Genomic DNA, 288,358 nt, shown 5'->3' on the forward strand with positions numbered 1-288,358 from the left:
GGTCAGCAGCACAGGGGCGCCGCAGGGAACCGTACTCTCTCCGGTCCTGTTCACCCTGTACACATCAGACTTCCAATATAACTCGGAGTCCTGCCATGTGCAGAAGTTCGCTGATGACATGGCTATAGTGGGGTGTGTCAGGAATGGACAGGAGGAGGAGTATAGGAAACTGATACAGGACTTTGTGATATGGTGCAACTCAAACTACCTGCGTCTCAATATCACCAAGACCAAGGAGATGGTGGTGGACTTTAGGAGATCTAGGCCTCATATGGAGCCAGTGATCATTAATGGAGAATGTGTGGAGCAGGTTAAGACCTACAAGTATCTGGGAGTACAGTTAGATGAGAAGCTAGACTGGACTGCCAACACAGATGCCTTGTGCAGGAAGGCACAGAGTCGACTGTACTTCCTAAGAAGGTTGGCGTCATTCAATGTCTGTAGTGAGATGCTGAAGATGTTCTATAGGTCAGTTGTGGAGAGCGCCCTCTTCTTTGTGGTGGCGTGTTGGGGAGGAAGCATTAAGAAGAAGGACGTCTCACGTCTTAATAAGCTGGTGAGGAAGGCGGGCTCTGTCGTGGGCAAAGTACTGGAGGGTTTAACATCGGTAGCTGAGCGAAGGGTGCTGAGTAGGCTACGGTCAATTATGGATAACTCTGAACATCCTCTACATAGCACCATCCAGAGACAGAGAAGCAGTTTCAGCGACAGGTTACTATCGATGCAATGCTCCTCAGACAGGATGAAGAGGTCAATACTCCCCAATGCCATTAGGCTTTACAATTCTACCGCCAGGACTTAAGAACTTTTTAAAAGCTATTATTAATGCTTTTTGAGATAGTGATTTAGATGCATATCATATTTTTTTTTACTGAGTTAAGTATTGTATGTAATTAGTTTTGCTACAACAAGTGTATGGGACATTGGAAAAAAAGTTGAATTTCCCCATGGGGATGAATAAAGTATCTATCTATCTATCTATCTATTTCTGCTTCTGGTTATAAAAAAAATTCCCTCCCTTCTTCTATTCCACACTTTGGCCTCTTACCTCTTCTCACCTGCCTATCACCTCTCCCTCGTGCCCCTCCTCCTTCCCTTACTCTCACAGTCCTCTCTCCTGTCCTATCAGATTCCTTCCTCTTCAGCCCTTTAACCTTTCCCACCCACCTGGCTTTACCTACCACCTCTAGTGTGCCCTCCTTTCCATCCCCCCACCTTATTTATTTATTGAGGTACAGCGCAAAGTAGTCCCATACAGCCCTTCAAGCCGCGCCACCCAGCAACCCTCGATTTAACCCTAGCCTAATCACAGGAGAACTTACAATGACCAAGTAACCTACCAGCCAGTACATGTTTGGAATGCGGGATGAAACCGGAGCACCCGGAGGAATCCCACACGGTCACGGGGAGAATGTATCTACTCCTTACAGACAGCGGCAGGAATTGAACCCCAGGTCACTGGTACAGTAAAGCATTATGCCAACCACTACACTAGCATGCCACCCCTGGCATGAGTCCTGAAGAAGGGTCTTGACCTGAAATGCTGACGACCCATTTCCATGGACGCTGCCTGACATGCTGAGTTTCTCCAGCATTTTGAGTGAGAAACATTATTGAATGGTCATAGAGAAAGAAAATTGTACAATTTATAGCTGCTCGGAAACAAATACATACATTACTGCTTTTAACACCTTACTTTACTGCCTTGGAACTATAGCAAAAGCACATACTATATAAGAGTTGAAATCAACTAAACAACTTCTTTGTTACCTTTATACAATACTTAATGTTACAATCATAAGAATTATTTTGTTCTCCTTTACATTTGTGTATTGGAAATGCCATTAAACAATCTTGAATCTTTAGTTATAGTTAAAATTTGAATATTCTATTTCATTTGAAACTTGATCTACACTCTATTATATTTTTTAAAATATTATTTAACTTAGCTGCATTCCTTTGAAAGAAGAAAAACAATGCACAGATTCTGTCTTGGGCCATATGCACATCTATGGATGCTGTTGGATTTTAAATTGAATATTCTCACATGCTAATTACACAGTTCCTTCATGCCTTTGAAATGTTAAAAGCCTTGCAAATGCAAGTCAGACATGGAAGGATTGCCCTTGGAGCCAAGCTCTTTGATATGGAAGTCTGGTATTAAAAAATGCAAAAACAAGGTATTTGCGGACTGGAATTTCCACCACACGTAAAGAGAAAAGAAACAGCTCCACAGGCATCTGAAGCCTGAGATTCAACAGAAAACCCATAAACTCAGGAAAAGATGGTGGGCAGAAAGAGTACTCAAGATCCAGCAATTTACTGTTAGCTATGTGTAGATTCTTCAGCATTATCAAGACCAACTAAAGCCAAGTGGCCCACTGCGCCAGGAGCCAAGAACAGTGGATAGACAGGCAGATTACTTCAAGGAGCGCTTGTGAGAACTTCCCAGCCGTTATTCTGTCCTTGATATAAATCCCTCCTATAGCAAACCACATTAAGAAAGTTTTCTTTATTTTTTTGTCCAATTTTTGTGTTAGTTTATCCCTTTCTTCATCATTAGTTTTATATTTCAGGTCGGTCAAAGCTGTTGCCCTATATTACTAGCCTATTTTCTTGCAAAGGTCAGTTATCTCTCTTAAGTTATACCTTGGTAGGAATACAAAGCCTTACCATGTCTGTTTAAAAGTAAAAGAATATACAAAAATTAAGTATACTGATTCATGGATGTTTAGGAAAAGGAGATAGAAGTCCAGCCTTTGTAAACTAGAACCATTAAAAATAACTAACAAAGAAATGTCTAATATCAGTAAGATTTAGACTATTGACTAAGCATATCTACAAATTCTTACTGGTCTATATGTAACCTCAACCCTAGACTATATGTTTTTTTTAAATAACATGCTCCCTAATTGTACAGAAAAAGAACATTTATTTTGGACATACCAAAGAATTTTACAATCAATTAAGTACCCTTTGAAGATTATTTTCAGTTGTACACTACAAGTCCAACCAAGAAAGAATTGTTAGCAGATGTACAATAACAAATATACACATGTATGTATTTACATCTGGCAATACAGCATAATTGGTGTACTCATTCATATTTTGTGAGCACCATTTGTTTGGGTAAGTAACGAGACTTTTTTTAGACACAAAAAGTAACTTACATTTTTTTCACCTTTCATTGACCTTTTCTAATAAAATAAGTTATAATGCAATTTGGTATTATGTGTGGATTTTGTATGAACATGCTTCCTGTTAATTATTTTCTGCTGGTTATCTGAAATTAAGAAATGTTATTGACAATCAAATAAATGATACTAATGTTACTTTGTTAAAAATAATCCTTCCATTTAAATTATGCCAAAGGAAGTCATGCTCTTTTATCCACTTTTGTCTGGCAGCCAGCATCTTGCCAATCAGCCACATTTATTCCTGTCAAGACACTTCCAAACACACACGCTGAATTGTACTCCATCTCAAAACTCATTTGCTGACCACGTGTTGCATGAATCAGCATCTTGAGTGTGTGCACTCATGGAAGCAATGGACTTCATAAATTAATACAGATCAGAACCTTGGACAGCAATAAGAGCTGCTGCCAGGTCATTGCCTTACACTTTGGACAATAACTACTAAGTAATACCTTTAAGTGATATTCACAATCCGGTTAATGCCAAATCAAAGAGGCACTCATTTGTTAAGACTGATCAGAATATTTTGTCACTCAAGCACATACAAGTGAATTTCCTCATTCCATTCACTAACTGATGGTCACAATTCCACTTTCTGTTTATGCTCGCAGATGACAACAAAGTTTAGGTATTGCTTGGACTTTGATTCTATTTTCTAGTCTTTAGTATTTCCGTTGTTGATTTCACATTTCATTCATTTTGACTTGTTTATGATTTCCTTTTATTTTTTGTTATCCACATTCCAATGCATTTTCTACTCTATGTCACATTTACTATGTAAGTATTCTCTTTTTCCTCATTAACTACGCCACAAGAATCCATCTTGCCCATTTCCAAACTATGGGTTACTGAAAGTTCTATTGATGGTTGCTCGGTCTGGACCCTCCTTGCAGAACCTGTGTGTCTGCTTCTCTATTTTCCACTTTCCAGTCTGAATCTGTGTACTGTATTGTCAACCAATGCCAAACCAAGTGTCCAAAAACCATATTGCTGCCTCAGCTCCATAATTGTGCCACCAAGCTGACAGAAAGGTAGAACTTTCCAACTCTTCTGTGTGTCCTTGTCCTTTCCAATCCAGCAAATCAACTATTTATTCACTCACTGTATTTGTTGTCCAACCCTAATCTCCTTTGGACTGAGGTAATGATCAATTGCATTGATGGATACTTAGATTGACTGAGTTTGGCCTTCATCGGAGGTCATGGAATTAATTATATGGAATATTAAAATAATCCAGACATGGATACCACTACTGAATCTAGCTTTTATAAAAAGTTCAGAGCATTTAAGTTATTTTAAATTTAAATACCCCGGCTACTATGAAGTAGTTTCATGGAACATTGCCCAACATGGCTGTATCTTTACACTAAAGAACAATTCAATAATTTCCAACTACCTATTCTTTCCCCAAGGTTCCACAGTATTTAAATTTTACCAATATTTCATTCGGTTAACCATATATTTTAATGCATCCATGTTACCACAGACTTTTGTTTCCTATTTTTGATCCTGATTTCTTGCATCCAATTTTAGAACAGGGTTTTCCATTATGGGGTCAAGTGAGCTGTAAAGTTCAGCTTTCTGACAGTGAATTTGAGGAATTGTCTGAATGCCAAACTCTGACATAGTAAGTAACCAAAAGCAATGAGCAGCAGAGAATGTTGAAAGTTATGAATAAACATGCATATCTGCACCTTGTCCCAATACAACAAACTGCGTTGACACCTTAGGCGTGATACTGGAAGTTCAAAATAAACAAATAAATATTTTGAGGGGATTTTTTTTTACATCAAAGTACTACTTTACAAATGAATCATGGTTTCTACTCCATGGTAGAGATTCAAGAATATGTTAAAAACCTTGAAAAAATACAACATCCCAACAAACTCATGAATTGCTGGATTACCATCGTTCAAAGTGAAGATGAAATATTCTGGACAGCATTGAGAATGTACAGTCCATGTACCAAGTGCACATGGAGAGATATCCAAATATAAATGTCAAAAGAAGCATACCAGCTCCAACTATCCATATGCCCCAGGTATCTCCTATCCCATCAATGAGGCAAGTTTGCAATGCCCATTCTGGATAGAAGCAAGCCATCCTGAAACCCAGGGGATTGCCGAAGGAGGATGTCACAGTTCCCCAGTATTCACTGTTCCTTGAAATACAAGAAGGGAAGCTTTCATATTTAGCATGTAATTAAGTTTATATCCTTTTCTGTTTTTAAAGTTGTTTCGACCCAACCACCTAAAATTTAAAACCATGGCTGATTTAAATTAATGTCTAAAATAACCATGATGCACCCCAGTATATTTATCTGAAAATCTCTCTCCCAGTTTCTCATGAATGCATGTGTTAGTAAGGATAAGCAGTGATGAATATGTTGACGAGAGAGTGTTGGAGGTAGGGGATAGAAAAAAAGATGCAGTTGATTTTGTTTAGAGCCTTACATTATTTGTCACAAGAAATCAGGAATTTACCTTTTTATCCAAGAAAGCAGAAAGACTGCCCTAAGGCTAATGACAATTGACTTTCACTCTCAGAAATTTAACAAGGCCATTTATTTTTCTTCTCAAAACACTGATAGGGACCGATTTAATTTATGAGCATGCACAACAACTCTCTTGGACATTAAATCCCTGGTATGAAGGACAGGGCTGTTGTCCTGCTTTTTGGGAGAATTAATCCAATCGAATCAAAAGCCACCTACAATAAAGGAACTAGCATGATTTTAATCTGAAAGCACCACATTTTCCATTTGAAAACCAAAGCACATCATGATTTGTCTCCCCACAAAACACTTTCATTTTCTGCCTTACTGTAAGAATAGTACATGTTTGTGTTAAGTACATTACTGGCTGGACAGCAATGAGGTTTAGAAGTGTCTGATCAGAAACTGGATGGTGGCTATGGTGGTGGGAAATTTGTTTTGGCTGCAAAATCCAACAAATCATGATCAAATCACAAGAAACAGCTGATTGGTACTGACAATTTATTTTGATTTAGGCAGAATATAAGTGTGAAGTACAAACATTTGTAGTTTGTTTTATATACATGCTTTAAATGTGCATTTCATTAAGCATTAGTTGGAAAACAAAATACTTAACAATGAAAGATTTGAATAATTTGTCACTGAGAATTCGTTGGAAATTAAGGTTTAACGATAATTGTGAACACAAATTAATATAAGTTGAGTCTGTTATTTTAAAATGATTATAATGAATTATCTCTTCATAAACTGGCTATTAATAGCATAAGCAAACACAAGATGCCAAATTTCTAAAGCTGATTTAAATCAAGTTTATGGCAGAAAACATGTTACTCAGATATTTTGTCTTCTTGGCAAATATTTGTTGCAGGCAAGAATGCAAGATCGATCATCTTTAAATGCTCCAGGGACCTGGTATATATTGAGCCATGCAGTTGCCTGGTTGCAGACTTCAGAACATGTATGGTTGGAGACCAATAACAGCTGGAAATGAAATGAGTCTCGAGACAGAAAAGAAAGGAGCAGGACTAAAAAGAATTAAGGGCATGCACTTTACTTCTATCAATTAATTCACCAACACATTCCACAGCAGATGAAATAAATAAAAGAAATGGGGCACCTGAAATGAAGAAGTAGAGCCTTCCATTCTTCTACATCTCTTGAATTAATTAGCTGGAATGAGTCATGTCAATGTTTTGGGAAGATTGAGTGCAGCAAGTAGAAATTGTGAGAACTAATCTTGGTGAGAAACTTTTCATCCCTTTTCTTTTTTACAGTTCAGAAGCCTGGCGAGCAGGAATAACAGGATATGTACCCAAATCAAATGTGTCTACACAACAGGCATTAATTGACTTTGTCAAACCTCGAGAAGACATACTAATGAACTTTGAGGGGGAAACAGAGCCTAAAATGTTTTAGATATTTGACTAATTTTTTTCAAGTTCCATACCGATGACTTTCTCAGTAGGTGAAGACTTACTCTTATTTACCACCTATTTGACATTTTTGTAGACAAATACTGGTCTCCAAGACTAGAGAACAAATACTGGTGGGCACCTAATTTAAATTACCAACTATGTAATAGGTCCAATCAAGCAGATTCTCTCAATCATCAGGACTTTCTACACATGACTCTCATCTGCCTGCACGTACCTGTGCTAAATTAATTTAGTCTTCACACCAAGGAGGAATCTAGTGAGGTCCTGTGTCTCAGCAAGCAGCTCTGAGGTGGTACGCTGAGGCCCTAGAACAGTCTTGTTGCATGGGGCGTCAGGGTAGCTTAGCAGTTAGCGGGATGCTAATACAGCTAAGTGATTTTGGAGTGCAAATCTCATGCCATTCTGAAAGGAGTCTCTGTACATTCTCCCTGTGGAATACATGGGATTTCCCCTGGTCCTCCATTTTCCTCCCACAGTCCAAAGGTGTACCCGGCAGGTTATTTGGTCATGGTAAATTGTCCCGTGCTTAGGTTGGGGTTGATCAGGTTTGTCAGGGGTTGCTGGGGTGGTTGTGGCATGGCTCAAAAGGCTAATAAAAATAAAAATAAAATTTGAAAGGTGGGGTCGGGGCCTCACCTGTCACAACTTTGTAATAAGATTTTGAGCATCAATATTCTGCAAAAGGTCAAATCTATTAAAATTTCTTGAAATAAGTAAGACAGTAGAAACTATTTCAGAAGATAAAGGTAATAAGGGATCATTAAAACATTTTAAAAAGTATGTGTTTAAAATAAGATTACCTTTTCCATCTAATTTTCATGATGAGAATCCCTCTTTAAATGAATGGGATAAATGCCCCTGACACTGGTCCAGTGGATTCCATCTGAAGTCCAGCAATGGAATTTGTATCTCAGATGTGAGATGTCCTCTGAAATTATAACACTGAGAAATTTGAAGTTGCTAACCCTCTTCACCTCTGAACCTCCAATGAGAACGGACTCATGGACCTCTGGTTTCCACTTCCTGAAGTCAATAATCAGCTCCTTGATCTTGCTGATATTGAGTGAGAGGTTGTTGTGGCACCACTCAGCCAGATTTTCAATCTCTCTCCTATATGCAGATTCATCATCACCTTTGATCTGGCCTACGACAGTGGTGTTGTCAACAAACCTGAATATGGCATTGGAGCTGTGATTAGCCAGACAATCATATGTGTAAAGCGAGTAGAGTAGGGGGCAAGGCACACAGCCTTGTGGCGTACTTGTGCTGACAGAGATCATAGAGAAGATGCTGCCAATCCTAACTGACTAGGGTCTGTAAGTGAGGAAATCGAGGATCCAATTGCACAAGGAGGTATTGAGGTCAAGCTCTTGAAGCTTAGTGATTGGTTTTGAGAGGATGATGGCATTGAATGCCAAGCTGTAGTCAATAAAAGCATGCTGATGTAATGTATCTTTGCTGTCCACATGTTGAATGAAGAGCCAATGAGATGGCATCTGTTATGGACCGGTAGGCAAATTGGAGTGGATCCAAGTCTCAACAAACACAGTTAGGAATTCAGCATTTGTTGAGGCAGTGGTGGAGGAGGAAGTGGAAATATTAGTAACTATACTTGTTGTGTTTGGACCTAGCTATCTATCTGATTAAGGAGAATGAAGTCACAGGAAAAATTACTATTCAAATGATTTTTAACAACAGTAAAACAATCAAATCTATTTGGGGTCTTGATTCTTCTGTAGTGCAATCGTGGCCGTTTTAGGCTCAGTATATATCTGCTTAACCTAACGTGCATGAGACTTGCTTTTGGTTGGGAATCTGTCACGGTCGGGGTGTCTGAAGACAAATAATTCTCTATAGACAGGATTCAGCTTGCAAAGAGCCTCTGAAAAATGCAAGAAATAACCTATTGTTATATGAACCTTAAGGATTCAAATACTGAGTGCAGATGCAATTTCTTACATGGTACATTGCCAGTTTTACTATTTTCCACTGTCTTATTTAAGAGAATGGAATCACCTTTTGAAGCAATCTCAGTGGAAATTGCAGTAAAACAAACCATAGTTTCAAAGAAAACTTTCTCAGAAATGGAATTAAGGCCATTCAGCTTCTCAAGCCAGTTCCACTATTTAATAAGATTATAAACACTCGTCTTCCAGCTCCAAATATTTACCTTTGATTGGATCCGGCAAAAGCTTTGATTAGCTATTTATCTCAAATTCAAAATTTACAATTGACCGAACATCAGCTGTTTTGGCAGAAGTGTTCCAAAAACTCTGCCACCTTTAAAAGAAATATTTCTGAACAGGTCTTGAATAAAGCTGTAATTTTTGGATCGTACCCTTAAACTTAATCCTAGCTTGTTTGTTTGTTCCCTTTAGCGTCTTGGGAACTTCAAACTAATCATTTTAGTATCTTCCCTGTTCCAGGAAATGTAACATAATTAGTGTAATATCTTCTTAAAACATTTAATTTAACCCTTGACCATGTATCCTTCTGGTAAACCCTTTTCCACTAAACCTATTCACTACATTCCAGGAGTGGTCAGTAGTTTATTAAAATTGTAGCACATTGTCCATCTGCCAACACCCCACCAATCCCCTCTGATAATGCACCCCACTAGATCTAAAGTATTCTGATTTTTTAGGTCCCAGGTGGACAGGTTAACACACACCTATACTAAAATGCACAAGCCACAAGCTCTGTCCATTCATATTAATCTCTTGTTTTAATCTAATGATTTTATCCAAACCGCTAACAATGCTGCCTCTCTTTATATCCTACAGCATGTAGCTCTTAGTGCCATTATTCAGTGGTTAAAATATGTTGCATAGTGTGGCACAGCTCAGATCCTTGTGCAACAACCAGCATTCCTACAGCACACTTTAATGAGACAAATCATCCAAAGAATTTCACAAGAAAGCCCAGAAGTGAATGAGGCAGGGAGGAAGATTTCGGCTCCAAATGAGGCAGGTGTTGAAGCAGTGAAGTAGACACAAATTCCAAAATTCATCATGGGGTCAACTGCAACTCCAGTGTTTAAAAGAAAGCCTGCTCCAGCTTCAGACAGATGAGTGTGAGGGTCAATTTAGTAGCTGTGAGATTGAGGCCTGAAGAAAATAAGTTTATTTTTATTTTATGTTATTTTATTTAGAGATACAACATGGTAGCAGATCCATCCGGCCTAATGAGACTTCGCCGCCCAATTATCCCCATGTGATCAATTAACCTATGGCTTTGGAATGTGGGCGAAAACTGGAGCACCCAGGGGAAACTCATGCGGCCATGGGGAGAACATATTGTCTCCTTACAAATGATGCGGAATGGAACCAGGGTTGCCGGAGCTGTAACAGCGTTATGTTATTAACTACACTACTGCGCTACTCCAAAATTATCCCAAAAACTCATTGGAGGAAATTTCTGCTCATCAAGTGCTGTACATTGACCCTGCAGTCTGTCAGTTTGGAGACCAAGGACAAGAGAGAAAGCAGTCAGGATAGAGGAGATGGGATGAGAAGTTTAAGAGAATGGCTTATGGTAGGCAGAGGAAACTAGAGTTTAACTTTGCACCTTTTGATAATTCTGCAGTAGTGAACAGCTTTGGGACATGAGAGCAAGAACTGAACTAGTTGTCCATCATACTCCACTCCACATCCCTTGGATTGCAGAAAGTGGTGATGACAGGTATGACTGGAAAATACCCAATGTTGGAGGAATGGCTTTCGTGAGAATGAATGCATTGAAGGTGGGCCTCCAAAAATGTCATAGCAAATATAAGACCATGAAAGAGGTAGATAGGATTCTGAGAATTATAGATGCCAATAAATTTTGAGTGAGCTCTTTCTAGAGGTGATGATGTAAGAAGCAGGCTTGAGTGAGGTAAGAGAGATGTGAAGCAAGACTGATACAACGGAGCAATGCGATGCTCAAAGATGGCTCTATCCGTGTGCAAGACTATGGGAAAACTGAAAAAGAGAGTGAGAATGTGAAAGAGAGCAAGCAAAGAGAGAGAACCTGGATTGGGGGCAAGTGTGGTATGATCAGGGAGAAGGATTTGAGAGAAGAAAGGGGACTATGGGATGATTTGAAGAGAAGCACTGTATGGGCTGGGATAAAAGCTACCATAGAACGGTTAAGATTTCATCACCCATCACCATACAGTCGGCCCTCCTTATCCGCGGTTCCGCATGCACGGATTCAACCAACCGCGGATCGGGAAAACCCGGAAGTTCTCTCTCCAGCACTCGTTGTTTGAGCATTGTTTGCCTTGCGTCTCGTGCACAGACTATTTTCTCGTCTTTATTCCCTAAACAATACAGTATAACAATTATTTACATAGCATTTACATTGTATTAGGTATTATAAGTAATCTAGAGATGATTTTAAGTATATGGGAGGATGTGTGTAAGTTATATGTAAATACTACGCCATTTTATAAAAGGGACTTCAGCATCTGCGTTTTTTGGTATCCGTGGGGGATCTCGGAATCAATTCCCCGTGGGTAAGGAGGGCCAACTGTAGTTTACTTCAAGGCAATTGTATTGATGCAATCATCCAAAGCAAACCATATGTTTCTGACAGTTTGAGTCCCAGTCTATGATTCCTCCTGTCTCTTGCTGCTCAGCCATTTTCCTAACCAGGTAAAAAATTTGGATTCATTTGATTAAATTATATCTTAGCTGATGGTCTCTTGTAATTAACTTTATCAAATGTGGTGATGGTGGCTTAGTTAAGTTTTACGATTGACAATCCAAGGCCTAGACTAACCATCCAGAGACCCAAGTTCAAATCCCACCACTGCAGCTCTGCAACTTAAACACAGTTCCAGAAGCCACTCTGTTCAAGGGCAATTAAAAATGGGCAACAAGTTCTGTCCTGCCTGTGACTGGCCAGATCCAAAACAAACTGAGCAAATAAAAGCCACACACACAAAACGCTAGTGGAACACAGCAGGCCAGGCAGCATCTATAGTGAGAAGCACTGTCGACGTTTCGTGCCGATAACTGAAAGGAAAGATATCTTTCCTTTCAGTTAGTCCTGATGAAGGGTCTCGGCCCGAAACGTCGACAGTGCTTCTCCCTATAGATGCTGCCTGGCCTGCTGCGTTCCACTAGCATTTTGTGTGTGTTGCTTGAATTTCCAGAATCTGCAGATTTCCTCGTGTGAGCAAATAGAAATTCTTGTAAATCATATCCATTGCCATTCCTTACCCATTCCAACCACTGAGATCATCTCATCACTAATCAGGTTCTTCTAGTCTGCCTTCACCTTACAAATTCAAGGTGAATCACCTTGATGAAGTGAAAATTTTCAGTGTTCAGTGAGGATCCTTGATTAATAGCTTACTGACAATAGATATCAGTCTGTAAGGTCTTTCAGAATATCAGATCCTGAAATGTATGGGAGATCTTAATCAAATAATTTAAAAGCTTGAGATGGAAATCATGTTGTTCTGAAGGATATCATTTTTAGCACGTTTATTGTATTAATCAATGTTATTTGGTTATTATGGAAGATTTCTGTCCTCAATTCAAGATCAGTTTTCTTTGAGATGCTTTCCACTTGCTGTAACTCCTGACCAAATGTGGTTATTCAACATACCCAACATTGTATTTTTATTAACACTATCACTGATGAATGAGCAAGTTGCCTAATGCATATTTTAAAGTCAATTTTGGTGAGCTTTTTGTAGCTTTCACATACCGGTTTTTCCAAAAAAGCCTTTGTTGCCCAGTAGCCAGAATCTTTGCTGGTTTCTGTCTTTGAAATGATTTTAGTTTTAGTTTCATGGCTGTTCCCTACCTCAAGCTGTCCATTTATACAGTTTTCTTGTTAAGAAGAACTCTTGTCCCTCAAAGGGATAGGCTCCATATCAAACCGAATCCCTTTTTAAACAACAGCCATTAAACACATCTGCTTATTCTGCCTCAGTGGGATGGTCAACTTTAACAAAATCTAAAATTTTGGTATTATTTTTGAGGTTCTTTTTCCCCAAACAGAAGAAAAAACTTGGATATATTTCTTTGTAGAGTTAGACTGTTAACGAAGCCTAGATTTTTCTTCACGGGATCTGTTTGTCACTGGGAAGGCCAGTGTTTTAACATATGGTAGGTCTCTAATTGCCACATGAGCAGATTGGATTAGCAATCCATTTCAGGAGCCAACTTAAGAGTCAACCATACTAAATAGATCAGTAGTCATATTTAGCCCAATGCATTTGTTCAATTAGGGAATAACTCATAATAGTGACAAAGTGTCTAGATTTGGGTAAGAACTAAAAATTCTCTCTTTGATGAGTATTAGTGAACTTTTAGTCAATACACAATCTAACACAACTAGCTTTCTTGTCACTTCAGTGTGCAGTGATGTTGGTACCTCAAGAACAGTCATTTCATGGGGTAACCAGAAGCCCTGGCTGAACGCTGAGGTGGCTCCCTACTAAAAACTTTCAAATCTAGTGACAGAACAGCTCTCAGAGCAGTTCAGAGAAACCTCATCTCAGGAATCCAGTGGGTAAAGACCACCTATGCTCAAAAAATTCAGGAACACCTGTCCGATAACAATCCCTGACACATATGACTGGCATCAAGGGCATTACTGATTATGCTAGGAGAAACAGCATCAACTGTACCAGTGATGCCACCCTCCCTGATGCTCTAAACAATTTTTATAGACACTTCGAGGCATGCAACACAACACTGGCCTTGAAAACTACCCCCCAGCCTCCCCAGGTCAGCAACCACCATCTCCAACAGCAGCAGATGTGAGAAGGACTCTGCAGAGAGTCAACTCCTGTAAGATGGCCAGCCAGATAACATCGTAAGCCGAGTACTCAGGGAGTGCGTACACAAGCTCAGTGATGTCTTCAACACTTCACTCATCCAGGCTGCTGTCCCCACAGACTTCAAATTAAGTCACCCTCATCCCTTTACCAAAGAACTCTACACCTTCATAACTAAATGACTACTGACCTGTGGCCAATCATCATGAAGTGCTTTGAACAGCTGGTAAAGGCACATCAAAAACTCCATTCCTGCCACATTGGACAATCACCATTATGCCTTCTGACAGAACCGTTCTACAACAGATGTCATAGCATCAGTCGTGCACGTGGCCCTGACATACTTAGAAAACTAGGACACTTATGTCAGAATTCTGTTTCTAGATTTCAGTTTAGCATTCAACATGATTGTCCACAGACCTTGGTGAAAATACTCCTACTCTTTGGTCTAAATACCAACTGGGCGTTGGACTTCCCGAACAACAGACCTCAGATAGTCAGGATGCACAACCGCTCTTCCCTCCCCATCATTCTCAAATGGATGCTCCCCAGGGCTGTGTGCTGAGCCCACTGCTGTACATTCTGCTCACACGATAGCATAGCCAAATGCCCAAATCATCACATTGTCAAATTTGCCAATGACACAACAGTGCTGGGGCTCATCACTAACAACGATGAGATGGCCTACGGAGAGGAGTTGGAAGAGCTTGAGGCCTGCTGCCAGGCAAATAACCACTTCCTCTCAATATCAACAAGACAAAGGCAATAATTATCAACCTCAGGCGAACTCACACCCTCACACCTCTCTTTCCATCGGTGGCACATCAGTGGAAACTGAGAGCAGTTTCAGACTCCTGGGAGTGCACACCTCACACAACTTCTCATGGCCCCAGAACACATTCCACACAATCACAAAAGCTCACCAACTCCTCAACTTTCTGAGGAGGCTGAAGAGAGCTGGACTATGTACATCTACAGTATATCCATATCATTCTGCAGATGTGCAGTAACAGCATCCTAACAAGCAGCATCACTGTGTGGTACAGAAACAAGACTGCAATGGGCAGGAAGGTTCTACAATGGGTAGTTAAAACTGTCTAATACATCACCAGCAACAGCCTACCTGCAGTCAAGGACATATATACAGAAAGATGCTGGGAAAGGTCCAGGAACGTAATGAAGGATCCTGTACACTCTGCTCATGGACTGTTTGTCTCACACCCATCAGGAATGAGGCTACATAACATCCATGCCAGGACCACCAGACTCAAAAACTTTCCTCAAGCAGTAAAGCTGATCAACTGCTCCACCTATTAAGCCACCCCTCCACACCCCTAACTACCACTACTTTATCTTTTCCTTTCAGTCAGCTTACGTACAGACAATCCTGTGTCTGGCATCACTTATGGACATACAATCAATCTTATGTATATAAGCTATCTAATGTATTTATATTTATTGTAGTTTTTTATTGTTATTATTGAGCTCTTTACCCTATTGTGTTTTTTTTTGTGCTGTATCGGATCCAGGGTAACAATTATTCTGTTTATACTTGTGTACTGGAACTGTAAACAATCTTGCCTTGAGTTGACATTGACAGCTAGAGAACATAACTATTCCAAACACTTACGCAATTCACATTTCTGATGCACTAGTCTCCTTATTCAAATCCACGTGAAAGTTAAAACTTCCTCCAAAATACTGTCCATTTTATGTACAGCAAGTTGCTTAGACTTTGCATGTTCTACCATTTCACAGCCACTAAAGCCTACATTTCTGTTATGGTCTTAAGTCTTTTTCCTTAATCTTACCTACCTCTTGTTTACCTCTTTTATATCCTCATTGCTGAAGTAATTTCACCCTTAATCATTGTTAATCACCAAGGCTAATGAGTACATTGCAATTACATGACATGAGATAAACAGCTTTTCAGAATAGGATACAAGATACAACCACTCATTTGAACCAGCTTTCAAAAAGGTTTCATCTTTTAGCTTTCAGTTCTGATCAAAGCTCCACACCCAAAACATTTGGTTTTGTCTTTCAAAGTGGTTAGACCTGAATTTCGACCACATTTTACTTTTATTTCAGTCTTTCCTTTTTCTCTGCTGGATATTTCATGGCTAGCATTTCTATCACTTGCAACAAAGATGATTAAAAAATCCCAACATTTTCACAACATTAAACGTGATAGAAAGCAGAGCCAACTGTAGAAACATGCCATGGATCACAGTTGAGGTGAGAGTTTCTCAGACAATTTATCACACAAATAGCAGAAGGCGTGTATACTCCCTCAGGGCTTCAGGAGATAGCCAGCACCTATAGCAGAAGGGAATTCATTTCTTAAACCAAAAAAATCCTAAAAAGTGTGATTTTAAAATATAACCCTTTAACAAAGATTTTAATTATAAGGTAAGTTGTAACAGTAGTAGCTAGATGTCATTTTTGCACAAGAATATTTGAAGAATGCCTGGTATAAATTAAACAGCATTGACTAATCTATGATCTTAATGAAAATAAACAGATGCTAGAAATTAGGAACCTTTAGATTAAAAATAATTGTATACTTTAAATAGAAATCCTAAATGTAAAATTTGACCTGCTTTCTAGTTCCTCATTCATTCAATTTTGCCAGACCAAATGCCACTCAACCTAGGTTTAATTATTCCTCAGAAAGTATCCACTGTCAAATTGTTTCATAACATTATTTTGCACTTGAAAAGCTGTAATAATTTTTAGGAAAATGATACATTAAGTTCATTGCAATCACAGAAACTAAACATTGCATGTTTTGTATGTATTTTTAAAATTTAGCATAAACAGTCCCGGATTGAACCATCAAATGATGGGTTTCATTCATCTCAAATTCTATTGTATGATGCAAGTAATCTACAAATAAGGTTAAAAATATCACAAAGATCAGTTGGTTGTCCATTGACGGTACAGACCTTTGGCTAATTCACTGATGACTTCTACAGAAGGTCATTCAAGATCAGACAACAATCATGCAGCTTGTGTGATAGTAAATTTGCCTTTTGTAACTTGGTTGTATGGTCAAGATTATGAGGAATGTTGCCGCTGATCAGAAACTTCATCCTGATCAGCCACGAACACAGTGCTACAGTAGCAGATCAGAGGCTACACCACAGTATCATGTGGTGACTAACTCACGTGCTGATACCTTATAGCCACCTACAAGCAGATTCAGGAGAATGATGAATTACTGTAGTCTGTCAAGTTTTAAAATGTGGTAGCAATGATCCAGAACCCTACAAATACAACGAGAGTTTTCGTTTTCAAAAGTGCACTCTGTTCATTTCATAGACAGTTGGTTAAACAGATAGAAACAACAGTGGCTTTAACAAGGCAAGCGTTATTATCTGTATCATCGATGACACATTGAAGTGGGAACCTTCCTTAATTGTCTTCAGTCTTAAGATTGGGTGGTACATAGCGGATCTGATGGAAATATTCCTTCCATGAATTTCAGAAGGATGGTCATCTCACACTCTATCCTTCAGATTATTATTTAAAATGGTGCAAGACTGCAGAACGCTGTTGAGCAAAGGGGCTTGTTAGTGCTTGTGTATGAATTGCAAAAGGTTTTATTTGCAGGTATAATAGGTTATCAAAAAGGCAAGTGGAATGTTCTTCTTTGCTAGAGGAATGAACTGAAGAACTGAAAGGTTATGCTGCAACTGTACAGGGTACTGGTCAGGCTGCACCTGGAGTACTGTGTTCAGTTCTAGTCTCCTTATGAGGAAAGACATACCATCTTTGGAGGGGATGCAGAGGAGGTTTACTAGGTTGATTCCAGAGATGAGGGGGTTAACCTATGAGGAGAAATTGAGTCACCTGGGGCTATACTCACTGGAATTCATTACAATGAGAGGGGATTTTACAGAAACAAATAAAATCATGAAAAAGATAGATAAGATAGAGGCAGGAAAGCTGTTTCTACTAGTAAGTGAGACTAGAACTAGGGGGAACAGCATCTAGATTCGGGAGAACAGATTTAGGATAAAGATGAGGAGAAACTGCTTTTTCCACAGAATAGTGGTTCTGTGGAATTCTCTGCCCAATGAAGCAGTAAAGGCCACCTTATTAAATACCATTTTAGACTCAGTTAGGTAGATTTTCACATAACCAAATAATTAAGGGTTATGGGGAAAAGGCAGGGAGGTGGAGCTGAGCCCACATCCAAATTAACCATGATCTTACTGAATGGTGGAACATGCTCTATGACCCAGATAGTTGCCTCCTGCTCCTCTTCTTTTGTTGTAATGTCCTAGTCCCTCACCATTCCTTCCCCTCATCAATCTCCCTGACCACACTCTCATATTGAGCAATATCATTCACAGCACTGCAGATCATTTATGTCCCTCTCCCTCAAGAACACCGGGGTCAGGCAGGGGTAGTGGAAATGAACAAAGGCAGAAGTTGCTGTGAGGTATAATGGGGATGAGAGAAGAGCAGAGGCCGCAGCAAAAGGCAGCAGAGAAGGAAGGGCCCAGTGGGAAATGGAATGAGAGAAGAGTGTGTGTATGTGGGAATGATTCATACACAGGATATTTCCAGTTTTTCAATCCTCTTATAATAGCCAGAGAGAACCTTATCTATTTTGCCTCCACCATTTTCAGCAATTTCAGGTTCTCTGTCCAAACCCCCTTTATAATTCTACTGCATAATTACAGGCACTATCTTAAACCCTAAACCTGAAAACATATTTAACTATCACAATGATCCTTGCATATCAAACTGTCCTACAACAAAATATCCAATTAAAAAGGCTTTATTACTCACCTAAATCTGATTAGCAGGTGGAACTACTGAAACCTTCCTCCAACTTTGTTTAGAATATGGGATTTAGCACAACAATATTATATTTCAATAATGGCAACAGTTATTGTAAAGAATGAATAGTTGATAGACTTCGATTAAATATTTATAAGCGAATACATTTATACTGAATAATTATAAGCACATCTCAACTATGAATGAAAATAGTCTCCATGAATGATAACAGCATTTAATTCTTGAGATCATCAAACTCAGTTTCATTGTTTTACTGACAAAATATTTTGTGATTTGAAAAAATTTGAAAAAATGCTAACATCTCCCTACAAGTTCAAATCTCACTAAGTACAGAAATTCTTCTGATTTAGCTACCTACATTAATCAGCATCTTTGTGAAATGTTCTATGTTTTATTGTTTGACATGAGTTTGCAGAAACTCAAATCAATTTTTATACCCATGTTTAATTATATATAATTCAGAACATTATTGTCTAATCAGATTTCAATCCGGATAAATTGAAGATAATTATTCTCATGTATAGTTAACATGAGAGTAACACCAATCACTCTTAACCTGCATATCATAGTACTGCGAGACTCTTGATACCAGATTGTTGACTATCTAGAGGGAGAAATAAATAACACTGTGTATTTTAAACAAAGAACCATTTTCCATCACTGCTTTCATCTTGTTCATGTATATTTTCCTCTTGGTGTGCCAAATGACTGGGAAAATGGATCCACGTTGTCAAAATATTTTCCAGCAAATGATTCTCTCCATGCAGCTATCCACACTTTTCCTGCGACTTGACGTAAAGTTTTCCATTTTGCTCTTGCACCTGTAATCCCATGCTGCTTAGCATAGCATTATCTGCTACACCTTGACGTACCATCTGGGATATCACTTCTTGATTCTCCGTATTCTGTTCTGTAAGGATTCGGATAGTAAAAACTGCCCACTGGCTCACAACTATGGTGCATGGAGTTAAGGAATATGAAGTAAAGCAACATCTTGATGCAGATTTGAAATTGTTTACTTTGGTAATTCTATCACTATTGAACCAACAGAGCAATTTTAATACACGTTCAAAAAAAAAACTAAAGTGATGTACCCAGATGAACTAAATACAACATTGTTCAATGATCTTGTGGCATTCAGACATGGTCAAACACATTAACAATCAAAGGCAACAATGCAATAAATTCCCCATGATTTATAATATGCACAGTTGTCTATGACAGCCTTACAGGAGACAATGAGCATTGTGATGATCTGCAGTACCATGGTTGCTCTTTGATTGGGCCTATTATTCACTCCATTCCCAAATTTGGAAATATCTACATTTCTTATAGTCATGCCTATAGCAAGTCACAGTTGACTTCTCAGGATCCACCAGACTTTTCTGCAGATCCAAGAGATGCCTCTGAGTTTCTTCTCAGAGGAAGTATGGTGGTAAATATTAATATAATGAAACATATGTTATGGGATGGACTGCCTCATCTCAAGACTAAATTGCAGCTGAAAATCCACAACATATGAAAAATATTGGATTTTACTAAATATAGGGTGCTAAACGTGAGCTTTCAAAATCCCTAAGTATTTCCCCAGTTCTCCCTGGGAGGAGACTGTACCAGCTTTAAAAAGATTGGGCCAAAGTCAAATCCCTGAAGTAATCTTCCATCAAGCTATACGTCTATTGGTCTGAGGGAGTGAACTCAGTTCTCTGCTGGCTTTTCCTTATAATGCAGAAAGTCCAAGTTCTCCTTCAGTTCTTCTGAACTGCTGTGCCTCTACACGTTAACATTTTATGGCTGAGTTATGGTTGAACTACAAGCCCTATGGTGCAGATTGTGCTCTCAAAATGTACAATCAATCAGTGGTACTTACTCTGGTCAACTGCGGAAATTAACTGGCACTGTGACTAATGCAAACAGCCACAGAAAGAGGGCTGAGGGTGTAGTAATAAATCAAGATGTTTTATCCTCTGCAAGAAGCTCGAAGGGAGAGTCAGGCAAAACTCTCACATGTACATCTGTGAATTATGTCTTCTTCAACTGACATGAATGTACAAGTCAGCAAATAAATAAGAATGTACATACTCCTTTATCTGTAAGCACAGATATTAACACCATCTCACTGATTTAACCACCTAGTTAGACAGAAACTACCAACAATGAGCAGTACCAAACTCAGTGTATCAAGTATTCTTCCTGAATGCTTAACAAATGGATCACTGCAGGAACTGATCCCGTTTCCCAGCATTGACCTAACTTTCACTGCAGATAATTTGCATCTTCATAGCTTTATTCTCCCTTTACAAAACAGTAATACTACATAAACAATAACTAAACATTCCAGTGGAATCATAGCAACTGATTGGCAACTCAGTACACAAACTAATATAAAGAGAGCAGAAATTGGGCATGGAAACCTGGCTATGTTTTATCAATTCCTGTAGCCTTTGGCTGATTTTATTTAGAAATCCAAACACTGAACACCTTCATCATTTTCCTCACATTTTAAGCACCCGTGTTTCAACAAAACAGGTCATGAATAGACATGAGGCTGCTTGTTAATGCATTGCATTAAGCAGGCCTCTGGATCACTCTGAGCACCACCAGAAGAACACAAGTGCTACAAGGGATTAAAGGAAGTTCAAGCTAATATTCACATTACTCCCTTGTTCATCTGCTCACTGACAGGGAAAAAGTAAAGCACATTGTAAAGAAAATCCCTAATCCTTCTGACACTTGAACACCTGATTGTATACTGAGCCTCATGAAAAGCTACTAATGTTTCCACGGTTACAGCAAGCTAGGCCATGATCCTGTTTGTTTCTACTCTACAGAATGGAATAAATACACAAGAGTTCAAGCTGGCAGGATATAGATCTAGGTTTGATTTAATTCTCTTATTCAAAAAAAATAAACAAGTCATATTCTATTTACAATAGATCTTTGGTAAGAATGGGTGAGATTGCTATTCAACAGTCATACTTGAAAGAGGTATGAAAAAGAAGTTAAAGAAAGCTGAAGGCTCTCCACAGAAAAACAGCTTTTATTTAAACAGAAATATAGACAAATGACAAGAAATGAATGGTTTAAAGAAAAACTGGAAATGAATGTTCCATTTTCATTGATTTGTTAGAAGCCATTTGTGAAACATTTTAGCCAACTTACGAATTTAGGATAATGAAACACCATGGAAACGGATTGTTCTCAGTCTTAGAGAGGGAGGTGCACTCAAAAGCCAAGAAACCTTGGCTGCTAATACTGTTAATGATTTAAACCAGTCTGTAGCATAGCAACAAAAAAATAGATAAATTTAACAGAAACACAACAATTAATCCCTCAATTCAGGGCACATTTGGTTGCAGTTTGTTTCTGCAAGCTGTGATTTAGTACACGTAGGAAATTCACCCTCCCCCATCTCCCCCCTGCCCCATCCTACACCGTCACTTCATTAAAGAGAATTTTCTTGCTTTCGTTCTGTTACTGTGAGATACTATTTAGGGTGATTACATTCCATATACATGCAAAAACTATAAAAGAACTCTTAAACATCAACTTAAATGGCTCTTTTGTTCATTGCATGCAAATGCACTGTGCCTGAAAGGGGGCCCAAGGTATCACATGCACACTGAGAGGGTGATGTTTGAGAAGGCAGATAATCAGGAAAGAAATGTAACTCCCAGTCTATAACAATATTCTTCATCTGGGAAGCTAAAGAAAGCTGTCACATGAGGGATTATGTTCTAAGACTAAGTCTCGACATGTGTAAAGGTGGCACAATGCAAAAGGATGAACAAATTAGCTACGGAGTCCACAAACAAAGATGTTAAATCTCAATGAGATCTGGCATGTGCAAAGTGCTTGGATTCACTTTCAGTTTATTTATTACTGAATTGACTAATCACGTCAGTACTCATTACGAAGGACACAGAAGAGAGTGAGATCAGGAAGGATTTTGCTCAGATCTGAAGCATGTGGATATCAAAGTGGTTAAGGTGCTGTTGGGCCTTTTGAAGAACAGTGGATACGTCCCCAGGGCCTGATGGGATCTATCCTGGGTTATTGATAGAAGCAAGATCCCAGAGGACTGGAGAATAGCCAATATTAGGCCCCTGCTTAAGAAGGGCAACAGAGACAAACTAGAAAATTACAGGCTGGTTTGCTTTACGTCAGAGGTAGGGAAATCACTGAAGACTTCTAGAGATATGATTTTCGCACACCTGAAAAAGCATGGACTTATTAGGGATAGTCAGCTTTGCGCGAGGAAGTCTTGTTTTACAAACTTGATTGAGATTTTTAAGGTGGCGGAAAACGTAGGCAGCGAATATTCTTTACATGGGCTTTAGTAAAGTATTCAGAAAGGTCCCTTATGGTAGGCAGATCCAGAAGATTAACGTTCATAGGATTCTCAGAGACTTGATAGATTAGATTCAAAATTTACTTGGCCATGAAAGACAGGCCAAGCAGTGGAGGGGTGTTATTCTGACTGGAGATCTGTGACCAGTAGTGTTCAGTGCTAGGATCTCTGTGATATATATATATGATCTGGATGAAAGCATTGATGTGCTAGTTAGTAAATTTGCAGACACTACAAAAAATTGACAGAGCTGAGGATAGTGAAGAAGGTTGTCAGAAGATATAAATCAGTTGGAAGTGTCCTCTCTATCATTTTCCTTCTTCACCCCTTTACCTCTTCACCTCAAGCTTCTCCCATCACTCCCCCATCTTCCTTCTTCCTACCATTCTGGCTTCTGCCCACTTTCTTTCCAATCCTGATGATGGGTTTTGAGCCGAAATGTCAACTGCTCATTTCCCTGCATACACGTTGCTTGACCTGCTGAGTTCCTCCAGCATTTTTTGTTTGTAAGAGAGGTTGGACAAACTTGAATTATTTTCTCCATAGTGTTGGATGCTGGGTGTTGGGGGGGGGGGTGTGACCTAATATATGAAATTATGAGAGGCATTGATAAGGGTAGACGTTCAGACTCTTTTCTTCAGGGTGGAAATGTCAAAGAGGGTATGGTTTTAAGTGAAAGAGACACGGTTTTAAGTGAAAGAGACACAGTTTAAAGGAGATATTTGCAAGGCAAGTTTTATTTTTATACAGAGAACTGGAGATGCCTGCAATACACTGCCATGGAGGTGGCGAAAACAGATATAATAGCAACAGTTCAGGGGCATTTAGAGAGACAAATGAATAAGCAGAGGATGGAGGAAGATGGAATTAGTTTAAATTAGCTTACCATTGGTACAGATATCATTGGCCGAGAGCGTATTCTTGTGCCATTTAATTCTATGTAACTAAAATTACTCATTGTAAATGGTTTATCAGAAATAGAGAGTTCAAATGGACCTCCAAAGCTTTAGTAGTGTACGCAGACTGAAGTAAAGGCTAATTTAGCTTTTGAGTTGTATTGCTGACATAATTCATTGTAAAACCATTACTACAATTGTGGGGTTATCTTAATGATCTTGCTTCTTATTTAGAGTGCAATGGCCAATCTCATTCCACTATTTAAGAGTATTATGATCCTTGTGAAATTGCACTAAAGGACAATAGGTATGAGATCCACACACTGGCCACTGGGTTATGAAAGTCTGTATTTTTTTGTTCTTTTATGTGATTAAAGTACACAAAAATAGCTACAGCGGCGTTAAAAAATTTTGCAAAGCAAGCATTTCATTGTCACTTCCATTTTTTTAAAACAGTGTGTGTCCTAAGATTCATAGATTAATAACATCTTCAGTTAATATTAGAAAGAGAGAATAGGAAATAGCTTCAAAACTGCTATTGCAGCCACAATGAAATGCACTGCATTGAATACTAATAAATTAGATTTAAGGTGGAAGTGATCAGCCAAACTTTTATGTTGATGTTGACAAATCACTTTGCCAAACAAAATTACACCAATGATGATGATGATGATGATAATGATGATACAATAGTGAGTTCACCACAAATCTTTCCACACAAAAAAACACTAGGCATTAAAAGAAAGTATCCTCAAAATTACAAGAATGCTTAAAAGAGAACATGACCAGGTCTTGCCAGTTACCTATCAGTTGGCTTTTGTCTCACAAAACTAGCTATAACACCAATGAAATATGTAAGAGGCTGAATGATGCAACAAAAATGATGCAGTTACCTAATACTCTTTGTTCTGTAGAAGAAATTTAATGCCAATGGATACATTTGCACATCAGAATGCATGCAAATTGAGATGAATATAAATGTGACATTTGACTTGGGTGTAAATGTGGATGGGTGGGTTAGTAGGTTTGCAGAAAATACAAAGACCGATGGCATTGTTGATTGTGTAGAAGATTGCAAAAGAATACAGTGGGATATTGATCAGTTTTGGATATGAGCAGAGAAAAGACAGACAGAGTTTAATCTGGATAAGTGTGCAGTTTTGTGTCTCAGGAGATCTAATGTAAAGGGACAGCACATAGTTAATGGCAGGTCCTTAGCAGCATTCTACCGAGGGATCTTGGGGTCCAAGTGCAGAGCTTCCTGAAAGAGGCTGCAGAAGTCGACAGGGTGATATAGTATGCTTGTCTTTATTAATTAAGACATTAAGATGAAGAGTACAGCTACGTTGCAGTTTTGTAAAACTCTGGTTAAGCGGCATCTAGAAAACTACATTCATTTCCAGTCACCCCATTATAAGAAGGATGTGGAGGCTTTGGAGAGAGTGCAGAAGAGGTTTATCTGGATTAGAGGGCATGGGCTAAAAGGAGAAGTGGAACAAACAAGGATTGTTTTCTCTGGAGTGCCAGAAGGAAAGAGGAGACCCGATAGCAGTTTACAAAATACAAGATTAGATTAGACAGCCATGATCTTTTTCCCAGGTCCAAAATGTCTAATACTTAAGGACATGCATTTAATGCGAGAAGAGGTAAGTTCAAAGGATGTGGGGGCAAGTTTTTTTTACATGAAGAGTAGTGAGGGGCTGGAATGCACTGATGGGGCAGAGTGGAGGAACGTATGATGCATAGGTTTAAGTGGCTTTTGGATAGGTACATGTAAAGAATGGAGGGATATGTACCACCTTCAGGCTAAAGGGATTAATTGTCATTAGTTTAATTAATTTGGCACATCATGGGCCAAAGGGCCTGTCACTATGACATTATTGCTCTATGTTCTAAGCGTTATGCTACTAAGTTAAATTTTCGATCATATTCATACTTAAACAGGAAACATTTATTTTTGTATGCACAAAAATGGGAAAAAAGCACACTCTATAAATGAAAAATTTTGGATAGCTCTAGGGATGGAGAACTGATTCTTCACGTTGCCTTTCCAAAGTCCTCACGAATGGCATAGCTTCTGTAATCACCACGATAACACCAAAAAGCTTAGCTAAGTTCACCTTAACTAAGATTGGATGCTTTTTAAATTGTTCAGCTTATTTCTTTTATGAAATATAAAATGAGAGATTTTTTTTGTCCCCAGCCACAGTAAAAATATTATATACTGATTAATAACTAACTAAAATCCTACACTCTTTATGTGCAACACTCCCTAATGAATAAAGCCATATGTACTTGGTCTTGATAAGTTTAATACTTACAACAACTTAGACTAAAATCAAGTCAAATAAAATTAAATGCTACAAGACTCATTTTTAAAGAATTCAAAATTTTGATTTGGCTTTACAAAATAATAATATGAATTCAGAAAAATGTAAACAAACAGTGCAATCTCTTGCAGTGAGCACCTTATATAAAGGAAGTTTAACTGGATTAAGCAAAAATAGGAAAACACAAACAATCCAACTTAACGTACTGTATATACCAGAAAATCTAATGACAAATGACTGCTGTAAATTTTTTTAAACAATCAGTACTGCAGATTCTATGTCTTGTACCACACTTTGTACTATTACTTTCAAAATTTAAAATCTTCAAAGGTTCTACTTTTTTTCAGTCTGAGATTTCACATTATGGAAAAGCAAGAATTCCCCAGAGGAAAGGCAATTAGAGAAAATGGTAGCATTTCTTAAGGCTATCTTCACAAATGCTTTCAACTATGTGAGAAGGTTTATACAATGTTTTTGGGGAATGTTGTAAAACAGGTCTTTGACGACTAATACTTAAGTCTATTTTAACATGAGGCTTGGCATAGCAATCCGAGTTTAGTATTTGAATTTCACTTTGCTAAAATTTTAGCAAGGCTGGCCTTTACAGCTCACCATCAAATTACATTTTTTGTGCTTGTTAAGAACACATGAATATAGATTATACTTAAGGCAACAAGCTTCTCACAGGGTAACAGAGGAATGCTTTTATGGAGATTTGAGCCAATTTGCACCAGTTGGGGATTTAAACAGGTTACAGCAGAAAGTATCTGAAAGATATTGGGGAGGACATACTCTACATAAGTAGGATTAATAGAGATAATACTATTGTTGCTGAAGTTTTGAAAGAATTCAACAGAAAATATACTTGCTTGCTATCTAAAAGTACTTGATTTACCAAATGCATAAGATCAATATTACTAGTATTAGGAAGCAGAAAACATACAAATCCTTCTGGGCCAATGAGAAATTCATTAGCACAAGATCATTTTCTTTTCCACAGATATGGATAACACCAGCAAATCTGGAGGCATTACCTAATGCATGGAGATGGTTCCTGTCCTTAAAACACTCAAAGACATGTACCAGTCAACTAAAGGAATTAGTATTCACAGCAGAATAACAACACAAAAAAAGGTCCCTAAGTTCCTCCTGAACCTGATCAGCAAATTTTATTTGAAATCAATAATTCTGCCATGAATGGAACTTGTACCTTGAGCAGAAATGAACAGAAACATAAATTAAAAAAAAAATTATGGAGACTCATTTGTTCAAAGTGTGACAGACATTAAGAATCAATGAGGAAGGTGGTAGAAAGACAACACCATTGTGTTGATGGAAACAGCCAAACAGCAGTTTGATATTTTCACATGTTGTGTGTTGCTTTCTCCTAATGTTTCTCATGATCAATACCTTTGCATCAATGTAACATTCAGTTCATCTATCAACACAATTCTACGTATTCCAGACAACAAAATGGAAGTCAAAACAAACATGAAGATTTCCACAACATGTGGGAAGTCAACTGAAGATCATAATCTTTGCTACTGGCATTTGATCAAAAACTTTTTACGTAACATTTTTAATTATCATGATTGATATATCCTACTGACAAAGTTATTCTATCTTAATGTATACTTTCATTGAGATGTTTGTCTTATCAACTGCCATCTTGATTGGTTCAAAACATATTAACAATTCTCATCTGGAAAGCAAATAGTTCCACTGTGTATGATGCTATTTCTAAATCTTTGATGAACCTTTCACATATGCATTTGATGAAATGAAATTCCTGTTTTGTTACCTTGGTTTCTGTAGATGTTCATTTTTTTATCCTCTGGAAAGTACAGTGAAATAATCATGTTACATAAATAAAACAGAAAAACTTTGTAGTCACGTATAAGCATTAACATTCACACTAGGTTGAAAAGTTGGAAATAAAATGCCAAAATTCCTCCTGAACCTAGCTATCCATTATTATCCGGAAAGGAGAATGCTCTTCTGAATTAAATTTACCTCATTCAAGACCCAGATGACGTCCATTATTGTGTTTTGGTTTCGATGAATACAACTGTATATCTAGTTGACTAACCCAATGATGTCACCTATAATATTGGTTGTCCGAAACACCAACTCAAGCAATATCACATAAACAAACTAGTGTTCCAGAAAGAGTGTGCAATAAACAAGAAAGTTTAATACAATTTGCCTATCATCATAATAGGTCTACGGGCTATACAATTTCACTGGCTCTCCACTCACCCTTGGACCACCTGGACAACAGCAGTACCTATGTCAGGCTGCTGTTTATTGATTACAGCTCAGTGTTCAACAGATTAATTACCTCAGTGCTAATCTACAAGCTTCTAAACCTGGGCCTCTATGCCTCCCTCTGCAACTGGATCTTTACTTCTTCATCAGGAGACCACAGTCACTGAAGATTGGAAATAACTTCCTCCTTGCTGACAATCAACATAGGTGCATCTCAAAGGTGTGTGCTTAGCCCGCTGCTCTATTCTCTCTACACACACGACTGTGTGGCAAGGCACTCTCAAATGCCTTTTATAAATTTTCTGTTGATACAACTATTAATGGCAAAATCTCAGATAGTGATGAAGAGGCGTACAGAAGTGAGATAGATCAACTGGTTGACTAGTGTCACATCATCAATAAGACCAAGGAATTGAGAGTAGATTTCAGAAAGGGGAAATCGAGGGATCAGCAGTGGAAAAGGTGAACAGTTTCAAGTTCCTGGGTATCAACATCTCTGAAGATCTATGCTGGGCTCAACATATTGATGCAATTACAAAGAAGGCACAACAGTGGTTATATTGCATTAGGAGTTTGAGGAGATTTGGTATGTCATCAAAGACTCTAACATATTTCTACAGATCTACTGTGGAGAACATTCTATCTGGTTGCATCACCATCTGGTATGGAGGTGCCATTGCGGAGGCTTTTAAGCTCAACCAGCTCCATCATAGGCACTAGCCACTTTCAAGGAAACATTCAAAAGGTGATGCTTCAAATAAGTAGCATCCATTATTGACAATCCCCATCAACCAGGCCATGCCTTCTCCTCAGTACTAATATCAGGGAGGAGGTACAGGAGACTGAAGACAAACACTCAATGTTTTAGGAACAACTTCTTCCCCTCTCTGCCATCAGATTTCTGAACAATCCATAAGCCTCAAACACTAGCTATTTTATGCATTACATTGTACTGCAGCAAAAACAAATTTCATGACATATGATAGTGATAATAAACTAGAGTTTGATTTTCATGTACCATCAAGGGGAAATTATGGCAAGAATGCTTCAATGACATGACTATCCATTACAAAGTATCAACTGATTTACCATTACTTCTCATAATGTATTTTCTACTGGCCTATCAGAAACTAGTACAGCTCTAAAGGAATGCTATTTTTACTCCATAGAGCCAACAACAATCTGAAAATCCCGTTGCAATAAAATAAGAATTAAAAATAATAGTGTTAGTTTGATGAGTTTCACAAATAAAAATAGCTTACTTCATAAGAATGCAGCAAATGCTGAAATGTCAAAAATACTTTAAGAAGTCACAGTTTCCTTCTGCCTGTAGAACTCAGGACTGAGATGCGAAGAAGTGTATTAAGACTATGTTCACTCCATGCTTGTGCATGGCAAATACTTCTCATCCAGGAAAACAACTTGATCGTTACTTTGCATTTTATATCAACATTTAATAATTTTTAAAAAATGATTTCCTGGACAGTTTCAATGGGAAAACCAAAGAGAAGCATGGCAACATTTTACTGTTATGTTTTGCTGAGGAGGCAAAGGAAGCATTCAAAATCTTTTATTTTACAATTTGCATCTGAACCGACTTGTTCTATGTAGTATCCCAGAATTCATCAGCAGCTTCAGCTTGCTAGATGTTTTCTTTTCAGTCTCTTAACTCTATCTGTTTGGTTCCATTTACAGCCATTTGAGGAACTGCTGGAAGATAAATATTCTAAAAAAGATTTACTTAAAATGAATATTGTGTTAGGTCTCAGAGGACAGAATTTTAAGTAGGGAATTCCAGACCCTAAATGCAACAATGGAAAATGAGGATTACATGACAATGTGGAACAAATTGGATTATCAGTGCAGTGCAAAAGATTCACCACTTTACATCCTAGCTGCAATGCATACCATGCAGTATCATCATTTGCAACAATATGGCAAAGCTTCTTTGACTGCACTTCATAACCTATAAATTCTAACATCTGCAAAAATGAGGTCTGCAGTTGCATGGAAACACCACTGCATGTGAGTTCTAAGTTACGTACTGCTCTTATGAGAAAATACAACTCCATCATTGCTGCCAAGTCAAGTCAAACTTCCACCCAGCAGAGTGAAAGCTCCTTTATTATATGGACAGTCTGTCATCAATTTCCCAAAATCAATTAGGAACAGATATTAAATGCTGGTCTTGCTGATAACTCAAACATCCCAAGTATAATTAAACCCTGAAGCATCTTACAAGGCTTAAAGGTTTTTCTTTTTTGTAAAACCTGGAAATTGGATATATACCATGGGCCCAAAATTTCCTGGAAATGGCAAACTATTTTGTCCGACCATCCCTCTATCAATAAGGCATGCATCTGCCCAAGCAGATTTTCTAGTTGTAATTAGGTATCTGAAGTTGGCTTTGAGTAATTGGCATTACAGGACAGTCTAACTGTAACTAGAAGGCTCTGCCATCTGCTTTAACAGACTGCTAAACCCCAGTCCAGGACTACTCTCTTGGATTATCACTTCAAAGAGGATGAATAATTGCAAAGTTCTGTGATATTCACAAACACGTAAAGCTATTTAAACTAATAAAGTTTTTACAAAAATAAACAACAATTTAAAACACCAGAGATTGATTATAATAATTTGACTAAACTTCTGGGAAACTGAAGGAAGTTGGCGCTCCATTGATGAGTCAAATGCTGCAATGCAGTTGGAGAAATTGCCGGCAATCTGCAGTGATGGCTTGTGGGGCTTCTGTGTTTATGTAATGTTGTACCAGAGTCCTGCACTTTATGGGGTATATTGGGGAGCTCCAGATCAAAGTGATTTCAGAAATATTTCTCTACTACATTTATTAAAGATTGTGCTTGATGAAGAAAACTACAATGGTAGTGGATGTAAGACTGTAGAAATTGGATGCTTTTAAGTGACCAAAACAAATATGTAAGTTTGGTCTCATTATTCTGGGTTCAGCGAGGCGCTGAACCCTACTTCAATCAAAATTAAAATTAAACAGTGAAATAAGAATGTAAAGGAGATTGCTATTTGTCTTAATTGCAATAAAATTAAAACGCAGAATTGCAACACAATGATTTTTTGGAAGATTAGTATGAACTCTCACATACATGTACTGTTTAGTGTTACTTATCACTCCCAGATAAAGGAGCTATGTCCAAGTCCTGAGTAGACTTCCACCGTTTAGAGAATTGAGACTAGTTGATAGAAAATTAAGGATCTGGCATGAAAGTATTAACCTCCGTCAGCCAGCTTTTCCAGTGGAGATATGAGAATTCATTTTGAGACAGTGAAGACAAGAATGATAACATAGAAATCAGGAGCAGGAATATCATATATAAGAGGGGAAAACATTTAATTCAGTTTTTGAGTTGCACAAAATAAACTATGCCCATGGATAATTGAACAATACACTATTTTTAGTGATCCCAACAAGTGTTTCAAAGTAATGAAGATACAATAATCATTGTACTAGGAAGGCACTGGAGATTGTGTGCAACTTTGAAATCAATGAAATAGGAAAGGTAGCAATTAGACCAAACCAACGAGGCATTCTCAAAATCACTGCAGGCACTATTTCTGTGAGTACCCTAGCTAGCCACTCAGCTCAATGTCAGTCAGTTATGAATGGGCATTAATCAGTAGCCTGCATTTCATGGCTAGATGCTGAAAAATGAACAACAAAATAAAAATGCACAAAGGAAACCAAGTCCAGATTCAGCAAGTTTAGTTGCACTTTTCATAGATGAATGTTTGAGAAAATAATTTCTCCCATTATCCTGCTTAAAGTTTACAAGTGGCTTTAGAAAGAAATGATTCAGGAATCATTTTGTGTGGTTAACAGGAATGGACATGGTTCATTCTAAAATGGAACTCAACTAGTCAGGTTAGTTTTATGGGCTAAGTGACTTTTGCATAAAATCTCTTGCTTTAACATCTGGTATAATATTTAACTGAATATAAATATTATGTTAAAAATTCCTTATTACAACAAGGCCAAAACAATGATAAGTACAATACAGAAAACTGAAATTACTCTGCACTGACCATTTACAAATAGCAAAAGAAGGGGTTCTGTTTTAATAAAACCATTCACAATAAATGACTATGGCTGATTCAGGACTTGAAGAATACAATGTTAATATGCTTCAAGCTGTTCTACAATCGCTAAAAGTTTGCGGCTTATAAAAATATCTTTCTCTATTCTAACAGTTGCAGTGCAGAATTGTTTTGATTTTCCTGTCTTCACCCTTTTCCATCTTGTTCCTGGAAGACTTATAATGGGTAATTTCTGACTTACATTGTTAATCATTTGATGTCATGTTTGCATCACTAGAGTTTGCTAGCTTTGGATATGTGCTCTACCTACTTAATGGACATTTGTTATATTTCTACTCAGGTATGACTGGAGAATTCTCTGTCTGCACTGACTTCCCCAAGCTGTGCCTACCACAGTTTTACGATTCAAGATTGTTTAATGTCATTTCCAGTATACAAGTGTAAAGGAGAATGAATTAAGTATTAGTCCAGCACAAAAAAACACAATAAGATAAAGAACACAATAATAAAAAGCATAATAAACATAAATAAATTAGCTTATATACAAATATTGATTGTAGACTTACTTGTCCTGTTTCCTAATCTAAACTTGATTTGTATATTCAGTTGGTTGAGGTTTCTAATTACTTGAAAGCCTATTCATTTTTAAGTAATCAGTTCATCTTGTAAAAGTTACATAAACTACTTTTAATTACCCTCCAAACTTCCATATGCTTTCAATGAAACATCCCTGCTTCCCATGATTTATACTACACAGAGCTTAATTAATTTTAGCCCAAAGTGAACATGAGCTTCTACAAGTATTGGACAAGTAACACCAACTTTCTACTCTGCACCAAAGTTCCACCATCACCAAATTCACATCATTTGGTCTCTGTGCAAGCTGCACCCATTCAGCCACTCTCATGATCAACCTACTGAAAATTGACAATCTTCACATCCACCTCAATAGATTTTATAAAACCAATCCTGACAGAAATTAAGGTGTCTACTACTACCTAACTAACACTTGAATTCACAAGCAGCAAATCCAAATTGTCAGATTTCCTGTACCACATACCCCTATAAATTGCTCAATATCAGCTAATAATAAATATTTTCTTCAGCTGCATTTCTAACCTCAGATTTCAATTCAGGTCACAGTCAGTCAGTTGCTAATCTGCATCAACCTAATTAGAATCAACTCAGTAGTGAACTTTGGCTCCTTTTCAGCACCAAGTCTTTGTTTCCTGGCTGTAAACAGCAGCACACCACAGAAAGCTGTTAAAGTCTGACTTTACGGTTCATCTTTTTAGAAGTGTAAATCACACTGATGCTTTGTTGTGTAAAGATTTCTATTCAGGAGCACTGTTATTACAGTACAAGCCTATTCAGTTCCAGTCCATTACCTTTTAGAAGGCACTTCACACTCTGTAAAGGCAACCTCGGTCAGTTCCTCAAGAAATCAGTTCTGGTATTTGGGCAGAAACATCTCTTGAGCACATCCTTCAGATTGCTAACTGGTTGGCTAGCTCTAGTTCCTGCCACTGACAATGTTTAGCTGAGGTTTTCCTGAAGCAGCAGGATTTTTGGCAATCTGGAATATTGCCATCACAATCGGCAGTTTTTCTTCCAGCCAACCCTTATTATTTATAAACACATTAAAAGAATGCAATGGACACTGACTAGCACAAGTAAAATTATATATTAAAGTAGTTTAAAATTAACTTTCAAACCTTATACAAATGTAAGTTGCAGTGTGTATACAGCACATATGAACATTTCTTCCGATAGATGTGGAATACAGGCAAAATTTGCTTTAACTTGGTACACCTAGACCCTCAGCCACATTACTAAATCTTCCTATTTTCAGTAAGTTGGAGAAATCACAATCTATACAGACTCCTAAAGCCTATTTTTAAATTGAAAAATAATAAACATTGCATAAATTTGGGAAGAAGTAACAAAATGTTAAGCCATTTGGGAAGGTCAGTCTAACCTTTTAGGTTAAGTAAATATAAATCCAAAAATGTAAATAATCTAATACAATTTAATTTTTCAGATGTTATGGTCTTAAATACATTCCAAAATGTATTCAATAGACTCCTAAGTAAACATTTGGGGGGGGGGGACTTAAAAATAGCAAAATGCTATCCTTAATGGCACTTAAAACATAGTTTTAAATGCGTAAATATTTTCTGCAGAATTAAATATACATGCAAATCTTATCCTATACACACTGCCAATCTTGAAAAACAAATATGACATTTAGTTTCAGTAGAACATAACATTTCAGAGCAGGAATGATGCAGCAGTCACAGGATTTCTCAGAGTAGTAAGTAAGGAGAATGAACCAGGAAGGTGTAATGTGTTGCCACCTTATCTTTTTTTAAACTGTACTACTGAATGATCTTTTAAAACACTTTTTCTATGTTAAGCTCATGAGAGTTGTTGGTCACTCAACAACTCCTTGCCAATTAACAACATTAATGTCATAAGTTTAACTACAACATTAATGTCATGAACTATGGCATAAACAGGAATGAAATATAAATCTTTTAACAAACCAGTTGATACATGATCAAGATTTTAAGAGCAATGCAGATGCTTACGGGAAATATGAATAGCTAACATTATTACTGCAAACATTGCATTAGATTTGAAAATAAAGTCAGGGATAGTTTCAGTCCCTAATCCAGTGCTTCAGGGATTTAAGCAGCTCTGAAACCAGGCACAGGAATTTATCTCAGTCTTATTCTCTGTGTTTTTGGACTGGAAATTTTCAAGAACCTGATGCATGGAATTTATAAACTGGTAGTTACATAGATCACCACCTCCAATGTTTTGTGCTAAGAATTATCCAGATTCTGTTCTCCAACCCTGGTACTTCTGTGCTAGGCATTGCCAGGATCAGATCTCTGCTGTGAATGATTCAAATCTTGATCCTTGGTTTCTGCACTGGGAATCATGTGCCTTGCAACCTCCCCATCTTCTGGTGCTGAGAATTATGCAGGATTCTGATGATGGAACTTCATTTTTGAATACCCTGTGGAAATTATTCTACTAATTCAGTACTTCTCTCCAATCCCTTATGGCAACAGATCACATGGTTGTTGAGATCATAAACCTGATTTAAGTCAGCATGGGACCCAAATGCCAAGTATAAAATAAATATAGGTAATTTGTTAAGATGAGGCAAAAAGATACGAGGCAAAAATGGCATATGCAAAAATTGAAGCATGAATTTCCGGTTTTGATAATGACTAATACATCAGGTTCAAGAAAATGTTAAATAATTCTGCATGCTTTTGATAAGAGAAAATTGAATGAGACATGACCAGCATTACCACTGACAACCTAGTGGATATTTTTTTTAGATGTGGGAGGGAACTAGGAATCCTGAGGTGACTCTACACAGTTACAAGGAAAACGTGCAGGGTCTACACACACAACAATGAAGTCAGGATCAAACCTGCATTACTGCTGGAGCTGTAAGGGAACAACTGGAAAAAATAATCAGAATTTGTATTGTTGATAGATCGTGACAAACAGGTGGGTGACAGATTTGTGTGTGAGTTAGTGCTACTGTTTTAAAACTCCAACAAGAGTTTGATCTATGCATTAAGAGGTGTGTGTGTGTGTGTGTGTGTGAGAGAGAGAGAGAGGAGAGGGGGAGGGAGAGAGGGGAGGGAGAGAGGGGAGGGAGAGAGGGGGGAGGGAGAGGGGGAGGGAGAGGGGGGAGGGAGAGGGGGGAGGGAGAGGGGGGAGGGAGAGGGGGGAGGGAGAGGGGGGAGGGAGAGAGGGGAGAGAGGGGAGGGGTAGAGGGGGAGGGGTAGAGGAGAGAGGGAGAGAGATTTTGATTGATTCTAACAAGTAGACAGTCGCAAGGCTGCGGGCATCCCAGTGTGGGTACTTAGGATGTGCACAGCACAACCAGCAGGTGTGTTTACAGACATTTTTAATCTTTCTCTCTCCCAGTGTAGAGTACCCTGCTTCAAATTAACCACCATTGTCCCTGTACCAAAAAAGACCAACGTAACATGCCTGCTACAGTTCAGCATTCAAGACCATAATTCCATCAGACTCGACAGAAAGCTCAGAGACCTCAGCCTTGACCCTGCCTTGTGCAGCTGGATCCTGGACTTCCTGTCAGATTGCTGGCAGGTGGTAAGAGTGGGCTCCCTCACTTCCACCCCTCTGACTCTCAATACAGGAGCCCCTCCGGGCTGTGTACCAAGTCCCCTCCTTTACTCTTGGTACACCCATGACTGTGTCGCCACCCACAGCTCTAATCTGCTAATTAAATTTGGATTACAGGAGGAATGGAGATGGACTAACCCCTATTGACATCAATAGATCTGGGGTTGAGAGGGTAAACAGTTTTAAGTTCCTTGGCATCCACATCACTGAGGACCTCACGTGTTCTGTACACACCGGCTGTGTGTCGAAAAAGGCACATCACCACCTCTTTCACCTTAGACTGTTGAGGAAGTTTGGTATGGGCCCCCAGGTCCTAAGAACTTTCTCCAGGGGTACAATTGAGAGCATCCTGACTGGATGCATCACTGCCTGGTATGGGAACTGTATCTCCCTTAATCACAGGATTCTGCAGAGTAGTGCAGACAGCCCAGCGCATCTGTAGTTGTGAACTTCCCATGATTCAGAACATTTACAAAGACAGGTGTGAGAAAAGGGCCTGAAGTATCATTGGGGACCCGAGTCAACCCAACCACAATCTATTCCAGCTGCTACCATCTGGGAACTTGTACCAGATTTTAATTCTTATCCTCTTACCATTTAGCAGTATGTCCAGGTAAGGTCCACAGAACAGTATGGCAGTGATCAAGGGCAGCAGATCCTAGATCCTGATTGTTTTTTCTCTTTGATCCAAGAATAATCTAGTCAAATATTATACTATATGTTAAGATGTGCTCAAATTTTACTTCAACAGACTGAGTTGATGCTGACCATGGAAACATTCAGAGTATTTATTCAACTTTTGTCATTACTTAATGAAGGTAAGTGGCAAAACATTTTTAATCAGTGGCTACACTGAAAAAAATTTGAATCATAAAGCAATTTATCATCATTTAATATTCTCAGTATCAATTTAGTTTGGTCTATATGCAATTTATCCTTTGTTTTCAGTTCCTCTGATCTTGAAATACTCTGTGACTAATTGGATTGCCCCTATCTCAAACCAAAAGCAATACAGCTGCCTGCAAACAGTTACCTAGGTATCACAGGCGAGATATAGTCGAACCATACCTCTTCCAATTTAACAACACAATCAAACCTCAGAACAGAGGACATTAACAAAATAAACCTCAATATTGTACCATTTTCTCACCCCCTGCAAACCATTTAAATGTTGTCCACCCAATTAAAGAGGACAACAAAGAATCATTACATATTTCAATAATCACTACATTAAAAAACTCTATTCCTTTCATTGCCCAAGTATTTTCTTTGCTAAACCTCAAAATAAAATGAAACCTTTAATACTTGTTTTCAGACATCTCTATTTAGCTCTTTATTTTCTTTAAACTAAATTATACCTCTTGGCCAGCAATGTCCTGGCCTTTAATTAAACTTTGATTCACAACAATTCTTTCTCCTTAACCCCTAACTTTATCCCTGAGGCACTCTTAGGCACTTCACACAATGGAGATAACTGCAGTGAATTGACAAGCTCACAGATAATCAAATGGCCGAAGAAGAGCTTTGAGATCAGTTCACTCCCTTTCTTCAGACAAACTGATTTACGTGAACTTTAGTGTGAGATCCATTAGGTGAAGGAACTGGTAAAGAAGGTTTGGGGGGGTGGGGGCGGGGGGAAGGAGGGTATCAGTAATAAGTCATGTACAAATAAAAGGAAGATTTTCACCATTCCATTCCTTTTCTCTTGGTGATGCTCTTTCATGGTCTTTCAACTTCACATGAAAACATATTTAAGGTAAAGATGCACAAGATGCTTGAAAAGTAGAACCCAAAAGTGCAATACAGCAAATGCAGGAAACCTGAAATACTAATACTGAAAATGCTGAAGTAAAACCACAGAGCAAATAGTACCTGTAGAGACCAAAGCAAGGCTGACATCCTTATTCTTTTGTCAGTAATAAGGCTTGCTGAGTATTTGCAGAATTTTCTTCTTTTTTAAATTTTATTCTTAGGATTTAGTGGAGAAATTCAAAGATCCAGTAAAAATGGAACTTTGAGGAGGGTAAACAGGTTAAATCAATGAGTTGAAAAACAAACCCAATGAACAAATTAAAACACATAACTGGCAACACACACAAAATGCTGGAGGAACTCAGCAGGCTGGATTTCCAGCATCTGCAGATTTTCTCTTGTTTGTGGTTGGAAGACAAGTAACTGGCTTGTCCGGCTGAAGGGTCTCAGTCCGAAACGTCGACTGTACTCTTTTCCATTGATGCTGCCTGGCCTGCTGAGTTCCTCCAGCACGTTGCTCGGACTTCCTTCCAGCATCTGCAGATTTTCTCTTGTAACTGGCTTGTCTATCTGGTGTCAGAATAAAGATATCTCCACAAGGCTGCAAAGTGGAAAAGGATACAATAACTTTGGTCTATGCAGGAGCAATAACATTGGCAAAATCAGGTATGTGGTTCATTGAAGGTCTTGAAAGTAGGTTTCAAAACAACATTACTAATTGGCTGGCCCAGGGATCAGTACTGGAGCAGCAATTTAAAGGTCTGGGATGCAATATATCCAAATTTACTCAAATGTAGAAAGTGAGCAAAAGCTTTTGATAGATTGAATAGGTGGGCATAATGTTAGTATAATATGAAGACTTATAACATTATTCACTTTGGCAAGAATAGTAGAAAGAATATTTCTGAAATCAAGCAGTTTTTAAATGATGACACTCAGGAGAATTAAAGATCAAGGCAAAAGATTTCCTCCAAAGTGGAGCTCCAAGATCTCTAAGTTAGTCAAATCAAAGACAAAATACACTGGTAAAAACCTTTTTCTAGGAATAAAGCAGACTTGCTTTGGAAACTTTGGCATACGCTACTCCATTTAACTTTGCATCCTAAACCCGGATCACAAACACCAAATGCTCCCAAGAGGACAGAAAATGCAGGCATCCACATCTTTGGCAATCACCAATTTCACTAAAATGCTGATCCATCAATACCAAGAAACAACACTTCTTAATATTGTGTAGACATGCAGTATATAAAGTTGCTGGCATTATATTTCACAACCATTTATCTTGGTTAAGTGTTATCAGGTGATGCAAAAGGCCTTTTTACAGAAAACCAACATAGTAGATACTTTGGAAAAAAGGATACAAGGGTTATTATCATCAATGCTGCAGTTGTCCAGGATGAGTGGAATGCCTCCCAAATGACGAACCTGTACAGAATATAAAAAAAAGTACTTTTCAAATATAATTTTTCAGACATCATTTAGGGTGCCCATGATAATTAATGCACTCAGCAATATGTCAGGCCTTGTATAAATCTTCCATTCCCCCCCCCCTTCCTCAAAAGGGTGTGGAAATATTATTTCTAGGGTGAGTAAGTAGGCAGGTAACCTATTACCCCAGATCCCTGTCAGCTCTGCTTGGGGCCAGGGGCTTGTTGATCAAGTCTTGCTCTTTATACTCCCTCCCTCGCAGGAATGACAGCCCATCACATTGACACTTCAACACCAATTGCACAGACTTGTACAGAAAAAAATCCCACTCCATTCTCCTTATTGACCTGGGGGCTAGGAAGCAACTGCTCCACTATGCACTTCAGTCAAAATTGGCAGTTGACTAAATGAGGCGAACAGATACAAATTTATGCCACACATCAGCATGTCCGTGCAGCAAGTTGTTAAAGTTAACATTTTAAATGGCGGGAGGAAATATAACAAAAAGCTGTTCTTTTCAGGTTCAAAGTAATTTCATTCGAAACAAATGTAAATAGTGAATTTTCAGAGGGGAGATTCCAGCTTAAAAACTTTAGGTTGAAATCTTAATGCACAAGCTCAAAATAATATTCGTGCAAAATTCTCTTCAGAAATTTTGTAACTTTGTTATTTAAATAGTTGTGCTTAAATCTCAGGTACAAATCACTGACTGCAGCACCACAATCACATTAATCTAGAGATGCCATTTGTTATTAAAACAGGACTGTGAGCCTAACCATGCCTTGAAGGAGAATTTTACGTAAAGCATAATTATGACCTGTGTTATTAATCATCTGCTGTCTGCTTCATACACAGTGGCTAAGTTTGAATGAAGTCTCAACATGAAGTTGCAAGTCACTACACCTATGGACTTTGACATTGTCTGCAAAAACAGTTTGAGAGTGATGAAACATAGTACATTAGCAAAAAGGTTAATCAAAATAAAAATACAGCTGCAAATAAATGGCAAGCTCGCGCAGGATAGATTGGTTTAATCTAGATTCTTTTTCCTCCCATTAAAACAGAGTAATGTGAAAGTTGTTGCCCAAGTAAACATCAGATTGGCACTGTACAGAGCAGAAAGGAAAGTGGTGCAAGCTGAATCACCTCTCCTGCTGAGTTCCTGACCTTATCTGTGCTGCACAGGGTGGCACCAAGAGGAGGTCAGCATTACTCTGTGGGGGGAAGGAATTATCACAGAAGCAGTCACCTATGATGGCCAGCCAAGCATTACTGTTGCCTGCGACCAGTCTGATCACCCAGAATTCCTCATCTTAAATGTGTGCTGTTGAAAGGTGTGTTTGGCAAGGAACAAAAGTGAAAAAAAGGACTGGATCTACTCTATTTTGTGTAAGAGAATCTGTATTTAAAATAACGTCAGAATAATCCCTTACTTATGACATTTAACATCAATGAGGCCCCATTTAATATGAGAATTTATCCATAATCAAGGACAAGTAAAATCATGTTTTTGATTTTTGATAAAGTCAGTTTTGCTGGCTGCAATCATTTTAGTAAAAGTCAGATAACTATTCATGAAATAAAAGTATAATCAGATATCTAATTTGTTTTGAAACATGTGCAACAATAAAACCCATTGCACAGGTCACAACTACAGCATACAATAATTGGAGCGCAATTATCAGTATTTTCTGTCAGATAACATAGAGAGGCTGATGCACCTTTTATAGAGAAATAATTTTAGTGCTTAAATTATTTAAAATTGTTGGTGCCAATTTAAAAAGATAAGAATTGTATCTCAACACTTTCCAAAAACTCTTCTCATAAACAATCTATTATTTTCTCAGGGGATACTCATGCGAGTGTCTTACTAATTCATTAAATTAATCCTAAATCACAGCATCACTTTTCACTACAACTTGTCTTCTCCCTGCTTATGTACAATGGACTACCTACTTTCCAACAGCTCACATATTACCCACAATATATTCTACCATGATAAGTACATTTATAAAATAGCTCTGAAAACCAACAATTCTCCCTAATTGCACACATCAGCAAATAATGCAAAAACAGTTCCCACTTCAAGGAAGCAAGCTGAGTATTATAGAGAGGTAGTAATGCATATAATTGAAGGAGACTTTGCCATAAAATTTGTGCATCAGGGATTTCTCTTTCTCATTTTACTCCTACTTTATAATGCACACTCTACATGTTAACCATCCAAGGACAATGCATGTAGCACCCCATAGCCACATCTCCAAACTTCATCAGCTAGTGCCACATTGTAACCTGGACCACATTACCTCAGACTGCAACCTCAAAGCCCAGATTTGCTTGAGATAGTACATCATGGCCATGTGAACTACCTTCAATAAAATATAAAATAAAATCACAGCTTTCTTCCACCTAACCAGTAAAAGTTCAACTCTCAGGAGTATGAGTAGAGATGGTCAAGCATCCAAGACATCAGCGATCACCAAAGTCAATTGTTAAAATTAACTGTTATTCAAATCATAACTGAACCGTTGAAACATAGGACTTTCTGTTGACATTTCCTGGTATAGCACTCCAGTTCTAACTCTGTCAGCTGTTACACATTGCTGATTGTTGGTAGTGGTTAGTTGAAGCCAGATGGTTACTGTCATCAAGAATGGTGGCAATAGTGTGGACAGAAGGTTCAAGTGAAAGGTCCTTTGACCAGTTGAACTTAGAGTTCAGCAGATTGGGGGAACAGGCCATGGAGCGCCTCCTGTTCTACTTCTAGCAACCCAGACAGTGGCAGGCTGGAGCTTTAGCCGATCAAAGCCACTGAAATGCAATAGAGGAGCACTCGCATTTTTTTTCAGCTAAGGATGTATCAACAACCTCCTCCAGAACAGTTCAAGCCTCATGATGGTCAACAGGATGCAGAGCTCTTGCTTTAGCTTAGTTCCATATCTGCCCATGCGTTTTCGACAGGAATCATTCATCTTGTTTTTGTGTGGTTAATTTCATACATATGTCAGTGATAATAGTCCTGATTCAGATTCTGAACAAAAATTCAAAAATACTGCAGATACAGGAAAATTATTATCTCTTTTTGCCAAGGAATACCTATAATGTCATTGGAATAAAGACAGCACAGAGTACTGGAATTATTTATGAACCTCATAATATATTACATATTCATGAAACCCATAATACAAAGATTCAATATAGTTTGATGATAGAACCTTAGATTAAGATAATCCCCACACTATCCCCAAGTGAAGTTGAGATATGAGCAGTGCTCTCCAAATACCTGTGAACTCAGAATTTTCATGAAAGACATGGAAAACAACCAAAAAAAAATGTCCATGTAGTTAGCAATCTCAAGACAAAGAAACAACTAATGTACATGGAGGAGTTGCATTGCTCAAATTGTGTCACTCCAAGATCCTTCTACTATGAGCAACAAGACAACTGTATTTCATAATGAGCCAGACTGATTTCACAAAATACACTGTGGCCACTTTATTAGATACAAGAGATAACTAATAAAGTGGCCACTGAGCATATGCTCGTATTCTTCCGTTTCTATAGCCCATCCATTTGATGTGTTGTGCGTTCAGAGATGCTATTCTGTACATCACTGCTGTAATAATGGTTTATGTCACCTTCCAGCCAGCTTGAACCAGCCTGGCCATTTTCTTCTGACCTCTCTCCTTAACAAGGCATTTTCATCCACAGAACTGCCGCTCACTGGATGTTTTTTTTTTGCACCATTCTCTGAAAACGCTAGAGATTGTTGAGCATGAAAACTCCAAGAGATCACAGTTTCTGAGATTCTCAAACCACCCCATTTGGCACCAGCAATCATTCCACAGTCAAAGTCACTAAGATCACATTTCTTTCCCATTCTGATGCTTGTTCTGAACAACAACTGAACCTCTTGACCATGTCTGCATGTTTTTATGCATTGAGTTGCTGGCACACGATTAGCTGATTAAATATTTGCGTTAATGAACAGGTGTACAGATGTACCTAATAAAGTGGCCACTGAGTGCATATCACAAGCTAAAATTTTATAATTTGTTGGCAAGCTTTAAGAATGCACAATATGCACCATTTTTGATAAGGGAGATTAAACACTGATGACACATAAAATATAATAAACTTAATTATAATTGGTGTTAAGAACATAAGGCAATTTTAAAATGGTCAGTATGAGGACTAGTTTCCAGGAACAGATGCAACAACTAAGTTCAAAACATTTAAATTACCTTGCTAAGGTTTTGCAACACATTATATTTAGAGTAATTACGTATTTCTTCCAACTCTATCTTAAGATCAAAAGATTAACCTCCAGCTCTCTGTCTACGTTTCACCTTGCCTAGATTTTCACCTCCCATTTCAAGATCTTTCAAAAATATATCAACTCATTGAGCCCACTGAAATCCGCAATTTCAGTTTTGACAACCTTTATGTAACCACCTTTGCTAATCTTTGTAATTGCCTATCAACACATTGGTGGATGGTAAGATCTGGTTTATCCCTGAGGTGACTACTCTCCATCTATTCTCAGGCTATCCATTAGGTCTTGTGTGGGTATTTAACAGGAAAGTCTCTAAGGGCCATCTCATTCCACTTCTTAATGACCACCCTTCCATTTGATTAAAAAGCACTTGTGCTTTTGTGAAAACAAGACAGACTGCAGATGCTGGAATTCTGGAGCAACACACAAAAAGCTGGAGGAACTTAGCAGGTCAGACAGCATCTATGGAAGTAAATGAATAGTTAATGTTTTAGGCTGAGACTCTTCATCAAAACCCAGAATATATGGTTAGGGTCTCGGCCCAAAACATCGACTGTTCATTTCCCTCCATAGATACTGAGTACCTCCAGCATTTTGTGTGCTTTTGTCAAATCCTCCAACTGAACATTCACCAATTTCATTCTGTATGCACTTTTTATCTTGAAGCACACATTTTCAATGTTGAGAGTAGCACTTGAAGATCAATGCAATTTTATTTCAGCTTAATTATGTTAACATGCAGATCAACTATGGTATGGTTCCCCTTACATTTAGCTCACTAATCTTCAGGCTATCTTTTGATTCTTCAGCTGAGGCTAGTGTTTTTCTACAGCTGGATTACTAAAGATGAGCATGAATGACTGGGATGATTAATTTTTCAATCTTCCTCTCCAGTGACAGATTGTTCTCTGTGTGTGGGAAAACAGGATGTTTCTTTTACCAATATAGCCTCATTGCTTTGCTTTTGCATTTTGACGGTTGCTAAGTGAAAGATACAGTGCATAAAAGCATGCTCATTTTTGAGGTCTTGCACTGACCCAGAGGTCAACTATTACAATCCTCTGTTGCAGTCTTATTTGTGTAATATTTACCAATCCCAGTTTGTCCCTGACATGGTAAAGAACAGTAAGCACACAAGCCCAGTTAGAAACAACATTTTCTTTGTTGAAGGTAACACATTGAAGACATTGAGAGGATTTCACTGAACCTTTCCCGCTATGGTCAAAGAAGCAGCTTCAAAACATCAATGCTAACAGATTCAATAAAACTGATGGACTTGAGATTCCATGGAGCTTCGGATTAGATCACCTATGCAAATTCAGTACTACTGATCAAGTTTAAGTTTTTGTTCTACCAATCTGACTCCATGTTATCCACGGGAGCCAATAAAGTCTCAGAGACAGAATGGCTATTTTTTGAAATATGAAAGCCTCCACTGCATCAGAGGCGTGGCATGCCAGTTCTCAAAAAGGCATTTCCAAAGTGCAGAAACAGACTTTCTTTCCAATTTGCTCAACTATTGCTCACAGAGAATATTTCAGGATCAAAGGCAGCACTTCATAAAACATTCTCCACCTTATCACAACTTATCCAGTCACTAGATACTCTTATTACTGGGCACCATATGTCAGTGTAAAACCACTGTAATCACTATATTGTAGCAATTGTGAATAAGGTTAGAGATTCGTGATATAACTTAGCCTAAATACCCTCACCCCTGGTAAAGTGAAAAAAGTTTCAGCCTGGAATGAACCCATGTCAAAGAATGATGTTTTGCTAGCTTGCCTTTACATGCTATTCCTCCACTTTCTTAACTTTCATGACAGAAATATTTTGAGTTTCAATGAGCTTTCATTTTTTAAATTCAGTTTCTACTTTGCTTTACACTGGAAGTCTTTCTGAAATTGACTGGCCTACCCCTAGCTTGTATATGTGCCCAGGAAGTTCAGAACTTACTACACATTCATTGGACGTGGTCCTAAAACAGAGTTCAGCATTATTCTGGGGCAGTAGTCACTCAGATCAATGCAAGAGGTTGGAACTGATTTCAATGGTAGATAGATAGATAGATAGATAGATAGATAGATAGATACTTTATTCATCCCCATGGGGAAATTCAACTTTTTTTCCAATGTCCCATACACTTGTTGTAGCAAAACTAATTACATACAATACTTAACTCAGTAAAAAATATGATATGCATCTAAATCACTATCTCAAAAAGCATTACTAATAGCTTTTTAAAAGTTCTTAAGTTGAATTGTAAAGCCTAATGGCATTGGGGAGTATTGACCTCTTCATCCTGTCTGAGGAGCATTGCATCGATAGTAACCTGTCGCTGAAACTGCTTCTCTGTCTCTGGATGGTGCTATGTAGAGGATGTTCAGAGTTTTCCATAATTGACCGTAGCCTACTCAGCGCCCTTCGCTCAGCTACCGATGTTAAACTCTCCAGTACTTTGCCCACGACAGAGCCCGCCTTCCTTACCAGCTTATTAAGACGTGAGGCGTCCCTCTTCTTAATGCTTCCTCCCCAACACGCCACCACAAAGAAGAGGGCGCTCTCCACAACTGACCTATAGAACATCTTCAGCATCTCACTACAGACATTGAATGACGCCAACCTTCTAAGGAAGTACAGTCGACTCTGTGCCTTCCTGCACAGAGTTGGCAGTCCAGTCTAGCTTCTCATCTAACTGTACTCCCAGATACTTGTAGGTCTTAACCTGCTCCACACATTCTCCATTAATGATCACTGGCTCCATATGAGGCCTAGATTGAAAGGCTACAGGGAAGTGGAATGCAAACACCGTTTTTCAAAGATATCCTGGCATAATTTATTGCTTTTAGCAATTTGTAAATTAGTAATTTATGGTTTTCATTCATTTTTACATTCAAATTTTAAAACTTATAGATGAAATATGCTTTTAAATATTTGTCATTAAGAAACATTTAAAAACCACCAAAGCACTGACAGCTGTTAAAAGCTGTGGGTGTAACTTTACTAGCGGTCCAACATTTCAGTTTCAGAACAGAGCTCCTTCAGTGCATTGTTCAAGGATCTTCCATTGCTTGTGATCTCTGTGGTCCCGGATGCTTGTAGCTTCTGCATCAGATAAAAGCTGGCCCAATGTTCATGTTATAATGTTAGTGCATTCTCCCCATTTCTCTCTGCAGTTTAAATTAGGTTTCACTGGTCTCAGCAGCTTGCCCCTTTTCATTTCTGATATTTTTGCAAAGCAAATTCGTCTCAGCTTCCCTCAGGATCCCAGTGCTCAGAAAGAACAGGCCGACAACAGTGGTTGTTTGTTAGTAGAAGAAACATTATTTTAGCCTTCTAAATATGACCAAACTTATTGTAGCTTTTTACCTTCCTTCCATTTTTACCATGTATTTTCTTACTAAAACAATAGAAACCCTTTATTTTAGCAGCAATATAAATGAACATGGTTTTGTGACAGTTTCCTTATAGCAACAGGTGATCTTATAAATAAAAGATTTAACATTTACACCTTCTATGAGCTTGGAATGTCCTGAAGTGGTTGACAACCAATGAATTATTACTGAAATGTGGTCACATTTGTAATTTAAATAGTTTCATAGTACAATGACCAATACTCTAATCCCTCAAAAATATCATATTTAGGAGTGTTAATCTGGAGAAAGACGGGGTATTTAAAAAAATTAAGCTACAATACAACGAAGTATTTACCCTTTGATGATTATGTGTTCGGCTTGGTGGTCAGTTTTAGTGCACTACGTAGCTGCCTGTGGGGGTATATTCAATGCACAATCAAACACAGATAGTGCTGGGGGTGGGGGGGGGGGGAAGAGTTCTTCACCCTAACAAAAGTCAGTAAATAATTTATCAATATAAACATGCCACTCATTGTTTTCACAAGGCAGCAGCTGTCAGTGGCGTACTGCCCCCAAGTGAGAAGCTTAACAAACCAGTCATTGCAGATGTACTATAGAGCGACATGGCACCTGAACATTCCCACCCCCTGACCCACACCCTGCAGATACACACGCAATCACAAGCAATGAATTCCGTTAACTGCTACTTACGCATTTTCAATTAATTGTTCAAAGCTACTGGGATAATCAGCCTCTTCTAACTAATGATAAAAGGGATGGACGGTTCAATCATCTGCACTTTGGGAGGTGTCACAGCAAAAGTAGTTACACAGAATTTAGAGGACTTGTTGGTAATTAAACTTAATATGAGACTCTTGCCGCCTGACTTCATATAATACCATAAGCAAATATTATTTCCGTATTAGTAAATTCCACAATCTAACCCCTCTTTAAGTAAAGATATTTCTCCCAAATTCTTACTTATAACTCCAGTTATAGAACTATTGCTGGAGATAAAGTGTTACCTCCCAGAGCAACACACAAAAAATGCTGGAGGAATTCAGCAGGCCAGGGAGCATTTATGGAAAAGACATTTTGGGCCAAGACCCTTCATCAGGACTGTGTGTTGCTTTGGATTTCCAACATCTGCAGATTTTCTTGTGTTTGTGACCTCCCAAAGGTCACCATGGCAATTCCAATCTTAACTCCAGTACCAAATTTGCAACAAATAAGATTAAAAAATGATGCATGGTGTGTTTCTTTTGAGTCAGAGTCATACAGCCCTTTGCCTCACTATTTTCATACTTATCACCGTGTACTCTCTATATTTGTCCAATTTACCAGCATTCTGTCAAAGCCTACAATGCCTTGACACTTAATAATAAACATCGTGTTGGTACCCGCCTGCACCACCTCCTCTGGCAGTGCATTCCAGATTGCAACCACTCACTGGGTGAAACAAAGTCTTCCTCAGATCTCGTCTAAACTTCTTACTCTTCACATTAAACCTCTGCCACTGCGTTTGGCACTCACTCTCTATCTAGAGAAGGCCACACTGCTGTGTCGAGTTCTCACTCTCTACAGAAGGCCTGTGTTCCAGCAGTCACTCTCCTCGATGCTGAGGGAGGATGTTATCAAAATTTGAAGATTTATGGGATTATTGGTGTTGACTTGAGTTCATATTGGTCTCCTTCAGTTTTCTGTATTTTCTTTCTTGTTGCCAATTGGCATGTTGGGGATTGGGATTTGATGTTATTGTTGTTGTTGTTTATTTTGCTGTGGATGATACGTTAGTTTTTTTTGTGAGGGAGGTGTATCCAGAGATACCGGCCACGTGACAGATGCACTGCCACCTGGCTGGTCGGAGGACACACCGCATGCCAATCAACATTTGGTGCACTGCCACCTGGCTGGTCGGAGGACACACCACATGCCAATCAACATTTGGTCCCTTCCAACTAATCAATGCACACCTAAATTATTGGTCACCTTAACTGGATTACCTCGCCCAGCCCCATGCTATAAAAGGTGAGACTTGTCTCTGGATTGGTCTCTCTTACAGACCACCTCATTGGAGGTAAGTGCATTGATTTATGCTTGAGAAGGTCTATCGTTGGTCCTGGTAAGGGAGCCGCAGCTATCCAAGGTCAAGGGGGATAGCTGTTGTAGTGCTTTTCCCTTGTTCTTTGTTTGTGTAACCGTACCCTGTCCCCACACCACTTCCTGTGTATTGTAGTTGCTTGTGTTGACCCGACTTACCCTTTAATAATAAATTCCTTACTATTAAAACTGTGTGTGTCCAGGCCTCTACTGTTGAGACTCAAAGAACCAGTTATTTCCATCACAACAGGAGGGTGTTGGAGAATTGGGGTTTGATGTTCTAGCTGCTGTTTGTGAGTTTCTATTTCTTTTTCTGCTTTGTGTAGGGGTGTTGATGTATTTTCTTTCAATGACTCCATGGTTTTTCTGATCCATGGCTATCGGGAAAAAATGAATCTCAGAGTTGTATTCTGCATACATACTTTGATAATAAAAACAACCTTTGAACCTTTTTGCCCTCTGATCCTAGACACCTGTGCCATTGAGTAAAATTTCTTACTATTAAATCTATGGATCTCAGAATTCTGTTAACCATTATCTGGTCCCCCACTCAGCTTTCACTGCTTCAAGGAAAAAAATAGTATTCCAGGATTACACCAAAGTCCTCTTGTACTTACATATTTGTAAAAAGATTTATTTTCAATTGCTTCATTCTTTTTCTTCCATAGGAAAATAACAAAGCTGCAGTTCCAGTGAAACAAATATTTTTCTAATGTTATCTGTTACATACAGCACAAATTAAATTATCTGATGTCCAAAAGTCTTATGACCTTGTGTATAAACAGAAATCAACATAAATACAAAAAAAGAACTTCTCTGAAACTGCTTTATGTCTACTTACTTCAAAAATTTCCTTGCCTCTGAATCCACAATTAAGATGGATTACTCCTCTCTCCCTTCCCTCTACTCTCACCAACATCTTGAACCACCTCCCCCGCCAATCCTATGAGTTCTTGTTAGTCCAAAGGTTTCACTTTAAAAATATTTGCTGCAAGAGATCATAAGCCATCTTGATATTTCTTAAACAAGTCCATGCATTTCATACTTTAAGGCAATGTCTACACTTCAAAAAAGTACTTCATTAGCTGTAAACAAACTAGAAACTTCTGAAGACATTAAATGTGTTATTTAAATGCAATTTCAATTTTTTTTCTTTATTTATTAAAGATGATTTAAAGATTAACTTTATTTGTCATATATATATATATATATATATATATATATATATATCCAAACATACAGTGAAGTGTGTGGTCTGCGTCAAATCAAATCAACAAGGTTTGTGCTCAGGACAACCCGCATGTATGGTCATGCTTCTAGTACCAACGTAGCATGCCCACAATTTACTAATCCTAACCCTAGGTCTTTGGAAAATGTGAGGATACCAGAGCGCTCAGAGGAAACCCATGCACTCAGTGAGAGTGCACAAAAGGGACAAAAGCTGAAGGTTCACAAGTCAAGATCTTCTAGACCTCATTAGATTACAGGATGGTCATGGCAATTAATTATCAAGGATAGAGAAACCAAATGCTAGCACAATTATGAGCCCAACAAAGCTTGGACTTAAGAGAAGGGCATCTCTGATAAATTTAGGTGAAATTTGGAGATGGCCACTAAGACACTGAATAGACTTAAATGAAAAACAGATGTCATCCATATGGCACTTATATGACATCCAGAAAAGAGCTGCATTCAAGATCATAAGCATAGCTGTGCCTTGGATCCTTGACTTCATCACCAGGAGAACAAAGTCTGTGGAGAACGGAAATAACATCTCCTCTTCGCTGATAATCAACGCTGGCACACCTCAAGGAGGTGTGCTTCGCCCACTGCTCTATTCTCTCTACACCCATTTTGCGTGGCAAGGGACAGCTCGAATGCTATCTATAAGCTTACCGACGACACAACTATAGTTGGCAGAATTTCAGACAGTGACAAGGAGGCATACAGAAGTGAGAAAGGTCAGCTGGTTAAGTGGTATTGCAGCAACAACCTTGCATTCAACATCAGTAAGAACAAGGAATTGATTATGAACTTCAGGAAGGGGAAGTTGAGAGAACACATGCCAGTCTTCATCGAGGGATCAGCCGTGGAAAGGATGAGCAGCTTCAAGTTCTTAGGTGTCAACATCTCTAAGGATCTATCCTGGGCCCAATATTTTGATGCAATTACAAAGGTGGCATGGCAGCGGCTTTATATCATTTGGAATTTGAGAACACTTGGTATATCACCAAAGGCACTGGCAAATTTCTAAAGATGCACCATGGAGAGCATTGTAACTGGTTGCTTCACCATCTGGTATGGAGAGCCACTGCACATGATTGTAAAAAAACTGCAGGAAGTTGAAAAATCAGCCAGCTCCATTGGGGCAAAAAGGTGGCATCCATCATTGAGAACCCTCTTCACCCAGGAGATGCCCTCTGCTCATTGCTATCGTCAAGGAGGTACAGGAGCCTGAAGGCACACACTCAACGTTTGCCGTCAGATTTCTGAATGGACAATGAACCCACGAACACTACTTCAGTATTCTTCCCTCCTTTTTGCACTACTGATTAAATTTTATGTTCTTTATATACTGTACTTATTGTAATTTATAGTTTTTATTATTATATATTGCAATGTACTGCTGCCGCAAAACAACAAATTCCACAAAATATGTTAGTGATATTACACCTGATTCAAATCGATTTATTCATCCATATAACTAAGTCACTAAGCCAGTCACCAGGTTTAAAATGTAATCAATAAACTGAAAGGAATATTCCCTTCCCATCAAGGGGGTTAGAGTACAAAAGTGCAGATGTGAAGTTTTAGTTGTACAAAACCTGGGACAGATTGTGTCTAAATGCCTGGTGTAAGGAATCATGTATTAGGAAAGCTATATTGGCCACAAAGAGAGTTAAAGCCTGTTCATCAAACTTTACAAGATCTTTAAGATTTCACCTATGACAACATGGATCTGTATTTCAACTGGGTCTTAATCAAGTATTTAATATTAAGAAGGTATTTGGTAGATGGGAAAAAAATCCAGAACTTGCAGCCTATTTTAAGATTACATGATTAGAGAAACATTGGGATATATCCTTTTCCTTCCAAAATGGCATTGAAAGTGTTGAATTCCATTCCCTAAAATACTAATGGATACACTTCAATTAAATTTAAAATGAAGGTAGTCTTTTGTTCAATCAGGTTTACAAAGGACCTAGAATAAATGCAAATTACAGGTGCGAATGCAAACCACAATCTAAATGAATAATTACATAAACTTGAAAGGCTGAATAACCTGCTCCTTTTCCCGCGTCCTACATATAGATGGTTTGAAGTGCATTCAACTCCACACCTTTACAGAGTAGAGACAGCCAATCCTTGCAACAATCTAGAACAAGCTAAATAAAAAAAAGCAGACAAGTACACATTTATTGTTATCTGCCCCTGGGCGACGAATGCCAAGTATGTCAGGTATGCATTATTGAATTTGAGAATGTACTGCAAAGAACATAATAAAGTGTAGTTTACTGATGCTGGGCTCCAGTATGGCTTCAAGAATAGTAATGGGTTGAATGCTCAAACCACAATTGTGCAGTTACATTCCAGAAATCAAATATGTCATTTACATGGCTGCATAACTATAGATCATTGTTCTGCACAAGCCCTATATCCATTTACATCTCATAATTAAACAGTCATGGTATCAAATGTGGAATATAATGCAAATAAATCACAGGAAACAACCATATTGCTTAACAAATTACTACTCTCCTCATTCAGAAAACTTTTTCAAATTCCTTCATTACTTCTCCCCAACATCCACTATACACCTAAGCCCCAGTATTACCTAAACATATGCACATAACAGGGTGGGGTGGTGGTTTTCTACCTGGCCTCTCCTGATCTATCCATAAATGCCTCAGATGCTTCACTATTAACTGAAAGTCATAAGCAAGAGATGTGATTCCATAAATGTTTTTGCAGCAGGGTGCCAAAAGGTCCATGTTGTTGCTTTTGAAACCAATGGGAAAAACATGGCTGAAGAAATGAATATATCCTGATTTCGTGCTGACTGATGTATACACTTTCATAACCTATGTACTTTGCTGAACAGGATCTGTATTCCAACCAACAGGATTAGGCTCAGGAAAGACAAAGTCATAAAAAAAGACTGAAAGAAAGAATTTTGGTATATCACACCTTAAAGTGTCTGCAGGATAAACAATACCTTTCATAACCAATTACACATGAAGCACATGTGTAAAAGAAGCTTAAGTCATCTGAACTACCCATCAATTATGATTTACTAGTTAATCTCTTACTGTGATAATTTCTGAATGTGTATTGATAAAATATCTGGAGCCTATTCTAATTTTCAAAAATATTCATTGACTTTTTCACACCCCATTCCAGGTAGACTGAGTCTTAATTAATTGCCTCATCTGCTGCTTGTGTCTCAATGTTCTGAGCACTTCATTTCACATTGTCTTAATGAGATTTTCAACCCACTTAAGCTTGACAGAATTTCATCACTGAACTTCCCACCCAAGTTATCAACACAAGAGCACTGCTCCCTCTAACTTGTAATGACCAGTGTGCGCAAAAATCTTGCGCTGTGCAACTTTTTGCCCAGTGACAACAACGTGTGTACACAGAATAATTTCTTCAATAACAACAGTATAAATGGGCTGTTCTAAAATCTGCAGACAAATCATCACAAACTCCATGTTGTCAACACCGTCTGCATCAGAAATCAGAAAAGGAAAAGTATTTGTGTATGATTGTGAAATATTCTTAATACATCAATGAGGTAGAGGGTGACAACCTTTTGTGCGCAGTTTAAATTCCTTTGTGCGTTAGTAGCAGAAGATTTGTGTACGTGCACACCTTAGAGAGAACATTACACAAGAGGAATTTAGCAAATCAGTTCTCCAAACAATGATTTGCTGCTGCTCCACTGTGAAGACTCTTCAAGGGATGCCTCCCCTGAAGAAATTTAAATTTTCTCTTTGAAGGAAGTTCAGTGAGGCCCTTTCACTGCTCCCCCTCTGTGATATCTGCTGTCCTCTGACTCTTTGCAGATTCTTTCCTCTCTAGCCCTTTATCTTTCCTACCCATCTGGCTTCATCTATCACCTTCTAGCTATCCTCCTTCTTCTTCCCCCAGCTTTTTATTCTCGTATCTTCCCCCTTCCTTTCCAGTCCTAAAGAAGTGCCTCGGCCCAAAACATTATCTCTTTATTCACTTCCACAGATGCTGCCTGACTTGTTGAGTTCCTCCAGCATTTTGTGTCTGTTGCTGTGGATTTCCAGCAACTGCAGGATTTCCTGTGTTTATGTTTACTTATTACCGGAAACAGTAATTCAGAAAGAGCTGATTGATAACTGCCCTGGTACTTTATGATCTTACCAACTTAGAGGAGTACATGGCATCAGTGACTAGCTACATCAGCAAGTGTATTGATGATGTCACTGTGTCCAAGACCATCACTACACGCGCTAACCAGAAGCCATGGAAGACAGCGGAGGTGCGTGGCTGCTGAGGACCCGTGACTCTGCCTTCAGAGCAGGCGACAAGGCAGCCTTAACAACAACAAAGGCCAAGCTGTCCTGGGTCATCAGAGAGGCAAAGCATGCACACGCCCAGCGAATCCACAGCCACTTCCAGGACAGCGGCGACACATGGTGTATGTGGAAGAGCATTCAGGACATCACCAACTACAAGACAACATCACCTGAATGTGCGGGTGATGCCTCCCTCCCAGATGCGCTGAATAACTTCTATGCCCGTTTTGAGGCAGAAAATGACGTGACGGCGAGGAAGTCCACCCCTCCTGTGAATGACCAGGGGCCCCCCAGGGCTATGTGCTCAGTCCACTGCTGTTCACTCTGCTGACCCACGACTGTGCTGCAACACACAGCTCGAACCACATCATCAAGTTTACCGACGACACGACCGTGGTGGGTCTTATTAGCAAGAACAATGAGTCAGCTTACAGAGAGGAGGTGCAGAGCCAACAACCTGTCTCTGAATGTGAACAAAACAAAAGAGATGGTTGTTGACTTCAGGAGGGCACAGAGGGACCACTCCCTACTGAACATTGACGGCTCCTCGGTAGAGATCGTTAAGGGAACCAAATTACTTGGTGTTCACCTGGCGGAGAATCTCACCTGGTCTCTCAACACCAGTTCCATAGCAAAGAAAGCCCAGGAGTGTCTCTACTTTCTGTGAAGGCTGAGGAAAGTTCACCTCCCACTCCCCATCCTCATCACATTCTACAGGAGTTGTATTGAGAGCATCCTGAGCAGCTGCATCACTGCCTAGTTCGGAAATTGCACCATCTCGGATTGCAAGACTCTGCAGCGGATAGTGAGTTCAGCTGAGAAGATCATTGGGGTCTCTCTTCCCGCCATTACAGACATTTACACTACACGCTGCATCCGCAAAGCAAACAGCATTATGAAGGACCCCACGCACCCCTCATACAAACTCTTCTCCCTCCTGCCATCTGGAAAAAGGCACTGAAGCATTTGGACTCTCACGAGCAGACAATGTAACAGTTTCTTCCCCCAAGCCATCAGACTCCTCAATACCCAGAGCCTGGACTGACACCAACTTACTGCCCTCTACTGTGCCTATTGTCTTGTTTATTATTTATTGTAATGCCTGCACTGTTTTGTGCACTTTATGCAGTCCTGCATAGGTCTGTAGTCTAGTGTAGTTTTTTTTCCTGTGTTGTTTTTACGTAGTTCAGTCTAGTTTTTGCACTGTTTCATGTAGCACCATGGTCCTGAAAAATGTTGTCTCGTTTTTACTGTGTACTGTACCAGCAGTTATGGTCACAATGACAATAAAAAGTGACTTGACCTAACTTGATCTTCTTGCAGAAACTGTTGGAAGGAGGTCAGGGTATAGAAGGTGGTCCTCTTTTCAAGAAACCAGTTCCAATAACAGCAGAAGTGGATTTAAAAAATGTTATTTGGACATAGTATGAAAGCTTGGTGCTTTTGCTTTGGACTTCCTCCCTGTAGTCAGAAGGCATGGCACTGGTAACACTTGGACTAGCTGTTAGTGATAAATGTTGACTTATTCTTTCAAATTTGCTGTGACTTAGACTGTAAGACATAGGAGCAGAAATAGGCCATCCAACCCATTGAGTCTGCTCCACCTTTCCATCATGGCTGATTTATTAACCCTCTCAATCCCATTCTCCTGCCTTCTCCCTGTAACTTTTGAAGCCCTTACTAATCAAGAACCTAACAACCTCTGTTTTAAATATACCCAATGACTTGGTCTCCACAACTGTCTATGGCATTGAATTCCACAGATTCATTACCTTTTTATTAAAGAAATCCCTCCTTATCTCTATTCCGAGGCTGTGCCCTCTCCTCCTAGACTCATCCTCCCCACATCCACTTTATCCACACCTTTCAATATTCGATAGGTTTCAATGAGATCTACTCTCATTCTTCTAAACGCCAGTGAGTACAGGCCCAGAGCAATCAAATGCTCCTCTTATGTTAATCCTTTCATTTTCATGAACCTCCTCTGTACCCTCCCCAATGTCAGCACATCTTCTCTTAGAAAACGGGCTCAAAGCTGCTCACAGTACTCCAAGTGCGGTCTGACCAATGCCTTATAAAGACTCAGCTTTACATCCTTGCCCTTATTTTCCAGTCCTCTCAAAATGAATGCTAACATTGCATTTGCTTTCCTAACCACCTACTCAATCTGCAAGCTAACTGAAACATGCAAAATAATCTTGTTGTCCATCAGTTGTGCAAACTTTTGAGTTTTGTTAGAGAAAAGTATGTAGGATACCAGGAATTTAAAGTCCCCATGCTCATTCTCGAATACTTATTGCCACTACATAATCTAAGCATTATGCCACCACTGTGAAAAATTAGTCTTACCAAATTCATTGCCTGTGGAGATACAATTCTGGGCAAAAGTCTTAGGCACATATATATAGGTAGACCTTTGCACAGCACTGTATTTGTCAACTGGAGCACACAGTGAGTTTGTAAATCTGGTGGGAGCAAAGGATGTTGCTTCTGTCAAGATGGCGACTGTGTACAACGCTCCTTCGGTCAACATCTTCTGGATAGATCGTGAAACTATATATTTCACTTCTTTTATGCTTCTTACGTTTGTTTTTCATCTTGGATGTGATCCAGTTGGAGCCTATGGTTTGCTGTTGGGAGATCGTTTGGGTGCTCCAGCGCTCTGCAGTTTCCAAGAGGATTCTGGGAGGCAGAGGGAGTGTGCGCAAACCTCATGCCAAGTGGGCTGCAAGCGAGCTGATGCTTGACTCCATTTCACCGAACTTCCAATGTGTGCTGATTAAAATAACGAGGGAGGTGAATGTGGAAGTTTGGGTATCATTTGGGTGCTTCAGTGCTCTGTAGTCTCCGAGAGGATTCCGGGAGACAAACGCAGTGCTGGAACCTCATGGTGTGAAGACTGCGGGATGGGGCTCCAGCTGATGTTTGACTCCATTTTGCCAATTGAAGCTTGCAATGTGCACCAATTAAAACAAGCAATATAAATCAGCCTTGGGTATATTTAGCATTGCAACATTGAGGCGAATGTGGAAGGTGAGCACCAGCTGCCTGCGGATATGGACTTAGACTATAGTCTTTTATCAGTCTGATAGTTTTTTTATATATATTGTGTGTTTTTTCACCCGATCTTTCTCATTTTTTTTGTGCAGGGGAGGGGGGTTTGGGGGTTCAAGGTGCTTGTTCCACTTCGGTTTTTTTTTTGTGTGGGTAGAGGGATCTGAGGTTGATGAGCCAGTTCTGCTTGTGTTTGTTTTTTTTGTATGGGGGTAGGTGGGTTTAGAGGCTGATGATCATGCTGCTGTTTTCTTTCTTGGTTTCATGGCTATCTGGAGAAGAAGAATTTCAGAGTTGTATACTTTGATAATAAATGAACTTTTGAATTTTTTTTTGCAGATGGCAAAGGTGGAGCACCGTGGGGGCGGGGGGGGGGGGGGGGGACTGGTGGCAGCGAAGGAGTGCTGGGGCAGGGAGAGGTGCGGCACAGACACACCCAACCCTGAGACACCAAGCAAGATCATTTGATTCCAAACAACAGGTTTATTGATCAGTAAAGAAGGTCTCTCTGGTGTTTCTTGCTCCCTCCCCTCACCCTTCTATTCCAAACCATAATTCCCCTCTCCCTTCCTCCTTTCCACTCTCAGTCCACAACAGAGACCCATATCCAAATCGGGTTTATCAGCTCTCACATGTTATGAAATTTGTTTTTTTGTGTGGCAGCAGTACAGTTCACTTGGTAAAATTACTACTACACTATGCAAAAGTATTGGTTACCCTTGCTATGAGGGGTGATTGATAAGTTCGTGGCCTAAGGTAGAAGGAGTCAATTTTAGAAACCCTAGCACATTTATTTTTCAACATAGTCCCCTCCTACATGTACACACTTAGTCCAGCGGTCGTGGAGCATACGGATCCCTTCTTTGTAGAAGTTGGCATCTTGGACCTCCAGAAGTGATCCACAGTGGGGGTGATTGATAAGTTTGTGGCCTAACGTAGAAGAAGATGAGTTATTAACTTCAAACTTCCTGCATTTTCACTCAAAGAGTTGGACTGTACGTGCATGTAACAAGAACTGTATAACTCATCTCCTTCTACCTTAGGCCATGAACTTATCAGTCACCCCTGCTGTGAAGGGATCCGTATGCTCCATGACTGCTGGACTAAGTGTGTACATGTAGGAGGGGATTATGTTGAAAAATAAATGTGCTAGGTTTTCTAAAATTGACTCCTTCTACCTTAGGCCACAAACTTATCAATCACCCTCCTATATACATATATATGTGCCTAAGACTTTTGCACAGTACTGTATGTAAACACCATCACTGAAGTGGGAAAATCAAGTGAACCAAAATAATCTGAGAACATGATCAGCCAGGACACTCATTTGAGCTGGAGTTAACATTTTACGTGTACACAACAACTGGCTTTATACTGGTAAAATGAACCTGACTTATAACCATATAACAATTACAGCACGGAAACAGGCCATCTCGGCCCTTCTAGTTCGTGCTGAACGCTTACTCTCACCTAGTCCCACTGAATATGACTTATTCCAACTGAATGCAGGAAAGGAAATTCAGTGCCAATTTCTACCTCCCGTGACTCAGGAAAGTTTTGAAAGGCAAAGATTTGAAATATTAAGATAACATGTGGTCAAGTGAGAGGAAGGAATTATACCAATTCCTCCAAGGAATTGCCAGGAGATGAGCCGACTGATTCAAAGTCTAACCACACTGGCTGTTCTGTGGACAGCAGTCTGAACACACAGCTTTAGTCTGAGTCAGAAGAAATCCATACCATGCACACCACTGTAAAACATTAAAAGAAATACACGCTGAGAGTTGCAACATAAATCAGCCTTGGCGTATATTTAGCATTGCTGGTCGAATTGGCACAATTACTGTGAGAACCTCAAACTTTGCTGATATTGACAACATCTGAATAAAAAGAAAATGACAGAATTTTAAACAGCAGGAATCCCTACAATGCAAACACAACAATGAGAAGGAATAAAACACCAACCAAATGCTTGACTTCAGTAGACTTAATTCCTTCACAAAAGAGACCACTTGAAAAACCGCACTGGCCTGTTGTATTCAAAAGCAGCCACCACTGTGATTGCTGTGGAATGGAATTAAGTATCAGACAATGATGAGCCATTTCAAGACTGACAAACCATGCCTTTTCAACAACTACGTAGATGTAGCATCCACAGCCAGTTAATGTTTGGTGCATACTTCATTACAAATCATCGGACAGAAAAGACTGATGTAATGAACTTTGACACCAGTACCTTCAATATATCTGTTAATAGTAGCTGATGGGATTCAAACTCAAATGCAAAATTATATTCGTAAGATCTCTTGCGGATGCTAGAAATCTTGAGCAACAGAGTCAAGATGCTGGAGGGAATCAGCAGTTTAGGCAGCATCTACGGGGGGGATAAACAGTTAACGTTTCGGGCCAAAACCCTTCATCAGGACTCCTTGGCCCAAAACATCAACTGGATATTCCCCTCTACAGATGCTGCTTGACCTGCTGAGTTCCTCCAGCATTTAAAATGTGCTGCAAGATTATATATGGTTCATTTTTCTAATTCAGGAATTTTATTTACTGGCAAGTTAAAATAGTATCTGCCAGCATGTTTTCTCAATGGCTCTGCAAAGCTCCAGTTATCCAAAAATGACGTGATAATGTAAGGAGCTACCTAATATTTTTCCAGACATCTATTCTGGGGAACAACATGGCTTCTGTTTCCTCCAAACTAATGCCTTGCCTATCACTGAATGTTATTATCTATAGCATCCACGCTAGCTCAGGATATGCTAAATTAGCATTCCCTTCTTCCACTCTTACTCTGCAATCCACCCCACCCGCCCACCATATAAATTTGGGTTTAAATATATGTCTGCATCTCAAGTTAGGAGCAAATTAATGCTTAAAGCTTTATGCTATTATGCTATATATTTAGTTCAAATAACAAAAGCAGCAATAACGTTTGGGACAATGAAATATTTTTGGAGTTAACACAACCCATGAATGTGACTGAAAAATTTTTTTTTGTCTTCTTGCTGTATTACAAAGATCTTGTTGTTTGAATAGCGCATTCATTAGATTGTTGGCATAAGAGTTTGAGGAAGCTATTAATGGCGAGGTAAAATAATCAAATGCAAATTAGTTCACCAACGCACATTTCAGCAACCTGACAATTCATCTCCCCTGTACAGAAACTTTAGATCTAATGTGCATTGGATCAGATCTCTCTGATAAGCACAAATTGGACTATTATCAGGTGCAGAATTGTATCTTACCCAGATGGGGCCTCCTTCACATTCCAAGTAATCTCTCTTTTAAGATACCTGTCACAAATTACCTTTCTAAGCTACTTCCTTCCATAAACCACTTACCTCCTGTCCATTTTTAGCCCTACTATTGAATGATCCCCGTCTTGATTTGCACCTCATTCTAATCTTCTCAACTCCGTAAAAACTTTTCCCCTCCAGATGAACCTTGGCATCATCCTTTCTGTTTATACACTTAGCTCATTGACATCTCCAATTTCATTGAGACTTATCCTCAAGACTTCAGCTATCTCTCATCATTTAAGGATAGTTCTCCAGACACTTCAGCTTCACCATCTCCCCGTGCAATTTCTGCTTGACACAAAACTTCGTGGTCACCTCCTGAATCCAAATGACTTCTAACTATTGTTTCCTCCTCTGTGCATAACCTTGATACTTTAAATTTACTTTTTCTTCTCTGATTCAAGATTGTTTCAATGTGCACTGTTCTCCTTGGAACAAAAACACATTTGTTGTTTGAACTAATAGTACACGAGCTTTAACTCAGCGTGGTAAATGAACAACTAGGGCTGATATCTAACTTGACCACCTCAAGCTGGAACATGATGCCCTCTCCTGGCTGGAAACTGTCTACCACTCCAAGATCAAACCCCATGCCTTAAACCTCTGAGTAACTCCAAGTAACTAACTGCTTCTTGCTTCAAATCATGCAAGTAACAAAAACAAATGAAGGAAGCATAGCAAAAAGTGTGGAGAAATATCTCGCTCCTGAATAAATCTCCTTTTTGGATGATAACAAAGCAAACAAAAATTAGCTTTTAACAATTTAACTAGCCTGCTTCTTGAAATGAGTGTAAAACTTCCTAAATAATAAAAACTACGGGTAACTACTTGTATTGGTGTTTGGTCTCTGCTCTCAATTTTTAGATATAATGAAAAAGGTATATGCTCTTCTGATTTCAAAAGGACATTAAGAAACACATACTTCTGCTCTTCAATAGCCACTTAAATGGTGCATGGACTTTTAATTGCATATTTTGATAGATTCTGAAGAAGCAATAGCTTAAATTGACCCTAATTTAATATTTGCTCAATGCAGGTGACTTAAAGTTGCCCCTGGGATTGCCTGTCACCTGAATCAGCATTCATAACTATTGAGCTGCACTAAAGTCACAGCTGATTATTTCATAATGCTAAAATTAAATGATTTATCTTCAGCCCTATCCAATTATCTTTTACTTTCCTTAAGAGAAAGTATCATCCTTCTCCTGTCCATAAGATCCTTGGAAATACTACTTGCTGTTGAGAGGTAGTTTATAGAATAACCTGCCATTAATTTATGAGGAAGATAATGTTTTGTTGGAGTCATAGGGTAATTTAGCATTCAGGAGCTATTACTGATTGATGAGTGTGCATGGATCACTGAATTGTTTCTGAATTACGGCATACAGCTTTCCTGGATGAAAACATCAGTGCTTAAAAGAAAAATAAAGACTAATTGGACTTTCAAATGTTGTAGGCATGCCAGTTCTGGATAAAAATGGGTTGTCTAATGGAGTGTTCAGCTGATCAGGGACTCTCAGTTGGTGAAACTGTCCTTGCGTGATGATATACAATTTGACACAATGGTTTTGATGTTGATTTGCATGAAGCTTCAGAATGAAATTGAAACAAAGAAACTCAGTAGTTGAGAGTGCAAGAAAGATAGATACTTCTTGAACTTAGACTAGATACTTTTTGAGAAGCAAGCAAATAAGGGTGAATAAGCTGTGTAACATGTATTTTCTCCTCATTGGCTAAGAATAGTTTAAACTTGCCATTGCTATTAGAATGTACAGGAAATTGACCTTGCTGAAGAATATATTTGAATATATTTGACAAGCTAACTTGTATTGTTCCATTTAATAAATATCTGATCATGAATATAGGCACAACCAAAAATGCTTCATTATCACCAGAAATAATACATTGTGTAGCAGGAGGACCAAACAAGAGCAAGGATATTTGTAAGATATTAGAAATACTTATTTTTGATGGATCACCTCACTTTGACATTGTCGTAGCCTCTGAGCCAATCTCTTAAAGCGAAGGATATTCCTACATGCCAATCAGTGACAGGAAAACGTTAAGTGAAGTGAGAATTTTAAGAAGAAAATGCTCTTTGAACAACTTTTGATCTGGCTTTCCAATTGTAGGATCTACACATTGCAGGAGTTGCTTTGTTCCAACAGCAGCCTTCATTTTATGTTCCTTTGAAGATGAAATATCTACCATTATCCTAGATCCTTTATTATCTGACATCAAGATTCTCAGTCTGATTTCCTTTCTTGCACCAGACCAAAATAGACAGTCCCCTTCAATCTTATTTTCCTTTTTCAAAGTAATATTTATCTGTTCAAGTTAACCGTTGCCTTTTTAACTATCCCTCTCTTTGTTCTATTCATTCTTTAATTGTGTGGCTATGTACTGCTTCAGGTGTGTCAGATTCTTATGAAAACATGCACTTGACAGCAAAAGTAAGCTGAAAATCCCATTGTCTTCTATCAAAACTGCTTCACGATGGCTGTTTTGGATGCAACCAAGAAAATGATGGCTGGTTTAGGTAAAAGAACATATTTACATTGCGAATATGCTGAGATAGAGCTACTAACACCTGATGTCATCATGAGTGCCCAAGTTATTTTCGTATTTAAGTGTCCTGATGAAGGGTCTCAGACTGAAGAGCTGACTGCTTATTTCCATAGCTACCGCCTGACCTGCTGAGTTCCACCAGCATTTTGTGTGTTGATCTGGATTTCCAGCATCTGCAGGATCTCTTATGTTTATTATTTTAGTGTTTGCTAAAGTCAGCAACGGGGTCATCTGAAAATAGGAAAATGACATATTGATGACAACTGATCATACGGGAAAGACTCCAATTAAAGACAGACGAAAGAAACTTCAGATGCTGGAATGTGGTGCAACACACAATATTCTGGAGGAATTCGGCAGGTTAGGCAGCATCTATGGAGGGAAGCAGACTGCTGGGGTTCCTCCAGCACCTTGTGAGTTGCTTCAATTCAACAGACTATTTCTGTGCAATATATAAAATCACTAAATTGCACCAAAAATTTCAGTCTCTGATAAATAACAATAATGTACTAGAAATTAGGTAGTAAAATTGGAACATGTTGTATTGCATTTAGAAAGCAGTGCTGACATTTTATCCCCCCTTTGGCAATATGCATGAAGATAATCTTATTTTCTGGCAGGCCTTGCAGTCAGAATTTAGGGGATGGGGAGGGGAAGTGAGAAAATGTATGGAATGGATAAGGAAAACAAAACCTGAAGCTTCAGACTTGCTTCTGCAATGTCTGCCCTACAGCAAGTTTGTAAGGTCAAATGTCCTCTAACATGCCCTGCCAATGAAGAAAAAAAAAACCTGCCTTTGGGGTATATCTAAGATCTTCACAGTTTTGAAGAGTCATGCACAAGGTTGTCACTGGGTGCCACTGGGAACTTCACATATGCAAAAACTAAAAGTCAAATGGATAGACTAGAAATAGCTTCCACCACCTCAAGGAAAAGCTAATGTCAATTCTCTGCACATTACACACAAATCCTGCCTTGATCACTGAGGTAGCTTCTCCAGTAACACTAGAGAAAAATAGACTACTTGATTAAAAAAAAACTCAGTCATCCTCAACCACAGTTCTTTCCTGACTTCTTAAGACACAGGACAGAAGCAAGTACTTCTGCTGAACTGTGATTATGACTGCCAGCAAGAAAACTGACAACTGTTTAAAGGGATAAATCACTGAAGTGATATAAAATTTGAATTGTTAAGACAAAAAAAAAAATTGAATTTTGACCTTTGGGAGAAAGTTTCCACTAATGCCAGTATTTTAAAGAAATCTTAGCCAGAAACACACACACACATATTTATAAGCAATCACTATGTCGAGTCTCGTTCTCTGTCGTTCCCAAAGTTTGCACTTGGCCATTCAAGGGACTTGGCAAAAAGCATTTATGGCCATTTGGTTGCTGCATTGTACTCTATTATATATTCTGATAGGTAATTGCTAATTTGCTTTCCAGAATAAATATGTCTCATGAAATATTATTATTAGAAGTCATGAAGTCAACTTTCGCAGAACACATTGAACTTTGAAGTGGATGGGCTACAGAAGCAGAAGACCATGAATGTACATTCAGTGGCCACTTTATTACATAGAGGGGATGGTCACTGAGTGTATTTGCAGTGCAACTATCTTTTGATGCATTGCCTGGGCAACTGGCTGGCATCATTCTGTGGAATGCTTGACTCTGAACACCCTGGAAACAACCATGCTTTCATTTCACTGCTACTAAAAGAGAATCTCCTGGAGCACGTCTCACCCCAGTGACTTCCAGGCACCTGCCCAAAAAGTTTAGGTTTCAGGTCAACCCTCCCCTGGCTTCTATCCTCAGTCTCCATCCAAATCCCCAGGCCCCCAACGCCACCTTTCTTTTCATCTTTGAGCCCAGCCCTAGTCATGAATTAGCTGTATTGTGTAATGGATCCGTTGGGTTTTGCAAATGCCAGTCAGTGACTGAAACGGTCACTGGCATGCCGGTCAATGATCCTTTAATGCACTTTAAAAGGTGCAGATCTATTTCCAGGCCAGCATATCCTGAATAATAAGAGAAGCTACAATCTTGATTCTATAGCTGTACTATTCACAGTTATTGAGATAGTTATTATTATTCATCTTTACATAATAGAATCATCAATTTTGAGGGGTAGTCAAACTTGTAAACATTTTTTGGTACACTCCTTTAAATATAAAGGGCTATTATTCGCATTCAAATTGCCATAACAGACCATGATGCAACCAGTCAGGATATTTTCTACAGTACATCGGTGTAGAAGTTTATTAGTGTTCAGTGACATGCACATTTTCATAAATTTCTAAGTAAGCAGAGATGTCGGCAGTTCTTCCTTCAGAATCAAGTTTAATATCACTGGCATATGTTGTGAAATTTGCTGTTTTGTGGAATCAGTACATTGCAATGCATAACAATTAAAAACTATAAATTACAACAAAAAATATATATAAAAATAAATTAAATATGTAGTGCAAAACAAAAGCAAATAAAAACCAAAAAATAAAAGTAAGGTAGTGTACATAGATCCATTGTCCATTCAGAAATCTGACAGCAGATGGGAATCAGTAGTTGCTGAAACATTGAGTGTGTGCATTCAGGCTCCTGTATCTCCTCCTTGATGGTAGCAATGGGTGATGGGGGTTCTTACTGATGCTTGCCACCTTTCTGAGGCACTGTCTTTTGAAGGTGTCCTTGATGTTGGGGAGGCTAATAGTCACAATGGAGTTGGCTGACTTTACAACTTTCTGTAGCTTTTTCCAATCCTCTGAAGTGACTCCTCCATATGAGATGGTGACACAACGAGTTAGAATGCTCTCCATGGTACATCTGTAGGAATTTGCGAGAGTCTTTGAGAAACACCAAGTCTCCTCAAACTCCCTTTGTCTTTCTGAAGTCAGTGATTTGACCAGCAACGGAGGTGTTTTTGGCAAATTTGTATATGGCATTGGAGCCATGTTCAGCCACACAGATAATGAGTGACAAAAACCTTCCCAAGTACTCTAAACTGCTACCTAGATTCCTCTTTGTTAACACATTGTAGCTTTAGGATATTGATAATGCAAGTATGTTCTTCAGTGTGTTTCACAATAACACTTGGTATTATTATATATAAAAAAACTGTTGCACAACCCTCATGCAGTCAACATATATATGAGGCAGTCTGTCCTGGGGTTGGAGGCCTGTCTGTAAAATAAATGCAAATTCCAAACGTTGTTAGAAGCTGTTCCATGGTAAAAATAACTTGTACGTTTGTGTTTGGTTTATGGAGACACATAGTGAACACGGTTGTTACTTGCTCAATGAGAAGGGCGAGAGAAATGAAGGTAAATGCAGCTGAAGGAACACAAAGCTGCCAGAAGAGATTAAACCAGATCCCCTCTAAAAACCGAGAATGAAGATAACTAAACATATAACTAAAAGTAACTAAATACACGTGAGGGAAGATATACAATCCAGACAAACATATGAATTGAGGAAATGAGGTTTCTGCCCCAGTCACAGTACTAGTGGGCAAAGTCATTAAAAGCACAAGAGTCACTTTCAATTTCATCCACCCAGAACTCATTGACTCTCTCCCTGTGGATCAGTCTGACTTTCTGAATATTTCCAACTTCTTGTTTTTCTTTAACAGTGCTCCAGCATGCAGTACTTCATTTTTATATCAATACTGATAAAATAGGGAATATTTTCCCGAGAAATACCAGTAATTTTATATATAATTAATTTTCCTATGAAGAGCTGAAAATCCCAACTTCTTGACAGGAATCTGCCAGGGACTTGTTAACTACAGTAGGAAGGAACAGCCAATCCCAAGCAATACCCTTGCACCCAAGTAGGGAACCTGTTTGCAGAATTTGCATTGGCTATGTAATTAGAATTGCTACTCAATTTATTTTAATTGCTGTGAGGGATTCTTTCAAACTAATTGAGTTTAATTACATAGTTTATTGGTTTAGGGTTTTTTTAAAAAAATACCACTCCAAAGCATTCAAATACTTTGACATTTGGCTTAGCAGGTGAGTATGGCTTAGCCAATAGTCAATGATTTTTCTTCATTTCTCTGTGATGGGCTTGTTCTGGACCTGACAAGATACTACTTATGTCCAGAAAGCCCTACTTTGCTGACTTAATTGAGGACATTATCACTAAGATCAGCTAAAGATAAGTGCACACTTAGCAGGCAAGTGAGTGGCAAATGCCGGTGCTGAACTGCCAATAAATATTGCCGTTATATTATCCCCAATCATTCCCCTCCCTCCAGCACAGGCTCCCCTCTTCCCCTTCTCACTTGCCTATCACCTCCCTGTGGGGTCCTTCATCCCTTTCTGTCATAGCCTAAATTACTCTCATATCAGATTCCGTCTTCTTCAGTCTTTTACCTTTTCCAGCTATCATTTCCCAGCCTCTCACTTCATCACCTTACCTGGTCTCACCTATTACCTTCCAACTTGTTCTCTTTTCCTCCACCACCCCCCCCCCTCCCCACCTTCTTGTTCTGGCTTCTTCCCCTTTCCTTTTGGTCTCGGCCCAAAACGTCATTCCTCTCCATAGACGCTGCCTGACCTGCTGAGACCCTAAAGCATTTGTGTCTGGCTAAATTCTTATCCTTGCTTCCCTACTGCTCATAATATCCACTAATCCTCCATTAGTTCTCTTTTTGTTCTGGTCTCCTGATTATCATTAAATTTAAAGGCTTCAGCATTTGTGAACATAGCTTTAGCTCTCAAGTCCCTAAACTCAAGAATTCCCTTCCTGCTCATTACTCCTTTAATATTCACTTTTTTTTTTACCAAGCTTTTGGCTATCTGGCCTAATTTGGCATTTAGGTCAGCATCAAATTTGATTTGCACTACTGATATGAAGGACTTTAAGATGCTTTGCAATGCTGAAGATATTTGTTCATTTAAATTATTTTTCTCATTCTGCCACAGGAGATACAACACATTTCACCTTTTTCCTTCACTGTCTTTCCAGGTGAAGCAGTAATTCATTTGGAGTTCTTTCAATTAAGTGCGCTGCATTTGGTATTCACAACATGACCCCCCCCCCCCCCCACCCAGCTACGTCAGAGAAACCAAAGATTGGGCAGTCCTGCCGAAGGGTCTCGGCCAAAACGTCAACTGTTCTCTTTTCATAGATGCTGCCTGCCTTGCAGAGTTCCTCCAGCATTTTGCATGTGTTGCTTGGGTTTCCAGCATCTACAGACTTTCTCTTGGTTGTGAAAAATTGGACTATGGTTTTGTGGAACCTCAGTGTTCAGTTTGCAGCAGTAATCCTGAGCTCCCTGTTACCTGCCACTTTAATTCCCAATCCATTCCAGCCTTTGTCTGTGGCCAACTGCATTACTACAATGAGGTCCACTGCAAGCCTGGGGAACACCATTTCACCTTCTGTTTAAGAATGTTGCAGAATTTCTGACTCAATACTAAATTCTTCTACTTTAGATAAATTGCTCTTTTTCTGTCCATTTCAGGGTGGGCTATTCTTGACCATTCGCATTTTGGTTCAGATTTATTTTCTCCCACTGTTAGTTTAGCTTGGCCTGCTATTACCAACACATAAAAGACAAAAATAGCGGCTGGATCCTAACTAACATCAACTCATTTGGTTTCACCACGTCAGAAATATTCTATCCATCCACTCCTATGTTCCTTGCTACTAAAAATTAAATAGTTTCCTCTTTTCCAGTTCTAAAGAAGGTCCTGGAGCTGGATCTCTTGCTGTACATGCTGCCTGACCTGCTAAACTTTTCCAGCTGTTTCTATTTTGATTTATATGGTGTGGGAATCTAAGGGACCAGTCAACATCTTGAATTACTGTATACATAAACTAAAAAAGCAAGACATAGTCTTCTTACATTTTTCATGGTCCTAATGTTGGTACATTGACATCTCCCTCTTGATCAGCAATCACATACTTAAGATGTAGAGAGCAATATGGAAACAGAATCCAGTCTTCTCCATCTTGTTTTGCAAATTAGCTTTTTCCAACAGTGCTATACAGAGAACAGAGGCATTAGATAATGGATTCCTCTTCCTCTGCATTATAACCCATTATTAAAAAGCAATGGCATGTAGGCTGAAAATAAGTGCTGAGCTAGCCCAGAACTAAATACCAAGCTTGGTTAGTCATGACAGTAGCACAATAGTGTATGAAATCAAAGTAGCACAGTTGCAAGGCTGACCACTGAGGTAACTAGGTCACCATTGCAGTTGGACCATGACAAAAGACAAGGGAACTGTAACAATGTGTGTGTGCCTTTATAGTGAGAGGAGTCTGGATTGGTTAAATGTTCTCCTGTGCTTGCCACAGAAACAAATGCATGCCAATTTGTTTTTTTTCTATAAAATAAAATGTGGCCTGAACTTTGGGCCTGACAAAGTTGATCCACTTGCCTCAAAATATTCAAAATATGCCAAAGTGTTACAACATAAAAATTAAAATACAAGATTTGAAAAACATCTATTTTCATAACCTTAAGACATTCTGCATGTTACATTTAAGAGTAGAATTTTTTGCTCAATACAAAGCATTTAGTATTTTACTTTGAGGCATGTTCACCTAAACAAGTCTTCATTCTCAAAGAAGCTGAGAGAAGTTTCAGATTGAAAAGGCCTGAGGCAATGTAATACAGAAATTACTGGTATGCAAGTTAAGGTAGGGCCTGTTCCAACAAATTTTTGTCCACTATTATATTAAAAATGTGCATGTCTGTACTGAAAAGTCTTAGGTATTTTCAACAAAATATATTTTATGAGGCTACTATCTTTTATTGATCTTCAGAACAAAGGTTCAATTTCAGACCTTTCTCATATCGCATTGCAGTTTGAAACACGTAAAACATTCTTCAACTTGAACTACAGAATGTTTTGTAAAAGTGCATCAATATTACAATAAAGGACAAAAAAACCCCAAAATTTTCTAGGATGACTTCACTGAAGTTGACAGAACTGTGTTTCGTTAGATTCCAACTGCATATTCATCATTGTCATTTAAACAGATATATCAATTTGAACAGGGGCAGTGTACCAGCAGCCATGCATGGGATGAAGTGATTCATGGTGTAAAACTTCTTTTGAAACATTTTAGGGGTCACGTAGCATGATGACCTAGGACCGACCATCTTTGGGCACCTGATCTTCCCATAAAATGAATTACATACCTCCATTCATTAATATCTTCCCCCCCTTCACCTTCCCCCGAACCACCACTCTGATTTCATTTCTCATTTTTCAAGTATACCAGTTGCACTCCTACCCACAATCTCCCCAACTTGCAAATGTGGTGACTGGCTCTGATGCTCCTACAGCTCCTACTTTATCACCCAACCTTCCACCTAGGTTCTGATACTCCAACCCCACCTAGTACCCATTCTGTAGCTTAGATACAAACCTCACCCAACTAACTACATGGTCTGTGCTTCAACACCCACCACTAATTACAACACAAACCATCAAGAACAGAGGCCTGGAACTGAGTACTGGGCCCCACGTGATTGATCAGTTGTACCAGATTTTGGGTACAACTGAATTGCCAAAATTGTCACTGGTGTTTAACACATGCGATATCAACAACTTTTTTTTGAGGAAATACTTTAGTTACATAACTTTTATTAAATGTATATTAAGCTACCTTAGTGCTTCATTCAGGACTACATTAAGTGCTAGCTTTTTGTTACAACAAAAATGTATTTTATTTGAATATATTTTTCTCACAATGAATTAACATGCTGATAAGCAAAACTGATAATGTGTACCTCTTATCTGTGTAAGGTAAGGCAGAATGCAGGTCAATTGTTCCAATAAGATTCACATGAATGTATAATTATAAAAATACACTGAACACTTTGATCTAGTATGCATGGAAATGCAAAGACCTTCATATAATATTAAAAATCTACAAAAAAGTGTGAAGATCTAACACTTTCAGCAGGTGTCCCCTCAGCCTCCAACGCTTCAGAGGAAACAATTCAAGTTTAGTCAATTTGTTGCTATAGATAATGCTCTTTAATCCAGGCAGCATCCTGGTAAACCTCTTCTGCATCCTTCCCATTCCCACCAGTAATGGGACTACGAGAATTGTACACAGTAAGTGTTGCCTAACTTAAGTTATATACAGCTGTTACATGACTTCCTCACTCTTATAGTTAATACCCTGAACTACAAAGGCAAGCATTCCATATTCCTTCTTTGCCACCCTAACAACATGAGTTGGGAGTTTCAGGGAGCTATGGACAAGGCCCAAGATTCCGCTGTACATGCATGCTTTTAAGGATCCTGTCATTTACTCTATACCTTAGCACAATATGGATTGTCGCATAAACAACAGAAGTCCCAGCACAGATACAATTGGTCCCAGACCTCCAGTTAGAATAATATACTTCCACACTACCGCCTTCTATAGCAAAGCTAATTTTGAATCCAGTCTACCAAGTTACAAGGCCTTTTAATCATCTGGATCAGTCCAATGAGATATTTTTTGAATTTCAAGAAATTTAGCAGCACCTTACTGTCCCATAAATGAGTTAGCTTGATATAAGATAATACTACTGAGGTTAGTATTTTGAGCAGTAACGTACTATGCTCCTTGCTTTTACATAAGGTAAACCCCTCAGCATAACCTCAAATAACATCTTTTAGGGCGTCCTTTTAGAATGGAGGAGGAATTTCTTTAGCCAGAGAGTGGTGAATCTGTGGAATTCTTTGCCACAGGCAGCTGTGGAGGCCAAGTCTTTATGTATATTTAAGGGAAAGATTGATAGATTCTTGAATGGTGAGGGTATAAAGAGATATGGGGAGAAGGCAGGAGATTGGGGCCGAAAGGAAAATTGGATCAGCCACAATGAAATGGTGGAGCAGACTTGATGGGCCTAATTCTGCTCCTATATCTTATGGTATTTGAGTATAAATGCACATTCACTAAACAGATTTATACTGATCTTAGTAAAGTCTGACAAATGCTTGAAAGCAATTTGTTGGGCGAGTAATAGCAGCGAACACATCGAAATGCTCTATTAGAAGCTGGATACAACTGGTCCCAGACCTCCAGTTAGAATAATATACTTCCACACTAAAAGTAGGAACTTTCCTATGTTGCTATTAGCAAGAGAGGTGTTCAATAAATGTAAAGGCAAATAATTGGCACTGAGACCAGAGATTGTTTGCCTGCAATATCACACAATGGGCTTTATCTGGCTAGTGTGATTCCATTTATTAATATAGCCACCAATTTGAAAGTGACATTGTAATCAAGGAGATTCATATTTTAAAATAGCCCACAGGCAAGGGCAGCTCCAGATAGTGATCCAACAAGTGTAACCAAATTGTTTGGTTTCCAAATTCTCATTTTAAAAAATGTCAAGGAAATTACATGAATTCAAAAGGAAAAGATTTAAAATACTCTTGTGGTGCAGAATTCTAATAATGTTCTTTTTTCCCATCCAAAACAGGAGATGTTTTGACATCTATGGGTCAAGACACAGCATTTAGGAGGAGAAAGAAAGATGGCCAGTGTAAAGAAGTGCAGAGGAGGGGTTGGACAGGAGCTGGTAGGTAGTAGGTGAAACCAGATGAGAGAAAGGGAATGAGTAGAAGGAGAGCCAGGTGGGGGGAGTGTAGGGAGAAGGTTGGAAAAGGAGAACAAAGGGAGAGAGAGCCTGGGAGGACTGATTGGAATGTGGCACAGGTAGGTTATCTGAAATTTGCTAACCATTGAGCTGGAGGGAATCCAAGCAGGATATTAGGTGTTTTATTTTTGGTTTACATTCACCCTCACTGTGGCAGACAGGACAGGTCGGTGTGGGAATGGGAAAGGGATTTGAAATGACATGCAACCAGAAGCTCAAGCTGGCAATTGCGGACACAGCACAAACTGTCAAGCTGGTCTGTGCTAAAATGCACTAGACCAGATTGGAGGAGGTACTCATAAATCCCGAGTGGTGGGGTGAAGATGCGTCTCTACCAAAGGAGGTGCAAGGCACCCCTTCCCTCCACTAGCCTGCAGGTCACCCTTGGGCAAGGTGTGGCACCTGCTTCGCCCCTTGATCAGGGTCAAGTGAAACCACAGTGCCTGGTCATATGAGCAGCTGATGCACATCACAAGTCTTGGTCATGTGACCGTTGACACCAACCAGACAATCTCTGAAGAGTACTGACAATGGCTAGGGTCACCTGCCTTGTAAAGACACTGCCCAGAAAAAGGCAATGGCAAAACACTTCTGTAAAAATTTGCCAAGAACAATTATGGTCACGGATAGAGAAAAGATTAAGAACAACAGCGTGAAGGGGATTTCCCCCCCCACAGGTAGATTAAAAACAGATAGTGTTCTGTTTTTAGATTATATATTGAGCATCTTAAAATTTATGGCTGAAACTGAAGTAATGGTAAAATACATAAAGAAATGTTATAAACTCTTTCCACAGGCATTGATTAAAACTTGTTCACAATTCAAGAGCAAGTGATCATATGACATAATCACATTTTCTTTGGATATTGAAGTGCCCCCAGAGAATATGTTCTGTCCTCTCACCTCGCCCACTGCTTCTTTAGCGCAAGTTCTGATTTGTCACTTAATGTGGGCACTGGAGATTGATAGGGAGTCTGTGGGCGGTGGGGGAGGGTAGTGCAGAGCTTTCTGTATTTTGAAGTCACAAGATTTCATACAAGAGTCCATAGTGAAGACTAAGTCAATGTGCCAGAGTAATACCATGGCTCTATCTCTATATTTACACTGCAGGATAGGAATATACTCAGGAATGATGATGATAAAGAATATAATGTTTGCTGATGATATAATTAGATAAATATGACAATATTAGACTGTTCTCTTACAACTTCGTTAAAACCAATTCAATTACTAAACTACTTCGGAGGGTATTAAGAGTCAATCACATTCTGTGGGTCTGGTGTCATTTGTAGGTCAGACCTGATAGAAGTGACAGGTTCCCTCCCCTGAAAGACATTAGTGAACTAGTATTGTTTTTAAAGACAAAATGGCATTTGACAGATCTATATCCCGATCAAAATTTCTTGGTTTCTAGGCATTAACTGCTAAGTACAGGTGCTTAATTCAATGTTCAAATTGCAGAATGAGGATTATTGTCAAGAATGACATGTTACATGAGCAAGTTGCAACAAAGGCTTAACAAAAACAAAAAAAAAATATTTTGCTCCAGAGCTTCAAGGTCTTACTCTAGCCCTAAAAATATGTGCATGGTCACTTTTGTTCACATTAAGTCCACACTGGTAAAACGATACTACAATCTTCCATGTTTAAGTTCAGAACAAAACTTACGCTACACAAAGGGATTAGCGTTAACCGGAAAGCAGAGGATAGATTATTTTATGAACAGATGATGGAGGGGACAACGAAACACATTCAAAGTATAACATGAAATTTTTCAAGCACTTTGGAATATGAGCCACTAAATGCACATGGTGGCTTAGTATACTGCAAATGAAAAATCTGTTTCTTGGGGATTGGAATATTTAATATGATTACAATTTGACATGATCTAGGATGAATCTTTACAATAATATGAATACATTTTACACAGCTATTTTAACAGGGTCTATTGTGAAGCACTTGAGAATACTCTAGATCCCGAATCAAAATAGGTATTTAATTCCCATTCCAGACATGGACAAAAATAACCACAGTAACAATCTGTACAATGATAATAAAATGATAATACACACTTTATTATCATTGTACAGATTATCACTGTGGATTTTTCTGTCCATTTCTTGCTGTTTGGCATGAGACATTAAAGATCCACCTATCCTTTCAGGAGGTAAAATATTCCGTGAACACAAGAGGCTCTGCATTTGCTAGAAATCCAGAGCAACACACACAAAATGCTGAAGGAACTCAGCAGGTCAGGCAGAAACTATGGAAATGAATAAACAGTTGGCGATTTCGGCCAAAACCCTTCTTCAGGGCTGGAAAGGAAGGGGGGAAATGCCAGAATAAAAAGGTGGGGGGAGTGGAAGGATGACAAGCTAGAAGGTGATAGGAGAAGCCAGGTGGGTGAGGGGAGGGGTATGAAGTAAGAAACTGCAATTCTACCTATCACCTCTCAAAGTGCTGGAGAAGAAGGTATCTGACAGGAGAGGAGAGTGGATGTTGGGAGAAAGGGAAGGAGGGCCCCAGAGAGAGGTGAGAGACAGGTGAGGAGAAGTGGAAAAGCACAGAGTGGAGAATAGAAGATGAGGGAAGAGGAAGGGGAACAGATTCAAAAAACAATCAAATAAATTGTTGGAAGGAGAAATCGATGTTTGTGCCACCAGGTTGGAGGCTACCTAGACAGAATATAGGGTGTTGCTCCTCCAACCTAAGAGTGGCCTCATCAAGGCAGAAGAGGAGGCCGTGGATCGACATGTCAAAATGGGAAAGGGGATTGGAATTAAAATTCCACTGTGAAATTCCGCGTCTGGGGATGAAGTGGAGGTGCTCAACAAAGTGGTTCCCTCAATTTATGTCAAAGAAGGATGTAAAAAGGCCACATCAGGAGCACCGGATATAGAAGGCAACCTCAACAGATTTGCAGGTAAAGTGCTGCCTAATCTAGAAGGACTGTTTGACACCCTGTATGGAATGAGGGAAGAAGTGGAGGTGAATGGGCAGGTGTAGTCTTTCTGTCACTTGCAGGGAGGGGCAAAGGAATCACAGAGGGAGCAATCCCTGTGGAAATGGAGAGTGGGGAGGAAATAAAGATGTGTTTGGTGGTAGGGCGCCGTTAAAGATGACGGAATTTGTGGAGAATGACTTGTTGGATGCAGAGGCTCATTGGGTGGTAGATGAGGACAAGAGGAACTCAATCCGTGTTAAGGCAGAGGGAAGATGTCCGGGAAGTGGAGGAGATAGGGGTGGGGTGAGGGCAGCATCAATGGTGGAGGAAGGGAAAATATTCTATGAGACTATTTCAAAGAGAGTTAGTTCTGACCAATATTTATCCTACAATCAATAGATTATTCTGCCTTAACAACATTGCTTCTGAACTGCAGTTTGATGCCTCACACCAGGGGAAATATATACAGTGCAGTTTGGTTAATTGGGCTATTGGTTATTTGGGGCAGCCACTTATTTGGACAACTCTTAAAGAAGAAAAAATAATCAAGTAAATAGCTGGGATTCTTTTTGTTTATTTGGACACTCTACTGCTTACTTATGATGGGAGAATGTTGCTGAACAGTTTCTAACTAGCTTCAGTCGCGTTTACTTGTATGGCCGTTAGAGTGAACAGATTTTAAATAGTGTCAGTTGTGTGTACTTGTATTCTGTTATCCATTTGGGCTGACAGACACTGATTCAAAAAGCAGTGATTTTTGATATTTTGTTTTCATTTTGACTTTATAATAATTTCAGACCCTTGCCAAGATGCTATGAAAAGATTTGACACTAGTCAAAAAAATTACCCTACTGCACCAAATTAAAAGCCATCTGCCTAACACCACTCTCTGTCAGCTGACAGAACAGTGAGACAATTCGGAACAATTGTCGAAAACATTGTATCAAAACATCAAGGCAGGAAACATGAAGATGAGGAAAGTGATGAAGATGGCACATCTGAATGTGAGCAGTGATTACATAGGATGCCAGGAAATTTATTGTTGTATTATGACACTACATCATGCAGGAAAGCAATGAAGGCAGTCCATTATCTGCAAGAGGCGTCTGCAGGTTTTGTTCATTTACAGTCAATCAAAAGAACACGACAGCGTACACTGGATGAATTCCTGCATCGATAACTATTAGGTTATGGTTTTATGGTTTTATAGAAATTAGTGTTCTAATTTGTTCTGTATTTCATTTAAATACATTACATGTTAATCAGTTAAAAAGTAGTTTGTCTTTTTTTTAATATCTTTTTAACTATTTCCATGATACTTCAGCTAACTGGGGCAGCCGCTTAATTGGGCCTAAATGTACCAGTCCTGATATGTCCCAATTAACTGGATTCCACTGTACTTAACATTACATCATCTCTCAGCCTCCTTTAATTCATTTAAAAAGAACCTTCTCCCATCTTTCCCTATAACTAAAGTACTCCAATCCAGGCAACATCCTGTGAACCATCTCTGCACTCCAGCGCAATCACGTCCTAGTGTGGCTAGCAGAAATGCTGTATTGACAACAGTAATATTTCACACAATGGAAGAAAAATGGAGAACATTTTTTTACTGAATGATATTATACCTGCTAGGGGTAAGGTTAGATATAACATGTGACTTAGCCAAAAACATGCACACATTGGGGATGCGGGGCAAGAGAACTCTATTCAGGAGTATTGAACTTTTGGCGCTCTTTGAAAGTCAAAGTTTAATTTTATCAGCTTTCTTCTCTGTCATACGATTTCCCTCTTCTTTCCTCCCGTGTCTCTACTTAGTTCCTCATATTTTGTTATTTTTTTATACTCTAGAAGGCAGCTTTTTTGGCCTACAGATCATTCCTATCAGTCCCATTAGCCCAAATTTCCCATAACCTCTCTCACGTCTATCATCTTTCCTCTAGACTTTCCTGCCAGCCCACTACACTGGAAGTTATTTGCAGCAGCCAATTAGCTGGCAGCATGTAATTGTGATATGAGAGGAAACCCAAGCACACAGGACAAGCAAACTCCAAACGGACAGCATAAGATCAGAATCTGAACTGGGCTGCGGGAACATTATGACAGCAGGACCACCTGCTGTACAACTGTGCTTTCTGATCAGGTAGTGAATGACACTTATGAAGTTTCATTGACAGATAATGGATCCCATTCTTAGGCTTATTCCCTGTATAATTATTTTCTTTTATTAGAATACAACCATTGGTTCACTGTGGTGAAGCATTTCTAAGAAGTGATGGCTTGGGTGGACCGTATCTCCTGAGATTCCCAAGTAATCACACGAAAATGAGGTCACTCTTTCAAATTCTAAAGTCCAGTCACAAAACGAAACAAGACTACTACCACCTTGTGTTCAAAAATCAGGTTGAAAGCAGCAGCCAGTCCATTGTTTTTCCACATTTATATCACAGGTTCAGCTTAAAGTTTACTTTCATTATGCACCGATTATACAATGTGATGCAGTAGTAATACAAATACTCTATGAGATTGACATAGATCACATGACTGGCAAGTAAAAGGAGAAATATGCATGGTTCATTTAAACTTTACCCAAGCTTATTTTTTGGGAAACTAAAACACAAGTCAAACTTTACTGCAATATTACAACAAGTGGCTCAAGTACCACAGAGCTTAATACACAGATAGAACATTCATGTGGTATTTTTGCCTTTCTGAAGGAAAACTGAACTTCACATTAATAGAAACTGGGGGGAAAAACAGATAAATCTCAGAAGACACAGGCCACAAACTTTGTAAGAAAATGACAATGTTAAGAGTGCACATCAATATTTGTATAATTAACTGAGAAGCATATTGTGAATGAAGGACCATGAATGTCAAGTTGCCCATGATGCTAAATGATTTTCACCACTCTGTCATTAATCACTAGAGTTTGCTATCAACCTCACTGCCAATTATTGCCTCAGCAAATAAAGGATGTTTTCTTAGCCACTTTTTATATTTTCCCATTTCCTTCTTGGACATCCAAACATGTATTTTGAAGTCCCTCTGTCCTTCTCAGAATCCCATTATTTACTGTCTACTCACTTTTCTTGTTTACCCTTCTGAAATGCACCCAAATAAATTTCTTTCATCAATTTCCCTTCCGCATCACAAGTCCAATACTGGATTTTTGAGAATGAAAGCTTTTATCCTAATTACCAAACACTTTTTTTTTACCTTACCTTACATTTAACTTCATCAGTTATGCACCTTCATGCAGTCCTGAAGTAAACTGCCCAGATCATGAACCCAGCAATTTCCTTATTTTGCCTTCTTGTGTGTACAGTGTCATTAGTACAGTTGTTGCTATAGGCAATGCACATCACCACAAGAACAGTGATATGCTCATTAACCTTTATTTAATACATAAGAAATAGGAGCAGGAGTAGGCCACCTGGCCTGTCAAGCCTGCTCCACCATTCAATAAGATCATGGCTGATCTGGCCATGGACTCATCTCCACCTACCTGCCTTTTCCCCATAACCCTCAATTACCCTACTATGCAAAAACCTATCCAAACTTGTCTTAAATATATTTACTGAGGTAGCCTCCACTGCTTCATTGGGCAAAGAATTCCACAGACTCACCACTCTTTGGGAAAAGCAGTTTCTCCTCATCTCCGTCCTAAATTTACTCCTCCAAATCTTGAGGCTATGTCCCCTAGTTCTAGTCTCACCTACCAGTGGAAACAACTTTCCTGCCTCTATCTTATCTATCCCTTTCATAAAGGACATACTGTGAGAAACACAGCCTTTCATAGTATTTCACAGGTTTGTTGTTGTGTTAATTCATACTCTGAGCTGTTGGATGACATTAACTCTCCTGTTTCATCAGTCCCGAATAGACCCATTACACAACTTCTGGTCGATTTGAAGGTCAGTAAAAGCTAAGGATTACTATAAATTACAACCCTTTGAGCCAAATATATTAAAGTCTGCACGCATATCTATGAAAAATTCTCTCCCTTGCTGGAAAGTACATCTGGAAATAAACACATAAAAGATACTTATATTCTTGGCCATAATTTTAAAAATCATTTCTATATGGGAAAGATGACATTCGATCTGAAGAAAATAAACAAACACATTGTGTGATTTCCCATTATGCAACCGAAATCTAGATTGCTAATTTTTAAAATTTCTCTCTCCTTCTTAGGTATTGGGATCTTGTTTTCAAATACAAGCGATCCTGCAGATGCAGAAATCTACAGTAATACACACAAAATGCTGGAGGAACTCAGCAAGTCAGGCAGCATCCATAGAGAGGAAGAAACAGTTGACATCTCAGTCCTGATGAAGGGTCTCAGCCCAGAATGTCAATGGTTTATTCCTCTCCACCGCTGATGCCTGAACTGCTGAGTCCCTCCACACTTTGATAGATAGATAGATAGATACTTTATTCATCCCCATGGGGAAATTCAACTTTTTTTGTGTACAACTTGTTTCTGTCCAGTACTGTACACTGTGAGTTGGCTGATGAGGCCAATACAAGATACATAAACACTGACAAAGGTGGGGAAAAAGATGCTCGACAGATGAGGAGGATGTGTAGCATGGGAACATGGTGCCCCTATTCCATAATTTTTGCTAGTCTCCTGAATGCTCTTGCTCCTGCTCCTAATCCTAATCCTGATGAAGGGATTCAAGAATCTCTGTGCCTTCCTGTGTGTACTTTCTTCATTTTGAATAGTCATAAGCCAAGGACGACCATGAGTTGAAGAGGATGTTGCATTTTATTTGCTCAAGACAAATTTGAGGACACCCTTGACATGTTCTCTCTGTCCTCGTGGAAACACGCCATAAAACTGTTGAAACCTGGTGGCTATCATGTCAAATTCATGGACAATGCAGCACATTCACTGGAACAATTGCACATAACTAGAACCTTACAGCTGGGGATGTTGGCAGAGGACACCAACATTGACAAGAAGTGAAACAATTGATTTGGTTCAATTTGTGGAGACCTCAAATCCTTCCATTGCTTTGAGGTGCCTGCTACTGCCAAGTACACAGGAAGGAAGAGTCCAACTGGTTGGTACATCACACCAAATCTGAACCATCAATCATCTGCCATCGAAACCCTTTTCTATATAATTATTAACTCCATTTTACAATTACAGCATGCTCACAGCTGGTGTCTCTCAGTTCATTTTTTGTAATCATGAGGACATCCAAACTCTATTGTCCAAAACCTGAATCAGTCCTACTCGGCCCTTACCTTAGCTTCATCTAGCAACCTCAATTTTAAAACTTTGAATGGCTCTGATAAAGGCTTTTGGCCATAAGTGTCAACTCTTTATTCCCCTCCATAGATGCTGGTTGGCTTGATGAGTTCCTTCTGCATCTGCAGAATCTTATGTTTATTAAAACTTAGAAGTTGTTTTCAAATCTTTTCATGGTCTCACACTTCACAATCTCTCTTATTGCTTCACAATTCTCTGAGCTAACTACACTCCAACAATTGTGAACTTCTGACTTTCTATGAATTCAGTTGCTTCACTATTGTGTTTTCAACCACCCAAGTTCTCATCTCTGCAGTTCCCTGTTGCTTCCACCACCATCTCCATCAACTGAAGACTACCTGAAAATCCTGATGGAGAGAATGGTGGAAGGAGAGCCACAAACAGCATTTAAAGTCACAAACGAGGAAGTCTGCAGATGCCGGAAATCCGATAACACACACGGAGTGCTGGAGGAACTCAGCAGGTCAGGCAGCATCTGTGGAAAAAAGTAGTCAGCGTTTCGTGCTGAAACCCTTCGGCAGGACTGGAGGAAAAAAGCTGAGGAGTAGATTGGAAGGGTGGGGGTTAGAGTGAGAGAAAAGCACTAGGTGATAGGTGATATGTTGCAAGCCTACACTGGTGACTGTCCCGCACGTTTCCTACACTACCTCAACGGCTGCATTGGTGCAGCTTTCTGCACCCATGCTGAACTCGTCAATTTCATCCACTTTACCTCCACATCCACCCTGCCCTCAAATTCACCTGGTCCATTTCCGACACTTCCCTTCCCTTTCTTGATCTCACTGTCTCTAACTCTCTGGAGAAAGCTTATCCACTGTCTATTATAAACCAATGGATTCTCACAGCTACCTGGGCCATACCTCATTTCCATCCTGCTACTTATAAAAAACACCATCCCCTTCTCTCAATTCCTCCACCGCATCTGCTCTCAGGATGAGGCTTTTCATTCTAGAATGAAGGAGATGGCCTCCTTTTACAAAGAAAAGGGCTTCCCTTCCTCCACTATCAACACTGCCCTCAACTGCATCTCTTCCATTTTATGCACATCTGCTCTTACCCTATCCTCTTACCATGCTGCCAGGGATAGGGTTCCTCTTGCCCTCACCTACCACCTCACCAGCCTCTGCGTCCAGCACATAATTCTCCAAAACTTCCACCACTTCCAACTGGATCCTACCACCAAGCACATATTCCCTTTCCTCCGACTTTCTGCTTTCCGTAGGGATCGCTCCCTATGCAACTCCCTTGTCCATTTGCCCTCCCCACTGAGCTCCCTCCTGGCACTTATCCTTGCAAGTGGAACAAGTGCTTCACCTGCCTTTATACCTCCTCTCTCACTACCATTCAGGGCCCCAAACAGTCCTTCCAGGTGAGGCAACACTTCACCTGTGAGTCTGTTATATACTGTGTTTGGTGCCTCTTGTATGTCTGTGAGATCCGATGTAGGTTGGAAGACTGCTTTGTCGAGCATCTATGCTCCGTCCGCCAGAACAAGCGGGATCTCCCAGTGGCCACCCATTTTAATTTCACTTCCCATTCCGATATGTCCATCCACTGTCGGGATAAGGCCACACTTAGGTTGGAGGAACAACACCTTACATTCTAGTTGGGTAGCCTCCAACCCAATGGCATGAACATCGATTTCTCAAACTTCCAGTAATGCCTCCAACCCCTCCTTCACCATTTCCCATCCCCTTGTCCCTCTTTCGTGTCATCTCCCTGCCCGTCCATCGCCTCCCTCTGGTGCTCCTCCCCCCCTCCCCTTTCTTCTTTCTTTCATGGCTTTCTGTCTCTCTCACCAATCAATTTCCTAGTTCTTTGCTTCATCCCTCCCCCTCCTAGTTTCACCTATCACCTTGTGTTTCTCTCTCTCCCCCCACCTTTCAAACCTACTCCTCAGCCTTTTCTCTCCAGTCCTGCCGAAGGGTTGCAGCCCGAAACGTTGACTGTACTTTTTCCATAGATGCTGCCTGGCCTGCTGAGTTCCTCCAGCATTGTGTGTTGAACAACATTTAAAAAGTGTCTAGATGAGCACTTAAAACACCTAGGCATTGAAAGCTAAGTGTCCAGTGCTAGAAGATGGGGTTGATAATGGCAGGGTTCTTATTAGTGTGTGTGGCTAAGATGGGCCGAATGGCCTGTTTCTGTGCTGTGTGACTCTAGGTATATGGGAATGCTGAAGCTGCTATCTGTTTTACATGGTAATCTTCATAGCAAATTTTGCCTAAGAACACTTTGAAGTGCCTTAAATCTTTTGATGTTATTGTAAATGAAAACATGTGTTTGTTGTTCAAAGTGTAATCAGGATGAAAAGAAAACATAATAATATTAGATAAAAATATCTTTGGCAGACTAAAGATCCCTGAAAATGAGAAGAAAAGTAGCAAGATGAAGGGGCAGATAGGATTGGGAAGCACGCAGAATTTTTTTCAGCTTTGGCTGCAAAGCTTAAGTCAACAAATTAATACTATAAAAACAAGGAGATCTATTCAAAGGGAATCCTGTAAACATTGTGGACTGGATCAAATTATTACAACATAAAAACATAAAATGCTGGAAAAACCCAGCAGCTCAAACAGTATCTGTGGAAGGAGAAACAGTTTGATGTTTCAACTTCAAAACCCTTCAGCAGAACTGCGAGAGAAACAAGTCAGTCTGGATAGTAGAGGAGGTAGAAGATCATAGCTGTAACAAAGGGAATTTCATGGATGATCTGATTTTCAGATCAAATTAAGCTTCCTTGTCTGTGGGAATTATTGTTAAAGTCACATAGTTTGTGTCATGTTGAATAGTCTGACAATTATTCAAAAAATAAGAAAAGAAGAACGCAGACAATAATTTCAAATGGGTAATAGTCTCTGAAAGTATCACAAACACTTTTGAAGGCTGTTGGTGTATTTAATTCACTTTGTGGTGGGCATCAATATGGATAAAATCAGGTTATCAAATATGAAAAACATATTGGGTTCAATAGAATTTGTCTTCTAAGAAATACTTGTCAACCACTTGCAAACAAACGCAAAGAAAACAAGAAGCCAAGGGGAACACATAGCAACAAGTTCTTCTTTGGAAGAGATTTATTTGCTTCCGGCAGTACCGGATAAGAAGAAAATACACAGACCTATCCTTGTAAATTTCTGGTTCTTGAACAATAACTCAACCAGGAAAGATTGGGAGAATACTGATGTGTGTGGAGAAGAAAACAGAAAGACCTCAAGAGTGTATGTTCACGCAGCATTCAAAATAGGCAGATGATTTTCTTTATTAAGCAAAGCACAGAATACAAGAGCAGGGGGATCATGCTCTAATATTCCACATTCTAACTTGGGATTAGGCAGAGTATATTTCTCTACTTGCATGAACATAATTGATTGAACAGACTCCTCCTCTGTTATACATTATCTCTACTTTTGTTATTCCAGTGTGCCTTTTTCTAACTCTTACTAATACCATACTTCTTTAGATTTTCCTGTTCCAGCTGGGCTGGCCGTATACCTTCACTTGAGGCCTGCTGTTGGTTGGGGTCGACGATGGATGTTGCATCCTAGCAACCCAGGGCAGAAGGATATGGAGAGTAAGCCCATGTAGTTGGCTCCCTCTCCACACAGCTGATGAATCCGAAGGAACAGCAGAGACCGATACAATTTGGCACCAGCATCTTTGCAGAAGTTGCCAGTCAGCATTGAACTCAACATAGGATTGCCTTAGGGACTCCAACTCTGGCCTCTTCCTTGGGGTTTACTTCCAAAGCCTTCCCAATGAGTGGGTATAGCTGCAAAGCAGCGGAGGATTGAGATCAGAGTTTTCCTTCTACTAGATGAGCTACCAACTACGGATGATGAGCCCCATCTGCCCGAAGCAACTAGTTTAAAGACACCAGTAGCCTGCCTTTGCCCCTTCACCTGTCAGTAGAAATGGTTCTTCTGGGCTTAGTAGCTAACCCACACATGAAGGCCAAGAGCTGAACTTGGTTGTCAGAGGCTATTTGAGATGCATGCCAATGGTAGAATTTCATTGGTAGTGGGAGCTTATCCCCACTACCATCCCCCAGCTATACCAACCTTATAGAACCAATAGAATTCTTACAATACAATACCCATAGATTTCTAGCAGTTTAGTAAAAAAATGACTGTAGAATTTGAAGTAGGATTGTGCACGTCGAATTGTATCAAATAATTAAATGCACAGTAAACAATTCCTAGACCTAAAGTTTGGACCTCCAAAGTGGAACTTAAATAAATAAAATAAGAAAATTGTTTTCACCGAGATGATCCCTCTGTATCAGATGTACACGATTAGAAGCCGAACACTACATAGCGAGACACTCATTTTCCAAATGAAACAACACATTAAATTATGTCTAATGCTACTGAAAGACAAATAAATAGATAGAGGCCAAATTTCCAGAGCCAAAATTCTAGCAGATGTCTGACAGAGAGAAAAAAAAAAATCAGAAAAAAAAGCTGGGAATTATATACACAAGTTCCCACATTCAGTTGGGAAAGCTTCTATCCAAACCTTTCAAAGTTGCTCATCTCAGAGGGGGAGGGGCTGCAAGGGAACCATCTGAAGGCGGCCAAACAAAAACCACGCTAAGTGAAACTTAGCATTCAGCAGTAAAAGGAAAAGGCAAACACCAGGAAGGAGGACCAGCTAGGAAAGTGTTTGCTACCATTATTGCTGGGAATTTTATCACCAGTTCACTTTGGCTGATGACGCACAACTATTTGAAGTGAGTACAAGACTTACTACCAAAACCAATTCTGAGAGCCACCCACAAGAAATGTCAGATTTCAACCATACATAATAGTCAGATCAAAAAATATAGTAAGGCAGACTACGCACAATGCTAGAGCCTTCTCCTGACTAGATCAATAAAACAAAAATACGTTTGACAATCAAAATAGGACAATTAACAACAAAGCATTAGAATCCCAGGGAGCAGGCCAACAGCAAACCCTAACCAACAGAGCCAATCCTTGCAATGGGGCTAGGATGGTTGGTAATGGCAATCACACGCAAGACATCAGATTGTTCAAGTGTGCCCCTCGTGAGCTGTGGTGTGGTTAGACTTGTACAGACTTTGAGTCAGGATAGAAAAGGTGTCGTCAATGTGCTTCCACTTGCCTCAAAATATGTCAGCATTAGAATCAATACTAAATGAAGTGATTCATATCTAAGCGATACCATCACTGCCTAAAGGCACTGGCACCTGAATTCTGCTGATTAGAAATGGTCTCAATTACATATCTAACTTAAGAAATCAAACAATCATATTTACCACACATATTTTTTGAACCAGAGTTTTAAACCATCATAAAATCAGATGACTTTGATAAAGTGGCAGAATAAAAGGAAAGATGAGAGTGTGGCACTTCAGAGATGGAAGTAAACAAAGATCTGGTTGAGGAGATGGTGCTTGAGATTGAACAGGAGATCAAGGTTCAGATGGCAGGATAGTAAGAGACAGCATGATGGTGATCACAAGGTGATGAGATAGCAGGAGTCAAGGCAGCAGCAATACGAATGAAGAGGAAAGTAGGAGACGAAGTAAAAATGATAGCAAGGGTAAAGGCAGCTAAATTGAAGTCTGGGGTCCAGAATATGGCAAAGAGGCAATTTCTGTGGTTATGGCTTTATATATAAGGAAGCCATGGATTTGAGGTGATAGTAGATTGAGAAGGAAATGAATGTGAAATGAGGACTGAGGTAGGGGGTAGTTGAGAAATGGCAATGCAGATGATGGAGAGAAGGTTTTGAATACCTAGTCAGATTTATTTTCCAGAATAAATAAAAAGGAATTATATTTAGAGCGATGGTCTAAAAATATAAAATCCTCAAAGTTAAATTGTGCCACCCAGTGTTACAGCTGCAGAGGCACTAATGCTCCGAGTTCTCTCTCATGATTTTTCCTTTCCTTAAAAATATCCCATTACCTGTCCTAATGACCTTTTGTGGTTTGACATCAATTAATATTCCTGTGAATTACTGAGCTCTGCTTTTGTTCAGTCAAAGGCCATGCCAAAATGGAAAGAATAGCATGTGCTCTTGTTGAATCGTTTAATTGCAAGCATTTGCCAAAGTAGAAAAATGCTATCCTTTAAGATTTTTTTGAGTGTGCTAAAAATCTGCAACTTTATGCACAATAATTACAATTTAAACTATTTGCACAATCAAAACAAAATAATGCAAGACACGCAAGGGTTGCGTATGTGGAAAGGCAAGTTATGATGGACATCTGGGGTTGTTGCAATCATTGGGTTCAATTCAATTAAATTGCAGGCGTCAGTTGCAGATATTTTGATTGGGAGGGGATGTATTTGGAATTACATTCTTATTGCACAAGGCTACACAAGAGGAACTGTACCTAGATGTGACATCATATTTCAAAGTTCTAAGTAAATTTATTATCAAAGTACATACAGTATATGTCACCATATCCTACTAGGAGATTCTTTTTCTTGCAGGCAATTCACAATAAGTACAAAGAAACACAGTAGAATCAATGAGAAACTGCACACAACAAGATAGACAAACAACCAATATGCAAAAGACAACAAACTGTGAATATACAAAATGAAGGATAAATAAATAAATAAGCAACATATGTCAAGAACATGAGATGAAGAATCCTTGGAAGTAGGGTTGCGAGTACAGTTCAGTGTAGGGAAGAATGAAGTAAAGTGAATTTATCTATGGTTTCTGAATCTGATGGCGTGGGTACTGAGGCTTCTATACCTCTGCTTGATGGCAGCAGTGAGAAGAGAGCATGGCCTGGATGGTGGGGGTCTTTGATGATTGTTCTGCATGCTTTTTGATGATGGATACTGCATGCTTTTTGATGATGGATACTGCATGCTTTTTGATGATGGATACTGCATGCTTTTTGATGATAGATACTGCATGCTTTTTGATGATGGATACTGCATGCTTTTTGATGATGGATACTGCATGCTTTTTGATGATAGATACTGCATGCTTTTTGATGATAGATACTGCATGCTTTTTGATGATGGATACTGCATGCTTTTTGATGATGGATACTGCATGCTTTTTGATGATGGATACTGCATGCTTGTGACAGCACTCATTGTGGATGTGCTCAATGGCAGGGAGGGCTTTACCCATGATGGACCGAGTTGTACCCACTACTTTTTGTAGGCTTATCCATTTAATGGCATTGGTGTTTCCATACCAGGCCATGACGCAACCAGTAGTATACTCACCACCGTGTATCTATAGAAGTTTGTTAAATGGCATGCTAAATCTTCACAAACTTCTAAGAAAGTAGAGTGCTTAATGATACCTGTGAGCTGGGCCCAGGATAGATCTTCTGAAATGATAACACCAAGGAATTTAAAGTTGCTGGCCCTCTTCACCTCTGATAGCTGATGAGCACCAGATCATGGACCTCTAATTTCCTTCTCCTATTGTCAATAATCAGCTCTCTGGTCTTGTTGATACAGGGTGACAGGTTGTTGTTATGACACCACTCGGCCAGATTTTCAATCTCCTTCCTATATGCTGTCTTATCACCACCTTTGATTCAGACAATGACAGTGGTGTCATCAGCAAACATAAATATGGCATTGCACCTGTGCTTTGCCTCACAGTCATATGTATTAAGCAAGCAGAGCAGGGAACAAAACATACAGCCTTGTGGTGCACCTGTGCTGATGATGATTGTGGAGGAGATGTCATTGCCAAATTGAACTGACAGGGGTCTGCTAGTGAGGAAATTGAGGATCTAGTTACACAAGGAGGTATTGAGGCCTTGGTCTTGGAGATTATTGATTCGATTTGAGGGGATAATAGTATTGAGTACCAAGCTGTAGTCAATGAAGAGCATCTTAACGTACGCAGCTTCACTATCCAGATGAACATTGATGTGTAGTACAGTTGACTGGTTATTTGAAGTGTATGGATTGTCTGAGGAGGACAAAGAAACTCCTTTACGACATATGAGGTTACAGTCAGTCCTTGAAAGTAGGCAAACTGGAATAAATCAATTATTGGAGATGCCCTGGTTACAATTGTACAATTGCAATCCAACATAATTAGGCAACTGGTTAAAGGCATTGGAGGAAAGTAGTGAAGTTGTCTTTATTGCAAATTAAAGAAAGGTCAAGAAAAATCATGAGAAATGACACATTTTGATCACAACTGTGTACAATGTCCTCTTTAAATTTGGTTTGGATCTTTGTGGTGCTGCAGAAAGGATGGAAACTTAAATGTTTGACAGCTGACCATGGACCTACAAGACACAGATTCAAATATGAAAGGCAATGAAATAAGTATTTGAGAAGAAACTTGACAAGAAAACTCAACACTGCAGTCATTTTATGAGAAGGAAGATTATTTCAAATTAAATTTGCAGAATGATTTGAATATCTTTATCTTTTATCTGATATTTACCTAGTGACACCAGCCTTAAAACAGAAGCTGCACCTAAAGTACATTTATGACATTGAAAAGGATTTTCAAAAGCTCAGGCAAATTTTATTATAACCTATGCAATGTATCATAACTCATGCAAGATCACCACTTTAAGGCGGTCCCCCACGTTAGCTCAAATACACTGCAATCAAATCATTCACTCAACACTCAAGCAACCAAATTATTTGTAGATAATTAGAAATCAGATACCATTGCATAGATGCATCAAAGCAGCACAGGAGAACGTCATACTTTAGCGATACTGAATTACCACCACAGATATTTATGACTCAAATATCTGGAACACAATTATGCATCAAAATAAAGTGAACCTTTAACTCTTCTACTCTTGGCTTTCCCTTCCTGTTCTTTTCTCTTGACTTCCATATCCTACCCTAGTTTGTTTTTGTACTTTAATTTTATTTTATTTTCCAATTTCCACCTTGCTTTGTTTTAAAAGCTGTCTTTGTTTGTTGTCATTTTGCAGGCAGTTTAACATTTTGTAAAATGCACTGGAAACCGATCTGAAGGTAACCTATTGAAAGATCAGGTTACACAGACTATACAGTGACATGATACTTCTAACTGTTAAACTTCAACATTACCCAATCATTAAATAAGTTGACATAGATAGCACATAAAGCCAAAATTCTTCAGCTGCCCTAAACCTAAAACCATTGTTCTCTTTCTCACACAAAGCACTGCTGGTTCAGCTGGTACTGCAAGATATTTCTTATAATTGCATCATGAATGCTTACTCTGTTTCTGCCAGCTATTGTGCTTTCTTCACAAAACAGATTCAGAAATAAAACTATTATTATCATCAACACCTTCATCTACATTATTTCTTTCCCACTAATTGGGGAGGTTCAAATTACATTTTCTTTCAATTCCTTTGAACTGAAATAATGCTCTTATGAAGAACATTGTGGCATTTACATCATCTTCCTATTTGCATCACAGCCTCACCAGTTATGAGGCCAGGAACTGGCCAGACTGTGACGCAAAGATGTAAGCTTAGATAAATGCTAGGAAAATTTACTTGTTTCTTTTGAAGAAACTGAAGCAACAGCTCCCTGTATTGAAGCTTTCAATACTGACCCTTTTCCCAATCACTGTGCTTGATGCACCCTTTTAACATTTGACCAAAAGTCAAATCCTGTACCTTGCATCAGCAGTTACTTCCACTTCTATTATATCACTGATTCCACCAAGATCCAGTCATCCATAAATCCTACTTTCGGAGGCTGCATTGACTTGAGTCAGCCAACCTTTCCAATGTTCAAGTTTTTCTAATTATCTTTAATTCACATCATTGCCCTGTTCCTCTTGTTTTCTAATTTCCAAATTCTCCAACTCACTCGAGTCATTGTTCTTCTGATTCTGTCCTCAATGTGTTCACGTTCAGCTCTAGACTGGAATTTCATACAATGTTGCAGCAAAGATGGGGACACCCCCCATGCCTATAAACAAGACTCTCAGAGAACCATTATGCAAAGCAGGGGAAGAAAAAAAACTAATGGCTGAAAACATGAGTTCAAACAACACTGCTGGAATTGTCGGAATACAATCAGAATAGAAATAAAGAGGGTGGCACAGTAGTGCAGCTAGTAAAGCCCCTATATCACAGTGCCCGAAACTTGGGTTCAATTCTGACCTTGGCTGTGAGCTGTATGGTGTTTTAGCTAGGTGAGTTTCTCTAGGTGCTTGTGCTTCCTCCTGCAGCTCAAAGAATTTTTGGTTAAAAGATTATTTGCCACTGAAAATTGCCCCTGCTATGTTGGTGAATGTTAGAATCTGGGAGGAAATGATGCGAAGAAGGGGAAAATAAAATAATGGAATTAACGTAGAATTTGTATAAATGACTGGCTGATCATTGGTGTGGACTCAGTGAGCTCAATGTTATTAAATGTTCTGATTTACCACAGTCAAATCTACATAATTTTGAATCCTTGCTGATAAAATATAATTTCCCTCAGCACTAATGCAGAGAAGTAATGTGTGGTCTTTAAAATTCATCTCATTCTTATTACTGTTATGTAGACTGCAGAAACAGAATTATATAGTATGCTTAACGCACCAATGTTATAAAATTACCTGTGTATCATGCTCTTGTCCCCACAGCCATCTCCTATTATGGACACTCAGCCAAAACACTGTGTGAATTGATTAGTTATTAATTCTGTAGTATTTAGGATTTCTTTTAACTTCTTAAATTGGGATGGGGGGGGGGGGGGGGTTGAGGAGGTGGTGGACACAAGATTCCCACAAATGAAACATGCAACATACCAAACATTCAATAAGGTCAAAATTGTCTATTTTATACTTACCAATTTGTGTTCATTCTTCAGTAATTTTCAACCACAATTGACCCATTTGGTTTTAATACAATATGCTTGACCCATCCTAAGTTAAGGCCTAAAGCAAAGCTCTCCAGTAATTCAAATCAATAGGTTTAATTATACGTTCAATCAGAAACCTAATGCGCTGTTCTGAATGCCACCTAAGCAACCAATTATAAGCTAGTAAATCAATTGCCAGTTTTTCTAAAGACCCTTAAATGGATAACATCCCCATATAATTAACCAAGGGGAGCTTGATATTTAATACCAGGCATCATTAGTTCTGAAGAAATGTAGCTGATGGACTGATGTCCAATTTAAAGGCATTAATTCTTCCTGCCACTCCGGGTCAGGCTGCATGATCATTATATAACTGCTTCATCTAACTACTTCTCTCACAGCCCTCAGAACCCTCCATTGTCTGCTCCCTCAAGGCCTATGGGTACTAAAGCTTATGTCCAAGATAAAACAGCAAATATTTCTTCATTTTGCAAGCAGACAATACATCCACCTTAGGTAAAGAAGTAACACTTATTTCATAAGCATCTCCTTGGCATCTTCACCATTATGAGTGCTCCAGCAATATACGCCCCCACACAGTTATAACAAACAGAAAATGCTAGGAGCACTCAGTATAGCAGCCAGCAACTGAAAAGAGAGATAAGAAAATGCATAAAATCAAAACACTTTTGATATTGGAAATCCAAAATAAAAAAAACACACACAAAATGCAGAGATACTGATCAGGTCAGGCACCATCTCTTTTTGGATTATTAAACATGTATCTGCATGGTCAAAAGTAGGAAATGCTTAAGGGATAGACAGTGACTAACTAGTTCTATGCTCTTAGTTCAAACTTACTCTGAAAGAGTTTCTTCAAATTACATAACTGTACGACTTACATCTATTACAATCTCCACATCTAGGCAACAAAAACTCCCATGAGGAAGTAATTAATATACAGCAATGGAATTCTAACAGTCTGAATAGGTATTGCTTTGATTATTTTGACACATCTAAAGTAATTGGTTCAGACTAATTCTGGTACTCTGCCATTCTGAATTATGTTACATACATCAATCAAATGCTGATTTAGTTCCTCCCATGATTTACAGAAAGAAAATTGTATTTAGGTGGTGTGTTTCATGATCTCAGGGCGTTACATTGTACCTTACAAAATATAATTGCTACTGAAATAGCATCTAATCACACAATGAACATTCATTCTACAATGAATTCGGGTTAATTGGTTCATCGGTTAATCATGACAGCCACTTATTTGGAAAAACTCTGAAAGAACAAAAACTAATCAAGAAAATAGCTGGGATTCCCTTTGTTTATTTGGGACACTATCCCACTTTATTGGGACAGGAGACTGTTACTGAACAGTTTCTAACTAGCGTCAGTCGTGTGTACTTGTGTAGTTGTTAGACACTACACATGCTTAACACAAAGTTTTTAAGTGGTATCAGTTATGTGCATTTATTTTCGAAAAGCAGTGATTTTTGTCACTGATAGTTGGCAAGAAATAAGCAGTAAGACAATTCAGAACTGTTTAGCTCACTGCCTGTTTCAAGTAGTCAGGCTTGGAGATATCAGAAATGGCCAGGAGTGAAAATGAAACGATTTTACGACTTCAACAGTAAGGAACTATGAAAAATTTGAAGGTATCAACAATCCCTTGAATGTTACAATGAAAATGAAGATCTGGAGGAACAAATTGTTGAAAGCATTATATGAAGGTAGTCCATTATCTGCACTTGGTTTCTGCATTGACTCTGTTCATTTATAGTCAATCAAAAAAATGCAACAGATAAATTCCTCCGCCAATAATTATTTGGAACTAACACACCATTTTACAGTAGTATTGATACTGTTCTAACTTGTTCTGCATTTCATTTAATTAGATAATTTGTTACTCAGTTAAATGGTAGTTTGTCTTTTTTATACCATGAAACAGCTGCTTAATTGGGCCAAAAAGTACTGGTCCCTATTAACAGGAATCCTCTGTATACGATAATGATTAGATAATTTTTCTAGTAAGGTGAATTGATCAATAAGTGAATGAGCAAAGCACCGTGAGTAACTCCTGACATTTGAGTTGGAAGCAAGGGATTTATGATCTCCATTTGAAACACATCCACTGATCTATAGTTCACACAGATAGTCTGAAACATCAAACCACATGGAAGACCAGAAGGAACTCTCTCTGCTATTTAACCTCCTCCCAGAATGCCAATATCCTTCCTATTTTCACATCACTATACTTTTGAATAGTGGCGAGCAGAATTTTAAATTCCCCTGAGCAGAGTAATAGGACTGAAATTGAAAACTTTAACCGAAAAAATAGCACCTTAGTACAGCACTGATAAATGTTAACCCAAATGCAGATGGAAGTCAAGGTAGATCAAACAGACATCACCATCTAACTCATTCTGAATTTCCTCCATTACAGTTCTGACGACCAGCAAGCTACTTGATTGTGTTTAGCTAAACGGTGAGTCATCACAAGTTCCAGCAATTTTTGGTTACACAGGCTGAATTCAGAGGCCCACTTGCAGTTAGATGTCTGATCTACCATAATGCAGTAAATGCATTTAAATCATATTGGTTAAAACATAAATAATTGTTTACAAGAATGCCATAATTCAAAAACTGCCAAAAAAATTTAATTTATATTACATCTTCTTTTATCTCTTGCTTCCCCTTTATCACAGAAAGATCTACGCTCAGTGGACATTTTATTAACTACATCTGCACACTTGCTTGTTAATTCAAATATCTAATCAGCTGATCATATGGTAGCAACTCAATGCCTAAAAGCATGCAAAGGTGGTCAACTGTTGCTCAAACCAAATAAAAAAAATTGGGAAGAAATGTGATCTAACTGACCAACTGTGGACAGCGCTGAGGAGGCCTACAGGAGTGAGATAAATCAGCTGGTTGTGTGGTGTCACAACAACAACCTTGCACTCAACATCAGTAGGACCAAAGAATTGATTGTGGACTTCAGGAAGGGGAAATCAAGGGAACACACACCAGTCTTCATTGAGGGATCAGCAGTGGAAAGAGTGAACAGTTTCAAATTCCAGGGTGTCAACATCTCTGAAGATCTTTCCTGGGTCCAACATATTGATGCAATTACAAAGAAGGCACAACAGCGGCTACATTTCATTAGGAATTTGAAGTGACTTGGTTTGTCACCAAAGACTCACGCAAATTTCTCCAGGTGTACCATGGAGAGCATTCTGACTGGGTACATCACCGTCTGGTATGGAGGGGCCACTGCAGAGGATCGGAAAAAGCTGCAGAAACTCAGCCAAATCCATCATGGGCCTCCCCAGCATCAAGGATACCGTCAAAAGGCAATGCCTCAAAAAGGCAGCATCTATCATTAAGAGACCCCATCATACAGGGCATGTCCTCTTCTTATTGCTACCATCAAGGAGGTGGTACAAGAGTCTGAAGAAACACACTCTGCATTTCAGGAACAGCTTCTTCCCCCGCCATCAGATTTCTAAATTGACAATGAACACATGTACACTACCTCATTTTTTTTTCCCGGTCTCTTATTACACCACTTATTTAATTTAATTTTAATATATATTTCTTACGGTAATTTATAGTTTTTTTATTATGTATTGCTGCAGCAAAACAACCAATTTCACGACATATGCCAGTGATACTGTATTAAACTTGATTTTGATTTTGAATGATTGTTGGTGCCAGATTTAAGTATCTCAGAAACTGCTGATCTCCTGGGATTTTTACGTACAACAGTCTCTAGAGTTTAAAGAGAATGGTGTGAGAAAAAAAATCCATGAGAGGCAGCTCCCTGGGTGAAAACACCTTGTCAGTGAGGGAGGTCAGAGGAGAATAGTCAGATTGGTTCAATTTGACAGGAAGGAACTCATATAACCACGTGTTATTTTTCCAGTGATATGCAGAAGAGCATCTCTGGACATACAATATGCTGAACTGTGAAGAAGATGGCATAAGGCCACAAATATACACTCAGTTAGCACTCTATTTGCTATAGGAGGTACTGAATAAAGTGGCCACTGTGTGTATCGCTGTGGCTATAATTTGCCTTTTTCTAATTCCTGCAGCTACACTGTTCAGTTAAGAACATCCTTGGGATCCAGTATCCCTGACTGCAAAGCCAATCATGTAGTGGAATTCTCCCGCACAGCATGTAAGGAAGGAAAATACACAAACATTTGAATAGAAATACCTGAACTTCTACATATCATTTACGTAAAAGGTGAAATATCATTAAAAATATTTAAAATGCTTTTGTTGACATATCCACAGGCAGAAATTATAAAGCAGGATTAGGTTAATTACCACTGTCTCATATGACACAAAATTTGTTGCTTTGTGGCAGCAGTGCAGTGCAAAAGCATAGGTATATAAACTTAGTCATTCAGGGTCAATGAGTTTACTAACGAGTTATTACAGTTGACACATAAAAATTGACTTTGAACTCAAAAATTTGAGAAAAAGCTGTCAGAATATTAGCTGAAATTGATGTCAGTTCAAGTGCTTTCTCTTTATTCAGGGGAAGGTAGCTGCATGCATTGTAGGCAACTGACATACAGAGTCAATGAAAAACAACTTCAGGATTTCTATGTCAGCTTGTGCAAAAATCCTAAAGTTTCTGTCAGTTTCACAGAGTAATGTTGGCACACATTAGTCCTGCCATCATTACTATTGAAAATCCAGGCCATTGTTCCTGGATATTCTGAAGGGCATTTGATTATAAGGAAGTTGGAGACCTTCCTGACAGGTGACTGCAAAGCAACAATAAAGTTCTTTTAAAGCCCACACAATGAAACATAAAAGCAATCCTCACACAAATAGGCTACTTGAGTTAGGATTAAAGGAAAAGCACTAAACTAAATAAAAGATACAGTTGCCTGATAGGAAAAAAAAGATGTGGGAGAGCAGTTAAGCTCATTCCTTTGAAATTACACATTTATCTCAGAATGGTACTTTCATTGTACACATTCATTTATGAAAGATTTCTATCTCTTTAATGGACCATAGAGATCAGGTTTTTAGTCTCTCAGTAGGCATACTCAGCTACGCCACTTTTGAAGGAAATTACTGAGAGAAAGAAATAATGGTTAAATGTTTAACCCTTTTGTGCAGCAGCTCTAACAATGAAATTATAATCTTCCATTTTTCACAAGTAGTTGCTTCACTACAGTGAAGTCCATATTCAAGGATCACTCACAAAAGATTCTGTTCCATTACAGTGATGTTGTCAAAGTGAAATTCTGTTTTGACTAAAAATCTGCTAAAGTGTTCAGACTGCATCCCAATAATATCTCAAACCAATCTTTACAGTCTTCTTTTTAAATCGCATTTCCCAGTTTACTTACGTTATGCAAAAGAATCTCAATATGCCAATTGCTGACACCTGAGTGATACTACATCTGAAATGTACTAGGAATATTGGTAGAACTTTAAAAACTGAAAGCTGAAGAGAACAAGCTGCCTCATACTAACTTTTCCCTTGAAACTGGACTTCAGAAACAATCTGCACTGCTCTTTTATGACTACATGATACTTTGCTAAAGAGGGAACTTGAGTCTCTAAAGCAGGTGTTCCCAACCTGGGTTCCATGGACTTCTTGGTTAATGGCAGGGGTCCATGACATAAAAAAGGTTGGGAACCCCTGGTCTAAGGTATTATAGAATGCAGACAATATGGACTGACTTGGCTACTATTATACTGACCAGGAACCAGTCTCTTCTAGCTGAACAGGATTAACAGAGATAAGGTAAGGAATTCAAGTTTTAATCTAAGCAATTTACCTAGGAAATTGTTTAGTGTGAGATGACATTCGGAGAAAGGAGAGGTGGGAGGAGAAAACTGAGATGGACAAGCATATGGACATGTCATACAAGCAAGGAAAATGTCTGCTGATTCATAATTGCTGCCTCATTTCAGCCAATAAAGTTTAAAAAAAAAGAGCAAGGGAACCTGAAATGACTCAGAAAGAGCAATACAAATTAGCCAAGCGCTTTAATGCAGAGATGCTATACATCATCTCTAACAAGCAGAGGGAATTATCTGTTGCAGATGGGTGTGTCAACAAGAGCAGTTATAGAATGAACACCCCACAATCTTTGTGGAAATGAAGACCCAACATCACAATTGGAACTACTTGAATACCTTCTATGGCAGTATCACAGTGATGAATGAGACAGTTGAGGAAAAATCCAACAATTCTAACCAGTCCTTGAGATATTGTGCGCTATCAGGCAGCAACTAAATGTACGTCACTATAGCCTCCTCATGAACCTCGCAGTACCAGAAGTTATTTTTCAACCAAGTTAATTCACAGCAAGTTTTCAGCATTTTCTGTTTTGTTTCCAATTTCTAACATCTGCATTATTTTGATTTTGTTTTATTGTCAAGTTCACTGCCACTTCTTTTCTGGAAATTCCCATGTAGACGACAATCACCTCTGGGACTTACTCTTGTTTTGCTGATATCATGAAGTTATGTAGGAACATTTAGATCTGAAACCATTGTTGAGTGCAGAATGCTTTAGGTTTCATAAGTGGAATGAAAAAGAAAGGGAGTTCATTTCAGCTTATGTGGCTGAATTGAAAAACTTGTCTGAGCATTGTCATTTCAGTGAAGGACTTAATGAGGCACTGAGAGATTATTTAGTTTGTGGAATCTTACAAGGAAGCATTAAAAAATGGCTCCTAACTGAAGCACAACTCACATTTAAAAGAGCAGTTGAAATCACTGTATCAATGGAAACAGCAAACGGAGATGCAATTGAGTTGTAGTCAGGAATTAAAGTGAGCAGGAACAAACTGTTACTGTTGTGGCAGAGGCTCTTGTACACCAGACAAATTCAGGTTAAAAGGTGAAAGCTGCTGAAAATGCAACAAACTAGGGCACATACAAAGAGCACGTCAGACAGACAAAACTAAATGGATTGCAAAAGAAGATAAAAAGTTAAGTTGCAGTTTCAAAAAGAGTCATTGAAATGCATTTTGAAGATATTAAACTGAAACCTGCAGATATCCAACTAAGAGCTTATACTGGAGAAAAGATAGCTCCTGTGGAAATGATATTAATAACAGTGAAATACGACAATCAATAAGCACAATGGGCTTGTATGTGGTAAAACCAGGAGGGCCAGCATTGTGTAGCCATGATTGGCTGAGACAAGTACAACTTGATTGGAGATCCATCCACTAGCTGCATGCCACATCCCCTGTAATAAAGTCATCTGAAAGCGAATTAAGGAAGGTACTGAACGATACCACTGTAGTGTTCAAGGCACTGGAAAAATCAAACATATCAAGGGTAAAACAGTGTTAAATGAAAATGCCATAGCCAAGTTTTACAAAGCCCATCCAGTTCCTTATGCCATCAGTGACAAAGTGACCAGTGAGCTAGATCACTTGGAGGCTGAAGGAATTCTTTCCAGGGTTCAGCAGAGTCCATGAGCAAAACTAGTGGTCCCGGTAGGTAAGAAGATCAAGTGTGTCAGGATCTATGATGATTTTAAGGTCACCATCAACTCAGTATTGAAAATAGATCAATACCCTCGACCCAGGATAGAGGATATCTTTGCAAACTTGTCTGAAAGAAAACACTTCAGCAAAATGGACTTGGCCGAGGCCTACCTACAGATGGAGATGGGAGAAGAGTCAAAATTGTTCCTTACCATAAACGGTTACAAAGGGCTTTATTGCTGTAATAGGCTTATTTTTGAAGTAACATCTGCACCTGCGCTCTAGCAGAAAGCTATGGACCAGGTGCTGCAAGGTTGCCCAAGCATTTAGTGTTAACTGGACGACATCATTGTTACCAGCAAGGATGACAAGGAACATCTCCAAAACCTCAAAAGAGTGTTAAAAAGATTATGGGCTCAGGGCACAATGGGATAAGTGTGAATTCTTTAAACCAAGCAGCACTTACTGTGGTCACATCATTGACACATAAAGTTTACACAAGTGAGCTGAGAAAATTCAAGCAGTGGTGGATGAACCAAGGCTAAAAGACATGCCACAGTTGTGGTCCTTTTTAGGATTTGTTAATTACAAAATCAGATCCTTGCCAATCCTGGTTACTGTGGTCCACCCCCGAACGCACGATTACAGATCGGGAAGAAATGGCAATGGACAAAGGTAGCTTTCCATAAGGTAAAGGAAATGGTGACATCAGACACTGTACTCACACATCGTGATCCACATTGTCCAGTGAAGCTTACCTGTGACACCTCGCCTTATGATACAGATGCAAGCCATGTCACATTATGAGTGATGGAAGTGAATGTCCCAGATAATTTGCATTGCATTCCCTTACCACTGCAGAGAAGAATTGACTGTGAGGCTTTGAGTGCGGTCTGGGGTGTAAAACATTTCAACAAGTACCTGTATGGGAGAGAGTTTACCTTCATTACTGATCATGACCTATTGGTGTCCATTTTCAATCCAAAGAAGGGTGTCCAACGAACGGCAGCAGCTTGAATGCAGAGTTTGGCTCTGTTTCTCTGACGACACAATTACAAGATTGAATTCAAGAGGACAACTAATCATGGAAATGCTGATGGAGTGTCCTGTTTGCCCTTGGAAAATGAAATACCCGAAAATTTTACAAAAGATTACACTCTTCTTGAGGTATTCACCCTATTGCAAATTGAGAGTCTCCCTATTACAGCGGAGATAATAGGGAGATACCAGAAAAGATCCCGTACTGTCTCAGGTCTACATGGCAACCCAAGATTCCAGTTCCCCCATCTTTACCAGCTCCAGGGTAGATATGCCCTTGATGGGGACTGCCTTATTGGGGATTGAGAGTTGTACCATCCAAGCTGAGAGCTAATGTGTTGGAGGAGAAGCTACATGTCCGTCATCTGGGTGTGCTCAAAATAAAAGCATTAGCTTGTAGCTTTGTCTGGTGGCCTGGCATAGATCAGCAGATCAAGCAGCTTGCCATGCACTGTTTGGTTTGCCAACACATCCAGAGGATGCCAACAGCAATGCCTCTCATCCCTGGGAACAGCGTGCATTGCCCTGGGAGAGGATTCATGTGAATTTTGCCAGATCATTCATGGGCACAAATTTCTTGGTAGTAGTGGATGCAGCTACAAAGTGGCCGGAACTGTTCCCAATAGTCTCCACCACAACCTCGCACACTGTTAATGTGTTGAGAAGCCTCTTCTCATGGACGGGTGTTCCAGATCACTGAGTCAGTGACAATGGACCAGAGTGTGCTGCAGAACAGTTTTAGTCCTTCCTGAAAATGAATAAATAAGACATATTACATCTGCACCGTACTACACAGGAACAAATGGCTTGGTCGGAAGGTTTGTCCAGAGTCTAAAGAATGCACTGTAAACAATGTCAGCAGAACACACTACGCTGAATCAGAAACTCACCAGTTTCTTCTTTGCATATCACAATGCAGCACACTCCACAAGCAACAACTTATCAGCTATGCTATTCCTGGGTCGCCCATTGTGCTCACGCTCGGATCTCCTCAAAGAGCTCGGGAGACAGTGGTGCCTAATGGCGACTCCTTTGCTTGTATCTTTGGAAACAGCTCTATTTCTATCCTTAATATCGTGGCGACCCACTTTCTGAACAGGCGAACCGGCTCACAAATAGCCGGCGCGCGGGGAGAGACTTTGGTAATGCACCTCTGACGGCGCTAGGGATTAAATGCCAGCGCCGCGAAGTTTCAATAAACTAGTCTCGAAACGACTTACCCAACTGCGTGTCATTACTTCAGCGCTGCGTGTAGTACATCGCTACAATATCTCTATTTTCCCCTTTCAGGGTTCCTTTGAAGACCCTGACCTGGAGTTACACGCTGACTTTGGTTCTTTGCAGGAATGGGACCTGCTCTCAGGGTCTCACAACTGGCTGTTATTTGATAATAACAAGGATGTGGCCTAGAAGATTAGCGCGCCTTCAGAGTTTCGGGATTTCGTGGCTCTGGAGGCGGGTGGACTCAAGATCGGCGCCTCTTCAGGAAATTGGTGTGTCATGGGAGACGGAAGATCGAAAGCAGTGAGCTGGCTGCTGGCTGTGGCCCAGAGACCCGAGTTCTTTGAGCACAGAGCTCGGAAAAAGCGATGTAATAGACTTTTAACATCATAAGTCGGCAAGTTGTTTGTTATGTTTCCCTTTTCGCTATGAAATGGAGAGAGAGCCTGTGGTATGTCAAATTACTGGGTGAACGAGTAGTCTTTGGGATACTGCAAGTCTGTGTCTTTATCGATGCTTTGCTGCACACTTGAGTGCTTGCTGGGAAGTTTGATGCTTTTTTTTGCTGGTGGGGAGGGGGAATTGTTGCTTTGCTGCTTATACATGGGAGGGGGGAACTGGGAGGGGCTTTGGGGTTCTAACATTTAACTGTCATTCATTCTTTGGGGCACTCTCTGTTTCCATGGATGGTTGTGAAGAAAAAGACTTTTAGGATGTATATTGTATACATTTCGCTGATATTAAATGTACCTTGAAACCTAATCACAGGAGGAGTATATAGGATGAACAGCTGACACAAATTCAGGACTCAAACAAGAAGGTTCAGTGTTTCACTGTGAACAAGCAGTCCTGGTGAGGGTCTACAGAGATGATCAAAAGTAGACAACTGGGAAGATTAAGGACAGAACTGGACCCTCTCCTACACATTCGAGATTGCATCTGATGTCATCAGGAGATGACTCATTGATCAATTGAAGAGAGCAGAGTTAATTGTTAAAGAAAGGTGTTCAGAGCTGTCAGAACAATTTCCTAGAGTCCTAGAATCAACTCCTACAATCACCACCACTGAGGCCCCAGACCCCAAGATTGTTTCACACCCACACTGTTTCAAGCAGAGTGATCCCGTCCCCCACCACCCCCATTGTCAAGAAAGATGTTATCCCACCAGAGTAAGAAGCCTTCCCACAGCAATTAAACCTTGAGGACTGAATGGAAGGGGTGTAGTGTATTTAATAAGCTGTGTTCTGCTCCTGGCATTTTTCCTGGAGTTGTCTCACAGCAAAGATTATGTCGATAGTTCTTTCTCCTTTCCTGAAGCCGCAGTGACTCTCTGAACCTCTGCAGTTTGACACCACTTGTAATGATCTTACCAAGGCCTTTGGCACTGTGAGCTGAGAGGGATTATGGAAGATTATGGTGGCTTGGTTGCCCTGGCAGATTTATCACCATGGCCAAGAGTTTCATGACGGGGTGTCCGCCCACGTGTTTGATGATGGTGACAGTTCTGTTCCTCTCTCAGTCACAAATGGGGTCCAGCAGAGATGCATGCTTGCACCCACTCTCTTCGGCAGGATGCTCAGTCAATGTTGACTGATGCATTATGGGGCAGTGATCCTAGAATCCACATCAAATACAGGATGGATAGCAAGCTGTTCAACCTGTGCAGGCATCAAGCCATTACTAAGGTCAAAGAGATGGTGCTGAGAGACTTTCTATTTGCGGGCGAATGTGCTCTAAGCCTGATATGCAACATCGACAAATTTTCCACTGCATGTGGCAATTTTGGTCTCACCATCAGCACCAAGATGTCATGCACCAAGCAGCCCCAGATCAACCCTGTGTGGAGCCATCTACCTCAGTGAATGGCCAGCAGCTCCAGTCAATCAACAAGTTCACATATCTACTTCCTGTGGAGACTGAGGTCCTTTGGAGTAAGCAGTCCTCTCCTTCACACGTTCTACCAGTCTGTTGTCGCCAGTACAATCTTCTCTGCAGTGGTGTGCTGGGGCAATGGCATCAACACAGGTGATGCCAACAGGCTCAATAGACTGATTAGAAAGGCTGGCTCAGTTACAGGAGTCAAACTGGACACACTGGAGGCTGTGGTAGAAGAAAGGACCCTATGAAAAATCCTGGCAATTCTGGACAATGTTTCTCACCCTCTGCACGCCACCTTGGCTGAACAGAGAAGCACTTTTAGTAACAAACCAAGATAACTGTGCTGTTCCAGAGTGCTATGTAACGTCATTCTTATCCTTGGCCATTAGGCTCTATAATGAGTCAACCCACAGCTGGGAGAGCTGATGACCCCCTCCTGTAAGACTGTTTGAGGTAACACATTTTTTATCCTTTCTTACTTCTCTTCTAATATTTGTATATATGTGCATTTCTAATGCTACTCTGACACCGTAATTTCCTTTGGGATCAATAAATTATCTATCAATCTTGGCAGCACCTTCTCAAGAGCAGTTCACATTGACAATAAGGTCAGCCAATGGATCGCCAAGGCTAGTGCCAATTTTGGGCAACCACGTGACACTGTCTGGGGGCAAAGGGGAAGTACCTTGAAGACCAAGCTTAGAGTCTACTCTGCTGCCATCCTCCCCACCCTCCTCTAAGTGTGCAAAACGTGGACTGTGTACATGAGAATGCCTAGACATAACGACTTCCACTTGTCATGCCTATGGAAGATCATGAAAAATCAATTGGCAAGACAGAATTCCTGACATGGAAGTGCTGCCTGCAGCAGACATGCCCACCATCCACACATTGCTGATGAAACATTAACTCAGATGGGCAGGCCATGTTGTCAGGATGTCAGACGATCACATCCCCAGGCTGTTGTTCTTCAGGGAACTGGCCACAGGGAAGTGCTCTCATGGCAGTCAGTGAAAATGATTCAAGGAAACGCTTGAGACTTCACTCAAGGCACTTGAGATCAATCACACTTCTTGGGAATGTGCAGCCTTGAATTGCTCATCCTGGCTCAATAAAGGTGCCACCAAAGCTGAAAAGAATTGCTACGCCGAAGCAAAAAGGAAACAACAGCAGAAAGAACGAGCAGCAGACACCTCAACTACAGAACCTCCACACACTTGTCCCACATGGGGAGGTACTTCCTAAACCAGACTGGACTCATCAGTCACCTCCAGACACACAAATAGCAAACGCACCTACCCAAGGCTGTCAGTGGTCCTCATCGTTCGCGATGGACGCAAACACACATACACACAATATTTGAGTAATACTGTAAATATATTCTTTGATTAAGCATTCTTTGTTTCTGTAATTCATTATGGGTTATATGTAAGAAGGATGTGAATGGCATAGGTCATTATGTCACCACGTTATATTGAGTGCCTTACTAAAACAAAAAGCTAGACAAGTGGACAAACACTGTGTTTTTCTTTTGATTAGTTTCTGGAGTTACAAAACATAATACCTTAGTCTATGAGCTGTGGCTCAGTGAGTTGCACTGTCACCTTTGGATCTGAGGGCTGTTGTTTCAAATACCCCTCCAAAAACTAGAAACAAAGTCTAGGTTAACTTGTCCAATATGCAGAGAGTTCTGTACTTTGGAGATACTGTTCTCTGGAAAATACATTAATTCAAGGTCTTGTTTTCTCAGATGACCATGAAAGTCCCATAAAGACTATTTCACAATTGGGTGTGTTATCTCCAACATTCTGCCTGACACTAATCAATCAACACTGCAGGTAGCAGCAAATATGATAATTCTCTAGATTGCTGACTGACAACTATTTTAGAGTGGCCTCAGGTATGGTTTTCCACCAGGAACTCTGCCACCAACACATTGGTGTGGCAGACTGCTTTGTGGTAGTTCTGTAATCCTAGATAGCTGGCTGCCATCATAGAATGCTTCTGATGACCACCTAGAGCGGGCCCAGGGTTGTCAGCTGTCAATTCTAACATTGTCAGCAAATGTTTGTAGATGTCTGACCGATATTCACAAATATATGTGTGACTAGTCAAGAAAAAATTAAGTTGAAGCAATTAAAAAAACACACTTATTAAGTTTTTTTTTTGAGAAGCACTCCCTTACCTTTCTCCCAGTGGCCCATTCTCCCTGTTGCTTTGAATGGGACTGCTGTGTTTCTGCCAGGATTAACTTGGCTCAGGTTCAACCTGGCTCAGACTCAGTGGGCAGAACTGCAGCCAAGAATTGAGGAATCCACCAGCGCAATGTGGAGGCAGTGAGCAGTTCAGAATGCAGGCTGGAGAATGCCACCGCTGGCCTAGGCCCACTGCAGCAGGGAAACTGTCCCGGTATTAATGCTAAAGTGTGTTGTAAGATCCACCCACTACCTCGTCATTATCACATTTCTGTTCCTGAGCGCAGTACGTAAAATGTGTAGTGGCTATACTTCAAAACTGCGTCACAATGTAAGTGTTTGTATAAGATTTTAACTATTACTTCTACACAGATAACCCAGAGAGGCCTGTGGAATGGTACAGTTTATTGGATCACAGACGGTATATTTATATAAAACAGGAATACAACATATAAAAGGCGGGATGATTTGCATGTGTTGATTGGTCAAGTGGCTAAACAAGCAGCACTGAAGCTTAATCTTAACAATTTGTAGAATTGGTTATCACCTTTCTGATAATTTTCAGCTGGTTAATTCTAGTATGAGCTCTAAATTGTCTGCCCAAATCTATTTCTCATGCCCCACGTCAAATACCTTATTCTGAGGGGCTAGTAAGTTCTTCCTGTTCATCAGTATTGAAATCACATCATTAATGAATCACCAGCTGAAAGGTACCAAACCTGAACTCAGAGATGGTTCAGTAATGGGCTATGTACTTTACTCATGTCTGGTCTTACTAATGTACAGCATCTTCACAATACTTCATCTGTGTACCTTTCCCTGTTAAGAACCATTTTGAGGAAACAAATTTTAGCCTATCTGGATATGCTCATAACATGGCCTCCCTACCATTAGCAAGCAAAAAGCAGCACATTGTGTAAGTTCAAAATCAAAACGAAAACCTCTGGACAGCTCAGGCAGTAAAGGATGAAAAATCATTGCCTTCAAACCTTAACTTTGTTTCTCTCTCTCCATAAATCTGAATGACCAGCTGAGAGCTTCCAGAATATTATTTTATTCTCTTCTCATTACCTATACACCAGATAATAATATACTTGGCTCACTAAACTCCAGAACCTGGGTCTTAGCTCTCAGATCTGCAGCTGGATCTTCAACTTCCTCACAGACAGGACCCAGGCTGTAAAAACAGGGGACAAGCTCTCCTCTACAATCACTCTGAGCACCGGTGCCTCACAAAGCTGTGTACTCAGCCCCCTGCTGTACTCACTGTACACCCATGATTGTGTAGCCAAGTTTCCATCGAGCTCAATATACAAGTTTACTGATGACACCACAATTGTAGGCTGTATCTTGGGTAATGATGAGTCGGAGTAGAGAGAGGAAATTAAGAACCTGGTGGCATGGTGCAAAGACAATAACCTATCCCTCAACGTCAGCAAGACGAAGGAATTGGTTGTTGACTTCAGAAGGAGTAGCGGACCACACAACCCCATTTACGTCGGTGGTGCACAGGTGGAACAGGTCAAAAGCTTTAAGTTCCCCGGTGTGAATATCACAAATGACCTGACTTGGTCTAACCAAGCAGAGTCCACTGCCAAGAAGGCCCACCAGCACCTTTACTTCCTGAGAAAGCTGAAGAAATTTGGCCTGTCCCCTAAAACCCTCACTAATTTTTATAGGTGCACTGTGGAAAGCATTCTTCTAGGGTGCATCACAACCTGGTATGGAAGTTGTCCTGTCCAAGACTGGAAGAAGCTGCAGAAGATCGTGAACATAGCCCAGCACATCACACAAACCAATCTTCCATCCTTGGACTCACTTTACACGGCACGCTGTCGGAGCAGTGCTGCCAGGATAATCAAGGACCCAACCCACCCAGCCAACACACTTTGTCCCTCTTCCTTCTGGGAGAAGGTTCAGGAGCTTGAAGATTCTTATGGCCAGATTTGGGAACAGCTTCTTTCCAACTGTGATAAGACTGCTGAACGGATCCTGACCCGGAGCTGGGCCATACCTTCCAAATATCCGGACCTGACTTGCACTACCTTACTTTCCCTTTTCTATTTTCTAATTATGATTTATAATTAAAATTTTTATTATATTTACTTCGATTTGTACTCCAGGGAGCACGAAGCGCAGAATCAAATATCGCTGTGATGATTATACGCTCTAGTATCAGTTGTTTGGTGACAATAAAGTAAAGTGTGCAATGAAATCCATCTTCTTAAGCTTTTTCTATCCACTTTCATCATGTTCCTCATAGGGTACAGGGTAGGCAAGTTCAGGGAATCTGAATCATCATTGAATCATTATTCAAAACATTGAATCATTATTCTCTGTAGTGCAGGAGAATTGAAGGGTGACCTCAAAAAGATTTCTAAAATCATGAGGGGTGTGCATGAGGTGGATGGTCACAGGGCTGGTGAGTCCATGGCTAATGGCCACTGACACAAGTTAAGATAGAAGAAGAAATTTAAAAGAGATCAGAGATGGAATTTCTTTACATAGAGGATAATGAGTATCTACAATAAATAGTCAGAGTAAATGGTTGATTCAGGTACAATTGTAAAATTTAAGAGGCATTTGGATAGATACGTCGAAGGGAGGTGCTTGGAGGGTTATAGGCCAAACACAGGCAACTGGGACTAATAGAGAAAATAATGTGGATGGCAAGGACCATTTGGGTTGAAGAGCCTTTTTCCATGCTGTATGTCTCTATGTCTTAATCGCAAATCTTAGGTTATATGTGCAGTAACTATACTCAGATTAACATTACTGCTTTACTACTTGGCTGAAAAGCTAAATCCAACATTAAAATACTAACATTTAGGGCACATCTGAAAGAGTTGAGAGGCATTACATAAACGTTGGTTTTGCTTTTGCTCCTTTTGTCTTCACAACTGCATACACCAATTTCATTTCCTTCCCCTAAGCTATGAACCAGAATGCTTGCTCATTCTAACTTGCAAAGTTATATAATTAACCACAATGTACAATGAAATATTAATCTCTGCCTGATGCATTTGGGTAACTACACAAACCTATATTGATTTTATTTAATATAAGGAAGAAAGGCAGAGCAACTTGGGGTTGGAATTTAGAGTGTTTTGCCAAAATAGTTGTTGATTCTTTCATGAAGGTAAAAGGATCTGGCACAAACTACTGGCATCAGAAGATTGAGATGGAAGACAAATAACTTAAGGATACTGTAGATACATGGTTATGTACAGAAGGGTTTACAACTTCCACTTAAAACTTATTGTGAATGGGTAGCAAGAGCCAGTTTTGATAGTTGCAAATGTGGGTACTGATTGAGTGGAAGTCAGAATTGGACAGATTATGGACAGGCTCTGTTTACTTCAAATGCCATGGGATCTTTTACACCCACCAAAACAGTCTCATACATCAGTCTTAAAATCTCATTGAAAATGGCCAATCCTTTGATGAACAAGACATGAAGTTGGTTCTAAATCATAGTAATCTATAATGGTCATCCACTCAAAGCTAGCATTTACCAAGCCAAAAAATAAGATGTGGTGAACAAAGCATGGTGTTTGTTACAGAGGACACAAGATTTTACAAGATCTGCTTCAATTTAAGTGAATGGCTGGACAGAAGAACAGAAATCAAATGGTGGCAATGCATCTTCAAGAGGAAAAGGCAGTGGAAAGAAATGTCCTTTAGGAAAATTAAAATTAAGGAAAAACAGGAGGGAAGAAAACCCATTTCTGAATGTGCATTGCCTGAATTCTGCTTTGCTAGAATGACAGAACATATTTAACCATCTAATTTTGGGGATTAAATCATCTCAACCACACCAAATACTGCAGAAAGATCACAAAGGTATAGGAGGGATAACGCAAGGTAGTTCTAGAGAGTACCAGTAATAATCCAGGTCAGGAACTAGTCCAGAGTTTTAAACAAGAGGAACTAAGCATAGGGCTAAAAATTTGGGTTGCCAATATAGATTGTGGCTAGTTTTGCTTAAGCCCAAATCAGAGTTTAAAAAAGGGAGATGATCAGATTTTATGTACCATTGGTAAATTAAATTTATCCACCTGTTATATAAAATTGTTCAAAAGGATAAATTAATAGCCATTTATTAAATTAAAATATTGTTTGGATATTTATTTAAAAACAATATTGGATATTGTTTGAACCTTTGATACAATGGTTCTCTCAGGTGATGTTATGCCTTAGTTTGGAGAAAATCAGAAGTCAAACTTTCGATCCTCGATTTGATTTTGAGAAAAGGTGGGGTTCATTCGCCTGCTACTATCATTTGATTTGAGTTAATTAATATGGTTTCCTTCCAATTTTTTAAAAATGGATTTGAGTTGGGAGATTGGTATTTTTTCTATGGAAGCTTGTATGAAGTATAGCTCTGGGGTTGTGCTCCCAATGGGTTTTTTTTTGTTTCTTTCTTTTTCAGTTAGAAGGGTTTTTTTTTAGTTAGTAGGGGTTCTTTTTTTTCCCCTTCTTTTTCTTTCAAAAAATTATTCTTAACACTTTACTTTCTCTTACTATTATTGATATATTGCTTAGCTTTGTTAATCAGTTATTTGCTAATTTAATTCTTTATTGTATATAATGACATACTGACTCAATGTATCTTTTTTTGTTAATCTTCAATAATAATTAATAAAAAGATTTTAAAATGAAGTGAAAATATTGTTTGGATTAAGTCTGGAGCCCTTGCAGGAAGCCAAACATTCAGATCCACCTTGACAGATGGAAATTCCTGGAAAGCAAAGTAAATGGAAAAATTAAGTGTGTCAATACAAGATGATAATTGATCATTGAATTTCTTTCTTTAAAAAGTGGAATAGTAGAAATTTGTGGCTTTGGTTATATGGCCACCTACTACATGGGAATTAATAATTGGCATCTCAAAATAAGATTGCAGGCTGCCTTTGAAAGTTCTGCTGTCTTTTCTATGTGTGCCCACCTATTCTATGATTTCCTTGTGTTTTGCTTTCAAAGGTTGAACAGTAATATGACTGTGAAATATGTTGGAAAATTATACCACATTAAAAGGAAGCCATGTGACTGCAAGCTGCTATTAGTGAGAAGTCTGGAGAAGCATATATGAGAACAAGTTTGAATATTCATTTTTAATGACAAAAACATACAGCACTTGCCCACTGGCAATTGTACAGTGCTGGATCAATATTGTGAAATACCAGCACATGAAAGATACACCATTTTATTGGAAGGAGAAGCATTATTCTGGGCAGCATCTAAGGAATTTGTTTTAGTACACAGTTCTTATTACTTGTACCTTGTAATTAACTACAGATCATCTAGTTTGAAATGACGCAGCAATGTTAATCCTTTGTTGTGGATCACTGCAGGGGAAATTATTTTGCTTAACCTAAAATAACAAATCTCACTCCATCTCAGCAAAAGTTGTTTCCACTAAACAAACTTATCTGCATTTGGATGTCCCTGAATCATAGCATAAGTAACTAATGGGTGATAGAAATCTTCAAGAAACATTATTTTCTCCCAAAATTTCCTCTATTTTGGATAGAAAATAAAGCTTTGTTATTCACTGTGATATTTTCATAAATATGAATATTGATCCAACCGAATTGATATGTACAAAGCAGACAATAATTGACAAACCAAAAATGAGGATAGTAACTTCGGTAACAGTAACAAAGTTACATCATCTAGCAAGCAATAACATCTTCAAGTAACAGAACCAATGAAACTGTATGTGTATAGCATTCATTCAACCTATGGAATTCAAATATTGGACACAATAGCTCTCCTTTAGTTTTGCCCCCACCCTTCCTCTTATTACACAATTAAAGTATTTACTATTGAATGCTGTTTTTTTCTCCATTTGTTCCAATATAACAAATTTTGAAACTTTACTCTCTGTCAAAAGACTTAATTTATATTCATTTGCATTGTTCAGCTTTCTTATGACAAGAATACTAACCTACAATATTTTTTACTAATTGAAGGATCATATATTTGCTAGCATTTGATTGTTTCTCTTTATAATCTTGTAAATGGGTAACATTAGACTTCCTAGGGATTTATATCTTTGTCCCTGGTGCTTTCATTAATACTCTTGACAACATGGCTTAAAGGAGAAGTAGTATACTTAAAAACTTGGCATAGTTCATTAGTACAGAATCATAATACAGAAGTCCCAAAGCAACAGAAAAAAAGACGTCAGATCAGTGTAAATGTCACCATAATCTTTAAGTGTTAAATTTTACGCTTTCTGTTATGTTTTAAATAAGAGAGTGCAAAGCGGTAGATTACTTCAAATAAATCAGGGCAAACTAACAAAATCCATAAATTTATTAATCATTATTAAGCCATGTATTAATCAAAGACAGATTGTTACCTGTAGACTATTGTATTGTTCATTTACATCAAGTTCTGTTCTCCTGTCTGTGATGCCAACATAAATGTCAACATTTTGATTGACAGCAGCCTGCATTCTATACTAGGCAACAATATATAAATTGATTCATTTGATTCTCTCACCTTGGCCCAATACATGTGCATTATGAGCCAGAGAGGGACAAACTTTGATCTTTTCTGCTGACTACCTGGATAACAATTGCAATGCTAAATTCTTACTTTTGTTGACGATCCATTACCCTTTGTGAGTGTCTGAAATATGAAGATAATTCTGACTAAACAAGTAGAGACTGGTTAATTTCCTGTGCATCCTATCAAAACCTTTCACAAAATGGCTCAATATCAAAGGAGGAGATAAGGCCAAAGTTGGAAAAACGAATTGTGATCTATTTTCTGTGTGTCAATGCCGAACTGAAGAGATGGGCATCATCCTTCACAAAGGAAAATATTCCAAAATTCTCAATGAATGATAAAATTTGCCAGTGACAATAACAATGAAGCAACTTTAAAAAAAATTAACTTTCAATAATTCTATTCATCCTAAGTTTTTTAATAAATCTATTTCTTTCCATTGTTACATGCTCACAGTTTGAACACGGGACAGTGGGATGATGTAATGGTCTTGTGAGTGGGATGATGTAATGGTCTTGTGAGTGAGATGATGTAATAGACTTGTGAGTGGGATGATGTAATTGTCTCATGACTGTGGGGTGACGTTATGTCACGTGATGGCATGTTCCAAATGGTATTTAAACTAATTCGCGGTCAGTGACGCTGTTCTCATTTTTATTTTTGTGCAATGTTGTTGTTGCCAGTTAGAGGTGTGGAGGCTCCACCGGTGTTGTCTGTTACACATTTATTTTTCCCTTACAGTCTAGTATCAGAGAGTGAAGTCATTACCAGAGTTATCCGAGTTCAAAGGATTGGATAGAGTTAATGTTGTTCAGCGTTTTGGGGAATGGTAGACCTTTGTGACTTCGTTCAGGAATTGTGGCATGCACATTTAAGTTAAACCCCTGCAAAGTCAGGAAGGTTTGTGCAGTGACCACCCTCCAGCCAAAAGGCCAGTTCCTTTAATTTCCTCCTGATTTCTACGAACACGGCATCTGTCGGCTGTGGGATCGGCAGATTCGTCATTACTTCGAAGGAATCATTGTTTTGGGGAAGTCTCTCCTTAATGACTGTATAAATCATATGGATTCTTGAATTTATCACTTTAAGTCTGTGCTTGGATGAGAACTCGTTAAGAACAGTTTCTAAGTTTGACTGTTTGTTAAATATTGCCGCCTAACTGTTAACTTCCGGTTAAGTTAGTCGTTTGTTTACTTTTCTAAGTTTTGAGTAGAGGTTAATAAATCTCGGGATTTGTTTATAAACCCTGTCTCAGTTTCATATTCATTGCTGCTGCTTTTGTAACACCATCCTTTGGTGTAAAATAAGATGTAGAATCCTATTTAAATATTAATTTAAATGAAAAAAATGGCATGACTACTGAAAAGCCCATTCTACCCAAGGATTTATTCCATTACAAACATCCCAGTGCATCATTTATAAATTTTAGTTCAGGAATAACTAAATTTTAATTCAGGACGGTTTGCACCTGAACTCGGGAACTAATATCCTCGCAGGAAGATCTGTTACTGCTGCATAGTGGGGTTTAAACTAGAGTTGCAGGGGGTTGGGAACCAGAGTGCCAGATCAGTTGGTGGAGAAGTTGTGGAGGCAGACACTATTAAGATCTCAGACAAAGTTAAGAATCAAAGGTTGAGCGTGGTGTGACTAGAGTCCTGAGCTACATATAGTTCAATGCAAGAAGTATCATAGGAAAGGTGGATGATAGTGCTGAAGATGAGGTAGCTGGTTAACAAACAAAGGCAATGTATAGTAGGGAGAGGGTGTTGATAGGACAAAATTGCAGTCAACAGGATAAGTTGTAATGTAAAAGGTGGACAAAATCGAAAAGGGTGAATACAGGACTGAAAGTGTTAAATGTGAACATGTGCAATATTAAAGAGGATACCAAAAGTTTCTTCAGATACATAAAGTGTAAAAGAGAGGTGAGAGTGGATATTGGACCACTGGAAAACGATGCTGGAGAGGTAGCAATAGGGGACAAGGAAATGGTGAATAAAAATTTTGCATCAGTCTTCACTGTGGAAGTCACTAGCAGTATGGTGGAAGTTCCAGGTGTCAGGGGTCATGAAGTGCGTAAAGTAGAGAGAAGGTTCTTAGGAAACTGACAGGTCTGAAGGTAGATAAGTCACCTGGACCAGATGGTGTACACCCCAGAGATGAAGAGATTGCAGAAACACTAGTAATTACTTTTTGTAAATGACTAGATTCTGGAATGGTTCCAGAAGACTGGAAAATTGTAAATGTCACCCCACTCTTGAAGGAGGTAGAGAGGCAGAAGAAAGGAAACTCCATAGTTAGGTAGTCTGGCCTCAGTGGTTGGGAAGTCGATTATTAATCATGAGGTCTCAGGGTACTTGGAGGCACATGATAAAATAGGCCATAGTGAGCATGGTTTCCTCAGGGGAAAATCTTGCCTGACAAATCTGTTGGAATTCTTTGAAAAAATAACAAGCAGGATAGACAAAGGAGAATCGGTCGATCTTGTGTTCAGAAGGCCTTTGAGAAGGTGCCACACATGAGGCTGCTTGACAATCTACGAGCCCATGATGTTACAGGAAAGATTCTAGCATGGATAAAGCAGTGGCTGATTGGCAGGAGGCAAAAAGTGGGAACTAGCTGCCAGTGACTAGTGCTGTTCCATAGGGGTCTGTGTTGGGACTGATTCTTTTTACACTTCATGTCAAAGATTTGGATGATGGAATTGATGGCTTTGTTGCAAAGTCTGAAGACTATATGAAGATAGGTGGAGGGGCAGGTACTTTTGAAGTAGAGAGGCTACAGCAGAACTTAAGTTAGGAGAATGGGCAAAAAATGGCAGATGGAATAGAGTGTCTGGAAGTGTATGGTCATGCAGATTGGTGGAAGACATGATAGGGTTGACTATTTTCAACATGGGGAGAAAATACAAAAAAGCAAGGTGCAAAGGGACTTGGGATTGCTTGTGCAGGATTCCCTAAAGGTTAATTTGCAGGTTGAATCTATGGTCAGGAAGGCAAATGTGATGTTAGCATTCATTTCAAGAGGGCTGGAATATAAAAACAAGGATGTAATATTGAGATTTTATAAAGCACTAGTGAGATCTCACTCAGAGTATTGTGATTAGTTTTGACACCTTATCTTAGAAAGGATGTGCTGAAACTGGAAAAGGTTTCAAAGGAGATTCCTGAAAATGATTCCAGGTTTGAACGGCTTGTCATATGAGGACTGTTTGATGGCTCTGGGCCTGTATTCACTAGAATTCAGAAGAATGAGTGGTGACCTCATAAAACCTATCAAATGGTGAAAGGCTTTGATAGAGTGGAAGAGGATGTTTCCTATGGTGGGAGAGTCTAAGACCAGAGGATACAGCCTCAAAATAGAGGGGCGTCCTTTTAAAATGCAAGTAAGGAGGAATTTCTTTAGCCAGCGAGTTGTGAATCTGTGGAATTCTTTGCCACAGGCAGCTGATGAGGCCAAGTCTTTATATATATTTAAGGCAGTGATTGATAGATTCTCGATTGGTCAGGGCATGAAGGAATATGGGGAGAAGGTAGAAGACTGGGGTTGAATGGAAAATTGTATCAGCAATGATGAAATGGCGAAACAGACTCGGTGGCCCAAATGACCTAACTCTGCTCCTTTATCTTATGGTCTATTAACTAATTTATTTCACCCAAAAAGAAATTCAGAAATGTTGCCAATCATTTCTTTTCCCTTCAGTTCCCAATTCTGAACAGTTATCAACCCAGATTGCCGGTAGCAGAGATTCGTTACCTTCGGATGAAGAAAATTATTTTACTTCCTTTGAGCTTTTTTCTGAGACTTTAGAATTTTCATATCTTCTAGCATGATTTAAATACCTCCTTATCTGATGAGACTTGGGACTCAATTCTCAAATCGGTTAATTCAACCTCTCTTTGTGCTTGCCATTGCCTTTTACAGTTTAAGATTGTTCATAGAGCCCATATGTCTAAATCTAAATTATCTCGATTTTACCCTAACATCAGTCCGCTTTGTGATAAATGCAAAAGGGGCGAGGCCTCTCTCATTCATATGTACTGGTTTTGTCCTAGCTTGGAGAAATTTTGGAAAGATGTCTTCATAACGTTATCGTATATTCTGAATCACCACCTAGAACCTAACCCTTTAATTGCTTTGTTCGGTTTCTGGGGTGAGACAGATTTACGTCTGAGTTCGACTAAGTGTCGAATATTATCTTTTGCCTCTCTCCTGGCTAGACGTTTAATCCTCCTTAGATGGAGAGATGCTGCCCCGCCCACGCATGCTCAATGGCTTAACGATATTATGGCCTGCTTAGACCTTGAAAAAATTCATTATTCAGTTCTTAATTCGGATTTAAAGTTCCATAAGGTCTGGGGACCTTTTATTGAGTACTTTCATAACCTTCCTCTTAACTAAGGTTTTTTTTTCGGTCCCTTGCTTTCAGCTCCTTTTTTTTTGGTAGTAGGCATTAATATCTTCTGTTGCTAAGTGTATTTACAGTTTTGGGGGTTTGATTGTCCTGATTTATATTCTCTATATTGTGTTGTGATTGGTCTGGAGTTTTTTTTTGTTGCGGGGCTTGGGGAGGATACTAATTTTACATGTCTTCAATTTGGGTGCTTTCTCAATTATCTTTCTTTGTATCATATTATTATTGTATGTTTATTTTTGCACTGTATCAATGTTCTTCATTTTGATCTGGGGTTTTTTTATCTGTAGCTATGTAGAAAATGTATAAAAAAACTAAAAAAAGAATTTTCATATCTTCTAATCTTATGCTTAATAAGATAAAAACATCTACTCTCTCTCTGCTAACTGGATGTTAATGTCAACACTTGTAGAATGTGTGCCACACCTTTTCTCAGCAGATATATTTAGTCATAATGAAGCCCTTTGTCATTAAGTGATTTTCAGACATAGAAAATTGTCTGTCTTACTTCATTCAAAACATTTCTAATATATCGCCTCTTCGTTATTCTGTTGATCAGAGCTTCAAGGCACTGAACTGGATTGATTATGAGCTTTTATTTTACAGCTTTAAAAAGTTATTATAATTTATTTCCAGCTGTAAATCCCACCTATCATTCCTATTTCTAGTGAAATGTAGTTTTATCAAACACCTTTAATAGCTTGTGAAGGAATCATTTAGCACATGCAGGAATGGGATCAAAGCAGAAAATTGGAATTAATTGCTAACTGTGACAAACTGTTGTGTAACTTACAGCAGCATGTATCAGCTGTAAATAGGTTGTCAATTAAAGGAAATGAATGAAAACAAACTGTGGAGACAGCAAATTCAGAGTCTTACAAAATAATTAAAGGTTGTAGTACAGGTTCTGTGTAAAACTGCACTTCCTGTTCCTAAATAAAAACAATTGTAGATTATGGAAGTTGGCGAAATCCAGGAAAACTATGAAACAAAATTAAGAGCAAATGGCAAAAAAAAATCAGCATTCCCAACACATTGTTCATTATTTTCTCACTGGTACAGAGATGCAAAGAACAAGTATTCAATGTTTTCTTAAAGGTGCAGAAGACAAAGGGAAAATATGATATGGTTGAACCGACAAAGTGAATCAAAGTTCAAAGTTGAAAGTAAATTTATTATCAAAGTGCATATATGTCACCATATACTAACTCGAGATTCATTTTCTTGCAGGAATCCATAGCAGAACAGAAATGCAATAGCCAGCTACAATAACATTGAGGGTAACAGCACAAACATTTCTAAGAAGGATTCAGATCACAATAACAATCAGGTAGCAGGCTTCCATTGTGGAGTTCAGTCCTCCAGCTGTATGGCAGAGCACTCAGAAGTGGTAAGGCCTTTATATCCTACACCTTTTGCCCCACGACCCTCCAGTGTTATCACTTTTATTTAAAAGAAACCATCAAGTTATTTGCTGACAACATGTGGTCATTTTGGAAGTGCTTTGTGCTTTCTACACTTACTTCAAGCTGAAAATGTCAGCAAGAAACAGCATAGCAGGTGCTTAAGAAATACTTCAGGCATAATATAGACTGTGCAATCTGGCAGGACAAGGACACAGGACCTTGTAGTGATTCCCCTTGTAATACATCATGACTGGCATAACAAACAGAGTGTGCAAAGATTAGAAAGATTAGAGTGCAAAGCAGGAAAGTACAAAAGGAGCCCAAAGAAAACCTTTCCCAAGGGGCCTCAAGAATATTGAAGATCATAGTTCCAACCTGAAAGCAGCACAAGACCTGTAATGTGAATGGCTCACAAGATAACTGTAATTGACTTTTGTGTGACTGACTACATCCAGGCTGGAGAAATTATCAATAAATTAAAAATGGATCTTTATGATTCCCTGAAATCACATGCAAAAGTTCAATAGTATTTCAGCACTTTCACAGACAATGGACAACTGTTTCTTGAAAAATGAAAAAACAACTGATTATGTCAGAATAGCCAAATGACAAAATTGAGGAGTCTGCAGTCTTAGAGCATTAAGCTTATTCTCCATTGACATTTTATCAAACTGTATATACTTTCCATTTAGAAACTTCTTTACAAAAGTTTTAAAAATTTATTGTGGGTACGGACTAAAATGTCACAAATTAAAATGTTGTGGCCAACTATAGAAAAAGCCAGAACTCTGGAAAGAGTTCAACTAAATTCTGTATTCCACAGACTGCACATGTCACAACACAGTGTAAGCCCGCTGCTGAATTTGCTTCTCTTTTCTGAAACAATGTGTGTGTGGGCAACTCAGGCCTGGGCAGTATGACATGAGGCAATCTTTGGTTGACTTCAAGTATGGCATTACTGAAGGTCAAAGCACATGAAACCAATGACTCTGTTCATTTTGCACAATAGTCCCAATGCATTAGGCATCATTATTTGGAACAATTTTGCTGTAATACATACCTAAATAAAATCCTTTGTCACGTAACAGCAACCTTTCTAAATGCCATAGATAGATTTAGTACGAAGTGCTCAAAGACAATTTTCTCCAAATTTACTTCAGTTACCAATTGAGATTTTGCTTAAAGAAAACCACACATCTCATTTCCCTGCTCCTTCTCTTTATTTCTCGCTGTGAACTGGTTTCAACACAATTTATGGCAACCTGATTTTATTGCAAGTGTTCTAATAATGCAACTTTGTATTAACATTGTAAAAATTTATACGCAAGTGAATAAAGAAATAGATTATCTATTTTAAAGAATGCTTCTTTATTCACTTATTTATATGTATTACAAAGTTATATGTACTGAAACACTTGCAATAAATGTAGATAATCTATTATATATTCAAACCAAAGCAACATTTTTCATCAATAGGGGAACCAAAGATTATGGAGATAGGGTGGGAAAGTAGACTGAGGAAAGTTGGATAAACTATTATCTTATTAAATGACCAAGCTTACTTTAAGATCCAAGTGGCATCATCCTGTCCCCACTTCTTTTGGTCTTATAATAAACATTTATTTCACAAATCAACTAAAACAAGCTTGGAAATAATTAAATTATGTCCAATAAAAGTCAGTAATGTTCACTGTCAAATATGCTGTGCCAAGCATCAAAATGCTGTTTACATCTAATAGCATTCCTTATCATGTTTAAGGTGCAAGAGGAACAGAAGAGATTCCACAAAAGGTTACTAGCTGCCTACAGCGTTGTGCATGAATTCCATTTGGCAGGCTTCAGTACATCTGGTGCTGGATTCTTAATGCCCCAAGACAGAAATTTAAATTCTAGAAGCAACATACTTTGTGTGTGCACCAGAGACTACATAATTGCACAAGTGAACGCAAGTTCCTACTTCTCCATATTTTCCAGGTTGTTTGTAGCACATTAATTGCCTCCAGGGCCACCTCGCACTAACTTGCTCTATTTGGAAGATTTTTCTGTTTCAATACTTTATCTTCCAATAAGCATTGGGTGGATTCAATCTGCTGCCTGGACTTGCCAGCTGGAGTGCTTTAAAATAAAATTAATTCAAATAGGTTAAAAAAAATCTGCTTAAATTACACTTTTCTGCCTAATCACCTAGACAGAAATTCCCATTCAAATGAATGGGGACTCCAAATCTGAGCCATTCCTGGTTGGCATACGATTGGAAAGCTGGATTCCCCATTGTAATGTGTGGATACTCCAGTAATATCAGGCTCTATCTGTGGACTCTACAGACACAGAGTTTAACAAAAGAGTATATTGTGTATCGGCGGAAGTCCTGAGGCTTTGCTTACTGTGGATGTGGAGTGGTTCTACTTGGATATGCTGGCTCAATTCACTCAAATCTTTGTGTTCGGGCATCAGGCATTTTGTTTTCAAAGTTAGTTTGTAGGGTACTATATACAGCTCACTTCATACCCCAATAATGTATAAGCATTGAACAGGAAGATCACAGAAGTTATGCAAATGAAATTCAGTCAGGCTGTCAATGGTACTTGCAGTATATCTGAGTACAATAATAACTTTTCCTTCAACCAAACTAATTATTCCTTAGGGTCCCACCAACTGCCAGGTTAGTACATGGAAGCAAAAAAACCACTTAAATCACCAAAGTTGAACTCCCTCCCCTCTGGTTGCGCAAGTTCAATCAAGTCTACTGAGCAAAATCTTCTTAAGCTAGATAAACTCAAGCTAGTAATGTTTTGACAGGCACTATACTCATGTCAAAGGATCTTTGTCTCTCTTTTGAATTATATAATGAACCTGCATGTGAAAACATAAAATCTGCTGTTCTGTCTACTCTTCAGGCTGTTTTTCAAAAGATTCACTCTTCCACCCTACAAAATTGGAAATTAGATTTCTTTTTACCAAAAATATTTCATAGATCATCTATATCACAAGGGAAGATAAAAGCATGAAACTGGAGCATTGGAGAGAAACATTTGATGATCAACCAAGTTAAACAATTTGGAAACCTCAAACAAAATTAAAGACTTCTGAGGATGCAGGGGCAGTGAAATATAAAAGAACATACACCAGTAACAAAATAGTAATCTTTCTGCAGCCACACACACAGTGAGCGATATTATAAAAAATAATTCCAATGTTTTATGCAGGTGTTTTAAAGAAAGTAATCAGACAAAAATGGTTTGTTGTTGGTACTTATCAGAATCAGATTTATTATCCCTGATGCATGATGTGGAAGTTATTTTGCAGCAGCAGTATACTGCAAAGCCAAAAACCTATAAATTATGAAAAATAAACAGTACAAAACAACAAAGAAATAAGATAAACTGACAATTTAAAAGCTGATGTTACCACATTATTGATGAACATGAATTATATATATATATAAATATAAATACATACATACATTGTAGCAACTGAATGCAAAATAATTCTATAGAACTCCTTTGCCTGTGTGAAGTTATATTTGATTTACTTTAAATGTTCAAAACAAAAACATGAATTTGTGTCACAAAATCAAACCTCTTACTGGAGACATTAAAACAAGCTTTATCTGCCACTGAGAAAAATATCCCAGAGGATAAAGACAAGTGGCTGAGGTTGCCAAGCACAGCTTCTTTCAATTGCTACTGAACTGCTGACCTTAACTTCTGTGCCATTCATGCTTGTGAAGAAAACCCACTCCACATTCAACAATCTCACTGGGGATAGATTTCTTAGATTCTTCAAAACATTGTGATTTAAACAAAGATTTGCAATTCTTGATTCAATGCAAATAAATTTTCAATTTATTGTAACAAGTGGGAACAAAGGATATGTGTGACAGAAAAAAAATGACTGCCCACAGCGTCCCTTTATCTCGACAATTATTCAGACTGGATTTTAACTGAAAGGTACACACCCATGAAAACATAGTTCACTGTTCAGCCATCAGGATAGAGTTAATGATTTAGCAATGAAAATGCTAAAAAGCTGGATCACGAATGCTGGTCCCCTAGAGCCCACTGATGAAGAAGAATTGTACAAAAGCAATGTTTCTTTGATTCTTCATGTATTTATTTAAGGGACTCACACCTAGAAATTAGTGCCTGTTTAAATACATTGAACAGTTAGTGTAGGTCATGGCAGACCGAAAAACATTTCGTAGGAACATCAGTGGTCTGAAATTCTGAAGCACACAAGGCACAACTACACTTTTGACCATACTCATGCAAAGACAGTTGCAATAAGGAGCACAAAAAGGAAATCAGCCACATGAAACACATATAAACAGGGCAAGGCCATGGAAAGGAAAGGCATATCTGGAGGGATTTGGGAATATCAATACTTGGGTCAGCTAAACGGTGTGCTGGTAGATGGAGTATAGGGTCACTTTTCAATGCCGAGACTTTAAATGTAAAAGCCTGTATAGAATTGCTTGTGTAAAGCTTAATCATACACTGAAAGGACAATACAAAAATATTGCCTTATTCTGGTACATTTATTCTCAACAAGATATACTGAATACATAACTATTCGAAATACTATACATACCACACAGACATTAAGGTTGCAGATTTGGGACCAGGGCAAATGGTTGCAGAGTAATTTCCATTGTTTAGGAGAATAAGTCAATAGTCAGTCTGTGTTATTTCCTTCATTTCAGAAATGAAATGCAGCATTATGCATTTTAAGGTTTGGGAAAGTCAAGACATTTCTGTTATGCATGGATATCCAATAAAATACAGAACCTGGTTTCAGAGCTTTTAAATTATTACAAGTGCAAGAACAGTATGTCACAAGCATTGAAAAGGTAGACTGTGTTTTAGAAAAGAAAACAAATAGCTGGAGAGATTTGGTGCGTTCAGCAGCACCTGCATGGTGGTGGGGGGGGGGGGGGGTGGGGGGGAGAGCTGAGAATAGTAATTGCTGACATCTTGAGTTGAGTCTCTGCATCACGATTGAGAGTGGGGAGGGAAGATTGCTGATATAGAGAGGGAATGGGGTAGGGTAAGATAAATAGTAGATGATTGGAGGAGTCAGTGGGAGAAAGGAGGAAGCAGAGATGGATGGAGCCAAGCAGAGTGAAGGTGGAGACAAAGGCTGAAAAGTAATAAGCAAGGACACAAATACTATCAGTATTGGAATCTGATAAGGGTAGTGATATTGGGGCCATTAGGCAGGGATGAATGTCAGATGGAGCAGCATTTTCTGTACAGTCTAGAGATTGTAGTGTATGAAAATCCCATGAAATCAACAGTTTCTGAGACGCTCAAGCCTCTCCATCAGGCACCAAATACCATTCCACGGTCAAAGTCACTGAGATCATTGCATTTCTTCCCCATTCGGATGATTGGTCTGAACAACAACCGAACCTCTTGACCATGTCTGCTTGTCTTTATGCACTAGGTTGCTGGCTTATGATTAGCTGATTAGATGTTTGCAATAACAAGCAGCTGTACAGGTGTACCTAATAAAATGGCTACTAAGTGTAGAGCTCTGCTGTTTTGCGAACAAGTCTCCAAGGCTGTGGTTGACCTTGCCCATGTAGAGGAGACAACACCAGGAACACTTTGGTAGAAGGAATAAAGGTACAGACTATTTTTGAAACGGGGAGCAAATTCAAAAATTGAGGTGGAAGCCGAAGTTTCTGCAATGTTAGCATTTCCAGAAGACTAGGATATAAAAGTAAGGATGGAATGCTGCTTTATAAGCCATTAGTTGAACTATATTTGAAATATTGTGAACAGTTTTGGACCCTACATCTAAATAATCATGTGCTGGCATTGGAGAAGGTCCAGAGGAGGTTTACAAGAATGATCCCTGAAATGAAATGGTTAACGTTTGAGTATTTGATGGCTCTGAGCCCGTACTCACTGGAGTTTTAGAAGAAAGAGGGAGGATTTAATTGAACCCTACTGAATATTGAAAGATCTAGACAGAGTGGACATGGAGAGGATGTTTCCAATAATGGAGAGTCAATGACCAGAGGGCACAGCCTCAGAACAGAAGGACATGCCTTTAAAACAGAGATATGGAAGAATGTCTTTAGCCAGAGGGGGATAAATCTGTGAAATTCATTGGCACTGATGGTGTGGAGCCTGAGTCATTTGGTGTATCTAAAAGCAGAGGTTGATGGGTTCTTGATTAATAGGGTGTCAGAAGTTACAGGAAAGAGGCAGAAGAATGGGTTTGAGGGGGAAAATAAATCCACTGTTATCAAATGGCACACTCAATGAACCAAATGTCCTAAATCTGCTCCAATCACTTATGGTCCTAAATCAATAATACTGTGTACAGCAATTTAATTACATGAATAACATAATTCATATTTGTGCTCTTTGCACAAAGGGGATACTGTTGTACTGTGATGGACTGATCTCCAACATGCTGAGGCCAGGCAGCAGCCTTCAGACAACTCCTCATACCTACGCCTTGAAGAGGACCCCACCACAGATCATCAGAAAACTGTCACTGACACCATCACTGACCTCTTCAACTCTGGAGAACTACCATTCAATGCCAAGCTCGTAGCTCCTTTACCCCACACTGCTCACTTCTATCTCCTACCCAAGATCCACAAACCTATCTATCTGGGTAGACCAATTGTCTCTGCTTGTTCCTGCCCCACTGAACTTGTGTCCTTATACCTCCATTCCATTCTCTCTTCCTTGGTTCACTCCCCTTCCCACCTACAGTAAATCCATGACACTTCTCATGCTCTCAATCTCCTCATTAACTTTCAATTCCTTGGCCCTAACTGCCTCAGTATATCTTGTTGAGAATAAATGTACCAGAATAAGGTAATGTTTTTGTATATAATGTCCCTTCAGTGTATGATTAAGCTTTACACAAACAATTCTATACAGGCTTTTACATTTAAAATCTCAACAATGAAAAGTGACCCTATTCTCCAACTACCAGCACACTATTTAGCTGACCCAAGTATTGATATTCTCAAATGGGTTCAGCTATCAATGCGGCTTCCTCTACATTGGTGAGACCCAAGTAAACTGGGGACTGCTTCATCAAGCACCTCCACTCCACCTGCCAAAAGCAGAACTTCCCAGTGGCACATTTTAATTCCGATTCCCATTCCTGTTCTGACATGATGGTCATGGACTCCTGCCATGATGAGGCCACCCTCAGGGTGGAGGAGAAACACCTTATATTCTGTTTGGGAAGCCTCCAATCTGATAGCATAGATATCAATTTCTCCTTCCAGTAAAAAAACCACCACCTCCCCTCTTCTTATATTCCCCTCTCTGGCCTCTTACCTCTTCACACCTGCCTTTCACCTCCCCCTAGTGCTCTTCCTCTTTCCATTTCTCCTGTGGCCCACTCTCCTCTCCTATTAGATTTTTTCATCTCAAGCCCTTTACCTTTCCCACAAACCTGGCTTCACCTATCACCTTCTAGCTATCCTTTTTCCTCTATCCCCATCTGTTTATTCTGTCGTCTTCCCTCTTCTTTTCCCATCCTGAAGAAAGGTCTCAGCCCAAAACATTGACTGTTTGTTTATTTCCATGGATGCTGCCTGACTTGCTGAGTTCCTCCACCATTTTGTGTATGCTGCTCTGGATTTCTAGCATCTGCAAAATTTCCTGTGCTCATATTGTGCTGACTCCTTTAAGAAACAGCATTATCCAAGGACAAATGCTGACAGTATGATAGCTTAAGATGGAAGACAAAATTCTATTTTTACGGTATCAAAGGAATCAGATGACTTCAAGCATCTGATAGATTTTTATATCAATCTCATCACCCATACCAACAAATGGATTTCCACTTATGATCACTGTTATTACTGTACAGTTAACAGGGCTGAAAAGCACTGAAAGCTTGTGCTGTCGTGTCACAAAGTGCAGAGATAAATCTTCCACCTAACCCATAATTTCTGCACTTCTTTGGGATTTGATCCCAATGTTAACATGTAGGTTTAATGTTCACACATAGTCCTCTCATGAATTAAAATCAACACAATCTGAAATGAGATCTGACCTCATTCTTCAATGCCCAGCTCCAACCAACAGAACTGTGTTTCACTTTATCCTCTCCCACCTAGTTGCTAATGCCCTTGTTGCCAACCAGAGACCTGAAATAAAGGATTGACTGTGATGCTATACAGGGCCGATCTTTAAGTCATTGAATGCACTGGAATATAGCGTACAGTTTGTAAATCTAGGCAGTTATGAATTGCCAGCAAATGTCACACCCAATTTTGAGATACGTTGTCTATATCACGCAACAATTACATTTTGAAATTCTAGCCCACAGAGGAAGGAATTAAAAATAGAGGTTGGCAAGAGTGGTGAGAATGGACCTGCATTCCACTTTTTGCATCAAATGAAATGTAATATCTGCTTCACCTGTAGGCAGGATCTTAAAAGAACTGCTCTGTGGGTGACATTACTTCCCATTATTTTTTGGTGAGTTTTCTAATAATCCAAGGGTTAAATGCTCCACTACCCCTTCTACCCATCCCAAAATTCAATCCCTGAAAGCTAAAGAGCCTAAAGGAAAATAAAAACAGGAAATTCATTGATGACAATATCAAATCCATGTAAAGGAACTTTAACCAGTATTTTATTATATCAATATTAATCAGTAATTACAAGTTATCTCTTGCGTTATAACCTAAACATTTTCCTTCAGATTCTACAATCATAGAAACATTGCATAACCATGGAAACATTGCAGTTTAGAAATTCTAAAATATATGATCCTTAATTAATCAGCTTTTGCCAGAGACCGTGTTACAAATACAAACAAGCTAACTATGCTGTCCAAGCATTTAAAGATAGGGATGACTAAAGATCAATGCAAACAGTAGTAGAAAATGACAATGGACTGAATCAGAGGGATATATCTGCTAGGGCACTGCAGTGGTGACACGGTTAGTGCAAAGCTTGTAGTGTCAGAGTTCAGTGTTCAATCCTGGCGTCCTCTGTAAGGAGTTTGTACGTCCTCTCTGTGGAATGCATGGGCTCCCTGTGGCTACTCTGGTTTCCTCCCACAGTCCAAAGACGTACCAGTTAGTAGGTTATTGGTCATTGTCAATTGTCCCGTGACTAGGTTAGCTTTAAATTAGGCCAGGGTTGCTGACAGTGTGGCTCAAAGGGTCAGAAGGGCCAATTCCACACTGAATCTCTAAATGCATAAATAATCTCCCTAGATCAGAATGAATTTTTTTTTCTCTAATCAGCTGGATAGAAGAGTGGTGTTGGTTATACAAACATTCTCCCTGGTCTCTGACTTCTACGAGATTGTAGATGCATTTAGTATGTGCACAGGTGAAAGCATGAGTCGACGAATATAGAAAGTAAGAAAATTGGCTAGTAGGTCGTTCCAAGCTTTCTCGTTTGTCTCTCTAGGTAATCCCAGACAGCCTCAAAGATGATAAGATCAGGACTCTGTGGAGGCCATACATTCTGAAAGTATATAATAAATCTAGGGTGCCTAAGACTACTGAACAGTGCTATATGTATTGCTACCACCCATATGGTCCAAAACCAACTGGAGAGCCAGCGTGACTGCATCCACTACTGTGGCAATAGGTAAATTGCAGTGGGTCCAGGTTCTAAATTCTACGACTAACCTCTCAAAGCACTTCATCTCAGTAGATGTGATTGCTGCTACATGCTAGTCATTGACACAGCTCACCCTGCTCTTCTTGGGCACTGGCATGATTGGTGACCTTTTGAAGCAGGTAGGAAACTCTGACAGCAGCAGTGAGAGGTCGAAGATGTCCTTGTATATTCCAGCCAGTTGATCAGCCCAGGTTTTCAGTGCCCTGCCAGGTATACCAGGGCCTGACGTCCTGCAAAGTTCACCCTGTTGAAGGATGTCCTGACATCGGCCTCTGAGACAGAGATCACAAGGTTGCCAGATGGTGTGGGCATTCACATAGGTGTAGTTTCTTTTTTCTCTCCCTTTCAAAGTGTGTTTAAAAAGAGTTGAGCTCATTGGGGAGAGAAGCATCACTGCCATTTATACTGTCAGGTTTCACTTTATAGTAAGTTTCTCTGTTACTATAGCACTCCATTCTGCATTTGTCAATGCATTGTTGTAATGAAATGATCTGTGTGGACAGTATGTTTCAATAGCAACTCTCATTCTTCCAAACTCCAGTAAACATAGGCACTACATTTCTTCATACATCATTCCCTTCATCCCAAGAAACAATGTAAGGATATCTTTACTAAAATATGGAGATAAAACTACTCCAAGGTGTCCTCTCCCCACCCTTCTATGAAGTTGCATTAAAATCTTTTTATACTCTTTATGCACTTTTTAATAAATGCCAACAAATACACTGCATTTGTTTTGTACTATGACCCTGATCCTTTTGTACTACAACACGTGGTAGTTTCTATTTAAATGATTTACTTTTCCATTCTTCATTCTTAAGTAGATGAACCAGGATGAACCAGGAGGTCTGCTGATGGCTAGATCTGTGGCATTCATCATCTGGCGACCGAGGCCTGTACCAGAAAACCAATATGATTTGCAGAGGGCTATTTCAAGAGTGAAGAGACAGTTTCAAAGGAAGTTGGAGGTGACATCGGATGTACGACAACTCTGGCAGGGTTTGCAAGACATTACTTCCTACAAAGCGAAACCCAATAGCATGAATAGCAGTGAAGCTTCACTGCCAGATGAACTCAATGCCTTCTGTGCCTGCTTTGAAAGGGAGAATATGACTACAACTGTGAAGATCCCTGCTGCACCTGATGACCCCGTGATCTCCGTCTCAGAGGCCAATGTTAGGTTATTTTTAAAAAGAGTGAACCTCATAAGGCGGAAGGTCCCAATGGAGTATTTGGTAAGGCTCTGAAAACCTGTGCCAACCAACTGGTGGAAGTATTCAACGACATTTTCAACCTCTCCATGTTACGGGTGTAAGCTTCCACTTGCTTCAAAAAGGCAACAATTATATCAGTGCCCAAGAAGAATAATGTGAGCTGCCTTAATGACTTTCTCCCGGTAGCACTCACATCTACAATGATGAAATGCTTTGCGAGATTGGTCATGACTAGACTGAACTCCTGCCTCAGCCAGGACCTGGACCCATTGAAATTTGCTTATCTCCACAATAGGTCAACGGCAGATGCAATCTCAATGGCTCTCCACACGGCTTTAGACCACCTGGACAACACAAACACCTACGTCAGGATGCTGTTCATCGACTATAGCTCAGCATTTAATACCATCATTCCCACAATCCTGATTGAGAAGTTGCAGAACCTGGGCCTCTCTACTTTCCTCTGCAATTGGATCCTCAACTTCCTAACCAGAAGACCACTATCTGTGCAGATTGGGAATAACATTTCTTCCTCACCGATGATCAACATTGGTGCACCTCAGGGGTGTGTGCTTAGCCCACAGCTCTACTCTCTATACACCCATGACTGGGTGGCTAGGTATAGCTTAAATACCATCTATAAATTTGCTGATGATACAACCATTGTTGGTAGAATCTCATGGTGACAAGAGGGTGTACAGAAGTGAGATATGCTAACTAGTGGAGTGGTGTCACAACAACAACCTTGCACTCAATGCCAGTAAGGCAAAAGAGCTGATTGTGGACTTCAGGAAGGGTAAGATGAAGGAACACATACCAATCCTCATAGAGGGATCAGAAATGGAGAGAGTGAGTAGTTTCAAGTTCCTGGGTGTCAAGATCTCTGAGGATCTAACCTGGTCCCAACATATTGATGCAGCTATAAATAAGGCAAGACAGTGACTATACTTCATTAGGAGTTTGAAGAGATTTGATATGTCAAAAAATACACTCAAAAACTTCTATAGATGTACTGTGGAGAGCATTCTGACAGGCTGCACCTCTGTCTAGTATTGGGGGGGGGGGGGTGCTACTGCACAGGACCGAGAGAAGCTGCAGAGCATTATAAATTTAGTCGGCTTCTAGCCTACAGAATAGGCTACTGGGTACTAGCCTACAGAATATCCAGGACATCTTCAAGGAGCAGTATCCCAGCAAGGCAGCGTCCATTATTAAGGTCCTACAGCACCCAGGACTTGCTCTTTTCTCATTGATACCATCAGGGAGGAGGTACAGAAGCCTGAAGGCACACACTCAGCGATTCAGGAACAGCTTCTTCCCCTCTGCCATCCGATTCCTAGATGGACCTTGAATTCTTGGACACTGCCCCACTTTTTAAATATATACTATTTCTGTTTTTTGCACAAATTTTAATCTATTCAATATACATATACAGTAATTGATTTACTTATTTTTTTAATTTTTATTATCTTTTTTGTTCTACATTAGGTATTGCATTGAACTGCTGCTGCTAAGTTAACAAATTTCACGTCACATACCAGTGGTAATAAACCGGATTCTGATTCTGAAGTAGATAGCCGCACATTTTCCCAATTATACACTCTCTGCCAACTTCTTGCTTAGACATTTAACTCATCTACATCCCTGTGGCTCTTAATGCCCTGATCTCAACTTGCTATCATCACAATATCTGCAAATTTGATAACAAAATGCTTGGTCCATTCAACCAAGTTATTAATATAGATTGCAAATGTTTGAGGCACCAACACTGATTATTAAGACACCACTCAAGTTACTGATAATCATAATGACTTCCTTATCTTGGCCATTTGTTCATTAATTATTTCCCTTCTCTTGCCAATATATTACCCCAAAACCTATAATTGAAACCAGTGAGTGCTTGCAAAATTTTCTGTTTTTATTTCCTATTTTGAGCAGCTGTAGTTTGTGAAGCTCAATGGCAAAAATAAAATCCACTGATCACTGCTGAAGAGATTCAACTGAGGTATAACTGGGGCAGTAAAGAAAACACTTCAGGTGCATTTCATCTCAACAATAATCATGGGCTACAGAGAAGAAGTCATTTCTCTGACATAGTGGAATCAAGAAAACAACCCCTCCCTCAATTTCTCAAAAGCAAAGGAGCTGGTTGTGGATTACAGGAGGAATGGAGACAGGCTAACCCCTATTGATATCAATGGATCTGGGGCTGAGAGGGTAAACAGCTTTAAGTTCCTCGGCATCCACATCACCGAGGATCTCACATGGTCTGTACACACCGGCTGTGTGGTGAAAAAGGCACAACAGTGTCTCTTTCACCTCAGACGGTTGAGCAAGTTTGGGATGGGCCCCCAGATCCTAAGAACTTTCTCCAGGGGCACAATTGAGAGCATCCTGACCGGCTGCATCACTGCCTGATATGGGAACTGTACCTCCCTTAATCACAGGATTCTGCAGAGAGTGGTGTGAACAGCCCAGTGCATCTATAGTTGTGAACTTCCCATGACTTAGGACATTTACAAAGACAGGTGTGAAAAAAGAGCCCAAAGGATCAGTGGGGACCCGAGTCACTCCAGCCACAATCTATTCCAGCTGCTACCATCCGGGAAATGGTACTGCAGCACAAAAGCCAGGATAGCTTCTTCCACCAGGCCATCAGACTGATTAACTCACACTGATCTGAGTGTATTTCTATCTTACATTGACTGTTTTAGTTATTATAAATTACTATGATTGCACATTGCACATTTAAGCAGTGACATAACATAAAGATTTTTACTCCTCATGTATGTGAAGGATGTAAGAAATGAGGCCAATTCAGTGAAGTCATCCTATTCTGTTTCCTGAGTATTACTGAGCAGAGCTGCAAAATCACTGGCAGACCACCCTATTTCACAATAAGTAGTACAATATGCGAAAGAAATATCATGCGGTAGGAAAGAAAAGTGAATATTCAATCCTTAATTCAGAAAATCTACCTTTAAATAGACAACACTCAGATATCTAAATTCCATGATACAATTCAAAGTTCAAAGTAAATTTATTATCAAAGTACATATATATCACCATATACAACCCTGAGATTCATTTTCTTGTCGGCATAATAAACCTACAATAGAATAATAACCATAATAGAATCAATGAAAGACCACACCAACTTGGGCGTTCAACCAGTGTGCAGCAAACTGCCAATACAAGAAGAAAGAGAGAATAAGAACATAAGAGATAGGGGCAGGAGTAGGCCACCTGGCCTGTCAAACTTGCTCTGCCCTTCAATAAGATCATGGCTGATCTGGCCACCTACCTGCCTTTCCCCCATAACCCTTATTTCCCCTATTATGCAAAAATATATCCAACCTTGCCTTAAATATATTTACTGAGGTAGCCACCATTTCATTAGGTAGAGAATTCCACAGAGTCACCACCCACTGGGAAAAGCAGTTACTCCTCATCTCCGTCCCAAATCTACTTCCTCGAATCTTGAGGCTAAGTTCTAGTCTCACCTACCAGTGGAAACAACTTTCCTGCCTCTATATTGTCTATCCCTTTCATAATAAATACAGTAAATAGATAGATAGACAGATAGATAAATAAATATTGAGGACATGAGATGAGGATTCCTTCAAAGTGAATCCTTGGGTTGTGGGAACATTTCCATGATGGAGCAAGTGCCTTTGGTTCAAGAGCCTGCTGTTGAGGGGTAAACCTGGTGGTGTGAGTACTGAGACTCTTGTACTGTCCGCCTGATGGCTGCAGTGAGAAGAGAGCACGGCCTGAATGGTAGGGGGGCCCTGATGATGGATGCTGCTTTCTTGTGACAATGCTCCTTGTAGATGTGCTCAGTGGTGGGGAAGGCATTACCTGTAATGGACTGGGTTGTATCTATTACCTTCTGTCAGATTTTCTGTTCAAGAGCATTGGTGTTTCCATAACAGGCTGTAATGCAGCTAGTCTATATACTCTTAAAGCCGTGCTTCCTTCATAATTGCACTTACATCGTGGGCCCAGGACAGGTCCTCCGAAATGACAACACTGAGGAATTTAAAGTCTTGAAGCTATTGATCAGTTTTGAGAGGATGATGGTATTGAATGATGAGCTGCAGTTGATAAAGAGCATCCTGATGTATGCATTTTTGCTGTCCAGATGTTCCAGGTTTGAGTGAAGAGCCAATGAAATGGATCAGCTGTGAACCTGTTGTGATGGTAGGCAAATTGGAGCGGATCCAAGTTGCTTTTCAGGCAGGAGTTGATGTGTTACATCACCAACCACTCAAAACACTTCATCACTGTGGCTGTAACTGCCACTGGATGATAGTCATTGAGGAAGGTTACCACATTCTTCTTAGTCACCCGTATAAGTAAAGCCTGCTTGAAGCAGGAAGGCATTTCAGATTGCCGAAGGGAGAGGTTAAAGATCTCTGTGAACACTCCAGCCAGTTGATCAGCACAGGTCTTTAGTACTCGGCCAGTTACCCTGTCTGGGCCGGATGCTTGTCATGAGTTCACCTCCTGAAAGCTGCTTGCACGTCAGTGTCAAGAGACTGAAATCACAGGATCATCAGGGGCTGTGGAAATTTGTGAGTTTCTCCATGTTTTGATGGTCAAAGCAAACATAGAAGAAATCAATATGATGAAACCAGTGTTTGAAGGCCCAGGGAACAACTTGTGATTCACTTTGATCTGAACCCTATTCATTAGCTGTGATGAATTAAAAGGAAGGTTATCAAAGCGAGTGAAAGTACTGCATTTTTTTCTACAAAACAGTTCAAACATACCTGTTCATCATTAACTGGCTTTTAGCCTGCTAAACGCCTCCAATTCTTGGGAACTGGTGAAAGGGATGTGTGCAACTTAAGAACTAATTATAAAGAATACGGCTTTTCAAGAGGTTGGACCTGGACCCACTGCCATTTGCCTATCACCACAATAGGTCTACAGCAGATGCGATTTCAATGGTCTCCACGTGGCCTTGGATCACCTGGACAATGCAAATACCCATGCCAGGATGTTGTTTATTGACTATAGCTCGGCATTTAACACCATCATTCCCACAGTCCTGATCGAAAAGCTACAGAACCTAGGCTTCTATACATACTTCCTTCTGCAACTGAATTCTCAGCTTCCTAACCAGAAAACCACAATCTATGTGGATTGGAAATAACATCTCTACCTCATTGACAATCAACAATAGCAGACCACAAGGAAGTGTGGTTAGCTCACTGCTCTACTACCTCTATATCACGACTGTGTGGCTAGGCATAGCTCAAATGCCACCTATAAATTTGCTGATGACACAACCGTTGTTGGCAGAATATCAGATGGTAATGAAAGATTGCACAGGAGGGAGATATATCAGTTAGTTGATATATCACAGCAACAATCTTCCACTCAACACCAGCAAGACCAAAGAGCTGATTGTGGACTTCAAAAAGGGCAAGATGAGGGAATACAAACCAATCCTCATAGAGGGATCAGAAGTGGAGAGAGTGAGCATTTTCAAGTTCCTGGGTGTCAATATCTCTGAGGATCTAACCTGGTTCCAACATATTGATGCAGCTATAAAGAAGGCAAGGCAGCGGCTTTATTTCATTAGGAACTTGAGGACATTTGGTTTGTTACTAAAACACTTGAAAACGTCTACAAATGTACTGTGGAGAGCATTCTGACTGGCTGCATCACTGTTTGGCATGGGCGGAGGGGCGACTGCACAAGTTTGAAGTTGCAGAAACTTGTAAAATTAGTCAGCTCCATCATGGGTAAAAGCCTCAGCAGTATCCAAGATATTTTCAAGGAGCGATGCCTTAGGAATCTGGCATCCATTATCAAGGATCCCTACCACCCAGGACATGTCTTCTTCTCATTGTTACTGTTGGGAAGGAGGTACAGAAGCCGAAAAGTACACACTCAGCTTCTTTCCCTCTTCTATTCAATTTCTAAATGGACACTGAACCCATGAACACAACCTCACTACTTTTTCAGTCTTTTTTTGCACTACTTATTTTAACTTAACTATTTAATACCTCTCTATATATATTTATTAATGTGATTTAGTTTTTTTTCTACATTTATTTATCATGCATTTCATTGTACATCTACCATAAGGTTAACAAATTTCATGACATATGCCAGTGATATTAAATCTGAGTATGATTCTGATCACAAACAAGAGAAAATCTGCAAATGCTGGAAATATCTGCTATATTACATAACTCCAGAATACGCCCCAACGTGCAGATGCTGGAAAGCTGAGAGACGCACACTGAGTGCTGGAGAAACTCAGTACGTCAGGCAGCATATATGGAGAGGAGTAAACAGTTGACATTTTGGGCTGAGTCCCCTCATCCATACTGGAGAGGAAGGGGAAGAAGCTGGAATAAGAAGGTAGAAGGAGTATAATAGCAGAGGACAGTGAACCATGGGAAAAAGAAAAGGAGGAAATGAGCAAGTGAGGAGAAAGGGTAGGATGGGAACCGGAATGGAGAAAGAGAGAAGAGGGATGGGATGGGGAAGGGGAAGAAATTACCAGAAGTCAGAGCAATCAATGTTTATTCCATCAGGTTGAAGGTTACCGAGACTGAATATGAGGTGTTGCACTTCTAACCTGATCATGACCTCATCATGGCAGTAGAGAAGGTTATGGACAGACATGTCAGAATGGAAATGGGAAATTGAATTGAAATGGGTGGTCAACGAGAAACCCTGCATTTTGTAATGGACAGAGTGAAGGTGCTCGATGAAGCAGTCATAACTCTACGTCGGGTATTAGTGATGTAGAGAAAGCTGCAACAAGAGCACAGGAAACATTGGATGACCCCGAAAGACTCGCAGTTAGTGTCCACTACCCTGGAAGGGCTGGTTGGGTCCCTGAATGGTGGTGAGGGGGGGAGGGTAGGGGCAGAAGCAGCACTCATCCTGCTTACAGGATATCCTCACTCCCTCTTCCCTACAATAATCAGCAGTAGTGTGCACAAGCTATATTTTTGCTCCCACGTACAGATTTCATCTCCCAAAATAGCTTCTTACCTAGTTCATTTTGTATTTTTAGAGTTAGAATACGTACTTATCTGAACTTGCGGAAGTTCTACAGAATTTCTACGTTCTTGGCTATTGAAAGGGACTTTTCACTCCTTTCCCACTTTAATTGATTTCCTGGTCTCCTACTGACTGCCAACATTTTTCTATTGACAGGTGACACTGAAAAACTCCTCAGTTGCATCATGCTTCTCACAGTTGTTTGGATAAATTCAAAAGATTTGTGGAGAGTGCAATCAATTCCAAGGCATCACACAATTCTTGCCCCATCATTGCCAACTATCCTCCATTCTGTCCTTTATCTCAGACACACAGGAACACTTGCATTAGTGCATGATGTGGAATTAAATGTGGGTATAAAACAGGGGCTCCCAACCTGGAGATGTTGGTTAAAGACAGGTGTCCATGGCATAAAAAAGGTTGGGAATACCTGGTATAAAGGAATACAACATTTCCCTCCCTCAAGGAAGGACAATAAAATGATTGTAGTTCTTAAGGTACTAGCTTTAAGGATTATTGTTAGTTCTTAAGGTACTAAATAAAATTCAGTTAATTGACTGGTGCTAGATGCTGGAGGATTGTTATGCCCAATATTTTGGAGAATAAGTGGCTGCCTTTGACAAAAGCAGAAGAAAGCAAGCTTAAAACAATAGACACATGCCAGTAACAAGGATCTCATTTGAAGTGCATTTCAGACAGTAAAATAATGAGGCAACAATGGTCCACAAATTTCCTAGGTATGACAACCCTCGTGTATACCTACCTCCCTGCATTAAAAAAGAAATATTCAACTTCTCAATTAATTTAAACTAGAGTCGAGGGTGAGTTACTTTTCAGCTCATAAGAACAGAATTATATTGGCTTGTAATTATATTCTGCATCATCAATCCATCACCTCAAATTGCTTCCAATCTTATTACTAAAACTATCTTTGACCCCCTTTGAGGCAGGTTCTAATTATATTCCTGTATTCCTTCATTTCTTATTTTTGTTATTTTCTGCAGTTAATTTCCAGATCTTATAACAACAGAAGACTACCCCAGTGACACATTAGGAAAATTACATAATGGACGAACACTGTGAATTGTTCAATTTATTCTAAAGGGAAGCAACTTGTTTTACATGAAACCTTTCAAGTGGTGTGAATAAAAAGTGTCACCAATGCAAGAATTGGCAATGGTTTACATTCTTACACCTACAAACACAAATTTTGTAGGCAGTTAGCTTCATAACACCTCATGGGACAGAACTCCCATAACTCTCCTGATCTTTCAGCCATTCTGAAGTTCAAATTATATGGACAGGGTGTCATCATTATGAAAGTTATGTGAGATCATTACTTCAGACTCTGAGACCAGTACCTCTCATGTTATAGCTTTAGATTTATGGGTCAGAAAAAAAGTGGACAAGTTTCTTCCCAAATAGAGTCCACCCTTTGCCCCTCACAGACTTGGCATAGTCACTTGATGTGAACTCAAAAACAGGAATTCCCCTGAAGCCCAAATACAAAGTTTTGCATGCTGAGAATGACTTGGAAACGTGTGCTAAGACAATAGTAGTACCTCCTTAAATATCAAGCTGGAAACTACGCAAAAACAGTAACGATTAATTTTTGAGCCAAGCTAACAACCTAATAATAATAAATTATTAATAAATTTTGCTAATAATAAATATGCAAAAGCTACCAAAATCAGACAGCTTCCTGCAGCATAAACAAAAGCTGCTGTCAAAACTGCATACCCAGTACTGAACAGTTCCTATTAGATAAAATTTAAAATGTGTTTTAGCTAAATATTGAAACAAAACACATTCCATCCCTCAGGGCAGAACTGAAGGTTCACCATCCTTAGCCACAAATAGAAACTTTCACCTATTAGATAATAATTCAACCTTTCAGATAGAAACCTTCCATTTACTAAAACTGTCCTTAATCTTTATGAGAAAATAAACTTTCATCTTTAATGAATAGCATTGATTCAGTTACAATTACATTCAACTAGAAGAAAATGATTAATATTATTGTATATTAAAAACAATCTTTAAAAGGCATCCAAGATGAGTTCTGATGCCCATTTGTTATTAGAGTCAAAGAACAATACAGAACAGGTACAAGCCTTTCAGCCCAACAATTCCATACTGACCACCTTAATCTTAACTGGATAGGATGGGTTTGTTTCTTTTGGACAGCATGGGTTGACTAGGATCTGAAAGAGTGATTATGAAATCATGAGGATTATAGGACACTTCTTTTCTGTTACAAATGTATCAAAAGGTAGAGGGCATTGGTTTAGTGCAAAGATGAGAGATTTGAGAGATCTGGGGAAGAAATGTTCCACCTGGGGATGGCTGCAATCTGTAGTGCACTGCCCAAGAGGCAGAGACTCTCAGAATCTTTATGAACCGCCTACAGGAACACTTCAATCACCAAGGCGTAGAAGACCATGGACCAAGTGTAGATTAAATGCAAATTGAACAGGTAGAATAGGAAAAAGCAAGGATATTTAGTTAGATTTAAGTTGTATTTCAGTGCAAGAGGTGTGACAAGTAAGGCAGATGAACTTAAGGCATGGATAGGTATGTAGATTGGGAAAGTATGGCCATTTGTTGAAGTAGGAAATGAAACATCTATCTCTAAATGTATCAAATCATGCATCAAAAGCATAAAGAGAAGTTTTCACACTGAAATCATGTCCATTCAACAAGATGAGATCATTTTGTACAAAAATTCTAAAGGCACTTCAGAACTTATAAATGATAGCAAATTGATTCAGTTACATGGGAACTTCACATTTTAATTCCGATATTATCAATTCTGTGGAAATTACATTTTCCATCTTTTACAAACAAGAGAAAGTCTGCAGATGTTGGAAATCCAAGCAACGTACACAACTATCTGGAGGAACTCAGCAGGCCAGGTAATATCTATGGAAAAGAGTACAGTCAGCATTTTGGACTGAGACTCTTTAGCAGGTCCTGTTTCCGGGCCAAAGGGTCGACTGTACTTTTTGCCATTGATGCTAACTGGTCTGCTAAGTTCCTCCAGCATTTTGGGTGTGTTGCTTGTGTGTGATTTCCATCTTTTATATCTTTTTTTGTATGCATCCCAATTATTTTCACTTATTACATGAATCACTTTCCCATTAATAAAACTTCTGAATTTGGTAGGTTTTATTCTGCCAATAGCATTGCCAGAAATTGAAAATACAGGTACTGTATTTCCATTCAAAATAGTCCCATCTTCAACAGCACCCCCTAGTGATAGCATTGAACTACTACAGCAGCATCCAACATGGCAATGAAACACTACTCAAAAAAGTTGACAACAACACACACAAAATGCTGGTGGAACACAGCAGGCCAGGCAGCATCTATAGTGAGAAGCGCTGTCGACGTTTCGGGCCGAGACCCTTCGTTAGGACTAACCGAAAGGAAAGTTCTCTTACTATCTTTCCTTTCGGTTAGTCCTGACGAAGGGTCTCGGCCCGAAACGTCGACAGCGCTTCTCCCTATAGATGCTGCCTGGCCTGCTGTGTTCCACCAGCATTTTGTGTGTGTTGTTGTTTGAATTTCCAGCATCTGCAGATTTCCTCGTGTTTGCTCAAAAAAGTTGACAATAGGTAGAACTTTGACATATTTTGGTCATTCCTTCTGCTATTTGAATGGCACCACAAAAATAGAGTGGGCAGAGGTAAAAGAACTTCTCACAAATTTTAGAGGAAAATGCCAAAACAATCACCATAGGAGAAAACAGCTGAGTGCAAAATAACAGATGGGCTGAATGGTCTGGGTTTGCATTGCAAATATGTTTTTTAAAGGCTGTCTCATGCAGGCATATTACGTCAACAAGAGGCAACATGAAATAAAAATCACAGGCTATCAGGGTGAAAGCTGTGAGAATCTGGAACTGATATTAAGAGACTAAGAGGAAAACATTTCTGGAGTTACTTTCAGAAATATGGATCAGGATAACACAGGGGAAAAATCTGGGAATTTTAACTGGGACAGGGATTGAGGTTTATAAGAATTGCCTGTGCAACATTTAACTGTTTGACTGACATTCAGAAGTTATATCAAGATACAGGGATTAATAGGTCTAAACAAAAAGTTCGTTATTTGTCTCAATCTCTGTCATTCAAGGACCATAAACTGGAATGGATAAAGTTAATTCCCTTTCTACCACTGTCTGTTAAGAGCATATTTATGTATTTGTTCTGTGAAAACCCTAATATATACACATTCTTAATGCCTTAATTGATACAATGGAAAGAAAACTCAGGTTTGAAATTCTGAAACATGAACATCATTGACATCCTGTACAATGTAATTAATACAAGGCAGCTAGCTATATCATAACCTCGTCACTCATACAGTACATTCTCAACATTTAGCTAAATTAATGGGAATGATTAACTTGATATTCACACCTAGCTCAAGCTAGTCAAAGTAATCTCAGTTCTTAACCTTCAGTTCAGAGGGAATTTAAATATATCATGTCATCAGGTCATGTGATTGTCACCCCCCCACCCCACAAAAATTCTTCTGTTATCCATGCATATTATAGTCTTTGAGTGGATTACATTAAAAACTTTACTTCAACCAGGAAATAAAAAAAGAAATTGCCTCAACCACAGAAAACAGTTCAATGCCTAAGTTCATTCCTTCAACCTTGTCTCAAATAAAGATGAAAATATTGATGCAGTTTCAATGAGGTGCAGCAGCCTCTGACTACACAGTACAGTTGACCAAAGTCACCCCTGCTGTAAAGATTACAAGCCAATTGTTTCACAATCAATGAAATATAACCAGGTAACACACACAAAGTGCTGGAGGAACTGTGTGTGGTGCTTTATTTTCAGCATCTGCAGATTTTCTCTTTTGTGATTTGATAACCAGGTAAACTCACTTACATCTAATTTTATACTTATATTTTTAAAAGTAGCTTGTAAACTGAATAGGTGAAAATGCCTCAGCAACAAATTGAGAAAGAACCCTTTAGTTACATCACAATTTAATTTAAATCCATGCAAAGAATACATCATCTTATTATGTGGTACTTGGTGGCTGCTTTAATGCGGCACAGCCACTGCTCACACTGTTAAAGCAGCTGACAGTTCACGTTTAAATAATGAAATCTGAAAAGAATTTCTAGGATAAAAAGTGTTCACATCAGAAAAAATACAAAATTCCACGCAGTACTAATACTCTTTAGTTCTCAGAAGGCTAATTACAAAAACACAAGAATTCCTCTTAAGTTTGGTGATTTGGATTTTGACCACTTTTCATAATGGTTCAAGAAAATAGACCAACATGCCCTAAAGTAAGTTAATCCTAAACAAGGAAGAAAGCAAAAGCCTTTAAATTACATACTCGGCTTTTACAAAGAAACCACAGAGTTTAATATTTTGCAAAAATTGTGACCACAGCATCATCGTGAAATCAGATGTTACCAGACGTGCTTAGAATTCCCAACAACATATTCATTTGTTAACAAGATTATGCAAAGGCAGTTGCAGAAATCCATTCTACTTGATTGAATGCAGCATAAAGTTGATTAAAAAAATCAATAGACTTGGCATTTCTTAAAAATTAAATCATGACATGTTTTAAATTAAAAATGTTAAATTATCACAATACAACTTGGCAAACAAATCAAGCTCCAAAAACAAAATGCTTAAGGAACTCAACAGGTCAGGCAGTATCTGTGGAGGGAAGATGGACAGTCAATGTTTCAAATTAAGGCCCTTTGTGTGGATCCAGACAAAGGGCTTCGGCCAAAATATTAGCTGTTCATTTCCTTCCACAAATGCTGCCTGATTGGCCAAATTTCTCCAAAATTTTGTTTTTTGCTTCAGCTTTCAGCATCTACAGTCCTTCATGCCTCCAAAAAATTAGAATAAACAAGTTCTCCATTAGAGTTGATAATGGCCTTCACATCTCCCTTCATGGTTGGTAAGTGTAACCACCAATAGCTAGCTGTCCAGCTACGTTGTCTCACAACAGCTAGCTAACACCAAAAACAACTTGCACTTTTATTTAAAAAGTGTAATACAGTAAAGCATTCCATGCAATTTCCAGATGTGTTACAAAATAAAATGTGACACCAAGCCACAGAAGATTAGGGGCCCTAATCATGCCATTATAAATACAAAATTGACAGATGACACAAGCAAATGTAAAATAGAGGAGGTAGAAGAGGCCAAAAATCCAGAATGACAGACAATGGTCTTTTCTGCCAAACTTCCTGCCTTTGTGGAGAGTGGAGATTACAGAAATATGTTTGGATGTGCATTGCTCTGAGAGATGATCCTTGGGAAAAATCAAGATAGTGAGTCATGGATGGAGTAGACATGAAAGAAACAGAAGATTAAGGCTCAGGATGATATTAGAAATAGAAACATTTTCTACACAGAAAGAATTTAAAAAACTGAGTTACAAATGTGTGCAATTATATGTAGAATTACAATATTCAATAAATGGAATATCAATGCTACATTGCCTTCTATACATAATGTTGAATGCGACGCACAGACATCAAAATGAGTGTCTAAATAATTATATTTTGTATCATATAGACAAAGCACCAGGGAATAAATTTCTTTTAATATTTACATTAAAATCAGAAAAAATTTAAAACGTTCGTATTTCCTGAATCTTGGAGTTACGTTAAGAGCACAACAATAATTTTCTTACTTGATTTTGATACTAACTTTCATATTTATGACTTATACCCACTTTTTGCTCTGTCATGGAACAGATCTAAATATATTCAAAGCTACTGCAAAATAATTCAGCCAAAAAATTTGAATTTGTGGCAAATCTCTAGATTAAACTGATTCTGTAGACGTCTGCATGGGTATCAAATTATAACCCATTCAACCTGACCTGACTACAGTCAATTAAACCCTGACTGAGTCTGACAACTTATTTTTGAAATCCTACCCTACTTGACCCTAACAAAAGTCATGGTGTCCTGTAAGAGTTGATTCAAGAGACTGGCGAAACACCAGAAAACAATTCCAAAGAGATGGTATTTGGAACCTACTGCCTGCTTGCTTGCCATCACAAGTCCAATTAGACCTCACGCTGAATACTTTAGCTCCTTAGGTGAAAAAATATCAACTCTGATTTTTGTTCCCCATTGCCAACATTTGTTTGGCCTCCACAAATGAAATTCCATTTTTAAACCCTTTGACATTTGCCATCATTTTACCTGTATCCTCCTTAGTTTGGAATATGATACCCATCAGAAACACAGATGAAAATTTGTTTGTGAGAAACTGACACACTAGTTTATCATGCTCATTCTCAATAGCAATCATGCCTAATTAGATCAGGTGCTATCTGTCTTTTAATTCATAAATTCATTGTCTCACTTTCTGTCAGCAGTTTCAATACCGCTTTGGACTTGGAACGACACAGTTCAGGCATGTTTAACAAACTGTTTGGCAATCACTTGGCATTAGCCAGTTTCTCCTCTCTTGTTATGTCCTAATCAACAACAGTCGTGAAAGAATGAAAATCAGAGGGCTGTGAAAGCCTATCACTAAATTTCCATGCACTATCAATTTGCAGGCCATGCCAATCAGGGACTTGAACTATATTAAACACAAAGTATACTGCAGATGCTGTGGTCAAAGCAACGCGTACAACACGTTGGAGGAACTCAGCAGGTCGGGCAGCATCCGTGGAAACGAGCAGTCAACGTTTCGGGCCGAGACCCTTCATCAGGACTGAAGAGGGAGGGGACAGGGGCCCTATAAAGAAGGTGTGGGGAGGGTGGGAAGGAGAAGGCTGCTAGGCGCCAAGTGAAAAACCAATAAGAGGCCCTAGCAGCCTTCTCCTTCCCACCCTCCCCACACCTTCTTTATAGGGCCCCTGTCCCCTCCCTCTTCAGTCCTGATGAAGGGTCTCGGCCCGAAACGTTGACTGCTCGTTTCCACGGATGCTGCCCGACCTGCTGAGTTCCTCTAGCATGTTGTACGTGTTACTTGCACTACACTTATTTTTCTGCTAACGTAATTATAAGCACTGTGTGCTGTGTGTGATTGTTGGTACTGCTTTGCACCTTGGCCCTGAGGAAAACTGTTTCATTTGGCTGTATTCATGTGTATGGTTGAATGATAGTTATACTTGATCTTAACTTCATAAACAGGAGTTGCAGTGCCGCACCTTTAGAGGTATAGTTATTTGGGCAAGACAATTGCCCTATCAGATGAAATAAAGGTTTCCTTAGTATCATTTGAAAGCAAGCTGGGCCAGTATTTACACCTCAGCCATATTGACCAAAGAGCTTAAATTGCTATTTCTCAGATCCTTGCTTTTCGATCAAGACAACCACACTCCGTCTGCATTCTGCAAAACATATCATCTCCTTATGACATTTTGAACAGCAAATACATGGGAATAAAACTGTAGCTAAAACAGAGGAATTCAGATCAAAACTCAAAACCAGGAAAATGAAGCTCATACTCTTTAAAATAATTAGCCTGTAGCTTCCTGAAATAATTTCAGTTAATTGCTATAAAAACTAGAGCACTGTAAAATATACAAAATTACCAAATTATCAAGCAACCAAAACATAAGTATACCCTGTGACGCAAGTACTTATCAGTCATCATTGTAATATATTATTTCCCCTATAATGATATGATGTGCATTATGTTACAAGTGTGCACCACTTAAATGTCAATGAAGCAACAGGGCTGGGCCCATCCCAGTGCTTATCATATTTCTATTAATTCAAATTTAAAGGTTATAACATACTCTAATGAGAGTTAAACGTATTCACATTTCACTGTGACGGCATATGCCATTTCTTAAATCAATCAACCATTCAACTAAAGAGCGGATACAAATGTTCAGTGCATAGAATCCTTTTTTTTCTCAAACATTATAGAGTTTCAGGAATGTCCTGGGTACCCATGCTGAAAAGGAAACTAAAACCGAGCAGCATTGCTGTGGTGGAAACAGCCCATCTGACTGCTAATCCTTTCACTCCTTGTCAAAATTGCCAAATGAATAATTACCATTTAGGCAATAAAATGGAAGGTAGCCAACAGTGAGGCTCAGTCCTTGACTCAAGAGATAATGTTTTCAAGAAAAGGTGCAAAAATTAGCATGCAGTGAACGCTCATTTCAAATATCAAAAAACACAAGAATTTCTGCAAGTGCTGGAAATGCAGAGCTACAAACAAAATGTTAGAGGAAATCAGCAGGTCAGGCAGCATGGCTCCCCTCTTACCCCTTCTCTTATCCTCACTTGCCCATCACTTCCTCCTCCTTCCTATCAGATTTCTTTTTCAACTCTTTGCTTCTTCCACCTATCACCTCTGCTTCTTACTTGTCCCCTCCCCTTGTTTCACCTGTCATCTGCCAGCTTGTACTCCTTCTCCTCTCCACCTTTTTATCAGCTTCTTCCCCTCTTCCTTTCCAGTCCTGCAACTTCAATTATTTATTCCTCTCCATAGATATGGCCTGACTTGCTGAGTTCCTCCAGCACTTTGAATGTGTTTCATCCGAGGTTTTTACAAAGTAATTATTTTTACTATAAGGGACAATATTCTGCAAGCTATCTGATGGGATGAGCATAATAAGCTTTCAGAATTGGGTTAGGGGAAACAGTTTTATTAAGCTCAAAAATGTTTCATTGAGATCACTTTCTATCCTTCATGAGTTACAACAAACGAGACAACTGTTAACAGTAACTTACTCTAGCAAAAACTGTGAACAACTTTTTGTAATATGATAGAGAAAACCTGATGGTTAAATGAAGTTGCAATTTACAGTCAGTGGCCACATTATTAGGTATGCCTGTACACCTGCTTGTTAATGCAAATATCTAATCAGCCAATCACGTAGCAACAACTCAATACATAAAAACATGCAGAAATGGTCAAGAGATTCAGTTGTTGTTTATACCAAACATTAGAATTGGGGGAAGAAATGTGATCTAAATGGCTTTGACCGTGGAATGATAGTTGGTGCCAGACAGGGTGTTTTGAGTACCTCAGAAACTGCAGATCTCCTGGGACTTTCACGCAGAACATTGAGTGTTAATGAGAGAGGTCAGAGGAGAATGGCCAATCTGGTTCAAGCTGACAGCAAGGCGACAGAAACTCACGTAACTACGCAGTACAACAGTGGTGTGCAGAAGAGCATCTCTGAACCTCAAAGTGGATGAGCTACAACAGCAGAAGACCACACATGGTTCCACTCCTGTACCTAACAAAGTGACTGTTGCGTGCAGTTTTACTGTTTCACTACATTTCATTCTCGTGGTTCCATGTGTATTAGAACATAATAACCACATAATTATTCTGTGATTCCCAGGAATATCAGTTTACATTCAGAATGCAGACCAATAATAGCATAGAATAAGAAATATCTATGAAGACTTCACCTATTGCATAATGAGTATGTTACATCAATAGATCAGAGCTGTTTTACTGCAATGCAGAAGAGTGAAGGCATGCATTTTCACCAAACAACCCAATTCTTTAGGAAAATTTGAAAGTTTTCCCTTGTTACTCAGAGAGACCAATTTGCCTGTTACAAATGAATAACTTATTCCTTATATAATCTAAATCAGATGTCTGATGTTAAGCAGTTAATTGTGTTCAAAAACACCATCATTTTTTAATTTTCTAAAAGCCCTGAGTTGCTTCTCATGAGCTAATCCTTTGTAAACTTAAGAATTTGAATTGTGGGATTTTTTTTAATGCAGTAGAACAAAGAGAACCAGCAAACCAAATGAATGGTCTCAATTAATTGTCTAAAGTTCAAAGGCTTTTCACAGAAGTCAAATGTACGCTGGAGTATCTGACTTAGAACTGTACAGTTTGTTAAGTTGAATTCAGAAATCTACTATTTCAAATTCAGAGTTTTTGTGCTGATAGGATTTGAAATCAAAATCTTGAAAATTAAGTAGAGCATATAAAATTAACTTATCATTTACCAACTGATAACTATTAGGCTACTAAAAAAATGGATGAAAAAGAAGAAGGAATGGTGAATGATACTGTGCAAGTCAGCTGAAAACTTTGTTGCATGAGAAGACTGACTTCACATCTTCCAATCCAATACCACCCATTTTGTTCCCACTATTCTGTCATCTTTCAGTCAACTGTCAACACCCACCTGATTACCCTCCAGCCCACCTTTGACCACAGCTCGGTCAGACAACCAAGGCTAGACTTTCAGCCTCCGACCAGCCTGGGATTGCAAATTCTCAGTATCTCATAGCACCTTTCTGGACTTCTATATTTTGAACTCTTTGAAAAATGAGTCAACTGTTACCCTCATAGAATTGTTGAGCCCACCTTCATTTACTTCTCATTTCCTGGTGAATTTCTCCTTAAATATTTTCGTTTGTTCTAAACAACAACATCTGTACTTCTTCTTCATACTCATTTATTTTCTCAGCTACTGTTTCTTTATCATTTTCAACAATTAATGATTCAGTTTTAAAAATGCATGTGGAGTAACTGCCTTTTCATTCACAGGATCCTTGTTTACTGTTTAATTTTTTTCTAAATGTGAACTTGGCTTAATGGAAGCACAGAGTGCTGAACACATAACCTAGGTGGATACTTCACTTCAGTGTCGTCAGCTGAAAGCTATTACCTCCAAGGTGTTATGCTGATGCACTGTCAGTCTATTCATGAAATATCTCATGTGACTTTTTGCCTAAATGAACAAGCATCCCTGAAGCATAAGCAACAAAACATCTTGGACAGACGTTGTTCCTTGTAGAGCTCATGCTGTCTACATACAAATTACTACACAATTTTGTTTGTGAAACACTTTGAAAGAATTAGATGAAAATCTAACTCAAAATCAAAGTCCTGCCGAAGGGTTTTGGTCTGAAACGCAGACGGTACTCTTTTCCTAGATGCTGCTCGGCCTGCTGAGCTCCTCCAGCATTTCGTGTGTGTTGCTCGGATTTCCAGTATCCGCAGATTTTCTCTTGTTTGAGATCAAAATCAAGTTGTTTTTTCTCTCTATTGCTCTGAGTATTTTCTTTAATCTATATAACCTCTATTAGGTCTACATCACAGCTCCTATCCTCATGTCTCAGATTTCAAACATCAGCAGATTCCCAATACCAGAGTTGTACACCATCCTCTTTTCTTTTTTAATATTTCTTTTCAAATTGGTCTCCGCAAATTTAATGTTCCCACCTGAACCTCAATCTCAATCCAGCTCTATTCTACCTGCTTATTCTCTTCTGCAGCACCCACTTTGTTCAGATTCAAATTGTTAATCTGTGGCTGTTAATTAGAAACCAGATTGATTCATTCTTTCGTATGTTTGATATCAGTTATTATCCTGTTTCATATATGCATAAAGTTCCATTTATCTCCAGGGTCTTGATATGAATTATCTAAGCAGTACAGTGAGAAGAAACTTGTAATTTTAAATTTAGTTACACAAAACATAATCATATGCAACACACCTGTTGAAGGTAATAAAATTAATGGGATAAAAACATCAGCCAGCCCTGTAAAACTTACAGGCAAAGAAAGACATTTCTGTTTGATAAAACACATTAAAGGTCAGAGGAACTTTGTTTCATTTGGTTGTATAAATGCACTGTCAGATGACAATAAACTTAGCTTAGGTGACAATAAACTTGACTAATAATCTCTACATGCTAACAGGCTTCATGATTGATATGTAGAAATTAATTTTCTGGTTTGCAGAAAACTCTCTAGTTTGCTTCAAAATATTATACATGTTGAGATCTGCTCACTAGTTCAAAAATAACATGACAAATTTCATGCTCTAATTTGAAAGGTCGTATTCTCTTGAGTTCAAAATACTGAAAGGTGACTACTCATTAAAATAAACAAAATTCTCAAAAGGTTCAACAGGTTAAAAACGGGGATGATGCAGCCCCCAGCTAAGGCAATTAAGATAAGGAGCAAAAATCTCAAAAATAATGTCATCCTATGAGGACTGTAATAAGAAGGAAGCTACTTCACCCAGCAGGTAGTAATTTTTTGGAATTCTCTTCTCAGAAGGATAATGGAGCTTCAGTCAGTATGGAATATAGTCAGGGTAGAAAGTGATAGATTATTAGATGTTAGGCATCAAAAGAAATGAATGCTAGTGAAGTAAAGTACTGTTAAAGTAATAAATCTGCCATGATCTATTTGAATTATGCAGCATGCATATGGAATTGTATAGATATTTCTGCTTTCTTGTTCATATGTTTTTATGAAATGTTACCTCTGTTTTCTCTTCTTCAGTTACTACTTGACTTGCTGAGAATTTCTAGAATTTTCTGTTTTTATTTCAGGCTTCCCAACCCTGCAGTTTTTTCTCCCATTTCATTTCCATACATAACAGCTTTATTTCTCAATTCAAAAATTCAATTGAAACCTCATTCCAATTATAGTTATTACAGAGTTACAAATGGATCACATTCTATCTTAGAAACACAGAAAACCTACAGCACAATACCTACAGCCCTTCGGCCCACAGTGCTGTGCTGAACATGTAATTCTTTAGAAAGTACCTAGGGTTACCCATAGCCCTCTGTTTTTCTAAGCTCCATGTACCTATCCAGGAGTCTCTTAATGGACCCTTTCAGTTCTGCCTCCACCACTGTCACCGGCAGCCCATTCCACGCACTCACCACTTTTTGTGCAAAAAACTTACCCCGTTATCTCCTCTGTACCTACTTCCAAGCACCTTAAAACTATGCCCTCTTGTGTTAGCCATTTCAGCCCTGGGAAAGAGCCTTTGACTATCCACACAGTCAATGCCTCTCATCATCTTATACACCTTTATCAGGTCAGCCCTCATCCTCTGTCGCTCGAAGGAAATGAGGCCGACTTCACTCAACATATTCTCATAAGGCATGCTCCCCAATCCAGGCAACAACCTTGTAAATCTCCTCTGCACCCTTTCTATAGTTTCCACATCCTTTCTATAGTGAGGTGACCAGAATTGAGCACAGTACTCCAAGTGAAGTCTGACTAGGGTCCTATAAAGCTGTAACATTACCTCTCAACTCATAAACTCAATCCCACGGTTGATGAAGGCCAATGCACTGTATGCCTGTTTAACCACAGAGTCAACCTGTGTAGCAGCTTTGAGTGTCCTATGGATTTTGACCCCAAGATCCCTCTGATCCTCCACATTGTCAAGAGTCTTGCCATTAATACTATATTCTGCCATCATATTTGACCTACCAAAAAGAACCACTTCACACTTATCTGGGTTGAACATCTGCCACTGTTCAGCGCAGTTCTGCATCCTATCGATGTCCTGCTGTAACCTCTGACAGCCCTCCACACTAACCACAACACCCCTAACTTTCATGTCATCAGCAAATTTACTAACCCATCCCTCCACTTCTTCATCCAGGTCATTTATAAAAATCACAAAGAGAAGGGATCCCAGAACGAGTCCCAGAACAGATCCCTGAGGCACACCACTAGGCTCCATACAAAATATGACCCATCTACAACCACTCTTTGCCTTCTGTGGGCAAGCCATTTCTGGATCCACAAAGCAAGGTCCCCTTGGATTCCATGCCACTTTACTTTCTCGATAAGCCTTTCATGGGTACCTTATCAAATGCCTTGCTGAAATTCCATATACACTACATCTACTGCTCTACCTTCATCAATGTATTTAGTCACATCCTCAAAAAATTCAATCAGGCTCATAAGGTACGACCTGCCTTTAATAAAGCCATGCTGACTATTCCTAATCATATTATTCCTCTCCAAATGTTCATAGATCCTGCCTCTCAGGATCTTTTCCATCAACTTACCAACCACTGAAGTAAGACTCACTGGACTATAATTTCCTGGGCTATCTCTACTCCCTTTCTTGAATAAGGGAACAACATCTGCAACCCTCCAATCCTCTGGAACCTGTCCCGTCCCCATTGATTATCTTGTCAGTAATTTATTAGAAACTTAAGGAACTCTCTTCCTAATGTTGTGTTTTCCAAACTTGCAAAAAAGCATGTTTGAAGAAATAATATTATGGCAAAAGGTTGTTCTAAAAGTATTTGTACCAGTTATATAATCAATATCAATTGCTCGACCTAACTGGGAATGTTTAAAATACCTGAAAATGATTATGTATCACCCCACCTCTACATGGAGATCTCCTCTACTGCAGGCAGATATTTACTTTATTTTCTGAAACTCTATTTTCCTAGTTTATGAATCTTTTAACCAACCTTTCTATTGTTCTAATTACCTCCAATGGACTGGAATCAAAAAGGACCATAACCATAAATTGCAGTTGCACGCCTGAAGCAAAGTATTTCTTGTGCATGCCGCATTCCCAATAAAAATCTTTTATAATTGACTAATTACAAGAAATTAGAACACAGCATACTAGAATGAGTGCCTAATGCGGGAATGAAATGAAAATATTTACCCATCTGAGAAAGACCTACTGACATAAAAAGTTCGCAGAAAAGCACATATAGAACAGAGGACTTAGTAAAAAGACATACCTGTAACTACTGAACAATTCAGTGATCTGCAAACTTAGGTTCATCCCAAGCCATTAATATTTTCATCATCAGTCCTTTGCTTGTTAATCTACTTTCGCTCCTTGTCTTGCAATGCCTTGAATTTAAATTTTTTATCCTTGATGAACCATATCAGATTGAATGCGAGCATGTGGCCAATCGCTCACGCAGTGAATCGACTGGACATCATGTGTGGAGGACTCTCTTTTGGACGCAGGCTTTTGAGTGCGCATGTCTTTCGTCTTGGCAGACCTGGTTTGTAGCTCCCACACTGTAAGCTGCTCAGCATGTACTGTTACTAGCATAATTCTGTAAAAATGTTTAATCATACTACTCCATTGCTACCTTTGTGGAAATGTAACATTTTGGCGACAAGAATCAAACTAAAATGACCTCTGTATTCCAAGCACCCAAATAACAAAGAACCATTCAAATCCAAGAGCAAACACGAGGAAATCTGCAGATGCTGGAAATTCAAACAACACACACAAAATGCTGGTGGAACACAGCAGGCCAGGCAGCATCTATAGGGAGAAGCACTGTCGACGTTTCGGGTCGAGACCCTTCGTCAGGACTAACCGAAAGGAGAGATAGTAAGAGATTTGAAAGTAGTGGGGGGAGGGGGAAATGCAAAATGATACGAGAAGACCGGAGGGGGTGGAATGAAGCTAAGAGCTGGAAAGGTGATTGGTGAAAGTGATACAGAGCTGGAGAAGGGAAAGGATCATGGGACGGGAGGCCTCAGGAGAAAGAAAGGAGGGGGGGGGGGAACACCAGAGGGAGATGGAGAACAGGCAAACAACTAAATATGTCAGGGATGGGGTAAGAAGGGGAGGAGGGGCATTAACGGAAGTTAGAGAAGTCAGTGTTCATGCCATCAGGTTGGAGGCTACCCAGCCGGTATATAAGGTGTTGTTTCTCCAACCTGAGTTTGGATTCATTTTGACAATCTGGGGCCCTGAATGGTGGTGAGGGAGGAAGTGTAAGGGCAGGTGTAGCACTTGTTCCACTTACAAGGATAAGTGCCAGGAGGGAGATCGGTGGGAAGGGATGGGGGGGACGAGTGGACAAGGGAGTCGCGTAGGGTGCGATCCCTGCGAAAAGCAGAAAGGGGGGGAGGGAAAAATGTGCTTGGTAGTGGGATCCCGTTGGAGGTGGCGGAAGTTACAGAGAATTATACATTGGACCTGGAGGCTGGTGGGGTGGTAGGTAAGGACAAGGGGAACCCTATCCCGAGTGGGGTGGCGGGTGGATGGGGTGAGGGCAGATGTGCGGGAAATGGTAGAGATGCGTTTGAGAGCAGAGTTGATGGTGGACTAAGGGAAGCCCCTTTGTTTAAAAAAAGAAAGACATCTCCTTTGTTTGTGAGTAGAGTTGATGGCACTTATCCTTGTAAATGGAACAAGTGCTACACCTGCTCTTACACTTCCTCCCTCACCACCATTCAGGGCCCCAGACAGTCCTTCCAGGTGAGGCGACACTTCACCTGTGAGTCGGCTGGTGTGGTATACTGTATCCGGTGCTCCCGGTGTGGCCTTTTATATATTGGTGAGACCCGACGCAGACTGGGAGACCGTTTCGCTGAACACCTATGCTCGGTCCGCCAGAAAAAGCAGGATCTCCCAGTGGCCACACATTTTAATTCCACGTCCCATTCCCATTCTGATATGTCTATCCATGGCCTCCTCTATTATCAAAATGAATCCAAACTCAGGTTAGAGAAACAACACCTTATATACCGGCTGGGTAGCCTCCAACCTGATGGCATGAACACTGACTTCTCTAACTTCCTTTAATGCCCCTCCTCCCCTTCTTACCCCATCCCTGACATATTTAGTTGTTTGCCTGTTCTCCATCTCCCTCTGGTGTTCCCCCACCCCTTCTTTCTCCTGAGGCCTCCCGTCCCATGATCCTTTCCCTTCTCCAGTTCTGTATCACTTTCGCCAATCATCTTTCCAGCTCTTAGCTTCATCCCACCCCCTCCGGTCTTCTCCTATCATTTCGCATTTCCCCCTCCCCCCACTACTTTCAAATCTCTTACGGTTCCTTTCGGTTAATTCCTTTCGGTTAGTCCTGGCGAAGTGTCTCGACCCGAAACGTCGACAGCGCTTCTCCCTATAGATGCTGCCTGGCCTGCTGTGTTCCATCAGCATTTTGTGTGTGTTGTTATTCAATTCCAAGTCAAGCTTTGGTGTTTCCTACCTCAGATGCTTTGTATGTATTATAATCTTGGCATTTTACAACACTGCTGTCTGATTTTCCCAATGACACTGTTAAATATCCATAACTCCCAAACACTAGAATTTATTCCATAAACCCGTTTCCAGTCTTCTTCATTTAAAATGTTTCTCAAAATTCTCTTTGACTAATCTTTTGGGCATTAAAATGCAATAACTTTAAAATAACCCATGAAAGAATGATCAAGGTTACAATTTCACCCAAGGTGTGAAATAATGGATTGAAAAGAGTCCAGTTTAATTTCTGTTGTATTATACTCTCCATGTTAATTGCAGTGAGTTTACAGAAATTAATGGAAGAAGAGATTACAATACACCATTCTTCTGTAAGTAAATTGGAAACACAATTTTGACTACTCCTACAGCCTTTAGGCCATAGTTCTCAATCACATGTGTATTTGTTTAATACAAAAGCCCAAATCTAAAGGAGGATTTATCTGTAATTGAGTCAGTGATTCAAACTTTCAAACTTGATGACAATATTGAATGGACAAGACTATACATATTTGAATTTATTATGGGATGATTATTTTCCCTTCCGGTAATGCTTGCATTACATATTTTCAAGATATTACAGGTTATCTACATCCACAACTTTATTCTTTAACTGAGTGTACAAAAAGGTAGAGTTTTTTGATCTTTATTCTTATTTGCAAAGAAGCCAATTAGAGCTTCAATAACTGTGAACATCTACATCAAAACTATAATGAACTATTCAATCACCAACTTGAAAAGAAATTTTATTTCATGATGGAAAGCAACAGTTTATCAAGAAGTTCTCAGAATTAACATTCCGATTTCAAAGGATTTAAAGGGTTTAAGGGTTCACCTTCAGCAAACTTAAATATTTTAAGTAATACTGTATACATTATTTCATTATGATTGAGATTATCCTACTTGTAAATTTCATGCAAAGCTTCTCAGATTTGAAGTCGCTGCCTCTAGTGTAGTTGAATAGATAGCCTTTTTTCAATAAGTTAAATGCTCAAATTAAAAGTTCTCACCTTTTCTTGGTTTTCCTTCTTGTTGTAGCAAAGATTTCCAATCAGGTGAATGAGATGAGCTTTAAATCCAACAGCTGGATGAGTGGCTTGACTGGCAAGTGATAATGACTGGGATGCAGTAAAAATATTTCTGCTTTGCTTTCCTGCAAGGTGGGTTTCATACAAAAGTTCTGAAACAGGAAATTACGTTCAAGAAAAATATATATTAATATCAAGGCTATTTAAAAGAATCACAACATTTTTAAACATGGTATCACCTATATCCCTACCCAACCAGCCTAACTAGCAGTCTTTTTCATTGCTCTTGTACTCTTTTATAATTTATTACAACTATAAATTTGTGAATCTCATGCCTCAATCACTTAAGTCTAACTTTCTTTTTAAGATGTGGTTAATAACTCTCAAGCTTTACTTACTAATAGAACTCAGTTCTTACAAATATAAAAATTAGGAGCAGGACCAGGCCACTCAACTCCTTAAACATGAACATCTACTTAATTCATATCGTGATGTACTATCTACTCTCCTTGGGATCGTCAATCAAATCCCTTCTCACTCTAATAGACTCACAGCAGATACAAGCCTTATCTGTACATCTTTCTTCAGAAGACAACATAAGCATTCTAAATATTAGTTTAGTAAACCTTCCCTGAATAGCTTCCAACATATTGTCATTCTTGCTTAAATAAAGAGACCAGTACTCTGAATATTGCCTCACCAATGCTTTATCTAACTGAAGTAAAATCTCTTTGCATTTACATCTAGTTCCCCTAATAGTAACTAATAACAAGCTGTTACCTTTCATAACAGCTTGCTGTATACCACACTTCTGCAAACCGTGCACCAGGACTCCGCTAACCTCCATTTTGGAACACCACAAACTTTTGTCATTTAAATAATATATTTTGTCATTTGTAGTCTTAATTCTCTACAAAGTATACTAAGTACCTCTTCCATCTCAGATTCTTTTTTTTTGCATTAATTTTGTGTCATGTAATCTGGGCAGTTTTGTTTACTAATCTTGCCATAATTTAAAAAAATTATTTATATACATACATACACACACTCAGACATATTAGCCTTTGATATTTCTCTTTTTTTCTTTCCTATTCTGCTGCAACTGATTAGATGGGAGCTACTGTTCTTCAATTATTCAGATTTATCTCATCTGTTTGTCCCACTATGTATCAAGTTAAGTAGTGCCTCGTTCCTTTATTTGAACAGTCTAAAACCAATTTGAGAAATAAACCCAATTTCCTTAAGACAAATATTTAGCCTTGAGGTTAAATTCCTCGTGTTTAACTGGCCCGCAGCCATCGGCTCCTGGACCAGCTTCACTCGACTGTGCATTGAACTGACTGCACAGCTGTCAACTCACTTTTGGGGACTTTGTCGTTCACATTCTGTGTATTATTTGTTTACTTATTTATTGTTTACATGACTTGCTCTTTTTTCACACACTGGATATTTGCAGGTCTTTGTTGTGTGGGTTTTTTCATGAATTCTATTGAGTTTCTTTCTTATGTAGCTGCCTGCAAGAAAAGGAATCCCAAGGTTGTATATGGTATGCATACTTCGATAATAAATGTGATGAAGGTCGTAAGAAGGGAAAAAAATTCAGAAAGCAAAGATACTGAATGATTTATTCTTCTATACACAGAACATCATTTATTATTTTTTATTTCAAAATCTGGCCCGATATGATCCATAGCTTATAATGTAATTGCCTCATAACCACCCTGAAAAGATTCTTAACTTGAAATACATTTTTAAATCAATTTATAGGAAGTAGCTTTCTTTTTTGCACTTACTAACAGTAGTCTCCAGCAGACCAGGTGAATTCTGCAAAAAGCTGAAATTTTCATGGTTTGAGGTTGCTTCACAGAGGATGTCAAGAAGCCTGATCACAACAAGAGCCTCCTATGACAAAAGAAAATCAAAAGGCAGATTGTAAAGGCCAGAAATTATCCACTGACAGGAAGTCTAAGTTAATAAAACCAAATTCAGATTAAGAAGCATCATTTTATAGTGAAATATATGTTCTATGACATGTTTAGCAAATACAAAGACAAAATACAATGAATACTAGAAATAGAAAACACTGGAATTAGATAATAATGCATCAAATTGGAGAGAAAACAAGTCAACACTTCAGGTTAAGGACACCATCAGCACTGGAAACAGGACATGATTGGAGATTTAGAGAAAGACAAACTGTTTCCATAAGATTCAACACAAGTTTAAGAAAATTAATTTGACTTGGCATGTTAAAATTTCCAGACTCAACAATCAGATAATGACTGTCATTTATATTTCCTCAAAGTCCAGACTTTAATTTGTTACTTTTCCATTTATCATCTGTTTTTACCTACATCGTTAACCCTTCTATCACATAATCATACCTCCATTCTAACACCATTAGTAGAGTCATAGAAAAATACAGCATAGAAACAGGCCCTTCGGCCCACCTAGTTCATACCAAATCATTATACTGTCTATTCCCATTGACCTGCATCGAGACCATGACCCTTCACACCTCTACCATCCATGTACCTATCCAAACTTCTTTTAAACATTGAAATTGAGCTCAAGTGCACCACTTGTGCTGGTAGGTCATTCCACACTCTCACAACCCTCTAAGTGAAGAAGTTTCCCCTCATGATCCCCTTAAACTTTTCACGTTTCAACCTTAACCCATGACCTCTGGTTGTAGTCCCACCCAACCTCCATGGAAAAAGACTGCCTGCATTTACCCTATCTATACCCCTCATAATTTTGTATACCTCAGTCAAATCTCCCCACAATCTTCAACGTTTCAAGAAATAGTCCTAATCTATTCAATCTTTCCATATAACTCAGGTCCTCCACACCAGGCAGTATCCTTATAAACTTTCTCTGTGCTCTTTCAACTTTATTTACTTCTTTCTTGTGACTAAAACTGCAGTCAATACTCCAAATTACTCTCAACAACATCTTATACTTCAACATAACATTCCATATCCTGTACTCAATATTTTGATTTATGAAGGCCAATGTGACAAGAGCTTTTTTTATTACCCTATCTACCTGTGATGCCATTTTCAATGAATTATGGAGATGTATTCCCGGATCCCTTTGCTCTACACACTACTCAGTGCTCTGCCGCTCACAGTGCAAGGCCTACCCTGGGTGGTATTACCAAAGTGCAACACCTTGCCATTTTTCTAGTTGGTCCAGGTCCTGCTGCAAGCCATGGTAGTCTTCTTTGCTGTCTACTACATCCACAATCTTGGTGTCATCTGCAAATTTGTTGATTCAATTAACCACATTATCATCCAGAGCGTTGATATAGATGACGAACAACAACGGACCCAGCACTGATCGCTGCAGCACCCCACTAGTCACAGAGGCAACATCTACTACCACTCTCTGGCTTCTCCCACAGAGCTAATGTCCAATCCAATTTATTATTTCATCTTGAATGCCGAGCAACTGAACCTTCTTGACCAATCTCCCATGTGGGAGCATGCCTTGCTAAAGTCCACATAGACAACATCCACTGCCCTGCCTTCATCAACTCTCCTGGTAACTTCCTTGAAAAAAATCTACAAGATTGGTTAGACAGGACCTACCACGCACAAAGTCATGCTGACTATCCTTAATCAGTCCACGTCACTCCAAATACTTATATATTTAGAATACATTCCAATAACTTTACCACCACTGACATCAGACTCACTAACCTATACTTTCCTGGTTTACTTTTAGAACCTTTCTTAAATAGCGGAACAACACTGGCCATCCTCCAATCCTCTGGTACTTCTCCTGTCGCTAAGGATGATCTATCTCTGCTAGGGGCCATGCAATTTCTGCACCTGTTCTGAGGGAACACCTTGTCAGGCCCTGGGGATTTATCCACCATGATTTGTGTCAGGACAGCAAACACCTCCTTCTCTGTAATTTGTGTAGGGTCCATGAAGTCGATGCTGCTTTGTCTCACTTCTATAACTTTGTATCAATCTCCTGAATAAATACAGACGCAAAAAATTCATTCTAGATTCCCCCCACACCCCCCCCCCCCATTTTCTTTGGCTCTTTTAACCTTCCTTTCTTTCATACTCATTCCATCTCTGAATCTCAAGAATTATTTTGTCACAAAACTTCCAGTTCTGTGATCAAAATACACAAGGTGCTAAAGGAACTCAGCAGGTCAGGCAGCATCTATAGAGGGGAATAAACAGTCAACATATTCCCTGGTCCTGATCTCCTTATTTTCATTTAGGACATCCAGTCCCTATACACTTCCACCCCCCCATCAGGAAGGCCTAAAGACTCGCTGCCTCTATCTGGACAACAGACCTAACCAGTTCCCCTCCACCACCACCGTTTCATCTCATGGAACAGGTTTGCACTCTCGACAATTTCTTTTTTGGCTCCTCCCATCTTCTCCAAATCCATGGTATAGCCATGGGCACTCACATAGGCCCCAAATATGCCTTTTGCTGGCTAAGTGGAACAGTCCATGTTGGAACCTAGATTGGTAACACTCCCCAACTCTTTCTCTTCTACATTAATGACTGCATTTGAGCTGCTTCCTGCACCCTTGCTGAGCTCATCAATTTCATCAATTTTGCCTCCAACTTCCACCCTGTCCTTGAATTTACTTGCTCCCTCTGTGACACCTCTCTCCCCTTCTTGATCTTTCTGCCTCCATCTCCAGAGACAGACTATCGACTGACATCTTTTACAAAATCACTGACTTTCAGTTATATTGGCTATATTATCTTTCCACCCTATCACTTGAAAAAATGCTATGCCCTTTTCTCAGCTGTCCCGTCCCTGCCACATCTGTTCTGAGAATGAGGCTTCCCATTCTAGAAATCTCAGATTTTCAAAAATGGAGTTCACTTCCACGACCATTATGCTGCCCTCAGCAGCATTCCCTCTATTTCTCACACATTTGCCCTCACCCGCTATCATAACATCAATAGTGTTTCCTTGTCTTTATTTATCACCCCACTAGCATCTACATTGAGCACATCATTCTCCATAATATCCACCATTCCAATGGAAACCTACCACTAGACACATCTTCCCAACCCTTTCTTTAAGGATCATTCTCCATGTTATTAACTTGTCCACTCATCTCTCCTCACTGATTTCTCTTGGCACTTACTCTTGTGATATGTCAACTGCTGCACCTGCTCCTACACCTCCTTCCTCACCACCATTCAGGGCACCAAATTGTCCTTCCAGGGAGGCAACACTTCACTGTTGGGGCCATCTACTGTATCTGGTACTCATGGAGTGGATTCCTCTACATCAGTGAGACCCAAAGCAGATTGGGCTCCACTACGTCAAGCACCTTTGCTCTGTCCACCACAAAAGGCCAGATCTTCTGATGGCCATTATTTCAATTAAACTTCCTATTTCCATACTGACAAGTCTGTCCTCGACTGCCACAATGAGACCAAACTTTGGTTGGAGAAGCACCACCTCATATTCCATAGGGGTAGCCTCCAACCTGATGGCATAAACATCAATTTCTCTAATTACTCCACCCACTTGGTTTCCCCATGTTCCTCTCCTTTTCCATTCCCCATTCTGGTTACCCTCTCACTCCATCTCCTCCCTCACCCTCATGAGGTACTCCTCCTCCTTCTCATTATTCCATGGTTCACTGTCCCCTCTTATTAAATTCTTCCTGCTTCTGAGTGTTATCTCTTCCATCTATTACCTGTCAAGCTTTTTACATCATCACCATCCACCTTCTCAATTATTACATGTCAGCTTGTACTCCTTCCCTCCTCCCCCATCTTCTTATTCTGGCTTCTGCCCCCTTCTTTTCCAGTCCTGATGAAGAGCCTTGGCCCAAAACATGGAGTGTTTAGTCCCCTCTATAGATGCTGCATGACCTGTTGGGGCTCCTCCAGCATTTTGTGTGAGTTGGTTAAGAATTCCAGCATCTGCAGAAACTTTTGTGTTAGTTATGTGAGGATATACAGTATAAAACTTTGAAGTACATTAACTTTCATCAACATAACTTAATAACAAGACTATCCATTTCCTTCTAATTCAGAAAGAAAGCAAACTGAAATAAGTTTTTTTTTCCTGAAATAATCATTGATAATTTAGGATAAAATTGATTTAATTTTTTTTAAAAATCTACACCAACTGCAGTTTCTTAAGAGACTGAAGTAACCACACATTGTGGTGCAGGCAGGAAGGAGTAAAAATAATCCATGTGGGTTTAAACAATTTCTATGTATAGAGGAATCACATTATTATATAATTTGCAAAGATAGTAACAAGATTAATAGTCCTCTCACAACCACAGGTAGTACTGGTATATCTGGAAACTATTTCTGTGAGCACTGAAGGCATTTATTCATTTCCTTACTGGGCTCACCAGTATAAACCTTCCCAATTCTTCATAGGCCAAAGAAATGAACCCGTCAGTTACAAATTTAGGGGAAAAGGAAATTCAGTGCTGCATATCAGACCAAATAAATGTGACAGATAAATTTTAAGATCCTGATTTAACCTTACCCTCCACAGAGTGAATCTGCACTGGTAGATAAAAAAGGGGTCCTTTTGCAAAGACAACATTTCAGTATAGGCCAGAGAAGGGTATCTAAAAGTTACTGAACAAGTTATGAAGCACAGCAACAAGTTCTTGAACTCACTGTGATAACCATCTAGCATACACTTGTATGAATCCGACACTAATCCTCACATTCCAATCAACTTTTGTCATCTGTACAATTTACTGTGACCTGCTAAGCTTCCAAACCACACGACTATGGGTAGCAGAAACAAACCAGAGCACCCAGAGGAAGCCTGTGGTCAAGGGGATAACATGCAAATCCACGTCGGCGGTACTGAACTCGGCTGCCAGAGCAGTCAGACTGCACCTTTGCAAGTTGTGCTAATATGCTGCTCACTATAACATTAATAAAAATAAAGACCATTCATTCATTTGTGTCTTTGTGTCTATTCAGTCCCCAGTTCATATCCACCTTGGCAAACCATCTTCATTTTTCTTGCATTCTTGAAAAGTGTATAGATATCCAATCTGTCAATATTCGGTAAAGACTCACATTTCCCCACATTATATGCCATCTGCTAAATTTTAGCCCACCTTTATCCTTCGCAGCAGTTCTTCTTCACAACCTACTTTCCCACCGATTTTGAGCAAAGTTGGTTGCAATTTTATACATTACTGAGGTCTAGCACTGATCCAAATGTACACAGATGGTAATCCTTGTTATCTTGAAAATGATCCATTCATTCCAACTCTGTTTACCGTTAGTTAGTGATCAATCCTCTCTTCAGTCTACTATATTATTCCAAAACTGTTACATACTGCACAAGCTCTCTGAGGGCAGAGCAAAGTCAAGATGGCGCTAAACGTTGACTACTTTGCTTGCATCTTCGGAAACAGCTCTATTTCTATCTTTGATATCTCTTTTTTTTTCTTTTCAAGGTTCTTTTGAAGACCCTGATCTGGAGTTACATGCTAACTTCGGTTCTTTACGCTCTCAGGACCTCACGACCTGCCGCTTTTTGGTAATCCAAGGTCACGACCTGGACGACTAGTGCACCTTCAGGGTGCCGGATTTTCGTGGCTCTGGAGATGGGCTTATTCAAGGTTGGTACCCCTGACTGATGTGTCATGGGAGAACATGGAACATTGGGAGCAGCAGGTTAGTTCTGGCTGTGTTTCCAGGGACCTGAGCCTTTCCGGGGCTGATTCTTTCGGCGCAGAGTTCAGAAAAAGCGACAGCGGACTTTTAACATCATAAATCAGCAAGTTGTTTGTTATGTCTTCCTTCTCACTGTGAAACGAGGACACCTCTGTTGCCCTTATTATGGCGAGAGAGAGCAAGAGCCCGTCAAAAATGTTACTGACATTTGATATAGCATTAATGAATAAGATTTAAAGCCTTGTCAAAACATACAAAGCGGAATAAAAGAAGGAAATTACTTTTCTTTTTATGCAGCAAATGGTGATGATATGGAAATCACTGCCTATGAGGATGGTGGATGTGAAGATAATCAAAGATTTCTAAAAGAAATTGGATTGCATTTGAGGATAAAAGCTCTTAGACCTAAAAGAAGAGTTGGAAAATGGGACTGAGTGGATTACTGGCCAGAATTAACATGGACTTAATGGGCTGAATAGTCTCCTATGCCATAATAAACATGACTCTTCTTGGTTCCCCTTTATCTATCTCACACTTCAAAAATCTGATTTGTAAATATTATTTTCCTATCAAAAACCTGCATTGATTCTGTTCAATGATGTTATGATTTTATAAGTACACTGTTAACATGTTAGGGTCAAAGAATACTCATTTTACTCAAACATAATTTTTTCTTGAAAATGCAGAGATAAGTTGCTTTGCACAAAAATCTAACTAATGGCATATTTTACCGATAATATCAAACCTAAACATCTTAACCATAATATTAAATTTCAGCTGCTAATGTAATTTGTTTTGGCATCACCAGGAGCTGCCTGTCTTGCTATTTAAAATATATATTTGTAATATCTTATTATGGTGCCCTTGTATTTATTGTACTATATCATCAAACCCAGGCTCATGACTGAAAAAACCACCTCTACAAATTAAACTTGCAAACACTGGATATTTTCTAATGCTGAACCATAAATTAACAAGCAAATCTAACTAGTTAAAGGGAACTTTTATCCTCCCTGATCTGGCTTGCATACAACCCCTGTCACTGTCTTAAAAACACTCAGGAATTTTAAGGATGTATAACAAATATTGCTTTGCTCTTGTTGTACACATCTAAGAACAAATATAAACATACAACTGGGATAAAAACAATGGAAATGTTCATTCACATTAATTATTTTGTATGCCTCCGCTGTTCACACTGGTAACTTGGCAATTAGCTACAATGATCAGCTGAGATGTACAAAAATAAATGATAGACAAACATTTCCCTTACCTTCATTCTTGGTACTGAAAGAGTAAGTACTTACAAATTCTATGCACAATGTTAATAGGACTATGAAATTAAACATTTCTTTTTCAGTCTGAGTTGATGATAGTAAATGCCATCACTAGGAAATGGGCAATTCTCCACCCTACCTCATCTTCTGTATCAGTATCAGAGGCATATTTCAACACTGCCATGCATTTCTCTATGAAGCAGGCTGCCAAAAATTGCATTAGTCTGTCAGGAACAGTCGGGTCATCACTGCCAGCTGGAGACTTCTGATTCTTGTCACTCAGCTTCATGGATATTAGTTCCAAAATGAGAATCCTGCAACAAAAGATTAAAGGCAGCAGGGTTACTACTTTGTGAAAAAAATTTACAGTACTAAAATTTACTAAGAAAAATCATTTCAAAAGTCAATAAAATATATATTAAGGAGTAGGGGATAGAGATGACAGGCCACATGAATTTAGTGGAACAGGCTACCATATCATACAGACATTTTGTATCCACCTCTGCCATCATGCTCACTCTAGGCTTTCTCAAGCCACCAAATACAAAGTCAGAATCAGCATCAAAGATCACAGGAGTATGCCTGGTAATTCAGATTGTTGAATCGTTGGCAAATTATACTTCAGTCTAAAGTGCTTTAATAACTAATAATTATTTTGTAGCAGTGATGATGGAGTAACTTTTACCCAATACTCCATGAAGGTTACATCAATGATTTTTTCCATTCTATAATAAAACTGACAGCAACCTTGGGATGTCCATGCATGTATTGCTTACTGCTGTGATTCTGCAATCCCATGTATTGTAGTTGGGCAATTTTGTAATCATGGAGATGCCTCATGGAGAAGACCAGAGACAGGGCGTGGTGTCATGATGACTCCATTTCGAAGTGTCAAGGAAGACTGAAGCATTGAGGCGAACGCGGAGGTCAGCAGTCGCTCCCCACGGTAGCCGCTGGGTCGATGGCGTTTGATTCCAGCATGTCAGTCGCTCTTCACAGAAGGACTGAGTTCGTGTGGCCACTCCCTTCGATGCCAACAGAAGGATGTTTTCAAAATTCTGAGAGTTATGTGATTATTGGACTGTACTTTATACTGCTCTCCTTCAGCTTTTGGTGTTTTCTTTCTTGTTGCCAATTGTCAGGTGGGCAATATGTTTCTTTTTATGTGAGGGAGGAGTTGGGATTTGGGGTCTGATGTTCCTGTTGGTGTTTTCTGTGTGGGTGATCTGTTAGTATTGTGTGTGTGTGAGAGAGGGGTTTGGTGGTGGCTTTGATGCTATTGTCACTGTTCTTTTCTGCGAGGGAGAGAGTTGGGGGTTTGATGTTATTGTTGCTGTTTTTTTGCGAGGGAGGGGTTGGGGATTTGATGTTACTGTCACTGTTTTGTTGTGAGGGAGGGGTTGAGGGTTTGGGGGTTTTGATGTTCCAGCTGCCGTTTTCCACGTGGGTGATCTATTTTTTTTTGTGTGAGGTAGGATGTGGGCGGGATTTGGGGGTTTGCGAGTTTTATTTCTTATTCTTTTTCATGAGGGAAGGGGAAGAGTTCATATACTTTCTTTCACCTCCCATGGTTTTTCCGTATTTCATGGCTATCTGGAGAAGTCGAATATCAGAGTTGTATTGTACATGCATACTTCGACAATAAAATGAAAATGAAATGAAATGATGATTTATCTTTTACTGTAATTGAGAAAATTTTCCATTTCTTTAACAGAATTGTTGCCCGATGATGATTTTCAACCTCTCACTGCTACAGGCAGAAGTTCCCATTTACTTCAACAAGGCAACAATTATGCCAGTGCCTAAGAAGAATAACATGAGCTGCCTTAATGACTATCGCCTGGTAGCACTCACATCGACAGTGATGAAATGCTTTGTGAGACTGGTCATGACTAGACTGAACTCCTGCCTCAGCAAGGACCTGGACCCACTGCAATTTGCTTATTGCCACAATAGGTCAATGGCAGATGCAATCTCAATGGCTTTCCACACAGCTCTAGACCACCTAGACAACACAAACACCTATGTCAGGATGCTGTTCATCAACTATAGCTCAGCATTTAATACCATCATTCCCACAATCCTGATTGAGAAGTTGTAGAACCTGGGCCTCTGTACCTCCCTCTCAATTGGATCCTCGACTTCCTAACCGGAAGACTACAATCTGTGTGGATTGGTGATAATATTTCCTCCTCGCTGACAATCAACACTGGTGCACCTCAGGGATGTGTGCTTAGCCCACTGCTCTAGTCTCTATATACTGTATGGCTAGGCATGGGGGTGGGGGGTTGCTACTGCGCAGGACTGAAAGAAGCTGCAGAGGGCTGTAAATTTAGTCATCTCCATCTTGGGTAACAGCCTATAAAGTACCCAGGACATCTTCAGGGAGCAGTGTCTCAGAAAGGCAGCGACCATTATTAAGCACCTCCAGCACCCAGGGCATGCCCTTTTCTTACTGTCACCATCAGGTAGGAGGTACAGAAGCCTGAAGGCACACACTCAGCAATTCAGGAACAGCTTCTTCCCGTCTGCCATCGGATTCCTAAATGGACATTGAACCCTTGGACACTACCTCACTTTTTAAAAATAAATATATTATTTGTTTTTTTCACAATTTTAATCTATTCAATATACGTATACTTTATAAAGTATACTGAATAAGATTTACTTATCGATTATTATTATTTTATTTTTTTCTTCTATATTATGTATTGCATTGAACTGCTGCTGCTAAGTTAACAAATTTCACGTCACATGCCAGTGGTAATAATAAACCTGATTCTGATTTTGGTGTTGGAAGTGGAGAAGTCAGCACAACAGAAATCACAGGATCCTTAGACCCCCAAGTGAATTGGCAGAACCATGATTTCACCATTGGTTACAAAGCCCAGACCACTGTTCAAGGGATAAAACTTCCTGCATTCAGCAAATGACAACAAAAACTAAGAATTTCCATGCTAATCTGGTGCCAGATGTCAGTTTCTGCAGTGGTTTGAACCCACTTTGAACAAAGACATTAAATAACACATTCCAAGGTCAGCCCTATTCAAGTATCATGTTTCCCCGAAGGCACGGAGGTATATCTCTAACCACGATACTTCAAGAATAGCTTGCAAGGATTTGACCATGCTTTTTTTAAAACAATGTAGTTAAGTGACTATGATATTTACACAACAATGTGTTGAATAGCTAAGACCAAAGATTTAAGAAACAATGGCAATCTGAACTGCATTTTTCACCTACCATTCTTGATTGTTCCATTTCGTGCACATAACCGACACTAAATCTGGACATTTCAGAAACTGCTCTGTTACAATAAGAAGCCTAGAGAGAGAATATTATATCTTTGGTTAGCAATACATTTATCAGTGATATTCCTTAACTACAGCAAGATGGCAACACTTAATTCAAAATAATCCCTTTTCTGATAAAAACTTAAAATGTATATCGATAGAACTACAGGCACACACAATTTAAAAGGTGTTAAAAGAGTTCATTATCTCTTGAAAAAACCTTTGTAAAGTTCAATTTTCAAAGCTCATTGGTCCAAAGTAATTTTAAAATTGAAATAAAAATGATAAATTTGCACCTAAAACTCTACCTTCAAATTTTCTGACTAAATGACTTTTTAAAATATAGTCCTTTGGCAGGCGAAGCAATAATAATTTGATGTCAGGGTTGTACAGCCCCTACAATATACTTGAGCAGGTGTTCAGCATTAGAACAATCGTTGGAGTCATAATTTGGGCTATTCCCCATTTTCCATTTTTGCAGCAGTGGTCACACCTTCCCTGGCCTATCCTCTTGCAACTGAAAGCTGGCCAGGTTTCCCTTGGAAGACTTAAGTTTAGAATTTTATTGTTTAGTTTAATAGTCTAATTACCAGATTACAATTGATGATGTTTGTGATCAGCCAAGAGAAGTGACATCAAGAGGTTACACTATCATTACTTTATAGGGTTTTGAAGGGGTTTTATATGGGTGCATGTTTTATTTTTAAGGTCTTTGTCATAAGGAGTGCTTCATCTGCAAACAGCTGCCAATGTTTTCTGAGGACATATCCCTGTAGACATTAGGGATTTAATATTGGCTAGCACAGAAAGCCACGGTCATTGGTCCAAGAGCTCTGGAGACAAGCCCTGTGTAAAATGTATACATTGGAATACTTTTAAACATCAAAGTCTTTAATTAAAATATTTTGCTATCACTAAGTTTTTCCTACAATGTTTTCATTTAAAGCCCAACAAAAAAAAGCTCCAGGTTCATTCAACTGATCACTCCCTGCACCTCTGGGAAATTCACTATCTGGGCAACTTCATCGGCCTACATCTTCTAATATACTCTATTGGGAAGTTGAAATTATGCCTTTTTGAGTCTATAAACTCTAACACATCTCAAATGCAGAGTTTGTGTAGGCAACTGCAAGATTGGTCTGTATTAGCTAAAATTGCTTGGAATGATCTAGAAGCGGAGCATTTCACGCCTAATCTAAATCTTTGAGCAGTCCATGCAGTGCTGCTTGCAGAAGTCTCCCAAATCTCAGTTACCACTACCTTTTAGTTTGTTTTCAGATTTTTTATTTATTGGAGGTGGATGGAAACTGCTGCTAATGCCAGCTTTTACTGCCCATTTCCAACTGCCCTCAAGGTGGTGGCGATGAGTCACTTTCTTGATCCACTGGAACAGTTGCTGCATGGTGGGTAAGGAGTTCCAGGACTCAGATGTAGTTATGATGAAGCAACGTCTTCAAGTCAGTTTGATATGTGAATAGGAGAAGAACTTCCAGGTAGTGCCATTCAAGTACTTCCCACTGTTTTTGGTGGTAGAAGCTGCAACTTCGAGAAATGCTGTTGTAGAACCTTTGACAAGCAACTGAAGTGTATTTTCCAATAGGACATATTATAGACATGGTGTGTAAAGCGGAGGGAACTGAATTTTAGGATGGGTACCAATTATCCTGCTTGATCTGCCATCTCATACTAAATATTTATTGGTAGAGGTTGGAGTACTGATTCTGTCTCTTCTGGGACAGCAGTATTTTAAACAAGAATCAGAAGGTCACTCGCTTTCTCTGTTGGTAAATTAGATGCTAGTATTTGAGAGTAATTAAACAATAGCTCTCCTGAACCACAGCTGAAGACAATGTGCTTCTATTAATGGACAACTAATAACTAATTCTGCTGATTTCTCCTTAGGATGATATATTAGCTTATAACCAAGTTGTACATGTTAAATTGAGCTGTATTTACACCTCTGCTTCAAAATAAGTTTATTGGATTTGTATTATCTATGAATATCCACCCCAATATCTAAACTGAATAATTAGCGATTATAAAAGAAAGCACAATTACTAACTCTTAACAGCTGCATACCAGCAATTGAGCAGAAGTCGAGGATGAAATATCTAACTTTGAAAACAATTTTTACATATACTAAATCTTAAAAAGTGAATAGAGACAAAATAATAACAAGCAAAAATATACTTTAGAGTAACCCTTAGGAGGCAATGATCATAATATGATAGACTTCACCTTCAATTTGAGAGGGAGAAGCTAAACTCGGATGTATTAGTATACAGCCGAGCGAAGGGAATTACAGAGGCTGACTGATTGGAAGGGATCACTAGTAGGAATGAAGGCAGAATAGCAATGACTGGAGTTTCTGGGAGAAATTTGGAAAGCACAGGATAGATACATTCCAAAGAAGTATTCTAAAGGCAGCATAACACAACAAGGGAAATCAAAATCAACATAAAAGTAAGAGAAATGGCATAAAAGAGAGCAAAAATTAGTGGGAAGTTAGAGGAATGGGAAGCCTTTAAAAACCAACAGAAGGCAACTAAAAAAGCCAAAAGGAGGGAAAAGATAAAATATGAAGTTAAGCTGGCCAATAATTATGAGAATACCAAAAGTTTTTCAGATATGTATAAGAGAAAAAGAAAGGCAGACTGCTGAAAAATGACCTTGGAGAGGTAACAAAGGGGAGGGCAGATGAACTAGAATTGAATTGACTTTATTTTTTACATCCTTCACATAGATGAGGAGTAAAAACCTTTATGTTACATCTCCATCTAAATGTGCAATTTATAGTAATTTGTAATACATAGTATGTACAACAGGACAGTCAATACAGCATAGAAATACAAGTGCATCTGTGTAAATTAATCATCCTGATGGCCTGGTGGAAGAAGCTGTCTCATTGCCTGTTGATCCTGGCTTTAATGCTGTGCCTCTATAGAAAGTTCTTAGGATTTGGGGCCCACACCAAACTTCTTCAACTGTCTGAGGTGAAACAGGCACTGTTGTGGCTTTTTCATCACACAGGTGGTATATATAGACCAAATGAGATCTTTGGTGATGTGTATGCCAAGAAATTTAAAGCTGTTCACCCTCGCAACCCCAGATTCATTGATGTCGATAAGGGTTAACTTGTCTCCATTCCTCTGTAGTCCACAAACAGCTCCTTTGTTTTGCTACATTGAGGAAGAGAGGTTGTTTTCTTGACACCACTATGTCAGGGTGATGACTTCTCTGTAGGCTGCCTCATTATTATAATGATAAGGCCAATCAATATAGTATTGTCAGCAAATTTAATTAGCAGATTGGAGCTGTGGGTGGCGACACAGTCATGGGAATATCGAGTGTAAAGGAGGGGGCTTAGGACACAACCCTGAGGGGCTCCTGTGTTGAGGGTCAGAGGTGCAGAGGTGAGGGAGCCCACTCTACCTATGTTCTAGTCAAAATAAACACAGCATACCCATCCCCATCTTGTAACAAAAGGCCGCATTACCAGGTAACATTTGATTAGAACTGAGGGTATGATTGTGTTGAATGCTAAGCTGTAATCAATAAACAGCAGCCTAATGTAGGCATTGCTATTGTCCAAGTGATCGAAGTCCAAGCAGAGAGTCAGGGAGATTTCATCCACTCTAAACCTATTGTGGTGATAGACAAATTGCAGTGAACCCAGGTCCTTGTAGGCAGGAGTTCATTCTAGCCATGACCAGCCTCTCAAACCACTTCATCACAGAAGATGTGAGTGCCATTGAGAGATAGTGGCTGAAAACTTCATAGATGAGACAAACCGAGATGGTTGCAGCCAGAATGCAGGCTTCAGATAGTAGATGAGTGACCACCAGAAGTAAGGGGAGTAAGAAGTCAGTGCTGGGTTCTCCTGTTGCCAATCCCTTTAGGAACATGTATACCCCTTTGGATAATGCTGTGGGGGTGACCTAACAGGGCACAGCAGCAGCAGCAGGTCAGTTGCACCACAGCTAGCTCTGAGGCCCAATAGGGAAGGGTAAAGTCAGGCAGTGTGATAGTGATGGAAGACTCAGTAGTTAGGGGGACAGACAGCAAATGCTGTGGGCACAAAAGAGAAGTGTGTTGCTTCCCAGGTGCCAGGGTCCAGGATGTCTCAGAGCGGCTGCAGAAGAATTTCAAGAGCAGGGGTGAACATTGGCATCAATTACGTTGGTTGAAAGGGGGAAAGAAGCCCTGCACAGTCAGTATAGGAAGTTAGGCAAGAGGCTGAAGTGCAGGTCCTCCAGTACCATGTGCTCGTCAGGGCAGAAATATATTACAGACGGATGGGTGGCTGAAGAATTGTGCAGTGGGTGGGGTTTCAGATTTCTGGATCATTCAGATCTCTTCTGGGGAAGGTATGAGGGGTTTACACCTGAACCTGCGAGGGACCAATATCCTTACAGGTAGGGTTGCTAAAGCTGCTGGGGGGAGTTTAAACTAAGTTGGTAGGAGGATGTGAAATGGAGTGCTAGGGCCAAGAATGAGGTGGTTGTTGATATGCAAGTTGATGCAGTGTGTAGTGACATAGTGAGACTGTGAGGATGGACAAGCAGCTGATAGAGCAAAGTTGCCATGGACGTGATGAGGCGAAGTGTAACTTGGGGGCAAATCCAAAAAGGGTGATGAATACAGGACTGAAGTTATTTTATTTGAATGTATGCAGTATATGGAATAAGGCAGATAATCTTGTAGCGCAGTTAGAGATTAGCAGGTATGATGTTGTAGGCATATAAGTCATTAACTGTGAAAGAAGATTGTAGTTGAAAGCTTAACATCCAAGGAGACACATTGTATCAACAGGACAGGCAGGTAGGCAGAAAGGTTGGAGTGTGTCTGTTGGGAAAAAATAAAATCAAAACATTGGAAAGAGCAGACATAGGATTAGGAGATTAGAATCCTTATGGGTAGAAAACTGTGTGTTAAGAAACTGCAAGGGTAAAAACACGCAAAAAGGGAGTTATAAATAGGCCCCCGAACAGTACAAAAAAATAATGGGAGAAAAAATGGAACGTGAAGGTAAGCCGGCCAATGATATCATAAAGCATACCAAAGCTTTTAGAGATATATAAGGAGTATAAGAGAGGCGAGAATGGATATTGGATCACTGGAAAATGATGGGTGGAGAGGTATAAATGGGAGACAAAGAAATGGCAGAAGATCCTAAGTATTTTGTGTCAGTCTTTACTGTGGAAGACACCAGCAATATGCCAGAAATGTGAGTATATCAAAGGAGCAAAAGTGAGTGTCATTGCTATTACTAAGGAGAAGGGGCTTCGGAAGCTGATATCACTTGGACCAGATGGACTACACCCCAGGGTTCTGAAAGAGGTAGCTGAAGAGATTGTGGAGGTACAGGTATCCCCCGCTTTTTGGAAGTTCGCTTTACGCCATTTCGCTTTTACGAAAGACCTACATTAGTACCTGTTTTCGTTAACCGAAAGAAATTCAAAAAGGATTTTTGCTTTTACGAAAAAAGGCAAAAAGTGAAAATAGCGTTCAGCGTTTGTTTTGCAGTGAGCCGCTATAGAGGCAGCGCACACCCCGAGCAGCGAGAGTGGCGCTGCCAAGCTCCTGCCCCAGGAACTACACTCAGCATCAAGCCACCATAGCTTTGAACTGTGTCTGTGAGCATCTGTGCTTTATCTCCATTTATTTTGTGCATCTGTTAGCAAGATGTGTCCTAAGATATCAGAAAAGCCTAAGAGAGCTCATAAAGGTGTTACGCTTAGCATAAAACTGGACGTAATTAAGTGTTTCGATTGTGGTGAATGAAATAAAGACATTGTGCGTGCGTTGAACTTGGCTGTGTCCACCATTTGTACTATTTACATGTAAAGAGAAAGAATCTTGAAAGCTGCCGATGTTACTGTAGGTTCTGCTCGTAGCAAAGTGGTCTCTCTTAGTCAGCATCCAGTAATGGATAAAATGGAAAGTCTATTGAGTGGATTGATGGGTTTAGAAAGCATGGTGTTCCATTAAGTTACCTTATACTTAAGGAGAAATCAGTCAGTCTTTTTAATAAGCTGAAGCAGAAAACACTGGACGATGGTGATGAAAGTGTCGCAAAAGTGGAATTTAAAGGTAGTCATGGGTGGTTTGATTGGTTTCTGAGGTGAGGGCAGCTTCATAGTTTAATATTTACTGGACAGAGTGCTTCCGCTGATAATGAAGCTGCCGAAAAGTTCCCAGAAGAATTGAAGAAAATAATTACAGAAGGTGGTTATTCGTATAAGCAAGTATTTAACTATGACGAAACTGCAATTTATTGGAAAAAACTGCTGAGCAAGACATTTATTTCGATAGAAGAAAAGCAGGCTAAGGGACACAAGGCATCGAAGGACAGGTTTTCCCCGAATGCCTATAATTAACGCTACTGGTGATGCTGTCCTTAGGCCTCTACTAGTGTGCCATTCAGAAAATCTGAGGGCACTTAAAGCCATTGATGAGAACACTTCCTGTTGTGTTTCATTCACATCCAAGCGGTTGGAATACCCAAGTAATTTTTTTCTGAGTACGAGTGGATACGTTAGTCCTTTTGTTGAAAAATACTGTGCAGAAAATAACCTCGATAATAAGTGTCCTGCGATTGTCGATAATTGTGCTGCTCATCCACCTGGCATTACCAAGTATGGCGGTAACATTCGTGTTGTGTTCTTACTGCCGAATATGACATCGTTGCTGCAGCCGTGTGACCAGACCCTGATAGCCATAATTAAGGCTTACTATAGGCAAAGTGTGATGCGTTTTATTGTAAGTGCCATTGACAGAGAGGGCAACTCCGCAGCATCTTTGCGAGAGATCTTAAAAGACTCCACCCTCCGATGACTCAGCCTAACACCCCATCATCACCACCACCACCACCTCTCAACCTTCCAGTGTGCTCGCTGTCTTCCCAATTCTGGTAAGTGAAACGACACTGTACATACATTATTTCTACTTTATATAGGCTGTGTACTTTTATCATTCCTGCATTTACTATTTGTTAGTGTTATTTTAGGTTTTATGTGTTACTTGGTATGATTTGGTAAGTTATTGTTTGGGTCTGGGAATGCTCAAAAATATTTCCCATATAAATTCATGGTAATTGCTTCTTCGCTTTATATCATTTCGGCTTACGAAAGGTTTCAAAGTAACACTCTACTTTCGGATAGCGGGGGAAACCTGTATTAGTAACGGTCTTTCAAGAATCACTAGATTCTGAATGACTCCAGAGGACTGGGAAATTGCAAATGTCACTCCAGTCTTCAAGAAGGGTGGAAGGAAAAAGAAAGGAAATTATTGGCCAATTAGCCAGACTTCAGTGGTTGGGAAGAAGTTGGAGTCCATTAACAAAGATGAAGTTTCAGTGTACCTGGAGGTGCCTGGTAAAGTAGGCTAAAGCCAGCATGGTTTTGTTAAGGGGAAATACGTGACAAATCTGTTGGAATTCTTTGAGGAATTGACAGGCATGATAGACAAAGGAGAGTCAGCAGATATTGTGTAAAACATTCTGGATTTTCAGAAGGCCTTTGACAAGGTACTGCACATGAGGCTGCTTAAGAAGATGAGAACCTATGGTATTACAGGAAAGATATTAGCATTGGTAGTGGATTGGCAGGAGGCAAAGAGTGGGAATAAAGGGAACCTTTTCTGGTTGGCTGTTGATGATTGGGGTCTGCTGGGGTCAATATTGGGACTGCTTCTTTTCATGTTATGTCAACGATTTGAGTGATGGCATTACAAACAAGAGAAAATCTGCAGATGCTGGAAATCTGAGCAACACACACAAAATGCTGGAGGAACTCAGCAGGCCAGGCAGCATCTATGGAAAAAAGTACAGTCGACGTTTAGGGCCAAAACCCTTCAGCAGGACTGGACAGAAAATGCTGAGGAATAGATTTAAAAGGTGGGGGGAAGGCAGAGAGAACCACCAGGTGATAGGTAAATCCTGAAGGGGGAGGGATGAAGTAAGGAGTTGGGAAGTTGATTGGTGAAAGAAACAGAAGGGCATGGAAGAAAGAAAAAGGGGTGAGGGAGCATCAGAGGGAGGCAAGAAGATGAGATGAGAGAGGGAAAAGGGGATGGGGAATGGAGAGGAGGGGGGAATGTTGGTTTGGGGCATTACTGTAAGTTTGAGAAATCAATGTTCATGCCATCAGGTTGGAGGCTACCCAGATGGAATGCAAGGTGTTGTTCCTCCAACCCAAGTGTGGCCTCATCACGACAGTGGAGGTGGCCATGGATAGACAAATCAGAATGGGAATGGGAAATGGAATTAAAATGGATGGTCACTGGGAGATCCCGCTTGTTCTGGCGGACAGAGCGTAAATGCTTGGCAAAACGGTCTCCCAATCTACATCGGGTCTCACTGAAGTACAGGAGGCCGGACCAGGAGCGCCAGATACAGTAAATGACCCCAACAGACTCACAGGTGAAGTGTCGCCTCACCTGGAGGGACTGGATGGTAGTGAGGTAGGAGATGTATGGGCAGGTCTAGCACTTGTTCCGCTTGCAAGCATAAGTGCCAGGAGCAAGATCAGTGGGGAAGGAAGAATGGATAAGGGACTTGTGTAAGACAAGGGATCCCTATGGAAAGTAGAAAGTGGGGGGGGGGGGGGAGGAGGGAAGTTGAGCTTGGTGGTGGGATCCCGTTGGAGGTGGCAGAAGTTTTGGAGAATTACATGCTGGATGTGGAGGCTGCTGGGGTGGTAGTGAGGACAAGAGGAACCCTATCCCTGGTAGGGTGGCGGGAGGATGGGGTGCAAGCAGACACCCATCCTTGCCTGCGCATCACCTCCCTCTGGTGCTCCTTTGCCCCTTTTTCATCTTCCATGGCCTTCTGTCTCCTTCACTAATCAACCTCCCAGCTCTTTACTTCATCCTTCCCCCTTCAGGTTTCACCCATCACCTGGTGCTTCTCTTTCCCCTCCTCCCACCTTTGAAATCCACTCCTCTGCTTTTTATCTCCAGTCCTGCCAAAGGGCTTTGGCCTAAAATGTTAACTGTACTTTTTCCATAGATGCTGCCTGGCCTGCTGAGTTCCTCCCACATTTTGAGAATGGTTTTGCAGTCAGGTTTACAGACGATTCAAAGTCAGGTGGAGGGGCAGGTAATGTTGAGGAAGCAAAGAGTCTGCAACACAGACTTCCACACTATTTTCTAAACAGGGAAAAATTTCAAAAATCAGAGTTGCAAAGGGACTTGGAAATCTTTCTGGTGGATTCCCAGAAAGTTAACTTGCAGGCTGAGTCGGCGGTAAGTAAGGCAAAGGCAATGTTAGCATTCATTTGGATGTGATGCTGAGTCTTTATGAAGCACTAGTGAGGCTTCACTTGGAGTATTGTGAGCAGTTTGGACAGGGTTCAGAGGAGGTTCATGAGAATGAGACTGGGAACGAAAGGGTTAAATTATAAAGAGCGTTTCATAGCTCTGGACCTGTATTCACTGGAAGTAATGGAAATAAAGGGCTATGGCTTTGTTTAGCACATAATACGACTCTCACATGTTTTATTCACAAAATCCTCCTTCAACGGTCTCCCCTTCTCCTGCACTGCCAACACTACAACACCCTCTTTTTTGAGGCACCTCTGTAACATCATCTTCCTTACACCGCTGTCTTCTTGCTCAGCAATCTTGGCAAAAGGAGGGTTGCAGGTCTGTGCGCCTGTCTGATATTTGAACCTGCAGAGTGGCCTGTGTAATGGTTTTATACAGACAAATTTTCCAGCAAGGGATGGCTTCAAGGAAGAACAAGTTATTACAAGGGAAGTAAAACATATTTAGGAACTTAATCTTGATGAACAATATAATGATCTAGAGAATGTTCAGAATCCTGTAACTAAAACCCATAAGTAAGTTGATTACTAGTAAGTGCAGTACACATTAAAACCGTTAAAAAAAAGACAATACTAAAGCTTTAGAGAACAGAATTGCAAGCTGCACTCTGAGTCTTCTTGCCCAAGCTATTGAGAGAAAATGTTAATCATTTCTTAAAAATACATACGCCCAGTCCAGTTCTGGCTCTTTCTTGCAGATTTTGACAACAGATTCCGCCAGTTCAATCCCTTTTGTGTGGTTTAGTAGATCCGCTGTTCTCTCAGCATTAAGACAGGTAAATAGAACCATGCAGCAATAGGTGACAGTTTTCTTATCTAAATGATTCAGAAAATTCCTTAGGAAAAATCAAAAACAAATTTTAGATGCAGATCCAGTCAAAGCTACTCGTACCTGCCAAAAATATCACAGTTTATCAGCTGGGATGTAAATAAGACCGAGTTTTAAATATCAGTAAAAGACCTAACAACAGAGCAGAGACAGTCATTTCATTTAAATTTAACTTGTGACAAAGTTGAAAAAACAGTACGTTTGCTTGTTAAATAAAGAATAACATGTACCCAAAATTAATACAAAGCGACCTTCATAAAATTTCCTTCTGAAGTATGAATCTGAGCATCAGTCTTTTAGAAAATATAACCTGTAACACTTTACTGGAAACATAACCATGCATTAATTGATGAAAAATATGCAATCAGAAAAAGGTACAGTCTTGGGAAAGGGAAATATTTAGGTCAGCATGATATGACATATTGTTCATAGAATCACGGTATGGTTACAGCATAGGAGGTGGCAATTTGGCAGTGACTACACCAGCTGTCTACCAAAGTAACTAGTTTCATCCACTGACACTTTATCCAGAGTTTCAGATTTTTTTCTCAACTATCTTATTATCTAGCTCCCTCTTGAAAGTAAATATCAGCAGGCAGTACACCAGATTCTAATCACATGCTATGTAACAAAGAGACTTTCTCATGCAACTTTAACTTTTCATCTCTATATCTGTGGCTTCTAGTCCTTAACCTTCCTAAGTAAACAGTATCCCACCATCAACTCTGTCCAGACCCTTCATCATAAAATATACTTCAATCAAGTCTCTCCTTAGTCTTTTCTCTTCTCTAAAGAAATAAATCAATCTTTGTAACTATATTTTCTCATTCCAAGAAACATTCAAGAATACCTTATCTGGATCCTCTCTGATATCTTCATATATTTCATATAATAGTCATTCAAAATTCAATTTAAAACTTGTTTTAAGCCAGTGAACAAAACACAGAAATTCAAATGAAGGTGGACAATGGTAGTTGATATAAATTAGCAAATACTATTTCCTTTCAAATTATCAAAGAGAAATTTGCTTAATGACAAGGACTTTCCTGAACAGGGAAATGGTCACAGATCCAAATCAGCACATATTGGACACCTTTCTGAAGGCAGTCATGACATTTTAATATCAGGGCAAATAGTTTAACAGAAAAATGCCTGAAATCAAGGTTTTCAAGTGGCAATGGAGCAGGTACATTCCAGACATTGGAATTTACAGCCCGAGGAGCTTTCAAACGTTGGATACGATGCACTATACCAAAAATGAAGCGGTTTTATCTTCAGCAACAGAGGTCAGGTTAATTTACTTACAAGTCAAACTGTAAGTGACATGAGGAAAAAGTTTCTTTTTAAATGTATTGATTGACTGGTGTCTGGAATGCATTACCAGGGTGGCACTGGAGACATGTTTCACAGCAATATCCAAAAATAGAACTGTTGTATATTTGGAAAAAAATGCAGAATTTTGGGAAGAGGGCAGGAGAATGGAAGTAGTTGGTTAGCTCATTCCTTACTTTAATCATTTTATTCCCTCTCTTCTAATATTGTTTCCATTTTAAATCCACTAACTTCTCCAAGCTGTCATCATCAACTTCCCACTTCAAAAAAGAGCCATCGTCTTCTCCTCTGAGCTTGGAAATTTACTCTGCTTCAACATCCTTCAAATTCCTTGAACATATTATGAATCCAATTAGACCCTTAGAGTACACATCTGAAGCTCTCCAATCAGATTTCCATCCCTGACACTGCATTCTAATATTCTAAACTGAACATATGGACATTATCCTCTATAACTGTGATCCCTGTAGCTTTTCTAGGAGAATAGACACACCATCTTCCTCCAATACCTGTTCAGCTCAGTGAAACCAATCTTTCTCCAGATCAAAGAGACAGCCTTTACTTCAACAATGGTATTACTTTAACACTCCTTTACTGAGGATCTATCCTTATCCCACCCCTTCCTCATTTAAATGCAGCTAATAAGCAACATCATCCACAGCTGTGGATTGAACTTTCACATGGATGCTGTTGACAACCACCTTTATCTCAACATTGTCCTGCATCACAAAGTCCAAGATAGGTACTTAACAAGTTGAGCCTTTAGGCAACTAAAAGATGAAAAAGGAGATTAACAGTTGAGGAGGAAAGATAGGACAATGACAGACAAAAAACACAGACACAGAAGAATGGATAGATGTAGGGTTAGACAGGTATCAGAATACAAAAGGAAACCCACTCTGCACCTGGTGATATTGAATCTAAGATAAACCATGCAAAGGCAGGGCAAAAGGATAGATCCTTAAGCCATGCCAAAGGAAACGTTATGAAATTGGGAGATTTGTGGGCAAAAGTAGGGGAACCAGTTGAGGCCTGATGTTGTCAACAAAAAAGGGACCAAAATAAGTTAATCAACTCCATCAAACCATGAAGAGGTGTCAAGGCAAACAAAGAGCTGCTGGCTGTTAACATAATCCTGGATGACATTTTTCATGACATGGAATAAAGAAGGTGAGAATGAGACCAGACTCCTAAATTTTAAATCGGAACTCTATTCCAGAAATACCCTTTAAATAGGAAAAAACATTGGCTCCGTGTGTATTGATATGGAAATTCAATAGATTTTGTTTAAATATTAATTCAGCCAAAATGTCTGAATGTACATTAACCTTATGCACTGTCAACTAATCTGTTGATAAATGAAAGCCAAGTGCTTAAATTTACATAATCTTTATTCTTATCATCGCTTGAATTTACATAATTATGTAGTCTAGCAGTCTGGGAAGTAGGCAGAAAGTACTTTAAATTTTGCAATTAATAGAACTCTGACGAGGTTTTAGATGGAAATCCACGATTAGTTTTTCAAACAATCCAATTCAACCACCAAAACTATAACAGCAGATCTGCACAAGCTTGTAGGTCATTAACATTACAAGGCTAAACCAAAAAGATAAACCTCCATTGGAAAATAAAGTTAAGACAACGTACTAAAATACGCAAAGATTTGAATATGTTGATCCCTTCTGGATTTACCTTCTGGAACAGACTCTCACTCTAAAAGCTAGAGCAATATTGTGGGAAATGACAGACCCAACCAGTTTTGCCCAGAAGTGAATCATTAATGGAAGGTTTCTAATCTCCGTTAACAAATAGTAACATTATATAAAATGTTGTTTTACGGATTTTTTATAAACTTTTCATCAGTTTGTTTTAAAAAACATATAATCTATTAAGATTTCATGTAAATCAGTTACCTGTCTTAAAGACGTCATATTTTTACCAATCTAATTCAAACACAAATTCTCTCCTCATGTTGAAAGTTGGGTTAAGGTTATACTGGTAGAAGATTTTAAATATTTTTCCCTGAAGCCTATCTGCCCAACCTCTCTTAAAAGTTCAACGACTACTATGGTTTTTCATAAGAAACAGCATTCACCAAAGTTAGTTATCTAGTGACCTACCTAGTTAAAGTCTCAGCAAATTAATATGTGGCCCTGAAGCAGGCTGGAAATATGTTATAGCACCAAAGAGAAAAAATGAATTCTTCTGGTAATTCAAGAAATGAATTTGATTTTCTTTTTCATTCATTGGTCTTTTTCATTTTTTAACATTTTTGAGTAAATCAAAATCCATGAAATAGGATGCTTAACAACCCACACTGGACCAAAAACTCAATCAACTAATCATCCAATTACAACAATATAACACTTACAGGAACAGATCTGGAAAGGCATTTTTCCAAATGACATCCTGAGATTCCTCATTGCCAACTGCTAGGTTTCCAAGGAGCTGAAGACCACATTGAAAAGCTGAATAAAATAAGATGAAACACTTAAAGACCAAATTCTGGCAAAAACAAGTTAACAACATGAAAGTGATATCAAGGAGTAAATGTGTTATATACAAATTGCACACATGAGAAAAGTTGAAAGAAAAATTCAATCTCTTTTCTTGCCTGAGCAAGCATGTACAATGTAGCATTGCTGCCTTGAAACAGACTGCCAACAAGAACCTTCTGCTAGTGAATTCTTCTGATTCACCAGAAGATTCCCATCAGTTATGGTAGTTGACCTACAATCTACCTATTCCCATCGATGAAAGGCATTCAAAACTGCTCAGTGAAGCAAACCAGACTGCTGTCAAGACTGAATTCCAAGCTCCCTCTTGCACCATTTGAAAGTCTACTAAGTTCACTTAGTCACCTTACAGAAAGAACTAGCACAACTTAAAATGTTTGAAATCAGACAGTAACAAGTATAGTGTGCTGATTAACAGTATTTCCAACACCTGCTGTTTTACAAACAAAGACTGGAAAAATCCAAACTGCTTTTTGTAAACTCAACAATTCAATATGATGGAAGGAGAGCCTGCAGCTGAGGTTTGAGGTATGCAAATTGCGAGAAATACACTCTCCGAACACCTCCTACAAATCGTCCTCAATCTCATAAGCTCCAATAAGATCACACTTGTGTTTGTAAGCTTTAATTATAGGCCTAACCTAGTGAACCTTTCATCATCTACCAAATGTTACATCCCAGGAATCAACTGTGTGAAACTTCTCTGCAGTGCCTCTAATATATGTACAGTGGATTCCAGTTAATTGGGACACATTGGAACCAGTACATTTTGGCCCAATAATAAAGACAGACTACCATTTAACATAGTAACAAACTGTATATTTAGGTGAAGAACAGAACAAATTGGAACTCTATCAATAGTACTACAGTACTATAAAACTATATATTAGTTCCTAATCGTTATCAACAGAGAATTTATCTGCCACATTCTTTTGATTGACTGTGAATGAACAAAATCAGTGCAGACACCTAGTGTAGGTGATGAATTGCCTTCATACAATGATGTCGATGATTGCATCCTCCAAATCTTCATTTTCACTGAAGCAACCACGATGATTCCCAATACCTTCAAATTATTCGTAGTTTCTAACTTGAAGTAGTGAAATTGTTTCGTTTTCACTCCTGGCTGTTTCTGGCATCTCCAAGCCTGAATGTTTGAAACAGCAGTGAGCAAAACAGTTCTAAATTGTCTTACTGCTTATTTCTACCCAACTTTCAGTGACGTGATTTAATAACTGTTCACCCTGAGCGCAGTGCAGTGTCTAACAGCCACACAAGGGCACACATCCGATGCTAGTTAGAAACTGTTTGCAAAAAGTCTCCTGCCCCAAATAAGCAGCATAGTGTCCTAAATAAATGAAGATAATCCTGGCTATTTTCTCAATTAGCTTTTGCTCTTTAAAAGTTGTCCCAAATAAGCAGCTGCCCTGATTAAATGATGGCCAATTAACCAGAATCCACTGTATATGATTCTTTAAATATGGAACCAAATATGCATGCTATTTTCTAATTGCATAATACCCAAACCCCTAAAGATTTTCTTCATTGCAAAAAAAATCTCAAGTCAATCTCAAATGGATGACAATACAACCCTTGTTTAAGTCTCCCCAGACTGAGGAGATAGACTCATACTGTACATTCTACCCTACCATCAGGCAACCTTCATATCAGGAATTGATCTGATGAATTTATTCTGCACCACCTCCAAGTAAAATCCATTTCTACTATACACCACACAGAGGATATTTGCATTATCATTGTAGCTTTAGGTTTGTCTGTTGGGTTTGGAGTTCCTTTCCGGGAAACGTGCTAAGACGGTAGCATGATATCGATACGCAGAAGCCTCTCCGGACTCTGGATTGGGGATTACCAAACGTTATGTGGTTTTTCTTGTGTGGTCTGTTGTGTGCTTTTTCGTGATATCATTCCGGAGAACGTTGTCTCAGTTTTTAACTGCATTGTATTTATGGTTTATAAATGACAATAAACTGAATCTGAATCTGAATCATTTGCCTTCATCAGATACTGGTTTCTCTTAATCAGATAACTGTATTCAGATCATGCAAAATTCAAATAGAACCTTATTGTTAAATATATCCACACTCTAACATTAATAACAAAGAGGTGTGAATGTTTACTGACATGACGATCTCTGCTCCCATCAGTCTTCCAAACTTGGCTTTCAATTTCTCTTTCATAGGCACTACAGCATGTGCTGGAGGATGGTTTAAGATGGTATTTTTCATTTCAGCTTTCCATTTTAAGTTTATGATTCTAAATTTATTTAGGCATGGAGACCAAAATTCACATGGCACTCTAGGTTTGTTCTCAAAGCCATGCACAATATACAGCAAATTCTGCAAGATCAGAGAGTTTCTTCCATTTTCTTTTAGTTTTTGTAACAAGTAGAATATCAATTTCCCATTCTGCTAATTGATGACCAATTAATTCCTTGATGTCAAAGTCCCCATTGCCAGTCACAGAATCAGAAACAAACAGCTAATGGTGATTATTGAGCTTTGCAGGATACTATGGAACCAATAATTCTATCTCAGGGGATTAGAGCTACTGTGGTATATAGTCACTTTTAGCAAGGCTGTTGATCAGAAGTGGAAATACTGGTCAATTTTCATCTCATTAACCCAGTGATGCCATAACCAAAATACTTTCTATCCCCATTCGTCCTTCTGCATTATTCTTGCACACACATACACACATCCCTTCAATCAGTGCTCATGACAAGTCATTTTAAAAGAAAATTAAACAGCTAATGGCCTGTTACTGCTCCTGATTGGTATGTTGTAACAAGTGGTGTTTTACAGGGCTTGATGCTGTGGCTTCAACTTTTACAATTTACATAAATGACTTTGATGAAGACACTTAAGTCACAGTTGCTAAATTTTGCTGATGAACAACGGCAGGCAACACAATTCGAAAGAGAATGTAGGGAGGCTGGAAAGTGGTTATGTGAGTGAACAAAGATCTGGCAAATTAAGTATGTGGGAAAATGGAAAACTGGTCATTCTAGCAAAGTGGAGAAAATGAAACAGAAAGTAGTATGTCCCATATGTAATTTGCAAATGGTCAGTGTACACAACCAGGAAGTAATTAACACAGAATATTACAGTTTCCAGGAGAAATGAACCAAAAACAGAGAGGTTACCATCGGTTATATAGAGCAAGAGTGAGATCTCACCTGGAATAGTCAATAGCATATTGCTCCCCTTATTTAAGGATGCTAATGCATTAGAAGCAATTCAAAGGTTTTCTGGCCAATATCTAAAATGGGCACTATATCCTTCAAGGCTGGTCATGTTAGGTTAGTTCCTGTTGTAGTTCAGAAGAGCGAGATGACAACTGATTGAACTACACAAGGATCTTGGGAGGTCTTGATAGGGCGGATGAAAAGAAGATATTTCACATATTGGAGAATCTCGATCCAAGGTTCACTATTTGAAAATAGGGAATGAGGCAAAATTTTCTGAAGTCTTTGGAAACTTATTTCCTTGAAAGGTAGTGGAAGTAGGGTCTTTGAATATTTTTAAGGTAGAGTTAGGTAAATTCTTATAAGAGGGTGAAAGGTAAATGTGGATAAACTGGAATGCAAGATCATCCACGATGTTATTAAATGGAACAGCAGACTCAAGGGGGTCAAGTAGCCTACTACTGCTCCTATATTCATATACACATTAACATGTGAGGAGAGGAAGCTAAAGGACATCTGATTAGATGAAAAGGGGGTGAAAGAGATCAGCCTCAGAAGCTGAATACTCTATGACACTCACTGCTAGCTTGTACATTATGCTATAGGCTTTACCAATCATATTCTATACTCCGCATTCACTTATTTTTTTGTGCAACATTTATAAGGCGATTTTGCCTTCTTCACCAACATGAATCACATGATAACTATTGTTTGATGTGGACAAAGATCTGTCTAGACAACAGTACCACTTGAACCCACACAACTGATGAATAAAAGCAACACTGTCTCCAGCATTTTTAAAGACCACAGTATATAGAAATAATTACACTGTACAGTTCAATTTAGTGCACTTGTTATTGCTTTAAGATTACCCCGACATTCAATGACTAAACCTAAAACGTGGCATATTTCTACTGATCAGTTGAGTACAAATCCTTTTAGTAAACCATCCATATAACAAGACCACTAAACCTCAACAACCAGAGTAAAGTCAGAAAAAAAAGTGAAATAAATGATGTGGATAACAGAACGGTGTCTATCATTCAAAAAATTTAGCAGAGTATAGCAATTCAGCTGGCTGGCTTACACGCACAAAATTCCTGCTGGGATCCAGTGTTCTACGAACAATTATGAACCTATAATGAATGGCAGATAAATCTAGAAAGATACAATCCTAATAAAACAAAATCCTGATCTGATTCATTAATATATCTTAGTTTAAGGTACCCCATCCTAACAAGAATGTAACTATGAAATTAGTTATAAACTTTATTCTAATTACTGAGATACTTTGAGAAATTCCAGCCAATGTAACTAAACTGGTTTCTAAAATTGCGAAGAGGAATGTTAATAATTTTGCAACAAAAATAGACTTTGAAGGTTAACATAGCAGTTGTCTCAGGCATCAAGACTGGAGTAAAGCTACAGTATCAAGACCTGCGCAGTTTCGCTTAACAATGTATTAGCCTTTGTTATTTGCTCAGGAACACTGCAAATTCTAACAAACACAAACAATGTGGCTAATTCCATTTCGAAAAGAATGAATCAGTAGAAAGCAAATTCTATAAATGACATGGGTTTGGGGATAATACTAATCCTTGATCTAAAATTATACTATTGTGTTGACAGAGACTTAGCATGCAAGGCATATTGCAAAGATATGAAATAATGACTCAGAATTTGTAGCCTGAAACAAAGCAAGAGAGCTCACTGCTGACATTGACAAAAGCTTCTTGAAAAGGTCAAGCAAACATTGTGACAAGAACTTCCTCTTTCAGCTCCAACACCCATTGTCAGCCTTCCACTCGAAGGGACCTCTGACGTCCAGCAGCTATAACGTCATCAACCTGGCAGGGAAGCCAGTCATTCAAAAATAAAATGCACAAGCAAGGAATCAAGAACAATTTTCAAAAATCAACCTTTTAAACATTAAAACAAAGTGATCGAACAGTTATATGGTTAGATTAAAATCTGAAATATATAATTTTTAAAATCCCTTATATTTTGAAATTGTCATGGGAGTGAATTACCATTCAAGCTCTCAGGACTAGAAAGTCTGCTCAGCAAAACCTGTAATTTACTAACTCATTACAAGTTTCACACACCTTATGTACAAAGCTAGAGTATTTGCAGGGTTCCATGTGGAGGGATTAATCCATAATTAGCCTGTCTTTATCAATTATAATAATTTTCCTCGATGGGGATGGAAAATACTTTAAACAATGAGGCATTTGAGAGACATGATAAAATAATGACGGGTCTGGGCACCTAAATGGATTTAAGAAAAGGAAATCACATTGGACAATTCTGTTGAAATTTTTAGAGATTGTAAATAACAGAGTAGGTAACGGAGATTTAATTGATGTGGTGCATATTATTTCAGAGCAGCTGCAATAGGGAGTCAGATAATAGGTTATTAAACAGAGTTCTGATTATTTGGGATAATAAAGTAGCATAATTTGGGCCAATAGGTAGAAAACAAAGCAGAAATAATAATGGGGTATTTTGAGGCTTTGATGCAACAGGGTGGTTGCATCAAAGTGGGCTACTACAGTCTAGTTTTTGTTTAATATTCATGTTTGAATCTGGAGGGGTGCTGACAAAGCCAGTATTTATTTCTAATCCTATGTATGGATAAATGTTACTTGCCACTTATAAAGTCATGCCCGAACATTTGTCCAGGTCTTGTTACATGCAGGCATTGACAACTTCATTTACTGAGGACTTGTTAAAGGAATTGAACATCAAACAAACATCAATTTAAAAATTACCACTTTTGAGCTTATGAACAAAGGAAGGTCATTGATGAACCAGCTGAAACTATCCTGAGTAATTCCTTCATGGATATCCTGGGACTGGGATAACCAATTCTTTGGCACAGGTACAACTCCAGACATGGAAGTGTTTTCCAATTTGAAGGTTTTGACTGGTTTTGATGCCATATTCCATCAAATGCTGACTTGAGCAGACATTCTCAACTCTGAAATCACTTATTTAATCTATTATTTCTAACTTTAGGATGTCTGGGACAGACAAACAACGTAGAAGGAGTAGGAGGAAGGGCTCATAGACAAGATGAGTTTGCAATGAACAAGGGGCAGAGAGAGTGAAGTAATCTTCAGAATTTGGGATTAGGGCTCAGGGAGGAATATTAATAGGCCAGAAGAAGCAAGTTCATGCTTACAATGTTTTCTATTGGCCCAACATTCAATTTTCTTCCAACAAAGTTCAAGTTCCATATTTCAACAGCCTCTATTAATCCCTCATATGAAAGTTGCCTTTTTCCTCCTTCTCCCCCCAGTCATCAAGAATTGGTTTAACCCTTGATCTTCAACTCCCAAATTCCATTCCATGTGTTTCCCCATTCATACCCTATTAATTTTTTCTATCACTCTTCATTGCTACTCATCATCTATTTTTTTCAGTCCCACTCTAGGACTTGTGGACTGAACTGGTCTGGGTCCTTCTTCATCAGTGTAACAGCCATCACAAAAAGCAACGACTCATAAGGAATAACTGCAGGAGTAAGCCACATTATGACATCTCAAGCTTTCCCTAACATCCAATATCATGGTTGATTCTCTAATGCATGTACTTTCCAGTCTGTCCACCATATCCTTAAATTCACTTAATGCACCAAAACCTTATTGATCATTGAATAGACTTAATAACTCTGCCTTTTGGAATGGAGAATTTAAGTTTTGGAAGCATCTTTGTAATGTTATATTACTCCACTGAATGGCCAACCCCATGCTAGCTAGTTCTAGATTTTCCAGCCCAGGGAAACAACTTCTCAGCAGCTAATTTTTCAGTCTTTCTCAGACACATTCAAGCGCGTCTTAGAGAGATCATATTTCATTTTTCTAACTTCAAAGGGTTTACATCAATCTTACTCAATACTTTCTCACACAAACTTATCCCAAAACAAAAATCAGCCAAGGAAAGCTATTTTTCAGGTAGGAATTCCTGAAAGAACTTAGATTCAGTGGGCATTTCATTAGGTATGGCTGCTTATTAATGCAAATATCTAATCAGCCAAGCATGTGGCAGCAACTCACTGTATAAAAGCATGTAGACATGGTCAAGAGGTTCAATTGTTATTCAGACCAACTTTAGAATGGGGAAGTAATGTGATATAAGTGATTTTGACGGTGGAATAATTGTTACTGCAAGACAAGGTGGTTTTAGTAGCACAGAAACTGTTGATCTCCTGGGATTTTCACACAAAACCGTCTCTAGAGTTTACAGAGAATGGTGCAAAAAAAAACAATCAGTGAGTGGCAGTTCTCTGGGTGAAAATGCCTTGTTAATGAGGCAGGTCAGAGGAAAATGCAAGACTGGTTCAGCTGACAAGAAGGCAACTGTAACTCAAATAATCACATGTTACAACAGTGGTGTGCAGAAGACCTCAAACGATGGGAGAAGTCAATGGGCTCAATGGGAGAAGTCAGAGAGTGGTAGTGGAGGATTGCTTCTCTGAGTGGAGGACTGTGACTAGTGGTGTGCCACAGGGATCAGTGCTGGGTCCATTGTTATTTGTCATCTATATCAATGATCTGGATAATAATGTGGTAAATTAGATCAGCAAATTTGCTGATGATACAAAGATTGGAGGTGTAGTGGACAGTGAGGAAGGTTTTCAAAAGTTGCAGAGGGATCTGGACCAGCTGGAAAAATGGGCTGAGAAATGGCAGATGGAGTTTAATACAGACAAGTGTGAGGTATTGCACTTCGGAAGGACAAACCAAGGTAGAACATACAAGGTAAATCGTAGGGCACCGAGGAGTGCAGTAGAACAGAGGGATCTAGGAATACAGATACAAAATTCCCTAAAAGTGGCGTCACAGGTAGATAGGGTAGTAAAGAGAGCTTCTGGTACATTGGCCTTTATAAATCAAAGTACGGAGTATAAGAGTTGGAATGTTAGAGTGAGGTTGTATAGGGCATTGGTGAGGCCGAATTTGGAGTACTGTGTGCAGTTTTGGTCACCGAATTACAGTAAGGATATTATTAAGGTTGAAAGAGTGCAGAGCAGGTTTACAAGGATGTTGCCAGAACTTGAGAAACTGAGTTACAGAGAAAGGTTGAATAGGTTAGGACTTTATTCCCTGGAGAATAGAAGAATGAAGGGAGATTTGATAGAGGTACAGTATATAAAATTATGATGGGTATAGATAGAGTGAATGCAAGCAGGCGTTTTCCACTGTTAGGGGAGAAAAAAACCAGAGGACATCGCTTAAGGGTGAAGGGGGAAAAGTTTAAAGGGAATATTAGGGGGGCTTCTTCACACAGGGAGTGGTGGGAGTATGGAATGAACTGACGGATGAAGTGAAAAATGCAGGCTCACTTTTAATATTTAAGAAAAACTTGGACAGGTACATGGTTGAGAGGTGTATGGAGGGATATGGGCCAGGTGCAGGTCAGTGGGACTAGGCAAAAAAATGGTTCAGCACAGCCAAGAAGGGCCAAAAGGCCTGTTTCTGTGCTGTAATGTTCTGTGGTTCTATGGGTCTATATACTCAGAGGTCACTTTATTAGGTAGAGGTACTTAATAAAGTGGCCACTAAGTGTAATTTTCATGAAAGTAGACAGAAGAGGCTCTTAAACCTGCATGGATAACTTCAATCATCTGAACTGATTCTATGTCCTACAGACTCATTTTCATGCTCTTTATAACTGTTGTTCTCAGTTTTTTTTATTTGCCCTCTTTGTCTTCTTTTGCACACTGGTTGTTTGTCAGTCTTTGTTTCTGTGTAGTTTTTAATGAAATTTATTGTAGCTTTTTATCATTGTAAATGAATCTCAACATAGTATATGGTAACATACATGTGCTTGATAATACATTTTCTTTGAAATACATGATACCAATTAAAACCATTGAGGACGAAAATCTTGAAGGACTTGTGGGCTAAATTATGTCAGCAAATGTTGACAACCACTAGTGTAGTTTCTTACCTGCTGACAACGTATCACTCTCAACACCTCTTGACCTGTGAAGAAGCTGGAGAATTTCAATTGTTGGCTCAATCAGTCCAACAGTTCTGAAAGATAAAATAGACAACTAAGACTAACATATGCTTTAGAGAAAAGGTGGACTTCTTGATGTTATTATCTCCACTAAGACCATAAAAAATTGTCAAGCCATCCAAGTCTGCTCCCAGAATTCCAATAATGCCAAAAATGAGCAATGCAGTTTAGGAGGATATTTTTTAAACTCTAATTTACCTTCCCATTGCCAAAGTAATCAACGTTCCCTAAATCGCAAAACACTCTCTCATCAAAAAGCTGTGCAAGCAACACCAACCCTGTCTATATAAAGATTAACTTTAAAATGGGCTCCTGTTAAGCCCAGTGCTGCAATTAGTACCTATCCAATCCACTATCATTCTAGTAAACACCAAACTTTGATATTTCCTGAAACAATGTTTAAATTGCAGTGCTCTCCCTGAAACACTTACAACCATTTCTGTGCCTAATGCCAGAACAGAGGCATCCAGTATGACTGGGGACCCATAGATGCTGTCAGACTAGCTGAGTTCCTCCAGCATTTTGTGTGCGTTGCTCTGGACTGCAAGAACCTTGGCAGACACATGGATATAGCACTGAAGGAGAGCTGCATGGTACAGAGGTGCAATCTTTTAGTGAAACACTAAGCCATGGCAGCATCTGCCCGTTCAAGTTCACGTAAAATATCCCAAGGCAAAGAAGACAATGTCATTAAAGCGCATTGACTAAGTGTAATCACTTTTCCATTGTGGGAGCTTGCTGTGTACAGACTGACCACAGCAATTTCACTATTATAACAGGAATCACACTTCAAAAGGTCTCTGTTCATTACACTATTTGTGGAGCATAACTCCAAGTATCTTTCATCCTTTGTAGTATGGAAACATCTCCTAACTTCACTTGCAAATAGTCTGGTTCAATTTTCTTATCCTTGATTGTCAGTGAAAACACTTTTCTACTCCCCCTCCCCCCCCCCACGCCCCACTCTCTCTTGGTTTCGTGAAAACTTGATTCATATCACACTTTAATCTTCTAAATTCCAAAGAAGGGGAACACAGCATGTGTAATTGGTTTGTGGAATTTCCAGATCTTCATACAAAGGCAATAACTCTGTTCTTCTTCAGTAGTAAAATATGTTGTCAGTACAGTAAAAGCTGGTCATAGAAATATTCTAAAATTTATCTGAGAAATTGTTTAAATCAAGATTCAAGTTTAAAGCTCAATTGCATTTTTCACTTCTATCTAAAAAGGTTCTGAAAAAAATATAGTTTGGGAATGTAACAAGCTAATCTCAATATACATAGATACTGGCACTTCTACTTATCAGCCAGATTCTCTGAATTGCACCTGAACTCCTTGTGCAAGGAACAGGACACAGCACACCCCACCTGACAAAAACACCAGAGGCAGAATGCCTTCTTAAATACTTTACTGAACAACCAGTTGATCGTGGAGAAAAAAAAGTACACAAGTAGGGTACAGCACACATGAATACAACAGGGGAAAGAGGCTGGTAGACAGGGCTGTATTTGATGGTCTTTAGAGAGGCAAGGACACTTCAGTTTACTATGAGTCCATCTCCCTAATAGGGCTGCTAATCAAAGCTCAAAGTACATTTATTACCAATGTAGACTATTCACAACTTTGAAATTCGTCTTCCTCCTGCAGCCACAAAAGAAAGAAACCCGATAGAACCCAATAAAAAAGATCATCAAACATCCGACATGCAGGAGGAAAAGAAATCGCACAAACAATGAAAGTAGGCAAATTACTTTCAGAACTGAAGTTCACGAAAGTGAGTCCACAACCACAAAGCCAGTCACAGCTGATCCAGGACCCTGTTAGTTGCAGGCCCCGGCCTCATCTCAGGACAGAGATAAGTAGACCTCGCGAGCAGTGAGCTGAACAAAAGCCCATCCCTCTCCTCTTACCCCAACACCCTGACCGTTTAATCTAGCCTGGTGCTTAAATCGGCCAAACAGCAGGTTGTTCCTCGCTCTCTGACCTGGGATCTACATGCCTAAAAATCTATCTGAACAATTAACAGGAAGTACAAATTATTAGTATACAAGTTAACTCTATTCATTGTAAAGTTGATGTGACAACTAACCATAATCGGGATAGTTGGGAAATAGAGAAGTAAACATGTTAGTTTGTTCAAATTAACTCATAATTCAAAATTCTTCACACAAAATGAATAACTTATTGATTCATAAAATCTCATAGAATGGGTTGCAGCATGGAAGGGGGTGGCTTTTGGACTGTTGAATTTGTACCGACTCTATGAAAGAACACTTATTCAAAATTCAGTTATCTGCAAAAACAAATGAAATATTAGTAGAATGGATATCTACATGGGGTTTAGTAAAACTCCAGAGCCAAGTGGCAGAATCAAACAAATATGCAAAAACGATCACGACATACTAGGCTAATAATAGCTCGACAATTCGTCAAAGTAAATTTAATATCAAAGTACATATATATCACTATATACTACCCTGAGATTCATTTTATTGCAGACATTCACAGTGGAACAAAGAAATACAATAGGATCAAAAGTACACACAAAGACTGATAAGCAACCAATTGTGCAAAAGGCAAATTGTACAAATACAATAAAAATCAAATAAAAAACAAAAATCAAAAACTCTGACCAACTACCACCAAATTAAGCAATAAAGACAGAAGTATTTTCTGTTATATTTGCCAATCTTCTCAATAAGAGACTGATTTTATGCCCCCTTTAAGAAAATTCTTAGACAAATATGGTTTATCATAACTTTTTAGACAAATTAAAAACAGAAAGCGGAATATTTAGATATTTTGCCAGACCTCAAACTCTGTGCAGCTGAATGTTCAATGCATATATGGTTAGTACAGTATTCTATTGTTCACAAATGACCATCAAATTTTCATTTATTCTAGTTGAAGATGAATAGTAATTAGTGGCCTGAGAACAGTTCAAGTTATCAACACAAAAATTCACAATATAAATGTTGCTGATATTGCAGAACTACAATGGAATTGAATTCAATAAATAAAGAATATTAATTTGCACTTAATGAAAATTAAGAATTCTACATTATGGTTGCAGGGGTTATCTCAGCAATCTTAGAAATAATTCATATTCATCAAAAATCAAGCTAATAAAGCAAAGTTTATATCAATATTCTAACAGCTTCAAAACTTAATATCAAACTGAAGCAATTACAGATGACAAAAGCAATTGCAGACACTAACTTAATTATAGTATTCCTATGCCTTCTACCACCTATTTTTGGCCCTTTTTTTAAGGATGATTATATGCTGACAGCCATAATGCAGACACTGCTACTTATATAAAGTGATTATGGAGCAGAACTATGCAAATTTAATCTTCAAGGTCCCTGAATGCATTGTCAACCTCACTGGTTCGTGTTCATCTTTCTAAATCGTTTCTCTACATCCCTCCAGCACAGTTTCAGCTCTTCTCAGTACCAAGGTAGCCGAAATCAACATTATGAATGGCCTTCTCTGTGATTCCAATACATTTTCCACCATCTCCAAGCTGCTTCATTCAGACTGGAAGAATGAATGAAATCTGGTATGTGGTAAATCCCAAGGATGAACGTTGAAGACTATAATCTATGAAAATGCAGAAACTAATCAAGACCAGAAGCTATGAACTTGACCAGATTATACACCATCTGCCATTTCACCACCCATATCTCCAAATGGACTATATTTCCCTCTATACTTTGGCGATCTTCTATACCATCCTTAATGCCAATCTTGTATTGTCTGCAAATTTACTAATCCGCCAATTCACCTTTTCGTCCAAGTGATGTATGTGCATCACATAGAAATCTTAGTACTGATCCTCAAAGAACACCATCTGTCATGGGATTTATTCTGGCTGGAGTTCCATCCACCTCAGTCCTCTGTCTCTATGGATAAGCCACTGCCTAAACCAAACAGCTAAATTACAGTGGATCTCATGCAACTTAATCTTCTGGATGAGCCTACTATGTCAAACAGCTTAGTAAAATTCATATAACCAATGTCCACAGCTCTACCCTCATCAATCACCTTCATCATCTCCTCAAAAAACTTGAGATACTATTCAATCATTTACTTTGTGAAAACCATGGCACTGATAGTATCAAGAAACTGTAATTTGAACAAATTACACTCAACACAAATTATTAGAACTCAACAACCCAAGAATAATTTTCATAATGCCACTGGACTTCTTCACCTATAAGAGAAATAGTTGGAACCATATTCCTGCACAAGAGTTAAACACCATAGAAACAGATGCCTTGTCTTAGCTAGTCCCACTTGCCAGGATTTGTCACATAACTTTATGAACCTTTTCAAGTCATATACCTGTCAACTGCATTTTAAAATTCATTATTGTACCCACCTCAATCACTTCCTCTCATTCCACACAGATACCACCTTTGTGTAAAAAATGTTCCCTCACAAGCTCACATTAAATCTTTCCTCTCTCAGCAGCCATGCCCTCTAGTTCAACCCTGGGAAAAAGACTATGCATGCCCCTCATTATTTTACACAGCTCTATAAAATCACATCTCAATCTCCTACATTCCAAAGACTAAAGTCCTCGCCTGCCGAATCTCTGCCCCTCAGGTCCTGGGAACATCCTTGTAAATTTATTCTGCACTCATTCTAGTTTAATAATATCTTTGCTATTACAGGGTGACCAACACTGAACATAATTCTCTGTGCAGCCTTTGCAGTGTCCTGTACAATCTCCTGTATACGTCTGAAATCTTTAATTATTTTATTTAAAACTTCACCTTGGTTTATAATGAAGTTTTAAGGATTACCAGGAGCTGATGCTACATCTTCAGAAAGCATGGTCACCCCCTGCGCACCAATGACAGTGATGCCTCCCTTCCTGATAGGCTGAATGCCTACTATGCACAACTTAATACATGGAATGGTGTGACATCGAGGAAAGCCCCCCTCCCCGAGGAAGGTCTGGCTACAGCCGAGGTGAGGAGGATCGCAACCAGGATAAACCCACTCAAAACTGCTGGCCAGACAGCATATTTGGTCAGGAGCAGTCCAGCTAACAGAGGTCTTAATAGACATCTTTAATATCTGTTTGAAGTCCCTGCAGGCTTAAAGGCACCCACCATTAGTCCGGTGCCCATGAGAGTAGCAGTAGCCGGCCTAAATAATTACCATCCAGTAGCAGTACTTCAACAATCATGAAGTGCTTTGAGCAGCTAGTAACGGATCATATAAAATCCCCTCTTCCAGCTACATTAGACTTTCTAGTTTGCCTACGGCTCAAACCAGTTAACAGATGATGCCATACCCTCGACCCTCTACTCCATCCTGTCCCATCTTAGAAAATGATGCCGTATATGGCAAGATGTTGTTCACTGACTTCAGCTCGGCATTTAACAGAATCATCCCTCGGAGACTGGTGGGTAAACTTTCCTTGTTGGGACTCTCTGTAACTGGTTCTTGGACTTCTTGACAGAAAAACCCCAATCAGTCTGAGTTGGCAGCAACATCTCATGTTCCATCACACTGAGCACTGGTGCCCCCAGGGGTGTGTGCTCAGCCCATGGGTGTTCACGTTACTGACTCACGACTGCACTGTCAGATGCTGCTCAAACTGCATCATCAAGCTCACTGATAATACAACAGTGGTGAATCTCATCAGCAACAATGATGAGCTGTCATACAGAGAAGAGACAGTGACGCTTGTCAAACAGTGTGAGAACAACAACCTGAGTCTCAACATGGACACGACTAAAGAGATGATTGTGGACTTCAGAAAGGCACAGGTCGACCACTCTCCATTGCATATCTGTGGCTCTTGGTCTGCACATAACGCATGATCTAACCTGGACCCACAACACCTCCTCACTAGTCATAGCAGCATGCACACTTTCTGAGGAGAGTGAAGCCTGCAAGGCTCCCTGCGCCCATTCTAACAACTTTCTCCAGCGGCACCACTGGGAGTGTCCTGTCTGGCTGCATCATTGTGTGGTACAGAAGCTGCAAGCCATTGGACTGCGAGACCCTACAGAGGATAGTAAAAACCGCCGAGAGGATCACCAGGGTCTCCCTCCCGCTTCCCTGCAGTGCTGTGTACAAAGAGCCTGAAACATTGTTTACTGTATGCTTTACTGTTTAGCTGAGCTGCACATTTTGAATCATATTTTATTAACTTATTTATGGCAATATTGTTGTTTTATCTGCTGTGTGTGATATATGTGCTATGGGTGCACCGTGGTCTGGAGGAACATTGTTTCACTTAGTTGAATGTATGTACAGGCAAATGACAAACTTGAGCTTGAACTTCAGCTTGATATATACAGCTTCAAAGAGCAGTGTACTTTAGCCATTAATATATGCACTAGGTTTACACATGGACCTGCCTGATGGACCTTTGAACAAGGCTTTTAAACAATTTGAATCCTTGGTGAGTCACTGAAGTTTGCAGAGGCAGGAGTGACACACACGAAGTCATGAACAGCGGCCATTTTGCATTTGCTGAAGATTGGCGAAGATGACAAGAAGAACTAAAGAATAAGCGAGAAAATTCATATAAGATGTCAAGACAGATCAGAGGCAGTCAGTGGTGCAGAGCTGTAAAAGAGAGCCTAAATAAAAAAACTAGCAATATATAATTTACAATTAAGCACTGCAACTCTGTCTGCATATTTTGCTTCACCAAGTTAGCGGTTAGGATGAATGAAAGAATCAAACCCTCAATTAAGGCAAAATTTTACATGCAATAAGAAATTCTGAAAGTGAACCCAAAATTAGTTAAAAACCAGAACATGGATATAAACTTATCAGAAATGCATTTTGATATCTGGTAAGTCTTACCATCCAACTGACAGCAGAAGCAAAGCCATTTAAAATATTTTAAACAATGTATCTTTTAAGTAAATTACAGATGCAGACCATGGTTGGTTATCCATCATGAAAGGACTTCAAAAAGCCTACTTATCACTACCACTACCAAGCTGTGCATCAAACTTATATCACACATCACAAAGCGAGTTTTCAGTTGCTTGTAATGAAATAAATTGATTTGAATCTCAATCTGGCCTCAAGCACCTGATGATAATGCCATCTAGCAGCCAACAACACTGAAGAACTACTGAAGACAGTGACCAGAAGGTAAAATAAAACAAATTTGACTGAATTTACAGGTGTTATATATGGATGAAATTAAACGAGAACATGACATGTAATAAATAATTTCATATTATAATTTTTTTAATCTATAAAAGTCACAGAATTTTGACTCAGGGATAACAATGTGAAAATTTATGTTCAGACCTCGGGCTTGCTAAGAGGTAATTGTGTCTAAATACACCATTAAAAACTTAGTTAATTCAAAAAGGTGTAATCCTTGTTAAACAGTACACAATTAACTGAGCTGCAAAAACAAACTTGCAACGGCACGCTTAGCAAGTCCCAGAGTCATAGAAAAGTAGAGCACAGAAACAGGCCTTTCAGCTCATCTAATCTGTGCCAAACCATTTAAACTGCCTATTCTAATCGATCTACACCAAGACCATAACCGTCCATACCCTTGCCATCCATGTTCCTATTCTAACTTCTCTTAAATGTTGAAATCGAGCTTGCATGCACCACTTGCACTGGTAGGTTGTTCTGTACTCCTTAAACTTTTCACCTTTCACACTTAACCTATGATCTCTGGTTGTAGTCCCACCAAACCTCAGTGGAAAAACCCTGCTTGCATTTACCCCATCTATACCCCTCATAATTTTGCATACCTCTATTACACTTCCTCTTGATCTTCTACATTCCAAGGAATAAAGTCCTAACCTATTCAATCTTTCCATATAATTCAGGTCCACCTGACCCAGCAACATCCTTGTAAATTTTCTCTGTACTCTTTCAACCTTATTTACATCTTTCCTGCAGGTAGGTGGCTAAAACCACACACAATAATCCAAATTAAGCCTCACCAATGTCTTATGCAACTTCAACATAACATCCCTTCCACTGTACTCAATCCTTTGATTTATGAAGGCCAATGTGCCAAAAAGCTTTTTTGACCCTATCTACGTGTGATGTCACTTACAATGAATTATGGACCTGTATCCCCAGATCGCTTTGTTCTACCACATTCCTCAGTGCCTACTATTCACTGTGTAAAACCTACCCTGGTTGGGCCTACCAAACTGCAACACCTCTCACTTGACTGCATTAAATTCCATCAGCCATTTCTCCAGCTGGTCCAGATCCCACTGCCACGATAGCATTCCTTGTTACCCTCTACATCCCTAATCTTGGTGTCATCCACAAATTTACTGATCCAGCTAACCACATTAGCATCTAGATAACTGATATAGATAACAAACACCAACAGACCCAGCACCGATCCCAGCGGCACTCCATTAGTCACAGGACTCCAGTCAGAGAGGCAACCATCTACCGCCACTCTTTGGCTTTTCCTAGAAAGCCAATGTCTAATCCAAGTTACCACCTCATCTTGAATGCCAAGCGACTGAACCTTCTTGGACAACCTCCCCTACGGAACCTTGTCAAATGCTTTGCGAAAACACGTGCAGAGAACATCCACTACCTTACCTTCATCAAGCTTCCTGATAACTTCCTCAAAAAATTCTGAGATTGGTTAGACACAACGTAGCACACAAAAAAGCAAGCTGACTATACTTAATCTGTCCATGTCTATACAAATACTCATATATCCGGTCCCTTAGAATACTTTCAATAACTACCGATGTCAGGCTCATTGGACTACAATTCTGGTTTATTTTTAGAGCCTTCTTTACACATTGGAATAACATTGGTTATTCTCCAAACCTCTGACACCTCACCTGTCGCTAAGGATGATTTAAATATCTCTGCTAGGATCCTAGCAATTTATGCATTTGCCTTCCTTCAGGGTCCAAGGGATCACCTTGTCAGGCCCTGGGGATTTATCCACCCTGATTTGTCTCAGGACTACAAACACCTCCGCCTCTGTAATCTGTATAGGGTCCATAAAGTTGATGCCATTTTGCCTTACTTCTCTAGATTCTGTGTCTGACTCCTGAGTGAAAAAAACTCATTTAAGATCTCCCCCATCTCTTTTGGCTCCACACATGGATTACATAGAAACATAGAAAACCTACAGCACAATACAGGCCCTTCGGCCCTCAAAGTTGTGTCGAACATGTCCCAACCTTAGAAATTACTAGGCTTACCCATAGCCCTCTATTTTTCTAATTCCATGTACCTATCCAAAAGTCTCTTAGAAGACCCTATCGTATCCACCTCCACCACCGTTGCCTGCAGCCCATTCCATGCAATCACGACTTTCTGAGTAAAAAACTTACCCTGACATCTCCTCTGCACCTACTCCCCAGCACCTTAAACCTGTGTCCTCTTGTGGCAACCATTTCAGCCCTGGGAGAAAGCCTCTGACTATCCACACAATCAATGCCTCTCATCATCTTATACACCTCTATCAGGTCACCTCTCATCCTCCGTCGCTCCAAGGAGAAAAGGCCGAGTTCACTCAACCCGTTTTCATAAGGCATGCTCCCCAATCCAGGCAACATCCTTATAAATCTCCTCTGAACCCTTTCTATGGCTTCCACATCCTGCCTGTAGTGAGGTGGCCAGAACTGAGCACAGTACTCCAAGTGGGGTCTGACCAGGGTCCTATATAGCTGCAACATTACCTCTTGGCTCCTAAATTCAATTCCACGATTAATGAAGCCCAATACACTGTATGCCTTCTTAACCACAGAGTCAACCTGCACAGCAGCTTTGAGTATCCTATGGACTCGGACCCCAAAGTCCCTCTGATCCTCCACACTGCCAAGAGTCTTACCATTAATACTATATTCTGCCATCATATTTGACCTACCAAGATGAACCGCTTCACATTTATCTGGGTTGAACTCCATCTGCCACTTCTCAGCCCAGTTTTGCATCCTATCAATGTCCCGCTGTAACTTCTGACAGCCCTCCACACTATCCACAGCACACCAAACCTTTCTGTCATTAGCAAACTTACAAACCCATCCCTCCGCTTCCTCATCCAAGTCATTTATAAAAATCCTGAAGAGTAAGGGTCCCAGGACAGATTCTTCAGGCACACCACTGGTCACCGACCTCCATGCAGAATACAATCTGTCTAAAACCACACTTTGCCTTCTGTGGGCAAGCCAGTTCTGGATCCACAAAGCAATGTCCCCTTGGATCCCATGCCTCCTTACTTTCTCAATAAGCCTTGCATGGGGTACCTTGTAAAATGCCTTGCTGAAATCCATATACACCACACCTGCTGCTCTTCCTTCATCAATGTGTTTAGTCACATCCTCAAAAAATTCAATCAGGCTCGTAAGGCACGACCTGCCCTTGACTATTCCTAATCATATTATAGCTCTCCAAATGTTCATAAATCCTGCCTCTCAGGATCTTCTCCATCAACTTACCAACTACTGAAGTAAGACTCACTGGTCTATAATTTCCTGGGCTATCTCTACTCCCTTTCTTCAATAAAGGAACAACATCCACAACCCTCCAATCCTCCGGAACCTCTCCCATCCCCATTGATGATACAAAGATCATCGCCAGAGGCTCAGCAATCTCCTCCCTCACCTCCCTCAGTAGCCTGGGGTACATCTCATCCGGTCCCGGCGACTTAGCCAACTTGATGCTTTCCAAAAGTTCCAGCACATCCTCTTTTTTAATATCTACATGCTCAAGCTTTTCAGTCTGCTGCAAGTCATCACTACAATCACCAAGATCCTTTTCAATAGTGAATACTGAAGTACAAGGGGTGATTGATAAGTTCGTGGCCTAAGATAGGAGTCAATTTTAGAAAACCTAGCACATTTACTTTTCAACATAGTCCCCTCCTACATTTACACACTTAGTCCAGCGGTTGTGGAGCATACGGATCCCTTCCTTGTAGATGTCGGCGTCTTGAACCTCCAAAAGTGGTCCACAGCGGGGGAGATTGATAAGTTTGTGGCCTAAAGTAGAAGGAAATAAATTATACAGCTCTTGTTACATGCACGTGCAGTTCAACTCTTTGAGTGAAAATGCAGAAAGTTTGAAGTTAATAACTCATCTCCTTCTACCTTAGGCCACAAACTTATCAATCACCCCTCTGTAGTCCACTTCTGGAGGTCCAAGACACCGATTTCTACAAAGAAGGGATCCGTATGCTCCACGACCACTGGGCTAAGTGTGTAAATGTAGGAGGGGACTATGTTGAAAAATAAATGTGCTAGGTTTTCTCAAATTGACTCCCTCTACCTTAGGCCATGAATTTATCAATCACCCCTCGTAAAGTATTTATTAAGTATCTCTGCTATTGCCTCCGGTTCCATACACACTTTCCCACTGTCACACTTGATAGGTCCTATTCATTCACGTCTCATCCTCTTGCTTTTCACATACTTCCAAAATGCCTTGGGGTTTTCCTTAATCCTGCCTGCCAAGGACTTCTCATTCTAACTTCCTAATTTCCTTTTTAAGCTCCTTCCTGTTAGCCTTAGAAATCTTCTAGATCTCTAACATTACCTAGCTCTCTGTAAGCTTTTCTGTTCTTGACTAGATTTATTACAGCCTTTGTACACCACAGTTCCTGTACCCTACCATAACTTCCCTGTCTTATTGGAATGTACCTATGCAGAACTCCATACAAATATCCCCTGAACATTTGCAATATTTCTTCTGCACTTCTCCCTGAGAACATCTGTTCCCAATTTAAGCTTCCAATTTCCTGCCTGATAGCTTCATAATTCTCCTTACTCCAATTAAACGCTTTTCTAACTTGTCTGTTCCTATCTCTCTCCAATGCTATTGTAAAGGAGATAGAATTATAATCACTATCTCCAAAATGCTCTCCCACTGAGAGATCTGACACCTGACCAGGTTAATTTCCCAATACCAAATCAAGTGCAGTCTCTCCTCTTGTAGGCTTATCTACATATTGTGTCAAGAAACCTTCCTGAACACACCTAACAAACTCCACCCCATCTAAACCCCTTGCTCCAGGGAGAGGCCAATCAATATTTGGGAAATTAAAATCTCCCAGCATGACAACTCTGTTATTATTACACCTTTCCAGAATCTGTTTCCCTATCTGCTCCTTGCTATCCCATCCGGATCTTCCCTATCTGCTCCTCGATATTACCATCCGGATCTTCCACAGGACCAATATTTGTCCCTTGTAATCCTTTCACTCTTAACATATCTGTAAAATCCTTTAGGATCCTATGTCTTCCTTTAGCCCTCATGATTTTTTATTACGTGTTCGCTTGCATTTCTAATACTTCATAAGCACCTCATTTGCTCCTACCTGCCTATACCTAAAATGCACCTCCTTCTTTTCCCTTAACCTGGGCCTTAATATCTCTTGAAAACAAAACAAAACACTCTGAGCACTTACACTTCACTCTCCCGGTGACTTTTACACTTTGTTTCCTCTCATACATAAAAGTCTCAGCTACGAAGAGCAGATGTGGAGAGAGCTCCAAACTCTAAAACTAATAGGTAGGCAGAGAACTCTTTCCAATCCTTTCCCTGGTCATAATACCTCTCCATATACAAAAAAATCTCCCTGAACCTTCTTTCTCACCTAAGGAGATTTGAAAAAAATACTGAACCCAAGCTGCTTTTCCAATGACTATAAACCATTGCACCTCCACATCACTGTTAAGAAACATTAACATATAAAATAATATGACATCTAGTTCTGAAAGTGCTCACTGTGACTAGAAAGAAAAAACGGGGAATTTACTATGTGTTAAGAATGGTTTAAAGTACAACTGTAGGAAGAACTTATCAAAATGGTAAGTAAATCATTCTTAAGACTTTTCCTGGTCTATGATGTAGAGCTGCATTACTTATTTAGAATACTTAATTCCAGAATTAACCTGGTTGCATTTTCAAATCTCTGTTATGCAGCAGGCTATCTCAATATCAGCAGCATTAATTCTGTAACCAGACAAATGGCATATGAATACAACAGAGCTCTTCTGCAGCAAACTTGTCACTGTATAAATTGATTCTGCCCAAGAATGGTGTGATTGCTGGTCTTTTTCTTGTTTCATTCACATCTCAAAAGCATACTGCTAGTGCTTGGGGCAACCTACTATAAAACTGGATTGGATTACAGATAACTTTTGACGCTAATAGGCAAAAATGCAGTGCTGAATGAGAATATCTTTTTTCTTATTCTTGAGGAACAATGCATGGCACTATGAAACTGTCAGTTTGCAAACTTTTACAGTAATAAAATGGAAAGAAGCACACCTAAAAAATCAGACCAATCTATATGAACACAGATGAGAATTCCATTCTCTCCAGCAGTAGTATTGTCACACTCTGCACTTCTGAGAACTATGGAGACAAATCCATATTGGAATTTTCATTGTACAAACAACAAAAAGTACATGTAAACTCCTTCCATATGAAAACGTATTTTAAATATTAGTTCGATTTAAAATATTCTCTGCCAAGGATAAAAATTTATTTTACTCCTGAATGCAATGAAAAATTTCCTTTTTGCTCCCAATGCTTTGCTTCACTGCATCATACTTTAGAGAGAGCACAGGAATAATTCCTCACAGGCCACACCAATGTGACTACCAAACCACAGTAATATAGCTAAAATTAGACGAAGATGTTTACTGCCAAGTTTCCATCTATCCTTGTGGAGGACCAAGCAGTCACACAATACCCCACAACAGTACAGGTGAGATCATAAGCTCAGATCCTGGTTTATAAACTTCCAACTTACCACTATGTTGAAAAATATATTTACTCTTTTATATGTTGTGCCTATACATTGCCTCCCAGACTTGCTCTATTGAAGTTTAATTACCTTATATAAGACTGGTTCTTCATACATTGTATACAGGCATTTCTCAAACATCGGAAACATTCAGCAATAAGCTGCAAATGAGTTTCATGTTGTTCATCCTTGCCATTTTCAGAATTCTCAGTGAAGACCTTTATTGCAGCCAACTGTCTTGTCAGGATGCGTGCAAATATTTCAAACACAGATTGTGTGGCTTCCTCCCTAAAAAAAATACAAAATAAAATCAGATTCACACTATATATTGCAGATTACTAAAATATTTCACCCAGGCACAGTAAGCCAAATCACTAATGGTAAGCAGAGAGGACAAGGAAGAACAAAACAGTTGGCAAAATAACATACATTCATCAGAGGGGACTGGAAGAGATTCAAAAATTATATGATTGTAAAACACTGATTTTAAATATGATGCATTGGGGACTTAAAGACAGGATAGAGGTTGAAAGGGGGATAAAAAGTGACAGAAAACACGCAGCTAGAGTTTATAAGGATAACAAATCAGAAAGCAACACAGAAGAGAAGTGCAGTCCAGCTACGTTGAAGGAATGAGTAAAAGTAAGTGGCAAAACACCAAGTTGGTACACAACATGAACAGGCAGGGCAAAGATATAGAAGTGAAAGAAATCAATCTTGATAATGGAACGATTGTGGGTCAGTTCACCTTATGGTTAACATGAATGTAGATGAAAGAAGGGACCATTCAGGCACAGTGTGCAGCCTTACAGACTAAAGGCATCTCTAAGACATGAAAGTTGGTAGGTAAATTGGCTCTGTAAATTACCCCTTGTGTGTAGGCAAGTGGTGGAATCCAGGAAGAGTTGATGGAAATAGGAAAAGAAAAAAAAACATTAGTGCAAAAGGTACCTCTGAGTTGAAGGGCTATTACATGCTGCGTAACTTAATTAAACCATCAGGGATTCAGATTCATACATCATAAACTGGCTTCAGCTTGGGCTTAAAATCCTAAAAGTTGTAATTTTGCCTACAAACATGAAATGTCTGATTCAGGGCAGCTGCACAACAGCAACATGCAGGTGTAAAATGGCAGAAGCACAGTGACCCACAAAGGGGGCCTTGCGCATGATATTCTGGCAACAGATAAGAACATTTTGGTCCATTATTCTATTGCTGTGTGTGTTTTGGCAGGTGATAAGCACAGGGTTGTTGAGGAATATGATGTTATTATAAAAACTTCAGGGAGTAAATAATACTTTAAAACAGTTCCTCTATAATAACGGGGAATTTGAAAGGCAGACTTGGCAAGAAGCTACTTATACATTAATTGAAGATGCAGTGCAACTGAAGCAAAATTGAAATAATATTGCATATCTTATTGGAAATAAAGGTCAATTTACTTTTTATAATAATGAAAGATGCCATTCTGCCATCGCGTCAATGGCAGGTTCCCATACAGATCAAACGTTATAGACCCATTTTCCTTCTCCTTATTTTCCTGGAGACATGCAACTTATTATACCTCACATGATCACCAATGTCCCTTCCATTGTTTTGATACTTATGCAGTGATTTCCAGTAGTTGATTAAGCTTCCAATATGTCTTTGAGATATAGCAGAAACCTGCATAATTATGTAGAGAATATGTAAATTCCATTCAAACGTCACCCAGGAAAAGCACTGAACCTGGGTCTCTGAAGTTCCAAAGCAGAACCACTAACTGTCAACTACATACTAGAGTACAATCTGAAAAAGGTGGACAGTCTTACTGGCAAAGATTGGGTTTGGATATGCTGGAGATAAAGGAGTGAAAAAGTACATCTGAAACATTCATGTTCCTGTTGGGTTTTCACAAAGTTGATATGGAGAGAATGTTTCAACCTGTGGGAGAATCTAGAACTAAGGACGACCCATATAATAATAATATAAATGAAGTCATGGCTATTTGAAATTCTCATGCTCAAAGGGCAATAGAAGCAACATCTTTGAATAAAGTAGAAGTGCAAGGAGGAAAGGGATGAAAAATGATCAAGGAAAGATAAGAATGTGGAGTTCAGGTTACAATAAAATCAGTTGTAGTCTTATTAAATGATGGAGCAGGCTTGAGGGACCAAGATGTCTACTCCTACTCTGAGAAATTCAAACCTAATTGTTTTATAAAAGCAAGAGAACTCAGAAATCCTCATATAACAAAGAAACACTTCAACTAATGAAATTCTGAAAAAAAACCACATAATTACTGCTGGAAGATCCCTTCAGATACTCTAAGAAATCTATCCAGCCAAACAAATAAACCTGCAGCACAGATGATATCCTGCTTTATAAATTCCAAAGTGGTGAAGTGTTATAAATGTATATAACCATAATTAAATGGGAAAAGTAAGCTGTAAAACAAAATTATTTTCATGTCAGATTAGAAAAGGTTATTAAAAGGACTGACTTTTCTTTGAACAAGGTTATGAGACTTCTTTCTCCAAGTTATTTATTTCCCTGATTGTTTCAGGATTAACTTCCATATACTATGTTTGTCAGTTTCTCACTGCTTGTTCTCAAGCTACTTATCTTGTTTTGGATTCATGCGTTCCCTGTTTCTTTAGTTCTGACTTGCTACAATTCAACATGGAGGTAATTGATGAAGAATAAAGGTGAATCAATAGTGGCAGACAGCAAAATAATACATGTGGAAAGCACAACCTTAACACAAGACTTAGAGAGAAACTAGACTTCTTGTAGCATTTCTCAATGAAAAATGAGCACAGGATTGGGAAAGTGAGGGAGTAGAATCAAGGCATGTTCTGAGATATTTCTAAGTGGAATCCCAAAGATTTTTTAAAGAATATAAATCAATAGATAATAGTGTATTTACTTTTTAACATGCAAGTAATATTAACATCCAGGCTGACCACCAATGAACATAAATATACATTTTAGGAATCCATGGGACTTGTATGCTTGTCACCTTAAAAACAGCGCAAAGTGCACAAAATCTTAAGAGTCTTAGAAGAATGTGATAGAGGTGCTGAACACATTTACAAGCTGCTAAAATTCTATTGATTCTGAAATTATTCCCATTGATAGGAGGGTAGCAAGTGTGACCCATTACTTGAGAAAGGAAGGCAAGCAAAAAGAGGGATGTACTGACTTGTTATGGAGAAAGTGCTGGAAGGATGATGATACAGAACATCTTGAAAAGAATGAGCGAAGTCAGCATGATTTTAACAACCATGTTTGACTAATTTACTGGAGTTCCTCATTGGGGAGGATTAATAGATTTGGTGTTTTGGATTCATAGAAAGCTTTCAATAAAGAACTGCAAAGGGGACAGGTCAACAGATTTAGAGTGCACACTGCAGAGAGTAAAATGTTGACGTGGAATGTGAACCAGTTCTTGAACAGAAAACAAAGAGTGGGAACAAACGGATCTTTCTCAAGTTGGAAAGCTGTGACCAGCAGAGTACTGCAATTCCTTGGTACCTGGCTATTCACATGCAATATCAGCAAGTTTGCTGATGATATAAAACTAGATGGCACTGCAAATTAGGATGACGACATGAAAAGGCATCAAGGAGTTAAGACAAGCTGAGTGAGTGAGCAAGAACAAGGTAGGTGAAATAACAGGGGAAGTTGTGATGCTATCCACACTAGTGCACAGAAGGGAAAAGCAAAATCTCTTAAAAACCATTGAGAGACTGGTTTTATAGACACCCAAAGAGATCAGTGTATCCTAGTGTACAAGTCACTGAATGCTGACATGCAGGTGCTACAGGTAATTAGAAAGGCAAATGGTACATTGGTCTTTATTACAATTTCAATACAGAACTTAAGACATACTGCAATTGTACAGGACGTTGACAAGGTCACATCTGGAGTATTTAATGCAATATTTTTATAAAGGACACAATGCAATAAAGTAAAGGTTGTAAAGATCTAATATCCTGGTTCTAAAGACAGTGGCTTTGCCATAAAGTGACAGAGCACAGAAAGCTGCCAGTTAGCTTAACATAACTGTGCTGACCATCAAATATTAATTTATTCTAATCCTATTTACCATCATTTGGCCCATAACCTTCTATCTCTCGGTGATTCAAGTACTTGCTTAAAACCTGAAATGTGAGAATACCAGCTTCCGTTACTCTTTCAGGCAGTCTGTTCAACATTCGAACCACTCTCTGGGTGAAAACGTCCTTCTCTAGAACCTTTTAAAATCTCTTACACTTTAATCTAAACCTAGATATTTCTGATATGGGGAAAAAGGTTCCTACTACCTATTTGATCTATTCACTTCATCATTCTGTATGTTTCTGAGGTCCCCATGAGCCTTCTCCTCTCCAAGGAAAACAAGCCTAGTCTATCCAATCGCCCCTCATAAGTGAAACATTCCACCTCGACATCCTGGTGAATCTCTTCTGCAACCTCCCTTGTGAAAACACATCCCTCTTATAATGTGGTGACAAGAAGTGTATACAGTATTTAAGCTCAACTAATGTTATATTTTAAGTTGTACTATAACCTCCCTGCTCTGGTATTCTGTGTACTGGTTAATGAAGGAAAGTATTGCATTTGCCTTCTTTAGCACATTATCAGCTGTTTAAGGAATATGGACACTAAGATTCCTCTGTTTCTAAATACTTCCTAGAGCCCTGCTGTTTGTGGGGTTTGCCCCAATCTTATTAGTCCTCCTAAAATGCTCCACCTGCACTTATTAGGATTAAATTCAATCTGCCATTGCTCTGGTGTTTTACGAACTAGTCAATGACATCTTGAAGCCTAAGATTATCTTCCTCACTATCAAAATTTTCATGACATCTACAAACTTACTAATCATATATCCTGTGTTCATATCCAAACACAAGTACAAATAATTAGGCTCCCAGCACTGACGGTCACAGGCTCCCAATCACAAAAGCAATCATCCAGCTTAATCCTCTGCCTCCTAGCCAGTTCTTGAGACTATTTCCCTATTTGCGTTGGATCCCATGGATTCTAAACTTTTTGACTAGTTTTCCTTTGCCTTTGTCAAAGGCCTTAATGAAGTCCATTTAGAATACAGCAACACACTGCAATATTGACCACTTTGTCTAGCATCTCCGATCGATTCACAACAAGCAAATTTTCTGGTGGCCAACAATTTCAATTCCTATCCCTATTCCCATTCCGACATGTTGGTCCATGGCCTCCTCTTCTGCCATGAAATCTCTGAGGTTGGAGGAGCAACACCTCATATTCCGTCTAGGTAGCCTCTAACCTGATGGCATGAACATCAATTTTTCCACTCCACACCGTAAGTTTTTCTCCCCTCTTCGTCTCTCATCTTGTTTCCCCACACCGGCCTCTTTTCCTCACCTGCCTATCACCTTCTCCTGCTGCCCCTCCTCCTTCCCTTTCTCCCACTCTTCTCTCCTTTCAGATTGCTTCTTCTCCAGCCCTTTGTCATTTCCACCTATCATCTCCCAGCTTCTTACTTCATACCCCTCACCCACAACCTGAGTTCACCTATTACCTTCCAGCTTGGCCTCCATTCTCTCCCCCTCCTCCCACCACCTTCTTTTTCTGGCATCTTCTCCCTTCCTTTCCAGTCCTGATGAAAGGACTCTGCCCAAAACATTGACTGTTTATTCATTTCCACAGATACTTCCTGACCTGCTGATTTCCTCCAGCATTTTGTGTGTGGGTTGCTTTGGCAATAATCAATATTTTTGTTACCTTTTCAAAATATTTAGTCAAATTGGTCAGATGGGATCTCCCTGCTACTAAAGCTGACTATCTTTGATTATTTGGTGCCTTTCCAAATTTAAATTACCATATTCCTTACAGTGCACACAAAACTGCAGAGATCCCTTTTCAAACATACTCAATTCTTCAAGAGCTCAACAATCTGGATCCTGGCAGAAGGATCTTGAGCTCAAATGAGGAGATATGAGGAAAAATCCCTCCATGAAGAAGTGGTAAATTTCAGCAATTTACTCTCTTGAAGGGCTGTGAACATCCAATGAACAGAGAGCAATAGAATTCTGATTTTTAAGGGTATCATGGGACTTGGGGATGGTGCAGGGAGTGTAAATGGTGATTGGGGAGTGGGGTAGGAGATCAGCCATACCTAGAAAGGTCCAAGGACAAAATAACTTTCTGTTCCAACTTCTTATTTTCGTAGAAATGGCATTCATCACTGTTCTTATAAAACAGAAATGTATCTAATACAATAAAGGCCACAGGAATGCAGGATTATTAAAAATAAATCCAAATATATTTCTATCACGTAATATAAACCATGCTTCTCCATATCATAACCACAATGGTATTTTATTATGTTGCTCGCAAATAATCCAGGCAGACCACAGTGTGGATCAGTAATAACATCTTCTCCTTGCTGACAGTCAACACAAGCGCACCTCAACTGTCTGAGCTACCACTGATCTATTTTCTCTACATGCATGACTGTGGCCAAGCACAGCTCAAACGTCATCTATGAATTTTCCAATAACACCACTGTTGTTGGCAGAATCTCAGATGGCAATAAAGAAGCTTACTGATGTGAAATAGATTGGCTGGATGAATGGTTTCACAACACAACCTCGCATTCAATGTCAGCAAGACCAATGAATTAACTGTGGGCTTTAGGAAGGGAAAGTTAGGTGGAAGTGTACCTGCCTGCATTGAGGATTTGGCAGTAGAAAGGCTGGGCAGCTTCAAGCTTCTGGGAGTCAGATAGCTCTGAAGATCTATCCTGCACCCAACATATTGATGTAATTACGAAGAAGGCATATCTACAGTTATACTTCATTAGCAGTTTGAGATTTGGTATGTCACCAAGGACTTTGAAAAACTTTTATTGATTTATAGTGGAGAGTATACTGACTGGTTGCATCACGACCTTCTATAGTGCCTCCAAAGTACAGGATCACAAGAGGCTGCAGAGAATTGCAGTCTCAGCCAGCTCCATCACAGTTACAACCTTTCCCACCAGCAAGGACATGTTCATGAGGTGGCGCCTCAAGAAGGTGGCATCTCACTACCTGGGACATGCCTTCTTCTCATTACTACCATTAGGAAGGAGGTACAGGGACTTGAAAATCCATACTGAATGACTCAAAAACAGTTTTTTCTCCTCCACCATTAGATTTCTGAACAACCCATGAACACTACATCATTATTCCTTTTGCTTCATGCACTATATATTTATTTTTGTTATAGATTTTTGCACACTGCTGCTCAACAATAAATTTCATATCATACATCAGTGATAATAAATCTGCTTCTGATTAAAATCAATTCTGATTCTGATGACATTCAAATTCTATTACAGCTAGTGAATTTAGCATCAAAATATAAATGTTTTGAATTTTTAAAAAAATCATTATTAGTTATGGTGCCCATGAAAATATCAAGTAAAAACATCAGGTTTACTAATGTAATTTACAGAAGGAAGCCTGCTATTCATATCCATTCTAACCTGTGTCCAACTCTAGACCCACTGAAAATGAAAAATGCTGAGTTTGCCATCAATGCTCACATACTGCAAATAAATAAAGCAGACCATGTAACTGTTGATACATGCAAGCACACACTGTTACATTTGTGTGTTGGTGAGATACAACGCCACCTCACTTCCACTTCTCACTTGCCATATTACTTATCTGTTACATCTCATATTGGACAAGAAATTTCCTGCAATTCTCTATTCAGAAATCAGAACACAAACTTCATTCTTCAAAGATAAAAATCAGACCATTCATATTTCTGCAACTAAACATGATAAAAATGATGAGTTTCAGGCACGATAAAGACAGTCCACTTCTACCTCAAATCATCATCTGTCTCCTGCCTGTCCCAGCTACCTGCTGTTGACCCTCCATGCCTTTTGCTTCTTCTAATCTCAAACATTTGAATGAATTTCTGGCTAGATTTCAATAATGATCTTTAATTTTTAAGGATGACCTCATCTAAAATTCAGCCTTGACTTTCATGACTCATTTCATTTCATTCCTCGGCTCAGTGACAAATATTAGTTTTAAGATTCTGATCCTTGTTTATAATTCCTTTAATTCTTCACAGTTAACTTACTTCTGCAAAGCTGTCCAGACCAATAAATCACTTCTGAGTTTTATACTCCTGCTTCTCCAATTCTAGCCTTCTACACATATTGAATGGTGAATCATTAGAAGGCAATCGTTCAGCTGCCTCGATATTCGGTTCTAAAATCATCTCACTTCTCAATCCACCATGAAGATGTATCAACACATTTTAACCTCATCTGCCGCAACCAATGTGTCACTTTGTGCTGAATGTTGTTTCAAGCATAGCTTAAGTGATAAAGCTTTTTTTATAGTATACATGAACATTGTTGGAAGAAAAGCACTGTAAATATCCTCAACCATAAATGCCAAGTCTAATTTTTTCAGAGGTATTCAAACTGTATTGTAATGTTCTCCTACAATTCCCCATTAAACCAAAAAAAAGTTGCTTTGATTTCCACCCTCATTCCAAAGATGTATCCGTTAGCAGATTAATTGATTATTGTAAATTTGTTCTATGTAAATTGTTCAGTGATTAGGCTAGGGTTAAATTTGTGAATTGTTGGACGGTGCAGCTCATTAGGCCAGAAGGGCCTGTGGCCTGTCAACTGTAAAAGAATATTTTAAAACCATAAGCAAGAACAAAGTAATGCCATAAGAATGAATGTTGATATTAGCAGAAACTTCTTGAGCAATAACTTAATACTCTGTGTAGAAACGATACACTTCTATAGTCTATGCCCTATTATCTGAAAATAAACTCGATTTAGACTGTAGCATAGAGTCTTATAATTAAGAAAGAGCTCTGGGTACAAAACATAACAAAAGGGTATATGGTGGGAAGAACTAAGCGTAACTAAACAATCTCAGTGTTTATTCCTTTAACCTGAAAAGAAACTACTTCTTCAGGGGTCTCCCATCCTGACATATATTCACAGCACTTTTCAAGAAAGACATTGCTTTTTGAATGAGAAACATAAGCTGGAGAATTGAACATAATCAGATGACTAGTCTGAAGGATGAACCTACTTGTACCATTTTTCGAGAAAGTTTATTAATGAAACAAGATCCTCAGAGCAGAACCCCGCGTTTTACTTTAATCCTAAACATGGGGTCAGCTTTTCTTGCATCGGAAGCCCAGCCTCTCACTAACGCACCTATTCTGCTGCTCCCTGAATGCGCTGGTCAGGTTCTGGATGGGTACCATGACAACCGAGAACAAATCATCCTCCTCACTGTTCCAAACCAACTCATTCATCACTGCCGCAGACTGCAGCACAGAGTCACTGGGCGCCGCCATTTCAACCTTTTGCGTCACTGCGTCCCCTGCGACCTGACGCAAGAGGCGTTCACGCTCATTGGACGGTGACGCTGAGCGGCAAAGTCTGAAGATCTCCGACTGGACTGCCTTTTTCGCTGAGTGAAAGGGGCACACACACACACACATACGTGAACAGAGAGCCTGTTTTACTCAGGGGACGGTCCAGACATAAATACGGGGATGAATCCCTACTAACTCAACACTGACCATTGCAGAGATTTACCAGCCTCTTAATGGAGGAATTTCTCCCCGTATCTCCTCACTTGAGCTCAAGATCCTTCAGCCAGGATCCAGATCGTTGAGCTCTGGAAGAATTTTCTAAGTTTGAAAAGAGATCTGGTCACACTTGTGTGCACTGAAAGGAATACAGCAATTTATACTTGGAAAGGCACCAAATAATCAAAGATAGCTTTGTTAGTGGGAGATAGTGTTTGATCAATTTGAGTAAGTATTTTGAAGAGGTAACAAAACATTAATTATTGCAGTGTGTTGATATATTCTAAATGGACTTTAATCAGCCTAAGGCCAAATGCACTTTCAGCAAGACAAGACGGGGGTTGTCTGTTTCAATATTACTCAACATTCATTAACATTTCAAAAGACATCATATTCATCAAGTACTGTAGTTTCCATCTAATTATTTTTAAACAATCATTTTCCATTGACTAACCAACCTTGATACTGTACTTTGAAATAATAGAGAAAAAGAACAGCTTACATTTTAACTTTTACGTGTTTTTTGAAAAATTATAAAGTTTTCATTTTAGGTGAGAGTGATATAATTAGGAGCTCTCATGATAGCAAGGCTGTTTCTGCAACAGATTCCACTGGTTTGTACCCCAAAGTTCAACAGCTGTGCCTTTTATCTATTGCTCCAATCTTTAAACTTTAGTATAACTAATCAGCATAACAGCAGTTCTGAGTCATAGTTTGAATGGGCTAATGGTTCAACTTTTAAGTTACAACACATGACATTTAAAGCACTACAATACTGAATTATACCTCTGCTTCTGGACATTATGATGTCCAACTTCTGTAAGAGTAGTTTTCTCATCTGCAACCAGTATCTTCATTGCCACGAAGGAACCTCTGCAGCTGAGTCTTTCTACACTCTTCAGATCACTACTTTATTTCATGCACCTGCCAAACTTTGAGAAAATTATTTTCCATCATATCTTCTTCAACTTTATTTTACCATAAGACCTCCAACTCCTAATTCTGCTCTTATATCTTATGGTATTTAATTCTGTGTTTTCCTATTCCCTGTTTCCATGGACCTTTACACTAAGTTTTCTCTTGTCTGAGCTATGCATACATGACTATTTCTTCATGTTGGTCTTTTTTTTTGTATCATCTTTGTTTAGCTTGTTTCCTCTTTACCCCTCCTAAATACTCTCTGACCATGACTGCCTTAATTTATCCTCTCTATAAAGAATACTATTCTCCCGAACAACTACGCAAATCTTTAAATGTTTCTCAGTCTTTTTAGTGTTCAGCCATTGCAGACTTGGCTCTCCCTTAAGTAAGCCTACTGTTTCTTTCCCCACAAGATGCCTACCAAAATGATGTGGCAGTGGCATCCTTTGCAGCAAATCATACCATTCCCTAACAAATAACAATCTCATTCTCTGGGTATCTCACTTTGTTTGAATTCTTTTTTGTTTCATTTAAAATTTTCATCATCCATCTAACACCCACCCCAAGTTGCATTCACAGAGAAATTTGCACAACCATTTTCCCAGCCTCTGTCTCAATTTCATCATGCACTCTGTCCTATTATAAATTCAAATTTTCAGGGTCTTAGCATCATAGGGTAATGCGATTTGTTCCTCCTTCCCCAATTACCCTGGCCAAGCCATTTCAAGAGGGAATTTAAAATTTAACTTTTGGACTTGCATAAAAAGCATGCCTGGTAAGGAATGTAGGTTTGGCATTTGGGGTGTTTTATTGTTTCAATTAATAACTAGACTTTTTAATTCCTCATAACTAACAATACTTAAATTTCACAACTGGTGAGATTTGAAGCCAGTTCTCCAGATTCCTCGTCCAGTCATCTGGATTACTAATGACTTGTACCCTATGCTATTCATCTGCATCTCATCCATTTATAAAATTTACCAATACTATTTTCACAGTCGTCCCAGTTACTCATAACAAATTGCAGAGAACAAAACTTTCTTGTATCACAATCCCCTTCCCCCTCCGGCCTTTTTAAATCAGATCCTCCTTTTCCGTCAATTCTGCCATCTCTCCACAAAAATAACCCTTGACTTTTGAATTGCCATAAATTACTGACCATCATCAGCCTCCCTTTTCTCTCCAGTGACAATGCCCAAATCCACACGTATTCCCCCCCGAAACCCTTTAGACAAGTTTCTTTCATCTTTCCAAAACAATAACAATGTTACAAATGATTTATTTAATGACAAAAATGAACTATCTCTTCTCACCCTTCTTGTACCTTTTCACACTAGTGTCTCTTCAGTATCAACCAGCCATGTGGGACCAAACCCATTTGTTTCCATTCCTGCATCTCCAGCTGTAGCCAGTTGATTTGGAGGAAAGAAGCAAAACTATAGTAAATGGATGATATCAAGTGAGTAGGAATTTAATCTTTTCTAATTGGTAGGGAATCAAGTACAGAGAAAGGGTAGGAAAGTGCATTTGACGGGTATCGGGTCAGCCATGACCCCATTTAGTGGTGGAACCAGATTGTGTGGTTCATTAACATTCCTGTTCCCACTATGGTCTTTATTGGCTTCAGTTACTTCTTCATTCTGTTTCCACTGTTAAGCTTTGTAGGGACATTGGGATCTTTCCTTTTTTTATTCCTCATCCAAATCTTGTCCTTTAATAACTAATATGCAGAAACATTCAAAACTGTATGCCGATGTCATCTAGCTCTTTGTGTGAGGGGCTTTGTGTGAATGGGCTAGTGTTGAGGTGGGGGTTGGAATTGAGGCTTTGGCTCATCAGAGCTTGGGCGGGGAGAGTTGCAGGGCATAGGTAGAGTTTCTCCTTTTTTTTTTGTTTTTTATTGCACATTTAGAGCAGTGGGGATGACAGGAAGGATAGCAGAATTTTCCTCTTGCTGGATGTGGGAAGACAGGGAGACCTCTACTGTTCCTAATGACTACACCTGGAAGAAGTGCATCCAGCTGCAGCTTCCAACATGTTAAAGAGTTAGAGATGGAACTGGATAAAATGGGAAGCTGAGGGGTTGATAGACAGGGCATACAGAGAGATAGTTACACCCAAGGTGCAGTACATAGATAACTCAGGAGGAGGAAAGGAGATAGGCAGCTAGCGCAAGGTACCCCTGTGGCTGTGCCCTAACAACAGTTTTGGATATTGTTGGGGGAATAATCCAGCAGAGAAATGCCACAGCTGTCAGATCTCTGGCACTGAATCTAGCTTCGTGGCTCAGAAGGGAAGGGGGAGAGGAGGCGAGCTGTGGGGGGTTTGTTGGTTAAGAGAACAGAAGGGAGGTTCTGTAGGTGAGAACGAGATTCCTGGATGCTATGTTGCCTCCCAGGTGCCAGGGTCAGGGACATTTTGGATCAAGTCCACAGCATTCTTGGGTGGGAGGGTGAGCAGCCAGAGGTCGTGCTCCACATTGGTACCAATGACTTGGGTAGGAGCGATGACAAAGGAGTAAGGTGCTAAGTTAAAGGGCAGGACCTCTAGGAGTTTTATCTCAGGATTGCTCGCCATGCCACATGCTAATGAGGCCAAAAATAGGAAAATTATACAGTTTAACACTTGGCTAAGGAGATGGTGCAGGAGGGAGGACTTCAGATTTTATGGGACCTATACAGAAGGGATGGTTTGCACCTGAGCTGGAAGGGGGACTAATATCCTAGAACGAAGGGTTGCTCTTATTGCATTGGGGGGTTGCAGTGGGGCTCTTAAGCTAGAGTTGCAGAGGAACGGTAACCAGAGGGCCAGCATATAGTGGAGTGGCTATAGAGAAAGATGTTGTCAAGCCTAGATACGAAGTCAGGGATCAAAAGGGTGAGCATGGCAGGACTTAAGTCCTTGCATTGAAATACAAGGAATATCGTAGGAAAGGTAGATGAGCCTAGGGCATGGATCAGCAAGTGGAATTATGATATTGTAGCCATCTGAGATTTGGCAGCTCAATATTCCAGGGTTCCACTCTTTAGGAGCGACAGAGTGGAAAAGACTAAAGGGGGAGGGGTGGCATTACTGGTCAGGGAAAATGTCAAAGCAGTGCTCAGACAGGACAGACTGCAGAACTTTTCTATGAGAGTTTACAGGCAGAGTTGAGGAATAAGAAGGGTGTAACCACATTAATGGGATCATATTATAAGCCAGCCAGTAGTCCATAGGATCTAGAGGAGCAAGTTTGTAGGGAGTTTGTAGACTGTTGCAAGAAACATAAGATTGTGATCATAGGTGATTTTAACTTTCCACATATTGACTGGGGTTCCCATATTGTAAAAGGGCTGGATGGGAAAGAGTTTGTCAAAAATGTTAATTAGTACATAGAAGTCTCAACTAGAAAGAGTGTGATACTAGATCTCCTGTTAGGAAATGAGTCACGGTGGCTGACTGAAGTTTGTGTCGGGTAACACTGCATCTCGTGATCATTATGCTATTAGTTTCAAAGTAAATATGCAAAAAGATAGGTCTGGTCTACAGGCTGAGACTCTAAATTGAAGAAAGGACAATTTTGATAGTGTCTGAAAGGATCTGGCAAGTGTGGATCAGGACAGGTTGTTTTCTAGCAAAGAAATACTTGGTAAGTGGGAGGCCTTCAAAAGTGAAATTTTGAGAGTACGGAGTTTGTATGTGCCTGTCAGAGTAAAAGGCAAGGATAACAGGTTTAAGGAACCTTGGTTTTTGAGAAATATTGAGGCCCCTGTTAAGATAAATGAGGTGTATAGCAGGTAAAGGCAGGTAGGAACAAATGAGATTCTTGAAGAGTAAAAGAAATTCAAGAGAACACTTCAGAAGGAAATCAGGAAGGCTAAAATAAGGCATTAGAGTTGCTTTAGCAGACAAGGTGAAGGAGAATCCTAAGGGCTTCTACAGATATATTAAGAGCAAAAGGATAGCAAGTGGCAAAATTGGTCCTCTGGAATATCAGAGTAAATTATGTGTAGAGCTGAAAGAGATGGGGGAGATCTTAAATTGATTTTTTTTGTATCCGTACTTACTTGGTAGATGGATACAGAGTCTATCGAAGTGAGGAAAAGAAGGAGCTTCTTGGATCCTATACTGATTACAGAGGAGGAGTTAGATAGATAGATAGATAGTTGTTTGCTGTCTTGAGGCAAATTAGGGTGGATAAATTCCCAGGGCATGACAAGGTGTTGCCATCTATATCAATCATCTGGATAATAATGTAGACAACTGGATCAGCAAATTTGCGGACAGTAGTGGACAGCGAGGAAGACTAACAAAGCTTACAGTGGGATCTGCATCATCTGGAAAAATTGAAGATGGAATTTAATGCAAACAAGTGTGAGGATCAACCAGGGTAAATCTTACACTGTAGGTGGTAGGGCATTGAGGACTGCAATAGAACAGAGGGATCTGGGAATTCATTGTAAGTGGCATCATAGATGGATATGTCATAAAGAAAGCTTTTGACACATTGGCCTTCAGAAATCAATGTATTGAGTACAGGAGTTGGGATATTATGTTGAAATTGAATAAGATGTTAGTGTGCAGTTTTGGTCACCTATCTAAAGGAAAGATGTAAATAAGACTGAATGAATGCAGAGAAAATTTACAAGCATGTTGCCAGGACTTGAGGACCTGAATTATAGGGAAATGTTGAATAGGTTAAGACTATTTCCTAGAATGTAGAACATTGAGGGGAGATTTGATAGAAGGGTACAGATAGGATAAATGCAAGCAAGCTTTTTCCACTGAGGTTGGGTAAGATTACAACTAGAGGTCATGGGCTAAGGGTGAAAGGTGAAATAGTTAAGGGGAACATGAGGGGGAACTTCTTCATGAGAATATGGAACGAGCCGCCAGCGCAAGTGGTAGATGCAGGGTTGATTTCAACATTTAAGGGAAATCTGGATAGGTACATGGATGAGCAGGGTATGGAGGGCTATGGTCTGGATGTAGGTTGATGGCACAAGGTAGATTAATGTTTCGGCAGAGACTAGAATGGCCAAAGGGCCTGTTTCTATGCTCTAGCATTCTATGACTATTCCAGCACCAGACTCTGGATGCCTTCAATTTTTTTAAGCTGCATGCAACACTAGCTCCTTTTCCTAGTCTCTTTTTCATCTTCTTTCTGGCAACTGTCCCAATGATGAATCAAACCATTTTTTCTCCAGCCCCGATGAAGGGTCTTGGCCCGAAACATTGACTGTACTCTTTTCTATAGCTGCTGCCTGGCCTGCTAAGTTCCTCCAGCATTTTGTGTGTGTTGCTTGGATTTCCAACATCTGCAAATTTTCACTTCTTTGTGATTTGCAACCTTGGTGTTGTATTCTATCCTGATTACTGGCTACTCTCCCTTCTGACACTAAAACCTAGAATTGCCTCTGAAAACCACTTCTCCTCTCTTCAACCAACACACACACAATGCTGGAGGAACTCAGCAGGCCAGGCACCATCTATGGAAAAGAATACAGTTGACGTTTCAGGCTGAGACTCTTCATCCACTTTTCTCTTACTTTCTTTAAAAAGCCAGTCAAAATTTTCCACTTTGTCCAAACTTTCAGTCACCTTCTGTAGCTCAGTGTTAATCATCTTGTGAAACATGGGAACTTTTTTACTTTAAAGCACTATATAAATAAGTAGGGTACTGGTATAGAATGGTGAGAAAAAATGATGTTTGCATTGGTAACAGAATATTTCACAATATAATTAAAATTTATATTTAAAAAGTCATGTATTTAACTAGCAGGAGGATAATTAAGATGTACAGATTAAAACATGAAAGCAATTAGTTATTAGTGTTTCATTTCAGTGGCATTTTTGGCATCCTTTAAGAAGGACATTTATATGTAAATTGTAATTCTGGTCTGAAGAAATCAGCAATTTGGCTCCTTTTCATTATCTAATACAAAGGCAAAACTATATCAGTCATCTGGAATAACAAAACCTATCACGAGTACATCTGTCTTCTTAATCCTTTTAAATACCTGGTTGAAACAAATAATTAGTGACAACATCAGAAGCCATTCATTTGAGCTCTGTTTAGACATTCATCTAACCCTGCTGCAACAGCTGTACATAATAGACACACTACAAAAAAAGTCAACTGTGTGTGCCATAGCTTCATTATGGCAAATTACTGAAGTACACAGATCAATATTGAAAGAGACCTCTAGTCTCGAAGTCAGATGGTTCCTAACCTTCACTTCGAGTCTTATAACTTTTGCTTGTGCTAACAAAATAAGAGTGTAATGAATACATTTAAGAAAAAATGATATTGCATTCAACTTGTGGTCCAATATTATGAATCTTGTGGTCTAAAATGGTAAATCATGATTATTTTTCACATCTCATCTGCAATTCATGTTGCATTTTTAGATTATTGATTAGATCCTGGTCATTAGCCATATTATTTAATAATGGGCATTAATTCAGAAGTTGGAAATTCATGAAGCTCAAATGGTAGGATTATGGCTGGCTGAAAAAAGTCAGCCTCATCCTCATCAAAATAATCTTCATCTGTAGTACTGGTATTATCTCCACACTGCTCTTTCTTGTATATCAGTTAATTTGGGGCAACTTAGCTTGTTGGAAGAGCCCTCAGGTGAGTGCCAGAAAATGAAGAGGCAGTATTAGACGGACTTTGATCAATTTTTATGAAGTTGCGTAAAGTCCTGATCCTCTTTACTTTGTGAATACTTGCAAGTACTTTAAACACGCCTTTTCAGTACCATTAGTTTCTTGCATTCCAGATGAACACGATCAAACCTGGCTAGGTCCCTTCTTGCTAATTGCAACAGAAATATCCCAGAGAAATGGTACCAAAACAGACAAAGAACTCATCATTTATATATGGTCTAATATTTGATTTAAGCATCTAGCAAGGGTAGGTGAAAATTCCCAGTTTAAGGTTGGATGTTTTTCAAGTGTCAAACTATCGACTAGCTGTCTGGTGCTATAGTAGCATTAGCACCGGGCATCAAAGCAAGTGGTCCAGGTTTCATGTCTGGCTGGCTCCTTGCATGCTTGCCATCTGTGCTGGATTGAGCATCAAGCTTGGCCTTGTAAAGCAACCAGACAACATGCTAAAGAAGCAGCAAGGTTCCCGCCCAATGTGCCACAATACACAGAGAGGAATAACTATAGACTGCAAATCAAAAAGACCTAAGTTCCTTCACTTCAATATTATAGATGATCTACTAAATATAGGTTATTAAAGTTTTGTTACAATGTTTAGTCTAGAAATTGGCTCATGAGTTTCATGCACAAATCACACATACAAACAATTTTATCCAGGTTAGACTAAATTTGGTAAACTATAACATTCCTAGGTAAAATAACACAACTTTCACTTTCATATTGCATGTATGTCTTTGATAGGTTGGCTTCAGTGGAGGACTAATGGAAAAAGCAGTCTAAAGGTGCTTGTTGTGGGCCATAGGTATAGAAGTTGCCCAAGAGGTAGGAGGTGCATTGGCGAACTTCAGGAGAGATGTCAATGCCCTGAGCCAGCAGGCCAGGTGATCCTTAAAGTGAATTGAACCGACAATGGTTCTATGATCTGCTCCATTATTGTTTCAGCTTCCAAGCCCAGCGATGAAGCCACTGACCCACCACTCTGCTTTAGTGTCTGCTCATCCATTGACATTCATTCTTGCCCTTCCAATTCACTTCCAGTCCCTTCCAGACAATCTGAGGTGGATTATCATAAAGAGGAATGAGACAGATGGCACTTCACCACTCTTATTCGTGTGCAGCTCTTCCCCATTTGTGTAGATCAGCTGGTTTCTCAAGGTTAGCCGAACAGCAATCTGAGTGCAAATGGTATCTCACTCCTCTAAGAAGACAGAGAAATTCCCTGATGGCGTATTAGTCAGACCTTCGAGCTACCTCCTTTCACTAGAGACCATTTGTAGTTGCATGGAACTCTGCCTCTGCCTCCAGGGCAAATTTTAATTGTATAATGGGATTTCTCGATACTAAGACCAGAGCATCCTGACTCCTTTCAATTTCCAGCTGGAGCTTGCAAGTGGATTCCTGCACGGCCTTACCATCTGCATTTGATCAAGCAGATACAACAAGACACATATCCTCTCGCTGTACAGCTGTATTAGCCTTGTCATAAAAGTATCCAGTCTTGGACCTTATCTATGTGCGTATAAATGAACGCTTCCCCCAGAGAGTTCCCACACAGAATCTCTACATCTCATGCCAGACTGTAATATGTGACACAATCTTCTAATCTAAGCTTTTCATCTCTCACTCTGCCCCTCTCTGTGGTAGACAGTATGGAAACAGGGCCTTCACTGTACCAACTCCACACATGCTGTCAAGCACCCATTTTCATAATCCCATTTTATTCTTTCCATAGATTTTACCACTCACCAACAGACGAAAGGTATTTGCAATGACCAATTAACCAACCAGCCTGCATGTGGGAGAAAACTAGAGCAATGAGAGGAAACCAATGGAGTCACTGAAAGAATGTGCAAAGTCCTCAAAGACATCTCTGGAGATCTGGATCGAACCTGGATTACTAGAATTGTGAGACAGCAGCTCAATAGTGTTCCATCTCATTGGTATGAAAGGGCTTAATGTGCTTTGTGTTCATCATTCCCCTTGACTTCCTTCAGTCTCCCCTCCTGCTCCATCACCATCTGGGACGGTCAACCCCAAACTATACAAAACAAACTGAAAAACATCTATGATAATCTTTTTGTGATCTTCAGCAGCACAGATGATACTGATGATGTTTACTGTTGATCAGAGCAAAAGGAATATAGTGACCATGCCAAAATGTTGTTAGTGATTATCGCCTGCCAGATTACATGTATCACCTGTTCCATATGTAACTTGGAGTTCATATTTTTGCACAAGGAGCACGGGAGAGTCGCCTCATGATAGATCTAAGTGGTACACTAGTGTGGACCTCTTGTTGTACAGGTGTCCTCAATTTTATCCATACTGTTTTTGATTAAATTGAGTAAAGAGCATTGTGCAACATTAGAAGTTCAACATTTGAGGTTTGGTCATGAGAGGGGTTGTGTGAGGCTGCAGGTTAGTAACAGCTGGGAAAGTTGTAGAAGAGGACAGAGGACATGGAGGTGTTCTGCACAATACTGCTGGTTTGTCTGAAGCTCACATTGACATTGATTCATGATATGAGCATTCTCATTTTTGGAAGGGACTACTACAGCCTCATGCTGTATTCATGAATGGTGATCTCCTGACCTTCTTGGTGCACTGGATCACCCTCCTAGACCGTCTGGTCTCTATCTTGGTCACCAGGACTTCAGTTTCTCACTGAGTGCAACACGCCTGTCTCTTCCTCTCCTGCGGCCTCTCTCCTCCATGGCTGTCACAGTGTCTGCTGCTGCTGCTGCTGTTTGGCTGCCATGCAAGTGTGCCTTTAAGGGCTGATACCCTTCTCTGATCGCTGAGTATGAAAGTGTTTTTCATCCGCTCTGAACTGCTAGTGTCTCATCTAGCATAGTGAAAGTGCCATTTAGGTACATAATGTTGGGTGTCAAACCACCATCATGATGTCTTTAGTGTATCCTTAGCAGATTTGTGACTGATCTTACGGGAATCTGAATATGTATTATAGCTATTGCAGCATATATTTATAGCATCAATAAAAATAATCCAATTTCAGGGCATTGTTTTGAACCACTTAAATTTCACTCATGTACTTTATGTTCTTAGTTCCTCAAATGGATTACAATCATGCAATTATTTGTTTGACTTTCCTATTCTGTTGAAAATAGATTAGATCAAAATTAATATTGTAGCAGCAATATTGTTCCAACATGATACATCATTTAACTCTCGGCTCTGGTACCATCCCAGTAAATCAATGTGGTATCTTCCCCATGATGATTTTTTTCCCTAAATATCTTGCTAAAAACATGGAAATAAGGAGATCTAGATGAAGTCTAATGAAGACCTCCCTGTTGTATTCCAACAATTAGTTTGGATACTCCCTTGTGAAAGTTGACCTTGTGTTTCATGGATAAAGCTAGCAATTGACGAAGAATGAGAGAGGGTCACTTTTGGAATGGATTTGAAACAAAGGAGGAGTACTTTCACCTTCAGGAGGATATAGGTGGTCTGGTTAGTTTGGCAGAAAAGCAGCAAAACATAACCAGTGTGAGGTAATGTATTTCAGAAAGTGCAACAGATTAAGATTGTTTAAAATACATGGGAGAAATGGGAAGCGTGGAGGAAGAGAGGGACCTTGGACTGTGTCCACAGACTCTTAAAGGTAGGAGGTTAGGTAGATAAGATGATTAAAAAGCCATAGACTGTAAGTTGTTTTCTTATGTTGAAGCACAGAAAAAAGGAGCAGGGAGCCTACAGTAATTATACACAAGACTTATAATGTGCCACCACAACCTCAACTATTAGTTTTGCCAAATGCACCACCACCCTCCATTCTCGGGTCTTCTTCTGTCAGTCTCTTAAATTTAAACAATCTCCCTCAAAAGTTATTTGGCAGGTCAGCTTTTTTGAACTATAATCTTAAATTGTATTCCATACCTAAAACTAGAAGGGATGCAAACACATTTGCGACTCTTCTTTCGGTTAGTCCTGATGAAGGGTCTCGGCCCAAAATGTCGACAGTGCTTCTCCCTATAGATGCTGCCTGGCCTGCTGCGTTCCACCAGCATTTTGTGTGTGTTGCTTGAATTTTCAGCACCTGCAGATTTCCTTGTGTTTACGACTTTTAAATGCCATCTCAAAACCTATTTATTAAACCTCGCTTTTAACTAACATCTTTTTGTCTTTTATTTTCACGGTTATTTTTATTTTTTATTTAGTTTTCGCATTTGTACTTTTATCCCATTGTAAAGCACGTTGAACTACATCATCCGTATTAAAAGTGCTCTATAAATAAAATTATTATTTTCATCATTAAGAGATTTGAAAGGGACATTGGGACAGAAATGGACGTACTTTTGCAGTATTTCTTTAGTGTAGAAATGCTGCTCCGGTCACTCTCTTATTACCTCTGATCTTAAACCTGTGCCCCTTTGTTTTCAGTACCTCTTTCCTGGGAAGAAGACAGTGCTTTCACCCTGTTATGCCCTTCATGATCTTATATACCTCTGTCAGATCACTCCTCAATCTCCTTTGTTCCTGGGAATAAAGTCCTAGTCTATGCAATCTCTCTTTGTAATTCAGGCCCCCAAGTCCAAGCAATACCATAGGAAATCTTTTCTTCTCCTTCTGGTATAATAACACCTTTCCTGTAACAGTACAATACTCCAAGTGCGGTCTTACCAAAGTCTTATAAACTGCAACTAACTTCCCAACTTCTATATTCAGTGCCCTGACTTGATGAAAACCAGTGCACCAAATGCCTTCTTCCCTCGAGTGTAAGTCATTGATAGATGGATGAGTGAGGATTTGTGAAAAATATTTTTTGCCTAAGGTAGGGAGCTGAAACTTGCTGTCTGAAAGGGTGATGGAGACAAAAACTCTTATTTCATAGAAGAGTTGGGTGTTTATTTGAAAAGTAAAGCTGCAGGGTTATAGATCAAATGCTGGAAAGTGAAATAAGATTGTGTTACACACACAAAATGCTGGAGGAACTCAACATATCAGGTAACATCTATGGAAATAAATAAACAGTTGACATTTTGGGGCGAAACCCTTCATTAGGACTGTAAGTGGGGGGGGGGGGGGGGAAGAAGCCAGAATATGAAGATGGGGGAGGGGAAGTACAAGCTAGAAGATAATTGGTGAAGCCAGGTGTGTGGGGTAGCTGGGAGGGGTGTGAAGTAAGTAGCTAGGAGGTAAAGGATGGAAAAGGTAAAGGGCAGGAGAGGAAGGAATCTGATAGGAGAAGACAATGGGCCAAGGGAGAAAGGGAAGAAGGAGGGACACCAGGGGAGGTGATAGGTGAGGAGAAGATAGGTAGGGACAAAGAGAAGGGGGAGGGGGAAAATTGCTGTACATTGGAGAAATTGATCTTCATGCCATCAGGTTAGAGGTTATCCAGATAGAATATGAGGTGTTGCTCCTCCAATCAAAGAGTGGCCTCATCATGGTAGTAAAGGAGGCCATGGACCAACATGTCAAAATGGAAATGGTGAATGGAATTAAAATGGTTGGCCACAAGGAAATCCTGCCTTTTGTGGATGGAGCAAAAGTACTTGACAAAGCAGTCCCCTGATCTACGTTGAGAAGGCCACATCGGGAGCATCAGATACAGCAGTCAACCCCAACAGATTTTTAGGTGAACTGCTGCATCACTTGAAAGAACTGAATGGAGGTGAGAAAAGAGGTGAATGGGCAGATGTAGCACTTTTCTACACTTGCAGGGAGAAGTGCCAGGAGGGAGGTTAGTGGGGTGGGACAAATGGGTGAGAGAATCATAGAAGGAGTGATCTCTATGGAGAGTAGAGTGGGAGGTATAGATGTGTTTGGTGGTAGGGGCCTACTGAAGATGGCAAAAGTTGTGGAGAATGACATAAAGCAACGTTGACACAGTGGGCCACATGTGCACAATTAAACACAGTGACTGCAGTGCTGAGATCAGGGATGATAAAGAACCAAGATACACAAGTGATTTAAATTTACAAAGGGAGTTCTATATGGAAAAGCAAAAACAGAATTGCAGTATTGATTCCGACGTGAAGTTGGGCTGTGGAGGAGGTTGAAGCTGGGTAAAAAATTATGTTTCCTTCGTGAGTAGAGGAAATTTAAAACACTTCATTCTCTACTGACAGACTAAGAATGAAAATGAAAATCTCATAAGGCAATATTGAATGTGATTATGTGAAAGAACATCATTATGATTTGTTTGGATAGGTGGATGTAACAGGAAGAATTGTCACCTCTTTGAGTCTGACAGAACCATTAAAACTTGCCTTTAACTTGGAGTAAAATGCTTGTGATAAATCAGAAAGGTATGTATCAATGTACATGAAACATTTTAAAAACTGAAACCTATTGCTGTCAAAATGTGTCATATGATTCTAACAGAGGTTTGCACAAAGAATAATGGTAAATATACTGAAATGACTTTTACAATAATTTTTTCATCAATAGTTCATTTATTGAGCATTTAATGGCTCTGAGCCTGTATTCACTAGAATTCAGAAGAATGAAAGGCCTTGATAAAGTGGATGTGGAGAGGATGTTTCCTATGGTGGGAGATTCTAAGACCAGAGAGCACAGCCTCAGAATAGAGAGGTGTCCTTTTAGAACAGAGATGAGGAGGCATTTCTTTAGCCAGGAAGTGGTGAATCTGTGGAATTCTTTGCCACAAGTAGCTGTGGAGGCCAAGTCTTTATATATATTTAAGGCAGAGGTTGATAGATTCTTGATTGGTCAGGGCATGAAGGGATATGGGGAGAAGGCAGGAGATTGAGAAATGATGGAGCAGCCTCAATGGAGCAAATGGCCTAATTTGGTTCCTATATCTTATGGCCTTATGGTCTTATTCATATTGTAGAACATTGTGGAGTTTATATTATAAAGATTAGCTTTATTTGTGATACGTACATCAAAATATCAAAATCAGTGAAATGAGTCGCTTTCATCAAATCAAATTAGCGAGCACTGCGTTGGAGGCAGCCTGCAAATGCCGCCTTGCTTCCAGCACCGACATAGAATGCCCAATATTTACTATCCCTAATGCTAACCAGAGCACCTAGAGGAAACCTACGTGGTCATGGGAAGAACATACAAACTCCTGAGACAGTGGGAGGAATTGCTGTCACTATAAGGCGTTACGCTAATCACTGTGCTACCATGCTGCATGTCCATGTTATATCATGGACATTACTAGCATTATGAGATTTATGGAGACTGACTTTACTTTTTGTAAACAAAATCCTTAAAATCTGGCCCTTTTCTCTTTTGAGAGTTAAATGAATTGGTTTTAAGTAGTATCGATATGTAGTAAAATCGTAAACATGTTTTTTATTAACATGTTTTCAATTTCCCACACATGATGACTAATGCAACTTCTCAGATTGATTTCAGCACTCTTTGTGGTTACTTTGTTCTAATTTGTTGTATTTAAAGGAATTGATTCTTTTGATTTTTTTTGACTCACTTGCTCCAATTTTATTTAACATTAGTTTTTGTCAAAGTTACATCATTCTAATTCATCACTGTTTCATGAGCATATAATTAAGCTAACTGACAGCTAGGAATTTGCATATAAATGGAACTGAAGAAATGTCACTCTGTAGGTAAAATATCTTAATTGTCTGTCAGAAAATGTATTCAACACAATGTTCATACATGGAGCTCTAAAAACGAAATGACAGAATTTTACTGTTCTCTCACGTTCCTTGGTTTATCTCTAAGTCCCAAATACCTTGCCATTGAGTTTGTTAATTTGGGATACCTTTGGGATTAAATGTGTATTACAGCACTTTATAGATAAATGTCTGGAAAATTGACTCCAAGGCCCGAAGGGGGAAGATTAGAGGTGATCAAAAGCTTGGTTGAGGACTTGGACTTGAAAGGATTTTAAGGAAAGAGACGGAGGTGAAGATGCAGAAACAGGGAAGGCATTGGAGAATCCAAAAGATTGATAGAGCTTTAAAATAGGAGGAAGTGTATGGAAGGCTAGATTAAGAAGAGAACTGACTTAGAGTTATGTGCTTCCTTCATGCTACCTTGCAAATAAAGGAACATGTGCCATTCAAAATTCAAAGTAAATTTATTATCAAAGTACATATATGTCAATCTATACAACCCTGAAATTAATTTTCTTGCAGGCATGCTCAATAAATCCATAATAGAATAATAACTATAATAGAATCAATGAAAGGCAGCACCAACAAGTATTCAACCAATGTGTCAAAGACAACAAACTGTGCAAATACAAAAAGAAAGAAATAATAATAATAATAAATAAATAAGCAATAAATATTGAGAACATGAGCTGAAGAGTCCTTGAAAGTGAGTCCATAGGTTGTGGAGACATTTCAATGATGGGGAAATTGAAGTTGAGTGAAGTTGTCCCATTTAGTTCAAGAGCCTGATGGTTGAAGGATTAATAACCACTCCTGAACCTGGTGACATAAGTCCTGAGGCTCCTGTACCTACTTCCTGATGGCAGCAGAGAGAGCAAGTTCTGGGTGGTGGGTGCTGCCTTCTTGCGGCAACACTCTGTGTAGATGTGCTCAATGATGGGGAGGGCTTTATCCTACTTTTTGTAGGATTTTCCATTGAACGGCACTGCTGTTTCCATACTAGGTTCTGATGCAGCCAGTCAATATGCTCTACACTACACTAACCTCTCAAAGCACTTCATCTCTTTGGATGTAGATACTACTGGATGGTAATTATTTAGACAGGCTATCACGTTCTTTTTGGTCACCGGTATAATATGCCTGCTTAAAACAGGTGGGTACCTCAGACTGCTGAAGTGAGAGATTAACGATCTCAGTGAACTCACCAGACAGTTTATCAGCTCAGCTCTTTAGTACTTGGTCAGGTCCCCCATCTGGGCCAGATGCTTATTATGGGTTTCCCTTCCTGAAGGCTGCTCGCACGTTGGCCTCAGACACTGAAATCACAGGATCACCAGGGGCTGTGGGAATTTGTGATGGCTTACAGGATCATCGAGGGCTGTGGGGGTTTGGGATGGCATTTGATGCTATTGCGAGGTTTCATGAAGAAAGCATCAGAAATTGGAGGCCTGATTAGAGTGGGCATAGGCAAAAGTTTGATCAAGGATTAAAAAGTCAGAATGCCGTATTGGACGGCTAGTCAGTCTGAGATGGAGGTATTTGGAACATGGAATGGTATCTCATTGATGGATAACGAGCAATCAAGTAATGGGCAAGGTCGGGGCTGGGAGTGTAATAGTATTGGAGTTGAGCAGCTGCATAGTAGGCATAAAGTGTCAGAAGATAGGAGAGTGCCACTACCTGGAGAAGACAGTTGGGGTGGGGAGGAGAGAAGTCCAAAGGATAGAAAATAAATTTTGAGTGCCTCTTCCAGCATGTCACAATATAAGCATGGCTATTTTGAAGTAATGAGTAAGAATTGGTTCTCAGGGATCTCCTTCCCCAGTGCTTGTATGTAAGAGTGTGTGTGTACCTTTAAGAACTGAGTATAACATACCATGACTGTGATACATGCTTGTGTCAGACATTGCTGTTTAATTGAGTGTTTTTTCAATTGCTCTACCTCTAATTATTTGATTATAACTGCAGCGGCATAAAGAACCTAAAGGGATTGATGTCAGTTGGGGATGCCACTGTCAGAGGAAATAAGAATGGGTTTCTCCAAGTACAACAATGAGTCAGATTGGCATGTGTCAGAGATATAGGCAAACTCTACCAACAAGTGGAAATATTCAGTGCGGCAAGTGATGTTATTTCACAAATTTGGCGAGGAAGCAGAAAAGAAAAATGTGGTGATATGCTTAGAGGAGAAAGAGATTATTGTTGCTGATGCTCAGGTCTAAGATGCATGGGATGTTGAAGATGTTACCTTACTGTGCCACATGCTGCAGATTGGGTCTTATACCAGGATGTAATTAAAGTTTTGAATGGATATTTTAATTTGACACCTACAATGGTTTTCGGCTGGCATGGGTTTGGTGTGCCAAATGGTTTCCTGTACTCTAAATATCATAGATTCTATGACAGCAGGATGACACCACTGGATTACTATTGAAAACTTGCATATATTTCAAAATCTTTGTATTTCTCTGATCATTGGGAAATAGCTGACCTGCTAAATGTTTCCATTTTTTGTCCTAATACTATAATGTTACTTTCCCCCCCTTTTCTGACTTTTATATATAATTGCCTCTGTGTTCTAATATATAGTTTATCACATCTCTCAGTGTTTTACTCTTGACATATTTCAGAACCTCATCTGATTTTATGCATATAAAATTGGTTGCAAGCAATAAACCTTGCTTCAGGTTAGCAAACCATTAAATAAATGTTGAAGCAACACACACAAAATGCTGGAGAAACTCAGCAGGTCCTCCAGCATTTTGTGTTTTGCTCCAGGTTTCCAATGTGCAGAGTTTCTTGTGTTAATAAAGATTAGTATCGTTTTATATATCACTTATAATTTGACCTACTGACCCAAAAGTAATAAAAGTAAAAAACTGGTGGAAGTGGAAAACCACAGACAGAGGCAATTATACACGAATAGTTCCTTAAACTATAAAATAGTCCAATACTGAACAACTTCATTTCCTTGGTGAAACACAAGCAATGCTTTCATACACAATGAAGCAGGCATTGATAATTGCAGTAATAATGAGTCCAATGTCAAGAATATTCATTCTTCACTAAACTACTATGCTTCACTACAATCTGAACGAAAATATTATTGAACATGGCTGCACTGTGGCATTTAGTAATTCAATTTATGTGCAATACTTTCATTATCTCCCATGCCTTTGTCCAATTAAACTTTTAATTAGCTGGCAAATCAGTGGCAGAAGTGATTACAAAAATTTGAGTTCAGAAATGAGATGTGAATTTATCCTGCTTAAAACTCTGATAATATGACAGGAGGAAAGAATTCAGAAATTCTTTAAACTCTCACCTATCATTTTACCTTGGGTGCTATGGTAACATAGCAGTTAGCGCAATGATATTACAGCTTGGGGCATCAGAGTTTGTAGTTCAATTCCAACATTATCTGTAAGGAGTCCGTATGTCCTCCCTGTGGAATGTATGGGTTTTCTCTGGGTCCTCCGGTCTCCTCTGCCAGTCCAAAGTTGTACCGGTTAGTAGGTTAATTGGTCATTGAAAATTGTCCTGTGATTAGCTAGGGTTAACTTGGAGGTTGCAGTGCAGTGTGGCTCAAAGGACTGGACCCTATTCTGCACTGTATCCCTAAATAAAAAAGTAAATAAAATCAAATTTCAGGGGGACCAGAATGAAGTGTTTCCTATGAATTGAAACTTCTGGGTCAACAGTCAAAATTCTAAGCCTCCTTCACATAATTAACCAACAACATCCTTTTAGTGTTGTTATAACTAACTGAAATGTATATAATTGACCAAAAAGAGTTGGTTAATTTAATACATTTTTCCAAATGATAACAAATCACAACATTTAACAGAATTTGGTGTTTAACAAATAGCGCTTATTGATATTAGGCAGTGGAAATTTTATTATGTATCCAGGTTCATATTCTAAATCACAAGAGTTTTAAGGATTTTTAAGTGACTTTTACAAATTTAGACCAATCAGCATAATTATAGTTGGTCTTGCTTGTATTCCTTCAGAGCATAATGATAACATTTAGGACCCATTTTACTTTGCCATTCTTTACAAATAGAGAGCTCTTCCCCCACGAGATGTACTGATTCACATTTCAACAGCATGCTCTGTTGCCACTTAGTTTATGTTGCAAAGGTTACCTCTTTCTTTTACCCTAAATCTATCTCCTCTGTATTAACCCTTAATCCCCATGAGCGTTCCACCTCTCTATAGGGAGGTGCTACATTAGATAAGAAGTTGAAATGATCACTATGAATATAAACTGGAAAATGTTGTCATCAATAGAAATACATACCTGCCCTAGATTTGGACTAATCTTTAAATTAGAACCAACCTCCCATGAGATCTTTTCAATCTTCCACTCTTTTCCCCATGATCAAACTCCATGATCTCCTGCATAAACAGCTTATAATAGATATAGACTATATCATGTTAAAAATGCTTCAGTGCAGGTATAACACAGGTATCACATAACAGTCCTATGGAATATAGTTACAATGAAAAAGCATTTTCCATGAGAGACATCTCAGCATATACTAAGAAACTTCAAAAAAAATCCTGTCTGCTTCATAATACTTGCATTCAAGGTGTGAACTCGGGCAACTAAAGTGGACTTCACACCTCGTGATTCCTTTGGAGATGAACCAATTTTGAGTTGCATGTTACATTTTTAAAAATCCTATCACAGTGGTCCCCAACCACCGGGCCGCAAAGCATGTGCTACCAGGCCGCGAGGAAACAATATGATTCGTCAATATGAAACAATATGAGTCAGCTGTACCCTTCCTCATTCCCTGTCATGCCCACTGTTGAATTTGAATGCACGCGAGGTCACTACGCATGCGAAGTCATTACCCATGCGAGGTCATCAGTCGCCTAAACGCAGTGATACCCTCACGCCAGGGATCACTGGTTGGCGTCAGGTAACCGGCCGCCTCGTGTGGCTGGCGAGATGTGCCGATGCTACAGGCCTGGAGCGCGGACAGTTGGGAGCTGCCTCTAAACCTGTTTAGCAAGCCAAATGTTCGTGGGGAACCCAGTGCTAAAGTATTTGCAGACGACCTCATTCGGGCTCAGGGTTTCGTAAGTAGCAGAGCAGCCACCTTGCTGCAATCTACTGAAAGTCATCCCTCGAGCCAAACTTTTGTCGGCCGATAGATCCTACCTACCTACGGGGGGGGGGGGGGGGTGCGGGGGGCAGGCGCATGCCCTGTCGCATTCCTTGCTCGGTTGGTTGCTCTCTCCGGACTGCAATCGCCGCGGCCCTGGCACGGGGACCTCCGGCCCTTACCTTGTCCTCTCACTAGTGTGTTGCAATGATTTTATACGTTTATACAAGGAAAATATGCGCTGTGTGTTTAATATCCAAATGTTACTTAAAATGTTATGATGCTATTGACTTAAAAGTGAGTTATAATTGATTTATCACTATGTTCATTGAAGGAAAATATGCACTGTGTTTAATATTAAATTTGTTAGATAAACTCTTTTAGAAACGAAATTGAGTGTATTAGCCATTTATAAGTGACTTATAGTTGACTTATCACCTATATTCCTGTCGATATTAACACCCACACCGCCCCCCCGCCAGAATATTGTCAATATTATTGTCCGCAAGAATATTGTCAATATTAAACTGGTCCGCGGTGCAAAAAAGGTTGGTGACCCCTGTCCTATAATGTATATGTAATTGTCACATGGAGAATATATGAACTTGGGCACTGGAGATCCTGATGTTTAGGTGGGTTTAAGAAATCTGTGGCTGAAAGTTAATTTGAGGAAGTGTTTGGTGGAGGTGTGATTTATGATAAAAAGTTAAGAAGTTGGCAAGCTGAAAAAATAATATCAGGATCCATAAAAGTCCTGACCACCAGGACAAGTATGTTTCAAACACAAAGTGCACTGCAGATGCTGTGGTCAAACTAAGACGTACAAAGAAACGTTTCGACTGGTTCTTTCAGCGGATGCTGCCCGACCTGCTGAGTTCATCCAGCTTTTTTGTACGTCTTGAAATATATTTCAAATGGTGCAATACTTGACCCTCAGAGTCAAACAGAAGATGCATGTAAATTACATGAAATGAGATGGTAACACTGCCCACATAACCGCTAGAAGATTACTCGGAGAACTCGAGGGTCTTTTAGATTGGCTCACCCACCAATACATTTATTTAAGTTGTTCGGTGAAGAATGTATGATAAGCTGTCCTCTTTCAAACCTCTCACGCCATCTTCTACAAATCTGATGCTTGCCACACATGACCAGTATGGGGCACATTTTGTGACCTTAAAAACCATCTTTACTCCTTGGAAGTCGTATGTTACTTCCTCTGTTGATGTAATAAACCCACTGTTTAACACAGTGTCCCTTGCTAAATACTAGTTAACTTGCTACTAATTCTCTGGAGTTCATGGTGATATATTATTACCAATGATAGAACTATTTGTGAAGAGGGCTATACCATTACTAAACTTTGAATTATTTTGAGGAGTTGGAGCTTAGCACAAAGACTTAGAACTATGGTAATGACAAAGACGATACCCACCTACAAGCTGAGTTCATACCATTCATATCATTCTTTAGATTCTCTCTTTGTATGCTCAATTGAAAACTTATTGAAAGCAATACATGTGGTGAAATTCTCATGAAGTTAATTTGGAATCTGATTTACTTTTTATTTTTTATGATCTATACTTATCTTCTGCTGCACAACTGGAGCATTTTCACCAATTTATGATTATTGAGTTTCCAAGAACTTCATGTTATCATCATTCCTTCAGCTTTTATCTTACCAAACTTAAAGGTTTCAGATTCTCCAAGGACATTATGATCAAAGGGTAACAATAGTAAAATAGAAAGTGTTATGACACAAACACTAGGAAATCTGAAGATGCTGGAAATTCATCCCGACGAAGGGTCTTGGCCCGAAACATCAACTCTACTTCTTCCTATAGATGCTGCCTGGCCTGCTGCGTTCCACAAGTATTATGATGTAGCGATGCACTACACACAGCGCTGAAATAACTACACGCAGTCAGTAAGTCGTTTCAGACTAGTTCATTCAAATTTCGCGGAGCTGGTATTACAATCCCTAGTGCCTGCCCTCTCCGGGCGGAAATGACATCAGAAGTGCATTACCAAAGTCCATTCCCACGCGCTGGCTATTTGTGAGCCGGTTCGCCTGCGCAGAAAGTGGTTCGCCACATAACCCCCCTCCCCAGAACCTGCCATACACCCCCCAATGTCCTCAGTCTGGGTCGGACTCTGTTTGGGAGGTCTGCCTCTGCGCCGCGGTGCCTGAACCGCGACTGGCTGCGCCAAGTCCACATGGGCTGGTTTGAGTCGGTCCACCGTGAAAACCTCCTCTTTCCCCCTAATGTCCAGAACGTACGTGGACCCGTTGTTGTTGATCACCCTGAATGGCCCCTCGCACAGCCGCTGTAGCGGTGCCCGGTGTCCGCCCCTTCGTACAAACATAAACTTACAGTTTTGCAGTTCTTTGGGTACATGGGTGGGGGTCAGTCCGTGCTGTGAAGTTGGTACGGGGGCCAGGTTGCTGAGCCTGTCACGTAGTCTGTCCAGGACTGCTGCGGATTCTTCCTCTTGCCCCCTTGGGGCTGGTATGAACTCTCCCGGGACGGCCAGGGGTGCGCCGTACACCAACTCAGCTGACGAGGCGTGCAGATCCTCTTTGGGCGCTGTACGAATTCCAAACAGGACCCAGGGAAGCTCGTCCACCCAGTTAGGTCCTCTCAGGTGTGCCATGAGAGCCGACTTCAAGTGACGGTGGAAGCGTTCCACCAGTCTGTTCGACTGTGGGAGGTAGGCAGTTGTGTGGTGCAGCTGCGTTCCCAACAGGCTGGCCACAGCTGACCACAGGCGGGAGGTGAACTGGGCACCTCTGTCGGAGGTAATGTGGGCCGGTACCCCGAAGCGTGCTACCCAGGTTGCGATCAGTGCTCGGGCGCAGGAATCGGCAGATGTGTCGGTGAGCGGGACCGCCTCTGGCCACCTCGTGAACCGGTCTACCACCATTAGGAGGTACCACGCTCCTCGGGACACTGGTAGGGGGCCCACGATATCCACGTGAATGTGGTCGAACCTCCGATGGGTGGGTTCAAACTGCTGTGGCGGGGCGTTAGTGTGCCGCTGTACCTTGGCTGTTTGGCACTGCGTGCACGTTCTGGCCCATTCACTGACCTGCTTGCGAAGTCCGTACCATGCGAACTTGCTGGAGACCAGCCGGACAGTTGTCCTGATAGATGGGTGCGCCAAACCGTGTATGGAGTCGAAAACCTGCAGCCTCCAGGTTGCCGGAACGATGGGGCAAGATTGGCCGGTAGCCACGTCGCACAGGAGGGTCCTCTCACCTGGGCCTACGAGAAAGTCCTGCAGCTGCAAACCCGAGACTGCGGTCCTGTAGCTGGGCATCTCGTCGTCTGCCTGCTGCGCCTCCGCCAGTGCTGCATAGTCCACCCCCAGGGACAGGGCCTGGACAGCTGGTCTAGAGAGTGCGTCCGCCACGACATTGTCCTTTCCCGAGACGTGCTGGATGTCCGTCGTGTACTCCGAGATGCAGGACAGATGTCGCTGCTGGCGAGCCGACCAGGGATCGGACACCTTCGTGAAGGCGAAGGTCAATGGTTTATGGTCCGTGAACGCGGCGAACGGCCTGCCTTCTAAGAAGTACCTGAAATGCCTGATTGCCAGGTATAGCGCCAACAGTTCCCGGTCGAAAGCACTGTATTTGAGCTTGGGTGGTCGCAGGTGTTTGCTGAAAAACACCAGGGGTTGCCAGCGACCCTCGATGAGTTGTTCCAGCACCCCACCGACTGCCATGTTAGATGCGTCCACTGTGAGGGCGGTAGGGACGTCCGTCCTGGGGTGCACTAGCATTGCGGCGTTTGCCAAGGCTTCTTTCGTTTTAATGAAAGCAGCAGCAGACTCCTCATCCCAGGTAATGTCCTTGCCCTTACCCGACATCAGGGCGAACAGGGGGCGCATGATTTGGGCAGCTGAAGGGAGGAAACGGTGGTAGAAATTTACCATACCCACGAATTCCTGAAGGCCTTTGATTGTGTTGGGTCGGGGGAAATGGCAGACTGCGTCTACCTTAGCGGGCAGAGGGGTTGCCCCATCTTTAGTAATCCTGTGGCCCAGGAAGTCGATGGTGTCGAGCCCGAACTGGCATTTGGCCGGGTTGATTGTCAGGCCGTATTCACTCAGTCGGGCGTAGAGTTGACGGAGGTGGGACAGATGCACCTGACGACTGCTGCTGGCTATGAGGATGTCGTCCAAATAGATGAAAGCGAAGTCCAGGTCGCGTCCCACCGCATCCATTACATTAACTGCTGAAACGTCTGTGCGGCATTCTTCAGGCCGAACGGCATGCGAAGGAACTCGAAAAGGCCGAAAGGGGTGATGAGTGCCGTTTTGGGGACGTCGTCCGGATGCATCGAGATTTGATGGTATCCCCGGACGAGGTCCACCTTGGAGAAGATCCGTGCGCCATGCAGGTTTGCTGCAAAATCCTGAATGTGCGGCACAGGGTAGCGGTCCAGTGTCGTAGCCTCGTTCAGCCTGCGGTAGTCGCCGCATGGTCTCCAGCCCCCTGTTGCTTTGGGCACCATGTGCAGGGGGAAGGCCCATGGGCTGTCGGACCGCCGTATGATCCCCAATTCCTCCATCCGCTTGAATTCCTCCTTCGCCAGGTGGAGCTTTTCCGGGGGGAGCCTTCGTGCGCGGGCGTGGAGGGTTGGTCCCTGGGTCGAAATGTGGTGCTGTACCCCATGTCTGGGCATGGCCGCCATGAACTGCGGTGTCAGAATCGATGGGAAGCCCGCCAGGAGTCTGGTGAATTCGTTGTCCGACAGCGTGATGGAGTCCAGGTGTGGGGCCGGCAACTGGGCTTCACCCAGGGAGAATGTCTGGAAAGTCTCGGCATGTACCAGTCTTTTCCCTTGCAAGTCGACCAGCAGGCTGTGAGCTCGCAAGAAGTCCGCCCCCAGGAGTGGTTGGGCCATGGCGGCCAGTGTGAAGTCCCACGTGAACCGGCTGGCACCGAACTGCAGCTGCACTGTGCGGGTGCCATAGGTCCGTATCGTGCTGCCGTTTGCGGCCCTCAGGGTGGGTCCTGGCTTCCTGTAGCGGGTGTCGTACCCCGTCGGGGGCAAGACGCTGATCTCCGCTCCGGTGTTGACCAAGAAGCGGCGTCCCGACTGTTTGTCCCAGACGTACAAGAGGCTGTCCTGGTGGCCAGCCGCCATAGTCATTAGCGGCAGCTGGCCCTGGCCCTGGCAGGGCTGGCGACAACGGCGGGTTTTTGTGCCCCACCGCTGGTGGTAGAAGCACCACTGTTCACTGGCCTCCTCACTCCTGTCTCTGTGTTGTGTGCGCCCCCCTGCCGGGCCTGGTCTGGTCCGCTGTTGGGCGCGTGGCCTGGTAATCTGACCAACGGATGCCACGCTCTCCCTCTTGGCTTTCCACACACGTCTGCCCAGGCCGCCACCTTCTAGGCGTCGCTGAAATCTGCGTTGGCCAGCAGCAGATGTATGTCCTCGGGCAGTTGTTCTAGGAACGCTTGCTCGAAAATGAGGCAGGGCTTGTGTCCGTCAGCCAGGGACAGCAACTTGTTCATCAATGCTGACTGCATTCTGTCTCCCAAACCGTCCAGGTGAAGCAGGCGGGCACCCCTCTCACGCCGTGAGAGGCCAAAGGTCCCAATGAGCTTGAATGCTTCATATTTGCGTTCTTCCGGGGGCGACTGTATGAAATCCGCAACCTGGGCAGCCATCTCCTGGTCAAGGGCGTTCACCACATGGTAGTAACGTGTGGAATCAGAGGATATCTGCCAAATCTGGAACTGGGCTTCTGCTTGGCTAAACCACACGCGTGGTCGCAGCGTCCAGAAAGTCGGCAGTTGTAGCGAAACTGCGTGAACAGATGAAGAGTCGGTCATCTTCGGTCCAAATCCCGTTTGGACCGTCGGGGTCACCAATGTAGCGATGTGCTACACACAGCGCTGAAATAACTACATTCAGTCAGTAAGTTGTTTCGAGACTAGTTTATTCAAACTTCGCGGAGCTGTTATTACAATCCGTAGCGCCCGCCCTCTCCGGGCAGAAATGACATCAGAGGTGCATTACCAAAGTCTCTCCCCGCGCGCTGGCTATTTGTGAGCCGGTTTGCCTGCGCAGAAAGTGGGTCGCCACCTTTGGTTTGCAGAGTCATTCTAGCTGTCTTTTTCAATATGGCTGTGTTTTAACTTGCTATGGATACCTGAACTAATGTTGGTTTCGAAAATCCAGAATGATGACATCCAACAATTAAAATATAAAAATGAAAAAGCAGATATGTTAGCTGGCTGTTAATCTGTAAAATTATTTAAAAATCGCATGAAATAGTCAGCATGAAAACAGATTATCAGGATGATCTAAACAACACTTGTCTTTATATTGTACACAAATTACCTACTCCATCTATCTCACTGAGTATATTTATCTTCTCTTTTCTCTCATTTTACTCATTTATCTTTACTCATCTATCTTTTGGAAATCTCTAAAACTATTATATTCAATCTCTGAAAGTGGGAGTGAGTTTCATGTTCCAATCACTCCAAAGGAAGAAATTCATTTTTAATTTTCCATGGATTTTTGAGCAAATACATTGCATTTATGGCCCATAGTTTTAGATTTCCTTCTGAAGCAAAACATCTTCTCTGTATCTGCTAGGCACAGCTCAATGATGCTGTAAAATACTTCTATGAGGCTAAGTTTACTGAGGAAAAAAAGATGGTATCATCTTTTCCATTTGCTACGATCTTTCAGTTCTGATATTATTCTATTATCATTTTCTCTTGCATTTGAGAACAATGAGGTGCATTGCCCTATGAAGAGTTTACCTGGTGTACTGAAGAAATTCAGCACAACTTTTTATCACCACTTCTCTGTTAAGTAAATCAGATATCTTTAATAACATAAAACAGGCTTGCCAATTAGCAATGATGTTCATACCGATTCCTCCACTGCACCTCTAAAATCCTTTGTTATTCTACCCTATTCAGTTTTTTTTATTGTTTAAGATTTTAAATGGCTTCTGTGTTCTTACCATGTTTTATTTCTGCTGGTAACCCCAGCACATTGGGGGCTACACACACAAAATGCAAGAAGAACTCAGCAAGTCAAGCAGGGAATAAGCAGTTGACATTTCAAGCCAAGACCTTTCACCAGGACAAGACAGGAAAGGAAAGGAGGTCTGTTGGGGACATTAGGGGCTCCATTAGATAGGGCTAGAAGAACTGGGGTGAGGCACAATGCCAATCTAACTCGTGCCTGTTCGACACGGTGTACAGTGAACCTGTACTCCATTTTTGTATCATGATTTAATTGACCTGCTTGGGATAACTGTTGTTTACTTTCTTAATGCATTATCATTAGCCCTTGTTTCACTAGTGGCTGCATCAAGTTAGCTAGGTTAAAGCCACCTAGCATTTCTTAAGTTACAGATGTCACTCCATTAGTATCCTCTGGTACCCTCCATTTCTACCCGTAGGTAGAAAGCTGAGAAACAGAACCTCCAAGGCAGTAATCTCAATTGCTGCCTGCACCACATGGCTGTGAGGGTAGAAATAGGATGATTTGGCAGGTGAATGTGTGGCTGAGGAATTAGCGCGAGGGGCAGGGGTTCAGCTTCATGGATCATTGGGATCTCTTCTGGGGAAGGTACAACCTGTACAAAAGGGATGGGTTACACCTGAACCAGAGGGGATCCAATATCCTTGCAGGCAGCTTGACTCGAGTTGTTTGGGAGGGTTTAAGCTAATTTGGCAGGGGGATGGGAACTGGAGTGTGAAGATGAGGTAGTTGGTTTACAAACAGTGGCAATGTGTAGTGAGGAGAGGCTGGTGACAGGGTAAAATTGCAGTCAACAGGATGAGTTGCAATGTAAAAGGAGGACAAAATCAAAAAGGGTGAATACAGGACTGAAGGTATTTTGAAGGTAGTTTATTTGAGTGCACACAGTATGTGGAATAAGATAGATGAACTTGTAACAGAGTTGCAGATTGCATATATGATGTTGTAGACTTCACTAAACCATGGCTGAAAGAAGATGATAGCTGGGAGCTTAAAGTTCAAAGATGCACATTGTATTGAAAGGACAGGCATGAAGTCAGGGGGTGGCATTGATCTGTTGGTAAAAAATGAAATCAAATCATTAGAAAGAGATGACATAGGGTCAGAAGGTGTTGAATCATTGTGGATAGAGCTAAATAACTGCAAGAACTGATGGGAGTGGAATGCAGACCCCCAAACAGTAGTAAGGATGTGATCCACAAGTAATAACAGGAGATGGAAAATGCATGCCAAAAGGGCAATGTTGCAATAGTCATAGAGGATTTCAACATGCAGGTAGATTGGGAAAATCAGTTTAGTGTTGGATTTGAAGAAGAGAAATTTCTAGAATGCCTATGAGATGGTTGAGCCCATGATGGGATCAGCTGTTCTCGATTGGGCATTGTGCAATGAACCGGAACCGATTAGAGAGCTTAATGTAAAAGAACCCTCAGGGAAAGTGATAATAATATGATCAAATTCACCTTGAGATTTGAGAAGGAGAAGATAAAGTAGAATGTATCTGCATTACATTGCAATAAAGAGAAATACAAAGGCATGAAAAAGGAGTTGGTCAGAATTGATTGGAAAAGAACACTGGCAGTGATGACAGCAGAGCAGCAATGACTGGAATTTCTGTAAGCAATTCAGAAGGCACAGGATATATACATTCCAAAGAGGAAGAAGTATTCTAAAGAAAAGATGACAAAACCGTGGCTAACAAGGGAAGTCAAAGACAACATAAAAGACAAAGAGAGAGGCCATATAATAGAGCAAAAATAAGTGGGAAATTAGAGGATAGGGAAGCTTTTACAGTCCAACAGAAGGCAACTAAAACATCATTAAGAAGGTAAAGATGGTATACGAAAGTAATCTAGCCAGTAATATTAAAGAGGATATCAAAAATTTCTTCAGATACATAAAGTGTAAAAGAGAAGTGAGAGTGGATATCAGACCACTGGAAAACAATGCTAGGGAGGTAATAACGGGGGACAAGGAAATGGCAAACAAACTGAATAAGTATTTTGCATCTGCCTTCACTGTGCAAGACACTAGCACTATTATGGAAGTTCCAGGAGTCAGGGGTCATGAAGTGCGTGAAGTGACCATTACTTGAGAGAAGGTTCTTGGGAAACTGAAAGGTCAGAGGGTAGATAAGTCATTTGGGCAAGATGGTGTATACCCCAGGGTTCTGAAAGAGGTGGTTGAAGAGATTATGGAGGCATTAGTAATATCTTTCAAGAATCGCTAGATTCTGTAATGGTTCTGGAAGACTGGAAAATTGTAAATGTCACTCCACTCTTCAAGAGGGAGAGAGGGAGAAGAAAGGAAACTATAGGTCTGTTACTCTGACAGTTGTTGGGAAGAATGGAGATAAGTAGGACTTTCTTTAGCCAGAGAGTGGTGAATCTGTGGAATTCTTTGCCACGAGCAGTTGTGGAAATTGCCACTGCTCTTTGCCACGAGCAGTTGTGAAAATACTTATTCAGTTTGTATCATATATATCATTATGTATATTTAAGGCAGAGGTGGATAGATTCTTGATTGGTCAGGGCATGAAGGGATACCCGAAGAAGGCAGGAGATTGGGTTTGAGAGGAAAATTAAATCAGCCATGACAAAATGGTGGGGTACACTGGATGAGCCAAATAGCCTAATTCTGCTCCTATATACAGTGTGAAGAGCGCTAATCATAGAAAGATAGAAAATAGGTGCAGGAGTAGGCCATTTGGCCCTTCAAGCCTGCACCGCCATTCAGAACCAGCCTCAACTGTTTCCTGTGGCAGAGAATTCCACAGATTCACCACTCTCTGTGTGAAGAAGTTTTTCCTCATCTCGGTCCTAAAAGGCTTCCCCTTTATCCTTAAACTGTGACCCCTCGTTCTGGACTTCCCCAACATCGGAAACAATCTTCCTGCATCTAGCCTGTCCAATCCCTTTAGAATTTTATACGTTTCAATAAGATCCCCCCTCAATCTCCTAAATTCCAGTGAGTATAAGCCTAGTCGATCCAGTCTTTCTTCATATGAAAGTCCTGCTATCCCAGGAATCAATATGGTGAACCTTCTCTGTACTCCCTCTATGGCAAGAATGTTTCTCCTCAGATTAGGGGATCAAAACTGCACACAATATTCTAGGTGCAGTCTCACCAAGGCCTTGTACAACTGCAGTAGAACCTCCATGCTCCTGTACTCAAATCCTTTTGCTATGAATGCCAACATACCATTTGCCTTTTTCACCGCCTGCTGTACCTGCATGCCCACCTTCAATGACTGGTGTACAATGACACCCAGGTCTCGTTGCATCTCCCCTTTTCCTAATCGGCCACCATTCAGATAATAATCTGTTTTCCTGTTCTTGCAACCAAAGTGGATAACCTCACATTTATCCACATTAAATTGCATCTGCCATGAATTTGCCCACTCACCTAACCTATCCAAGTCACCCTGCATCCTCTTAGCATCCTCCTCACAGCTAACACCACCGCCCAGCTTCGTGTCATCCACAGACTTGGAGATGCTGCATTTAATTCCCTTGTCTAAATCATTAATATATATTGTAAACAACTGGGGTCCCAGCACTGAGCCTCGCAGTACCCCACTAGTCACGGCCTGCCATTCTGAAAAGGTCCCGTTTACTCCCACTCTTTGCTTCCTGTCTGCCAACCAATTCTCTATCCACATCAATACCATACCCCCAATACCATGTGCTTTAAGTTTGCACACTAATCTCCTGTGTGGGACCTTGTCAAAAGCCTTTTGAAAATCTAAATATACCACATCCACTGGCTCTCCCCTATCCACTCTACTAGTTACATCTTCAAAAATTCTATAAGATTCGTCAGACATGATCTTCCTTTCACAAATCCGTGCTGACTTTGTCCGATGATTTCACCTCTTTCCAAATGTGCTGTTATCACACCTCTAATAACCGACTCTGGCATTTTCCCCACCACTGATGTCAGACTAACCGGTCTATAATTCCCCGGTTTCTCTCTCCCTCCTTTTTTAAAAAGTGGGGTTACATTAGCCACCCTCCAATCCTCAGGAACTAATCCAGAATCTAAGGAGTTTTGAAAAATTATCACTAATGCATCCACTATTTCTTGGGCTACTTCCTTAAGCACTCTGGGATGCAGATCATCTGGCCCTGGGGATTTATCTGCCTTTAATCCCTTCAATTTACCTAACACCACTTCCCTACTAACATGTATTTCCTTCAGTTCCTCCATCTCATTAGACCCTCGGTCCCTTACTATTTCCGGAAGATTATTTATGTCCTCCTTAGTGAAGACAGAATCAAAGTAGTAATTCAATTGGTCTGCCGTGTCTTTGTTCCCTATGATCAATTCACCTGTTTCTGACTGTAAAGGACCTACATTTGTCTTGACCAATCTTTTTCTTTTCACGCATCTATAAAAGCTTTTACAGTCAGTTTTTATGTTCCCTGCCAGCTTTCTCTCATAATCTTTTTTCCCTTTCCCAATTAAGCCCTTTGTCCTCCTCTGCTGGTCTCTGAATTTCTCCCAGTCCTCAGGTGTGCCACTTTTTTTTTGCTAATTTATATGTTTCTTCTTTGGACTTGATACTATCCCTAATTTCCCTTGTCAGCCACGGGTACACTACCTTCCCTGGTTTATTCTTTTGCCAAATTGGGATGAACAATTGTTGTAGTTCATCCATGTGATCTTTAAATGCTTGTCATTGCATATCCACCGTCAACCCTTTAAGTATCATTTGCCAGTCTTAGCTAATTCACGTCTCATACCTTCAAAGTTACCCTTCTTTAAGTTCAGAACCTTTGTTTCTGAATTAACTATGTCACTCTCCATCATAATGAAGAATTCCACCATATTATGGTCACTCTTACCCAAGGGGCCTCACACGACAAGATTGCTAACTAACCCTTCCTCATTGCTCAATACCCAATCTAGAATGGCCTGCTCTCTAGTTGGTTCCTCAACATGTTGGTTCAGAAAACCATCCCGCATACATTCCAAGAAATCCTCTTCCTCAGCACCCTTACCAATTTGGTTCACCCAATCTATATGTAGATTGAAGTCACCCATTACAACTACTGTTCCTTTATTGCACACATTTCTAATTTCCTGTTTAATGCCATCCCCAACCTCACTACTACTGTTAGGTGGCCTGTACACAACTCCCACCAGCGTTTTCTACCCCTTAGTGTTATGCAGCTCTACCCATATCGATTCCACATCCTCCAGGCTAATGTCCTTCCTTTCTATTGCGTTAATCTCCTCTCTAACCAGCAATGCTACCCCACCTCCTTTTCTTTCCTGTCTATCCCTCCTGAATATTGAATATCCCTGGATGTTGAGCTCCCATCCTTGGTCACCCTGGAGCCATGTCTCTGTGATCCCAACTATATCATATTCATTAATTACTATCTGCACATTCAATTCATCCACCTTGTTACGAATGCTCCTCGCATTGACACACAAAGCCTTCAGGCTTGTTTTTACAACGCTCTTAGCCCTTATACAATTATGTTGAAAAGTGGCTCTTTTTGCTTCTTGCCCTGGATTTGCCTGCCTGCCACTTTTACTTTGCACCTTACTACTTTTTGCTTCTACCCTCATTTTACACCCCTCTGTCTCTCTGCACTTGTTCCAATCCCCCTGCCACATTAGTTTAAAGCCTCCTGAACAGCAGTAGCAAACACTCCCCCCAGGACATTGGTTCCAGTCCAGCCCAGGTGCAGACCGTCCTGTTTATACCGGTCCCACCTCCCCCAGAACTGGTTCCAATGCCCCAGAAATTTGAGTCCCCCCCCCCGCACCATTTTTCATGCCATGTATTCATCGGAAATATCCTCCTATTTCTACTCTGACTAGCACGTGGCACTGGTAGTAATCCAGAGATTATTACCTTTGTGGTCCTACTTTTTAGTTTATCTCCTAACTCCCTAAATTCACCTTGTAGGACCTCATCCCGTTTTTTACCTATATCGTTGGTACCTATGTGCACCACGACCACTGGCTGTTCACCCTCCCATTCCAGAATGTCCTGCAACCACTCAGAGACATCCTTGACCCTTGCACCAGGGAGGCAACATACCATCCTGGAGTCTCGTTTGCGGCCGCAGAAACGCCTGTCTATTCCCCTTACAATCGAATCCCCTATCACTATAGCTCTCCCACTCCTTTTCCTTCCTTCCTGTGCCGCAGAGCCACCCATGGTGCAATGAACTCGGCTGCTGCTGCCTTCCCCTGATGAGACATCTCCCCCAACAGTATCCAAAACAGTATATCTGTTTAGGAGGGAGATGACCCCAGGGGACTCCTGCACTACCTGCCTACTGCTACGCTGTCTCGTGGCCACCCCTTCCCTTTCTGTCTGTGTAGCCTTTACCTGCAGTGTGGCCAACTCACTGAACAACTCACTAATCCAGGCAAAAGGTTATGGATTATGGGCACTCATGCTTAGGAATGTTACATTTATTGTTTGACATAGAAATATAACTGAATATTGATTTAGAGTTATTGTATCTTCCTGATGAGATGGACACCATGCATCCATATCAGAGGGAAGTCAAGATACAATTCATGTTCATTCTCAAAATGATTAATATGTTTCTTTGGACTATGCACAAATGTATGCTAATCCTACTTGCTTTCTGTGTCGAGGAAGAATGAGATGAATCTTGTACTCCAGGGAAACAGAACGACTGTAAAGACATGAAATATTCCAGTTGCACCTTCTTCAGTCTGGAAAGAGACTGACAGGTATAACTTGATAGCAAAATAGCTTTACAGTAAAATGTGAAATTGATTCTGACCCTTCTCTGGTTGCAACTGTGGGTGATCTGTCAAGATTTCTTTAATGAGCAGAGTATTCTAATGTAGGTGCAACATGCTTTTGCTGAAGCCCTGAAGTTCACAGTCCTTGCACAAAACTCCTGAAATGAAATGCACAAACACTGAACAGTAGCTTATTCTAATCTAAACCTTGTTACCTGGTCAGCAACTAATTAATGATGTTTTTAAATATAGCAAAATGGAAGGTTATTCCTGCTAATAAAAGCTGAATTGTTAATGTGAGTTGAATACATAATGTTTATTAGCTGCATCTTGGTAGTGTTGGTATCAAATCAGCATTGATGCCATATACTTGTGATAAGCACAAGATTCCTATGTGCTCATGCCCTCCACAGAATGACAATTGGTATAACTTGAGTTGTAATGAATATGCATATACCATGTGCCAACTTGGAACACATTCAGCATTAGTAGTGCCAAAATAGCAAACAATATACAAGTCCAAATTTATGACCTTTGCTTGAAAAGGGTTGTGAATCATTGTCGTCTATATACTAAATTAATTTTAAACCAACTGAGATGAACACTAAATTGGTTTTTCCTGACTGAGAGCAACCAAAGCAACAATTTAAAATCTGGAAAGTTAACTTTCTCTCAGTGTAAATTATACCAAATTAGATTTAATGGAAATTTTATCTTTAACTGCCTTGTTTTGGCAGCATTGTAGAAATACTAATATAGCTAAAAATTAATTTGAAGAAAATTTTGAAATCCAATATTACGTTAAGGAAGCAATAAATATAATCTATGACATCTTGCTTATACAGGAATTACAAATAAAAATGATAACAAGTCCCATATATAGCTAGGTTTTCAATATGTATTGGTATAATGATCACATATAATATGCATTTAATTATAAATAGATAGATAGATAGATAGATACTTTATTCATCCCCATGGGGAAATTCAACTTTTTTCTTTTTAAACGCTGCTAAAACCTTTTAGCAATTATGAAAATATACTCTATTTCTGGAAAAAGACATCTTTTTATTGCTACTTACATGTCTCCCTTTTTTTGTGGGAATTCTTAGCTTTGGTTGTTTATTATAAGCACAATAAAAATATATCTGGTAAGCTGTTCATGTATTTAACTTTATTTAATTGAATATTCATGAATAACATCACTTTTTGTTCCACTTGAACTACTGCAAAATGAATCTTCTGCGATCACATCTGATCGGTCCATATGGATTTATATTTTAATGTTTTTATCTGAAAATAGGAAGAACTATTTGACCCATCAATTTAATGCTGGCTCACAATCTGAGTCTATCAGCCCCCTTTTCTTATTTCCATGCCCATCAACTTCACCCTAATTCTGTTCCCCTCTTGTCAACACTTGGGGCAATTTACAATTAATGTACAAAACATCTTTGAGATGTGCTAGGAAATCAGTACATTCAGGAAAAACCTATATGTTCACAGGGAGAAAGTGCAACTACTACACAGACAGCATTGAATGTCTGGATCAAACCTGGATTGCTGCCATTGTGGTTCATTGAAGCCAAAGTTTCAAAATTCCAATGCAGTTTCACCCCTAATGGATACATTTTCTCTTAACGAAGGACAGCTTTTTAGCCACATTTGCCAAGACACTCTGCTAAATGAGTTAGTGAATGAAATAAAACAAGTTCAATGTTACAGAAGATGGGCATTTACATTTGTTAGCCACTTGAAAACACTCAAACCCCACGGTACTAATTTTAATTTTTCTCCATACAGTGGAATAGAATGGAAAGCTCTAACTGTGGGAAAGGAAATTTGTTTACAGTACAAATTGCCAACAACAAACTATTGAAAATCATATATATGCATTTATTAAGACTAAAAAAATACAGGTCAAAGAATGATATTGCAAAATTGAAATCATGGGTTAAAGTTTCTGTTTAGACATGGTCTGGGCCCATTATTACTTTGTGATAAACATTGGACAGTGACAAACATTCTGCACATATACTGCTTAACTTTATTTCACTTTGTGATATTTTATGCATTATTGGAAGATTTTAAGGATCAAAACTCATATTGAAACATTTTTGCCAAGATTCATTTGCTAATCAATATTTACAGTAAAATATAGTTTTACCTCATTTTTCTAGAGTTTTATCTATATCACTTTATTGAATTGACTTTATTTCTTACATCCTTCACATACATGAGGAGTAAAAATCTCCATCTGAATGTGCAATGTGCAAATTATGGTAATTTGTAATAAATAGTGTGTATAGTAAGAGATACAACAGAAGAGTCAATATAGCTTAGAAATACAATGAATTAAACAGTCTGATGGCCTGGTGGAAGAAGCTGTCCTGGAGCCTGTTGGTCCTGGCTTTAACGCTGCTGTACCATTTACTGGATAACAGCAGCCGGAAAGGTGACTCGGGTCCCCAATGATCCTTCTGGCCCTTTTTACGCACCTGTCACTGTAAATGTCCTGAATAGTGGGAAGTTCACATCCACAGATGTGTCGGGCTGTCCGCACCACTCTCTGCAGAGTCCTGTGATTGAGGGAAGTACAGTTACCATACCAGGCAGTGATACAGCCAGTCTGGATGCTCTCAATTGTGCCCCTGTAGAAAGTCCTTAGGATTTGGGGACCCATATCAAACTTCAACTGTCTGAGGTGAAAGAGGCGCTGTTGCATTTGCCGGTGTGTGCAGACCAAGTGAGGTCCTCGGTGATGGTGATGTTCATCCTTTCAACCCCAGATCTACTGATGTAAATAGGGGTGAGCCTGTCTCCATTCTCCATTCACAACCAGCTCCTTTGTTTTTGCGACATTGAGGGAGAGGTTGTTTCTTGACACCACTGTGTCAGTGTGATGACTTCTTCTCTGTAGGCTATCTCGTTATTATTTGAGATAGGCCAATCAACGTATATTTAAAGAAAAAATTTAATTAGCAGATTGGAGCTGTGGGTGGCGACACAGTCATGGGGGTACAGAGAATAAAGGAGGGGGCTTAGGACATAGCCCTGGGAGGGCTCCTGTGTTGAAGGTCAGAGGGGCAGAGGTGAGGGAGCCCACTTTTACCATCTGCCGGCAATCTGACAGGAAGTCCAAGATACAGCTGCACAACGCAGGGTCAAAGCCAAGGTCTCTGAGCTTCTTGTCAAGCCTGGAAAGTGTTATGGTGTTGAATGCTGAACTGTAGTCCAAGAACAGTATTCTCACATAAGCATCCTTTTTCTCCAAGTGAGTAAGGACAGTGTGTCTCTGCAAAGCATATATTGTACCTTAATTGAGAAATGGAAAAGAAACAGCCTTCCCAGGCTTTGTTACTAACATCCCTGAGCCATTCTCAAGGATGTAAATGGATTATATGAGACACATAGTTGGTCTCAGGTGGCAGTGTGGCAATATGTCTCTACCAAAGAAGGTATAAAGTGCTCCTTCCCTCCACTAGGTTTCAGGTCACTCTTGGGCAAGGTGTAGCACCAGCTTAGCACTCCCTCTCTGACCCTGGATCAGGGTCACTTGAAGCCATGGGAGCAGGTGGTGCATATTACAAGTCCTGGCTATGCAACCACTGACGCCAAGCAGAAAATCTCTGAAGAGAATTAATAATGGCTGGATTCACCCATCTTGTAAAGACACTGCCCAGAAGAAGGCAATGGCAAACCATTTCTGTAGAAAACTTTGCCAAGAACAATCATGGTCATATGACACGGCACATAATGGTAATGATTTGGTCTGGACTAAATTCAATCTAACTGCTCCTTAACAATCAAGAGCTTCTCTTTAATGATAATTGATGGCATTAGACCTGTGGTTAGGTTTTAAGATTAGCCATCTATTGCTTAATGCTTTAATCTGATTGATATGGATTTGTAAAAAAGTAAATTTGCTGACTTAGAAATTTCAGTATGTCTAGAAATTCAAGAATGAATAGACCTGCAGTGTGAAGGGGGAAATGTATTAATTTTGTATAAGATTATCATATTCTTTTTGTGTAAGGTATAAGACATATTTTGCAGAAGTTATCTATTAATTTATAGGCCCATACAATCTACTACCATTGTGGAGGTCTGAGATGATGGAGGGATGGCCAGAAGGGCCCTTGAAGGCTGGAAGTTTGAGAAGTAAAAAAATTAGGGGATTTGGGTGAGTGAAGAGTGGGAATGTGTGCAAGGAGATAATTATGAGTCCCAGTGGGGAGGTATTTGGATTGAAGAAGTAATGGTAGAGGGAAAAAAGGATTTGGGATTTATTAAATGGCTGATGAGATGCAGATCAATGATTTATTGTAGGGAGAATATGAGGCTATTGGCAGGGAAGAAAAGATAAAAAGGTAGATTATTGATAGAAAGATAAATTTCAAATGTTTTTTTGTATTGTAAGGAATTGTGAGCTGAGGCAAATGAGGCTAATGTTGTTAGGTGTCAGGTATTTGGACCAGCTAAACCTTGTGAATATAGCAGGCCAGACCCTGTGATGAAAATAGTTGAGAAATGTTTCTTTGAATTGAAGAAAATTGCTGATTGAGTTTTCAGAATTACTCAAAATACTACAATTATTTAGGATATGAGAAAATTAATGGATGTATTTTAAACTGTCAGCAATGCCTACAAGCCATGTAGCTTTATTTCCTCCATGTTCTTTTGCTCTTTCACTGTTTTAGTGTCACACCTCATAGGGTCATCAGGATGTCACAAAACATGAGACTGCAATTTGGGATCATTCTGTTTGTCATTGAAAACTCTGAGATTGGATTACCCATTATCCTTCTTGCAGAATATCATTCATTGTCCTGTGTGAAGTGTATCACTAGTTCAACAGCTAGTGTTTAGGACAAATTTCAAGATAATTTCATTTTGCCTTTAGCTAAGTTTCATTTGCAGCCTCCAGAGATCAAAAGCAATAAATGTAATAAGGCAAACATCATCTCAGTAAATTTCTCAAAGATACCATATACAAAACAAGAAAGACCATGTGGCCAAATATCAGTATACACACTCTAATGTAAAGGGTAATGATATTTGTTTTGAAATATTTGCAATGAGCAGTATATTTTGCTGTGATCTTCAAAACAATGAGCTTATTATGTAAAACTATTATCTGAAAGAATAAATTTTTGAGTTTGTTTAATTTATCCTTTTGTGAAAACATTCAGTTTAAGGATTTGTCTTTTACATACAGTAAGTTCAAGTAATTGGATTGAAGTTAGTGGACTATATGGTTGAAAGGAGGACTTCTGCCAACAAAAAAACATTTCCTCTTACATTGGCATGGATGTTGGGTAACCAGAAACATAAAGCAATTTGGATCAAGAGGTTTATATTTTTGGACAGTGAATAATATTTAACACTAATGTGGAAATCAATCACCTCTTAAGAAATTTGAAGCAAGTTTATACATGCCTTGGATGCCTGACATCTGCAGAGCAAATTATCAGCATTTCTCAGGAAAAAAAGATCCAGTTTTCAGATGGTTCAGCCATTATGACCTTATTCTCTAGAAGTGTCTTCCTTTACCAATACAGCATTAATTCCTGAAAGCTCATATCTTTGATTATTCTTTCAGTGTTCTTATTTCCTTCATGTTCCAACATTTTAGTGAATTTCCCTTTTTGAAATAAACTTTAGAAATTGTCCTTGTTGGAGAATCGGACTTTCTTATCACTATGCTCTATAAACTAGAAGTTATATTTGTGTCTTTGACAATGTTTATCCTACATCCGATACAAATAAAATAGATTGTCTATACATTTACTTAATTTGATAGTTTTAGAGCATCATTTGTCAAATCACGTGCTACATTTTGACTACAGTTCAAAAGTCATGCACTTAATTTTTTTTTGTTTTCATATTTTATTCAGAAATCTTGAGTTACTAAATTTCGCATCAAGCTTAAGATAAGTGATTAATTTCTTGAATTGATTTATGTATGACTATCTACTGACATCTGGTGTAAGTTTGGAAAGGAGAGGATATATTCCAAGCCAATAGTCCTGGTACATATGGAGAATTCATGTGTACACTCCTGTTGTGAATTTCAATCCATTAACTGGTCTCTCATTCCAGAACCATGTAACTTCAGTTTCCTGAAGTGAGTGAAATGGAAATTTAAAGAAAAATAGTTGCTGTGGTTTTTACTGACAGCTGTCAAAACTGCTGCTCATGACTTTTGGTGGTTTTGTAACAGAAATTAATTTTAGAATGAGAATCAGAATCAGGTTTAATATCACTGTCATCTGTTGTGAAATATGTTGCTTTGCAGCAGCAATAGATTACAATGCATAAAAAACTATAAATTAAAATAAGTAAGGCAAAACGAGTACAAAGAAAGGGGAAAAATATTGAGGTAGTACCTACGGGTTCACTGTCCATTCATAAATCTGACGGTTGGGAAAAGGCTGTTCCTGAAATGTTGATTGTGTGTCTTCGGGCTCCTGTACCACCTCCCTGATGGAAACAATGAAAAGAAGGGATGTCCTGGGTGGTAGGGGTCCTCAACGATGGATGCCACCTTTTTAAGGCATCACCTTTTGAAGATGTCCTCGATGCTAGTGCCCATGAGGAGTTGGCTGGGTTTGCAACTTTCTGCAGCTTTTTCTAATCCTGTGCAGTGACCCTCCATAACAGACGGTGATGCAACCAGTTTGAATGCTCTCCACAGTACACCTGTAGGAATTTACGAGAGTCTTTGGTGACATATTGTCTTCTAAAACTCCTAACAAAATATAGCCACTGTTGTGCCTTCTTTGTAATTGCATCAATATGTTTGGCCCAGGATAGATACTCAGAGATGTTGATACCCAGGAACTTGAAACTGCTCACCCTTTCCACTGAGGTGTACGTTCCCTCGACTTCAGTTTCCTAAAGTCCATAATCAATTACTCAGTCTTACTGACATTGAATGCAAGATTGTCATATCGACACCACTCAACCAACTGATCCATCTTACTCCTGTGCGCTTCCTTGTCTGAAATTCTGCCAACAATAGTTGTGTCATTGTCAAATTTATAGAGAGTATTTGAGCTGTACCTAGCCACACATTTGTGGGTGTAGAGAGGGAAGAGCAGTAGGCTAGGAATGCTTTGAGGTGCACCAGTGTTGGTTGCCAATAAGGAGGATATGTTATTTCTGAACTGCACTGACTGTGGTCTCCCAATGAAGAAATCAAGGATCCAGTTGTAGAAGAAGGTACAAAGGCCCAGATTTTGGAGCTCGTTGATTAGTACTGAGGGTATGATGGTGTTGAATGCTGAGCTGTAATCAACAAACAGCAGGCTGACAAGCACTGCTTTTGTCCTGTTGATCCAAGACTGAATGAAGATCCAGTGAGATTACATCAGTTGTAGACCCATTGTGGCGCTAGGCAAATTGCAGCAGGTGCAGACCCTTACCTAGACAGGAATTGATTCTGGCCATGACCAACTTTTCAAAGCATTTCATCACAATAGATCTGAGTGCAACTGGGTGATAGTTATTGAGGCAGCTCTCCCTGCTCTTCCTGGGCACTGGTATGATTGTTGCCCTTATGAAGCAGGTGGGAACCTACGACTGCAACTGTGAGAGATTGAAGATGTGCTTGAACCCTCCCAACAGCTGGTTGGCACAGGTTTTCAGAGGCCTACCAGGTGCACCTTCAGTGCCTGACACTTTTCAAGGGTCACCTTCATGTAAGATGTTGTGACTTTGGCTTCCAAGACAGGGATCACAGGGTCACCAGATGCTGCAGCTATTTGCAAAGGTGTTGTTTTATTCTCCCTTTCAAAGCATGCATAAAAAACAGTGAGCTGAACTGGGAGTGAAGCATTACAGCCATTCATGATACTAGGTTTCATTTTGTAGGAAGTAATGGCCGGCAGAGCTGATGAGCATCCAATTCTGTCTCTAACCTCAATCGGAATTGTTCTTACACTCTTAGAAACATAGAAACATAGAAAATAGGTGCAGGAGTAGGCCATTCAGCCCTTCAAGCCTGCACCGCCATTCAGTATGATCATGGCTGATCATCCAACTCAAAACCCTGTACCTGCTTTCTCTCCATACCCCCTGATCCCTTTAACCACAAGGGTCATATCTAACTTCCTCTTAAATATAGCCAATGAACCGGCCTCAACTGTTTCCTGTGGCAGAGAATTCCACAGATTCACCACTCTCTGTGTGAAGAAGTTTTTCCTCATCTCGGTCCTAAAAGGCTTCCTCTTTATCCTTAAACTGTGACCCCTCGTTCTGGACTTTCCCAACATTGGAAACAATCTTCCTGCATCTAGCCTGTCCAATCCCTTTAGAATTTTATACATTTCAATAAGATCTCCCCTCAATCTTCTAAATTCCAGTGAGTATAAGCCTAGTTGATCCAGGCTTTCTTCATATGAAAGTCCTGCCATCCCAGGAATCAATATGGTGAACCTTCTTTGTACTCCCTCTATGGCAAGAATGTCTTTCCTCAGATTAGGGGACCAGAACTGCACACAATACTCTAGGTGTGGTCTCACCAAGGCCTTGTACAACTCTTAAAATAGTCTTCTGTGGGTCATACCTGGACTTCTTGTAAAGTTCTGCATCAACAGGCTTGAATGCTGCAGATCTATCCCTTAGTAGACTACGAATCTCCTGGTTCATCCACAGCTTTTTATTTGGGTATGTCCAGTATGTTATCAAAGGCACTCTCTCAATCATACAGGTCTTGATGAAGTCAGTGACAACAGTGGTGTATTCATTCATATTGGAAGGTGGAAGCCTGAATATCGTCCAGTCCACTGACTCAAAGCAGTACTGTAAACACTCTAATACCTGCCTTGACCAAACCTTCTGGGTCCTCATCACTGGTGCTGAAGTCTTTAATTTCTACCTAGATGTCAGGAATAGAAGTCCACCAGATGATCAGACTTTCCAAAGTACGGTAAACATTCTTGATGGTGATTTAACAGTAGTTAAGTGTGTTGGCTCCTCTGGTTTCACAAGTGATATGCTGATGTTAGTTGTTAAGATACCTCCTCAAGCTGGCCTGGTTGAAATTCCTCGTAACGATGGGGTATTGCACTGTTTCGTGACTGCTGGTTACGGTGCTCAGTTCCTCCAGTACCTGCCTGACATTGGCCAGAGGAGGAATATACACTATTACCAGGATGATGGCAGAAAATTCCTTTGGCAGATAAAATGGATGACCCTTGATCGCTAGATGTTCCAGATCAGGGGAGCAGGACTAAGACAGAACTGTCACATCTGTGCACCATGATGAGTTAATCATGAAGCATTCTCTCCCTCCTCTACCTTTAAAAGACTCAACTGAGCTATCTTTGCGGAGAACGATGAAGCCATCTGGTTGCAGCACTGCATCTGAAATAGCAGCTGTGAGTCATGTCCCCTGCAGCCCACCCCTTTCAGCAATTTGTGGTTGAGTTCAAGAGGGTCAGGGGGCAGCCCACCACCTCCTGGATCCCCACCAAGGAAAAGAGATGGTAATGGACTAGGCAGTAAAGTTCAAACTAGAGAAAGTCTGCAGATGCTGAAAGATACTAGGCGGTAAAGACCCATACTTTTGTTGTTGAAATGGGGTGGAACAAGAGAACTCTCATCATTGCTTTCCAGCATCTGCAGCGCACAGGAGGTTGGCATGAGATCACAGTGCATGACGAGCAGGACAGTCTGGATGACTTGATAAATTTGGCCAATTCAAAGTTCAAAGTAAATTTATTATCAAAGTACATACAGTATACGTCACCATATACAACCCTGAAATTTATTTTCTTGCGGACATGTTCAATATATTCACTAACCATAATAGAATCAATGAACGACCACACCAAATGAGCATCCAACCAGTGTGCAAAAGACAATAAGCAATAAAAAAAAAAATTAATCATAAAAAATAAATTAGCAATAAATATTGAGAGCATCAGATGAATAGTCTTGAAAGTGAGTTAATATGTTGTGGAAACATTTCAGTGATGAGGCAAATAAAGTTGAGTGAAGTTATCCCCTCTGGTTCAAGAACCTTTTGGCTGAGGGGTAATAACTGTTCCTGAACCTGGTGGTGTGAGACCTGAGGCTCCTATACCTTCTTCACGATGACAGCAGCGAGAAGAGAACACGACCTGAGTGTTTGGGGTACCTGATGATGGATGCTGCTTTCCTGCGACAACACCCAATATAGATCTGTTCAGTGGTGGGGAAGGTTTTACCCATTACAGACTGGGGCATATCCATTACTTTTTGTCGGATTTTCATTCAAGAGCATTGGTGTTTCCATGACAAGCTGTGATGCAGCCAGTCAATATACTCTCCACTACTCATCTATAGAAGTTTGTCAAAGTTTTAGATGTCATACCGAATCTTTGCAAATTCTTAAGGAAGTAGAGGCAGTGATATGCTTTCTTCATAATTTTACATGTGCTGGGCCCAGGACAGGTCCACTGAAATGATAACACCGAAGAATTTAAAGTTGCTGACCCTCTCCACCTCTGATCCCCCGATCCTGGGAACTGAGTGATGCAGAGAAAGAATACCCCAAGCTTCCTACTCCTTAGATTCCCATCTGTCTTCACCCCCTCCCAGAACACTTCTGGACATCATGTCCCAAGCGCCCAGTTTAAGAGGATACCCATCAGCAGGAAGGGGAATTGTGACGAGTTGATTCTTCCTAGAAGCATCTTCCCGTAATCGTGTAAAGCTCTCACTTTCCTTGTCGTGGGAGTCCCAGATCCATGAGCTTCAGGTATTTATCGACTCCAGGCAGCCGGGATCCTCATTGATAACTCTCTGGCTCAAAAATGAAGTGTTCCGACTCAGCAATTAAGACAAAATATTGATGGCAAGGCTCTGGATGGTCAGTCTCTGGGCACTGGGAAGATCCCCTCCAACTTAAGTAGAAGGTAACCATAGGGTTCTATCTTAATTATACTTGATTATCAAGACTTCTATCTTGATGATCCACCTGAACTGCAGCTGGTGCTTGGCCTTCTTTGGGTTTATTGACACAACCCGCAGACCAATTGGTTCCTAAAGGCACTCCAAGAGCGGGGATTGGCACGGAGTGCCTTTAGGAACCAATTGATCTGTGGGTTGTGTTAATAAACCCAAAGAAGGCCAAGTCAGAAAATTCAGCTGGAATACCAGACAGGTTCAGACTAGCAGCTGGGAAAGGAGGGGGTATGCTGACAGGGACCTGAGCTGGACTTAGGCATGGCATGGAAGAATACATTATGGAGTAGTTGGCCTTTGGATTTATCTGTTCTTCAACCTCGCTAGAAGGGACAGGCTTTTTTTTTGTGAGCAAGAAAGATGGCAAGCTTCATCCCTGCATTGATTATGGACACCTCAGAAACATCATAGTGAAGAACTGCTACCCGCTTCCCTGCTTGATTCTGCATTTGAACATCTCCAAGCAACAACCATATTATCCAAGATAGATCTGCACAATATTTACAACCTGGTTTGTATCTGAGAGGGGGATGAATGGAAGGCAGTATTTAACACATCATCTGGCCACTATGAGTAACTGCATGATGCCATTTGGTCCGGCCAATGCTTCTGCTGGTTTTCAACCTGGTCAATGATGTGCTCTGGGAGATGTCAAATCGGTTTGTTTTCGGGTATTTGGACTACATTCTTACCTATTCCTGTTCTCACCAGGAACACGTCCAGCATCGCTGGAGGGTTCTCAGATGACTCACCCCTTCCAGTGTTCAAATGGACCTGGGCAGTCACAGAGTGGCCCAAACCATCTACAGCCAAACAGGTGTGGTGTTTCATGGGGTTGGCAAACTTCCATCACCACTTCATCAGAAACTTCAGTTCTGTCGTAACCCCATAAATGCACTCACCTAGAAAACCTCTGCATGATTTCTTTGAACGAATCAAAATCTCAGTCAAGATGGCGCCAGTGATGCCCTGCTAATGTTTCACAAAAACACTTCTTTTATTTCTTCTTCCAAATAGAATTCTACAACTAAGCTGTGTGCGATTGGAACCTGTGATTTACATTTTGTGCTTTTGGGGCTGATTGAGCAATCTGGTGCTTTGCTGTCTCCGAGGGAGTTCAATGAGGTTTGGAATGGAGTGGATTGTGTGACCTGGAGACCTGGAAGCCTGGAAATGGGGCACAAGCCCATAATCAACTCCATTGCTTCTCTCTAATTGAGGCATCAAGCGAAGTTGAGGTCAACGATAACAAGAGTGGAGGACAAGCACGTGTTTGGTGCCATCTGTTTGTGTCTTCCTCTCCCTCTCAGTAGTCACTGTTGGAGTCTTGGAATCCACGTTGCTAGGATTGATTGGCGAGGTTGTGGACTCGTTCTGGGGGACTTTGAAGTTCATGTTGAATGTATTCCTGGATGCAGGTTACTCTTTTTTGCTGTTGTTGAGCGGTTTGACTGAGGTGATCTATGTGGACTGGGGCGCTTTGGTGAAGAATGGCCATGCAGTCTGCATTCGCCGGTGCCATGGCGCTGAACTGAACTAAACTGAATACTACTGGACTCTTGGTTTGATGTTTGATATTCTATGTGTTGTTTGCGAAGTTTGTTCTTTTTTTCACACGTTGGATGTTCAATGTTTTCTTGAACAGGTTCCATGGTGTTTCTCTGGTGTTTCTTTGTTTCGTGGCTGCCTATCGGAGTTGTATTGTACTTTGATAATAAGTAAACTTTGAACCTTGAACTTTAACAAGGGAAGAAGACCAAGCAGGCCATTCTCGGAAGTGAAGCAACACTTCATTACTGCCCCAATGCTGCCACAGCCAGACCCGTCCTGCCCATTCATCATTGAGATGGATGTTTCAGATATCACCATTGGAGCTGTACTCACCCAGGGTTCTTCTGTGGATAACTGGCTGTACCCCTGTGCCTTTCTTTCGGGTCGCTTGACTTCTGCCTGGTATAATTATGATGTTGGGAACCAAGACCTTCTGGCTGTCAAGGAGGCCCTGAAAGCATGGTGGCTTTGGCTGAAGGGGCAGATCACCTCAATCAAACCGCAATCAGATCACAAGAACCTCTCCTACATTCAGGATGCTAAGAGACTCAACTCCCATCAAGTCCATTAGGCTCTTCTTCATCCGGTTTAATTTCACCTCTGTCTAATCTGTCTATTGTTCTGACCATTCAAGCCATGCTACCCAGCAGATCACTGCCTGTGCCTCACCATCCCTGGTCTTCCTCTGTCAAATGGAAACACTGCCATTCTGGTGTTGTGGACTCAAGGCTACTCACTTGATTGCTCGCCCTAAACTCCCATCAGCTCATGAGACTGCCACCGTCATGGTTCGGCAAGTGTTCAGAATGTATGGCTTCCCTCAGGACATAGTGTCTGATCAAGGACCAAAGTTCACCTCCTGTTTTTGGAAGGCCTTCTGTTCCCTTGTGGGAGACACAGCCAGTCTCTTCTCTGGTTCCACACTCAATTTAATAGCCAGACACAGAGAGTTAATCAGGAGCCAGAGACAACCTTACACTGCCTTGTCTCTTTCAACCCCATGTCCTGGACCTCCCAATTGGTTTGGGCAGAGATTACCCACAATAACCTCCAGTCATCCTCCACTACATGTCCCCTTTTGAATGGCAGAAAGGATTCTAGTCACCACTCTTCTCTGACCAAGAGATTGACATGGAAGTTCCTGCTGCTGAACTGTTGGTTGAACACTACAAGCACACATGGAGGCAGGCTATGGACTCTCTGCTGTGCACTCAGAAACAACATGCCTGGCAGGTTGATTGGCTTTGCTGACAGGTGAGTCTCTCAAGCCAGGGGAGAAAGTCTGGCTTCTTATAAAGATCTTCCCTTAAACGTTGAGCACCACAAGTTGGTCCCATGCTCTATTTGTAGTGGAAAAGGCTACCTAGGAGGTCTCATATAAACTGCGCCTTCTATCATCAATGAAGATTCTCCCAGTGTTTCATATTTCCCATTTCAAGCTGGTGTCTACCTACTCCCATGCTCCTGTCATCCCTCTTCCTCCTCTCCGCTAGGTTGGTTGGTCCCTGGGCTATTCTGTACGGTGCCTCCTGGTGTCCCACTGGATGCGAGGCAGGGTCCAGTATCCATGGATTGGGAGCGGTATGGCCCTGAAAAATGTTTTTGACTTCTAGCCATGACATCTTGGACAAGGCCCTCATCCAGAACTTCCAGCAGGTACAGGTTTCTGGCACCTCAGGAGCTGTGCCTAGGGAGTGGAGGATGTCACAACCACAGACTCTGCTGTGGGGTCAGCGTGCCCTTGCAGCTGGGCTATGGAATGGGTTCAGTAAGCATACTCATGAGTAGGCACATTCCAGTCAATTAGTGCTTCATTGTGGTGGTATTTAACTCCCTTCCTCTCATTCCAATCTTGTCAAGACTTGATCAAAAGCACAGTGATGTCTTGCCCCCTGCTTACCTTTGTCCTTGTTCTGGGAAAGAACACTACTGTTTAATTTGACACTGTAAAGGAGCAGAATTCATTTAGCATTAAGTTACTGCTTCCTAGCCATAGTGTCAGCGTTAGCTTTCAGTTTGAGAATTTCTAGTTAATAGCCCAGTTGGCCTAGCATTTATTGTTTTCATTTAACTCTGCATAGTTCTTATGAAATGTCAGTGAACTGTTCATCTGGTTCAGTCTCGCCTTCTGTATTTGGGCCAGAACCACACGCTTGAGTCAACAATTGCACAAAATAAGTATTGGCATATAAATTCTAGTGTGCCCAAAAAAATTGCGTTAGTTGGTCATGGCAACTTTGCTTTAGGTTCATTTGCCACTGTAGGCTTTGGATGGTCACAGTCACAGAGTCACACTGCATGAAAACAGGCCCTTTAGCCCAACTCATCCATTCCAATGAAGATGCCTATTTATGCTAATCGTATTTTCCTGACTTTGGCCCATAACCCTCTACATTTTTCCTATCTATATCCTTGTCCAAATGATTTTTAAATGCTGTGATCTTATCTGCCTCTGCCTCCCCCTCCCCTTTGTTTCACACACCCATTATCTTCCGTTCGTAAAAACTTCTCTCTTGAATTTCCTTTAAATTGTTTCCTTCTCACCTTATACCCATGTCCTCTGCTTTTATACCCCTCCCTACCCAAAAAAGACCATGTCTCTTAGGTGCTTCCATTTTTTTTTTGAGGAGAGATTTTTTTTTGAAGTGCTGGTCATGATTGAGATTGGGATAGTGAGGGTGGGGAGAAGTCCTGAAAAAGCATTTGGCACCTTGGTTAACACCTGTGATCAGATAAGTGTTGAGAGGCTGAGACATTATAATCAGTGAAATGGCTGGGATAGGGAGATTGGAGCAGGAATCAGATGGTGCTTGACAGAAGGTGCAAATGGGTCTAAAGATTGGAGCCATATATAAAAATGATCAGGATATGATCAGTAAATGGGTGCAGTCAGGGTATGGCTGTAACTTGGACCTGGGCTGATTGGTATGTTGGTGGAGGGCAAGAGGTTGGTGGATGTTAGAGGCTGGTACCATAGTTCAACGTTCAAAGTAAATTTATTATTAAAGTTCGTTTGTACATATATGTCACTATATGCATCCCCAAGATTCATTTTCTTGGGGCAATCACACTAAATACAACAAACACAATAGAATCAATGAAAGACCACATCCAACAAGGCAGACAACAACCAATGTGCGAAAAAAACAACAAATTATGCAAGTACAAAAAGAGAATAAAAAAATGATAACCATAATAATAATAAATAAGCAATAAATATCAAGAACATGAGATAAAGGGTCCTTGAAAGTGAGTCCTGTTCAATGCTGACTATCTCCTCCTCTGATCCCTCAATGAGGACTGGCTCATGGACCTCCAGTTTCCTCCTCATGAGATCAATAATCACCTCTTTGGTCTTGCTGACATAGCATGAGAAATTCTTGTTGTGGCACCATTGAGCCAAATTTTCAATCTTCCTCATATACTGATTTGGCACCACTCCTGATCGCTCAACAACAGTGATGTTGTTAGCAAAGTTAAATATGGCATTGGAGCTGTGCTTAGCCTCACAGTCATAAGTATAAAGGGGGCTAAGCACACAGCTATGTGGTGCACCGTATTGTGGAAGAGACGCTGCTGCAAAACTGAACTGACTGGGGTCTGCAAGTGAGGAAGTCAAGTATCCAATCACACAAGGGACTACTGAGGCCAAGGTCTTGAAGCTTATTTATTAGTTTTGAGGGGTTGATGGTATTGAATACCAAGCTGTAGTCAATGAAGAACATCCTGATGAATGCCTATCTTAGCTGTCCAGATGTTCCAGGATTGAGTGAAGAGCCAATGGCATCTGCTGTTGACCTGTTGGGATGGTAGGCAAATTGGAGCGGATCCAAGTTGCTTCACAGGCAGAAGTTGATATTTTTCACCACCAACCTCTCAAAGCACGTCATCACAGTGTTCTGTGGGGAAAATCAAAGCTGTATGTCGGACCTACCTTAATTGGTGGCAGCCTGGCACTGCATTACAATGGAAAGACTTAATTTTCCCGTGAGTGACCACTAATGGCTGCATTTGGAATAGCTTAGTATAGGTTTTCAAACATTACCCCAAAAAGAGGTAAAATCACATCACGATATACATCTTGATGTAGAAACTATGCCAATTCATAAGTATGACTCAGTCTGGGAAATGTCCTTTGAAATTTCCAAGATGAAGTGAAATGTCCTGTGACAGGTTATTATATTTCACTTGGAAGTATATTTTCAATCAGAGGTCTGCAATAAACAGAGCAGCATAAGCTAATTTCAGCGACAGGTTACTATTGATGCAATGCTCCTCAGACAGGATGAAGAGGTCAATACTCCCCAATGCCATTAGGCTTTACAATTCTACCGCCAGGACTTAAGAACTTTTTAAAAGCTATTATTAATGCTTTTTGAGATAGTGATTTAGATGCATATCATATTTTTTACTGAGTTAAGTATTGTATGTAATTAGTTTTGCTACAACAAGTGTATGGGACATTGGAAAAAAGTTGAATTTCCCCATGGGGATGAATAAAGTATCTATCTATCTATCTATCTATTTAATTGTTGTGTAAATCACTAACTGTTTCGCCATTTAAAAAAATAATTTATCATCTTTAATACAAGAGTACATTTGCCTCATTGTGCAGAGGCCAACAAAAAAGTGATAGACAATAAGACATAGGAGCAGAATTTGGACGAAGAGTTGGATGCAGTGGTCTTGACATACTCTTGAACCCCCGAGCTGTAACACCTACTGATTAAGTACCAGCTGTTCTACTTCACAAGAGAGTTCTCTACTATGATCCTGACTGTAGTTTACAAAGGCCGATGTATTGAGTGCCACTATCAACAAACAAGATACAGCCCACCCCAACACCTTTTATCATTGTCAGGGACTTCAATCAGGTTAAATCACTGCCTCATTATCATCAACTTATCACCTGCAGCACCAGGTGTCCCAATACACTTGACCACCACTATACTGCGATTATGAATGCTTACTGCATTTTTGGAAATCCAATCAGATGGCTGTCCTCCTACCTGCATACAGGCAGATCCTAGAGTGAAAAGCTCCAGAGATTACAACAAAGAGGTGGTTCCAAGAGGCAGAGGAGTGGCTACGGGATTGCTTCAAGTCAGAGGACTGGTCTGTGTTCAAGGGCTCAATCAGAGAATCTGAATCAATACACCACGGTTGACATGAACTTTATCAAAACAGTCGTAGAAGAGTGAGTCCCCACAATATCATTCAGAGTCTTCCCCAACCAGAAGTGCTGGATGAACCGTAAGATCTGCAATCTGCTGAGGGCCAGATCAGTGGTATATAGGTCTGATGACAAAGTAAAGTACAAGAGGTCTAGGTATGTATGATCTCCAGAAAGCCATTTCATGTGCAAAGTGGCAATTCCAGACCAAACTTGAATCACTGAAGGATGTTTGACAGCTGTAGCAGGGCTTGAATGCTATCACCTCTTACAAAGTGACACCAAGTGACAACGCTTCCCTCCCAGATGCCTTTTATGTTCGCTTTGTCTGTCAAAACATGGAGGCACCATCACGAACTCCCACAGACCTTGATGACCCTGTGACTTCAGTCTCTGAGGCCGACAAGAGAGCATTCTTCATGAGGGTGAACTCATGGAAAGCATTCAGCCCAGATGGGGTACTGGGCTGAGTACTAAAGACTGTGCTGATCAACTGGCTGGAGTGTTCCTCAATATATTTCTCTTATTTCAGCAGTTTGAGGTACCCATCTACTTAAAGCAGGCTTTGATTATACAGTGCCCAAGAAGAATATGGTAACCTGCCTCAAAGACAATCATACAATAGCACTTACATCCACTGTGATGAAGTGCTCTGAGAGGATGGTAATGAAACATATCAACTCCTGGCTGAGAAGTAATTTGGATCTGCTCCAATTTGCCTCCCATCAGAACAGGTCAACAGCAAATGCCTTTTCATTGGCTATTCACTCAATCCTTGAGTATCTGGGCAGAGAAGATGCATACAGCAGGATGCTCTTCATTGACAACTCGCCATTCAATACTATCATCCTCTCAAAGCTAATCAATAAGCTCTAAGACCTCGGCCTTAATACCTCCTTGTGCAACTGGATCCTTGATTTCCTCAGCTGTAGACCCCAGTCAGTTCAGATTGGCAACAACATCTCCTCCACGATCTTCCTCAGCACTGGTGCAGCACAAGACCATGCTTAGCCCCCCGCTCTACTTGCTTTATACTTATGACTGTGAGGTTAGGCACAGCTCTAATGTATATTTAAGTTTGCCGACGACACCACTGTTGTTGGGTGATCAAAGGTGGTGACAAATCAGCGTTTAAGTGGGAGTCTACCTGCTTCCTCAACACTACCTGCCCCTCCACCAATCTTCGTATCATAAGCAAACTTGGAATCAAAACCATCTATTCCATCATCTAAATCATTGATATTAAGCATAAAAAGAAGCAGTCCCAACACTGACCCCTGTGGAACACTATTAGTCACTGGCAGCCAACCAAAAGAGGATCCTTTATTCCTACTCACTGCCTCCTACCAATCAGCCAATGCTCTAACCATGCCAGTAACTTTCCTGTAATACCATGGGCTCTTAACCTGGTAAGCAGCCTTAAATGTGGAACCTTGTTAAAGGCCTTCTGAAAACCAAATATACAACATCCACTACATCCCCTTTATCTATACTACATGTAATCTCCTCGAAGAATTCCAACAGGTTTGTCAGGCAAGATTTTCTCTTAAGGAAACTACGCTGACTTTGTACTATCTTGTCCTGTGTCACCAAGTACTCTATAAAAATTGACTCAATCCTTAACAATTGACTCCAACATCTACTTAAGCACTGAGGTCAGGCTAGTTGGCTATAATTTCCTTTCTGCTGTCTTCCTCCTTTCTTCTTTTCCAGTGCTCTGGCCCCATGCTAGAGTCCAATGATTTTGAAAGATCATTACTAATAACTCCACAATCTCTACCGCTACCTCTTTCAGAACCCTAGGGTGCAGTTCATCTGGTTCGGGTGACTTATGTTCCCTTAGGTCTTTCAGCTTTTTGAGCACCTTCTCCCTTGTAATAGTAACAGCACTCACTTCTCTTCCCTCACACCCCCCGGGCTTGATTTAGAATTACAGTATCTATTATTAGTTGTTCTTACATCCTTTCATACCCTTACAACATCCTTTCTGCTGTTTGTATACAAAATTATAACTTCTGGTGTTTGCATGTCTTCAATTGTGTGAATGCATTCTCTTCCCTCCCTAATCCAGCTTGCTTCTTGACTGTGCACCTCACATTTCTCCACATTCTGTTACATCTGCCCCATACTCAACTGCTCACTCTCCTGTCTCCATCCCCAAACCTTCTCACTACTGACACTGTCCCTCCCGCTCTGCCACAGCAGCAGACGTAGTCACTGAGTTATGCAGCACAGAAACAGGCCCTTCAGCCCAACACATCCATGCTGACCAAGTGGTCATGCACACTAATGACCAGCTATTAGATCAAAAATTCATGATCTCTGTGTTTGTTGATAATTCTGTGCTGGTGTTGGTGACATTTTGGTGCATCGATGTCCTATATTAATCTTTTTCATTGTATCTGAACTGATAATTCTGTTTTCTTCATCTGGCACATTTTTTGGGTCTATTTAGTATGGCTTTGTATGCACCAAGCTTTTTTTTTTGTGTATCTATAACTTCCACAATGCTTTTGTTAGGTTGATCATATCTTGTATGGACATTATATTTCCTTAGCTTTTATTTCAACTTTCTTGCTCAAGTTATCCATTTTATTTCCCATTAAGTCAAGTCAAGTCAAGTCAAGTCACTTTTATTGTCATTTCAACCATAACTGCTGTTATAGTACATAGTAAAAATGAGACAATGTTTTTCATAACTGCTGTTATAGTACATAGTAAAAATGAGACAATGTTTTTCAGGACCATGGTGTTACATGACACAGTACAAAAACTAGACTGAACTACATAAAAAAGAACAACACAGAGAAAGCTACACTAGACTACAGACCTACACAGGACTACATAAAGTGCACAAAAACAGTGCAGGCATTACAATAAATAATAAACAGGACAATAGGACAAGGTGTCAGTCCAGGCTTCGGGTATTGAGGAGTCTGATAGCTTGGGGGAAGAAACTGTTACATAGTCTGGTCGTGAGAGCCCGAATGCTTCGGAGCTTTTTCCCAAACGGCAGGAGGGAGAAGGGTTTGTATGAGGGCTGCATGGGGTCCTTAATAATGCTGTTTCCTTTGCGGATGCAGCATGTAGTGTAAACGTCCATGATGGCGAGAAGAGATGGCGCATTATGAATGTGCTTACGTCTAATGACCATTTCATGCATGTCTTTCTTCTCCTACCTGCTTGAGTGGTCTCAGTTGTAAGTGGACTGCTCCCCTAAGATATACCTGCAGCAGTCGCAGCCTGTGGTATTGCTGGGCTAATTTGAATGCTTGATGTATTTTTTTCAGGTTTCCCGGTGTCTGCCCCACCTATTCAGCAGTGCACCACCTACTGTCTGACCCAGCGCTCTTTTCCAGAGACATCTCTCCATTTCTAAAGTGGAAGGGTATGCTTTGTATACCTACAGCCAGATTTTGGTTTACATGGAGAATGGATGCTAACCTGAGTCTACTCTGCCATTTTGTCATGGCTGATTTATTTTTCCTATCAACCCAGTTCTCCTAGTTTCTCCATGGAATCTTTGACACTTTTATTAATAAAGAACCTTTCAACCTCTGCTTTAAATATACCCAGTGATGTATAGATACCTAAAAAGGTTCTGCTCAGAACAATGGATGTCTCTTGAATACATATGTTCGGGAATATTGCTAAATCACTCATCCAGGTCTCAGCTGTGATATCCAATCTGTCCTAAGTCAACTAGGCTGAAGTTTTGCTATTGACAATCTCAGGAAGTTAATGAGAAACTAGTAAGGGCTCCTCTCAATTGTTGTAGAATAAATCTTGCAGATAAATTCACATGAGCATTGAGTGAGGATTGGATTAGAACCACCCATGGCCCTCACCACAAACAAGTAGCCTGATACCACTTCCTACTGTCACACCCTGCATTGGTTACTTTTTACAAGGAATCCAAAGGACAAAAGCTAGAGCTATAAATAAGAGCAAGTGTCGTCAAGAGTGGAACCAAAATTGCTGAATATAATAGTTTGTACCCTTCATCCCCTACTTGATGTGTACCCCATTTAAACATGTTACCTACATTTCATCCATTATCCTTCAAGGTCAGACATTGTTCTCCAGTTCTTCCACGTTGTGCAGTTCAGTACCCAAATGTCTTGTTTTGTACAGTCTCTTTCCTTCACCAAAGCATTGGAGAAAAAAAGCCTTGAAGCTGTTTTTGATATTTTGGATTAAACCACATGGATTTCATTTTTAAGTTCTAGTATTTAACTAGGGCATTTCCTTCCAAACTGCAAAACACCAGCTATTTTCTATTAAAGGAACTTATGCAAAGTAAAACTTCTGTGAATGTTTATGAATTGCAACCTCTGGATCAGATCAGGAAAACATGTTTAACTACTAAGTCCTTGGTTTCCAGTGAGATACACTCCTAGTTCAATTTAACTGTTTTCTTACTTGTAATTCTGTAGTTCTGCTTCATTGTTGTTTGTGAAATTGGAGTTCAGGCAGCATTTTTTTTCATCAGAATACCAATTGTAAGTCATTAGTTTAATGGAAGATTTCATTAAGAAAGTTCCAATTGCACTAATTTCAAAGAAACTCCCAAGTTTTCTTGGAATCTTAAGAGATTGAATACAAGGATTTAAAACATGAGGAGTTTAAATATGAATAAGTTGCACAGACTTAAAGTTCTGTATGCATAATAAAGACATGACCTAGTTTTATTCATAATTATTGATAAATTTATTCTCCCCAACTTCCTACACTTCTTCAAAAGAAATAAACCATATTTACTGTAAGTGGAACTCCAAACTATCATCCTCAATTTAAATTTATCTATAACATTCAGATGTTCCTTGTTGTTTTCTTGGAATCAATCTGTTCAAAAGCCATAAAGTCCAGAAAAACATATAATGTGTTGTATATTTTGAATGTTCTAATTATGTTATACTATTTGTGATCTCAAATTTACTCCTGTTTTATCCATCCTCTTTTGCTGGTGTTGCAACAATCATTGAGCTCTGATTCCTGTGATGGGAATTTTCTTTGGGGTAGACTTTAGATGAAGATCAGTGCTCAATGAGGGGTTGTAATAGTTCAAGGAAACAACAATAATATTTTATATCAACAACATCAAGTAGCCTTTTCAGTTCACCAAAGGTGCTGCCAGCAATCGAGAAGACAATTGCCCCTTTTCCACTTGTATATTGTTATGATTTTAACATCCTTGAAATCCTGGAATAAACCCCAATTTATTCAATCTTAGCTGCACCCTCCTTCAAATTGAACTGGTCTTTGCTCAGCAGAGTCTAAAATTTGATCATTTATATTCAATCAATTTTGAAGAGAGTTACGAAAATTATTTTGACTTTTCTATTATCAAAGTATGTTCTGTGGCTCCTTATAATCCATTAATGGAGTTTAACTCCTGAGAAAAGCCTTTTATTTTTATTGGCAGTAATAATTCCCTATGATCCATGAGTGCATAGTTCTCTGAAACTTTGAAGCGTGTGGCTGTACAGACAAATTAATCAACTTCATTTGCTGCTTCCATGTTGGTATGTCAACAAATGACTTAAAATGACAAAATGGCAGAGTTCTGAACCAGCACTGATTCAAGGCAAAAGCAAATTGTAACTTGCTTTTGTTGTCCTTTCAGAAAACGATATGCAGCATAACCAGGTATGATTGGCAAAGACCACTGTGAGAGAGGAAAACTTTGAGGAATACACAACAGCTGTAGCAGAGTTTGCATGCCATACTGGGCAAAATCTAACAGCATAAATGTGATGCTTCACTCCCTAATGAGCTAATGCCTTTTTTGTGAGCTTTGAAAGGGAGAATAAAACTGCATCTGTGCAAATCCTCCCAGCATCTGTAACCCCTGTGATCTCTGTCAGAGGCTGACCTCAGTACATCCTTCAAGAGGGTAAACCCTCACAAGATGTCGGGCCATGATGGTGTATTTGGTAGGGTGCTGAAAACCTACTGGCTGGAATGTCAAAGGAAATCTTCAACTTCTCACTGCTCTGGTCGTAAGTTCCCATCTGCCTCAAAGGGGCAACATTCATACCGGTGCCAAAGAGCAGGGCGAGATATCTCAATGACTGTCATCCAGAAGCTCTCACATCTACTGCAATGAATTGCTTTAAGATGTTGGTCATAGTTAGAATTAGCTACTGCCTGAGCAAGTACTTAGACATCCTGCAATTTGCCTAATGTCACAATGGGTCTATAGCTGATGCAATCTCAAAGGCTCTCCACTCAGTCTTGAACCTCCTGGACAATAGCAATATTTATATCAAGCTGCTATTTATCGATTACAGCTCAGCATTCAATACCATCATCCCCTTAATACTAATCAACAAGCTTCAAAACCTGAGCCTCTGTTCCTCCCTCTGCAACTGGATTATTGATTTCTTCATCAGGAGACACAGTCAGTATAGATTGATAATAACACCTCCTTGCTGACAATCAACATGGACTCACCTCAAGGATGCAAACTTAGCCTACTGGTCTACTCTCTCTACACTCATGACTGTTTGGCTAGGCTTACTAAATGACATCTATAAATCTGCTAATGACACCACTATTGTTGACATAATCTCCGATGGTGACAAAGAGGCATATGGAAATGAAATAGATCGGCTGGCTGAGTGATGTCTCAACAAAAACCTTGCAATCAACTTCAGCAAGACCAAGTAATTGCTGACCAAGCAAGACCAAACTTCAGGAAGGGGCACTGAGTGGTGGAAACTGTGAGCAGCTTCAAGTTCCTTGGCATCAACATCTCAGAGAGTGTATCCTGGGCCAATATATTGATGCAATCACAAAGGCACACTAACAGCTATACTTCATTAGGAGTTGGAAGAGAGTTGGTATATCATAAAACACTTTAGTAAATTTCTACAGGTGTACAGTTGAGAATTTTCTAATTGGTTGCATTATCACTTGGTATGGAGGCTAAAGCTGCAGAGGGTTGTAGACAGCCAGCTCCATCATGAGCACCCTTCCCCCATTAAGAACATCTTCAAAAGGCGATGCTTCAAGAAGATGGTATCCACCATTAAGGCTTCCATCGTCTGAACATGCCCTGAAGATGAACACTCAATATTTTAGGTAAAAGCACTATCTACACAGTAGATTTGCAATTAACTTGTTTAACAAAATTAACAATGAAATACTAGGACTAGCAGTCATGCCAGTGTGGAAAATGCACTATCATTGAGTCATAGGACCCGGGTTCGCCATGTTTTATATATGGCCAACATTCATCTGTCTGAAAGATATGTGTAGTGAATATCCCAAAATCTATTACATGAACTACAAGTGACACATTCAGACAGATTTAATGACTCGAAAGGTTATGGCCCATGAAAGGCAAGTGGGCATGCCTCTGCAAAGGAAGAAGAACAACCTTTGAAGCCTCTTCATTCTATTTCAGCTCACAGTCCCATACTCTGCATGGGAATGCTGCTTTTCAGCTTTAATTGCAGTTATACTGGAATATGAGTAATAATTATTAAACATTATTAAAAGTTCAACAGAAGAGGTTACCATCTTTAAATACCATGAAAGATGAAATGGGGAAAACAATGGGTTTTAAGACTCTGAGACTGTTATCAAAGACAGAATCTCATTTTTCAACAGTGTGAATAAATGCAAAGTCTAAATTCCAAAACTCTTTTTTCTTCAATTCTCTCTTTCCTAAAGAAATAGACTGTTTTTATTTCCAGTGCCAATCTCTCTTTGCTACATGGTACATTTCCACCTGCCCTGACAGATTAACTTAATTGTGCATGTTGATATAATACAAGTAGTAGTTAGAGGTGGTGTGAATTCCGCCCCTCCTGCCCCCTGGGTAGGGTATAATATAACAAAGTGATGACAGTCAGATATATCTGCAAGCTAACTTGGAGGTATTACCTTCCAAAAAAGACAAAGACTTTGCAAGTAGAAAGAATAGCCACTGATTCTAGCCAGCAGATGTCTTTGTTTCTGTCTCCAATAATCTTTTTACACCGTCCCACAAACATCCAACACTTAAGTCCAACTCCATCTTGAAATGGCAATTTTTGAAACATCTTTGGGTGATTATTTTACAGTCTGGTGAAGTGTGAGGTATTGCTTTAGAGGAAGGTAAAATAAGACAAAGGAACAGAAAATAAATATTACAATACTTATAAAGTGTAGAGGAACGGGAGGACATGATCCTTGAATATAGTCTGATGGGTAGTTAATGTGTTTAAGAAGGCATATAGGAAACTTTATTAGTCAAGGTTTTGAGTCTCAGAAAATATGAGCTGGGTATTACGAACAGTATAATTCCTTTCACTGTATTGCCTGAAGAATTGAGAAGCCTCAGGGAAGATTTAAAAAGATATAGTGAAAAAAATAGCTAAAAGGAAACATTGGTGAATTAGTGTTGTTTCTTTGATTAAAGACCTTTTGTGTAATTGGACACACATTTATAATCCGTTGTTAAACTTTGTTAGCTAGACTCTAATACTTGTGCGCACACCCAAAAATGGTTTCTTAATAAGTGCTGTACTTGTTCAGTTGCTGAATTTTTGAGTTTTTACCCATTTTCAACATATTGAATAGTGTCCTTGTGATAATTGGTGACAAGGATGCACAAAGACTCACAGTATGTTGATATTGAATCCTCTTGTGAGATTTTTTGTGTTCTTTCTCTGGAGTAGTAGAACAGTACGATTCAGTGAGAGACTATTGGATTGCATTGATCTAGTCTTGTTCCATTTGTGGTATGGCACAGTAAAATCAAGACAGCCGCAATTTGTACCACTGATTCTTTCAGTAGATATATAATAGAATATATAGTAGAATTTCTGGAAAGAATGGAACACAGCTTTGCTGAAGGATAGGTCTATTTTGTTCCTATCTGTAAGTTACAAGACCTATAAATTAATGAAATAAAATTTGCCAGCTCTAGAAAGAAAGACAATTGAAGATTTAGTTAAAGTTGAACAGTTTAAGTACACCCACCCCCACTTCCTATAGTTAAATGGTACCAATTTAAAAGCTGGAATCATTATCCAAGTTTAACTGTCACAGGTATGAGACAGATTGCTAAGCATCACTAAGGAACAAGTCTGGAGGCAAAGATGCAGGAATCCTGTATGTGCATTTTCAAAGGCAGCTACTCAATCAATAGAAATTCAGTATCAAGCAGACATTTGATATTGCCCAGGCAATGGTCAAGTAACCACAGGGTTTGTCACATCACCCAATGAATGTTCGAGAGTATTGACAAATAGGGTTTAGCTCTATGACACCTTCAGGAAAAGGAAAGGAGAAATATTATGAATGATAGTGCACAATATTGAGCTACAGTGTGTGTACATTGCTATGATTGTGATATCAGAGGACGTCTGTCAACTGAATGAGTCTGGTAAACTCAAATATCAACATGACGACTATTGTAAACACAAAGGGCATTGTACGCAAGACTAGGTGGAAGTTATTTACACAGTCAAAATTCTGCTGAACCTTTCAACGTGTCACTAAAATTGAGAAAATTGATACTGAGACTGCAGGATTGGTGATCTGTGAGCAGAAATTTCAATAGACATTGCCTGGATGATACCATGAAACTTGAGGAGAAATCTACTGTGTACCCTGGAGAAAGGATCGAGGTTGCATTGATGTCTGAAGTTAGAGTGAGAAATGGTAAATTGGAAGCAAATCAGCTGCTTTTGATTGTTCTAAAGCAAGGAGCAAAATTTAACAGCCCAGAGCTGACCATTGGAGATCTGACCACACTGGGTAGAAAGCAAGTGAATAAACTGTCTCTATCAGCTGTACTTGATAAGTATTCTACAGTATTTCATGATGAACTTGGCCTTCAGATCTTGCATGCTACCAAGTTCAGGAGAATGTCACTTCTTGGTTCTTAAAAGCAAAATCTGCACAAAGCAAAAGGTTTCAAGTCTAATGGAAGTGTAAAGATGGCTATTAATATCTGTAAATGAGTAAAAGAGTGGACACTACAGTGAGAATGAATCTTTGTTGAATCAGTTGCTGGTTGGTGCACTTACATGTAGTATATCAATTCTGGATGAGATTATAATATAAGTGGCATACGTGCACTGTATTTAGGGTTCCAACCTACTGTCATGGCTTGCTACCGTGATGGAACATGGCCAAAGATTCCTGATTCAGAAGGCTGCTGTGAGGATACGTAATATATTGTTAACATATTGCAGAAGAAGCTGTAAGCTAGAACAATATGGCTCTTTGGGAAAACAGAAAAGTTGTATTCAAAGGAAGATGAGTTATTCTGAAATAGTTGAATGAAGGGTACTCATTTATATCTCACATCAAGCAAGTAGCCAGATTTGTCTGATACCCTGGAATTGACAAACTGTTACTCTGCCAAGAGGTCACAATAATTTACCTGTAGCTCCTCAGATACCAGGTGATGTACTGAGTATTTCCAATAGTTTCTATTTCTGTTTCAGTATTGCAGTATTTAGTATTTTTCACGAATGTAATTTGCTGAACATAGGATGGCTTCTGGGAAAGCTCATCACTGAATGGAGATTTTCTTAGTAATCCTAAGTGAAGTAACAAAGTATCTACAGCTCAAATTATGTCACCCTTTCTATGCTCCTGAACCTTTCATGAATGGACTAGTGTAAGCAGGTGTACAGTTTGAATAAACTATCTACCTTTCAGAGATCTCTGTGTTTCCTATGAATTACTTTGCTAGTTACTTATTTAGAGTTCTGGCTCTAGATGTCTTTTATGTGTGAGTGAATTTGGCACGAAAGGGATGAGAGGTGGGGAAAGTTGCAACAAATCTAATTCAAGATTCACGATTCATGATCATTCATTGTCATTCTTCAGTACAAAAGTGTAAAGAGGAGCTAAATAATTGATACTCTGGATCCAGTGAAGCATAAAAACACAAAGCATAAAGAACACAATAAAATACACAATAGATATAAATACATAAGATTTATATACATAGTCCAATTGTATGTACATAAAGTGACCCTTACAAGAAATAATAAAGTAGTGGTGGTGGGAATGTAGTTGGCTGGGTTAATGGATGCAGATGTTAAACCAAACTAACAGGGGGATGGGAACCAGAGTGATAGGGCTGAGGAAGGGGAAACCAGAAATAAATCAAAGATAACATGCAACAGGGATGATAGACAGGGCAGGCAAGCGATGAGGCAAAATCACAACCATTGGGCTGAGTTACAGGGCAATAGAAGCGTGGTGCAGTTAAAACAGAAAGCAACAAATACTGGACTGCAAGTGTTATATTTGAATGCACGCAGCATAAGAAATACCTTGGACGATTGTGAAATTCAGCTGCAGAATGGCAAGTATGACGTTCTGGCCATCTCTGAAACTTGGCTAAAGGATAGCTGCCACTGAGAGCTGAACTTCTAAGATATATGGTGTATCGGAAAGATAGGTTAGTAGGCAGAGTAGGTGGTGTAGCCCTGTGTATAAGAAATAATATTAAATCATTAGAAAGGGGTGACATAGAATCGGAAGGGTTTGAGTCTCTATGGGTTGAGGGATGGCAAGGGTAAAAAGATCCTAATGGCAGTTGTATACGGGCATCCAAACATGAGCCAGGATATGGATTACAAACGACAGCAGGAGTTAGAAAAGGCATGTCAGAAGGCAATGTCATGATAATTGTTGGGGATTTTAACATGAAAGTGGATTGGGAAAACCAGGCCAGTACTAAACCTCAAGACAGAGAATTTGCAGGATGTCTAAGGGATGGCTTTTTAGAACAGCTTGTGGTTGAGCCCACTAGGGCATCAGCTGTGCTGGATTGGGTGTTGTGCAACGATCTGGAGATGATAAGAGAGCTTAAGGTTAAGGAAGCTTTAGGGAACAGTGATTACAATATGATTGCATTCACTTTGAAATTTGAGAAGAGAAACTAAAATTGAATGTGTCAGTATTTCAGTGGAATAAAAGAAATTACCACGGCAAGAGAGGGCAACTGACCAAGGTTGACTGGAAAAAGACACCAGCAGGAAGGACAGCAGAGCAGCAATGGCTGGAGCTTCTGCAAAAAAATGAGGGAAGTGCAAGACAGATATATTCCAAATAAGAAATTTTCGTATGGAAGAAGGGCACTACCATGGCTGACAAGTGAAGTCTGAGCTAAAGTAAAAGCAAAAAAGAGGGCATATAAGGAAGCCAAAGCTAATGGGAAGATAGAGGATTGGGAAGCTTTTAAAAACTTTCAGAAGGAAACTAAGAAGGTCATTAGGAAGGAAAAGGTGTATTATGAAAGGAAGCTGGTGACTAATATCAAAGAAGATACTAAAGGCTTTTTAAGTATATAAAGGGTAAAAGAGAGTTGAGGGTAAATATAGGACCAATTGAAAATGATGCTGGAGATATGGTAATGAGAGATGCAGAGATGATAGGGGAACAATGCATATTTTACATCAGTCTTCACAGTGGAAGATGTCTGCAGTATACTGGACATTCAAGAGTGTCAGGGAAGTGAGGTTTGTGCAGTGAAAATTACGACTGAGAAGGTGCTCAGGAAGCCTAATGGTCTAAGGGTAAATAAATCTGCTGGACCTGATGGAATGCACCATTGGGTTCTGAAGGAAGTCGCTGGAGAGATTGCAGAGGCATTAACAATGATCTTTCAAGAATCAATAAATTCTGGCATTGTACCCGATGACTGGAAAATTGCAAATGTTACTCTGCTATTTAAGAAGGGTGGGAGACAGCAGACAGGAAACTATAGACCTGTTAGCCTGATATCAGTGGTTGGGAAGTTGTTGGAATCGATTGTTAGGGATGAGATTACAGAGCACCTGGAGGCACATGACAAGATAGGCCAAAGCCAGCATGATTTCCTGAAAGGAAAAGCCTGCCTCACTAACCTGCTGCAATTTTTTGAGGAAATTACAAGCAGTGTAGACAAAGTAGATGCAGTAGATATGGTGTACTTGGATTTTCAGAAGACCTTTGACAAGGTGCCATATATGAGGCTGCTTAGCAAGATAAGAGCCCATGGAATTACACAGGAGTTACTCGCATGGCTGATCGGCAGAAAACAGAGAGTGGGAATAAAGAGATCCTTCTGGCTGGCTGCCGGTTACCAGTGGAGTTCCACAGGGGTCGGTGTTGGGACCGCTGCTTTTTACGATGTATGTCAATAATTTGGACTATGGGATTAATGGATTTGTGGCTAAATTTGCCAAGGATACAAAGATAGGTGGAGGAGCAGATAGTGTTGAGGAAAACCGAGATCCTGCAGAGAGATTTAGATAGCTTAGGTGAATGGGCAAAGAAGTGGCAAATGAAATACAATGTTGGAAAGTGTATGGTCATGCACTTTGGTGGAAGAAATAAATGGGCAGACTATTATTTAGATTGGGAGAGGATTCAAAATGCAGCGATGCAAAGTGACTTGGGAGTCCTTGTGCAGAAATCCTAAAGGTTAAGCTCCAGGTTGAGTTGTTGTGAAGAAGGTGAATGCAATGTTGGAATTCATTTCTAGAGGTATAGAATACTATATAAGAGCAGGGCTATGATGTTGAGGCTCTATAACCATATAACAATCACAGCACGGAAACAGGCCATTCCGGCCCTCCTAGTCCGGCACTCATGAGACCACACTTGGAGTATTGTGTGCAGTTTTTGGCTCCTTATTTTAGAAAGGATATACTGATATTGGAGAGGGTTCAGAGAAGATTCACAAGATTCCAGGAATGAAAGGTTTACCATATGAGGAACATCTGGCATCTCTTGGGCTGTATTTCATGGAGTTCAGGAGAATGATGGGGGATTTCATAGAAACATTCCAAATGTTAAAAGGCCTGAACAGGTTAGATATGGCAAAGTTATTTCCCATGGTAGGGGAGTCTAAGACAACTGGCCACAACTTCAGGATTGAAGGACATCCATTTTGAACTGAGATGTGGAGAAATTACTTTAGTCAGTGGGTGGTAAATCTGTGGAATTTGTTGCCACGAGCAGCTGTGGAGGCCAAGTCATTGGGTGTATTTAACGCAGAGATAGATAGGTTCTTGATTAGCCAGGGCATCAAAGGGTATGGGGAGAAAGCAGCGGAGTGGGGATGACTGGAAGAATTGGATCAACCCATGATTGAATAGTGGAACAGACTTGTGGTAAACTATGTATACCTGTCTGGACATGCCTCTCTGCTGACTGCTCCTGTGGCTCCTCCCACAGACCCCTGTATAAAGGCAATTGGGGCACTGCTTCTCCCTCAGTCTCCGAGATGTCGTGCTCCCTTTTTTCTGCTAATAAAAGCCTATCGTTCACTGCCAGTCTCCGAGAGTTATTGATGGTACATCAATTTTATTAGCAGCAATTTTAAAACATGGAAAGCATTTTATGAACCGACAGATTGGATCTCGACCCTCAATCGCAGGAAGCCGGCAACGCTTTCGAACTCTGGCCAGCATGCTTCGAATCGTACCTGGAGGAGATTCATATGACCGATCCTACCACAATGCACAGGGTTCTCCTCTCCAGAGTCAGTCCAAGGGTCTACTCCATGATCAGAGACCAAACGGACTACCAGGGTGCGATGGATGCCCTCAAAAGGCAATACCGGCGGCCGGTGAACACCGTCTATGCAAGACATTGCTTAGCAACACGGCGGCAGGGACCAGAGAGTCGAGCGCTGAGTTTGTCCGGGCCCTACAGACACTCATTTGGGCCTGCGACTGCAGGGGACTGACGGCGGAACAGCGTGCGGAGCTCCTGGTACGAGACGCCTTCGTTACGGGGATCAGGTCAGTGTATGTGCGCCAGTGACTGCTGGAACACGCCGATCTTACCTTACAGTCGGTGATCGAGCTGGCCGACACGCTGGAGGTTGCTCTGCACAACGTTGACGCTGTCCAGGCGCGCGATCTCCCGCCGGCCCCGTGGACGCTGCAGACCCCGCAACCCGCCGGCAAATTGACCTTGGCTGCTGCCAGTCACGAGTCTGTGAAGTCCCTGCAACCTGCCGGTGAGTCGACCACGGCTGCTGCCAGTCGCAAGTCCACGCAGTGTTACTTCTGCGGACTCAAAAAGCACCCCCGAAAACGCTGCCCAGCCCGAGAAGCGACCTGCTCCAGCTGCGGGAAGAAGGGCCATTTCACCATGGCCTGTAAGTCTAAACCACGAACGGGGTCGAGCAGCGCTGCATGCGAGGCATGGGGGCCGCCATCTTTGTCGGCGCCACCTCGCCCTGCCTCCGACCCACGGGTGCTTACCGGGCACCAAGACAGTGATTCAACTCTGGCCTCCGTGACCCTCGACCAAAGCGCCCCACACCAGCTCGCAAGGTCAATGATGGACATCCTGCTGGAGGGGCACAGGACTAGCTGCCTGTTTGACACAGGCAGCACTGAGAGTTTTATTCACCCGGACACGGTGCAACGCTGCGGACTCGTGACATGGCCGGTAAGCCAGAGGGTCACCATGGCTTCTGGATCGCATTCCACAGACATCTGGGGGGGTTGTGTAGCGACATTGGTGATGCAGGGCACAGAATATCGGGACTTTGTGTTACTGGTCATGCCTCAACTGTGCGCGCCTGTGCTATAGGGGCTGGACTTCCAGAGCCACCTGAAAAGTGTGACAATGGAGTATGACCAGCCCCTCCCACCAATCACTGTCAGAAGTCCTCAGTTCTGTGGGACTTTGTCATATACCCCACTACTGACCACACACACACACCGACCCGCACATCCCACCCAACACCATGCCAACAGCCGCGCTACAGACTCCATTTGCAGTCTCTCCACCCTCAAGATCCCTCCCCCACCGCTGTTCACCAACCTGACCCCCGACTGTAAACCTGTGGCAACTAAAAGCAGGAGGTACAGCGCGGGGGACAGGGCCTTCATTAAGTCGGAGGTGCAGCGGCTGCTCAGGGAGGGGATCATTGAGCCAAGCACAAGTCCTTAGAGGGCCTAGGTGGTCGTTGTTTGGACTGGGCAGAAAAATAGGATGGTCATGGACTGTAGCCAGACCATCAATAGGTTCACGCAGCTTGACGCATGCCCCCTACCCCGCATCGTGGATGTGGTCAATCAGGTAGCTCAGTACAAGGTGTACTCGACCATAGACCTGAAATCCGCTTATCACCAGCTCCCCATCCACCCGGAGGACCGCCCCTACACCACCTTCGAGGCAGGCGGCAGGCTCTATCACTTCCTGCGTGTCCCCTTCAGTGTCATGAATGGTGTCTCTGTCTTCCAGAGGGAAATGGACCAGATGGTGGACCAGTGCCAACTGAAGGCCATGTTCCCATATCTGGATAACATCACCATCTGCGGTCACGACTGGCAGGATCACGACACCAACCTCCAACGATTTTTCCAAGCGGCCAAAACTCTTAACCTTACCTATAATAGGGACAAGTGCATGTTCGGAACCACCCAACTTGCTATCCTTGGGTATATTGTGGAGAACGGGGTCATTGGCCCTGACCCCGACCGTATGCGCCCCCTGTTGGAACTCCCTGTTTCCACCACCCTCAGAGCCCTCAAACGGTGCCTGGGCTTCTTTTCCTATTACGCCCAATGAGTCCCTCACTACGCAGACAAGGCCCGCCCCCTGGTCAAGTCCACCACATTTCCCCTCTCAGCCGAGGCCCACGCGGCCTTCAGCCGCATTAAAGGGGACATTGTCAAAGCAACGATGCATGAGGTGGACGAGACCATTCCCTTCCAAGTAGAGAGTGATGTCTCCGACTTCGCGCTGTCTGCTACCCTCAATCAGGCAGAAAGGCCGGTAGCATTCTTCTCTCGTACCCGTCAAGGCTCTGAAATTCGGCACTCCGCGGTGGAGAAAGAAGCCCAGGCCATAGTGGAAGCTATTAGGCACTGGAGGCACTATCTTGCCGGCAAAAGATTCACCTTGCTGACCGACCAGCGCTCAGTTGCGTTCCTGTTCAGCAACCAACAGCGGGACAAAATCAAAAATGATAAAATTTTGCGGTGGAGAATAGAACTCTCCACCTACAACTATGACATCCTGTACCGGCCTGGAAGGCTCAATGAGCCCCCTGATGCCCTATCACAGGGAGCGTGTGCCAGTGCACAGCTCGACCAGCTATACGCCCTCCATGCAGATCTTTGCCACCCGGGGGTCACCCGGCTTTACCATTTTGTGAAAGCCCGGAACCTGCCTTACTCCCTTGAGGAAATCAGGACGATGACCAGGGACTGCCAAGTCTGTGCTGAGTGCAAACCGCACTTCTACTGTCCTGAAAAGGCACAACTTATCAAGGCCACCCGCCCCTTTGAGCAACTGAGTGTCGACTTTAAGAGTCCCCTTCCCTCCACCAACCGCAATGTCTACTTTCTCAACATTATCGACGAGTACTTGCGGTTCCCCTTTGCCATCCCCTGCCCCGACACCACTGCCACGTTCGTCATAAAAGCCCTGTGCCAGCTCTTCACTCTGTTCAGATACCCCTACTATATCCACAGTGATAGAGGGTCCTCCTTTATGAGTGATGAGCTGCGCCAGTACCTGCTGGCTAGGGGCATTGCTACTAGTAGGACCACGAGCTATAATCCCCGGGGGAATGGACAGGTGGAGAGGGAGAATGCCAAGGTGTGGAACGCCATACTCTTAGCCCTTAAGTCAAAGGGATTGCCGGTCTCTCACTGGCAGGAGGTCCTCCCCGAGGCACTCCACTCCATCCGCTCCCTGTTATGCACGTCCACCAATGCCACCCCTCACGAGTGACTTTTTTCTTTTCCCAGGAGGCCTGCCACTGGGACCACCCTATCGGCTTGGCTGACGTCCTCAGGGCCAGTGCTGCTCCGGAAACATGTGAGGAACAATAAATACTCCCCGATGGTCGAGAGGGTTCACCTACTTCATGCGAACCCCCAATATGCCTACATGGTCTTACCTGATGGGCGGGAGGACACGGTGTCCATCCGCGACCTGGCGCCTGCAGGAGCACCAGACCCCTACCCCGAACACTCCACGGTGACTATGAACCCTGTACCCACTGATGTACATATCCACGAGACACCGTGCACGCTAAGCCCTACACAGACTCCTCACGACACTCCCATACCGGGCACCACGCACAGACATGAGGGATTACTGACGCCTAACGGGCTGGCACCTCAAGTCAGGCCAGAGCCAGCACGACCACCATCACTGGTGCAATCACCCCCAGCACTGGTGCAATCACCACCGGTGCTACGTAGATCGCAGTGACAGACTCGACCACCTGATAGTCTTGACCTGTAAATATACTTGTAAGACACTGCGCCCCGTGGGGACTCTCTTTTAAAACAAAGGGGGGGTGAATGTGGTAAACTATGTATACCTGTCTGGACACGCCCCTCTGCTGACTGCTCCTGTGGCTCCTCCCACAGACCCCTGTATAAAGGCGATTGGGGCACTGCTCCTCCCTCAGTCTCCGAGATGTCGTGCTCCCTTTTTGCTGCTAATAAAAGCCTATCGTTCACTTCCCATCTTCGAGAGTTATTGATGGTGCATCAAGACTCGATGGGCCAGATGGCCTACTTCTGCTCCTATATCTTATGGTCTTATGTTGATCAGTCTGACGGCTTGGGGAAGTAACTCTTTTTGAGTTTGGTGTGGAAACTGCATAGCTTTTTCCCTGGTGGGAGTGGGACAAAACGTACATGAGCAGAGTGGATGGGATTCTTCATGATATTGCTGTCCTTTTCCCAGCACTTTTCTCTATATATGTCCCTGATGGTGGGTAGGCTGATGCTGGGGAAGCGTTGAACAGTTTTAGCTCCCTATTGTAGAGCCCTCCTGTCTGCTGCAGTGTAGTTTCAGTACCACAGTGATGGAATATTTTAGGATACTCTCAACTGCACATCTATAGAAGGTCACAAGTACTCACGTGCACAATCCAGCTCTCTCCAGCCTCCTCCAAAAGTGGAGGTGCTGGTAAGCTTTCATCACTGTGGAGGATGCATTCTGGGACATGAGAGGTTGCACAGGGTGTGCACTCCCAGGAGTTCACAGTTGTTCACAGTTTCAAGATCACCTATCACAGTGAATGGTGTCTAGAAACTGAAAACTTTCGTGTCAGATTTCTATGAGCAAATATAAGCACCAGAGTTGTTTAGCAAATCCTACCCATCAGGAGATTGGACCAGACATCATTCACTCTTAAGAAAAAGGACACGTGGACATGCATCCTTTTTTCCTGAACTCAGTATGCAAGTTATTGAACATTATTGGAAAGGCTTGCTTAACAGCAATTGGAAGTTAAACATCCAAAGGCTCAAGCTGCCCACCTTGATACTTTGTCAACTTGCATACAATCAGGAACAATGGAAAGGAAGCTAAAGGACATGTCTGCTATCACTATATCTGGGTGTCAACCCCACTCACAAAGCATGAAATAACTCACATCATTGCAAAACATTTGCCATTCAGAAGTTTAAACCTGCAGAATACATCTGGCAAGCAGTGGGGATAAGTTTGGCAGAAACCCTGTAGGTTAAGCAATTTTCATCTCAGAAGTTAATTTTCCTAATGCCTAGCCAAGAGTTGAATTGTGTTCTTGCAAGTTGAGTACAACAGCACTTTCTGCTTGTGCTATTTCAAAACAAGGCATCAGCTGTCCAGGCCTGCATGAAATGGATGGCTCATAGCTTGATATCAACAAAATCTGGTTTCAGGTGAGCCTGCGTTCATGGCTGGAATGAGTTACAGTTTCAAACTATATCCTATCATGGTGTCGATTGATGAATGAAGATTGTTCTCTTGACAAGACGAAGAAAGAAACAAACCTCTCTCCTTGACTACTAAAAAGAAATAAAGTAATTAGTGCTTTGTCACTTGGCCACTGGTGAATGAAATGATGAAGTTGTAAACCTCCCCACCCTTTCCTACATCATCTGTGTTGTACTCGTGTCTAGGCTTCATTACATTTTCATTTATTGCCCACTTCAATAGTTGTAAGAAAATTAGGATCAATTAATTCCACAATTCCTATCCGAGCAGCTGCCCACTTGCATACCACAGCTCATCCAAACTGCAAATCACACGAGAGTTCTGTTCAGTTTTCAATGCTGCAGCTCCATTGCTTTAGGTATTGTTTCCCTTCTGGGTTCTCCCCACTAATACTATTCCTTCACCAACAAATCCTGTCTCCCTCATTCATGCAGGTACATGATTCCACGGCTGTCAGCAGCTATCAGGCTCTCTCGCAGGTGGCTTTTTTTTCATTTAATAGCCCAAATGCTGATTTGTAAGAGTCGAATTGATCAGACTTTGGATGTTATGAATACAGGCTTTATTCCCCATTGTATTATAAAACATATGTGCATCATACTTATGTGCGAAGAATTCAATCACTAGGATTACTACGACTGATTAAATATCCAAATTCAAAGTCAATTTAATGTCATATGCACAAGTATTATCATGTACAGGTGCAATGAATAATTCACTTGAATCCATGCACATATAAGCAGCAGTCACAAGAAAAAAAGCATAAATTACAAATTGTTTTACAAGAATAGAACATAATTAGAACAAGAGAAGTTATTTCCGTGGAAAGCGATCAGATTGGTCATAGTGTTGATATGCTATAGTGATTGGGATTTTGCTAGTTGTTTCAGGAACTGAATGGTTAAACTTATCACTTTTCTTTAATTTGGCTTTTCTTTAACCTGGTATTGTGGGACTTCAGTCTTCTGTACCTCCTGCTCATTGGCAGTTGTGAGAAAATGGCATGGCCTGGATGGTGGATTAGTGATGGATGCTGCATTCTTGAGGCAGTGCCATCTGTAGATACTGACAATAGTGGGGCGTGAAGCACGCATGATATATTGGGCAGAGTCTACTACTCTCTGCAGCTTCTTACATTCCTGCACATTCATATTGCCGTACCAGACCATGATGTAACCAGTCTGGATACTTTCAACAGTACATCTGTAAAAGAGTGTTTCGACGCCAAGCTGAATCTCCTTAACCTCCTAAGAAAATAGATGCTGGTGCGCTTTCCATATGATAGTGCCTTTGTGCAGGTTTCAGGATAAGTCATCAAATTTGTTAACACCAAGAAAATTAAACCTGTTGACTCCCTTCACCGCCAGGGTAGACAGGTGTATGTTTGCCGTCCTTCCCCATTTTGAAATCAGCAATCAGCTTTACTGATGTTGAGTGGGAGGTTGTTATTCTGGCACCACTTAACCACTTGTCCTGTCTCACTCTAGTAAGCTGATTTATCACTACCCTGTTACCTAAATCTAGTACAGAGCAAAATACCAGTATTGGATGGGTACCAATATAATCCAATTGTCCCTGATTGTCACTTAAGATAGTGTCGTGCCACAGAAAATTCCAATAGGCTTAATAGCACGCTTTAACTAACAGCCATTTTCCTTTTCTTATATATACAAGCAATAAGAGTGACTGTTATTGATCGTTAACTTTTTTTTAAAAGCAGATTGGCTCTTTTTCCAGAAGGACCACCTATTGTGAAATGATGCCTTTGAACTGAAAGGTGCTACAATATCTGGCGGGATACAGTATATATGTTCCAAGGTCTCTGTTTCACTCAGTCCAGCTGTATTTCTAGATTAAGATGATGAAATAAAACCCTTGAGGAACAAAGAAGTATTTCATTTGGATTAGTGAAAAACTGAGTGTGTGAATGTCAGAAGATGCACACAAGCATTTAGATGATATTATTATGGTTTCATAAAACAATTTAAGCTATGCAGAAATGGATCATCTATTAATTTGTTTATTGTTCTGTCTGTCTCAAAAGCAGGAACATACGGGAGTGTCCCAGAATAATTCTACTGAATTAAAAAAGGGCAAAGAGTTTTTGAAGAGTTGCAGAGGTGGAGTGGGGCCAAGACAAATCATGGATGGTAAAATTCTGGAAAGACTATAAGAGAATGCAGCAAGAGAGAAACACAAGGGTAAATGTGCAGGGAATTCAGGGTAAAACAAAGAAAGTATGAAGACTAGAGGATCAAATTTCAAAGTAAATTTATTGAAGTATGTATACAATTTGTTACCATATACTACCTTGAGATTCATTTCCTTTCAGTCATTTTCAGGGGAAAAAGAAATACGATAGAATTTCATGAAAAACTGGATATAAACAAAAAGTGACAAACAACCAATGTGCAAAAGAAGACAAACTCTTCAAATAGAAAAGGTATATTTGAGAACAAGATTTGTAACAAATCCTTGAAAGTGCAGCCCGTCAGGAGTATAAAAAGTAT

At 40.0% G+C, this 288,358-nt stretch overlaps 1 protein-coding gene and 1 long non-coding RNA gene across 3 annotated transcripts; one reads left to right on the forward strand and one right to left on the reverse strand.

The window, feature by feature from the left end:
* Positions 1-18,918: 18,918 nt before the first annotated feature.
* Positions 18,919-214,208, reverse strand: atxn10 (ataxin 10). Of its 2 annotated transcripts, XM_073059230.1 has the most exons (11): positions 214,065-214,208; positions 204,944-205,141; positions 191,032-191,117; positions 181,727-181,823; positions 177,863-178,030; positions 167,819-167,899; positions 164,715-164,889; positions 157,425-157,533; positions 155,614-155,783; positions 39,929-39,992; positions 18,919-19,672 (listed from the first exon to the last, which is right to left on the reverse strand). In XM_073059230.1, exons 1-11 carry the CDS (start codon positions 214,205-214,207, stop codon positions 19,488-19,490), a joined length of 1,476 nt encoding a protein of 491 aa, XP_072915331.1. In that variant the 5' UTR covers position 214,208; the 3' UTR covers positions 18,919-19,487. The 2 variants fall into 2 exon arrangements, with proteins under 2 accessions (XP_072915331.1, XP_072915332.1); XM_073059231.1 differs by lacking the exons at positions 18,919-19,672; positions 39,929-39,992 and adding an exon at positions 89,956-90,313.
* On the forward strand, positions 106,671-130,771 carry LOC140734767 (uncharacterized). The gene is made up of 3 exons (XR_012100610.1): positions 106,671-106,990; positions 118,823-118,982; positions 129,446-130,771. It is a non-coding gene; the product is annotated as an uncharacterized lncRNA (long non-coding RNA).
* Positions 214,209-288,358: the final 74,150 nt, after the last annotated feature.

The sequence above is a fragment of the Hemitrygon akajei genome, chromosome 10 (assembly GCF_048418815.1).
Source record: "Hemitrygon akajei chromosome 10, sHemAka1.3, whole genome shotgun sequence".
NCBI lineage: Eukaryota > Metazoa > Chordata > Chondrichthyes > Myliobatiformes > Dasyatidae > Hemitrygon > Hemitrygon akajei.

Coding starts and splice junctions, on each gene's coding strand:
- atxn10 (XM_073059230.1), bottom strand. CDS start 214,207: ATGGCGGCGCCCAGTGACTCTGTGCTGCAGTCTGCGGCAGTGATGAAT. Junction 191,118..204,943: donor AAGAACCAGTCTTATATAAG/GTAATTAAACTT, acceptor TTTATCTTTCAG/AACTGTTGGACTGATTGAGC. Junction 164,890..167,818: donor AAATGGAACAATCAAGAATG/GTAGGTGAAAAA, acceptor CTTTTGTTGCAG/GATTCTCATTTTGGAACTAA.